Below are 288358 nucleotides of genomic sequence, written 5' to 3'. Positions count from 1 at the left end.
CCTCCAAAAGAACAAAAAAATCCCCCAAAAACAAAACAAAACAAAACAAAACCAAAATAACAAATCAAGCTTTATAGACGATGTTTCAGATCTAAAAACGTAAAAATACACTCGTCTAAAATCATGTATTTGTACAATGTTTGTGAAAAAATATATATGAAAAAGAGCTAAAGTAACTCCATTGGTCTGAAACTTTGTCTTTGTCAAACATGGCTCTAAAATAATTCTGCGCTGTCTCCAATAGCTCATACGATGGGGCTCTCCAAATGAATAATTATAATTTACCAGAAAGGCCGATGTGTCTTTCGTATTTCTGAATCTTTAACCAGTCTTTAACTGAAATATCAGTAACATTTGTACAGACAGAAGTAACGGCTTCTCGGTGGTAGATGATGAATGTGGGGATATACGACCAAACATTTTCAACCTGCTGACCTCCAAAAAGAGTGTACTGTTTCCAACTTGCCTGGTTATTGAATTGGTGGGTTTTCCGTGGCACCGATACACGGCACGATTTCACTGCTTTCGCATTGTTGTCCACTGATGATAACAAAGTACGTCTGACTTGGTGCTATTTTTGTTAGACCTGTGTCGTTATGTTCATGAAGATAGAGATGTTGAAATAGGAACGCAATCCATTTTAACGCTTGCATTGCACAAACATATAACAGTAAAACTAATGTAGATGTTGCCTTTTGAAAAGCATATCACACTGAAGCTGTATGTGGATGGTATGTGGTATCTGGTATGTGGTATGTTTGGGTCACAGAAATCGTATAATGAAAGAAAGATAAAAGATATTGCAGGAATAACGTGTCCTGTTTAATACACACGGATTCATTAAAGCAATTGTGAATATGCAAAACTTACAAAAGTTCATATATTGCGTTTGTGTTGTGACTAACATGACATGTTTCACTGGACCACTTGCTTTAATAGCTACATATTACAACTCTTTACCGTTTTTTTCCTATTACCACCGTGCTCGCGCATCATGGTAACCGTGAGGCATATCGTGACAAATTGATAATAAAGGTCTACCTATCCCTGAACTACGGAGAATCCCGAACCAGAGTTGTTAGCCTCGCATACTACAGCTACCAATCTGTCCCCAGTAACAACAGCGATTCAGAATCTAAGGATGTCACCACAAGAGTTGAACGCCCTCGACCGACCCTCTGGCGTGGCAAAAGCGGCAATGATTTTGCTGTTGGTGTCTAGGAAGCATGTTAGCCGTAGCAATAAGAAAAGACGAAAAGCGTTGCTGCGTTCACAACAACAGAAACACAGAATGTGTGGTGTCTTTCTTGTACCTTCTTTGTATCACCAGTACAACGCACATGCCGCTATGGACGATGAGGTAGCCTAGAGGTTAAAGTGTTCGCTCGTCACGCTGAATATCCCGAGTCCATTCTCCACATGGGTACAATGTATGACGGTCATTTGTGGTGTCCTCCGCCATGGCATTGCTGGAATATTGTTGAAGGCAGCGTAAAACTAAAACTAAACTCACTCATCACGTGTCACTTCATATGAAATGGAAAATTCATAGAGGAAGCCTTTACGTGCGTTTGATCACACTGATACGCATTAACAGTGATAAGTTTGATTTGAGGAGAGGTGGTGAGGTGAAGTGAAATGGGGTTTAAACATCGTACTTAAGAATATTTCCCTCATACGAGTTTGTGCATGCGTATGGTTGCTTGTTCTAACTGGATTTATATGATGGCTCATTGACATACCATGCCACAGTTAAGCATGAATACTCCACTCAGACACATCATACTGACTCCATGCCGAGCGATCCTTGTTGTACCCATGAAAGCCAAGGGACAAACAGGGGCAGGGACCAAAAAATACTAGCGTATTGTGTATGAACGGGATCAAAATCGCGACGCTCTAACCACTACACACCCCTCTGAGGTGGCTGTTAGGCGTGGTACACATACATGCACAATGTCATAAACATATTTGTCAACCATTGTCTCTGATAAAATTAATTATTTGGTTCAGCAAGGCTGATAAGTGTGTGTAACTGATATATAGACAAAGCAGTCTAAGGAAACTTAGTCCCAGTGTTATTCGTTACACTCGCACACTCAGTTCAAGAAACCCAAGTAGGAGGTCGCGTCCGGTAACCTTTGGGCAACTTATGAACGTCCAATCAAACGCGAGATGGCCGAACAGATTTAAAACCTTTTCGAGGTAAAACTTCAAAATGTATATGCGACCCGTGAATGTCCGGGGTATAATAGGCCTTCAGCAATCCATACTTGCCATGGTTGTCGTAAGAGGCGACTAACGGGATCGAGTGGTCAGGCTCGCTGACTTGGTTGACACATGTCATCGGTTCCCAATTGCGCAGGATCGATGCTCATGCTGCTGATCACCAGACTGTCTGGTCCAGACTCGGTTATTTACAGACCGCCGCCATATAGGGGGGATATTGCTGAGTGCGGCGTAAAAATAAACTCACTCCCTCTCTCAAAAGATATATTCGAAAGTCCACATTCGCGATTTGGTAAGCTGTGGCCTGATTGGTCAATCTGGCAGGTTTTCTGACTGACTGATAAATAAAGGTTAATTCCCATCGGCAAATATATCTTTCCTTTTCAGCATGACCATTACTGCAATTCAACAAAATGGATGATAAGATGAAGAGTTTTTGTCATGGATCCGAAGAAATGTATTCTTTATTGAATCCTGGACATTTCGTATTGCCAATCGGCAGCTGTTCATTTACAAAAGTATGGATAGCATTACATACACATCGAACTGCAAGCCAAAACATGTATACATTAACTTGATATGACTTCATATATCCAAATCCCAGACTTGTAATGATAAGGAACCTTGTATTTTCAGCACCACTATCGGAGCTGGTAATGTATAGAGAAAGTGTATCTGAAAAATTGCTGTACTCTAGGTAGAAGTCGTGGTATGCCGTGCCCATTTCGAGGAACCTTCCACGAACCAGATATTTCAGTAAGCTGTGGTAATCTGCTACAGCTGGGGTGTCACTGCTTCACACAGTTTATTGATGACTTACGTGTCCACTGATGGCAACGTTGGGACATATGTATTCTCTGTCAGGGAAAGAGATACATCAGAGGAAAGAACATTTTACTTGCTCCATGTTTGATTAAGCTAATTGACACACTTCTCGAGCGGGTGGTGATATCACCTGGTTTAACACCAAGATGAACATATCTAGCTGCAGATGCATCAAACAATAGGAGGTCCTGGATCTATCACGCTATACTGGAGTCCAGTTGTACCCTGAAATCAACACGGAGACGTCACGGTGTTATATGTGTGCTTCATATAGACCTACTGATAATTGGATCACTTCAGAGCTATCTATAGCGGCCATAAAGTAGAGCGGTACTATAACTTAGTTGAGTAGTACTCTTCCTGCTGTGCCACACATCGACAGGTCCCTGACCCTACTTAACCTAATTCCTTAAACACAAATGTCGTCAACAGGTCGTAAACAGGATGCAATACAGATGCCAAACTTCACATTACAGACAAGAGTGGATGAGGAAATGTTTGAGCATTGGATATATATGATGCGGACCGATGAATCGCAATATAACTCGAGAACTAATAAACATAAAATACTCAGTGAGACGCCGATCATTGCAGAATTTTTGTTCCAAATACTAAAAATCTGTTTAACAACCTATCATTAAAATGACACAGTTCACTGTTTGTTACAAGGAAGGAGTGCAGAGAAAGGGAGAGCCAGGTGCTCGAGAAACACGTGCACAATCCCGACAAAGATATTTGGTCATAAATCTGAACTGTGCCCCAGTTCTCGCACCCCAGACTGCACGTTTCTCTTACTTGGCGTTCTAGGTGAATCATCTGATCAGAAAGGTTCTAGATCAGTCATCTGATGAGAAAGATTCTAGGTGAATCATTCGATGAGAAAGGTACCAGGTTTAGCATGCCCCGAGAATATAATGTCCTTTTCACGTAGACTCAGCTGACTGGTAACACAGTCACAGAAACACATCAAGGCAGTGGAAACATTTAATGTCTCTTCTGAAAAAGACTGCAAAACTTTATCAGGTGGCAATGTGATGTCATTTGATTCCAAACTTTTTAAAGACATCTAACTGTTGGACTACCACCTGGAAGGTTCAACCATTTATATGCAATGTTAAGCCCCTCTGCTAATGCAACATGCTGAAATATTAAGGCTACACGTCGTGGGGAATAGATTAATGGTGAATTGTTCCACCGGAACAATGCACCTGTGGAGGAGTGTCATATCGCCGTCCGAGCGGTACATTAATTAAGATTATGATCTCATTGAAAATTCTCCATATTTAAGAAATTTAGCCCCGTCAGATTTTAACTTATTTCCAAACACGAAGTTTTATGCAAATGATGGAAACGCCATGTGTGTCGCGCAGGACTGGACACCATATGATCAAGCCTTTTACTTAACAGGGGACTGTGTGCTACTATATCATCGTTACAAGGTGTGAAAAGATGTTTGTGTTTGTTTGAGTATGTATGTGTGTGTGCGTGCGTGTGTACGTGTGTGCACACGACGTTGGAAAAAATTGATATGTTTAATTATTTATCATTTAATCATGTGTGTACTTGGAAACATTGTGATATATTATAAGAATTGTTATATTCTGGAAAAGAAGACATTCAGGACACTCCGCTTGACTCGGTGTACTGATGAACCAATACTGTTTCGATGATTCCAGGTTACCACAGATGAGCTGTATACAATAAGTCACTTTCATGGTGACTGTGTACTGCGGGTATATTCCCCAGGCACTCGATGATAATAACACCACATATCTATCACCTTGGTAATATTTTGACCGTTTATATTTTGACATATTAAAATAGACAGAAAGGTGACACAAAGCTACCTTTCACACAGTGAAACAATTCTCATACCGCGTGATACAAAGCCACCTTTCACACAGCGACACAGTTCTCATACGGTAACACAAAGCCACCTTTCACACGGTGACACAGTTTTCACAAGGTAACACAAAGCCACCTTTCACACAGCGACACAGTTCTCATACGGTAACACAAAGCCACCTTTCACACGGTGACACAGTTTTCACAAGGTAACACAAAGCCACCTTTCACACAGCGACACAGTTCTCATACGGTAACACAAAGCCACCTTTCACACAGTGGCACAGTTTTCATAAGTTAAAACAAAACACCACCTTTCACACAGTGACACAGTTCTCATTCGGTGTGGAAAAACGCCTTGGACGTGTATGGTATAGCATATGATAGCGTCAATTTAGTCCCTGCTTCATGACAATCCTGTGACCTAATTCTACTCATTAATGACCAGGGATACATTCCAAATAGCCAAAGATAATTTCAGCAGTGGCATGTATCAGTACCGATATCATCATGTTAACCGCTGCGATTATTCTAAATCAGAAGATCACAGTAATCGAGTATTACGTTTTTTCAACAGAGGCCTACACACGTCTGATGTGAGTGAGACGTCCGGAACATGTCATTTACCACGCAGTTGTAGTAGCCATTGGCAGGTAATTCGTCTTTACTTTTTTAAATCCATGTTATCCTGTAGCGGCTGCTTTGAAAACACATGGGGCTCTTGGTGCAAGTCGAGCAGAATTATGTATGATTGGACGTGAATCATCGTTTGTGTGTTCTTTACCTGAACACAGAAACAATGGTTCGGCAATAGACAGGAGATTACATACATATATATAACGATCTTCTCCTACAATCTTGCTCCAATAACGCAGTATTGATCGGATCTCGTGCTGGTGAAATTGACTTCATTATGTTGTAAAAGATCACTCTTGTCATGGAGTAATGAATGTCTCATTTCAACAATGCATGCCAAGTTGTTGGTGATTTAGCCTATTTTTATATTGCTATGCACTTGTTAGTATATACTTTTAAGTCGCGTGCTAGTTTTAAACCCCTAACTGTGACACTCTAGTTCTTTGACTGTCCTTCGCATACAGGTAAGTATACAAACTTGTTTTTATTTCATTTCATACATTTTTTTACATTTTTACAACTTCCACACTCACGATATGGCTGAAATACTGCCGATGTAAATTTTACCTCACTCACTCATTCAACAATGCTTGCCCCTTGGTGCATGGCAATTACTTTCTTGGGTGTAACTATTTCAAATAATACACACAGTGGTCAGATGAATCGTGTGGGTTGCCGATGTTAGATCACGTTTAACCTCACGTTTAAGTAATGATTTACAGCTTTGCCCTGAAATATAATAACGTTACTACGTTCTCAGATAATGTCTTTTTGGGGGGCAAAACCATACTGTATTATACTATGCATGGTTTAGAGCGACAAGTATTTCTTGTCAAAGATGCCAGTTTCGATACTTAGCTGATTCAGAAAGCTACGGTGTCGATGACCTAAATGAAAATTCCCCGTACTGGGCTATTTGACGTGCACTGCTATTGATGTGTCTCCCCCCTACCTTAAGATGCACGTCACAAGGAAAACAAATGATAGGCAGTGTAAGGACGACTTACGTTCTGGTTAAATATCATATGCCTATTGTTTTAATTGAATCTATCGTGGTTATCGTAACCATATGGGGGAAAATGAATGTCATGTCAATATAATCGCTGCAAATATCTGTATTAATTTGACAACACCAACACAACAAAGCCTTTTATTCTGAGTGTTTTTTTTGACAATTTGGTCATGGAAAAAGATAACCAAGAAAAAAAGTTGCATGAGTGAGTTGTATTGTAAAGGAGAGGATGAGGTGAGGACACATAATGAGTGTCGTGACGCCGGTTAAGTTACCAAGGGTATGTTTGATTACGAGAGGGCAGACTAGAACAGCATAGTGACATCACTAGAATGTAACTTTATGCAAAACGTGTATTTTTATCGGGTGATATAGTATTGCAGGCACTTGTGATCTTTTAGCGAAGCATCTTCGAATGTGGTATTAGCTGTGGAGCGTGAAGCACTTTCACTGCTTTGCGATGTAGAGATAATCTCACCAAATGGTCGATTCCTATTAAGTCCGAAAATACTGAATCGGAGATTCATATAGTTTATATAACTCTTGTCTGCAATACATATAATTCCTTGAACTCTATTAGCTTGAAAACAATTTTGAGTGTAATCAGTGCAGCTACGAGATCAGTGGCAAAGAAGTTAATGACGGCATTCGACTTTGACGTCATTTAAACCGATTATATCTCATGATAACGATACCCGAGGTGAGATCTCTTGTGAGCGAGGCTATAATCAAATAAACAAACTTGTTTATTACATGTTTATCTCTCGTGCTATCCAATTAATAGTTGTCCCTAGACGTATTCGTTTATGCTATATGTCTCATATGACACATGAGATGTTTGAGGTCAATCCCGAGTGGTATAAAACACGAAAATCACATATCTCCTTTGAAATTTAATCTGTCTATTATTTGTGTGTATATAAAAATACGGATGTACCAAAGATAACTTGATGGTCCTTAAAATCAACTGCATACAGAAATACGTATGAAGTATGCACGTGGAGTGTGTGTGAAATCAACATACAGATGTGTACGTCTTGACCTAAACCATGCATTACATGGAAACCATAATGACATACAGATGTGGCTAATCAAACGAAGCCTCGCGATACAAGATTCATACCCAGGCCAAAAATAACATGTTGATAAAAATGAAGTAGATACTGGATTTCTACATCAGATATATAAAAATTGCAGCGAACGTTAATGTTGGTTCTTAAACATGTCATCCCGAAATAGCTGCTTGCACAGCATCGATTGATGATGAGTGTGCGAGAAACATCATGTTCTTGTATAGCATCGTTACTGAGCATCACCTAGAACGGAGGCATCGCCAATAGTTTCATGGCCCTTTATGTTATCACGAAAGACTTGCAGTATGATATTATGCATACTAATAAATGATTTCACACATGTGGGGAAAATCCTGGTTTTCTACGTTACGAGTCGAATCTTTAACCAGCCTGCTTCCCCACCTCTCCTGATATCAAATGATAACGCGAGCATGTACTGTAGTATCGTTTCCTACAAGCCAGATGTTGATGACATTAGGGCATTAATTGATGACTATACATAGTTCTTGTTCTCATTCCCATTGCAAACAGCAGGTGTTGGGATACACGTCTGCATTACACGAGGTGTTATGTAGTGATATCCACATAAAGGGGAGAACAACTGTTGCCTTTGTGATGTGCTGTCCGTCAGGTGCAATAGAGTGTAGACTGAAGCTGTATCTCTAATGTTAGCGTACGTAAATAAACACCATGTGCTGTGTTTACAGGCACTTGTGCCAAGAAAAGCGTCGTTATATAACCCTTGCCTTTGTGCTGCCTATCAGTCTGTCGACCGCAAGGTAACTTAAGGTTTTTGTCTCTCCTTCAAAGTCAACAATTAAAAACAATTCGTTCCCTGTACAGCAGCACAGTGATTAACTGTTTCCTTGCTACTGTTGTAATGTAACAATATACAAGTATTTGGTTTGTGTTACTTGATTTTAACTTTTAACACATATAGAGATATCAAACTAAATCATTGTCTCTTGTGTCCTTTCTTACCATAACACAATAAGTTAACAATGGAGATTAAAGAATAATAAATATTTTGTGATTATGACGTTTCGATACAGATACTTGTACCGTTGTCAAACAGGCTTGCTGCCCAGACAATAATGTGTATTATGTTGTTTTCGTATATACATGTATGCATCCCCTTCTCTCAATGTTCCATTTCTGCTTGACAGAGGTTCAAGAATCTCTATCCAAACGTCGCTCTCACGACATAAAAAAACATATCCATAAAGTTTGTTAAATGTTCATATGGGAGGGGTTTGATCATCATTGTGGTGAATGCTGCATTGTAAGATCACAGATTTATTCATATGTCAGACCATGTTCGAGTGTTTTGGACAAACCAGAGCTTAATCATGAACAACAGCTAAATCACGAACCAGAGCTAAAGCAAAGACTGCGACGTCTTATTGTAACGCAAAACGTACACATGTCATTTACCTCGCAACCTTGCAACCTTGCAATACGCTCAACAGTACAGTGAATCGTTGCACCATTTAAGTGGCTATGGGATGGATACGTCGGACAACAGGGCAAGACATATGTCATAATGCCAGGTGTAGACTCAACATAACTGTTAATCACTAGTATGTAAGAAGTAACACCCGAACCTTGTGAGTCTGATGTAGACCTTGAGATGTAGCATACGTTAGCATTGAATTGTGTTGGAGTGTAAGGAATGTAATAAGGACACCCTGAAGTTGAAAATTATAGCACGTCTGAGAAAGTAACATCCAGGCTGGTTTACAAGATGAGAGAATGACTTATCTCATGTTATAATGCACTATTTCTGTCCATGAACCAATTTATGGCCCAGACATGAGATTTTCAGTTAAGACTCTATCAACTTGTAGTTATTGGCAATAAATCAGCACGGATAGCTCGGGACAACTGTACGTCAACTGTTGTTCAATCAAAACTGGTAGATACATTGCTGTACGATATATACTCTCTGATTATCATTCAATGGTTTTATGCCAACAAAGGATGTGATGTGATGAGACAAACCTACCACAGACAAAGGGACATCTTCAAGCATATTCTTCATTAATGTCGTTGAACAGTAATCAAAGACACTCAACCAATGTCCCATTTTCAACCGTATTACTCTGCTTCATTCTTTATGCTTCAGGGGCAGTGCAAAGTCAGCAAATCAGGATTTAAGTCCCCTTAAAAACCTCTGTTTTTAAATCCAAGAAACAGTTAGCGGACCGTGGTTGTGTTCTGTAAGTCACCTGTGTGTATTCCACATTTAACTGACATACCCTGGTACATATAGACAAGTGTTCACAGTGGTGCTATACTTGTCTGAACATAAATCACATATTTTGATCAATCATTTCATCTCACTCACTTGCTCCCAACAAAATAGATTTCAACATCTGCCATTTTCCCGTTGTTTGATGCGTGTTTTCTGCAGATTCTGTTACATTAAATAGTATTACTATTCAATATTCGGGATTCAGACTTGCCATTATGCCAAACAGTGAAAATGCAGTGGCGCAGTACTATTACATCAGCAACGAATAATCAGGATGGTTCAGAAATACTTTTCGAAGAAAGGCTAAGGAGACACATGCAACTGTCAGCCAAGCATCTGGAAAGAGGTCGCTCGCTGACAGATTTCAGCACTCAGATGATTGATGGATTGGAAGCAGGATCGGTAGGACCTGTTCCGAAACTGACCATGGAGATGCTTACATTGTCTAAACGATCTGTGTCTCTGTGCACCAGCACTCCTATTATGAATAATGTGTCAAGCGACTCCTCCATCAGAAGATCGTCAGTCTCTGTTTCAGGATTCCATTTACTTAACGGTCCGACTCAGATGGGTTTTGTTTTGCATTTGCATGTCATTTATCATGGTTAGCCAAGTCTGTGAAGGGAAAGGACCATCAAACGCATGTAAATATACCCAGTTTTCACCAATGCGAATTTGATGAATTGCTAAATACATCAGCTGAGGATAATGGATTATCATCGTCCTGGATGATCTCTGGATGTCCGATATTTGACGATATGATGCTGGAGGATATTACCAGTGAATGTGTAGGGCGTTATTCTCATTCAAGACACCCAGGAACAACGGAATATGTTGTTAGACACGTGATGGGAAGGCACAGGGATTCGAACCTAACACTGATACACTCATCTTCAAGGGCCCCACTACACCACGGTCATTATACTAACCAGTGAAATGCATCGTGACGTTTGGTGACTTCAGCAAAGCGAAAATGTAAACTCCTTGGCACAGTTAGTCATTTATGTGTTCCGAAACAAACTCAGCAAGGCTAAATGGCAATTATAGCAGTGGACACTAAGACGTCGTCATGACACAAGGTTTTCAAATCATATTCATAAAAGCCCTTGGGCACACAAGAGATCATTACGGTCATTCTGACATCCTGGCCTGGGATTTCTTGTCTGAGTTTCGATAGATTCCCCCTGGGCATTTTCATTCTATACTTAGACTATTACATCCGGTGCCTAACTGTTAAAATTACATGCATGTCGCTACTACTGCACCTCCTACATTATCAAGTAGAAACATTTAGCATCTTATTTTTTCAACAACAAACACAATCCTTACACATAATTTCAACAACAACAATACATCTGTTGTACTGATTGCAAATGTAATTGGCAATGTGCATCTTGTTTCGATGAAATTGAAATACATGTTGGTTTAACTTTGTTTAAGTGCAGACAGACTCTCTTATTTCGTGAGTATACTTCAAATGTGACACGTGGGAGAGAACTGCTGTTGGTGCAAATCAGTTGCAGTTAGTGTGACAGATGATACTACTCCCTCACAGTAGGGAGTGCAATAAAAGCGGAAATCCTATTGGATTGTATGTGATGTATTTTCTTGTGTTGGACTCCATCAAGACATTGCGTAAGCACGTAATCACAGACCACTGTAGCGTATTCACAAGCCTTGTTTTTGTGTCTGACGTTCCAGGGAAGCAGAAGCATGAGACATCTGTACTGACTTGATATATTGTAGCAATAATTATTAAATTATATACACTTTGTTGACCCTTGGTGTCAACAGATGTCGTTCTAGAGGAACCATAAGCAACAAAATAAATACTGTTCATATTTAGGGTGTCTTTGAACATATTTAAGAGCTGTTAATATGGCGTTCGCTTCTGCTGTAAAAAATAGAACTATTGTCTGGTAATCTAGAAGATATTGTTGTGGATCGAATGACATTGGCACAAGCCACTGCGCCACTGTCCTTGGACCTATCTGTAAATAAGGATTTATAATTGTTATAATGATGTTTCAACTGACAATATTCTCGTATATATAGTAATTCATTTGTTTCTGATTTTTTAAAACCAATTGCCAAGGAGGAGAAGAAAGAAGTCGGGAAGGAGCTATATTATCCAGCTCAATGCCGGCATCAGAAATAAGTGGTTTTATCATTAACCCAAGAGGCGCAACAAGAGAAGATTTCTTATTGTATAAATCCTCATATAGAGGATTGAAAACACAGCTATAGGCAGGGTTTGACTAATTGGAATATAGTTTTGTTACATACTGTAAAGCTAATGTTATACGTCGCTGCTCAAGAGATGGTTTATCAGCCTCCACATACAGGCTGTCAACAGGTGAAGTTCTGAAAGGAGCCCAGACAAAGTCTTAGACCTTGATGATGGACAGAATCTAATAGTTTTAAGTTGCTTTTGCAGGCTCCATCATAGACGATGGAGTTATAAGCAAGTTTAATTTAGAACGCACGAGTGATCGATATAGACTGAGAAGGGTAGCTTGATCCCCTCCCCATTTAGAATTTGAAACCACTTTCAACAAGTCAAATGCCTTCAGGCATTCAGTTTTAAGTGATTTAATATGTCGTAAAAACGTTACGTGTGAATCAAAGATTAGACCCAAGAACTTGGCTTCCTTCACAACTTTAATTCATCTAGAGATAGTTTAGAGTCTTTATGTGGTGTATATTTACTACAAAAATGTATGCAGTTAGTTTTCGATTTAGAAAATTTAAAGCCGTTTTAAAGACGCCATTTATTTATCTTGTTTAAACACAACTGCAGTTGTTGTCGTTCAATGGCATGCATATTTTTACCACGACAAGAAATATTAAAATCATCCACAAAATCATCCGCTCTTACCGTTACCCAGCGCCCACCACGAGGAAGTGGCTCGCCACGGGTGCCTTTAGTGTTACTTAATTACAATATAACACTAAATCAGTACATTTGAGATAGGAAACAGTGTCGTTTAATAAATCATTCTTGGTAGTCTACAGTTATTTTGAGAAATTCAAATCGCCACTAAAAGCAGAGCACAGAAAACAATCTAACCCATTCACTTCACCGGCTGATCCTGCGGTGGGATCGTCATTCGTAATGCCAAGGTGTATATTGTGTTCTGCATTGTCAAGACTGTTGCTCTGTTGGCTACATAGAATCGCGAACATGGCCAACGGTCAGTAGTCCAGTTAAACAACCACGTGCAGTACAACTAGCGACTTTGGTTTTATACAAAAATAATTGCTCTCAGAATGGATTTAACGATGATATACATAAGGATAAAGTCTACATGCTCTGCCGATTTTCTGTGACCACATTGTCTTTCATTCTCACAGTTACAACTGAGATTTATGTCCTGGGAAATTGAAAATGAGCAGTATCTTTTAGCTTCTACCTTCCCTGTTGTGAGTTATGCAGACATGTAATTATCTAGAGCCTTGGCTGGGTTGTTAACCTCGTATATTATTAAGTTCCTGTGGGTCCACGGCTCCACGGGACTCCATTGCTAGGGTTGAACGCTCTGAGCAGTCTGGCATTGCAAGAACAGTGAGGTTATTGCTGTTGATGTCGTGTACGCGTGAAACGGTACGAGTCTGTTGAGGCGGAACATGCTGGCTAAGAATAGTACTAATAACTGTATAAGAATAGAAGTGTATCCATGTCGTACCAAATTGTACTGTTCTTTTGTTTGGTTCATCCTTCATGTATGTTATATACACCCCATGTCGTTATTACTTGGGGAATACCAACTTTTTCTTCACGTCTGCGATTGTGCAGCACAGCAATTGAATTTGCAAAATGCCGTGGATATGCTACAGGAGCGGGGGATACAACACGACTCCGAATCCACTTGGAGGAGTGCAGATGTCCCAGCTGTCAAGATTCCATATTTCCCAGTAGTGGAAACCGAGGATCCCATCATCTGTGTTATATACAGTGTCTGTACACATAATGTAGTAATGTTATTCAGGCACACAGTATGACGATTGCACTTGAGCGCAGGTGGCCCAGTGGCCAGTGTATACTGTTTCGCTGTAGCGGAATCCTAGAATCCCAGTCGGCCGGGACTGCGTTTGTCAGCATCATGTACCCATTCTGGTGTTACCCGCGTGACACTTCAGGTTTTCCTTTCACACATGTTATGCCCGCAACAGATAAATCTAGCAATCTGTGCAATAAGAAGTGTATCGGATGATTGAGGAACAACTGTGGCATCATAAGGGTGGTCAAGGTAACGTCTGCCTTCATGGAAATGTTACCAGTGATTAGCATCAATGCTTGTATACTGGCAGCTTAACAATTGTGAAACTGGTTTGTCAAGTGTGATCACGTCATTAAAGTACAAGTTCAACACCAGATCCAATAAGGAGGGTAATAGCCAACTTCGATGCTGATATTACGCAGGTGTTTACGAAAAGACTCAGCCATCTTATTACCTGGTTTAGGTTTCATGTCTTTTAACACTTCGATATATCGGTTGTTTGTCGTTTAGGCTGTGAACATCGGACTCGGTATCTCAATGCCATAATGTTAGACGGAATCTTTAACTTTTAACTGTCAGTACACTATGTTTACGTCATAGAAGCCGCTTCTACTTTCATCAAAACTGAAAAAAAAAACATTAACTGGTTTGTGAAAATGGATAACCACATGGAAATTTAGTCATACACAAATGATATTATTACGCGCACAATGTCGCGTCTAGGGTGCGAGTGAGAGAGTTGCATTATGTAGCGAAATGATCACGTGGCATTCTTTGAAGTTGAATATAATTGGGAAATGACTTGACTTATGTACTCTTTAAGCTACATACACATTAAAATGACATACACGCAAACTTGCCATAACTTGGTCTAATAAAAAAATAATCTCGGCTTGAGACATTCGAGGATGTAAATATATGTAGATCTTAAGGCTCACCACATCAGAGCATTACGACGTACAGGTGTGAATGATCAAATGATATTTCTCCAGGTTGGATACTCTGCTAGATGACTTGCTGATGTGAACTGAAACTAGGTGACGCCAAGTAAATACATGACAAAATCCATTTATTATCCAAGGGCAATCTCAACGATAGGTGCGTGTTTCTGAAGAAGTCGTTAGAGATAAGACCATATGTATCCTACTCCAGTTGCCTTGCACGAATAACAACTATTGTGATCACATCACGTCCTTTGGGGCCAATTGTGTGATGACAACTGGACATAATCCGTAGTTCGTTTCTTCAAGGTGAGTATTATCAAATCAACTGAGAAGGTAAGCTGAAGATTATCACAACATCAATAATAATTGTGGGCCTAGATGGAAGTACTTTACTAAAGTATCAACCAGTTATTGGTTGATCCCCGAAACTGGGTTAAAGAAAGACAAGGAGCAAATAATCTTTTACCTCGACAACCCAGTCAGCCTTCCTCCGGTAATGACACAAACCATATAGGAGATGGGACTTGCCCTTGGGGAAGGCAAAGATCCCAACCCAACTTAATTTCTCTGTGCAACCAATTAAAACCATGTTACGTGAGAGTGGGAAAGCGACATGCCAGTTCTTTCCTATTCCAGCCAGTCCTTTCCTGTTCAAGCAAGTCTTTTAGTATTCCTCTCTACTCCTTTGGTCTTGTCCCTTTTCTGTTCCTATGGAGTAGTTGGTTAGACAAAAAAAAAGACATTCAAAGTCTTGACGGCCTGAAGGATCATGTCTGACAACAGAGCCCACCACCCTCGGTCCACTCATAATCGTTCATACAGGCCAATCGACTAGAGAGGGCGGGGTTTGATAAATATGGATGTTCTTCATGATAGACTGTTATTGTGTAATTTTGCACATATTTATTCATCGGATGATCCTGTGCTGATGCATGTGAAGACTCGTGTTGAAAGCAAAAAAAAAAAAATAAAAAAAAAAATAAAAATAAGAAAATAAAAAATCAACAGCTGTTTTAAGCATGCCAACGTTGTGGCACAGATTCTGAATTTTGAGTTTGTTTTTGTTGAAGGCAATGTACGGCAGGATTTTCAGCGATTGGAGTAAACCGGCTGAAGTCCTACAACATGTCTGCCCAGTGTCGGCCATTTGTAGAGAAGCTTTCTGAGGAAACATTGGATCGTGTGTACAAGCAGTGTGTGTACATGCAATGTGAAACTGGGGGCTTACTTTTTGTGGTTCTTATCTCTTCAGAATAAAATTAGCATGTAATATGAATAAAGCAATCCCATTTATTTAGAGACGATATCTCTCTCTAGGAATGAATTCATTGACAGATAAGAAATACAAGACAAAATAAGTCATGTCTTTAGCCCATAATTACAAACACAGAAACGCAACACAAATCCTAATTTAAAGGGAAAAGAGAGATCTTATCAGAATTCAGTCTATATAAAACTATCACTGACTTATTTTATGAGAATGTTTATGCAAACAAATCATTGTAATTCATAAAGACAGAGTCAGGGGGTGAAAATTAACAATTACACAAATCAGAGTTCATTCACAAAGTGCTTAAAAAGTCATACAATGAGAAAGGAGACGGTGGACACGTCATGGATAAGGAGTGGAAATCTATCGGTTCGCTTGAGGTTGTACACGCAGTCACAGCTGACCTAATAGGTGATCCCAAGGATGTTCAATGAGGTTCGTGTCTGGAGAACGTACTGGCAATGGCAATTCATTAACGTTGTGCAGGGTGGTACGGCATGAGTGATGTATATGCAAGGGTCATAACGGAAGGGTGTATTGTCTGATCATCGTAAGGATAAAACGAAAACTGTTGGGGTTCTTGGAGCCAGTTGACGTCATGTCATCTGCTTTCGTATTTTTCTTGTGGTTTTTGTGTAAAACTCCGCGTAGCCATATTCCAATGTTTGTCAGTGGAAGAGAGGAGGTCTGTACCAGACATCGCAGTCACAAAGTGCATGGCCACCAACCTACGTGATGCTGCAAGGAAGGCAATACTGGGAGGGCTCGAATGAGGTGAATAGTGCGTGCGTGCGTGCGTGAGTTCAGTTATATCGTGGTGAATATATCATTGAAGGCACATACACGCAATTCCCGGAAACAGGAAGACATCAGGTGCGTATCGTACATAATTACTCTTTTAAGGATAGAATTCAACTATAGAAACAACAACACCGCAAAGTAATTTCGAGACACATATTAGTAATTATCAGATTTTCACAAATGTGGCGCATACACAAAGTTGGTAAAACACTTAGAATTTTGTTGGTGGAAGTAGTGAAGGAATCTGCACAAATACCCTGTAATCACGAAAGAACAGTTTTTATGTTGCCAAGGTCAAGTGCTGGTAGCACCAACTCTACGCTTAACCACTGACAGTATCTTTACTTCTACATATCCTTCATTGCCAAAAGGAAAATCTTTTTTCAAGAAAGGAAAAAAAACCCCACATATATCGCTGTATCAGCAGTTTCTAGATTTCAGACTTCTGACTAAACTAGAAATCCTTTTCATAACCGATAATTACCTTGTTTGGTCTTTTCTTACCCGTAATCCTAAAGCAAGAAAAATGTGGATGCCAGCTAGAGTATTCAGAGATGTGGAACGGATGGTGACATCATCTAAAGGACATGCTGTTTTATGTTAAAGTGGTGGAAAACAAGAGCATGTTTGTATAATATGTTACAGTAGAAAGAGTAGTTTGCTCACTCTAATGGGGTGAAAATAGTTCCTTTGAGTCCACTTTACCTGCACACAAACTTGTTTGCAAATCGATCGTGCTTGTCTTTACATGTAATGGAATGGATATTTGTGGAGGTCACGGTATCTAGGGGTGTTTAGTCTTCCAGTCCTGTAAAGGTATTAAAAGTCAGCGTGAGTGCACAATGATTTTTGGAGTTTTGCTTATCTCCACTTTTCGTTAGTGATAGCTTTTAGCGACTTTACGATATTATCGTTTCATGTTGCAGGTGTATGTTTTTGATTAAATAATTTTGTTTAGGGGCTTGATGATAACGTTTAAAGTTGACTAGAAGATGTAGGGATCGATGCCGAATCGGTTTTGACCAGTACACATGTGGTTCTTTCCATCTAGAGTTGGACTGGCACGTTCTGAAAAGATGTTGACTTTTGAATGTACTTGCTTTATACTAGGTTATTTCTGATACAAGTATATTTGCACTTTCGAATTAAAAAAAATGTATGTCAGTATATGTACCGCGAAATTTCAACAAACATTTTGCTCATTTTTGTAATTCTGAAATAACTTCTAGAGGTTTACTTACCTCTTGTGTAACACCACCCTTAGCAATATTCTAGTTACATACCAGTGAATAGTCGAGTGATCAACATCATGAGCATCAGTCCTTACATCTGGGATAGGATGATATATGCCAGCAAGCCTGACCACCCAATCTCGTTAATTTTTCACCATCTAAGAAACTGGTTTTTCAAGAACGTTTAGTTGGGTTCTTTTTCATCTAGACTAATAGAACAGACCAAACATTGCCATATCTGGTCCAGTATGTTTAAGACATAAAAACTACAAACCTTTAATACCTCATGGAAATCATTGCTTTTAAAACCATTGCAAACCCTTCAAAGCTGATGGCGAGCTGCATTTCTGTTCCGTCAAAAGGATGCTGATTCCCCATGCCAACGACACAGGCCGACTCTCAATAGTCGTTATGCCTAATGACTTGCTTCAAGATCAAAGCAACAACCCTCTACTTATCCGTATCTGGGCATTAAGTAGTGGAGTCACCTCGCCGAATGCGTGCTGCTAAACAGTCGCCGATGTATCAATCCCGGTGTATTTCACAATTACTTGAAGTAGGGCGCAATGTGGAGACTTAAGGTGGTGTTAAGGCAGGTATTGTTAACGGCAGTTTCTACAGGCACTCATATTTGGTGACTATAGCACCTTAGCACAGATGTTACAGTTATCCATGTTTCACGCAATCACAGATGTTACCTCTTTTCCAAAACACCACCTTACTAAACTAAATTAATGTCGGAAAGATTCCAGATGATTTCAGGCTGTTAGTCTGTACATCTGCAAATAGCATATATCGAAATAATTGGTCTAACTTGGTATTCCGTGGGCTGTGTAATAGGGTCTCCAGAAAAGCACGTTTATTCGTAAAATCGGCAAAATTTAGAAAAAATACGAATGGCTGTTTGAAACAATAGTTCAGACCGTAGATAACAATAAGGTCGCTCAGCCAGGTATGACGACGGGCAGTCAACCCCTTAAAGCATGGAATGCACGTGCTGACTACAGGCACAAGGTGTCATCTCAAAGATATGATATGCATTTTCATGTGTGTTAATTATGTCTCATATATTGACTAACTTTCTTTCATAACGTTTATGTTGAGATATATAAAAATGTTTGACCCCCATAGATAGGTTTAAATGAGCCATCGCATTAATTGTCTCAAAATATGTAAGGGGCATAGCCACCAGAAGATCGACAGGAATGGATATCATTTGTAAGTCGTTACTTGCCCAGTTTGATTCCCCTAAAGGATTTTCTTATTTTTATACCAACCCACACACAACACAACACCTGAATAAAACAAACAAGGAGCTTATATTAATACACAGCAGTCGCAGGATCTTTTGTTACACAGTCATGGGTTCATAGTGTGGGTAGTATGGGTACAATTATAGTTATCAATCAGCTTTCAAAGAATATAAACATCATACACAGATTCGTTTTACACACTATCTTAATGACACACATTCAAACGTAATATACAACGTCATGTCATCGTTAAATACGCTTTACATCAAGCCAGAGGGCGTTTTCACAATCCACATAGTACACAGTTACAAACAACATGGTATGCACAACGTAATACAAAAGATAACATTTACTAGACAGCCATCACATGATTTGTGACTACCATCCGTACTATATACCCATTCCAGCTATCGCAGATAATCGCGTTTGCAGATAAAACTTACGATAATGCTGTTACTGTGAACTTCAGATCATGTCATATGGGTGGACCAAGGCATCGATGGCCAGTCGTGAGTATGTCATGAAGGGATACGTGGCACGCACATGATTTGACCACTGGTAACTACAAACAGCCGTAGAGACAGATACATGCATTGCACCTTGGTTCAGTTAGCTTTGGAGACACCGGTCACGGATTAAGTCCGAAAGTCGTTATCACTTTGACCCTTGACAGGTTTAACATTGAGGAACGTGGTCAGTTGGTTTGTAAATTTTCAGTTTTCAATAGCAAATACCATTATAAAATATTGGTAAGACTTTGTCCAATTGTCCCGTGTTATTAGTACTGACTGTCCCTATAGGTGCTGATCAGGGCCAAAGTGTGTGTGGAGTTACGTGTGTGGGATATATAGGGAATGAAGGGGTACCCAAGGAGACACTCAAAGAATTCTTTGATCTTGAAGCACCAGGCATAATTCTTAACCAATATAATTGTGTTTTAACGCAGCTTTGTGGGGAACGAGACAACATGCAATAACGTCAGTTCTAATGAACTAGAGAGATATTATTCTTGGGATATTTGCTGCAAATGTGCCGCAGTACTGATGAGAGATCACGATATTTTTAATACAAAACATTGGGTGTACGAATGCAGATATGTTAGCATGAAATTATGTAAATTTACAGAAAGGCGGGGAAACAAAATGAAGCCCAATAGATTGTTTGCTTTTTAAGCAAAGAAGAACAAAACATAAACTGTTACACACTCATGCTGATCCGAGTCTGAAGCGGTCTGTAGTATGCACCGAGTACCGGTGCAGAGAGAAGAGATATAAATGGGATAACAGTATTATGTAAAACAGACCCATGAACTCACCGATAACCCCTCAACACGTGTGCGTGATATTTGTTTCATCCCAGGAGATATAATGTTTCATTTCAAGATATATAATCCTTGCTACATCTGCCTAATAACGAAGAGCTGCATAAAAAAACTCCAGTTAATACCCATAAATGTTTCCAAGTGCGAACACGAACCTGGTATAATTTGTCGAAACACCTGTTTAGTCTGACTGCACGGAAGAAATCGCTCCAGCTCAGACGGAAGATTTCACTTGAGATCTCTGCTCGGTACATCCACAAGGATGGGCAGACTGACTTTCCTATCGTCTCTTTATACATATATATAAGATATCTGATCCGAAGTAAATTACATTTAGCGAGGAAGGTTTACGAAATGGGGTGTATGTACATCCCTGTGGGTAAAGTACATCTTTCATTGCCACAGATCATAGCACCAACATTATTGGAGTTTATGAAGTGTTAAAGTGATGTTGACTCCCGAAAGAGTGGAAACTACCTCTGCTGGCGAACGATATATGTATCTGTCTTCTCAATGCCCCCTTAGAGTTGTGTCATATTCCAACACTTCCATAGTTTGGTTTTTACATTCTACAATTTGTCAGGCACAATCGAGCCTTTTATCAAGATATCAAAAACAGGTATTTATTTCTTGAACAGAAGTCTCCAATGGCTGTAACACCATCTGAGGCCTCCGTCTGCATCTGTTTACAACGGCAGTAAGGCAGGATACGTTCACCTTTTTTGCGAACACCTGGTATCATCATAACTCATTAATGATTCATAAACACATGTCCCATGATATAAACAGTTAAATATATAACAAACCACGTTTCGAACCAACACGCCCCCAACAAACCTTTGCATTATGTCCTGTCCTGTCACTATGTACACACACACACACACACACACACACACACACACACACACACACACACACACACACACACACACACACACACACACACACACATATATATATATATATATATATATGTGGGGTGTATGTGTGTGTGCTTACCGAATTCAAAGAGACCATTTATTTTATTTAGTTTCCATACCTTACTTTATTTAAAAAAATGCGACTTGGGCTATTATAATGAAATTAAGGCATTCACATATCTAAAACTGAATTAACATTCTTTAACATATTTGTTCAATTAAATTTGTTCGGAAATCAAGTTTATTGTGAACGAGAACCTTTGTAAAATGTCAATATTAGCTTCACAGCTGCAGAGAATCGAACTCGTCCATTTGCTTTATTTAATCCAAGGCTTAACGAATTACAAAAGTAGAATGTGCCGTTAATAAACATGGTTATAGATTACCCACCCACACATATGGTATTATTTTTGGATTGAATATAATATTACAGACATGAAAACAACTCTTGTAAGATTATAATCCATTACAAATGTTAGTGTCTGTGATTATGCTGGCACGAGTGGTCAATCGCGGCTTATCCATCACATTGGCAGCCAGTGTTTCACGAAGAAAACTTCTCATCGGCTACAGAATACGTTTTTGTACGGTCTTTGGTGATAAAGAACGACACTATCACCAATGACGCCATAGTTATTAGAATACAAAGGAAAATTCCTCTTTTAACATGATCAGCCAATCTCTTGAAGGGAGAAGACGATCAAACGCATGTAAATATGCCTTGTTTTGTTTCTTTGGTGGATTAAAAAATGGCTCAATAAATCATTTTATGGTAATTGATTATCGTTGTCAATGTGGTGATTGATTTAACACAACATCTCAATTATTTCATGACGTGACAGCATGAAGCCGGATGAAATTCCGACTGTTTACTTTGGGATGATATTCACTGTCATGACATCAACGAGCAACGGGACATTTTGTTAGATCGCTTATGAGAATCCCAAGGATTAGAACGTAAAACAGTAGCCAGACCCCACGCCCCACTACACCACGGACCCATCGGTGCCAGAAAGCAGCCAAACCAGTCTAACATTCGGTGTCTGCAGTGGAGATAAAATATCAACGCCAGAGGATAGCTAGTCTCGATTGTGTGCCAAAACAAAGTCCAGCAGGCTAAAGGTTAACTATACCAGTGGACATTAGGAATACGTTATGACACCAGGCTTTCAAATCTTAAACTTAAAGCCCCTTAGGCAAACAAGCGATCGTTAGGATCATTTTGACATCCTGACTAAGAATGTCTTACCCGAGTCTCGACACATTAACATTGGCACACGATTTCTAAAAAAAGTACATTGCTTCCCTTTTATAACTTTAATGACCGAAATAGTATTTCCATACTATGACACCTCCTAAAGTATCAGACAAAAACATTTAGTAACCTGATATTTCAAACAAAACTCAGTCTTTACAAAAATATCAAGAGCAAGCAATAAACAGAAATGTGATATATATGATTAGACGTGTAGTGATACTCTTGCCTCGATGAAGGTGAAATAAATGTAAATCAGGATAAGGAGACACTACGTAATCTCAGATTTATATAGCGTACTCACGGCCAGTGTTTCTTGACGTTAGGGGAAATAAAAACATGAAATATGGTTCCGTTGGGTTATTTCTTGTTTAACGCCACACTCAGCAATATTCCAGCTATATGGCTGCGACTTGTAAATACTCATGTCTAGACCAGATAATCCAGTGAGACACTGACTATGCAATTGGGACACGATGACATGTGTCTACCAAGTCATCGAGCCTTCACCAGTTGCCCCTGTTGTCTGTTCTTCCTTCCTTATGTAAGAGTGTATATTGTGCTTGCCGCAAAAGGTGTGAACAGCTAGTGTATTACAAAAATGTCATGGCAATGCGTGTGTATACTTTAGATAATCGCGTCACTAGCTGACGCCCAAATTCCACAAACCATTTCACCCTTCAGGTGCAAATAAACAATGACTTCAACAATGCTGTCATGCAAATATAATTGCTCACAGCGTGGATTTAACAATGACATACGGGAAGATGTAGCTCTACCGATTCTCCCTGACCACCCTGTCTTTAATCCCCCCGTTTGTGGGAAATGGAACCGGAGTGGTATATTTGAGCTTCTCCCTACCCTCTTGTGAGTTATGCAGCCATGTGAGTATCCAGATCCTTGGCTTGTTAACCTCCTATATTATTCCAAGTCCAAGAGAGACTCCATGGGTCTGAGCTAGCAGTCTGTCATTGCCAGAACAGTGCGGTTATTGGTGTTGGTGTCGTGGATGCATGAAGCGTAAAGAATGGGTTGAGGCGGAACATGCTTGTTAAGAATAGCGCTCATGACTATAAAAATAGAAGCGTAGGTATTTTCGCACCCACTCTTAAGCTTCGTCTATCCTTCCTCAGTGTTATATATACTCCATGTCGTTATTATATGGAGAATAATAACTTTTTGTTCTTCTCTTCATTAGTGTAGTTAGTGTCGCAGATGTGCTACAGCAAAAGGCTGTGGAGATGCTACAGGAGATCAAATAGAGATACAATATGACTCCGACTGCACTTGAAGGATGGGGAGCTGGCCCGGTTAAAGGTTTCTTATTACCCTGAAGTGGGAATCTTAGATCCCAGTCCTCCTAGATTGTGCTTGTCAGGACTACATTTACGTTCAGAGGTTACAAGCATGACTTTGTACGCATTTGTTTACACTTGGGTCACACCACATGGGCGCGCATACAGGACAATAAAGACTCAACACAGACGATGCAATAAGAAACTAATGGCAAGACCGTAGGAATGGACAACTGTGAAGTGTTGAGACACTGTGACACAAAACCATTAATGCAAGTACTTACAACTGCATATTAATGTATTGAGTTGTCACGTTTGAACATATCGATCAGCCATCGAAGAATTTATTCACCATATTTGTTTAATAGGGAATATTGATGTGCAACAATGTTGATCGTCATAATCTGCAATATCTGATGCAGTTGTGCCATGCCACTAAAAATATTTGTACAGGTATTTCTGTTTCAAGACTTGTCCCGAAAGTAATCGTAATCGCCTTGTTCATTCCGATTCGAGGTCCTGTAATGTGTCTGTGAGAAATTTAAAATGAGTTTTTGACACAAGCTAAGTCGATTATCTTGTGGAGAGTTATGTGATTAAACATGCATATAATGTTGTTTCTGAGTGTGATTATTGTTTTCTGTGAAACATAAAACGTGATTATATGAATTTATTATCAACATGTTATACAAAACAGCAGTTAAAGTGTGAATACTGTGAGACGTACGTCCGTCTATTATTGACTACCTCTTCTCCTGAGATCACTTTGTTACCTTCATTCACTGACGACGTTTATGTCACAGAAGCCGCTTCTAATTTTGTCGTAACAGAGAAAACATTAACGGGTTTGTGAAATTTGATGACCAAATGGAAATCTAGTCATGCAGGATTAATATCATATCGTGCACAAAAACTGAACTTGTGACTTATTTAATTGCTAGTGTCGCGATGACTCTGTGTGGGAGTGAGAATACTTTTAAGTTCACTGTATCTCAGCAATGACTTGACTCATGTACTCCTTTAGTTACAAACACATATTATATAAGACAAACATGCAAACCTGTAAGTGGTAACCTGGCCTTATCAGAAACATTATCGGCTTGAGACATCCTTGGATATAAATATACTTTTATCTATATCTTAAGACCCATCATGTCAGAACATATATATAATTACGACGTACAGGTGTGGATGATTAACTGATATCTCTCCATGTTGGAGACTCTGCTAGATGACTTACTGGTATCAACTGAGACTAGATGACACCATGGATATGCGGCACAATCCAGTTATTAACCACGAGAAATATCAGTGATAGGAGGACAGGAATTGTGACTTTCACAAACACGTGTTTCTGAACAACATCATGTAAATGGTAGTATTAGTTTCTTACGTTTTCCCGACAGGTCTGTTTAGAGATGTTGCACTCTCCTCCACAACATGCGAGCGCTACATCTGGCTTAGTCAAGGGAATAATGCTGGTGTAAGACATGGCTAAATTAACCGATGTGAGTTGTAATGCCAGTCGCATCACTGTACTTGGTTGACTGTACACTTTTTACGTTGATGTCAGCGTAAATTACATGCACAAGCAAACGTTGTGTGTGGTTCTTACATCCTTGTCAAGAGATGTTATGTTCGCTGAAAGACTGTTGTGTTTGTAAACAGTGTGTGCATTTTGCGTTATTATCCGTCAATTAATGGTACAAGGTGACTTTAATATAATTATGACTATTCCGTTTCATCGACTGTAATAGCACACTGATGCTATTTACATGATTCCGGGTCATGATTGACAAAGTGTCAATAGTTTCCTAGTTTCCACGCAAGACAATGGTCAGACTAATTAAACGAAGAATTTAGTGAATATTGTTCACATTAATGAACAATGGGCCTTGCCTGTCTTGCCATGCCAAATGGTATTAGAGACTCAGTGGGTTCTCTGTATGGGTTCCAGGACCGATGTGTTCTAAAACAAGGCAATACTAACCGTCTTTTGCACTACAAAGGAACATGAACAGTAGTTCAAAAGCACGTACCTTTGGCATAGTCGTTTACTGACCCAGCCGTGTTGTATATTGTGACCTAACACTGTTTCATATTATGACCTAACATTGTTGTACATACTGATCTAACATTGGTTTTGCTCGTACCCGTGCTTGGGTGTGAGATGCTTTAAACAGTGGCCATAGATTTACAAGTAAGCATGTCGGTATCGACATGATCCAAAATTTACTCTTTATCAAAGAAAACCCAAACAGGCATCACTGTTACAGGTTCCTGAATATCTGAAAAGACTGTTCACATTTCGCTCTCAAAACTCCGTAAAGGTATATAAAATGTCTGTTTCAATTTGCAAGATTTTTTTTTGAGGAATACATATCATGACAGCCTGTACAACGTCAATGAAGGTGCATATTACACATATTTGTGCCGTTTGTTCCATTAACATACACACGTAATGATGATTAATGACTCGTATTCCCTTGATATGGAGACGATATCCGCCCCAACAGAACCTCTAGTCAGACTATTTCAACAATGAGGTATAAATTTATCTGCAGAAAAGAAATGAAAGATTAGATAAGTCACGTCTTTGGTCAGTATATATAGAGGTTCGAGACAGAAATGCAACACAAATCCTAATTGAAAAGGAAAAGAGAGCTCTTGTCTGAATTTAGCCTGTAAAGAGTGGAGAATTAGATTAGACTTTATAAATAGCCGATCGAGTCATCTTATTTATAGGATGATACACTAAAAACGTTATATTGAATATTGGTGTTATCATAGATATGGTGCGTGAACATTCAGATGAGTGAGACATGTGAAAATACCTGACATGAAAGTCCCCACCTTCATGTAAAATGCTGGACAAAAGAAAATTATCAACGCCTTGACCTGACCAAAAAGTATTAATGAGAATATTCTGACGAACAAATCATTTCCCAATATGTGATTGCAAATGTATTGTAGTTCTGGTCCTGCGCTTCCACCAGATCATAAAGAAAGAGCGAAAAGTGCGTAATGACTCGCATAATAAGAAAGGTGTCTGGGGACACCTCTCATGGATAAAGAGTGTAAACCTGTCGGGTCGCTTGAGGTTATACACGCAGTCACAGCTGACGATCTAAGTGGTGGCAGAGATGTTCAGTGGGGTTCCTGTCTGGAGAAAGTACTGGAAAAAGGTAACGGCAAGACAACCATTTATATACATGTTACCAGTGTGACATGTGTGATATATGTACAGGATTATAAAGGAAGAGTTAATTTTCAGATCATTGTAAAGACAACACGAAAAAATAGCAGTTGACATTCTTGGAGCCAGTTAACGTTTTCTCATATGCTCTCGTTGTTTTCGCGTGCTTGTGGTTCAAAACTGCGCACAGCCATATTCCAAATGTATGACAGCGGCTTGTAGATGCATAAAAAGGAGTGAGTAAATAACTGAGAGAGTTAAAACGCAAACTTGATAAAATATGATGAACATTGTTGGCAGAAGTAGCTTAACTATCAGGACAATTGCCTTCTAACCAGGCAAGAGGAGGTGTTTTATACACTCAAAAACAAAATGTGCATGGCGCGTTATTATTTTACTCTAAAATAACCAACTCTTCGCTTCCCCACTGACGGAATCTTTACTTCTACAGACCCTCAGTTGCAGAAACGAGAAATTTTCTTTTATGATAAACTAAAAATACGTTTATCGCTGTATCAGCAGTGTCTAAATTTTAGAATGCTAACAAATCTGGAAATCCTTTTTCATGACCGAAAATAACTTGTTTGATCTTTTCTTATCCGTAGTCCTGAAGCAGGGAGGATGCTGGTTGAAGAATTTCAGAGATGTGGAGAGAATGGTGACATCATGTAAAGGATATCTGTTTTATGTTGAAGTGGTAGAAAACAAGCGCATGTTTTTATAATCTGTCACAGCAGAAACATATTTTCCCACTTAAATGGAGAGAAAATAGTTCCTTTGAGTCGTCTTAACATGCACTCAAGCCTGTGTGCTAATCGATCGTGCTTGTCTTCTCATGTATGGAATGAAGGATTGTGGAGATCACGGTGTCTCTGCAGTGTTTTGTCTCCCAGCCCTTTGGAAGGTATTAAAAGTGAAGCCAGTTCCATTATAGAATGATCTCTAAAGTCTAGATTACCTCAGTTCGTCATTAACGTTAGCTCCTGGCGGCTTCATGAGTACATCTTTTTCTGTTGGAGATAATTTTAGTTTTTCGCATAGATTTCGTGGGAATAGGCTGAACGATTTAGGGATTAAGATCGGGTTGTTTCAGTCATACATGTAGTTCTTTCGAGGTATTGCTTGTCTGACAGCACATTGAAGAAATTCGTTCATTGTTTCCTTTGACTTACTTTTACTTATTACAGAAATATGTGGGGCACAAGATTGGTTTTCATCAAATTATCCATTGCAAGCCACCTTCCTACACTCTGTGCCAATGCACCGTCACCTGGATGTTGACAACGCAAGCCAGCTCCAACAGCCGTTATTCCTAATGACTTTCCTCGAGTTCAAAGCAAAGGCCTCTACTAATCCGTTTCTGTGTTAGGTAGTGGAGTTAACTCAGTGAATGCGTGCTGCTAAACAGTCGCCGACATAATCTCGGTGTATTTCACGACTGCCGGAAGCAGGTAGCAACATGGAGGCTTTCAATGGAGTTCCAATTGGTGCTAAAGCAGCATTATAACAGATATGTGCTGATTTTGCAGTAGATATTTTGTGGCGTACGTGTGGCATTCATGAAACAATTTCGTGAACATGTGGACTGAATTTTATCAACATACTCCTCAAATGTGATGCATGATCCTCATTATGGAGTTATATAATATACCTACTATTTTTAAACGTATTTTCTTGTGCAGTATCAAGATTGTTATTATGGTGAGGAAAAGATTCCAGTGGTAATTTCGAAACATTATCATTTGTTAATTCACTCGAAATTTACCTTTTATGTTCACGTCTATTTGACTACATTATCCTACACGTTTGTTTGTAAAACGTTACCTAATACGCGCGTTTGTTTGTTTGCATTTACATGTGGTTGTTTGACACTTGCTGTGTCCAGCGCAGTCACACCCACAAACACTTGTACACCACTTATAGATGAATTGAAATTCCATGAAATAACTGAAGTATATTCATTGTTGTTACACATAATGGATGACCCTTTTAGGCTTTTCACGAAATATCCGAAATTCTTAGTCGTGTCACGAAATGTCCGATTTCACAAAATGACTGTAACAGATACACAAGAGAAGATAGCTTGATGAATTAGAACATGTTTGTATAATTCTAAATATGATGCGTGACAACGTTTGTGTGAGAGAACGCCGTGTAACACATCATAGTCAGATTCTTATAATTTAAGGATATATTCTATAGTTATATGGATACTAGTTTACAATTCAGGCCAGCTCATGCTTTTAAGTTGAGTTCACGTTTAGTTTTACAAGTGATAATAGTACCAGGCCATTTCAAAATAGAGACGCAATCTGACTACAAGCCGTAACTCCTGTACGTGAAATGTTATGAAGGTGTTCTGTGACCTTTTGTGTGAAATCTAAATCTATATTCTACTGATATATTGATAGATAAGGATACACGTGACAATAGGCAGCTAGGAGTGTTTGTGTACAGATTTCCGACTGTTATCGTCTCGCCAAAGTCCGATAATAACGTCAGCGAATCGGGAAGGAAAAAAGGTGAAAACATGGTACGCGATTGTGGGAATGATACTATTTGACTGAGCATAGGCATTGAACATGAGGGATTGAGTGCAGAAATATATATTCCTGTGAAAGTTTCAACTCGCATGTGAATGTCGTACAATCGAAATGTGTTATTTTTCTAAAACAGCATTCTTTTTAACAATTGGATAAAGGATTGAAAAGCTCTGAACTAATGAAGAACACGATGGAATACGAAACATTATATCAATTGTTGACACCAGGTAGATTTTATTACCTGCTTGTTAGCTGCACGGTAATCAGTTGATTTTACATTTGGAATCAACGGTATGTCGACGACAAGGCGCATGTTGTCCATTTCTGCATGTATGGTGGAATACCTGATTGCTCTTGGTCAGTAAATGTAATCGTTTCCTCCCACAAGGTAAGCATAGAAACATTATGGTAAAGATCTACATAACACGAAGCGTGATACGCATCTCTATACGGGACCTAAAAACCATCACTGTGTATTATTACATTGATGTACTGGGGTATTCAGTACCCTCTGTCAAGATCCGTGCATCCATCCTCTCTTGTCACTTGCTTGACTACCTGGCTAACCACATCCCTGAAACTCCATATTCCCTGCATGCAGTATCGATTCAGTGATGAAGGAAAGCCCTAAGTGGCATGCGGAGGCCATTGCACCTTATCACTGATGCTACAGTGATCTAATTTTAACGCAACCGCTACTGTTATCTCTATCTCAGCATCACCACGTCGCCTGACTGAAATATTCCACGCATCCTGACGGTACATGCCGCGAACACAAATTATCTTTATCACTGTTTTTCCAAAATAAATGGACGTATTTCTTATTAAGCGAAAATAGCCGTTTCAGAACGTCATCAGTGGTGATCGCATGTGCACGACTATACTACTGAAGAGAGTGAGTCTGTCGAGACGTGTTGAGGGTCAAACAAAGAAAATATTATTAAAGTGGATACAACTTTGATAATAGTGTTATAACGTCTCATTCAGGACAGGCATGGTCCAAATATTTCTAAAATCAAAAACTGTCAACCACATTGCTACCATTTGTCACTTCCAGTAATAACTGTGTATGCTCACATCTGTACTAAAAACGGGTCCGGTATTCCGACTGTCTGTGTAAGGGACAATGCTGCTTGTTCGAAACGCCCTGGGGTTGAGCTGGAACCCCACTCGCCTCACTCATGTATACTTGTTTATGTTGTGTCCAGGGCAACCAACTAAAGACGTTTGAAGTCAACTATTTCTTCGTCAACGTACCCTTCGTCTAAATTTAAGAGGTAATTCCGTAGTCGACCACAGGTACGCGTCGACAGCAGGTGGCGATTATTCACTAGTTCCCCTGTCGACCACAACCATGCGTTGACAACAGATTCAAGACTGATGCAATCAAAACTGTTACCTCAATCTAAGAACACCCATTTAGTGGCTGATGGTGCCGCTCATTTTTCGTTCGGTATATATGTTTTCCATTAAAATGAAGGACATTTTTTTCTGACCAAGGAGACATGGACGTTTTAAATATGTTTATAAATACAGTGAGTTGTACTCGGTTGTATACAGCTGTGCCTCTAGAACGACCTTAAGGAAATTCAGTCAGGCCATAAGGCTGAAGTATTTGTGTAAAATGTAGCCTCGGTGGAGACATGTTTCAGGCACAAAAATACCGTTAAAGTAGGTAAAAGTGTGATACTAGATGTGGCTTTGTACAACAAAGGCTATCGTGTACATAGCAGAGGATATTATCACGGTCTACACTTGTATTATTCGCCTCTTTATTACAACGATTATACAAGAATTGGCTCAGCAGCTACATCTATATACTCTCTGCAGACAACGACTGGCCACCATCCATATGGTGCTGGTGTGGGCCAATGTGTGTTTAGTTACATGAGTGGGATATATTGGGAATGAACCTGGAGAGGTAGGTAAGGAGACACTCTGCGAATTCTTTGATCCTGAAGAACCAGACATAATTCTTAACCAATATAATTGTGGTTCAACATCGAGAAGTGGAGATCGAGACAGCGTACTAACGCCAGTTAAGATGAAGGGGAGAGCGGTTATTCTGGGGCTATATAAAAGTACATTTATTTCAGTCCTGATGAGACATCACATTGTTTTTCAAAAGGAGACACGCCATTTTTAATACACATAGTAATGCCATCACGAAATTATGTAAGCTTAGAGAAATGACGTCTAACAACTTGAAGCACAATAGAATGTTTGTTCTTTATGCAAAGAAGAACAATACCTCAATTGCTCTACCATACTCACGTTGATCCGAGTCTGAAGCGATATATAGTATGCACCGAGAACCAGTGCAGAAAGAAGAGATATAAATGAGATAACAATATTCTGTATAACAGACCCATGAACTCACAGATAAACCATTAACACGATAGCATGATATTTGTTTCATCATAGTAGATATCAAGTTTCCTTTTCAGATATATACTCCTCACTGCCTAATATCGAAGGGTTGCATAAAAACCATGAAAAAACTCAAGTCAATACCTATAAATGTTTCCAAGTGCGAAGACGAACATGGCATAATTTGTCGAAACACCTGTTTAGTCTGATTGCACCGAATACATCACTCCAGCTCAGAGGGAAGATTTCACGTGAGATCTCTGCTCGGTACATCCACAAGGATGGGCAAACTGACGTTCTTATCGTCTCTTTATAAATGAGATGAATGATACGGAGGAAACTGCATTTACCGTGGCAAAAGAGAATATTGCACAACATTGTTTGAGAGTGTGGGACTTTAGTGTGGTGCTGGTCTCTGAAAGAGTCAATTTTTATGGAACTACGTCCGTTTGAGAATGATACACTTACTCATATTAAATATCTTTGTGTATTACGTCTTGTTATTAGAGGGATGACCTTAAGTTTCTAATAGTCAATTGTGTCTAAACTGTGGAGAATGGAACTCGTGCAAATGCTTTAACAGAACCCACGGCCCCCGAGTTTCAGAACTAGGACGTACGACTAATACAAATTTAAATGGAAAAAAGAACGTGAACCCGCCTGTAGTTATTGCAGTAGAATTTGATTGCATATGATATTATCGACATGTACCCAACTGTGCGACGTGCAAATGCCTCATGCCGTGATTATGCTGTCACGAGAGGCCGATGACCTGTTAATGACAGAGTGTTAGGCAGGACATATCGTCGCTCTGTTGGAAGTAGCACAGCATTGTGGTAGATGATAGTTACGCTCTCTTAATGTATTTGATTTTGACGGAGAGCAAAACTACCGGTGACACTGAATTTCAATAAATCGTGGAAGTAATTATGACATTTGAAAAGGAGCCATTAATGGTTTCCAGACAGCAACTTTTAGAAATACATTATGTGAAGTGTCGCGTGTTACAGCTTCTGGATTCTTCGGTCTTATGACCGGGATCCAATTATTGTGGTCATGAAAAGGGCACATTAACAATAAACACATTTTCCTTCCAATATATCCAGCTAATACACTGTAACTAAACAGAAAGAGCAGTATGGCAATACCATGGCCTTTGGGTTTGTGACTGATAGGAAGGCATAGTGTAATGCAGGTCACATGTTAGATGTTTCCTGAAACAATAATTATATATAACAACTTACCTGCAGTTCAGGTACTACATAGAGAATAAGGGTAGTATCGCCCACCGTCAGATTGTACATATTTACTCTTTAGCGAAAGTGTGTGAATGGGGGCTGCTGGTCATAGGGTTATACATACTCTTGTGACGATTATCTGGTGTTGTTGCTGATAAGTGGTTAAAGTGTTTGTCCGACACGCCAAAGATCTGGGTTCGATTCTCCATATGTGTACAACGTGTGAAGTCAGTATTAGGTGTCCCGCGCCGTGATTTTGATGGAAAATTGCTAAAGGTGGTTTAACACCAATCACATTCACTCGCGTATTGATGCTGAGTGGACCACTCTGATGATATCAGCTACTGATCTTTACACGACATTCAGTCTGTTTCTGGGGATAGTCCAGAATGGGTATGCGTTTTATATATAAGTTGAATTATATAAGTTGAATATCAGAGACAACATTGGGATGAAAGATATACTGACGACTACGACAACGTGACTTAAACAGATATCGATTAAAACTTTAGCATATTCACGTTTGCGGACTTTTTGAATCAGTTGTAAAAGAAAAGAAAAAGTGAAGCTGTATGTCACCAGTGGTGGTTTGATGATGAATGAGGCAATTAAAAAACAGAGTAGTGAGATTACTTAACGTGTTTAGAAGACTGATAGAGGGTGGTTCTCTGCTGTGATATATTACCCAACGTAATAACTGTAATGGATTACTAAAAAAGAAGAGGTATAACATACATGTGAAAAATGTACAGGCTGCTAACGGTACATTCATATACCGAACATACTGAAAGTAATGCAGAAACTGGTGCCTTTGGGTGAATGGTTCTCCAGTTTTAAGAATGTTTTCCAAGAATATGGTATCGAAATGAATGAAGAATGTGCAGATTTCATATTGATCAAAGAATCAAACTTACTTCGAATTCTTTATGAAAGATTATACGGAACTTCTGTTATGTGAACTGTGTGAATCTGCACATTTGTTCTCTACAGTTTACGATACATGTGTTCTCTAGAGAGCGCGGTGGAATAAACTAGCGAATACAAAAACATCGTTTCAATGCAGTCTAGTTAAAAACCCCACCTACCTCACACTGAAACATTTCATCTCCATATTATATAGCTACTTACTGAGAAAAAACTATAACTTACTTTCAGGTCCTACGCATGCAACATCTTTGACAGTCAGCAAGGAACGATAAATGTTCCCATATAACAGAACTATTCTCATGCAAACATCCTGTCAGGAATTGTTGAGCAACAATATTACATGTCAAATTAAGGCGTTACTTCAACAGTCGTTAAAAGGCGTTATTTAGCACATTATAACTTTTACTGCCCACCAAGGGTTTAGACTTGCTTACAACACTCCTAATATGCTATGTATATATATATGGTTACATCGAGGATTAATTTCTTCACTAACTTTTGCGAACCAACCACAAGCTTTATTCAGAAACATCGAATGAAGAATCATGCATCAAACTGCTGTACGTTTTACTGATATGCTGGCTAAGACTCTTTTTATTCTCCAATTTTCATTATTTATTGAACTCATAACACTAATCTTTTCAACGATACAAATGTGTTTGGAAAATAGTGTTTACACATGAACTGATGTTTAAACAGTACTTTTGATGTGCAGTATACATACATACATACATACATATATCTACATACACACACACTCACACACGCACACTCACCACACACACACACACATATATATATAGTCCCATTCAAGTTAATGTGTGACGTGAGAGTAATTATTCATCCTAAATAATGGACACATGGACCCCCTTGACCTCTCTACCTATCTAGTTTATGAGCTTTCGGAAATAGCTACGCATATATCCCACATGATATCTCACCAGGTTCTGACACAGAGAAGTACTTTAGACACGCCATACATGGAGGCAATCTTTTTAATAATAACACAAACCCAGATCCTTCGAAAATCCAACTTTCTTCTTACTGGACACTCAGTTAATTTGGACTATTCAGAAAATTACCAAAGAGGAAAGTGGGCCGGACAAAGGGACATGTTTCACGACCCGATGCTTGCATAATGGTTGGTATCACCTGATGAAGGTACAGGCCTTTATGTATGGTAACGTTTACCTTTGGTGAAAGGCTCTGCTGTCTTAAGTCAGATTACAGAATGGATCATGAATGGGCAAGAACAATGTTGGTACTAACATTCCAGATACTGGCATGGTTCATCCCATTCTTCATACTGATTTACAAAGACAGAAATGTGGTTTTGGTGCAGTGAGATTCAATTAGGATTTTCCAGTTATTTCTCACTTTCCCAGAATTGCTGTTGCACTTACCAAATAGTGCTATCAGTGCCAATTAATTATATAATCTCCTATGGGATGTGTTCAGCTTTCACAGGCAGTTTTGTGTATTCTGGGCTATAAAGAAAGTAAATTGGGTCGGGTTCATTTAGCTGAGTAGGGTGCTCATCCATCAATGCCACCTGCTGTAGTGTCTATCCCATCAGACTGGTGAGGACTTGCCTCCCTGTATACAAGACAATGTAGATAAGATGAGAGACGTGACTTATCACATCCAAGCCTTAACCTTATAATTTTATCAGCAATACACTTACGATCACCACCGTAAGTTTTCAAACCTAAAAATTCTTTAAAACATTTTGGATGGTTACAAACAATTCCGATGTTTCTCATGTTTTTAGCAGTTTGAGAAAGTTAAATACTACTCTTATCATCCTTTTGAATAACCTGCGAAAGAAGATAAACGGAGCCAGACATGCTAACAGACGTGTCTGCTCGAAACATGTTTTTCTCAAGCGACTGTGCACAATGACTTCACACATACCTCTTGCTTCAACATGCTCCATACCAAAAATCTGTCTCTGTTAATGCTGATGAAATTAGGTGATGTTATGTTTAACAAAAACATGAATAATTCGTTAATCACGATCAAAGAAATAGTGTGTTTATTCTTGAGAGTAGAAGAAATAGTAGGATATTCCAGTCAGCCGTTTGTATTAACATCTTTATGGAAATAATTCCTTCAGAATAACCCTAACTGGAATAAAAGGGAACATGGTTGGAACATCACTATTTAATAAGTCTTCAGCGCCTTGGAATCTTGTCACAATGGCTTCCAGCTTACAATGATCCGACAAATCCCAATGTACGGGTGCATGGGTTGTCTTGACTTGTCTTTGCAAGTGTTTGTGTCAGACGCCACTAGTAGTGCAGGATTAACTTGACGGTTCTATCCACTTATATTTCCTTTCTGTTGGCGCATGTATTGCGACATCTATTTCTACGTAATAACGTAATGGTAAGTAATAAATATAACTGACCACCTCGACAACAATATATTTTTTTGCAGTCATTTGATCCCGGGATGAAACCATACACAGATGACATTCTAGATACAGGGAATGTGAGAGCATCTCCATTGTGAGCACATCAACTGCAATCGCGGTTTTAAGAGTGATATTGGCTGACGGGTATGAACAAGTGCGAAATATTTATGTATTATCGGTTTCAGAACATTACTAGTTGAGGAGGACACGAATGTTTAATGCTTAAACAGCATGGTTTTTGTTGGCATATAACAAGACTAAGAGGATGTACTTAAGAGTGTAGTAATAAAACAATAACATCATTGTTAGCTCATCACTGATGTACAATCACGTCAGATAAGGATGTTTCACCATCTATCGTGACCATTCTATCAATGCATTACCTCACCAAACCCAAAATGCGAACTTTCATTTATTACATAACTTTCTCTAAATTGCAAGAAAAAACACATAAATATAATGTTATGTTTAAGTGTGCGTTACAGTTCCTCCTTCGTTGTGAATGGGAGTGGTGTTATATGTCTGTCTCGGTATTATTGTTGGCAGGCAGTCAAACCTGCAGCAGCAACGCTCGATAAGACATTTCTTTCCCGTGATGAAGACGTCACATCTAGGGAGAGGGAGTGTAGGATTGTATTATGTAATTTGTCATTAAACAGTAGCTCTTTATCTGTACAGTGTGGCTCAAAGCAGAATTGTTGGATTTGTTGGACAAAGCGTATGAGTTACCATGACCCAAGCTGCACTGCTGTCCGCCGTAACTGAATGCTGACTGTGGTATTTAACGACAAAAATATACTCTGAAAGCAATTTGTGTCAGGCTAACCTTTCCTGAACAAGTACTATCATAATGTTGAACATAGAGTGACTTTGCAACATTTCTACTGAACATTTCACACAACATCTTAATCTATAAACAGGGCCTTACTTTTGCATTCAATAAGAAAATTTATAGTATCAAATATTATCGTCCTAGCATGATGCAAATATGGAATTTGAATTCCATAAGAAAAACAGCTGAATTAATCACAGTACAGTCAAGTTACGTTAAAGAAAGTGGCTTGTAGGGGAAATACAATAGCCTTACCATCGATCGTCACCAAATGATGACTCTACAAAGTAAAAGGTAGGCATGAATATGAACAACGGCTGCCAATCAATTTATGCACACACATACGCACATGCACACACTCAAACACAGATAACGCTGAACACTGACTCCCACAAAGTGACGCTGTCACTATGGTTCAAAATATAAATACTGTATATAATATTTACAATAAAATCCCTTGGAACGTTGTTCTAAAGAACTTCTCCAATTTTATAAATTTTGGTCCTTGAGTATCTTGTCTTCCGGGGTGAAACTCTCGTTAAACAGTCTTCCTCTTCTAAATTCCATCAATATAAAAAACAACAAGAAAAGAACACTATTAATTTCAACTCAGATAATGTGGAAGATTACAAACATTTTCTATTCATGAACTCCATACTGCTCTTGATCAAGCTCATGACACCGCAACTCTTGAAACACTTACCAAAACCCTGTTTAGAGACGCTCTTATGTATTGTTGATGATATTTGGACCTCAGGTAAATTTCCTTCTTCATGGCGTGACGCTATAGTAGTGCCAATACCGAAAGGTGGACGTGATCATACGGATCCATCCACTTATCGTCCGATTTCATTAACTAGCTGTGTTTGCAAGACCATGGAACGCATGATAAATAATCGACTTGTTTGGTACTTGGAAACAAATAATCTTATAACAGATATACAATGTGGTTTCCTTAAAAACAGAAGCACTGTCGATTACTTAGTGCGTTTGGAATCATTTGTGACAAACGCGCTAATTAATAAACAACATGCGGTGTCTATCTTTTTTAATCTTGAAAAATCATATAACACAACCTGGAAATATGGCATTTTAAGAGATTTACATGACTTCGGCTTTCGAGGTCGTTTGTCTGTATTTATAGAAAACTTGTTAAATAACAGACAATTCCAAGTCCGCTTAGGTTCTACCCTGTCTCGGGTTACAATCAGGATCAGGGTGTTCCACAAGGCAGTATTTTGTCTGTATGAACAGTTTATCAAACGTTTTAAACGATTCAATTGATGGATCGTTATTTGTGGATGATTTTAATATTTCTTGTCGTGGTATAAATATGCATACCATTGAACGGCAACAGCAATTGTGTTTAAACAAGCTAAATAAATGGTGTCTTGAAAACGACTTTAAAATAAAGGGTGTCTAAATCAAAAACAAACTGCATACATTTTAGTCGTAAATATATATCACATAAAGACCCTGAACTATCTCTAGATGGCACGCCCATCAAAGTTGTAAAGGAGGCCATGTTCCTGGGATTAGGTTTTGACTCTCTGCCATTTCTGCCACATAATAGATCCCTTAAAGCTAAATGCCTGAAGGCACTTGATTTACTGAAGGTTGTTTCTAATTCAAAATGGTGAGACTACCCTCCTTCACTTACATAGATCACTGGTGCGTTTATATAATTTTTATATAAAGTGCCTCTCTACCAAATTCACCATAGAGAGCAAAGTTTGGAGTTGAGGCTCTAAATGAGGACATTAGTTTTAAGAATTTTAGGTGTAATATTTCAATGGTCAGTGAATTTCAAATCCCCAAATTTCGGATCCATACATCGTAATAGGTACCATCGTAGTGTCAAAAGGTGATAAAATACAATCTCGTGGTAAATGTATATTCCGAGCATTTTTCAAAAAAGCATATATGGCATTTTTGCACTCTCAGTTAGTGATTTGCATGTAATTATGTATCTATATATGGTAAACGAATACATGTTTTTGATTTAGTAGCGGGTCCGCTGCCAAAAATAGTGGCGATAAATTTTCTCCCTGTCTAACACCGGAGTAACATTGAGATGTATCTAATATATTATTATCCAGCTAGCATGAAGGCGGACTTGATATCATAGCATATGCTCTTTATTAGATCTAGAAATGTTCCACTTATCCCGTTTCTGACCAGTACGCCAAACAGTATCGAACCCTTTTGTAAAATCAATGAAGACACAGTACAACTTCTCTTTGTTTAATTTTAACAGATCTGTAAGTATATTGTATCGCAAAGAAAATTTCTGATACCGATAAACCTTTTCTGAATCCTGCCTGGCAAGACAGGACAGGACAGGACAGGACAGGACAAAATATTGTTGAAATTAAGAAAATTAGCTAATCTATTATTCAGACCGGATGTGAACAACTATACGAAACATGCCAATACTGGGCGGTACGAATTCGGGCCCACAGTGTTTCCTTCACCTTTGTACAACGGTTTTATCATGTCTTTAAGCCAGCTATCTGGTACAGAGACAGGTACGATGGAAGAATATATTGTGAGGTATCTGTGTTAGGCGTCTACACGTGAATTTCGAGCGCAGTAAAGAAACTCTGTTTGTCCAGATTCCACAAATGCAACGGTTAGCTTTACGATTTTATGATTTATCGACGGCCACAGTTTCTTTTCTGCTGTGTTGATACAACCAAAGGTTATATCGTTGTAATTGAAAAAAACTTGTGACACTGGTAAACAGATCCACATGTTTCAGACAGTGTGCACTATTTACAGCTTGGATATATCCTAAGGGCCAAGAAACTCGGTAGACATGTAAAAATTCAAAATGGATTTGTAAACATATCGCCTTTTGACACTGGTGCCAGAAGTATGTTTCGAAATATAACGTTAACATTGCAATACTTCAGGTTCTAATTAAAGATAACGTAAACAAACTGAAAAGTGTAAACCCATATCTTTACATGCGACACCATGCCAATAGTTGCTAGAAGACATCTGCAGCCACATCACACACAGGCTATGAATATAATGATCTCCAACCTCACATTTCGTCACAGAAAAACGCCTTTGAATAGCCTGGTACACAATAGGAAGTGAGCATCCTGTGCTGTAACTTTGCTTATAACTGCAGCTGCCTTGTACTTACAGATATAACACATTGCACAATGGTGATATAATAGTGTGGATGTTGTGTGGAGGGTGAGGTCATATTGGTGATAGTGTGGATGTTGTGTAGAGGGTGAGGTCATATCGGTGATAGTGTGGATGTTGTGTGGAGGGCTTTGTCATGTAGGTAATGGTGTGGATGTTGTGTAGAGGGTGAGGTCATGTAGGTAATGGTGTGGATGTTGTTTGGAGGGTGAGGTCATGTAGGTAATAATGTGGATGCTGTGTGGAGGGTGAGGCCATATCGGTTATAGTGTGGATGTTGCGTGGAGGGCTATGTCATGTAGGTAATGGTGTGGATGTTGTGTGGAGGGTGAGGTCATATCGGTGGTAGTGTGGATGTTGCGTGGAAGGTGAGGTCATGTAGATAATGGTGTGGATGTTGTGCGGAGGGTGAGGTCATATCGGTGGTAGTGTGGATTTTGTGTGGAGGGTGAGGTCATGTAGATAATGGTGTGGATGTTGTGTGAAGGGTGAGATCATATCGGTGGTAGTGTGGATGTTGCATGGAGGGTGAGGTCATGTAGGTAATGGTGTGGATGTTGTGTGGAGGGTGAGGTCATGTAGGTAATAATGTGGATGCTGTGTGGAGGGTGAGGTTATATCGGTTATAGTGTGGATGTTGCGTGGAGGGCTATGTCATGTAGGTGGTAGTGTGGATGTTGTGTGGAGGGCTGTGTCATGTAGGTAATGGTGCGGATATTGTGAGGAGGGTGAGATCATGTAGGTAATAATGTGGATGCTGTGTGGAGGGTGAGGTTATATCGGTTATAGTGTGGATGTTGCGTGGAGGGCTCTGTCATGTAGGTGGTAGTGTGGATGTTGTGTGGAGGGCTGTGTCATGTAGGTAATGGTGTGGATGTTGTGTGGAGGGTGAGGTCATATCGGTTATAGTGTGGATGTGGAAATCTCCCATCTAAAGAGCGTTGAAGTTATCTTTGGAAGACTTTAGATTTTTACCAGATCATAATCCTGCGTGATTTAAAAGTGTATTACAAATTAACAAGTCCGGAACATTCCGAGCATTTTTTTCAAAAAAGCATATATGGCATTTTTGCACTCTCAGTTAGTGATTTGCATGTAATTATGTATCTATATATGGTAAACGAATACATGTTTTTGATTTAGTAGCGGGTCCGCTGCCAAAAATAGTGGCGATAAACTTTCTCCCTGTCTAACACCGGAGTAACATTGAGATGTATCTAATATATTATTATCCAGCTAGCATGAAGGCGGACTTGATATCATAGCATATGCTCTTTATTAGATCTAGAAATGTTCCACTTATCCCGTTTCTGACCAGTACGCCAAACAGTATCGAACCCTTTTGTAAAATCAATGAAGACACAGTACAACTTCTCTTTGTTTAATTTTAACAGATCTGTAAGTATATTGTATCGCAAAGAAAATTTCTGATACCGATAAACCTTTTCTGAATCCTGCCTGGCAAGACAGGACAGGACAGGACAGGACAGGACAAAATATTGTTGAAATTAAGAAAATTAGCTAATCTATTATTCAGACCGGATGTGAACAACTATACGAAACATGCCAATACTGGGCGGTACGAATTCGGGCCCACAGTGTTTCCTTCACCTTTGTACAACGGTTTTATCATGTCTTTAAGCCAGCTATCTGGTACAGAGACAGGTACGATGGAAGAATATATTGTGAGGTATCTGTGTTAGGCGTCTACACGTGAATTTCGAGCGCAGTAAAGAAACTCTGTGGTAGTGTGGATGTTGTGTGGAGGGCTGTGTCATGTAGGTAATGGTGTGGATATTGTGTGGAGGGTGAGGTCATGTAGGTAATAATAGTAATAATCCTGCGTGATTTAAAAGTGTATTACAAATTAACAAGTCCGGAGCATTTCTGTTCTCAGTTATCTTCTTTATGTGTCGTATAGTGTTTCAGGATTTCATGATGTATCTAAGGGACTGTAGATGTTGAAAAGCCTTTCGTATTCGACCATCTCAGATTTGCCGTACAACGGCACTAGTCTCATTTACACTGTTTCAACTGGGAATTCGCTGCGATACCCTTGGGTGTATCACAGTGCATCCTCACTTCGAGTGTTTCTGGAATATTGTGTTCTTGTGGTCTTGCAATCATAAATCTGTTATCATCATCACCTTGGATATCACTGTCACAGATCAGCCTAGCTGACACATGTACAAGGTTTTTTAAAGGAATGAATAAATAGTCCAGGGGGAGAATCTCGAAAAGGGCCTAGAAATAGGATTTCGTAGCCTCCCCAGTACCGATTTGGTTTGACACTATTTTCAGTTAGTATGATGTCTCGGGCTCATGAAAAGGCCTGTAATACTCTCAGATTATGGTATCAGGGTTTTTTCACAGGTCATTTTAGGTGGTGGGGGTCTGTGAGCATTTTCATGCCATTTGGTTTGCTGCCCGACAACATCTCAAAGTTAATCATGGATAGTTTTACTACTATCAATCTGATCACTTTCATGTTGACTTTTGTGTATTGCTAAAGGATGTAGAATTTGTTTGACATATTTTCCTTCTGAAAATAATCAAAATGGCCGCCATTTTGTTTGCCATCTTGAATTGTCGTGTGTTGCCTTCTCGGCAGTTAAATTTACATAAAAATTAACACCGAATGTGTCCATTTACATCCAATGTTGATACTTTTGATGTTTTTGACACTTGTCTCTTTTAGAGTGGTGGCTTGGGCACAAAACAAGAAATTTTGCATGGTCATGTCATGGTAATATAATGTTTTACGGCTTATTCTTTGAGACAGGGGGTTTTAGCGATATTCCGACTTTTCATGGAAATGTGTGGTGGTGATTTATTTATTGAAAGTTTACATTATTCTTGTAACTAGAATCAGTTGTTTTTGTTTCCTGTTTACTTCTATAGTGACAGTATGTTATATGGAAATATTTCATATTATCCAGAATTCAAGCTGGCCGCCATTGTAGTTTTACTACTTATACATAGCAGAGGACTGTTTTTGTACTGATATGTAAACAAACTAATTTTTTTTAAACGATCTTTTAAAGAAAAGATAAAATGCCTCCTTGTTTACAATGACGTCTGCTGCAAAGTCACAACTTGAGTTTCATGTTTGAGCTGTTTTCTCGTCGAGGCATATATTTTGCATTAATACACACAGTACCAATGATGTAAAATATGTTTACCTTTGTTATCAGGAGCGTGGATGCCATCGTCCTGGGGGCGGAAATGGACCCTGAAGTCCCCCAGAGGCAGTACGACTGCCAAGAAGACATTCCATGGACAGAAGATTCTTCTGAAACGGGATGTGGATGTTTTACTGTTCGTACGTTTTGTGACAATGAACTATGCATGTCTACTAGTGTAAACCCACCAGTAGAATAGGTAGCGTTGCATACGTTGAGGAAAGACTGTTCCATTGGGAAACAGCAAATGAAAATCAATAAAATAAAATTTGCGCAAGACATTAGTTTTGAGGAAACCACAAACCTAGACGAAACATCTAAACTAACGGAAACTTATGGTTCCGTATCTAAGCTCCCTCTGATATAGCCACCATAAACAAAACGTCTGCATGCTGTCAAACCAATCTGACATGGATTAAAAGTGATTCCCCTCAGATTCTGTCACCTGAAATATCCGCGTAAACTGCAAAAGTCCTTCCAGTGAACCAGTGTTCAGGATGCATCTTTATCTAAGTCAACTCAATCTCAGTCTAAATCTGATTCCCAAACAAATGTGGAAGGAATCGCACAAACAAAAGTGGAATAAAGAAGTGAATCTTCACAAAACTGTCAAAGTTTACAGCCTTAAAAGGATCTGCAAAGAAAATCCAGCTTTTTAATAGATTTGAATCGTCGGAGGACATGGATGTGCCCGAAACCATCCCGAACAGGGCACATAGCGTGTCGCCCTCTAGGAAGCAAAGGGGTAGATCCCCAAAACAAATGTCCAGGCACTTGAAGTGCGACTTACCTTGAACGTTACACTTACTCTGAGTTCATAGTATATCCCGCCAACATCAACGCTGATTTTCAAACACTCAACACTCTATGATGAGCTTCCGAAACAATGTGTGCTCACGGGTGATCTGAATGGCCACAACCCACCTTGCGGGAGTGCGACCACAAACACTAAAGGTACAATTCTAGAGGACTTCATTTCAAAGAATAAAGTATGTCTATACAATGATTGTACAGATATATTTTTACATCCTGGTCAGTCCACGATGACCTTTGTCCTACTATACTGAAACGTGTAACCCCATCAGACGCTCCTCCATCATGAAGACGGAAGTTTAAAAGGACCAAATGGCCTTCACATGAAAGCAGTGTGCTGACAAACTTAAACCTGAACGATTTATTGATATTCCTAATGCCATCATTTGTTTTTTCGGATGAACGGAATGTCATAACTCAGTGCATTACAAAGTTCTCTGCAATTCCACACATTCGAAAACCATGCTTCCATGATGAGTGCAAACAAGCTCGGAAGGCACGGAAAAAAGCAGAAAATTTTAAATGCTAAAGCGCGGTGTTCCTTAAAACAGAATAAACGCCAATCTTGGCCAAAATTATGCATCACAAATACATTCTCGAACTCTCATGTCCAAAGTATGGAACATGGTCCAGAAAATCAAAAGGAAAGGTTCTAATTCTAGCATCCATCATCATCTCAAACATGGAAATCAATTACTTACCGATATGTCGGACATTGCAAATAAACTTGGTGAAACTCAACACTCCTCTTCTAATTATGTGCCTAAATTCCAGCAATATCAATAACAACAAGAAAAGGAAAACATTAATTTCAAGTCAGATAATGGGAAAGAATATAATGAACTATGAACATGAGCTCCATACTGCTCTTGAACAAGGTCACGATACTGCTACAGGAGCTGACAACATACAACATACACTATCAACTTCTGAAGCACACTGTCTAAAAACTTTTTAACATATTTTTTATGCTATGTGGAGGACATCAGGGAAATTTCCTCATTCATGGCCAGACGCTATAGTAGTACCAATCCCTAAACATGGTTGTTATGATACTGATACTGACGCTATAGTAGTACCAATCCCTAAACATGGTTGTTATGATACTGATACTGACGCTATAGTAGTACCAATCCCTAAACATGGTTGTTATGATACTGATACTGACGCTATAGTAGTACCAATCCCTAAACATGGTTGTTATGATACTGATACTGACGCTATAGTAGTACCAATACCTAAACATGGTTGTTATGATACTGATACTGACGCTATAGTAGTACCAATCCCTAAACATGGTTGTTATGATACTGATACTGACGCTATAGTAGTACCAATCCCTAAACATGGTTGTTATGGTACTGATCCTTCGAATTATCGACCTTTACTAACTAGCTGTGTTTCCAAACCGTGTTTGGTACTTGGAAACAAATAACCTTATAACAGACTTAACAATATTAGTTCTCGTTTAATTATTGCATTCTAAGGAGGATTAGATCTGCTTACTGATTAGTAACTCGACTTGTCAGTGGCTGTACCATCAAAGAGGGTTAAAGTACCGTAAAATTATTGTCCTCCAGAGAGGGTATGCAAGTCCCTAAACATTTGATGTAAATTTAAGTTTTTCAGGTTTTTAATCGTAGTATTTTGGTTATTTTAATGTATGGCTAATCCTCCGCATAAAAGCCAATGGCTGAGGTAATGTAATGTAATGTGAGGCGAAAGTCCGCATGGTCTCAAGTATGGTTATCTACCATCAGTTGTTGGCAATCTAAAGCCCATTTATTTTGTACCTTGTATTGGCCTCTATAGTTAAACTGTTTTAGATTCAATGACTAGTTTTAAATGGATATATGTGATATACTAGTGGTTTTACTGTTCTCCGCCAATAGGGTTTCAGTTTCTAATTTTCTTGATATACAATGAAATTACTACTTATTGCTTTCGTCATGATATGGCTGCAATATTGTCTATGTGACGATACATGTTAGCTCACTCACTCATTCGCTCACTCAGTGTTATTCACGGAATATGTCATTAAATTCAACATTTACCACGTGTTTTGCCTCTAACGGAACTTATGTTTCATGAATATATATCTTCAAGTGGAGCACTTGCAGTGAATAAGCCACACGTAGAATACATGCGTGAATTTCCGCACGAGGAACTTGAAATTACCAGGATGCCATTCATTAGAAAAGTTTCACTTCCCATTCATGTACCACCGGTCAACCTGTAACATGTACCCACTTCTCAACGTCATCTCACTTGTCCAGTATACCTGTCAATCTATGTTTCTACTTGATTCGATGACTAGTTTGCTTTCTATGTAGATTCTTGAGCTTTTGCATCATTGACAGCGTCAGATATTTATTTCCTGCTGTCATCTGCTTTCAAATGTGCCTTGACGAGCTGAGTTCTAATATTACTGTCATGCAAATACAAATTAGTCATGACACATATAATGAGCCATTGTTGTAGAATTATCCTAAGTGGCTGCCTGTGTGACCTTAACTTCACAATACAGCACAAATTCGCGGAGTAACTGATTTGTACACAAAACCCTGAACTTATCAGTCATGGGTAAACTTCCAATGATCCTTGTATAACATGCCCTCAATTTGCCCATCAACACTCATAATATATTAATGTACGCTTCGGGGAATTGAGTTTCAATGGTATATCTAAAAATCTGAATTGCTTCATCGAGCATGGGTGATCTTACCAACGCTATTTCAAGTCTCTGTTCCATATAGTTTTCGTTCTTTTCAGCTTCAGGATATATGTCAAGGTTCCTTCACTTCACTTCATTGGAACTTCACTTCAATATTTTTTAGATTTTCAGCCTTACTCCCAGAAACACTTAATTCAGGTCGTTTTGGAAGTCCCGCCGTTTTTGCAACCTACTGACCTTGAACATATCCATACAAACCCTTCTCTAAATTTTCATCTCTCGAAATCGTCTTGATCCGACGTCTGACACCAAGTTTCTCCCTAGTTCTCAGGTTCATGTCCAGTGGTGACAAACAATGGTTATCGGGATATATAGCGTTGTTTATTATGTTATCCTTCGTACATAAATGGTACGCTATTCTAACCCGTAGCCCTTCCGCTTCATGCATTCGGAATGTAGCATTCCTACCAGCAACATCCACTGATTGTCAGGATTCTTTCGTGGTAATCATGTTCTGTGAACACATTGTGTCTGCGTCCTGGTGTGTAGCATCAACTACAGCGCCAGTCGATATTAACACTGCAACGGATTCTATTTAAATTTGAATTAGTTTAGAAGCAGTCAGCAATTCAATTCATTAAAACTGAAATTGGACTTCCTTTTTTGGACATAGTTTTGTGAATGTCAATCACTGAGCAATGTCAATGTCACCCTCGTGGTGGGTGCGAGTAACGCCAAGAGTTCGCCAACAGTCCCGTTGTGGACCCGTGGGCATATTTGGTCCACCAACCTGTTTGCCGTCGGTTGCGGCCCTGTGTCGGTGGAGGACGGGAGTCTGGGGGTTGATGTTCTGATGTTCCTGCATCATCAAGGCGGAAATTTAAAAAGGCTAACTGGGCTTTATATGAAACACTGTGCTGCAAAACTTCAGGATCACCTGAACGTTTTATTGACGTTCCTTATGCTATTAAATACTTTTCTAATGAATTCAATTCCATAGCTGATGTGTGTATGCCAAATTCCTCTGCAGTTCCTCATAACTGAAAACCATGGTTCAACTATGACTGCAAACAAGCTAGGAAGGCAAGGAAAAAAGCAGAACATTACTTCCGTCGCCATCATATGGCGCTAAAGCACGGCGTACTTTTAAACAGAACAAACGCCAACAAAATTATGTATTCAAAATACATTCTCGGACACCCATGTCCAAGGTTTGGAACATGGTCTAGAAAAATTAAGGTAAAGGTACTAAATCTAGTGTCCATCATCTTACACATGGGTATCAATTGCTTACAGATAAATCAGATATTGCAAATAAACAGGGTGACGGCCTCGCTAAACACTCTTCCTCTTCTAATTATATACCTAAATTCCAGCAGTATCAAAGACAACAAGAAAAAAATATTAATTTCAACTCAGATAATGGGGAAGATTATAATAAAACATTTTCTATTCATGAACTCCATACTCCATACAAAAGTATAAGATTCTGTCTATCATCAAGGTCTAAGATTTTGTCTTGGGTCTTTCAGAACTTCACCTATTGACAGTCTCTATGTTGAGGCTGATGAACCATCTCTTGAGCAGCGCCATATAAAGTTAGGTTTACAGTACATTACTAAATTATACTCTAATGAATCTAACCCTGCCTGTAACTGTGTTTTCAAATCCCTTTATGAGGATTTATACAACAAAACATCTTCTCTTGTCCCGCCTCTAGGACATAGAATTAAACCATTTCTCTCTTCGGCCGGCATTGAGCTGGAAAACATAGCTCCCTCCCGTCTTCTTTCTTCTCCCCCTTGGCAGTTGATCAGGCCCCAAGTGGCCCCAACATTGACCACATTTAAAAAAATAGAGCCTAATGAAGTACAATATAAACAAGGATATAATCAATTAAAACATAAATATAGCAATTATAAATCCTTATTTACAGATGGGTCCAAGGACGGTGGCGCAGTGGCCTGTGCCACTGTCATTGGATCCAGGACAATATCTTCTAGATTACCAGACAACAGTTCTATTTTTCCAGCCGAAGCTAACGCCATACTAATGGCTCTTAAATATATTCAAAGACACCCTAAACATAAACAGTATATGATCTATTCCGACTCTCTGTCTTGCCTTCAGGCTATTAAAATATTTCTTGTAAACATCCATTTTTAACTGGAATTATTGAATTGTATCATAATCTTGCTACTGGCCGATACGACATCGTCTTCTGTTGGTTACCTAGCCACGTAGGCATTTCTGGTAACGCAATGGCTGATCTTGCTGCCAAGTCAGCACTCACCAAATCTGTGACACCACTTCTTATTCCATACTCTGATGATAAAGCTAACATTAGATCTTGTATCCGTGACACCCAGGCAGGCATCAATAAATTACATGAAATAAAACCCTATATTGGTTATTCTTACTTGGGTTGTCAGTCCAGATTTGAAGAGGTCATTATGAGACGATGCCGTATTGGTCACACCAGATGTACGCATAAATACCTATTGAAAGGTGGGGATCCTCCATTTTGTATCCCTTGTAATGAAAGAATCACAGTCAAGCATGTTTTGCTTGATTGCGTTGAATATTCCATCACAAGGGATACCTATTAAACGTAGTATGAAGGACATTTTTACTAATATCAGTTCTCACTTAATTATTGCATTTTTAAAAGAATTGGATTTGTTGAATGAATTGTAAATAGGTATTTTTCATTATTGGTAGTTTAGATTAGTAGCTGAGATTGTTAGTGACTGTACCCTCAAAGGGGGTTGAAGTATTGACAAATTATTGCCCTCCTGAGAGGGTACGTAAGTTCCAAAACATTCGATGTAAATGTAAGTCTACCAGGTTTTTAATCGTAGTATTCTTGTCATTTTAAATTTGGCTAGCATTTCGTACACTCACCAGCAGCTGTAGGGATGGTGTAAATTTAGCTAGGGTCCATGCAGTTAGCAAAGGTACATGGTCCCTAGTATGGTGATCAACCTACGGTTGTTGGCGATCTATAGCCCGTGTTTTATAATGCGTTGTCTTCTTTAATTACATTTTAAAAATTTTTCATGCTGGTTTTATACCCATATCTGTGAAGTTCTAGTGTTTTTACTGTTCATCGTCGACAGGTTTTTATAGTATACATATATTCCATTTTAGTGTTAAATGTTCTCGTCACGATATGGCTTAAATATTGCCGATGTGACGTTAAATATGAACTCACTCACTCACTTACTATAAAATGTAACTCCTTTTTGTGTTTTTGCACTTTAAAGGTTATATTGGCCATGCGGTTTGAGAGGAGATTGGGTAGCCTAGTGGGTAACGGGTTCGCTCGTCATGTTGAATACCCCGGTTTCATTCCCCACATGGGTACAATGAGTAAAGTCCATTTCTTGTGTCCCTTGCTGGAATGTTGCTGAATGAGGCATCGAACGTAACACCCTGTTTACATACCTTTGTTGTTGAAGTTCATCCATGCTCAATATAGTGCTGACTGCTGCGAAAATCTGGTTACCGACCTCGGAATGGTCAAGGTCAAGGCTATTGTTTCGACCATTGTTCTTAAATTAGAAACGGCAGCCTTCTCGTTGTATAATGAATTGTACGCTTACACGGCAATCATGCAAATCTTACGGCCATAGGTGTTATTACTGTGGATGTGTTTAACGTCAATTGAATTGTGTGGGAATGGTGATACAATAACAGTAATTGTCAGCTATTCTAAGAAGACTGGCGGGTTTTCTAACCGCTTCAAAGGGGCAGGAAATTGAAGAATTTCTAATATGTCTTGCGTCCACGCAAATCGTTCCAGCTTTCCTGCAGATGAACCAGTAATTACAACGTCCAATAATCGGGTTGTCTCTGGAGATTAGAGATTCTCACTTTTCGAAAAGTGACGTTTAACAAGAATGTAAGTAAATGTCAAGATATTCCTTTTATCATCATTGCCTTCCCTTGATATGGAACACATGGGATGGATTTGCTATTTATGGGCTTTCGCATGACGGCACCGCGTTTTCGTTTGAAAACAAATTAAGACAACCAGCGCTATTCCCTTAGTGTGGCATAGATATGGAGCATTTCTGTGAAGTTGTCAATCTGGACCTGGCTTACAAATTCAAGGGTTTCAAGTCTACGAAATGGCCTGTGAAGATTCAATCGCTTTTACTCTATTTCGCTGAGTGAGTGAGTGAGTGAGTGAGTGAGTTTATATTTAATCGCTACAATCAATAACCTGCAACGAGATTCTGCCAGGGAGTCGTTAACATCTGATTCGCAAATTATGCAGCTCATAAGACAGGCTTGGCGCACTCGGGACGTTGAGATTTGCAAGATCATCATCAGAAGCTATTATGCGGTTTGCACCCAACAGAGCAGTAGTTGTTTAGTTGGGTTCAGGACCGTTAATGTTCGAGTGGCATAAACATGTAAATGATACACCATCATTCTAGCATTACTTGGCATAACAAATGAAATTCTTGTACGTTTTAGCATTATGATTAGCCTGTCTAGACAAGGCATGACTTCTCTCATATCTTTGTTCGCTGTTTCTGCAGAGTATGACCTTGTGAGTCATGTCAATATGACTACCGCCTGTACAGCAGCTGTCAGTCATGCAATGGAAATAGTCCAGAGAGAGAGAGAGAGAGAGAGAGAGAGAGAGAGAGAGAGAGAGAGAGAGAGAGAGAGAGAGAGAGAGAGAGAGAGAGAGAGAGAGAGAGAGAGAGAGAGAGAGAGAGAGAGAGAGTGCGAGTTAATATTTAGTGTTACATCGGCAATATCTCAGCCATATCGTGACGAACGAAAACAATTTAAAGATGAATACATTTTCCAGATGAAAATCTGTCGATGATAAACAATAAAACTACAAAAGTATCATAGATAAAACCACAGTGTTTCCTCAAAGCAAACCTCTAAAGTGAACAATGCAAAGTAGAAACGGGCTCACGATCACAAAGTGAAGAAGACCACCACGCAAGCGACCATGTGGACTGATAGTAGTTTTGCTACTTGCATGGAGCCCAACTGGTTGAGAGAGGACTGCTTAAAGTGATGCACAACTCATACATGGTGAACCAGTGAGAATCGATATGGTCGTGATAATAATGATCACCCGAACCCTCTCTGCTGCATATCTATCTTAATCTGTAACACATAATAATAATAATAATAATCAGCATAAATCTGGAAGTGTAAACAACAAACTGTAGCAATTACCATGAATTATGCGGAAGAGCAAATTGCTTATTCGCTTCTGTCAGCTAGCCCTACTATAATAGGATTATAATCTGATTCACCGAAATAACATTATAAGTTGTTCACTGGTCACGAGGGGAGCATGCAGTGAGGTACCATCGATGTTTCTTTATGTTCCTTGAGTCCCACTGCCCAGTGAACAACGTATTTATCTTACCAAACACCTACATGTCAATTTGGAACTGTTTGAAGCATGGGTATCGGATGTACACTTCAGTCAGTCTATGTGAATCAAACGATTCGAATCTTGCATCTGCTGTCTTATCCCGTAGGTATTGTCTTGGTAAACTCGCTGCGATGTAATCCTCCTTCTTAATATTCACAGGGACTGCATTTGAACGTTTTGTCAAAATTTATTTTGTGGAAAGAGAGTCAAATATTTTCGTAGTGATCGCTAGATTTTGCGGACGACACAAGAAAAAGAAATTTAGAGTTATCTCCCTTCCATCGATTTCCATTAGCAAAACATCGGTAATTTCCATGCAAGATGTGTCATTCAATGTTATCCGAGATAAAACAGTAACTTCAGTGAAGTACCGAATGAGCTGCTATTGGCAGCGGGGTATATTGCAATATACCTCCCGTGCCAATACTGAAGATAATGACCGATTGTCTCGCTGTATGCTCTGTATTTCTGATTTCTATTTTCATTTTACAATTTATACACATTTGTTGGGGAAACGAATAGAAGTAATCAGGCCTTATCTGACAGCACAGTTGTAATGCTATTGCCGATACTATTATCTTTCTCTAGATCTGCTGCCCTGTTGTTATGGATGTGGCTGATATGGGTAATTTTGCAACAGAGATGGTGTGGTGACGACAGCAACGTAAAACATCAAAGCTTCAACAGCTGAAATTACCTCCTATCACATCTTTGGATTCTACCTTTTGTGTATGGTCCAAAAAATAATAATATGGTCATTGTGGGACATGCTCAAAGCGCTAAGAGTATGATTATTATTATTATTATTATCTCTTACAACCCAATCTGCCAGTGAGGCGCTAAAAGGTTACTAGTAACTTATCCCACCGGGTACCCATTTTCTGACGGTTTAACAGAGACAATGTTGAACAAACTCACATGCCTAGGGTGAGACGACAGGTAATGCATCAGATGTGTATGGTTGTGGAGCAAGAGTCCAATAAAATCTCAGGTAAACTCAATAACCCATCCAAGGACGCTCCGCTGCTTAATGTCACCTGATTTGTGACCTGAGCACTATGCATAGAACCACACACCACTACCACCATGTAGACCTACCCTCTGTACGTAGTATGTTACCTTGGAAACAATGCTAAAATTACATAGAAAGTAACGTCTCGAGTCAGATTTCAATCTCTACTGCAGAGTTCGTCAATTCGTGTGTCTTTCTTCCTGAGCCCGACTGAGGATATTTAAAACGCAATATTCCAACAATCTCAAAAACGTCATAATAGATGATTTCCCAACATTTCAATGAACTGGGTGGATATCAGTCTCAAATGACAGCTGTTATCTGAGTTACATTTTCCCAGCATCTTATGAACCGAAATGAAGCTATATTTATAACTGTTTACACAACCGTCCTTTATAAGAATGTTTCGAAGAATTACAAAATTGATGGACTGAAGCTGTCACAAAAAGATAATTTGGATATAACTAAAATAAACATGCACGAGATAGGTTGCCGAAGAAATAAACACGTGTCTGGTAATCTATACGTTATCACAAGCATCGTTAGCCACAAGATGCACATCCGCACAGAGAGTCTCCTTACTCTGTAATGTCAGTTTTTATGATGCATCCTTATCTTTCTTTTATTGGAAAACAGCAAGGTATGCAAACAATTACTCCGTGTGTTTAAAAAATGCTGCGTCCACCACGTTGATGAAAGATGAATTATTTGCCCCTTTTATCAATTTCTTCCATGTGAGTTTTACCACTTTAGTCACTGTTCTATCACGTGTAGACCCCTGAGGGTCCGGGGTAGAATAGGCCTTCAGCAACCCATACTTGCTAAAAAGGCGACTGTGCTTGTCGTAAGAGGCGACTAACGGTAACGCGTGGTCAGACTCGCGGACTTGGTTGACACATGTCATCAGTTCCCAGCTGAGCAGATCGGTGTTCATACTGTTGATCACTGGATTGTCTGGTCCAGACTCGATTACTTACCGACCGCCACCATATAGCTGGAATATTGCCGAGTGCGGTCTATTTTCCCGCCAAACAGATTTTTTCTGACAATTCTGTGTGTATAGATATTGGCTCTAATCCATCATTAACAATGAAAATAACTGTTACGTAAATCAAATGATGTTATGCACCCAAAACTAGGATTCTTCGGTAAGGCTGGGAATCTCGCAATAGACACCTTTTGGTCATACCTTGGGTGTGTGTAACTTAATCAAACGGTCTGATGCAAGGGATGGTGGTGTTGTTACATACAGCAGTAGTCTTTGAAACGTACGAAATATATATTTGTGTTCACCTCATTAGTGAATTATGGGTGAGTCGAATCTGCCTTTTTGGACAATGTAGTATGACGCGGGCCTACATCAGGTATACACAAACTTTGATTGAATCGATTCTACACATGCGCAGAAGCTGTAGCAAAACTTCATTTATAGTTGTGTCCTCACCGATATTCATTAATTATTCTTGAAAATTTCTTCACGTTCCTTACAGACGTCTCAGAGCTAATTCTTGCTTTTCTGAAACGTCGTGTAAAGAATGCAAGTAAGTACTTATCCATTAATCGTGCTCTTGTTATGGAGAAATGCTTAACATTCGCCATTCAAGGCCGGACATAATACTCCTTGTATTGTAAGTTTCAATGTGGAATGCTGAAGGAACTGGCATGTTGTCCTTGACGTTGAATCTACAGCGAGTTCCTTCTGTTAATATTTTCGAGCCAAATAGGGAGTGAACAGCTGATAGCGCTGTGGAAACCTCTTTGCCTTTGTGTATCGTTGAGGTCAGGACCATTCCCAACATTATCACAAAACCGAAATGCTTCTCTTAAATCCCTTTGATGCAGACTTTGGTGTTGTTAATATCTTTGATACACACATTCATATGTCGCTAATCCGTTTGATGCACGTCTTCATGTTTCTTAGTTAATTAATCCCAGACAGGTGTTTATGTGCTGCTTCGCTCATACCCGACACAACGGTATCGGAATGTATACTGAAACGTCGAATCATAATATTGTTGACGACTTGTCATCTATAAAGTAACAAACCTTCCTTATTACTTTGTGTCCGTTATCCAATACTGAAATGAATAAAGTGGACCTTGAGGCCAGTATGATAAAGATATAGTGCGAGCCGATCAGTTTTGATCACTGTACAGCAGGGAAATGCGGGCTTACCCTCTAGGAAATGGTCATCAACAAGCCAGCCCTAACATGCTTGGTTTCGATCTCAATGTGTGAGACTTCCCAGTGCCATCCCTCTGCAGCCAAGGATTATGCGCCCACCACAGTCAACATAATGCAATCACTGGTTTTACTATTCCTGGTCAGCCAGAAATATACTCCGAGGCAAAAGCTATTGCGATAGTGGCAATCTCGTGAATGATTTTGTAATGTTTAACTGGGGAAAGAATGTGCTAAAATGATCCCAGAATCGCAACAAAAATGTTGTTATTCGAACTGCATTAAATGTGTAAATCATGACTTATTTGAAACAAATGCCCAGCAATGTTCAGTGTTCACTTTATAGAGCCAGAGAGAACCAAACGCTCATCATTTCTACTCAACGCAGATTTCATCATGCCACGCGTCCGTGAAATGACAGATGGAGAGGTGTAGTATGCTTCAGTGTGGTACCTCGCAGGTGACGTAGCTCGTCGATTAAACGTCCATAGAAACACCGATTGGCACTTATGGCGAGGTTTTCAGTTAAGCAAACAAGTTATACACAGCCCCCGATATGGGGCGTCCACCACTGCCGACCTTCACGTCAACACCATTGATACAAACCACGCACATCTCATACATATTCCAGAAATCAGCCCTTACAGCCCGTACCATACCTGGCAAGAGAGGTGCACCTACGAGAACAGTTTCATCACAGCATAAACTCAATGAAAAAGAAAATGGTGGTTTCACTGTTTTTGCAACAGAACGACTCTCGAGTGGTGTTTGTAGTGAAGCATATATGCTCGGCTTCTATTTAATTTACTTTTCAAAAATGGATATGTTTGAAGAGGAAAATGGTCTTTGCTTCGTGATACTTTAACTTGTAAGGTGTATTTTGACAGCAACGGGAAGCCTAGGATTGGTGTCGACGTTGGTTCTTGGACAAGGGGGTATATTTTGGGCTGCCGGGCTGCTTCTGGAAACCATCGACCACTGGAGTCGTTCAATCTTAATTGTGAGTACATTTTGTCACAGTGAGGCTTCAGACACACATATAAACATATACACAGTTGAGAGCCTCAGCCAATATGCTCAGTTGGATAAATCAGCTTAAACAATTGGGTTATTTCATCACTATTGAACAAAAATAAATCATTGATAATTCATCCTTTTGTTTTGAGGTCCCAAATCCGAGCAAAACTTCTGAATCGTGTACAAAGAAACTGTAACGGGAACACAAATGGTGCCAATGTTTATGGACACTTCAAAACCTGTCACCAACGAGACAGTCACATTCTGCTCTTCCACTTACATTCAGACGTTTATTTGTTTCTTGTATAACTCTGCACTCAGTAACATCCCGACTGTTGGTATATGAAGATTGCGTGTAAATATTGGAGTCTAGATTCAGTGGAGAACGTCGGTCTACGTAATTAGATGTGTCAACCAAGTTGGCGAGCCTGACCACTCGATCCTCTAGATTGTCTCCTTCGACAGGCATCTTCAGGGGTGCTCAGGTGATGTACATATTATGCTTCTACAAAAATGTTATTGTTTCATTACGAAGAGCACGGACATGAGTCACAGAACCTTTTTCTTGATCGTATCAATCTTATCGTTCAATCATAAATTGGACATTAAGTTAGCTCTAAATACTTGAATTATTTCATATACCGAGAATATACCGAAAATGTTAAAATGAAAATGTTAGGCGCCAGCCTATTTCAAAACTAAGATGTGAAGCTGTGGAAATGATAGGTTGAACTAATTGGGAAGATTAATCCATATTGAGAGAAGGTCATAGGGGAAATATTCTTACAGATATCATGACACTGCTTTTTACAGCAAAATAACTATTCCTGGTGTGCATATACAACACCATGAAATTTAGGTTTCACTTGTTAAAAGTGACAATCATGTGACCATATAACAATCACTTCTGATTTCACTTTTCACAAGAAGGTAACCCTTTTGAGAAAAACAAAATCCATGTTTTCCAAAAGCGCATGCATCCTGTTGAAAATAATACGATTATGGTTGTATTTTTAGACCAAAAGTATTCATGATAGCTCGTTTGGTTTTTTTCTGAATGATTTCCTATGTGCCAACCTATATATTTGCAAAATATACTGGGTGACGCTTATTCACAGAGAATATAGATGTTTCTTCTTTGAAGATATACATATGCTTGCCATAAAAGGCGACTGTGCTTGTCGTAAGAGGCGACTAACGGGATCGGGTGGTCAGACTCGCTGACTTAGTTAACATATATCATCGGTTCCCAATAGCGCTGATCGATGCTCATGTTGTTGATCACAGGATTGTCTGGTCCAGACAAGATTATTTACAGACCACTGCCATATAGCTGGGACATTGCTGAGTGCGGCGTAAAACTAAACTCACTCACTCACTCACTGAAGATATACATCTCAAAAGATGCACGTTACGATGCAGAAGCCATTTGCACAAATCGATTTTAAATCTATGATAACGTAGTTACGATCAAATAGAGCTAAGATCGTTTCCGGAAGAACTGTTGAGCCCTAGTCAATCAAGGAATGTGGGAATAAACATATAACATTGACAAAAGTTCGATTCTATACATGGATGCAACGAGTGTTCCCTTATCATCGGGCTGTCCTTGCTTTCTATGGGATTACTAGTAATCACATGGTAAAGCAATTATTTGCACTACTAAACATTATCTCCTTGTATTTGAAAAGTCTGGCCAGTAAGGTCAATGAAGTTAGTTAGTGTAAGCCAGGACAACTGTCAGACGCAATGATGAATTGTCCCTCGGCGAGTCCAGGCAGAATAAGAACTGAATTAAATAAATAAGAGAGACAAAACCCTTTTCCATATCCTAAGGGAATCTCTGTTTGAAGCAGTGTCGAATGTACAATTCCGGCTATATTTATAAGCATGTGTTTGTTTGCATGTTTGTCTCAGCAATAGTGCAGCCGTATCGCGTCGATCTGTAAATATCAGAGACTGGACCACACAGTCCAATGACTGACGTCATGAGACAACAAATTTGATAATGTCAAAAAGTAAGCATATCCTGCTCAGTCGGTGTTACCCGTAATTAACATATGCAAATCAATTGTGACAAGATTGGGGAATACATGGTGTCAGAATTGGAAATTGTATCGGTTATCAGTTTTGTCACATTTACAGACAACTCGAATATAAGAATACAAGAATATAAGAATATAATTAATCCAATTAGCTTACTCAATATTCGCCTGAAGATATCAAGGCTGACTTGATAGTTACAGACAATAATGCGTTACCTTTTGCAGCTTCAGTGTTAATGTCATGCAGAATTTCTTTGTTTGGCATTCTAGAAGTTTAGGCGATGAAGAGTGAAGACATTTTGTATATATATTTCTAGGCTATGTTTAGACATGCGTCATACAGAAATATTTAGATGAACAGAACTGAAGTTCTACGCTGTTAGTGAATTGCGATTTATCACGCTGTCATAAAGCTCGAGTGTGTTGAGTATGCTTGAAACGTAACAACACTTCTTCCCAAGACACTGACTTTACATGAAGGCATCTGCAATGGAGTTAACTTTAAGACGAGAGGTGTCCTTATGCGTACCAAAACAGCCTAATAAAGCCATTTACATCACGCTGAGGTCACCTCAACATTTGGAGACATTACCTTACATTTATTCTCACAACAGAGTTTACGACCGGTTAAAACCTGTCTCTGTCTGTGCTATATATAGTTCCAATTTTGCCAAATCTGGCTTCCAAGCGTCAATTACCGTCGATGTTGTCGCGATAGGCCTTCTTCGTACGCTAGTTTCAACGGATGTCTCTGGGAAGGCGCTGTAATGAACATGGCCTGTGGAGAACGACATTGATGTATAACAACATTCTTCCAGCAACGGCACCGTACGTAATTATCCTCTGTAGACTTCCTACATGACAGGGAGTTGGAGACAAAAAGACACACAACCAACCAAGTGTGCCCGCATACTCATATGACCAACTTCTTATGCATGACAATGCATAAATTGACAAGGTCTGGAATAAACGTAATACAAATCGTGGAAGTAATGTTTACTATTTCATGTGTAAATTTACGTGATTTGAGTAATGCACGAGAAGAAAATCTTTTGCTCTCATCACCTCGCAAATAGCAATCACATATTGACACGTTGTTTCAAGTTCACCTTTGTTCATCAAAGTGACAATACTTTATACCGTTTCATAGTATTTACTCTACAAAGGCAAACGAAAGTGAAAGGTCTTACAAGTGCATTCCACAGATTCATATACACTTGTTTACTATTTTTGCAAAGAAATATTTCTATCATTTGTGCGTCTCAAAACAATGTACTGGAACAAGTATGACACACGATGCGGTTCATTAGTATTACAAATATTGCACAGAACTGTAAGCGTGTTACTACACGATATACGGCAGTTCGTGAATATACGGCAGTTCGTGCAAAGTCAATGGCGAACATACCATTCGCGAAATGTTTAATGCCAATTGAGACACTGATGTTTGATTGTTGTCTGGAGTAGATAAGTTGTTATCAATGTTGATAACAGCCGTGCCATGACATGAATGCTTGCGTACCACCATGCGTACCATGTTCTCCGAATAAGCCTTTGCAAGTTTGTTTTTAAGCATGGATGACAAAGTCTTACAGAAGTCGGTATTTATGAGTGCATTATATGACAATTCGTTACTTTTTTCTGATCTTTTTACATCTGTGGGATGCTATGTACTTTGTTTGAGTTGAATGAACGCATACATGAGAACTGTCCGGAGTTAACAATGGCGGATCATGTAAATGAATTGCCCTCTCTTTTTATCACCATCAACATGATCTAGTACAATCAGTCCAACATAACTGTATGCATAACAGGGATGAGGCCCTGGATATGGATAGTTAGTGCTGTGAAATCACAGAAAGGTTGTCTGAAACAACAGCCATCATTGTATTGTGGGATCAAGAAACCAGTTCAAAACACTCAAACGTCCACTGATAATGGGTCCTAATCCTCGGCAACAATAGCCTTTGATACTTGCAACGAGATTGCAGAACTATGTACACCGCCTACGCTGTCTGAGAACAACTGGGCGTGAAATGACATCTTGCAAGTTCATATACCCTGATGAAAGCGAATTGCTAACTGAAAATAACATTTTCGGCTGTGTAGGGGAAATCAATTCCGGCATCTTTCCGCGGGATGATATTAAACAGATACATGAACAAGTGAAATACAGTAATCACAAGGTGATTATATTTGTGTTCAAGAGTCAGCTCATATAGTTAATATCTATGATAAACCTACAGATCAGACGTATCTTGTTTGCTATGGAGTTACCATTAACATCTGCACACGACTATCTGATTTGGAAACAATATGTTTGGACATGACATGTGTGAACCAAGTCAAAACCAGTCTGAAAGCCCGACCTTGTCAATCGCCTCTTGCGGCAAGCACGGGTTGCTGAAGATCAGTTCAGTCCCTGGAAATCGAGATATACCTAGGACTCGAATCAAAGAGAAGGCATTTGAACATCCTTAATGTTATTCTGACATGTTTAACTCCCATACTGGTCTATCATGGTCATCCAACTTATACAATATCCTCCCACTAGGGCCTCGTCCACGGGCATTAACGACCCGTTCAGGAAACAACGATAGGAACGTGATTGTTCTACATTAGTGTCATCACCTATTGATCACCTCCCATTACCGCAACATACACGCCTTCGCTAACACGACCACAAAGTGGTGGCGGAGAAAGATAACATCAACGATAAGTAACGTCGCGACTCCGCGACCATACTGAGGATGAGCATATCTATTTAAAGACCAACAGGAAGCGGGCTGTCAATCTCCGTGAATAGTTGTGTAAAAATAGATTTGTACTGAGCATTTAGGTCCGATCTCCATTTTGCATGTCTGCTTTCAGAACTATTAAGAGCTTGTAACACACGTTTTATTCCATTCCAACTTATTAAATATTTCATTACTCTTGTATGTTATATGTATTATACTCACGAAAGCCATGGTAAATATTTGTACTGTACAGACATACTAGTGAATTTGGGTTTCAAATGTTATCATCACCTGACTGAATGAAGTTAGTTTTAAACCACACTGATTGATTGATTGATTGATTCCAACTCAGCAGTATATGGCGAATCTGTTAATAATCGAGTTCGGATCAGACAATCCAATGATCAGCAGCATCAACAGTCTAGGCAGGTGGGATACGATGACATGTGTCAGCCAAGTCAGAGAGCCTGATCACCCGATCCCGTTAGTCGCTTCTTACGACAAGCATGGTTACTGAAGAGCCATTCTAATCCGGATTTTCACAGGTCGTTATCATTCAGTACGGGAGTTTAGACCCACACAATCACTGTGGACTTGAACGTGTTTAATGTATCCTTGGCTATACGTACTTAAAAGTAAAGCTCCGGCTATTTTCCGAGACTTGAATACATTTACGACCTAATGAAAATGATGTATCTGGCGTTCTGGAAGAAGCTAACCTTCTGAAATGTTTGCATGATCAAAGCGAAACGTGACAAGATGTTAGCGTATGTGTCTAACGGGACTTTATACTTATGTTCCTTTGCAAGGCTGCAGGTGAAAGATAGTAGTAATCAAATAACAGCTAAAAGTTTCAACACTCAGCTCTTCACATTATAATCGTGTCAGGGACAACTAAAATCTAAAACGGTTACCACATGCGAAAGTGAAAATTATTTAGAGTTTACATTTGACGATAAACGTACTTTCATGTTTATAATATATGACTATATATCTATTTACGTTCAGTTAACTTCGATTACACGGGGTGTCATTGTAACTGAATGACGGTTTCATAAGGCAAAATGATAATGAAATTTCACAATTAAGAAGAAAATGTACACTTCATTCATGAAACCGGCCTCTTCACTGCACAGTTTATCTTAGACTTGATATGGTATATTATTCTACACAAACATGGCAGGACACTTCTGTACACTTTGCCCAGGTTATTGTCCATCTGATGCATCACGTCTATGTCAGACCTACTATTTTAGCCAAAGAATGTCCAAAATCCGTGTTAAGAAATCTTTCTCTTACTTTATCTCTACATTCATGTAAATCTTCATGCCGCGGGTTTGTTGACGAGGATATCTTTAGTGTCACCTAAATTCCAAGGAAGCTATGACATAATACTGCAATGGACACATTTTCTGTGAACCGTTTCACGGATAAAGACTCACAGATTTGTAACTGTTTTGGTGGGAGGAAACATTGACGTATACGTATGTTCACGCAAATAATTCCCTTTTCCCTCCGAAACAATCGGTGAACTTTAAAGTATACTAACCTGGCTGTCTGGGAAGATCTGAAATTGTCACTTTACGAACAACCATCTTAGACGAGAGCGCCAGTAAATGTCAAGATATCGCTTTCCTCTTTGATTTTCGTCTACCCCATCGTCTTAAAAACTTTAAGAGTCTAATTTATAGACATACTTGTTTATGCTTTTTCCTTGGTGATCACTGTGAATGTTTTATACCACTTGTAACACTTACACCATCTCACGTGCAAAGGTCTGCGCAAATAATGATAACAGTCCCGTTATTACGCATATCGATCCAAGCACAATGCAATAGAAAATGGAAGTTGAAATCTTGTGGTCTTCGCTCATTTCAGTTGGTGGTCGCGATGAACTGGAACGAGTTACCAGCTCATCTCATAACAGCCCAAAAGTCGTATGTTTTGAAACAAACCTAAGGACATGTCTTTCTCTATGTTTTAGAGTGACCCCTAAATTCTTTTTTGTCTTTGTGCATGCTATCAGTGTGGACTTAGCGCAATATAAATTGACTAATTAATCATTATGTTCGAAGCAAGCAAGCAATCTGATTATTATTACCCTGGATTATAACCCAAACTGCACGCTAAGCGCTAGAGGGTTACAGTCACACGCAATTTTGAACAAACTCACTTTCCTAATGTGAGACCACATGTAACACTTGTGCATAGTGACCCGTGAAGGTCCTGGGGTAGAATAGGCCTTCAGCAACCCATGCTTGCCACAAAAGGCGACTATGCTTGTCGTAAGAGGCGACTAACGGGATCGGGTGGTCAGGCTGACTTGGTTGACACATGTCATCGATTCCCAATTGCGCAGATCGATGCTCATGTTGTTGATCACTGGATTGTGTGGTCCAGACTCGATTACATACAGACCGTCGCCATATAGCTGGAATATTGCTGAGTGCGGCGTAAAACTGAACTCACTCACTCACTCAATCACTCACTTGTGCTTCGTTGTGAGGCAGGATTGATGTCTTCGCAGGCGTCAGGATAAGCTCCTAAACACAGACATCCATCCAACGACTCTTCGCACCCAGCATCGCTTAACTTCACCTTATTTGTGAACTGAGATATATTTTCACAGGATCACGTGCCGTCATCTGTCTTCTGTCGGATATTAATGGGTCATAACGTTTTACATCTGTGAAGATCTGTGAAGAGCTGATCTTCTGTAACGCATGCTTATCGTGACGGGATCGGGTGGTCAGGCTGACTAACCTGGTTGGCACATGTCGTGTCCCCAATTGCGTGGTGCTCATGCTGTTGATCACTGGACTGTCTGGACCAGACTCAATTATTTGTTGATCGATCAATAGCGAACCTAACCACCCGAAACACCCGAACACACACCATTCCATCATCTTTAATACCGACATATCAACGTGTGTAACAGCAAGTATCAGCTATTGATGTAATACTGTATCACTGCAATTACTGTACACTGAATCGAACCATCGACCAATCCACTACACGGAGGCGGTGGGAAGGGTTTTCCACGTCACAGAATGTGAGTTAACTCGTACGACGAGCTTGCTTTTAGCTATAACCATTAGTCATCGCACATATGTGGATGATTTCGTAGACCACAGTAGAGATTTACTCTGTCCTATTTTGAAACAAAGTTTCGCCAATCGTAATCACCATGAAAGCAATATGAAGCAATAGTTTTATAAAATACGTACTCCACATAGATAGAGTGATGTGATAATAGAAATGTTATTTGAAAACAGCACTAATCAGACATTATCAAACAATATACAGTTCACGACATTTCCGCCATAGACATTATTCATTGAATTTTCTTCCAGATAAATTGCACAATATAGCAATAATACCAGCTTTAATACCTATTCTTGTACTAACACCATCAACATCGTTTATTCTTATTGCGCTTTACGTACGATTCCCAAATTGATTTTGTCTCGGTGGCCGGAAATGCTATTTATGTATCTGAATGATGTTATAGTTCATGACAGTTCATTTTCACCCAGGTACGGCAACGTGTAGGTTTGCATTCCATACGGGATTATTCTCAGACACCGTGGGCGGTATACACCTTTTGTACCACGAATGTCTTTGCTGTCATGCTGCAGGCGTTGTTAGGTTACGTGAAGAAAATTTTGTTGGAAAGCCATTAGCCGACCTTGGTCTCCATTTAACTACGTTAATCATTAAACTAATCTGTCATACAGACCCTGAAACAAGAACGTGGATACAAGTCTAGATTACCACAGTTTACGAAAATGAAGAAAGTATCAGGCTTTTTACGGCCGTCAAAAAGTCATCTCCCGTTATATCACACTCTGGCAGGTGGATGAGGCAACTGAAACGCTCTCAGGCATAACACAGATGCGACACCTGGGAACCTGCATCTCACAGTGTTTAGTCCTCACAACAAATACACTGAGCGAGTTCAGTGGCTGAACAATATCTATAAGTCTCAGTCAATACGCCGACATCAACCTTCACTTTGTCATTCACTTTCATGGGCGATAAGAGTGTCGCCATGTTTGTTAACACCTTCTGCATTGCACTGCATTTTTTGTTTGTTTGTTATATTCAAATGTTTATATTAAATAAACATGAATGTTAATTATGTAATTACTTTTCCTGGTTTAGTGTACAATAGAGTTCGAGTGTAAAACTATGAATAAACTGAAAAGATTAATGAAGTGGTTCCGGCATTTTGTTTTCAACAAACGAAATTAAGTCGTTTATTTTCTGAAACAGCCAATCAACGTTCACCAAAAGGCGTAATTTCCTACCCTGTGTCCACCTTCCCATATGGGTAATAAACATGTACATCTTATTTGTACCAAAACCCTATCGCCAGGATATAAAAGTATCAACTGTTGTTCATCTTGAATGAAGTATTAAAATGGCAGATAAACGTACAATCCCATTGGCTAGTCACTACCTATGTTATCCATTACAAAGAACATTGACGGTGTCTTTTTGTCACAAGAGGAATGATCTAGAAACGACTAAATCACCTCGAATAAAGAAACAGCAATAATGACATCACGCTGTCAACAAAACGTTTGATATTGTTCAGGGTCAGTAAGGGAAGGGAGAGTTGGCCATTGTTTTTGACAATCAGAGCAGTGTTAAAACATGTGAAGCGCACATAAAAGTCTGGGGTCTTTGTTTTCCATATGGATTTGAACTACCGTCTTAAATGAAAACAAAGGAATATGATCCCAAAAGGCAAAAGAAATAATTTACCTTTGTGCAGACCACGAAGAACAAAAATTATTCAAAAGATGTGGAAATACAGTTAATACAAATTTAAGAACAGATGCGAGACACCTGAGATCCAAGAAATATATTCTCAGTTTTGTCACACAATTAGTTGACTAGCTCCCTCATTATTTCTTGTTGTTATTCCAGGTTCGGTGTGATTGAAATTTAAGGCCTCATTACTCTATGTAGCAAATATCGATGTACGATCTCGAATGTCCCCGAGATAGTGCATATGAACCGGACAGTTGAGGCGGTGAGTGGTCAATACAAATTTAAGAACAGGTGCGAGACACCTGAGATCCAAGAAATATATTCTCAGTTTTGTCACACAATTAGTTGACTAGCTCCCTCATTATTTCTTGTCGTTATTCCAGGTTCGGTGTGATTGAAATTTAAGGCCTCATTACTCTATGTAGCAAATATCGATGTACGATCTCGAATGTCCCCGAGATAGTGCATATGAACCGGACAGTTGAGGCAGTGAGTGGTCCTAGTTGCTGCTGCTTAGAGTGAGTGACTATAGTTTTACGACATTTTACAACTGTCTCCGGGTTATTTTACCACGATTATGACAATTCTGACTTCATTGTGTCAGTAAGCGTCGATGTTGTCATGATGTGTTCTTCTTAAGCCACCGTGTTACTCTAAATGGTGCTGAGGAGGGACCAAATGAGACTGTGTAGTGCAAATGGTTCGTGCACAAAGGCATTGATGTATGGCAACATCACTTCATCAAGAAGTACAGTTAGTCGTTACTCTTTCTGTAGGCTGTGAACATAGCTGGGATTTCGAAACAAGTAGACATGCAAAACATGATGAAAACATTACTTTCTATCGCTAACGTCTTAGCAATAATCTAATATGGATCTGCACTTACAATTTACCCAGTTTCAGTTAATACGCTTTTGTATACATTTCTGTACTGCTGTCTAGTAAGGGTGATGTACTATAGCACAGTACAGACCCAGGTCTTTGGTTTGACGGACTGTCTTTGTTTCTTTCGTCTGTAACGATGCACTCATGAACATTAATTTAATTTTAACATAAATGACGGTGGTTGTAAACGGTAAACTCACCCGAGACCAGACATTCCCGAGACTGACATTATGAGCATCCATTTACGGAGTTCAAATCCGGTAACAGGCGAGAGCAGTGGCTTAAATTATTTTATACATTTCAAATCTTCATTTTCTAGACTTAGCTTATTTATCACGTACGACTGTTCTTTGTTTCACTTTTCCACACATGATGCAACAATATATAGGACTCAGGAACCTGTTATTAACTTACTTTCATGCTTATGACTTACAACCAGAGACAGTCTGATAAGAACCTGTATCTTAACCGGCTGACGTGATTGAATGGTGTTGTACACCGACATTTACAATATTCCAGCGATATCACAGGGGAAACAACGTGAGTTACAAGTTGTGCCCATGGGGAATCGACCATACATGTAAAATGGTACTGCTGTTTTCACATCATGGGCATTGCTTGCCTCGAATGAATATTTAACCGTTCTGGTGTAGAATTGATCTTCAGTAACCCATGCTTGTAAGAGGTGACAAAAGGGATCGGGTGGTCAGGCTCGCTGACTTGGTTGACACATGCCATGGTGTTACAGTTGCCCAGATCGATACTTTTACTGTTCATCACTAGATTGTCTGATCCAGACGCGATTATTTACAAACTTCTGCCACCTAGCTGCAGTTATTGTTGGGTGAGGCGTAAAACGACAAGCCAACCAACTAAGCAAGGTGTATCGATGGATAGGCGTTGGGGTAGCATAATGGTTAGTGCTGGAATATTGCTAAAGGCCATGTGAAACTAAACATACTCTTCAATCACTCAATGAAAGGTTAACATTTCTCACGTAGCCCAGCTGGGAGAATGTCTGTCGTGAGGAACGTGCTCCGACACAAGGAACTATGAATAGAAATGAAATGTTGAAAAAGTAAATAATGACATACACAAATAATGACATAATGACTATTGACATCATTCTCTTATCTCAACACACCATCGCAACAAATAGAAAAGATCGATACATACTTTTAATTCAGTAAAACGCAACCTTTATGTAAACATTACAAACAAGTCTCAAGCGTCAGAACAAGCGATCCTATCACCGCATATTTACAAACACATTTCCATTGCTAAACAGTCCGTTGGCGCGTAGACCATGTTGACAGAGACGTCTGGACAATGCTCTGCAGTTGATTTTATGGCCAAGGCCGTTTGCGTTTACAGTGTTCCTCACCCTGAAATGACGATTTACCAGCGGACTTGTGACCCTTGGTTTTCCTGGTCCTTGGCCTGTCTGCGTTTCAGGAAGTTGGTCTGGCGTTGGTATATTGTGCATTTTGCCAAAGGCACAGTTCATGAAAGCTGGTCCTGTGTGTGTTTTGTACCATCTGCAACATCCCAATCGCTCGTTCTTTCTGCTATTCGGTCAGTTGGGGCATGTCTGCTGTCAAAAAAACAATTCTGCACGTATTTTATACTCGAGGGGCAGTTTTCTGGACATCTTGTAATGTTTAGTTACTATTAAGCGATCAAAATGGGACGCTATTGACGCTCATGAGGTATGTGTCTGTGGCGATGTGGCGGTGAATGAATGCATAGTTACATTTCATATTTCTTTTGCTCCTGAGTTTATCAAACGACACAGACTATAGCATGTACTTCACTGCCAATGTGACTAGAGACGTGGATTGTGCATGAACCCTTCCTTGAACCTTGGACGTACGGATATGTATACAGCTGTTTCGCGTACATTAGGTTGTACTGTAATCGGTGCTCATTTTATTGCCATCAGATTATCCTTGCGTGCCCCTGAAACGCCCTGCTCTGACACCTTCACACCAATAAATCTGCAATACTGAGATACTGTATTGCATCGAATGAAGATTGTTGCGTTCGTTGCTATAAGTAGACATTGATAATGCTTGTATGGTGCAAAAGACTGTGTAATCGGAGATAATTTTACTACTTTTTGTTGAATTACACGAAGTGAAACACAACACTATTTACGTTACCGCCATGCACATAGTCTTCTAAGGAGTCCGTGATTTGATCTGTTGATCTGTGCCAAGGTCCGGGCGAACCACACTATCTTTAACACTCTATCCAAACAACATAGGAAAGGATTGTACGACTCTTGCCTGACTGTAAGAGTAGGCAGAAGAACATAACACCCTGTTGGTCATATTTATAATTAGCCACAGGTCAGCACTACATTACGTTGCATCACATGAAATACTGACACTGTAATATACAACAGTATTGTGTACTGTGTGTAGTACGTTAAATCCATGTATATTCTGTGATATACAGTGACAATGTACAACGTACGTATATTTACCGATCAATATTCAAAACTATATTACGTTACGTCACCTTAAATATAGCATTACTGTATGCGGGACTTTCATTAAAGATTTCCCCTGGCCCACTTCTGGTTTTCACATGTGGCTGACTTCATTTGAGTAATGACACGCATGTCTGTGGGTCATGTGGTAACTGTCAGCTTGGAACTATGAAAGCAGTGTGTTTGACAAGCGTATATATTGGAGTAGGGTGTGACAATGGAGTTAGTTGAGTATCGAGCAGTGATCAAGTTTCTTTTTATACTTGAAAGGTCGCACACCAAAGAAACCTTTGATGGAATGAAATCAACGTTTAGGAGGATGCCCCGTCGTATGACGTAGTTAAACATCGGCATCGCCAGTTTAAATGTGTTCGGAAATCAGTGGAAAATGCTCCCATTCCTGGTGGACCTTATTCAGCCTGTGATGAGGACACTGTCAGTTGGAGACTACCAGTTTAGAAGATCGCTTTTTACCACATTAATCTGGTAAATTTCATATTGCAGGCCACTTCGAAAGTGATCACCATGTACTCTCTATGACAACTGGCAAGATCGCCTTGTGTGACAAATGGTGTGAGAAACTAATGGAAGAGAGACCATTAGACGACAATAACATTTGTCCTGACATGTTTCATTCTCATAGCGGTCGTTGAGATTAAGCAGATGAACAAGGTTCTCCCGCTGGATATCAAGTCTACATTGAAAGCCATTAACGAGAGTGAATAGCTACAGCACCAGAGGAATTTGCATGCCCTACATCAGTGTCATCGCCTACAGATCATCTCCGATTTCAGCAGCATACTCCACGCCTTCTCCAACACGTCCACATCAAAGTGACTGCGAAAAAAAGCACCAGCGATAAATAACCTCAACAATGCACGACCAGATTAAGGAGCTATTTATACCCCAACAGGGAGTGGACTCTCTGTCTATGTAAGTGGTGGTGTAAAAATAGATATCAGATTTGTAGCTTTCAGACAACCAGGCTTCCAGCTGCTAAGCGCCATTGGAGGATGGAATTGAGCATTTGACACACAATTGTCAGTTATGTACACAACATTCACTCTCTTTTATCCGTACCACGTGTAAACGTATTTGCTGTTATGCATACATTATGTATCTTTTGCGAGCGGCTGCAAAAATAAGCCATGGTATGAGAAATCTGATGTTCTGTCAACTAGAATTGGTCTTCAGCAACCCAACCTTGTCGCAAATGTTGACCAAGGATAGGTCAGGGTCGCTGACTTGGTTGACACAAGTCATCGTTCCCTAACTGCGTAGATCGATGCTCGCTCTGTTGATCACTGGCCAGTTACCCAGTCCAGCACTCGATTATTTACAGACCGCCGTTATATAGCGGAAATATTGCTGAGCACGGGGTCAAACAAGAAACAAACTGCCAGCAAAGCAGTTTAGTAGCAATTTCACTTTTGTAAGATAATAATCCACTCAATTTCAGTGTTTATGGTTTTTACATAACACAAGTAACCGTCGATATTACCAAGAACGACAACAGCTGGTATCTGAACCTTCCAAGGCATGAATAGTGGAGAGCATATCTGATACTTTTTTGGTGTTGAAAGGGCAGACATTCTGTGTAGTTTGTTACGAGTGTGTATTTTCTGTAAATTGTATTATTAATTAAGCAATAATTATCACTGGGTCACAACGTTTAGTGTTTTGAATAATAATTTGTGGGTCACATTCCGTATCATAAATGTTCGGTACTTTTCGTATTTAGGCAGCAGGCTTTAAGGAAGTGCTCTAGAGGTGCCCCCCTTGATTAATTGTTTATTTCCGGGAGACTACTTCTGCTCTAGAGCATTCTAGGTTGATGGTGATTGTCGTATGTGCTCGACCTTTCAGAAAAATGTTGACTTTATATATAAGGGCTAGTTGCCGTGTTGCCAGACACACACACACACACACACACACACACACACACACACACACACACACACACACACACACACACACCACACACACACACAATCATACACACACATAACCCTGACCTACTTAACCGCTGCCTGACTGCTCTCTGTTTTTAGGCTCTGCATAACTATTTCTCACTCTCACATCAAGACATTATATTTGTGACCCATTACTTTAGTTTTGACTCAGCTGTATTGTACATGAAACCTCTATTGTGAATCTCTTGTGACACTTTCGTATCTTGCCTTTGTTTTGATGAATACAAACTACTGAAAATATCGAAATTCCCAGTGATATATTTTGCTGGTTCTGATTTCTCACACCTTTTGTCACGGCAATTTTTAACCGAAAGAAGTTTTAATGATGTCGTCAATACGGTGCCTGCAAGTTATTCTTCTCATCAAGTCTACTGGTAATTAATGTCTTTAGTAAGTGACGAAAACTCTCTGCTTCCTGACTTGTATGGGACTTCCTGCTGTTTTTGGAGGGCGTCATCAACATTTACGAAGCTATGTGTTGTTTCGCTGATCGAAGGACCGGAAGGAAAAGGCAGAAACTGTGTATAAATGTCTGGCCGTTTCAGTTTCTAGAACAGTCGTGATCGTCTAGCGGTTGGGACTTGGTGTTGTGGCCGCAAAAACCAAGGTTCGAATACGGGTCACGGCATGTTACCGCATTTTTTGCAAGGTGAAATTCTCTGCATTTTCCTACACGGCTGTCTTTGCTGTTAACACAGTATTTGATGGTGGTCTATGAGAGACACGCCACTGTTCATCATAAATAAGTCTTCAAGCTCAATGATTCGATCTTCGTATTATCCCACGCAGGATAACGAAGGATAACAATATATGGATGAACAACTTCTGTTCATTGCTCTGATCGCACTGAACCAGCTTTTCGTTCATATATTTTTCTCCTTCCTTACTACCCCAACTTCAAAAGAAGTTACTCGAAGATTTGAACGTTACCTGACCCAAATCGTGCATGGATGTTCATTTATTAAAACGAATATTGTGCTGAGAGATGTTTACACCTTCCATTTTAATGGCTTGGAATCCTGTCGCCGATGTAACAGTTTGGAGTTGCAACTGGAGGCGTTATGACCATGACAGACTGCAGTCGTCTCACCCGACAGGGTAGCACAAAATGCGAGCAGATTTGAAGCATATTTTGTCCACGGCTGTATGGATGCGTATATGATTACGTGTGGAATATGCACTTGGAGATGTCTATGGCCTGGAGAAAAGTGCAAATAAATTGTTCTCGAACAAATACCTGCATTTAGAAATGCTTCGGTCTAATGCATCAATTGTGATGCTTTGATATTTTGAAATGGGCCATACATGAAGTGAGGCAGGTCCAACTGTAGTTGCAACTCTGCATTCCACGACATCAAAAACATTACATAAATTCCTCCCGGCATCCTGGCAAACGAGCTAGCTCAGAACTCGTTGTCGTGTCTGCTCACACAAGGGCGGAAAGATCTTCATGTTTTGTTGATTTCTTGTTTTGCTCTAACAGTAAATGTCTCACGCTTATTTTTTGGTGTATTTTATTTGTTTCCTATAGGATATACAGTGAATACAACGCGCTTTCATGTATTCCAACACTGGCTAAACACTGTTGACATTATATTCTTTTTCATACTGCAAATATACTGAGTGCTTGAATTTATATCTTTGTCTCTCATATATTCGTTTAAAACGATTTCTGCAGCAACTGGCATCTCTCAACGTTTCCTTATTATATATTTCCATATTATATTTTTGCTTGTTATAATTAGTCCTAGGTTGTTACGTGAAATTTATGGCCGCAAGTGTTTCACTATATCTTCCCAGTCGAAGACGGGGGCACTCATTTCGCTTAACAGACTTTTGAAACTATAATACACATGAACCTGCTGAATCTAAGGTCAGTTGCTTTTCAGTTAACGATCATGTTTTAGATCTCAAATATATGTCGATAAAGCAAAGTACATTGATTGTACACTTCAGCATGTGCACTACATTTTTCTGAACCGATTTTATAGACATCATTACTGAAAACAGACTTTTCTGCATATGACAAGGCTTCAGTTTTAACCGAACTTAACCGATCTAAAGTTATAGGGATTTATGACGCAGGTACACAACGTCGTTGCTAAGGTTATCATTAACTACACGGTAATCACTCAACTCGTGAGGAAGAACATAATCACCGGGGAAGTAAAGGATCGTCCAAAAAATGACGAATGACTGTGATGACAAAGTCATTATTCGTCTCGTAAGACGCAAACACATGTGGAAATAACTGAATCTGGACCAGCCAATCAAGTCATCTAGTGGTTGGTTGGTTGGTTTGTTGTTTAATGCACTCAGCAATATTACAGCTATATGGCGGTCTGTAAATAAGGTCTGGTCTGGACCAGATAATCCAGTGATCCACATAATGAAAATTGATCTATGCAGTTGGGAACCGACCGTCATCACGAAAATCACGCATTGCTTAAGATACACCATTTACAATAACCCAGTAAAGTTAACGGAAGTTTTTGGTATCAACTCGACCTCTGAAATACTATCACACGCGACGAAGACCCTGAACAACGCATTCACTTATGACATTAACACACTCATGAATGAGAAAGTAATTGAACAGAAAGGTGAACTCGATGTCTGGTTCATTAATGTGGTTCCACATGAAGGTGATCTTTGATTCCAATGATGTGGTAACTTCCATGGGTTTGTTTTCGGTTCTACGTCAGATTTTAGGACCGCTTGCTGCAGTTAATGATACATGTCCGTTTAATAAACCTATCACGCTACGTTCGTACGAGAAAAGATTCAGTTTCGGATTTTCAAAAAATATAATATAATAGCCCAAGCATTTAAAAGTGCTGAGATAATCAGAGATGGACACTGTACATGGTAAGCCAGGTGGGTGACTGACTAAGACTGGTGACAGTAATGCACAGAATTCAGAGCTGGTGAGAGATAAGGTGAATTAGAGGAAGTGATCAGAATAACGCTCTTTGTCTCTTACATTGCTCTTCACCCGACGAAGGAGCACAAATACTTATGTTCCTCACAATACAGAAGCTGACATCCATAATGTTCCTCCTTTATCTATTCCAAAACGGCAAATGGTGAAACATACATGTAACGCATGTTAACTATATGAACTCAAGCAAATGGGGAAACACAATTAACACATGTTTACGATCTTAACTCATGCAGATGGTGAAACATGTGTAACGCATGTTAACCATATAAATCCAAGCAAATCCATATAACTCATGCAGATGGTGAAACATGTGTAACGCATGTTAACCATATAAATCCAAGCAAATCCATATAACTCATGCAGATGGTGAAACATGTGTAACGCATGTTAACCATATAAATCCAAGCAAATCCATATAACTCATGCAGATGGTGAAACATGTGTAACGCATGTTAGCCATATAAATCCAAGCAAATCCATATAACTCATGCAAATGGTGAAACATGTGTAACGCATGTTAACCATATAAATCCAAGCAAATCCATATAACTCATGCAAATGGTGAAACACATAATTAACCATATTAACTCAAACACAGTACGATGTGGAAGGAACGTCGTTCAGTGACTGAGTATTGCTTCTGCTTTCAGAAGAAGCGATATCTAAATACACTGTCGAGCAAAGAAGTACCACTTACTTTCAAACCTGCTGTGTTTCGGCGACTATCTAATGTTTTTGTTTAGATTCTGTTTTCAAGTGCATTCCCACTGTGTCAGTCACTAAATATTATCAGCAAATATATAGTTAAATGCTGAACAGGATATCTGTTATAAAAAGCAAAATGGACATAATTTGAAGATAACGTTTATTTCAGCATACCTACCAAGGTCATCTAGAGTCGATTGTTACATATCTTGTCAACGAAAGCATATAAGAATAGGATTGGATCATTTTCTGTCCTGCTCGCACAAATATACAAAAGTATTGAAATGTTAGGGCATATTTTAGACCAATTAATTGTCATATTACATCGAAACTACTTGAAACAGGACGTCATTACATGTATGCAGACGTTTAACCACATTCAGAAATAACCTAGTTCATATTAACAGTGAAGTCGCACATGGGTATTCTACAAGTCTAAACAGCCGATATCTACAACACAGATGCCGATCGCGACACAAGAAGTTTCAAGGAGAGTGATGTTAACACCACACTACTGTAGGAGAACAAAGCTACAAAGTATGGCACAACGTCAACGTTCACGTTCACTAAAATGTAAAATGTAATGGTTACTTTTCAAAAGCCATCACAGCCTTCTAGTTTCAGAAATCGGAAGTTTGTATTGGTTGATATCTTCGTCAGTCAGCGCTGGACAAAGAAAAGGGACTTTTCTCCATTTATGAAAACGGTATGACCTTCCGCTGGTATTGTACGTCATGAAGTTGACGATAGAAATGCACACAAACTTCTCCTCCTTGTACATAACACCACTGCCCCACCTGTACTGACAGCTCTTACAATGAACAGCGCTAACTTTCTGCATATGATCAAAGGCATCTTTTGTTTCGGGATCAACTTCACCAACCACGTTCCAAACGTTTGGAGTCATAACAAGTCGATGGGAACCTGCAACCACTCTGATATCGCTTGACAAGAAAGCAAATACATCGCAGGAATAGCAATGAATCTTGTATACCTCGTCAGTACTTGGCTGCTTTGCTGCTTTGATTCTTTCTGTTTCCCTGGATATCTTGTCCTCTTTCTGGAAATTCTCAATCTGTTGAAGAAACGCTAAAGGGTCTCTCTCAATCTGTTCCTGTAAAGTAGTGACAGCTTCGTCCATGACCGTTTCCAGGCGCATATTGCTCTCTTCCTTCTTTCGAAGATCGTCTTTGCTAGTGAGTGTGACGTATGTTCCATCTGGAACTCGTGATGCTCTTCCTGTAGAGTAAGTTAACAGGGTGACTCAAAAAGTTATGTGAGTTCCAGAAAAAAATAATTATGCAACTGTAACGTAAAGGTTAAGTTTCCACATGCCTTGAATATTTGAATGTAACGTTACTTCGTTTTCGAATCTTTCACAAAGAACCCATTTAATTTGAATAAGTTGTTTGAACTTCATTTAGAGAATAGTGTAGGTTTAAACAGTTTCAATGTGCTTCAAAGTTTGCATGAACATTATCGAAGATAATTAATTCTATGCTAATTCTATGAAAGCCAGTACCAATAATGCATTCAAATATTTAGAACATGGACAAAGGGCAGGCTTCCATGGATATTTTATATTTATCATCATGTAACGACAAGACAGCTTTCCACGTTGTCCATCAGACCAACTTTTACATTATATTAAGCTCAAAGATCTTAATATAAAGTAACATGCATTTCGACTTTACACCAAGGCAGTCGTACGTGATTAGGTAATTTACTCTCTCTCTCTGTCTCCCTCTCTCTCCGCCTGACTGAGGGCAACATTGTATTTTTCTGACAGACCGACCCCTCTATTTTTTTTACATTCCAACACACCCCGAACATAAATCGTACCGCCTCGTCATATAAAATGTTTATCTATTTAACTGGTAATAAGAATTACAATAAATAAGAATCAAAATCATCATTTAAATAATTTTGTCTTTATATAGTGTTCAGAATTTGGTGGATACGTGAAACAGATAGAAAATGATGATGCCCTAATTGACAGCTAGGGTAAAATGAACTCACCTCGTGCCTGTATCATCCCTATCTCGTTAGAGACATACTCATATCTGATGACTCTGCTGCACTCCGTCACATCCATTCCCTCCTCCGCCACTGATGTGGCCACTGCAATACGACTCGTGCTCCACTTGAAACTCCTTACAGCTTCGATCTGCTGATTGCGTGTCATGCCTAGTAAGAAAAATCGCAATGTCTTTACCATACACTTATAAAACCAGTTAATGCGCGCTCTTCTTCAGATTATATTGTCCAGCATATTGATATATATACTTGGTATACCTCCTTGGTCCGTTGTAGTCCCACATCCAGTGACGACCACTGGAGACAACGTTCTCATTCCAGGATCTTCCTTCATCCATTCCACCAGTGCCCGTGCCAGATAACGTGTCTTCACAAGGACAAGGATCCTGGAGTCTTTTTTCTTCTTGAACTGGTCCACAATGAGGGACCTCAGCAATATCAGTTTTGGATTCACGTTTCTATCAGGAGCAGATTCGGCCTTCAGCTTCTCAAAGTTATCTGCAGACATAATATATAAATGTTACGAAAAGAAATTAACATGTGGCTAGGGTAAAACGTACATGTGTTTGGACAGTCGCAGGACCACGATCAGGTTTGATAATGTAAGCTCAAAATCTTTAAAATGTGGTCTTGCTGGTGCGATTGTGAAAAGTGGGACGCTGACCTTTTGAGATAAAAGCACTGGATTTAACACGTATCAGTCCGGAGTTGTGCAAATCTTATACGTTTACCACACTGGCGTAACACACGAGTGAGTTTAGTTTTACGCCGCCCTCGGGCGGTCTGTACATTCATATACTCGTATTTGGACCAGACAATCAACAGCATGAGCATCGATCTGCGCATTTGGGATACGACAAGCACGGGTTTCGGAAGACCAATTCTATCCTGGATCTTCACGGGGCGTAACCCAAGTGTACAGGCAGAGGGCCTTGGACTCCTAAGCAACAACAAGAAGAAACAGTTTACCCCAAAAGAATAAATGTGTATCTACAACAACGAGAGTGTAGTGGGTATGTTACTTTCTGGTTACATCTTACCGGTGTAGAGAGAATAGAGCCTCTCGTCAGTACGTGTTCTGAACTGTTCTGCAGGACGTATGGTACTCATCTGTGACAGGATATAGTTCATGGCATCGTGTGTTCGGCAATCCACGTTGAGGGCAAGGGCCTGATTGTAGACCTGCAAACACATAGTAGTAAAGGAGAGTCCCAACAGATGGTAAACGTCAGTGTGTGGTGTGACTTTACAAACAGGACACACAACACTGAATGGCAAAATATTAGAAATTCTTACCAAGTACAGTACTTACTCTAAGATGATTAACACACGTCAAAAAGAACCTCCTTAGTGTCGAATCCTTTATCCGGAGGAACTTGTCACTATGCAGTTTACCGAGCCATTGTGTGTACCAGCTTGTCCCTTTGGCCAGACACGGCAACACCTCCTTCTCTATGTTCTTTATGTGCTTCAGCTGACCCTCCGCTGATGTAATAGAACAGTTCTTTAATGAACCCTCGATTTAAGACTTGGACAATATTGAAAGAGTGTTCTTACTCAATTAATTGAAGTAACCTTTGTCACGAATTTTATTACCTTGTATATGTATTTGGGATGACATCTGAACCGTTGATTCAGACAGGAGTACAACAGCACTCACATTTATAATGAGTGAGGGAGTTGCCCCCGGTTACCTACTGCAACACGACAGGGGCGCCACAATAAATAGTGTAACGACAGTAAATAGTGTGCCATCATTCCAAGAAGGTAAACACATGCTTACATATGCGGTGCTTCTCTATGATTAATTCTTCAATGGGTTCCATGATACATCTCACAATGCAGTCTGCAAAAGGGTCGGATACTCTTTCATTTGCCATCTCGATGGCTGAAACAGAAAGTATAATCGATATGATATTGTAAACGCGGTACGTATATGAACATTAGGTGTTCAAATTGCCTCTGTTATCTTCAAAAACCAGTTGAGATCGGAGAATCGATCTTCGGCAATCTGTGCTTTTCATACTCGTAACAGGCGACTAACGGGTGGTCAGGCTCGCTGACTTGGTTGATGCACAGTGTCAGATAGATGTTTATGCTGTTCACCATTGGATTGTCTCCCCATGCCCGATTACGTACAGACCGCCTCCACACAGATAGAATATTGCTGAAGGCAACGTAAAACTGGACTCACTTTCATCTATTACATCATCTGAAACATACCACTTTCCACATAATTCGCATATTCAGCCAGACTGTCTTTGTGTTCTCGGACAGTGACTATTCCTCCCTTGGCATCCATGTTTGCGCACAGATGGATGATATGTTTCAGAGCACCTTTAGCCCCCTCAGTTTCTTTTATCTTCCCCACGCCGACTGACGCTGTGAGACCGACGACCTGCAGGACACCGTATCAGAGATACCTAAGGAACCGTACATTTCAAGTCATGGCAGATGTTGTCTAAGCAGCAAACATCACGACTTTAGGTAGAATGTTACTGCCCGCCTAGCGAAATGTAAGGCACGAATGAGAGTAATACGTACATTTCATTCTGAACTGACCCTATATATGTCCTCGTCCTCTCACGATACCTTCCGGATTACCACAATCCTGTGTGAATTCACCTCTGATATTATATGTATAATGTGGAATGTTGGTTCTTTTCTTCCATAGATTTGATGTAAGTGCACTGCTTTAAAACCGCCTTGAACATTTCAAGTCCTGTCATTGTGTTTCAACTGTGTGTGGAAATACAGCGTAAAGTGATGCGTATGTTACCATGAATGTAGTATGTGAACGAATTTACGACCGCAGGCGATTTGAAGCCATCAGCAACTTTACACAGAGAATTACAGCTCTCAGAAGACATGGTCAATCCTGGTAAGTTCAGAAAGTTCAAGATTTACTGCATTTGTAATAAAGTCCCGCGGGCCCACAAAGGGGGTGAACTTCACATATCATGATTACATTTCATTTGCTGTTTTACCCAACTTTTATGGGGATCACACTCTTGTTCTTTATGTTCAAAGCATTGGACGACGAGTTGACCCAACCGTTTTCATGCATTTTCAATACAGCACGAATAATTACCTGTGGTAGGTGTACATTTTCTGCTGAGGACTGTTTCATGTCCATATAGTGACTCATTATTTTGTTTGTAGGGTGTTTTTCACGGATATGATGACATTCGTCGAAGATGACGAGGCTGAAGACGGAAAGGGATTCCAGGGTCTTGTTTTCTATGGCATCAACGATGATCTGTGGCGTCATCACAAGCAGGTCATGTCTACAAAAGAAGATCATTATAAAATAACGTTGGACAAGGGCCCATCAGCATCAATAAAAGAATTGTTCAATGTGCAATCAACATTATTTACTACCCTCATTGACATATCTACTACCCTCATTGACATATCTACTACCCTCATTGACATATCTATTTCTCGCTGTTTCCAGTACAGGAACGCTGACAAACAAAAGGTGCTATCCAAGGGGAGTTGGAACCCATCAGATCAAAGGTCTGTTGTAGATACTCACTGTGCTATCAGTTCCTTGGTGCTCATTGTAGTCCTGTACTTGGTTTCTCCAACAATTCTTGCACTTTTGTACTTGGAGTCAAGATGTCCTTGGCATAATTCATGCTGTTGGTCCACCAAGGTCACCTCGTTAGCGAAAAATGCAATTTTGCTGGGCATGCCTCTGTGCTTCATTCTTGTGAGATGTTCCTGCATAAGGAGAACAGCATGTAACAACAGGTAACAGGTAATTCAGAAACGTTTGCAGCTTAAGGACAAATTGTCCAACGTTTCTTTCCTAACTGCAAACTACTTTAAAAGTATCTCATTAAAGTTAACATGGCAAATTTCAGTGTTTCGTTATCTGGAGAGGCATGTGTATCAGATACGAACGACAGTAGTTTCAAACGTTTGCCACAGCCATCTCATATTTCCACGCATCCGGAATAGGTTTGACCTTTCCTAATGAAAGAACTGACATGTGTCTATAATCCACAGACACTTCACAATAAATACCTCTGTAATGCTCTACTGACCTTTCATTTGAGTTTGAGGTGAATATATATATAATTTTGAAGTGCATATATAAATCTCGTTCTACGAGCCACTATAATAAAGACAGTGACAAAAGTTAACGATTACGTATGACGAGATGAATAAGTGAAACAAATATTGAATGTAACAATGTGCGGGTACATCAAATCAGATCAAGTGAGATGTCCTCAAGCATCTGAACCAAACCCTACCTGGATTATTCTCAATGCCACCACCGTCTTCCCGCAGCCAGTGGGTGCGACGATGACGACGTTTTCCCCACCGGCTGCTGCCCTCACCAATTCATCTTGGTAGGGTCTGCTCTCAAGTTTTTGAATCTTGTCACGTTCAGCCAACATTTCGGGAGTCACTGTTAATTCAGCGACGTCAAACTCCCACAGTGTATTGTCTTCACAGGTTGAACCAGTCCCTGTGCTCATGTCGTCACGGATTTCCTTCAGTTCAGTGTGAACTGTAATAGATAGTAGGTATAACATGCCTACGTATTAACCCAGTGTTCTAGCTGGTTGGAAATATATGTTAATACAAGGGTAAGGCTATTTTTCAGGGCATTATCATTTGCAGAAGCCCTAGGTCTTTTCAACTGCCCTCATTCGTCGGGCAGTTACTGAAAGACCTTCTGCAAATGATAATGCCCTGAAAAATAGCGTTACCGTTAATATAGCTAAAATGAATAGAATTTTAAATAAAATGAGAATAAAAACAGCGGCATCGGTTTAGAAGCATTTACTGCCAGCAACAAAACGACGGAGGTCACTGACACACATTTTACAAATATAGTCACATCATAGAACAACACAGATGACGTCACTATTGAGAGTGACGACATTCGACCTTGACCTTTGCTCATACTACCAGCCGCCATTGTTTTCAGTGATCAACAACGTTAGACTTAATGTCGATATTTTCATTGCTGTATGTTGTAATTTATGGCACAATTGTTATGGTTGGCACAGGTAGGAAAGTGTATAATGGCACAGGCACATGTGATGAATGTGAGCCAGATATGTGGTCAATAATGAACCCAAGTTCAATCGAACCGTAGGTGATTGAACTTCAACAGCTGAGCTACGTATGACATCACCTAACAACGGGCTTGATAATGGTCAGTCGTCAAGCATTTTGCGGGTATTATCAAGTTACAGTGGCCCGCTCATTTTTGATAACGCGCGGTCGTTTTAATAATTCTATCCATTTTAGCTATAAAATCATTTAATGAAGGCGTGTCAGAGGGACGTGTGTCGGGATGACCATGAGAGGAAGTGTTTGAGGGCGGCCACTGCAGCTCCTGACATACTTACGACTTGTCAAACCAAGAATTCTACTGTCAGGGATTACGCCCATGACCTTCCACGCCTGTCGGATGGATGGCAAAGGATTCCTCTCCTCTATACATATCCCATAAAGTGATTTTAGTGGCGTTGTTTACTTGACACAAAACAGCAGATAAATATGAACACTAAAGGCTTTCCCATACTGACCATATCGTTTGAAAATATTTATGTAGTCATTTGAAACTCTGTTTGAAAGGTTTTCACTGTTATCAGATTCTGCATTTAAAGATATGTATGCAAAAATGGACTTCATTCATTTTTGTGTCATGACATAATATTTGTAAGGTTTGTAAGGCTAACAAACTACAACTATGCAGTGGTGACAGGATTAGATGCTTTAAAATATGTAAATGAAGTAACACATGACTCAATATCGTGTACGATTTCAGCTAGACGACTTACTGACTGTTACTGCATTCATCGTGTATATATTTCTTTAGACTACAAGATATAGTATTCCATTAAAATTCGTGATCATATTTATGGCTTATGCCGGTGGCCAATCTAGAGTGATTTCAGCCTCGGGTAATTTCAAAGAGCGTTCTGTTTCTGGTGATATTGCTGAAAGGTGAAACATTACTCACTCATTCGCTCAATACATGCTTTTATTAAGAGTCGATGTACAATGACTAATAATGATGTGGGGATTAGTTATTAAGTTGAAATGGAACATTTTAATTAATTTTTACAACACTAATTCACGGTAATGGTTCAGTCTGTACAGCCAAATACCTTTGTGTAGTACGTGCTTTTGAATATGCCAGGACATTACATACCCATTGCTTCCGTCCGCCACTTATGAATGTTGTACGCACTTTTCGTCCTGTCATCTCCGATACAGTTAAACATCTCTTCTGATTGTGGCATGTTGATGTCATTAACTCCATGGTTCACGTACCCCTGGCCACATGCTGTCATGACGTTGAAAAGTAGGAGTTTGAATGTACTTGAACACATAACACCTTACTAATCAGACGTGTTGTACTGTGATCAGGCTGTTGATAGGTAACTAATTTAGAATTGATATATTTCTGACATGGGGAAGACTTGGCACTAGTTCAGTAGATGCTTCTAGACAGGAAATGAGCGACACACCTTGAGGACTTTGAGTCAAGGGATTTGGTGTTCCCACTCGCTTACTTGGTGGACACATGCCATCGTATTCCAACTGCATAGATCATTGCTCATACCGTTGATCACTTGTCTGCCTGCTTCAGACCCAGTTTATACGGTTCGCCGCCAAATAACTTGCAGTTTGCTTAGTGCAGTGGGTTGAAAACAACAAACACACCTTAATGAAAGTACCCGTGAAGGTCCCGAGGTAGAATAGGCCTTCAGCAACCCATGCTTGCTATAAAAGGCGACTGTGCTTGTCGTAATAGGATCGGGTGGTCAGGCTCACTGACTCGGTTGACACATGTCATCGGTTCCCAATGGCGCAGATCGATGCGCATGCTGTTGATCAGTGGATTGTCTGGCCCAGACTCAATTATTTACAGACCACCAGTATATGGGTGGAATATTGCTGAGTGCGGCGTAAAGCTAAACTCACTCACTCACTCACCTTAATGAAAGGGTCAACAGCATGACCATACACTGAAAACACCAGGCGTTTTATTCATAGCTATGTAGTCACAGCTGTGAGACCTGTAGTAACTTGCTACGATGGAACTACATTTAACCATTTACCTGTGACTATATTCATTCCCTCTTCACCATCCTCATCTACAGACATGTCGCTGTTCCTGTCCTCTCGTTGGCCTTCTAGAACACAACATACACATTTACTCGAGACATATACTTGCAGGATGAAATCACCTTCGATGGTGCCGAATCATTTTCTGTTTTATACTTTCAGAGCACATACGTCACATGGACTCGTGAAGATCCGGGTTAGAATTGATCTTCTGTAGCCTGTGCTTGTCTTAAGAGGCCACACATGGGATTAGGTGGTCAGACTCGCTGTCTTGGATCACCATGCCACCGTATCCCAGTTGTGTACCTAGATTCTCACACTCATCACTGGACTGTCTGGTGCATACTCGATTATTTACAGACTGCAGTTCGCGGGAATACTGCTCACTGCGGCGTTAGAAAAACAACCACCAAACCAAAAACAACATGCTTAATTAAAAGGAGCGGTATAAACGGTGTCTGTGTTTTCATTTGAACTAAAAATACCGTCAGGCTACCTTCCAGGAAGGGTTCGTGGATCCAGTCAGCTAGTTTCTGGTACCCGTGGTCCCGAAGCAGTTGGAGGAATAGCTCGAACCAGTTCTCCTTCCGGCGAGGTAGAACAACCAGTGCCAGCCATCTCGCAGTTGGGATCCTTCCATTGTTGTGTGCCAACCGATGAAGGTATTGAGCGTCTTCTTCGTCTACATAACAGAACAGATCCAGAGACTCTACCAACCATCAACTATTCTTGAAAAAGTTCGTTGACCTGATACTTTCGAAATCTACAAAATCTTATTTTCATTTGTGAATAACCACAACGATAATATTTGATTATATTGAACAGTTCATACACAGGCATTACGATCAAATCTGAAATTAAGGATGCCATAAAGCAAAATATTTGAACTATAGGTAATGTAGTCGAAATCAAAGAGAACACCATCGAAAACTTGATCTTGCAATGTAAGTCAATACCTACCCAACAATTCAAGCTGCACAAGTGCTGGAAATATCACTTTGAAATCAACTGTTTTACTGATGTCCTCAGAGAAGAACTTGATAATTCTAAGCTGCTCCTTGTGTTTTTCTTCGTCAAGGGTGCTCTCGCCTCTGAGCAATTTAGCTATGTTGCCATACCCTGAACAAATTCGCATAATGACTTATTTGAAATTCCCATTTCATATTGTTTCCACGCTCAGTGTTTTCAACATCATTGTAACTGCATTATATTGTATCGGTTAAGGCAATGTCATAAATTGTTAGGTTTGTGGGATGGGTTATTAGTTGACACATTGTCATTTAAGCCAAATTGCGTAGATCCAAGGTCATGCCATTTATCACTGGATTGTCTGGTCCAGACTTAATTATTCAGACAGTCGCCGATCAGCTGGAATACTGCTCAGTATGGCAAACACCAAACACACGAGTGAGTGAGTGAGTGAGTGAGTGAGTGAGTTTAGTTTTACGCCGCACTCAGCAATATTCCAGCTATATGGCGGCGGTCTGTAAATAATCGAGTCTGGACCAGACAATCCAGTGATCAACAACATGAGCATCGATCTGCGCAATTGGGAACCGATGACACGCGTCAACCAAGTCAGCGAGCCTGACCACCCGATCCCGTTAGTCGCCTCTTACGACAAGCTGAGTCGCCTTTTATGGCAAGCATGGGTTGCTGAAGGCCTATTCTACCCCGGGACCTTCACGGGTCCCAAACACACGAAACAACATGAATTATATGTAACAAATGTACAACAGGAATAATGTAGGCAAAAAGCTTAACTCACTCATTCACTCGAAGCCTGTACACTGAGGTTTTATTTTATATGTAACCATATCCTATCACGTCGTAACGATGTGGGAGCAACAACGAGTAATCCCAGTAATCAAAAATCTGAGATTCGACCCCCAGATCCGCTCCGCTTCCCAAGGGTCAGATTGCAAAGTTCCATGATAAAACAACAAGGAAACACAATACAACCTTACCATTCTGCTCGAGCACCTGCACGAGCAGAAGATAGTCTGTTGGTTCCTGGCTATCTTTAAGGGTGTCCAAGAAGACTCTTGTGGCTGCCATTTGTTTAAGGTCGTTCTCTTCGGATAAAATGTTGGTGATTTCCGCTGACTTGTCTGTGGTGTTTTAACAAATTACATAATGATCAGTCTTGATTTTAAGTCGAGGCAAAGCATGTGGGGGTAAAAGGCGGGGATTACACATCACAGTGCATGGACAGTGCAGGGCAGTTTTACACTAAGAAAATGGATGTGACGTAACAAAACTGTCAAGGTTGTAGAAATTCGCCGTACTATTAAAATATAAACAAACCTATTCAAACAAAGATAAAGGTATATTATTTTTGGGAATGTATAGGTCCCTTAAACTGGCTCAACATTTTTGTTACAGCGGAGAAAAATAACAGCTAAGGTCAGCTGGACCACTGGCATGGCTGAGCAAGAACACTGTGAGCAAGATTTCGACTGTAATCTGCTGATATGTGGAGACTTGAATGCACGTGTGATTGCGTGCAACAACCGGCCAGAGACCCCGCAGAAACCATGAAAAGACACAGTGGTCTTTCCCAAGAACCGCATGCATGTCCGCAATACATGTTGAACTGGAGAGCAACTGGAGATTTTACTTATACATACGCACTTCCAAAACTGAAGACACAAGTTGTCTTAAGGCTGATAACAGACAAGTTGTATTAATAAACAACACATTTCATCTTAAATAACATCATGTATGGAAAACATGTTTCAAGCAGTATTCCTCAAATTAAATGAACGATTTTACAGAACATTCAAGCGCCGCACCCTTAGAAATCAGAACAGCAAATCACAGACTCTTACGATGATCAGCATTTTGTGTAGACACCCCTATGGTGAATGACACTATTACACCGTGATCTCAAGCTTCGTATCAACTTCATCAAAAAGGCTTCTGAAATCTGCTGCCATTCATGGAGTCGTTGGAGCTCCAGGACTGTCCGCTGTTGTTGGTGTCACCTGTACAATCTCCTACCGAACTCGTCCCATGCCTGTTCTATTGGACTGAGGTCAGGAGAACATGCTGGCCCCTCAGTGTGGTCAACACCATGCTGTTGCAGATAAACAGTGACCATTCGTGCCCGGTGTGGTCTTGCATTATCATCCTAACAATGGGAACACGGCCGTAAACCCATGCTTAGCCTGGAGGTATGGTACTGCAATGACACTCAAAATCTCATCTCGATATCGCTGACCATTGAGATTACCATTGACGACGTAAACGCCAGTGCGTCCAGTTGCTGAAATCCGGTCCAAACTATTACCGAGTCTCCTCCACCAAATCGGTTGTGAGTAGCAACAGTTGCATGTGTGACACGCTCACCTCGATGACGGAAAACCCTGCGATGACCATCATCAAGGGACAGATTAAACTTACTTTCATCTGTAAACAACCACAGGCGTTGATTCAACCGAGAATGATGCCTAGACCATGACATACAGGCCTGACGGGTCAATGGTGGGCGAACAGCAGGTCGACGTGATCGAAGCACCGCACCGTGCCAGCGGCATCGAACAGTATTCCCACTCATCCTGACGTTGTTGACATTCAAGTGTCCACCTTGGAAATCCACTGTTTTCAAGAATCTGTTTGGTAGGGCGATATTTACCAAGTGTCTATCCTGACTAGCTGTAGTCACCCTTTGTCTGACAGGTCTCTAGGTCTAAAAAACGTCTTATGTTTAATGTCTCGCAACGTCGTAGGTCATCAGTAACTGACTCTGTGCACGTTTGACGGCGCTTTTCACTTGCAACACATGGACCGGTGCTGTGTTTGGGCTTATGATTTTATGGCGATTTTTATGAGCTGTGTTATTTTTTCGTTTTAATGTCAAACCGAAAACATTTACCCTAACCTTTATTGATTACACATTTCAAAACGTTTTGTCTGTGTGTTTATTGAACAATTGCTTGCATTAATTAAAAAGAAATGTATCGTTTTCTCCAGACATGACGAAATGTTAACAATGTCATGTATTCCTTTCCACTGCTCTATAGAAACCTGACCCTTTATTAATGGAAACTAGTTCATATCAGCAAGGTTGCCGTGTTGTACATTATTTTATTGGTTCTGTCAATATGCATCTTTTATACCACTCGGTGTTAGTCGAGTAGAACTGAAGTACAAGCCAGCATGTTTTCATTTCATGAAACCAGCTGGTATAAATGACAACGCAATTCCTTTAGACATTTAGATGAAACTCTTCCATGACTGAAACATTAGTAAACAAATTTTCTCAAAAGTGTCAGTTACTCACAGAATTACAAATGCTCGTACATTCTGATTTTAACCTCGTTGTAAGCTAAATTGCTAATATTGTTTTATCCTCTAATGAGTGTATGATGAAAGTGGTAAACCGTTTAATAGCAGTAATTATAATTTAGAGTTTAAGAACGTGTTAAGAAATTGTTATCAATTAACAAAATAGGTGTATTTATTAACGAACTTATCAGAGATCTCGCAGTGCTGCTATTTGCAGATGATGTCGTGATCCTTGCTGATTCTGTTGTCCATTTACAATGTAAGAAAGATACTTTGCATGAATATGACTAAAACGGGGTTCTGAGATGAATATGAGTAAAATTAAAGTAATGGTTTTTAAAAATGGAGGTAAAATTTCCAGTAGTGAAAAATGGTTCCTTAACCGCCAAATACTGGAGGTGGTATCATATTTTACATATTTAGGTATCATATTTTCTTGTAGAAATACATTTTCCAGAGTCTGTGAAACGTTATCTGTCTGCTGATATTTATCAAGTTACTTATATGTGTTAATCACATCATGAATAGCTTCGGCCTGTCATCTGTATCTGTACTATTCATATTATATTATATTATAAATGTAAATTATAAAATGAAAATGTACGGAGAACATTCCGTATTCTGAATCACGCAAAAACATACTTCAAGTATATCATGTCATATAACTAGGTATAATTTATTCTGATATTTATTAAGTTAACGGTATGTGTAAGACAAGAATATGAAACATGGAATGGTAAAGGATAAGTGGGCGACAGAAACCTGTCAACTACAATCAGTACATAGTAAAATATCGACACTGGTTTACCGAAAGAAACATTCACGCGCACCTACGCTCGCACCTACACAAAGTACAACAGATACAACAGATAAATGTTAACACTACCATACAGGACGGCAGCTAGTTTTTATAAGATTTCGGTGAAGCGAAACTGAAAGTAGGATTGTATTTTCCGAGGCGAATAACCGCGACCTGCTATTAACAGAATGCCCTTGTGTGAATATCGAATGCATTAATGAAGCTGAACAGACTGGATATCACTGATCAAACCATGAAAACAAACAAGAAGGAAACACCTACCTTCAGGAAAACACATGTGTGCAATGAAGGGTCCACATCGGACCTGCCGAATGATGAGATCGCGATAAACATTCTCCACAGTGTACTTGATGGTATCTGCACTGTTGCCAAGCAACGGATCTACGCTTCCATCTGCCATTACTGTTTATGATTGACAATAGAATCGTCTGGCTACTCGTCTGACAGCATATACGGTTGGGACCCTACATTTTCTGTACAAACTGGTCAAGTGAAGCAAGAACTCGGTATGGCCCGCCCGCTCGCCACAACACTCCACGTCAGCTGGGATCCCAAATGTCTAATTATAGAATATGGGAATTTCCGTTGATTAGACAAGTAATTCATTGAAACCACTCGACTCATACGTAGCATCGACAGATTGAATAATAATCTCCAGCGAAATCAAACATAGTGAAACGAATGCTGGTGGATTTTACTGAAACCAAGATAATATCGCCTAAACGCAACTGATATATCCAAGAATCTAAAAATAGACGTTTACGGCGAAGGTACATCGTCGGAAAAACGGCCTTTGTGAAAAAACAGTTTTCCATGATTTAATAACTGGCAGTTACTACATGGAGGGATAGTTTAAATTTCTTACCTTACCAGTGTTGTGCATTAATCTCTGGGTTTCCAGGTTGCAGATATTTATTTTTCAGAGGGTTACACTGATTTTGTAACTACGGCAACCATGGGGACAGTATGTGAGAGCAATGTACAACAGAGATACATGTCCTGACTTGGGTAGCAGGTGGGTAGCCGTTCTCTTACTGGACACATGTGCTGCAGAATGAAAAGTTTTCTGTGGTCCAAATAAATATCAAAGAAATCCGACGATGTTATGTAAAATTATTCTCTTATTGCAACATTTGTTTGCAAGGTGGGATAATTATCCAAACTGCTTGTATTTGCCAGTGATACAACGTATGACGCAAATCCCTTTCTCAGAATCGCTATCTTCTCCCTCGCCTCACCGACGTTCAAGATGGCTACGTTTATGCGACAAAGCTCATGTTTCAGAAACGTTTTCGTGAATCAAACGTGTAAAACATATCATACAACTACATATAACCGGCCATGGATTTGGCCATACTACTACCGTATACAGGCAAATTCTGAGGTGTTTGATGAACATTGCTTGCAGCAGTGTACAGGATTGATTCACTGTGCAGTGATAGTATCGGTGAATAGGGATTCAATCATTGTTAAGTGATCGCATCTGTGTGTAGGGATACAATCGTTGTACAGTGATTGCACATCTGTGCAGGTATGGAATTTTTGCACTGTGATTGCATCTGTGTACAGGTATTGAATCATTGTCCAGTGATTGCATCTGTGTATAGGTATTGAGTCATTGTGCAGTGTTTGGGGTGTGCGATATCTGTGATACGTGTAGTTATAACACAGGGTACATATACTACCGACAAGAAATAAGGGAACTAATGAAATAATAGCGAATTTGAAACTGCTTTAAATATCCACTAAATCAATTTTAGGCGTCAAGTTCAATATCTGGTGTGTGCACCATGTTGGGCAACACATTCACGGCACCTTGATGGCATGCTGTGAATCAATTTCCGGATGGTTGCCCGTGGTATTGCCCGCCATTCCTCTTGGAGAGCTGCACCAAGCTGGGCCAGGTTTGACGGGTCCTTGGTCCCTGGCGTACACCCTTCGACCAAGAACGTCCCAGAGATGTTCAATTGGGGACAGGTCTGGGGACTTAGAGGGCCAGTCCAATGTCTGGATACCGTCTTGTCGGAGATAAGCGGAGACAATTCGGTCCCGATGTGGTCTGGCATTATCATCTTGGAATACAAAATTTCGACCGATAACTCTAGCCAATGGAGCCACAACAGGACGCAATATTTGGTCAACGTATCGCAGACCAGTCATGGCTCCGTTAATGATGACCAAATCTGATCGTCTGTCATGTGTAATCCCACCCCAAACCATGACACTACCACCTCCATATCGATCATGGTCAAGAATGGCTGCTCTGGCATATCGCACCCCGCTCCGACGCCAACAACGTTTTCTGCCATCTGTGAATCGTAGGCAAAACCTTGACTCATCAGAGAACATGGTGTAACGCCAGTGGCGCATAGCCCGTCCCTGATGCTGCCTAGCCCATGCCAATCTTTGGCGCTTATGGTGAGCTGAAAGGGTGACACCCTTAAAGGGCCGTCTTGCTTTCAGACGAGCTTGATAGAGTCGGTTTTTAACGGTTGAGGTTGAAATGCGTCTTCCAGTGAGTGTGCGGAATTCTCTATTGGTGGCAGGGGCCGATTTAAACCTATCGCGTAGAGCAATTAACGTAATGAGACGATCCTGTCGTGGTGTCGTTGATTTTGGTCTACCACGCCCAGGTCTCGTTGCAACCCCACCCGTTTGACGGTACTTATCCCACAGGCGTGAAATTACACTTTTTGATTTACCCATCTGCCGGGCAACTTCACATAATGATGCCCCCCCCCCCCCCCCCTCTATCATCCCAACAATTCTCAATTTTGTTGCTTCACCAAGATACTGCCTCGGAGGCATTTCTGTCAGTAAGTGTCAATCTCTATTGCATTAGTGATTGCGACGTCTCCAGTACATTTACAGGAGTTAACTTCTGTATGCACGTGTAGCACGTGCTGGGCATGGATTATGCGAAATTCCATTGTCATTGGATGTTGCGTTTGGGAGATACGCCACGATAACGGACCCTGTCACAGTCAAAGTCATCTACATTCAATTTCTTGGTTCCCTTATTTTCTGTCGGTAGTATATGTATGCAGGGAATACTAATCAAATGATAAATTGGTTGTCATTGTAAATCCTTATAGACCCGTAAAGATAAGGGTTAGAATTGATCTTCAGTAACCCATGCTTGTCTCAAGAGGATATGACGAGTGGTCAGACTCGCTTACTTGCTTGACACACACCATCGAATCGCACGTGCGTAGATCGATGTTCATGCTGTTGATCACTGGATTGTCTGGTCCATACGCGATTATTTACAAACCGCAGCCATATAGCTGGAATATTGCTGAGTGTAAACTATATTCACTCACTCGCTGGTGTAGAGGAGACGTGAATGTAAGATTTAAGCAACATGATTAAATTCACCGGCTAGACAACTATCTGATAAAGCCACTGTGTTGACACAGGGAAAGATGCGGAAACCATGGATGGGTAGCTGAAAAGGCGGAAGACACTAATACAGTTGACTGTGCATTGTCAGTGCATCAGAAGCGGATGGAAGTTTGACTTTATGATTTTCAGAAATATCTCGAGTAGTGACTCCATATTTCGTGTTGCACACGTGCGGGGAATGGAATAGTAAGATGGAGTGGACTGGGGTAAGAACGATTATGATGTATTTTCTGAAGCTACAAAACATTTCTTCAGAAGGTTAATGTTCCGGATGTGTGAAGCCCATTACTGTTTTCTCTCCACCGTACTGGAATAATGCTAAAAACTCACTTACTAACTCCCCAGGTAGCATGACAGCATTGGCCCAATGCTGTATTACTGCCGCGAGTTACGCTTGTGCCGGCAACGGGGTTCACGGCATTGGCACAGCACTGGGCTACCGCCGGGGAGCCACTGTCTCTCAGCCACCAGCTGGTACCAGCAGATTCCCAGCGCTGGACCCGTGAAGGTTCCGGGGTAGAATAGGCCTTCAGCAACCCATGCTTGCTATTAAAGGCGACTCAGCTTGTCGTAAGAGGCGACTAACGGGATCGGGTGGTCAGGCTAGCTGACTTGGTTGACACATGTCATCGGTTCCCAAGTACGCAGATCGATGCTCATGTTGTTGATCACTGGATTGTCTGGTCCAGACTCGATTATTTACAGACCGCCGCCATATAGCTGGAATATTGCTGAGTGCGGCGTAAAACTAAATCTCACTCACTCATTCACTCCCAGCGCTGACCCATATGTTCTAAATTTAACCTCTTTATCAGTTCATCTGAGCGGAGCTACTTTTAGTTGTGAAACTTGAAGATTAACTTACAAATATATCTAAAAAGCCCTTGTCCAGTTTCACACAATCAGTGCACAAGTGTTTTTGCGAAAGATAAAAGTTTATAGTCTAATTATAATTTAATCGAAACTACAAACAATGGAAACATTTGAAACAGGAATTTGCTGCAGACTGTCAACTGAAGAATTTCTCCTTAGAGCGGTATCTTACACCAGTGTTCACTCTTGCAATTGTCCGAGGATTTACAGATTTCAAGTCCCTTTTCCACGTGATATACCAGGATCATTAAAGAAAGGTATAGTCTACCATATTTTCACAGTTTTAAAATATATGCAAACATGTTACTAGAGGATAAATGGGTTATTTGGAAATGGTTGTAATTTGATACGTAAGTGCCACTGAGTTAAACATGGCCATCCTCGCGATTTACAGCAGCATTTCATTTCACTACTATACGTGTCACTGTTTTCTGTAATCAGAAATACATATGCTTTTCGATCAATACCACATTTGGTAACAATTGCATACTTGACTGACTGGGATTGTTAAAATTTCAAATTATATTATGAAAGGAAAGTGTTTGAAACATACAAACTTGATATAGTTAAATAATAATCAAAATTGAAAGGAGCTTCAGAGGTAAGGCAATCTAGAATTGTCAAATTTGTGACTTTATATATGGCAATACACTAAATATACATTGAAATGTTTAATGAAATTAGAGAATTATTGATACAGCAGTTTTATGTACTTTTACGTCCAATTTCAATTTCCATTTCAGAAGCAGCACGGAAGAACCCAGCATGCACAATGGCGTCTGATTGCGAACTGGAAAGCCTCATAAAACTGCAACATACGTACAATAAACAACTCCATCATCAAAAACTGTGTTCCACAGGAGATATCGATTGTATGAAATCGTGTTTCAGCTCCTGGGAGATATCGTTTTGACAATAGCCTTTGTGCAGTGCCCTGTCAATGAACTTTATGACGTCACAATGCTGTGGCATCACTGCACTGCAAGTCTAATGGTAATACAGTTTTGAGAGTTGTACATTTTCACTGAAAACTAATGAAGCATGATACGTGCTCGCATTTTGTACAGTATCGCTCAAACGCAACAAGGTGAAGAAACTAGGTTTTCCCCAAGACTTAAAATACACTGTGCTTCGAATTCGCCGAAGCGATACTTCCGAGAGTATTGATGCATTCTTTTCTTAGTCCTAGCGACTCGACAACACGGCGGCCACCTTTAACTACGACAGACCTTATGTGTCATAGTGGTATTCTAAAATCAAAGGTATTTTGAAGTCATGATCATGTTGGTTTATATTTAAAACAAACCTCGCGCATGTATAAACGACTCTATGTACACACTTCGATCTTCATGTGCACACTGGCCATTTATCATGATTATGTCGAAAAGTCTGCAATATAACTGTGCACGCATATTTCGGTAAATGGTATAGGTAATGATGCAAGCAATCTTGATATTGATTTCAGACCTTGGAGAACTCTGACGAAACATGGCGATGGCCAGTGGAGGATATCGTGATGCCAGTCCTAGATCTATCCAGGACCGAGTAGAACATGACTACAGAAACCTGATTATAAAACACGTTCGATGTGGTTCTATCATTGGACGAATGGGCGTTCCTGATGGTAGGTCCTAATGGTATGGATGTCGTAATGGCTTGACGGGAGCGTTGGGGTCAAGGGAGTTAACTCTGGTAACCTTATTTGCCATTTCGCCGGCTCGGTTTCATCCGCATGTAATGTCACGTTTTTTCCACCTTTCCAAAAATACATTGTTACGGTTAAAAATTGCTCGTAACAACATTTTAATGAACCCACTTTACGACTTGTTCTGGAGACTGGTACGACATCACGTGTGTTATTTCATATTTCAGTACGCATGTTAATTGTTCGTTTACAAATCGTGTCCTATAACAGCAGTGTGCGAAACGGTTTCCAAATTTTGCATAATGACCCGGATGTGATCATTAAGCTACTGTTGTAATGGATATTTGTACCTGATCTAATCCTGCACGATCTAATAGTGTATAATAATTTATAAGTCAGAGAGATTGATACATGAACAAAATGAACCCATGGAAATTGACTAGCCAGTCAGGCCAGTGACTGTGCAGACTTAGTGACCTGATTGGACCAGTTGCTATTTCGTGTTTTTTCTGTGTGTTTGAATTCGTCTCAGGGTTCATCACGACAATGGACCGTGCGTATGGCAAGCCTTTGTCATATATATCCAGATATACATATGTCTTTCATTGATTCTATAATTGGTTAAAGGAACGTCTGACTGAATTGAAGATATCTCTAGATGAATTGAAGATACTGGTGTCTGTAATACATTGTAGATATATGTGTAGATTATTTCAAAATATCGTGAACCGAATTTAAGATATCTGAATTGACTGCAAATACAATTTTGTACACCATGATCGTCATTGTTTTATTGATATCTTCAACACATTTACATGTATCACCAAACATATTTTTGGTATCTCCTTAACATTTTGAAGTATCGTTGATACCGATATATTTAAAACATTATCTACTTATATAAATAGAATACTGATATTTTATAGAACCGTTGAAGATATCTTTAATTTCTTAATAAATGTGAAAACGACTTGTCATCCGTGGGTACACGAGCTATAGTCATTGTGAATGCATGTTGCGTTTTAGCGATTAGTTCGTCTGTTGAAAACTGTTACCAGCAAAACGCAAGATTTTCTACAACGGACAGTGGAACGAATTTGTCTGTGTTCACTACCTGATCGCACCCGAGTGTTTCACACCAATTCCTTTTCACATGTACAACACCTGATGCTTTACATAACTACATTTTGCAAGATATGCCGTTGGGCCTAGACTGCCTTAGTGTTTATAAAAGGAGGTGCCTTATTTGAAGACCATTTTCCCCGTCCCTCGGCATTACATCTGTTACATGCTAGTACACAAGTGAACATTTGAAGCATGTAGTGATTTGTATGTTCGTCAGCCCAACCCATCATTCACAAAAATTGGTAAGTCATGTCGGGCTTGCCTGCAACATGAACCACACAGGTGGGTGCTCCTTGACACAGCTGATGTACTGTCCAAGGTTCTTTCATACAATCAGCCACGACATCACGATCAGCTACCCTGAGCCACTGTCGTCAGACCAAGGTATACCTTCTGAGGTCGGTTGGTTATTCCTGAACGCCGTTCTCAGCATTAACCAGATTATTAACAAACCATCGCCACATTGCTGGAGCAATATTGTTAATAATCGAGTTTGAACTAGACACCCCAGTGATCAACAGCATCATCATCGATCTAAACGATTGGTATACAATGATATGTGTTAAGCAGGTCAGCCGACAACAAAAACCTGGTAATTGATGGTAATATTTGTTTTTCCAAATAACACTTAAACATCAGTAACTGAAACGTTGGTATTACCACATTAGGAGGTTAACCTGCGATTGCTACTGGAAAAGTTACGAAAAAGTTAGGATAACAATAACATCATCCACCCCTTGTTACAGGATGACTGATTACAGTTTTCATGGACAACAATGGATTAGCAAATATGCTAGTATACTGTCATGGGGTAGATATGTGGGATTATTTGAAGTACATCAGATGATGTTAATAGTGAAAGGTTACAATTGTTTAATGATGCATTGATTGCATATGTATATGTCTTACTTTACTGATGCCTAGTTTGCATCACCCAGTTTCAGTCAGAGAATGGTTACTAAATGAAATGGTATCTGGCCATCACCATGGGCAACCTCATAATGTGGTCAGCCGCTTGTTTTGCCTCGATTGTCTCCATGATATACTAAAACAGGAAAATTCGCTGACCGTGTCTAACGCCAGTCACTCATTATTTACCTTCAGAGCACCAGGAAACCGTCAATAACATCATGGCACTGGAAAACTTTCACCAACAGTCCCAGGCAACAAAGGCATTCCTTGACTATCTGAAAACAAACGGGGAAACTAGAGACTATAAGCTGTTTGTTCAGATCCTGGAGCACGATGGTACGTTCTTACAAGAGTGATGTCTGTTAACCTTGACTTTCTGGTAGGTCATCTGGTTCTGTCAAGCTGGTCAAGGCTGCCTGGTTAAAACTGATTACCTGATAATAGGAGAACTGTGTCTCGTTTGTGGATGACATTTCGCTTGAAGTTTAACTAATTCCATCAACTTTAGCATGGCTTGAGATAGTGGGAATAAAGTTGTGGAAATGGAACCACTCTCGTTATCTCGCAAGTATCTTATGCCAGATGAATGATGTTGAACGACTCTAAAAGGGATACTTATTGTTGTCATATACTATGGGTGGAAATACTGTGGAAAGTACTAGATATATGTTAAGTGAGTGAGCTAATACCACGTGTAACAAGGCGCACCAACTAATGGTTAAAATGAACACGAATGTGTTCTGGGGAAGAGATGTCAGTCTCGAGGACACTGTTGAAATCGATTGATCCCAAATTAGCCCAAAGAATGAACTACATGTTTCATATGTGTTGATATACACCCATCTACAAGTAAGTAATAGTAATAGTCTAGTATATACTCATGTCATGTACAAACTAATATGGACCATAACAGTGTCTCCATCTTCATGGCCGAAACGTTCGTCGTCAAGGTTACAGTTTTAAGGATATATTTTATCTTGTTTTCATATCAACACATAATATGTACAATAGGTTTATGAACTAACACACATAATCGTGTATGTCGCTTCACGAATACCACTTGGTCTTCAGGTTACGTCTATGTGTCTAAACTACTGCGGGGCGACGACACCTTGGACCCTGACCAACACAAGGAACACTGCAGGCTGATTCAGTTCTTCTGTAAAGACATCAGTGAGACGATTGACTTCGGGGCTCTGTATCCCAAGCTTGTCCAGGACGACTGGATGGGTGGGTGTTATCATAACGCACTATAAGTTTAGAGTTGACTGAAATATATATACTCGTGGAAACAAATACGGGAACACATGAAAGTATAAGTGTCCCTTTACTCCCTTTTTCAGATTTCTTCACAGATTTCTGTATATATTGCACTGTGGGTGAATTTTTAAATTCTGGATGTAAATACACTTGTACTTTTGTATGTTCCCTTTATTTGTTTCTTTGAGCATATTTTGCATCGATGCATATTACCAAATGGTAATGCATATCCCTTTGGCGTCAAACGATTGTTCTCGCAGGTTTGAATATTAAACAATCCGTGATTAGTGAAAGCTATACATATGCGTTCGGGGTTCACCGAAATGGTAACAGGCCTTAGATGTGCACCAAAACCACGATATTCATTATTGATATTTCGCTGTATTTGTTGTGTAAAGCTAGATAACAGCGGTTTGTAAATTTACGGGTGTAGATCCGGTGACGCCCAACCCTAGCATCGAGCAGCTGGGAGAACATGACATGTGTTAGCCAAGTCAGCAAGTCTGACCAGTTGAAACCAGCGTTCGAAATTAGCACCCTTCCTCAGACCCCAAAGTAGACTGAAAACCACTCGGACCCACAGATTTTGTTTTCTGTAGTTCCTTATGGCCTTTTTCATCTCCAATAAGTAAGAGTATTTTTCCATATTAAAATATCGGGCCTACACATTCTATCACGACCCACGGCACTTTATGGTTATGGGTCCATTAGGGCCTGCAGCTATTCAGGGTTAAGGGCAAACACTTGTTAGTGGTATCGCCGTTGTTAATGGTATCAGGTTCACGTTTGTATGTTTTGATGATGTATTTGCTATTGCCGAAGAGAGCTCTGGTGTAGCCAAGTAGTTAAAGCGTTCGCTCGCCACACAGAAGACCCGGGTTCGATTCCCATCATAGGTACAATATGTGAAGACCATTTCTGATGTCTACTGCGGTGATATTGCTGGAATGTTGCTAAAAGTGGCGTGAAGCCAAACTTACTCATTCACTATTGCCTCAGAAGTGACAGCTATATTTTCTGCACTAAAACATGACAGCATTTCTTTACTTTTGTTGAAGACGAGGAAGACGGACAACTACTTCGCAGACTAGCTGACAACAATGGCCGAATATCCGCTGCAAAATGGCTGATATCAGTTGTTCTCCCACGACGGAAGGAAAACTGGTTCAAACAGTTTCTTCAACTTTTATGGGATTGCGGTTATAACAGTCTGGTTGAGCTGATTGATGAAGATTTCCATATCCACTAATAATTGGTGATTGCATGTCTAATGCAAGACGGCTGCCTCTCTGCTAGCATAGCAATGCGAACGGTGCATTGCATTTGGTTGTGATAGTCTCTAAGCTCACGTCTCAAGTTTAGTTTAGTCATTCCTCCTATATATAGCTGCCTTGGCATTAATTTTAAAGAACTGATGTACTATCCAAAGACGTGATAGGGCGCAGATCAGCTTCGGAAATAACTCTCACACCTTATATGTACTTTCGAAAACCTGCGGAAAGCATGATCATCCGTTATTAGCAGTTCGCTGTCTGCCCACTAGTTAACAACTGTGAAAGCAGCAGCAGCAACAACAGGAACCGGTCAATCTGCTCGGTATTTTTTCCTTTGCTTCCTATTGTCATTGGTTTCTGTCTATTCCCACAGCTATGTAAGAATGTCCTGTTTTTTGGTATTCAGCTAACCTGCTTGATCCAACTGATCGAGTCCTTCACAATGCGCTACATGGGAATGTAAGATGTTGGTATGTTTGTTTTATGATTACGGCAGTTGTACCAACTCATTCAAAGAATTACTGAGCATGCTTATTTTCAGTATCTCTGTGATAATTGTACAACTTAACTCTGCTAACGCGTCAAAGCTATCCGAGTAATTACACTTTAAACAAACTGAATAGTGAATTTATGTAAATAATACTTGGATGATGTGAAACTGAGAATGCCAGATTTCTTGTCCCGTTGCATGTATACTCACAGCTGGAAACTATCAAGGACGAAAGTATCATATCAATCATGGGATATGCCCTTGGATAGTTGTAGGCATATGGTGAGGTTCGTGCGAGATACCTTGCCCGCTGATTCTGTTTAAACTAGCCATTGCAGGAAGGACCACACAAGTCATGCATTATATATGGGTCATCGTGAAAATGTAAAACTGTGAAGTCGTTTGTAACTATAGAACACACTGCAGAGCCAAAACAAAGGCACTCAGTTATAACTGATAAGTGTCGATTCCGAAGTTCAAACACACAAATGCCTCACAAAATGCATGTAAAGGTCTTTGCTGTGAAACCACCAAACTTTAAATGCATTAATTAGTTCTCTTAAACTTAACTAAGTGTACAATGGTAACAGATCGCCTCAAAAGAATCACAATACAAATTAATCTGCAGCAGGGTGGCCATTGCCATCTCTGTTTTAAAAACCATAGTCACTGTTGCTTTGTGGTTTGTTTGTTTCGCACGGAATCCTTTTACAGACCAATTTAGAGTGAACGTTTAGTTTCAACTCTGGAATCAGTAAGTGACCCTGGCCATGATGTAGCGATTGCTGGTATGTCAAGGCATTCTAGTTTTGATTATGCATGTTGACTTTTCATGAACGAATTTGGCCAGTGTTATTTCAGCTTCAATCGACTTCTGACACAGGTTTACATGTGCGGTTATTAAATGACAAAAGGAAACAATGACAGTTGTGAAACGTGTCTATTGCGGTAACCTTTTGTGCTGAAATTCATTTGTTCTCTTGGCGTATGTCTATACATTTCCTGAAAGATATTAACATCACTTGTATCGTTAACGATATACAATAATGAACGCTATTCGTTTCTAGCTACTTACAAAGTAGGCACTGAATGAACAGGTCATAAGGATACGTGTGAACTGTCAGACCTGTAGTTTGGATCATCGGTTGAACCGTTCACAAATGTATCATATGTATTTCTCTATAGTCTGTCTTGATTTTGTATGTAATAGATTTGTTTATATTCTGAGATTAATCAGATTATCCGTTTCACGTTGATCTCTTCTTAAAATGGCCGCGTCAAATCTGAAGACACTCCTAGTTGGTGTAACTAATACTTGGGTTTATTTCATGTAATTTATTCATACCTGCTGGAGTGTTCCTGGTGTAACTTATGACAGTTACTATTCACTCAAGAGCAACAGAAGTGGAGCCAATGATTTGCTGAGTGCTGCTATAGCTGCAGCATCAGTCATTGAGTTATACCAGTATGGCCTGGATACTAACAGTGAGTGAGATAAGATTATATACATACAAATGTATCATGTATACGGAGCAATCAACACAGCCCAGCGTGGACGTTTAGCGTGTGTAACATCTGTATGCGATAGTATAAAAAAACTTAATATTGGTACTTGACAACCAGTCGCTCATCATGATGTAAATAAATTTTAATTTGGATCACAGCATCTTTGAATACTGGTCACGTTTTACATTCTTTCCTTTGTGATTGTGATAGTTGAAACGTTAGAATCATCTTACATTTCAAATTTAGAAACGGTAATGAAAGTGCCCCAAGCTATGCAGGAAACGAATGTACGGTCGGGTGAAATGTATTACGAATTTTAAGATTAATATCCCTACCATCAATTATTTGTAACTATCATTAAATAGCTACAAATTCATTTTCACTTTAAAGATAATAGTTATTCAACTGATGGTATAACGGGTCACCTCTGTCTGGTGAAAACAAACAATATTAAGTCATCGTAAGATGCGGAATATTTATTTTCATGTCAATGACATTATCTGATTACCACCATCACACAAGGAGAACACTCAAGGTGCCTTACAAGCCATGACGCGTTTGGTGATTACACTGAGAGAATCAGGATGATCTACGTGGAATGCGTGCTTATCGTCGGGATCAGAGGCAAGTGCACTGATAGTGATATTTCTGCCACGGGTCTCGTCATGTTCCTTCGTATAGACGACGAAGATTTCAGATTTTGCCTGAAGGTAACCGATATTGGCAGCCACAACCAGTTTGTCATTACAAGTGCCTTCAGCGTCGGTAAAGAAAATTATCATATTGTCAGCGTCAGGGCGGTCACCATTTCGTCGTGTAAACACGTCCGTGTTAGCCAATTTAACGGCTTCGCCAATATGTGTACTTGCCCCACCTTCACTACGTTGCGAATCAACGGATGCGAGAACACCTATTTTGTTGTTAGGGTAGGCATTTAGTGGGAATACCACTCGTGCATTTACGGAAAATACCATAAAAGCAACATTAATGGTTTCAGCGCTTATATCAAACTTTTCAAGCATCTGCTGCTCGAATCGTTTTACACTGCTGTACTGAAGTGTCCCGATGGATTTAGATACATCTTCAACAATCAGGATATCCAGTTTTCGTTGGGGGCACCCTGGAAAATGAAACGATTATGTGATTCAGTTGCATTTCAATAGTATCACAACGTGTCAGCGTGATGATCATACCGAACTGAACCAGATTCTGATCACACTGGCAAACCCAGAGATGAAAGTGATTAAAGTGCTTTCAAATCCGTATATTTCGTATGCCTACATCGCTTGCAAGACAACAATGTACCCACAACATACATAAACACATCATGAAGTATGTGATGTACAATATATTGATGTACAACAATGTACCCACAACATACATAAACACATCATGAAGTATGTGATGTACAATATATTGATGTACAACAATGTACCCACAACATACATAAACACATCATGAAGTATGTGATGTACAATATATTGATGTACAACAATGTACCCACAACATACATAAACACATCATGAAGTATGTGATGTACAATATATTGATGTACAACAATGTACCCACAACATACATAAACACATCATGAAGTATGTGATGTACAATATATTGATGTACAACAATGTACCCACAACATACATAAACACATCATGAAGTATGTGATGTACAATATATTGATGTACAACAGTGTACCCACAACATACATGAACACATCATGAAGTATGTGATGTACAATATATTGATGTACAACAGTGTACCCACAACATACATAAACACATCATGAAGTATGTGATGTACAATATATTGATGTACAACAATGTACCCACAACATACATAAACACATCATGAAGTATGTGATGTACAATATATTGATGTACAACAATGTACCCACAACATACATAAACACATCATGAAGTATGTGATGTACAAAATATTGATGTACAACAATGTACCCACAACATACATGAACACATCATGAAGTATGTGATGTACAATATATTGATGTACAACAGTGCACCCACAACATACATGAACACATCATGAAGTATGTGATGTACAATATATTGATGTACAACAGTGTACCCACAACATACATAAACACATCATGAAGTATGTGATGTACAATATATTGATGTACAACAATGTACCCACAACATACATAAACACATCATGAAGTATGTGATGTACAATATATTGATGTACAACAGTGTACCCACAACATACATAAACACATCATGAAGTATGTGATGTACAATATATTGATGTACAACAGTGTACCCACAACATACATGAACACATCATGAAGTATATGATGTACAATATATTGATGTACAACAATGTACCCACAACATACATAAACACATCATGAAGTATGTGATGTACAATATATTGATGTACAACAGTGTACCCACAACATACATAAACACATCATGAAGTATGTGATGTACAATATATTGATGTACAACAGTGTACCCACAACATACATGAACACATCATGAAGTATGTGATGTACAATATATTGATGTACAACAATGTACCCACAACATACATAAACACATCATGAAGTATGTGATGTACAATATATTGATGTACAACAGTGTACCCACAACATACATAAACACATCATGAAGTATGTGATGTACAATATATTGATGTACAACAGTGTACCCACAACATACATGAACACATCATGAAGTATGTGATGTACAATATATTGATGTACAACAATGTACCCACAACATACATATACACATCATGAAGTATGTGATGTACAATATATTGATGTACAACAGTGTACCCACAACATACATAAACACATCATGAAGTATGTGATGTACAATATATTGATGTACAACAATGTACCCACAACATACATGAACACATCATGAAGTATGTGATGTACAATATATTGATGTACAACAATGTACCCACAACATACATAAACACATCATGAAGTATGTGATGTACAATATATTGATGTACAACAATGTACCCACAACATACATAAACACATCATGAAGTATGTGATGTACAATATATTGATGTACAACAATGTACCCACAACATACATAAACACATCATGAAGTATGTGATGTACAATATATTGATGTACAACAATGTACCCACAACATACATGAACACATCATGAAGTATGTGATGTACAATATATTGATGTACAACAATGTACCCACAACATACATAAACACATCATGAAGTATGTGATGTACAATATATTGATGTACAACAATGTACCCACAACATACATAAACACATCATGAAGTATGTGATGTACAATATATTGATGTACAACAATGTACCCACAACATACATGAACACATCATGAAGTATGTGATGTACAATATATTGATGTACAACAATGTACCCACAACATACATGAACACATCATGAAGTATGTGATGTACAATATATTGATGTACAACAATGTACCCACAACATACATAAACACATCATGAAGTATGTGATGTACAATATATTGATGTACAACAATGTACCCACAACATACATAAACACATCATGAAGTATGTGATGTACAATATATTGATGTACAACAGTGTACCCACAACATACATGAACACATCATGAAGTATGTGATGTACAATATATTGATGTACAACAGTGTACCCACAACATACATGAACACATCATGAAGTATGTGATGTACAATATATTGATGTACAACAGTGTACCCACAACATACATAAACACATCATGAAGTATGTGATGTACAATATATTGATGTACAACAGTGTACCCACAACATACATAAACACATCATGAAGTATGTGATGTACAATATATTGATGTACAACAGTGTACCCACAACATACATAAACACATCATGAAGTAATAAACGTTGTTGGAAGACTTATTAATACGTTTCATGTTCTTCTTAACGGAAACTTATTCTGTATGTAAAAAGAAGGTCAGCTAATGATTCTTAGCTCTGTTAATTACATATTCATAGACGCTATATTCGGCGACATTTTGTATCCTCTAATGGTTGATAATGGGCCATAAAACGTATAAATAAAACGATTGTGTGTGGTATGACATTATTTCTTAATTCACAAGTCCAACTAATTTCTTCATCACTATTGGAACTATTTGTATTTAAGTTGTCATTCCCCACATGTAGAGTACATAATATTAAAGGTATGAGCTTAACTTACATAATAGGGCGTTGAATTAACTCTATATGACAATTATACGACGCTTGTCATCACTACCACACAGAATAGATAAGAATACTCACCAACTCTCCTTTGACATGTCAGGCCGCTGAATCCACGTCGACATAGGCATGTCCATCTTAGGCTTTTACCAATTTGCATGCATGTGCCACCATTCCGGCACAGTCGTTTATTGCAGAGACCAAAGCCACCTTTCACAAAAGGAATAAAGCAAAACAACATCAACTATTCATAAATTGTTGATTTACCGTCCTCCATTAAATACATGCTGCATTCGAGTCAATTTATTGACGCTTGGGCACTGCAATATTTTTCTTAATTGTGTTGATGAAATTTAAATAACATTCTAAGGTTATCCATATCAGTAAAATTAACTTCTACCAAGGAGAATATCATATAAATTTTCAAATGCATCTCATCACGACAAAAACAACACCTCTAATTACCTTCCCCATTTCGACATTTCCTGCCACTGAATTCACGTTTACAGAACCATATCCATTTCCAGCATAGTAACACTTTTCTGTGGATTGATCACGAAATATATGTGTAGGTTAAGAAAAATGGCACCTGTACTTACCTACTGGTTTTTGACATTTTCTGCCTCTGAATCCACGCTTGCAGTAACATTTCCATTTCCAGCCTCTATATCTGCATGTACCTCCATTGCGACAAGGTATCTTAGTACATGGATTCCTGCGTCCTTCAGTCAAAGAAAAGAAACCATGAGCACATTGCAAGTTTGATCTGCTCAACTATTATACAAATGTATTGCCTTCGCAGATGCACAGTCCCAGGCATATTCATTTCATAGCAGTTCTCCTGTTTGAAAGTATATTGCCGTAAAAACCTTTGAAAAGATGTCTCTCGCTGGCTGGCTGTTTGTTTGTGTTAGTGTGTGCGTATCTGTGTTTGTGTAGCCATTGAAGAGATCCTAAATGTAATGAATCTCATTTTCTCTAGGTACGCACCAATAATTCTATTCAAACAAAAGGTGATGTCCATGGTGATTATGCATGCATTTTGTTTCATGAAGGAAATCTCTCACTATTTTCGGTCGTTCAGATTTTGGTATGTGTAATGATTAGGTAAGACCAAACCCGTGCATCAAAATGTGAAAAGGAACTGTACCCAAGTTCCTAAAGTGTTGATATCATTTCGTTATTTGAATTGTACATTTTGAGTGGATGCCAAAGCCTGAATGATATTGCCGTTGAGGTGAATCCTAAGAAGCATAAGTTAATTTGGGATTAATTAGTTATTTAAAGTGGTTCAGTAGAAAATGACACGGGCACTTACCTCCTTTCTTTTGACACCTTCTGCCTCGGAAGTTAGCTTTACAGAAGCATCTCCCTCTTGAACCTCTGATTCGGCAAACACCTCCATTGAGACATCGTATCTTCCTACATGGATTTCGGCCTTTTGTGCAACATAGAGCACAGGAGAGTAATATTGCGTGATTAGTAATCACTTAACCTACACGCAAAACGTACTGCACTTATGACCAAGGCAAAAACAAAGCCATGGATACATTCCCATCTAAAGACTGCATCTGTTTGGTAGTTTTACCGTCAGTAGAGGCACGGGTGCAATAGAGGCCGTCTGTCTAAAGGGTATTGAAATTAATTGCTTGCAGTACCTTCTCCGACTACTTAAAGATATATTGAATGACAAGATTGATGTGGTACGTGAAAGTCAGCATGTGTTCATCCTTTAACAAAGAAAAACAAACCGACATTACTAAACTAGTAGGGCGTCGTTTTTATGTACAATAATAGGGGCTCTAAACAGTTGAAAGAATGCAAGGTACATATGTGAGCATTCCCGTCATTCATAGTAACACTTTTCTGTGGATTGATGACGCATTATATGTGTAGGTTAAGAAAAATGGCACCTGTACTTACCTACTGGTTTTTGACATTTTCTGCCTCTGAATCCACGCTTGCAGTAACATTTCCATTTCCAGCCTCTATATCTGCATGTACCTCCATTGCGACAAGGTATCTTAGTACATGGATTCCTGCGTCCTTCAGTCAAAGAAAAGAAACCATGAGCACATTGCAAGTTTGATCTGCTCAACTATTATACAAATGTATTGCCTTCGCAGATGCACAGTCCCAGGCATATTCATTTCATAGCAGTTCTCCTGTTTGAAAGTATATTGCTGTAAATACCTTTGAAAAGATGTCTCTCGCTGGCTGGCTGTTTGTTTGTGTTAGTGTGTGCGTATCTGTGTTTGTGTAGCCATTGAAGAGATCCTAAATGTAATGAATCTCATTTTCTCTAGGTACGCACCAATAATTCTATTCAAACAAAAGGTGATGTCCATGGTGATTATGCATGCATTTTGTTTCATGAAGGAAATCTCTCACTATTTTCGGTCGTTCAGATTTTGGTATGTGTAATGATTAGGTAAGACCAATCCCGTGCATCAAAATGTGAAAAGGAACTGTACCCAAGTTCCTAAAGTGTTGATATCATTTCGTTATTTGAATTGTACATTTTGAGTGGATGCCAAAGCCTGAATGATATTGCCGTTGAGGTGAATCCTAAGAAGCATAAGTTAATTAGGGATTAATTAGTTATTTAAAGTTGTTCAGTAGAAAATGACACGGGCACTTACCTCCTTTCTTTTGACACCTTCTGCCTCGGAAGTTAGCTTTACAGAAGCATCTCCCTCTTGAACCTCTGATTCGGCAAACACCTCCATTGAGACATCGTATCTTCCTACATGGATTTCGGCCTGTTGTGCAACATAGAGCATAGCAGTGCAATATTGCGTGATTAGTAATCACTTAACCTACACGCAAAACGTACTGCACTTATGACCAAGGCAAAAACAAAGCCATGGATACATTCCCATTTAAAGACTGCATCTGTTTGGTAGTTTTACCGTCAGTAGAGGCACGGGTGCAATAGAGGCCATCTGTCTAAAGGGTATTGAAATTAATTGCTTGCAGTACCTTCTCCGACTTCTTAAAGATACATTGAATGTCATTGACAAGATTGATGTGGTACGTGAAAGTCAGCATGTGTTCATCCTTTAACAAAGAAAAACAAACCGACATTACTAAACTAGTAGGGCGTCGTTTTTATGTACAATAATAGGGGCTCTAAAGAGTTGAAAGAATGCAAGGTACATATGTGAGCATTCCCGTCATTCATAGTAACACTTTTCTGTGGATTGATGACGCATTATATGTGTAGGTTAAGAAAAATGGCACCTGTACTTACCTACTGGTTTTTGACATTTTCTGCCTCTGAATCCACGCTTGCAGTAACATTTCCATTTCCAGCCTCTATATCTGCATGTACCTCCATTGCGACAAGGTATCTTAGTACATGGATTCCTGCGTCCTTCAGTCAAAGAAAAGAAACCATGAGCACATTGCAAGTTTGATCTGCTCAACTATTATACAAATGTATTGCCTTCGCAGATGCACAGTCCCAGGCATATTCATTTCATAGCAGTTCTCCTGTTTGAAAGTATATTGCTGTAAATACCTTTGAAAAGATGTCTCTCGCTGGCTGGCTGTTTGTTTGTGTTAGTGTGTGCGTATCTGTGTTTGTGTAGCCATTGAAGAGATCCTAAATGTAATGAATCTCATTTTCTCTAGGTACGCACCAATAATTCTATTCAAACAAAAGGTGATGTCCATGGTGATTATGCATGCATTTTGTTTCATGAAGGAAATCTCTCACTATTTTCGGTCGTTCAGGTTTTGGTATGTGTAATGATTAGGTAAGACCAAACCCGTGCATCAAAATGTGAAAAGGAACTGTACCCAAGTTCCTAAAGTGTTGAGAGTATTTCGTTATTTGAATTGTACATTTTGAGTGGATGCCAAAGCCTGAATGATATTGCCGTTGAGGTGAATCCTAAGAAGCATAAGTTAATTTGGGATTAATTAGTTATTTAAAGTTGTTCAGTAGAAAATGACACGGGCACTTACCTCCTTTCTTTTGACACCTTCTGCCTCGGAAGTTAGCTTTACAGAAACATCTCCCTCTTGAACCTCTGATTCGGCAAACACCTCCATTGAGACATCGTATCTTACTACATGGATTTCGGCCTGTTGTGCAACATAGAGCATAGCAGTGTAATATTGCGTGATTAGTAATCACTTAACCTACACGCAAAACGTACTGCACTTATGACCAAGGCAAAAACAAAGCAATGGATACATTCCCATCTAAAGACTGCATCTGTTTGGTAGTTTTACCGTCAGTAGAGGCACGGGTGCAATAGAGGCCGTCTGTCTAAAGGGTATTGAAATTAATTGCTTGCAGTACCTTCTCCGACTACTTAAAGATATATTGAATGACAAGATTGATGTGGTACGTGAAAGTCAGCATGTGTTCATCCTTTAACAAAGAAAAACAAACCGACATTACTAAACTAGTAGGGCGTCGTTTTTATGTACAATAATAGGGGCTCTAAACAGTTGAAAGAATGCAAGGTACATATGTGAGCATTCCCGTCATTCATAGTAACACTTTTCTGTGGATTGATGACGCATTATATGTGTAGGTTAAGAAAAATGGCACCTGTACTTACCTACTGGTTTTTGACATTTTCTGCCTCTGAATCCACGCTTGCAGTAACATTTCCATTTCCAGCCTCTATATCTGCATGTACCTCCATTGCGACAAGGTATCTTAGTACATGGATTCCTGCGTCCTTCAGTCAAAGAAAAGAAACCATGAGCACATTGCAAGTTTGATCTGCTCAACTATTATACAAATGTATTGCCTTCGCAGATGCACAGTCCCAGGCATATTCATTTCATAGCAGTTCTCCTGTTTGAAAGTATATTGCTGTAAATACCTTTGAAAAGATGTCTCTCGCTGGCTGGCTGTTTGTTTGTGTTAGTGTGTGCGTATCTGTGTTTGTGTAGCCATTGAAGAGATCCTAAATGTAATGAATCTCATTTTCTCTAGGTACGCACCAATAATTCTATTCAAACAAAAGGTGATGTCCATGGTGATTATGCATGCATTTTGTTTCATGAAGGAAATCTCTCACTATTTTCGGTCGTTCAGATTTTGGTATGTGTAATGATTAGGTAAGACCAAACCCGTGCATCAAAATGTGAAAAGGAACTGTACCCAAGTTCCTAAAGTGTTGAGAGTATTTCGTTATTTGAATTGTACATTTTGAGTGGATGCCAAAGCCTGAATGATATTGCCGTTGAGGTGAATCCTAAGAAGCATAAGTTAATTTGGGATTAATTAGTTATTTAAAGTGGTTCAGTAGAAAATGACACGGGCACTTACCTCCTTTCTTTTGACACCTTCTGCCTCGGAAGTTAGCTTTACAGAAACATCTCCCTCTTGAACCTCTGATTCGGCAAACACCTCCATTGAGACATCGTATCTTACTACATGGATTTCGGCCTTTTGTGCAACATAGAGCATAGCAGTGTAATATTGCGTGATTAGTAATCACTTAACCTACACGCAAAACGTACTGCACTTATGACCAAGGCTAAAACAAAGCCATGGATACATTCCTATTTAAAGACTGCATCTGTTTGGTAGTTTTACCGTCAGAAGAGGCACGGGTGCAATAGAGGCCGTCTGTCTAAAGGGTATTGAAATTAGTTGCTTGCAGTACCTTCTCCGACTTCTTAAAGATATATTGAATGACAAGATTGATGTGGTACGTGAAAGTCAGCATGTGTTCATCCTTTAACAAAGAAAAACAAACCGACATTACTAAACTAGTAGGGCGTCGTTTTTTTGTACAATAATAGGGGCTCTAAACAGTTGAAAGAATGCAAGGTACATATGTGAGCATTCCCGTCATTCATAGTAACACTTTTCTGTGGATTGATGACGCATTATATGTGTAGGTTAAGAAAAATGGCACCTGTACTTACCTACTGGTTTTTGACATTTTCTGCCTCTGAATCCACGCTTGCAGTAACATTTCCATTTCCAGCCTCTATATCTGCATGTACCTCCATTGCGACAAGGTATCTTAGTACATGGATTCCTGCGTCCTTCAGTCAAAGAAAAGATACCATGAGCACATTGCAAGTTTGATCTGCTCAACTATTATACAAATGTATTGCCTTCGCAGATGCACAGTCCCAGGCATATTCATTTCATAGCAGTTCTCCTGTTTGAAAGTATATTGCTGTAAATACCTTTGAAAAGATGTCTCTCGCTGGCTGGCTGTTTGTTTGTGTTAGTGTGTGCGTATCTGTGTTTGTGTAGCCATTGAAGAGATCCTAAATGTAATGAATCTCATTTTCTCTAGGTACGCACCAATAATTCTATTCAAACAAAAGGTGATGTCCATGGTGATTATGCATGCATTTTGTTTCATGAAGGAAATCTCTCACTATTTTCGGTCGTTCAGATTTTGGTATGTGTAATGATTAGGTAAGACCAAACCCGTGCATCAAAATGTGAAAAGGAACTGTACCCAAGTTCCTAAAGTGTTGATATCATTTCGTTATTTGAATTGTACATTTTGAGTGGATGCCAAAGCCTGAATGATATTGCCGTTGAGGTGAATCCTAAGAAGCATAAGTTAATTTGGGATTAATTAGTTATTTAAAGTGGTTCAGTAGAAAATGACACGGGCACTTACCTCCTTTCTTTTGACACCTTCTGCCTCGGAAGTTAGCTTTACAGAAACATCTCCCTCTTGAACCTCTGATTCGGCAAACACCTCCATTGAGACATCGTATCTTACTACATGGATTTCGGCCTGTTGTGCAACATAGAGCATAGCAGTGTAATATTGCGTGATTAGTAATCACTTAACCTACACGCAAAACGTACTGCACTTATGACCAAGGCAAAAACAAAGCCATGGATACATTCCCATTTAAAGACTGCATCTGTTTGGTAGTTTTACCGTCAGAAGAGGCACGGGTGCAATAGAGGCCGTCTGTCTAAAGGGTATTTAAATTAAATGCTTGCAGTACCTTCTCCGACTTCTTAAAGATATATTGAATGACAAGATTGATGTGGTACGTGAAAGTCAGCATGTGTTCATCCTTTAACAAAGAAAAACAAACCGACATTACTAAACTAGTAGGGCGTCGTTTTTATGTACAATAATAGGGGCTCTAAACAGTTGAAAGAATGCAAGGTACATATGTGAGCATTCCCGTCATTCATAGTAACACTTTTCTGTGGATTGATGACGCATTATATGTGTAGGTTAAGAAAAATGGCACCTGTACTTACCTACTGGTTTTTGACATTTTCTGCCTCTGAATCCACGCTTGCAGTAACATTTCCATTTCCAGCCTCTATATCTGCATGTACCTCCATTGCGACAAGGTATCTTAGTACATGGATTCCTGCGTCCTTCAGTCAAAGAAAAGAAACCATGAGCACATTGCAAGTTTGATCTGCTCAACTATTATACAAATGTATTGCCTTCGCAGATGCACAGTCCCAGGCATATTCATTTCATAGCAGTTCTCCTGTTTGAAAGTATATTGCTGTAAATACCTTTGAAAAGATGTCTCTCGCTGGCTGGCTGTTTGTTTGTGTTAGTGTGTGCGTATCTGTGTTTGTGTAGCCATTGAAGAGATCCTAAATGTAATGAATCTCATTTTCTCTAGGTACGCACCAATAATTCTATTCAAACAAAAGGTGATGTCCATGGTGATTATGCATGCATTTTGTTTCATGAAGGAAATCTCTCACTATTTTCGGTCGTTCAGATTTTGGTATGTGTAATGATTAGGTAAGACCAAACCCGTGCATCAAAATGTGAAAAGGAACTGTACCCAAGTTCCTAAAGTGTTGATATCATTTCGTTATTTGAATTGTACATTTTGAGTGGATGCCAAAGCCTGAATGATATTGCCGTTGAGGTGAATCCTAAGAAGCATAAGTTAATTTGGGATTAATTAGTTATTTAAAGTGGTTCAGTAGAAAATGACACGGGCACTTACCTCCTTTCTTTTGACACCTTCTGCCTCGGAAGTTAGCTTTACAGAAACATCTCCCTCTTGAACCTCTGATTCGGCAAACACCTCCATTGAGACATCGTATCTTACTACATGGATTTCGGCCTGTTGTGCAACATAGAGCATAGCAGTGTAATATTGCGTGATTAGTAATCACTTAACCTACACGCAAAACGTACTGCACTTATGACCAAGGCTAAAACAAAGCCATGGATACATTCCCATTTAAAGACTGCATCTGTTTGGTAGTTTTACCGTCAGAAGAGGCACGGGTGCAATAGAGGCCGTCTGTCTAAAGGGTATTTAAATTAATTGCTTGCAGTACCTTCTCCGACTTCTTAAAGATATATTGAATGACAAGATTGATGTGGTACGTGAAAGTCAGCATGTGTTCATCCTTTAACAAAGAAAAACAAACCGACATTACTAAACTAGTAGGGCGTCGTTTTTATGTACAATAATAGGGGCTCTAAACAGTTGAAAGAATGCAAGGTACATATGTGAGCATTCCCGTCATTCATAGTAACACTTTTCTGTGAATTGATTTCGCATTATATGTGTAGGTTAAGAAAAATGGCACCTGTACTTACCTACTGGTTTTTGACATTTTCTGCCTCTGAATCCACGCTTGCAGTAACATTTCCATTTCCAGCCTCTATATCTGCATGTACCTCCATTGCGACAAGGTATCTTAGTACATGGATTCCTGCGTCCTTCAGTCAAAGAAAAGAAACCATGAGCACATTGCAAGTTTGATCTGCTCAACTATTATACAAATGTATTGCCTTCGCAGATGCACAGTCCCAGGCATATTCATTTCATAGCAGTTCTCCTGTTTGAAAGTATATTGCTGTAAATACCTTTGAAAAAATGTCTCTCGCTGGCTGGCTGTTTGTTTGTGTTAGTGTGTGCGTATCTGTGTTTGTGTAGCCATTGAAGAGATCCTAAATGTAATGAATCTCATTTTCTCTAGGTACGCACCAATAATTCTATTCAAACAAAAGGTGATGTCCATGGTGATTATGCATGCATTTTGTTTCATGAAGGAAATCTCTCACTATTTTCGGTCGTTCAGATTTTGGTATGTGTAATGATTAGGTAAGACCAAACCCGTGCATCAAAATGTGAAAAGGAACTGTACCCAAGTTCCTAAAGTGTTGATATCATTTCGTTATTTGAATTGTACATTTTGAGTGGATGCCAAAGCCTGAATGATATTGCCGTTGAGGTGAATCCTAAGAAGCATAAGTTAATTTGGGATTAATTAGTTATTTAAAGTGGTTCAGTAGAAAATGACACGGGCACTTACCTCCTTTCTTTTGACACCTTCTGCCTCGGAAGTTAGCTTTACAGAAACATCTCCCTCTTGAACCTCTGATTCGGCAAACACCTCCATTGAGACATCGTATCTTACTACATGGATTTCGGCCTGTTGTGCAACATAGAGCATAGCAGTGTAATATTGCGTGATTAGTAATCACTTAACCTACACGCAAAACGTACTGCACTTATGACCAAGGCAAAAACAAAGCCATGGATACATTCCCATTTAAAGACTGCATCTGTTTGGTAGTTTTACCGTCAGAAGAGGCACGGGTGCAATAGAGGCCGTCTGTCTAAAGGGTATTTAAATTAATTGCTTGCAGTACCTTCTCCGACTTCTTAAAGATATATTGAATGACAAGATTGATGTGGTACGTGAAAGTCAGCATGTGTTCATCCTTTAACAAAGAAAAACAAACCGACATTACTAAACTAGTAGGGCGTCGTTTTTATGTACAAAAATAGGGGCTCTAAACAGTTGAAAGAATGCAAGGTACATATGTGAGCATTCCCGTCATTCATAGTAACACTTTTCTGTGAATTGATTTCGCATTATATGTGTAGGTTAAGAAAAATGGCACCTGTACTTACCTACTGGTTTTTGACATTTTCTGCCTCTGAATCCACGCTTGCAGTAACATTTCCATTTCCAGCCTCTATATCTGCATGTACCTCCATTGCGACAAGGTATCTTAGTACATGGATTCCTGCGTCCTTCAGTCAAAGAAAAGAAACCATGAGCACATTGCAAGTTTGATCTGCTCAACTATTATACAAATGTATTGCCTTCGCAGATGCACAGTCCCAGGCATATTCATTTCATAGCAGTTCTCCTGTTTGAAAGTATATTGCTGTAAATACCTTTGAAAAGATGTCTCTCGCTGGCTGGCTGTTTGTTTGTGTTAGTGTGTGCGTATCTGTGTTTGTGTAGCCATTGAAGAGATCCTAAATGTAATGAATCTCATTTTCTCTAGGTACGCACCAATAATTCTATTCAAACAAAAGGTGATGTCCATGGTGATTATGCATGCATTTTGTTTCATGAAGGAAATCTCTCACTATTTTCGGTCGTTCAGATTTTGGTATGTGTAATGATTAGGTAAGACCAAACCCGTGCATCAAAATGTGAAAAGGAACTGTACCCAAGTTCCTAAAGTGTTGATATCATTTCGTTATTTGAATTGTACATTTTGAGTGGATGCCAAAGCCTGAATGATATTGCCGTTGAGGTGAATCCTAAGAAGCATAAGTTAATTTGGGATTAATTAGTTATTTAAAGTGGTTCAGTAGAAAATGACACGGGCACTTACCTCCTTTCTTTTGACACCTTCTGCCTCGGAAGTTAGCTTTACAGAAACATCTCCCTCTTGAACCTCTGATTCGGCAAACACCTCCATTGAGACATCGTATCTTACTACATGGATTTCGGCCTGTTGTGCAACATAGAGCATAGCAGTGTAATATTGCGTGATTAGTAATCACTTAACCTACACGCAAAACGTACTGCACTTATGACCAAGGCAAAAACAAAGCCATGGATACATTCCCATTTAAAGACTGCATCTGTTTGGTAGTTTTACCGTCAGAAGAGGCACGGGTGCAATAGAGGCCGTCTGTCTAAAGGGTATTTAAATTAATTGCTTGCAGTACCTTCTCCGACTTCTTAAAGATATATTGAATGACAAGATTGATGTGGTACGTGAAAGTCAGCATGTGTTCATCCTTTAACAAAGAAAAACAAACCGACATTACTAAACTAGTAGGGCGTCGTTTTTATGTACAATAATAGGGGCTCTAAACAGTTGAAAGAATGCAAGGTACATATGTGAGCATTCCCGTCATTCATAGTAACACTTTTCTGTGGATTGATGACGCATTATATGTGTAGGTTAAGAAAAATGGCACCTGTACTTACCTACTGGTTTTTGACATTTTCTGCCTCTGAATCCACGCTTGCAGTAACATTTCCATTTCCAGCCTCTATATCTGCATGTACCTCCATTGCGACAAGGTATCTTAGTACATGGATTCCTGCGTCCTTCAGTCAAAGAAAAGAAACCATGAGCACATTGCAAGTTTGATCTGCTCAACTATTATACAAATGTATTGCCTTCGCAGATGCACAGTCCCAGGCATATTCATTTCATAGCAGTTCTCCTGTTTGAAAGTATATTGCTGTAAATACCTTTGAAAAGATGTCTCTCGCTGGCTGGCTGTTTGTTTGTGTTAGTGTGTGCGTATCTGTGTTTGTGTAGCCATTGAAGAGATCCTAAATGTAATGAATCTCATTTTCTCTAGGTACGCACCAATAATTCTATTCAAACAAAAGGTGATGTCCATGGTGATTATGCATGCATTTTGTTTCATGAAGGAAATCTCTCACTATTTTCGGTCGTTCAGGTTTTGGTATGTGTAATGATTAGGTAAGACCAAACCCGTGCATCAAAATGTGAAAAGGAACTGTACCCAAGTTCCTAAAGTGTTGATATCATTTCGTTATTTGAATTGTACATTTTGAGTGGATGCCAAAGCCTGAATGATATTGCCGTTGAGGTGAATCCTAAGAAGCATAAGTTAATTTGGGATTAATTAGTTATTTAAAGTGGTTCAGTAGAAAATGACACGGGCACTTACCTCCTTTCTTTTGACACCTTCTGCCTCGGAAGTTAGCTTTACAGAAGCATCTCCCTCTTGAACCTCTGATTCGGCAAACACCTCCATTGAGACATCGTATCTTACTACATGGATTTCGGCCTGTTGTGCAACATAGAGCATAGCAGTGTTATATTGCGTGATTAGTAATCACTTAACCTACACGCAAAACGTACTGCACTTACGACCAAGGCAAAAACAAAGCCATGGATACATTCCCATTTAAAGACTGCATCTGTTTGGTAGTTTTACCGTCAGTAGAGGCACGAGTGCAATAGAGGCCGTCTGTCTAAAGGGTATTTAAATTAATTGCTTGCAGTACCTTCTCCGACTTCTTAAAGATATATTGAATGACAAGATTGACGTGGTACGTGAAAGACATAATGTGTTCATTCTTTAACAATGAAAAACAAACCGACATTACTAAACAAGTAGGGCATCATTTTTGTGTACAATAATAGGGGCTTTTAACAGTTGAAAGAATGCAAGGTACATATGTGAGCATTCCCGTCATTCATAGTAACACTTTTCTGTGGATTGATGACGCATTATATGTGTAGGTTAAGAAAAATGGCACCTGTACTTACCTACTGGTTTTTGACATTTTCTGCCTCTGAATCCACGCTTGCAGTAACATTTCCATTTCCAGCCTCTATATCTGCATGTACCTCCATTGCGACAAGGTATCTTAGTACATGGATTCCTGCGTCCTTCAGTCAAAGAAAAGAAACCATGAGCACATTGCAAGTTTGATCTGCTCAACTATTATACAAATGTATTGCCTTCGCAGATGCACAGTCCCAGGCATATTCATTTCATAGCAGTTCTCCTGTTTGAAAGTATATTGCTGTAAATACCTTTGAAAAGATGTCTCTCGCTGGCTGGCTGTTTGTTTGTGTTAGTGTGTGCGTATCTGTGTTTGTGTAGCCATTGAAGAGATCCTAAATGTAATGAATCTCATTTTCTCTAGGTACGCACCAATAATTCTATTCAAACAAAAGGTGATGTCCATGGTGATTATGCATGCATTTTGTTTCATGAAGGAAATCTCTCACTATTTTCGGTCGTTCTGATTTTGGTATGTGTAATGATTAGGTAAGACCAAACCCGTGCATCAAAATGTGAAAAGGAACTGTACCCAAGTTCCTAAAGTGTTGATATCATTTCGTTATTTGAATTGTACATTTTGAGTGGATGCCAAAGCCTGAATGATATTGCCGTTGAGGTGAATCCTAAGAAGCATAAGTTAATTTGGGATTAATTAGTTATTTAAAGTGGTTCAGTAGAAAATGACACGGGCACTTACCTCCTTTCTTTTGACACCTTCTGCCTCGGAAGTTAGCTTTACAGAAACATCTCCCTCTTGAACCTCTGATTCGGCAAACACCTCCATTGAGACATCGTATCTTACTACATGGATTTCGGCCTGTTGTGCAACATAGAGCATAGCAGTGTAATATTGCGTGATTAGTAATCACTTAACCTACACGCAAAACGTACTGCACTTATGACCAAGGCAAAAACAAAGCCATGGATACATTCCCATTTAAAGACTGCATCTGTTTGGTAGTTTTACCGTCAGAAGAGGCACGGGTGCAATAGAGGCCGTCTGTCTAAAGGGTATTTAAATTAATTGCTTGCAGTACCTTCTCCGACTTCTTAAAGATATATTGAATGACAAGATTGATGTGGTACGTGAAAGTCAGCATGTGTTCATCCTTTAACAAAGAAAAACAAACCGACATTACTAAACTAGTAGGGCGTCGTTTTTATGTACAATAATAGGGGCTCTAAACAGTTGAAAGAATGCAAGGTACATATGTGAGCATTCCCGTCATTCATAGTAACACTTTTCTGTGGATTGATGACGCATTATATGTGTAGGTTAAGAAAAATGGCACCTGTACTTACCTACTGGTTTTTGACATTTTCTGCCTCTGAATCCACGCTTGCAGTAACATTTCCATTTCCAGCCTCTATATCTGCATGTACCTCCATTGCGACAAGGTATCTTAGTACATGGATTCCTGCGTCCTTCAGTCAAAGAAAAGAAACCATGAGCACATTGCAAGTTTGATCTGCTCAACTATTATACAAATGTATTGCCTTCGCAGATGCACAGTCCCAGGCATATTCATTTCATAGCAGTTCTCCTGTTTGAAAGTATATTGCTGTAAATACCTTTGAAAAGATGTCTCTCGCTGGCTGGCTGTTTGTTTGTGTTAGTGTGTGCGTATCTGTGTTTGTGTAGCCATTGAAGAGATCCTAAATGTAATGAATCTCATTTTCTCTAGGTACGCACCAATAATTCTATTCAAACAAAAGGTGATGTCCATGGTGATTATGCATGCATTTTGTTTCATGAAGGAAATCTCTCACTATTTTCGGTCGTTCAGGTTTTGGTATGTGTAATGATTAGGTAAGACCAAACCCGTGCATCAAAATGTGAAAAGGAACTGTACCCAAGTTCCTAAAGTGTTGATATCATTTCGTTATTTGAATTGTACATTTTGAGTGGATGCCAAAGCCTGAATGATATTGCCGTTGAGGTGAATCCTAAGAAGCATAAGTTAATTTGGGATTAATTAGTTATTTAAAGTGGTTCAGTAGAAAATGACACGGGCACTTACCTCCTTTCTTTTGACACCTTCTGCCTCGGAAGTTAGCTTTACAGAAGCATCTCCCTCTTGAACCTCTGATTCGGCAAACACCTCCATTGAGACATCGTATCTTACTACATGGATTTCGGCCTGTTGTGCAACATAGAGCATAGCAGTGTTATATTGCGTGATTAGTAATCACTTAACCTACACGCAAAACGTACTGCACTTACGACCAAGGCAAAAACAAAGCCATGGATACATTCCCATTTAAAGACTGCATCTGTTTGGTAGTTTTACCGTCAGTAGAGGCACGAGTGCAATAGAGGCCGTCTGTCTAAAGGGTATTTAAATTAATTGCTTGCAGTACCTTCTCCGACTTCTTAAAGATATATTGAATGACAAGATTGACGTGGTACGTGAAAGACATAATGTGTTCATTCTTTAACAAAGAAAAACAAACCGACATTACTAAACAAGTAGGGCATCATTTTTGTGTACAATAAAAGGGGCTTTTAACAGTTGAAAGAATGCAAGGTACATATGTGAGCATTCCCGTCATTCATAGTAACACTTTTCTGTGGATTGATGACGCATTATATGTGTAGGTTAAGAAAAATGGCACCTGTACTTACCTACTGGTTTTTGACATTTTCTGCCTCTGAATCCACGCTTGCAGTAACATTTCCATTTCCAGCCTCTATATCTGCATGTACCTCCATTGCGACAAGGTATCTTAGTACATGGATTCCTGCGTCCTTCAGTCAAAGAAAAGAAACCATGAGCACATTGCAAGTTTGATCTGCTCAACTATTATACAAATGTATTGCCTTCGCAGATGCACAGTCCCAGGCATATTCATTTCATAGCAGTTCTCCTGTTTGAAAGTATATTGCTGTAAATACCTTTGAAAAGATGTCTCTCGCTGGCTGGCTGTTTGTTTGTGTTAGTGTGTGCGTATCTGTGTTTGTGTAGCCATTGAAGAGATCCTAAATGTAATGAATCTCATTTTCTCTAGGTACGCACCAATAATTCTATTCAAACAAAAGGTGATGTCCATGGTGATTATGCATGCATTTTGTTTCATGAAGGAAATCTCTCACTATTTTCGGTCGTTCAGGTTTTGGTATGTGTAATGACTAGGTAAGACCAAACCCGTGCATCAAAATGTGAAAAGGAACTGTACCCAAGTTCCTAAAGTGTTGATATCATTTCGTTATTTGAATTGTACATTTTGAGTGGATGCCAAAGCCTGAATGATATTGCCGTTGAGGTGAATCCTAAGAAGCATAAGTTAATTTGGGATTAATTAGTTATTTAAAGTGGTTCAGTAGAAAATGACACGGGCACTTACCTCCTTTCTTTTGACACCTTCTGCCTCGGAAGTTAGCTTTACAGAAGCATCTCCCTCTTGAACCTCTGATTCGGCAAACACCTCCATTGAGACATCGTATCTTACTACATGGATTTCGGCCTGTTGTGCAACATAGAGCATAGCAGTGTTATATTGCGTGATTAGTAATCACTTAACCTACACGCAAAACGTACTGCACTTACGACCAAGGCAAAAACAAAGCCATGGATACATTCCCATTTAAAGACTGCATCTGTTTGGTAGTTTTACCGTCAGTAGAGGCACGAGTGCAATAGAGGCCGTCTGTCTAAAGGGTATTTAAATTAATTGCTTGCAGTACCTTCTCCGACTTCTTAAAGATATATTGAATGACAAGATTGACGTGGTACGTGAAAGACATAATGTGTTCATTCTTTAACAAAGAAAAACAAACCGACATTACTAAACAAGTAGGGCATCATTTTTGTGTACAATAAAAGGGGCTTTTAACAGTTGAAAGAATGCAAGGTACATATGTGAGCATTCCCGTCATTCATAGTAACACTTTTCTGTGGATTGATGACGCATTATATGTGTAGGTTAAGAAAAATGGCACCTGTACTTACCTACTGGTTTTTGACATTTTCTGCCTCTGAATCCACGCTTGCAGTAACATTTCCATTTCCAGCCTCTATATCTGCATGTACCTCCATTGCGACAAGGTATCTTAGTACATGGATTCCTGCGTCCTTCAGTCAAAGAAAAGAAACCATGAGCACATTGCAAGTTTTATCTGCTCAACTATTATACAAATGTATTGCCTTCGCAGATGCACAGTCCCAGGCATATTCATTTCATAGCAGTTCTCCTGTTTGAAAGTATATTGCTGTAAAAACCTTTGAAAAGATGTCTCTCGCTGGCTGGCTGTTTGCCCGCCTTAGTGTGCGTGTGTGTCTGTGTTTGTGAAGCCATTGAAGAGATCTTAAATGTAATGAATCTCACTTTCTCTTGGTACTCACCAATAATTCTATTCAAAGAAAAGGTGATGTCCATGGCGATCATTTTGTTTCATGAAGGAAATCTCTCACTATTTTCGGTCGTTCAGATTTTGGTATGTGTAATGATTAGGTAAGACCAAACCCGTGCATCAAAATGTGAAAAGGAACTGTACCCAAGTTCCTAAAGTGTTGATATCATTTCGTTATTTGAATTGTACATTTTGAGTGGATGCCAAAGCCTGAATGATATTGCCTTTGAGGTGAATCCTAAGAAGCATAAGTTAATTTGGGATTAATTAGTTATTTAAAGTGGTTCAGTAGAAAATGACACGGGCACTTACCTCCTTTCTTTTGACACCTTCTGCCTCGGAAGTTAGCTTTACAGAAGCATCTCCCTCTTGAACCTCTGATTCGGCAAACACCTCCATTGAGACATCGTATCTTACTACATGGATTTCGGCCTGTTGTGCAACATAGAGCATAGCAGTGTTATATTGCGTGATTAGTAATCACTTAACCTACACGCAAAACGTACTGCACTTATGACCAAGGAAAAAACAAAGCCATGGATACATTCCCATTTAAAGACTGCATCTGTTTGGTAGTTTTACCGTCAGAAGATGCACGGGTGCAATAGAGGCCGTCTGTCTAAAGGCTATTTAAATTAATTGCTTGCAGTACCTTCTCCGACTTCTTAAAGATATATTGAATGACAAGATTGATGTGGTACGTGAAAGTCAGCATGTGTTCATCCTTTAACAAAGAAAAACAAACCGACATTACTAAACTAGTAGGGCGTCGTTTTTATGTACAATAATAGGGGCTCTAAACAGTTGAAAGAATGCAAGGTACATATGTGAGCATTCCCGTCATTCATAGTAACACTTTTCTGTGGATTGATGACGCATTATATGTGTAGGTTAAGAAAAATGGCACCTGTACTTACCTACTGGTTTTTGACATTTTCTGCCTCTGAATCCACGCTTGCAGTAACATTTCCATTTCCAGCCTCTATATCTGCATGTACCTCCATTGCGACAAGGTATCTTAGTACATGGATTCCTGCGTCCTTCAGTCAAAGAAAAGAAACCATGAGCACATTGCAAGTTTGATCTGCTCAACTATTATACAAATGTATTGCCTTCGCAGATGCACAGTCCCAGGCATATTCATTTCATAGCAGTTCTCCTGTTTGAAAGTATATTGCTGTAAAAACCTTTGAAAAGATGTCTCTCGCTGGCTGGCTGTTTGCCCGCCTTAGTGTGCGTGTGTGTCTGTGTTTGTGAAGCCATTGAAGAGATCTTAAATGTAATGAATCTCACTTTCTCTTGGTACTCACCAATAATTCTATTCAAAGAAAAGGTGATGTCCATGGCGATCATTTTGTTTCATGAAGGAAATCTCTCACTATTTTCGGTCGTTCAGATTTTGGTATGTGTAATGATTAGGTAAGACAAAACCCGTGCATCAAAATGTTAAATGGAACTGTACTTAAGCTCCTAAAGTGTTGATGTCATTTCGTTATTTGAATTGTACATTTTGAGTGGATGCCAAAGCCTGAATGATATTGCCGTTGAGGTGAATCCTAAGAAGCATAAGTTAATTTGGGATTAATTAGTTATTTAAAGTGGTTCAGTAGAAAATGACGTGGGCACTTACCTCCTTTCTTTTGACACCTTTTGCCTCGGAAGATAGCTTTACAGAAGCATCTCCCTCTTGAACCTCTGATTCGGCAAACGCCTCCATTGAGACATCGTATCTTACTACATGGATTTCGGCCTGTTGTGCAACATAGAGCATAGCAGTGTTATATTGCGTGATTAGTAATCACTTAACCTACACGCAAAACGTACTGCACTTACGACCAAGGCAAAAACAAAGGTATGGATACATTTCTACTTAAAGACTGCATCTGTTTGGTAGTTTTTACCGTCAGTAGAGGCACAAGTGCAATAGAGGCCGTCTCTCTAAAGGGTATTTAAATTAATTGCTTGCAGTACCTTCTCCGACTTCTTAAAGATATATTGAATGACAAGATTGACGTGGTACGTGAAAGACAGGATGTGTTCATTCTTTAACAATGAAAAACAAACCGACATTACTAAACAGGTAGGGCATCATTTTTATGTACAATAAAGGGGGCTTTTAACAGTTGAAAGAATGCAAGGTACATATGTGAGCATTCCCGTCATTCATAGTAACACTTTACTGTGGATTGATGACGCATTATATGTGTAGGTTAAGAAAAATGGCACCTGTACTTACCTACTGGTTTTTGACATTTTCTGCCTCTGAATCCACGCTTGCAGTAACATTTCCATTTCCTGCCTCTATATCTGCATGTACCTCCATTGCGACAAGGTATCTTAGTACATGGATTCCTGCGTCCTTCAGTCAAAGAAAAGAAACCATGAGCACATTGCAAGTTTGATCTGCTCAACTATCATACAAATGTAGTGGCTTCGCAGATGCACAGTCCCAGGCATATTCATTTCATAGCAGTTCTCCTGTTTGAAAGTATATTGCTGTAAAAACCTTTGAAAAGATGTCTCTCGCTGGCTGGCTGTTTGCCCGCCTTAGTGTGCGTGTGTGTCTGTGTTTGTGAAGCCATTGAAGAGATCTTAAATGTAATGAATCTCACTTTCTCTTGTTACTCACCAATAATTCTATTCAAAGAAAAGGTGATGTCCATGGCGATCATTTTGTTTCATGAAGGAAATCTCTCACTATTTTCGGTCGTTCAGATTTTGGTATGTGTAATGATTAGGTAAGACAAAACCCGTGCATCAAAATGTTAAATGGAACTGTACCCAAGTTCCTAAAGTGTTGATATCATTTCGTTATTTGAATTGTACATTTTGAGTGGATGCCAAAGCCTGAATGATATTGCCGTTGAGGTGAATCCTAAGAAGCATAAGTTAATTTGGGATTAATTAGTTATTTAAAGTGGTTCAGTAGAAAATGACGTGGGCACTTACCTCCTTTCTTTTGACACCTTTTGCCTCGGAAGTTAGCTTTACAGAAGCATCTCCCTCTTGAACCTCTGATTCGGCAAACGCCTCCATTGAGACATCGTATCTTACTACATGGATTTCGGCCTGTTGTGCAACATAGAGCATAGCAGTGTTATATTGCGTGATTAGTAATCACTTAACCTACACGCAAAACGTACTGCACTTACGACCAAGGCAAAAACAAAGGTATGGATACATTTCTACTTAAAGACTGCATCTGTTTGGTAGTTTTTACCGTCAGTAGAGGCACAAGTGCAATAGAGGCCGTCTCTCTAAAGGGTATTTAAATTAATTGCTTGCAGTACCTTCTCCGACTTCTTAAAGATATATTGAATGACAAGATTGACGTGGTACGTGAAAGACAGGATGTGTTCATTCTTTAACAATGAAAAACAAACCGACATTACTAAACAGGTAGGGCATCATTTTTATGTACAATAAAAGGGGCTTTTAACAGTTGAAAGAATGCAAGGTACATATGTGAGCATTCCCGTCATTCATAGTAACACTTTACTGTGGATTGATGACGCATTATATGTGTAGGTTAAGAAAAATGGCACCTGTACTTACCTACTGGTTTTTGACATTTTCTGCCTCTGAATCCACGCTTGCAGTAACATTTCCATTTCCAGCCTCTATATCTGCATGTACCTCCATTGCGACAAGGTATCTTAGTACATGGATTCCTGCGTCCTTCAGTCAAAGAAAAGAAACCATGAGCACATTGCAAGTTTGATCTGCTCAACTATCATACAAATGTATTGCCTTCGCAGATGCACAGTCCCAGGCATATTCATTTCATAGCAGTTCTCCTGTTTGAAAGTATATTGCTGTAAAAACCTTTGAAAAGATGTCTCTCGCTGGCTGGCTGTTTGCCCGCCTTAGTGTGCGTGTGTGTCTGTGTTTGTGAAGCCATTGAAGAGATCTTAAATGTAATGAATCTCACTTTCTCTTGTTACTCACCAATAATTCTATTCAAAGAAAAGGTGATGTCCATGGCGATCATTTTGTTTCATGAAGGAAATCTCTCACTATTTTCGGTCGTTCAGATTTTGGTATGTGTAATGATTAGGTAAGACAAAACCCGTGCATCAAAATGTTAAATGGAACTGTACCCAAGTTCCTAAAGTGTTGATATCATTTCGTTATTTGAATTGTACATTTTGAGTGGATGCCAAAGCCTGAATGATATTGCCGTTGAGGTGAATCCTAAGAAGCATAAGTTAATTTGGGATTAATTAGTTATTTAAAGTGGTTCAGTAGAAAATGACGTGGGCACTTACCTCCTTTCTTTTGACACCTTTTGCCTCGGAAGTTAGCTTTACAGAAGCATCTCCCTCTTGAACCTCTGATTCGGCAAACGCCTCCATTGAGACATCGTATCTTACTACATGGATTTCGGCCTGTTGTGCAACATAGAGCATAGCAGTGTTATATTGCGTGATTAGTAATCACTTAACCTGCACGCAAAACGTACTGCACTTACGACCAAGGCAAAAACAAAGGTATGGATACATTTCTACTTAAAGACTGCATCTGTTTGGTAGTTTTTACCGTCAGTAGAGGCACAAGTGCAATAGAGGCCGTCTCTCTAAAGGGTATTTAAATTAATTGCTTGCAGTACCTTCTCCGACTTCTTAAAGATATATTGAATGACAAGATTGACGTGGTACGTGAAAGACAGGATGTGTTCATTCTTTAACAATGAAAAACAAACCGACATTACTAAACAGGTAGGGCATCATTTTTATGTACAATAAAAGGGGCTTTTAACAGTTGAAAGAATGCAAGGTACATATGTGAGCATTCCCGTCATTCATAGTAACACTTTACTGTGGATTGATGACGCATTATATGTGTAGGTTAAGAAAAATGGCACCTGTACTTACCTACTGGTTTTTGACATTTTCTGCCTCTGAATCCACGCTTGCAGTAACATTTCCATTTCCAGCCTCTATATCTGCATGTACCTCCATTGCGACAAGGTATCTTAGTACATGGATTCCTGCGTCCTTCAGTCAAAGAAAAGAAACCATGAGCACATTGCAAGTTTGATCTGCTCAACTATCATACAAATGTATTGCCTTCGCAGATGCACAGTCCCAGGCATATTCATTTCATAGCAGTTCTCCTGTTTGAAAGTATATTGCTGTAAAAACCTTTGAAAAGATGTCTCTCGCTGGCTGGCTGTTTGCCCGCCTTAGTGTGCGTGTGTGTCTGTGTTTGTGAAGCCATTGAAGAGATCTTAAATGTAATGAATCTCACTTTCTCTTGTTACTCACCAATAATTCTATTCAAAGAAAAGGTGATGTCCATGGCGATCATTTTGTTTCATGAAGGAAATCTCTCACTATTTTCGGTCGTTCAGATTTTGGTATGTGTAATGATTAGGTAAGACAAAACCCGTGCATCAAAATGTTAAATGGAACTGTACCCAAGTTCCTAAAGTGTTGATATCATTTCGTTATTTGAATTGTACATTTTGAGTGGATGCCAAAGCCTGAATGATATTGCCGTTGAGGTGAATCCTAAGAAGCATAAGTTAATTTGGGATTAATTAGTTATTTAAAGTGGTTCAGTAGAAAATGACGTGGGCACTTACCTCCTTTCTTTTGACACCTTTTGCCTCGGAAGTTAGCTTTACAGAAGCATCTCCCTCTTGAACCTCTGATTCGGCAAACGCCTCCATTGAGACATCGTATCTTACTACATGGATTTCGGCCTGTTGTGCAACATAGAGCATAGCAGTGTTATATTGCGTGATTAGTAATCACTTAACCTACACGCAAAACGTACTGCACTTACGACCAAGGCAAAAACAAAGGTATGGATACATTTCTACTTAAAGACTGCATCTGTTTGGTAGTTTTTACCGTCAGTAGAGGCACAAGTGCAATAGAGGCCGTCTCTCTAAAGGGTATTTAAATTAATTGCTTGCAGTACCTTCTCCGACTTCTTAAAGATATATTGAATGACAAGATTGACGTGGTACGTGAAAGACAGGATGTGTTCATTCTTTAACAATGAAAAACAAACCGACATTACTAAACAGGTAGGGCATCATTTTTATGTACAATAAAAGGGGCTTTTAACAGTTGAAAGAATGCAAGGTACATATGTGAGCATTCCCGTCATTCATAGTAACACTTTACTGTGGATTGATGACGCATTATATGTGTAGGTTAAGAAAAATGGCACCTGTACTTACCTACTGGTTTTTGACATTTTCTGCCTCTGAATCCACGCTTGCAGTAACATTTCCATTTCCAGCCTCTATATCTGCATGTACCTCCATTGCGACAAGGTATCTTAGTACATGGATTCCTGCGTCCTTCAGTCAAAGAAAAGAAACCATGAGCACATTGCAAGTTTGATCTGCTCAACTATCATACAAATGTATTGCCTTCGCAGATGCACAGTCCCAGGCATATTCATTTCATAGCAGTTCTCCTGTTTGAAAGTATATTGCTGTAAAAACCTTTGAAAAGATGTCTCTCGCTGGCTGGCTGTTTGCCCGCCTTAGTGTGCGTGTGTGTCTGTGTTTGTGAAGCCATTGAAGAGATCTTAAATGTAATGAATCTCACTTTCTCTTGTTACTCACCAATAATTCTATTCAAAGAAAAGGTGATGTCCATGGCGATCATTTTGTTTCATGAAGGAAATCTCTCACTATTTTCGGTCGTTCAGATTTTGGTATGTGTAATGATTAGGTAAGACAAAACCCGTGCATCAAAATGTTAAATGGAACTGTACCCAAGTTCCTAAAGTGTTGATATCATTTCGTTATTTGAATTGTACATTTTGAGTGGATGCCAAAGCCTGAATGATATTGCCGTTGAGGTGAATCCTAAGAAGCATAAGTTAATTTGGGATTAATTAGTTATTTAAAGTGGTTCAGTAGAAAATGACGTGGGCACTTACCTCCTTTCTTTTGACACCTTTTGCCTCGGAAGTTAGCTTTACAGAAGCATCTCCCTCTTGAACCTCTGATTCGGCAAACGCCTCCATTGAGACATCGTATCTTACTACATGGATTTCGGCCTGTTGTGCAACATAGAGCATAGCAGTGTTATATTGCGTGATTAGTAATCACTTAACCTGCACGCAAAACGTACTGCACTTACGACCAAGGCAAAAACAAAGGTATGGATACATTTCTACTTAAAGACTGCATCTGTTTGGTAGTTTTTACCGTCAGTAGAGGCACAAGTGCAATAGAGGCCGTCTCTCTAAAGGGTATTTAAATTAATTGCTTGCAGTACCTTCTCCGACTTCTTAAAGATATATTGAATGACAAGATTGACGTGGTACGTGAAAGACAGGATGTGTTCATTCTTTAACAATGAAAAACAAACCGACATTACTAAACAGGTAGGGCATCATTTTTATGTACAATAAAAGGGGCTTTTAACAGTTGAAAGAATGCAAGGTACATATGTGAGCATTCCCGTCATTCATAGTAACACTTTACTGTGGATTGATGACGCATTATATGTGTAGGTTAAGAAAAATGGCACCTGTACTTACCTACTGGTTTTTGACATTTTCTGCCTCTGAATCCACGCTTGCAGTAACATTTCCATTTCCAGCCTCTATATCTGCATGTACCTCCATTGCGACAAGGTATCTTAGTACATGGATTCCTGCGTCCTTCAGTCAAAGAAAAGAAACCATGAGCACATTGCAAGTTTGATCTGCTCAACTATCATACAAATGTATTGCCTTCGCAGATGCACAGTCCCAGGCATATTCATTTCATAGCAGTTCTCCTGTTTGAAAGTATATTGCTGTAAAAACCTTTGAAAAGATGTCTCTCGCTGGCTGGCTGTTTGCCCGCCTTAGTGTGCGTGTGTGTCTGTGTTTGTGAAGCCATTGAAGAGATCTTAAATGTAATGAATCTCACTTTCTCTTGTTACTCACCAATAATTCTATTCAAAGAAAAGGTGATGTCCATGGCGATCATTTTGTTTCATGAAGGAAATCTCTCACTATTTTCGGTCGTTCAGATTTTGGTATGTGTAATGATTAGGTAAGACAAAACCCGTGCATCAAAATGTTAAATGGAACTGTACCCAAGTTCCTAAAGTGTTGATATCATTTCGTTATTTGAATTGTACATTTTGAGTGGATGCCAAAGCCTGAATGATATTGCCGTTGAGGTGAATCCTAAGAAGCATAAGTTAATTTGGGATTAATTAGTTATTTAAAGTGGTTCAGTAGAAAATGACGTGGGCACTTACCTCCTTTCTTTTGACACCTTTTGCCTCGGAAGTTAGCTTTACAGAAGCATCTCCCTCTTGAACCTCTGATTCGGCAAACGCCTCCATTGAGACATCGTATCTTACTACATGGATTTCGGCCTGTTGTGCAACATAGAGCATAGCAGTGTTATATTGCGTGATTAGTAATCACTTAACCTGCACGCAAAACGTACTGCACTTACGACCAAGGCAAAAACAAAGGTATGGATACATTTCTACTTAAAGACTGCATCTGTTTGGTAGTTTTTACCGTCAGTAGAGGCACAAGTGCAATAGAGGCCGTCTCTCTAAAGGGTATTTAAATTAATTGCTTGCAGTACCTTCTCCGACTTCTTAAAGATATATTGAATGACAAGATTGACGTGGTACGTGAAAGACAGGATGTGTTCATTCTTTAACAATGAAAAACAAACCGACATTACTAAACAGGTAGGGCATCATTTTTATGTACAATAAAAGGGGCTTTTAACAGTTGAAAGAATGCAAGGTACATATGTGAGCATTCCCGTCATTCATAGTAACACTTTACTGTGGATTGATGACGCATTATATGTGTAGGTTAAGAAAAATGGCACCTGTACTTACCTACTGGTTTTTGACATTTTCTGCCTCTGAATCCACGCTTGCAGTAACATTTCCATTTCCAGCCTCTATATCTGCATGTACCTCCATTGCGACAAGGTATCTTAGTACATGGATTCCTGCGTCCTTCAGTCAAAGAAAAGAAACCATGAGCACATTGCAAGTTTGATCTGCTCAACTATCATACAAATGTATTGCCTTCGCAGATGCACAGTCCCAGGCATATTCATTTCATAGCAGTTCTCCTGTTTGAAAGTATATTGCTGTAAAAACCTTTGAAAAGATGTCTCTCGCTGGCTGGCTGTTTGCCCGCCTTAGTGTGCGTGTGTGTCTGTGTTTGTGAAGCCATTGAAGAGATCTTAAATGTAATGAATCTCACTTTCTCTTGTTACTCACCAATAATTCTATTCAAAGAAAAGGTGATGTCCATGGCGATCATTTTGTTTCATGAAGGAAATCTCTCACTATTTTCGGTCGTTCAGATTTTGGTATGTGTAATGATTAGGTAAGACAAAACCCGTGCATCAAAATGTTAAATGGAACTGTACCCAAGTTCCTAAAGTGTTGATATCATTTCGTTATTTGAATTGTACATTTTGAGTGGATGCCAAAGCCTGAATGATATTGCCGTTGAGGTGAATCCTAAGAAGCATAAGTTAATTTGGGATTAATTAGTTATTTAAAGTGGTTCAGTAGAAAATGACGTGGGCACTTACCTCCTTTCTTTTGACACCTTTTGCCTCGGAAGTTAGCTTTACAGAAGCATCTCCCTCTTGAACCTCTGATTCGGCAAACGCCTCCATTGAGACATCGTATCTTACTACATGGATTTCGGCCTGTTGTGCAACATAGAGCATAGCAGTGTTATATTGCGTGATTAGTAATCACTTAACCTGCACGCAAAACGTACTGCACTTACGACCAAGGCAAAAACAAAGGTATGGATACATTTCTACTTAAAGACTGCATCTGTTTGGTAGTTTTTACCGTCAGTAGAGGCACAAGTGCAATAGAGGCCGTCTCTCTAAAGGGTATTTAAATTAATTGCTTGCAGTACCTTCTCCGACTTCTTAAAGATATATTGAATGACAAGATTGACGTGGTACGTGAAAGACAGGATGTGTTCATTCTTTAACAATGAAAAACAAACCGACATTACTAAACAGGTAGGGCATCATTTTTATGTACAATAAAAGGGGCTTTTAACAGTTGAAAGAATGCAAGGTACATATGTGAGCATTCCCGTCATTCATAGTAACACTTTACTGTGGATTGATGACGCATTATATGTGTAGGTTAAGAAAAATGGCACCTGTACTTACCTACTGGTTTTTGACATTTTCTGCCTCTGAATCCACGCTTGCAGTAACATTTCCATTTCCAGCCTCTATATCTGCATGTACCTCCATTGCGACAAGGTATCTTAGTACATGGATTCCTGCGTCCTTCAGTCAAAGAAAAGAAACCATGAGCACATTGCAAGTTTGATCTGCTCAACTATCATACAAATGTATTGCCTTCGCAGATGCACAGTCCCAGGCATATTCATTTCATAGCAGTTCTCCTGTTTGAAAGTATATTGCTGTAAAAACCTTTGAAAAGATGTCTCTCGCTGGCTGGCTGTTTGCCCGCCTTAGTGTGCGTGTGTGTCTGTGTTTGTGAAGCCATTGAAGAGATCTTAAATGTAATGAATCTCACTTTCTCTTGTTACTCACCAATAATTCTATTCAAAGAAAAGGTGATGTCCATGGCGATCATTTTGTTTCATGAAGGAAATCTCTCACTATTTTCGGTCGTTCAGATTTTGGTATGTGTAATGATTAGGTAAGACAAAACCCGTGCATCAAAATGTTAAATGGAACTGTACCCAAGTTCCTAAAGTGTTGATATCATTTCGTTATTTGAATTGTACATTTTGAGTGGATGCCAAAGCCTGAATGATATTGCCGTTGAGGTGAATCCTAAGAAGCATAAGTTAATTTGGGATTAATTAGTTATTTAAAGTGGTTCAGTAGAAAATGACGTGGGCACTTACCTCCTTTCTTTTGACACCTTTTGCCTCGGAAGTTAGCTTTACAGAAGCATCTCCCTCTTGAACCTCTGATTCGGCAAACGCCTCCATTGAGACATCGTATCTTACTACATGGATTTCGGCCTGTTGTGCAACATAGAGCATAGCAGTGTTATATTGCGTGATTAGTAATCACTTAACCTGCACGCAAAACGTACTGCACTTACGACCAAGGCAAAAACAAAGGTATGGATACATTTCTACTTAAAGACTGCATCTGTTTGGTAGTTTTTACCGTCAGTAGAGGCACAAGTGCAATAGAGGCCGTCTCTCTAAAGGGTATTTAAATTAATTGCTTGCAGTACCTTCTCCGACTTCTTAAAGATATATTGAATGACAAGATTGACGTGGTACGTGAAAGACAGGATGTGTTCATTCTTTAACAATGAAAAACAAACCGACATTACTAAACAGGTAGGGCATCATTTTTATGTACAATAAAAGGGGCTTTTAACAGTTGAAAGAATGCAAGGTACATATGTGAGCATTCCCGTCATTCATAGTAACACTTTACTGTGGATTGATGACGCATTATATGTGTAGGTTAAGAAAAATGGCACCTGTACTTACCTACTGGTTTTTGACATTTTCTGCCTCTGAATCCACGCTTGCAGTAACATTTCCATTTCCAGCCTCTATATCTGCATGTACCTCCATTGCGACAAGGTATCTTAGTACATGGATTCCTGCGTCCTTCAGTCAAAGAAAAGAAACCATGAGCACATTGCAAGTTTGATCTGCTCAACTATCATACAAATGTATTGCCTTCGCAGATGCACAGTCCCAGGCATATTCATTTCATAGCAGTTCTCCTGTTTGAAAGTATATTGCTGTAAAAACCTTTGAAAAGATGTCTCTCGCTGGCTGGCTGTTTGCCCGCCTTAGTGTGCGTGTGTGTCTGTGTTTGTGAAGCCATTGAAGAGATCTTAAATGTAATGAATCTCACTTTCTCTTGTTACTCACCAATAATTCTATTCAAAGAAAAGGTGATGTCCATGGCGATCATTTTGTTTCATGAAGGAAATCTCTCACTATTTTCGGTCGTTCAGATTTTGGTATGTGTAATGATTAGGTAAGACAAAACCCGTGCATCAAAATGTTAAATGGAACTGTACCCAAGTTCCTAAAGTGTTGATATCATTTCGTTATTTGAATTGTACATTTTGAGTGGATGCCAAAGCCTGAATGATATTGCCGTTGAGGTGAATCCTAAGAAGCATAAGTTAATTTGGGATTAATTAGTTATTTAAAGTGGTTCAGTAGAAAATGACGTGGGCACTTACCTCCTTTCTTTTGACACCTTTTGCCTCGGAAGTTAGCTTTACAGAAGCATCTCCCTCTTGAACCTCTGATTCGGCAAACGCCTCCATTGAGACATCGTATCTTACTACATGGATTTCGGCCTGTTGTGCAACATAGAGCATAGCAGTGTTATATTGCGTGATTAGTAATCACTTAACCTACACGCAAAACGTACTGCACTTACGACCAAGGCAAAAACAAAGGTATGGATACATTTCTACTTAAAGACTGCATCTGTTTGGTAGTTTTTACCGTCAGTAGAGGCACAAGTGCAATAGAGGCCGTCTGTCTAAAGGCTATTTAAATTAATTGCTTGCAGTACCTTCTCCGACTTCTTAAAGATATATTGAATGACAATATTGACGTGGTACGTGAAAGACAGGATGTGTTCATTCTTTAACAATGAAAAACAAACCGACATTACTAAACAGGTAGGGCATCATTTTTATGTACAATAAAAGGGGCTTTTAACAGTTGAAAGAATGCAAGGTACATATGTGAGCATTCCCGTCATTCATAGTAACACTTTACTGTGGATTGATGACGCATTATATGTGTAGGTTAAGAAAAATGGCACCTGTACTTACCTACTGGTTTTTGACATTTTCTGCCTCTGAATCCACGCTTGCAGTAACATTTCCATTTCCAGCCTCTATATCTGCATGTACCTCCATTGCGACAAGGTATCTTAGTACATGGATTCCTGCGTCCTTCAGTCAAAGAAAAGAAACCATGAGCACATTGCAAGATTGATCTGCTCAACTATCATACAAATGTATTGCCTTCGCAGATGCACAGTCCCAGGCATATTCATTTCATAGCAGTTCTCCTGTTTGAAAGTATATTGCTGTAAAAACCTTTGAAAAGATGTCTCTCGCTGGCTGGCTGTTTGCCCGCCTTAGTGTGCGTGTGTGTCTGTGTTTGTGAAGCCATTGAAGAGATCTTAAATGTAATGAATCTCACTTTCTCTTGTTACTCACCAATAATTCTATTCAAAGAAAAGGTGATGTCCATGGCGATCATTTTGTTTCATGAAGGAAATCTCTCACTATTTTCGGTCGTTCAGATTTTGGTATGTGTAATGATTAGGTAAGACAAAACCCGTGCATCAAAATGTTAAATGGAACTGTACCCAAGTTCCTAAAGTGTTGATATCATTTCGTTATTTGAATTGTACATTTTGAGTGGATGCCAAAGCCTGAATGATATTGCCGTTGAGGTGAATCCTAAGAAGCATAAGTTAATTTGGGATTAATTAGTTATTTAAAGTGGTTCAGTAGAAAATGACGTGGGCACTTACCTCCTTTCTTTTGACACCTTTTGCCTCGGAAGTTAGCTTTACAGAAGCATCTCCCTCTTGAACCTCTGATTCGGCAAACGCCTCCATTGAGACATCGTATCTTACTACATGGATTTCGGCCTGTTGTGCAACATAGAGCATAGCAGTGTTATATTGCGTGATTAGTAATCACTTAACCTACACGCAAAACGTACTGCACTTACGACCAAGGCAGAAACAAAGGTATGGATACATTTCTACTTAAAGACTGCATCTGTTTGGTAGTTTTTACCGTCAGTAGAGGCACAAGTGCAATAGAGGCCGTCTCTCTAAAGGCTATTTAAATTAATTGCTTGCAGTACCTTCTCCGACTTCTTAAAGATATATTGAATGACAATATTGACGTGGTACGTGAAAGACAGGATGTGTTCATTCTTTAACAATGAAAAACAAACCGACATTACTAAACAGGTAGGGCATCATTTTTATGTACAATAAAAGGGGCTTTTAACAGTTGAAAGAATGCAAGGTACATATGTGAGCATTCCCGTCATTCATAGTAACACTTTACTGTGGATTGATGACGCATTATATGTGTAGGTTAAGAAAAATGGCACCTGTACTTACCTACTGGTTTTTGACATTTTCTGCCTCTGAATCCACGCTTGCAGTAACATTTCCATTTCCAGCCTCTATATCTGCATGTACCTCCATTGCGACAAGGTATCTTAGTACATGGATTCCTGCGTCCTTCAGTCAAAGAAAAGAAACCATGAGCACATTGCAAGATTGATCTGCTCAACTATCATACAAATGTATTGCCTTCGCAGATGCACAGTCATAGGCATATTCATTTCATAGCAGTTCTCCTGTTTGAAAGTATATTGCTGTAAAAACCTTTGAAAAGATGTCTCTCGCTGGCTGGCTGTTTGCCCGCCTTAGTGTGCGTGTGTGTCTGTGTTTGTGAAGCCATTGAAGAGATCTTAAATGTAATGAATCTCACTTTCTCTTGTTACTCACCAATAATTCTATTCAAAGAAAAGGTGATGTCCATGGCGATCATTTTGTTTCATGAAGGAAATCTCTCACTATTTTCGGTCGTTCAGATTTTGGTATGTGTAATGATTAGGTAAGACAAAACCCGTGCATCAAAATGTTAAATGGAACTGTACCCAAGTTCCTAAAGTGTTGATATCATTTCGTTATTTGAATTGTACATTTTGAGTGGATGCCAAAGCCTGAATGATATTGCCGTTGAGGTGAATCCTAAGAAGCATAAGTTAATTTGGGATTAATTAGTTATTTAAAGTGGTTCAGTAGAAAATGACGTGGGCACTTACCTCCTTTCTTTTGACACCTTTTGCCTCGGAAGTTAGCTTTACAGAAGCATCTCCCTCTTGAACCTCTGATTCGGCAAACGCCTCCATTGAGACATCGTATCTTACTACATGGATTTCGGCCTGTTGTGCAACATAGAGCATAGCAGTGTTATATTGCGTGATTAGTAATCACTTAACCTACACGCAAAACGTACTGCACTTACGACCAAGGCAAAAACAAAGGTATGGATACATTTCTACTTAAAGACTGCATCTGTTTGGTAGTTTTTACCGTCAGTAGAGGCACAAGTGCAATAGAGGCCGTCTCTCTAAAGGCTATTTAAATTAATTGCTTGCAGTACCTTCTCCGACTTCTTAAAGATATATTGAATGACAAGATTGACGTGGTACGTGAAAGACAGGATGTGTTCATTCTTTAACAATGAAAAACAAACCGACATTACTAAACAGGTAGGGCATCATTTTTATGTACAATAAAAGGGGCTTTTAACAGTTGAAAGAATGCAAGGTACATATGTGAGCATTCCCGTCATTCATAGTAACACTTTACTGTGGATTGATGACGCATTATATGTGTAGGTTAAGAAAAATGGCACCTGTACTTACCTACTGGTTTTTGACATTTTCTGCCTCTGAATCCACGCTTGCAGTAACATTTCCATTTCCAGCCTCTATATCTGCATGTACCTCCATTGCGACAAGGTATCTTAGTACATGGATTCCTGCGTCCTTCAGTCAAAGAAAAGAAACCATGAGCACATTGCAAGATTGATCTGCTCAACTATCATACAAATGTATTGCCTTCGCAGATGCACAGTCATAGGCATATTCATTTCATAGCAGTTCTCCTGTTTGAAAGTATATTGCTGTAAAAACCTTTGAAAAGATGTCTCTCGCTGGCTGGCTGTTTGCCCGCCTTAGTGTGCGTGTGTGTCTGTGTTTGTGAAGCCATTGAAGAGATCTTAAATGTAATGAATCTCACTTTCTCTTGTTACTCACCAATAATTCTATTCAAAGAAAAGGTGATGTCCATGGCGATCATTTTGTTTCATGAAGGAAATCTCTCACTATTTTCGGTCGTTCAGATTTTGGTATGTGTAATGATTAGGTAAGACAAAACCCGTGCATCAAAATGTTAAATGGAACTGTACCCAAGTTCCTAAAGTGTTGATATCATTTCGTTATTTGAATTGTACATTTTGAGTGGATGCCAAAGCCTGAATGATATTGCCGTTGAGGTGAATCCTAAGAAGCATAAGTTAATTTGGGATTAATTAGTTATTTAAAGTGGTTCAGTAGAAAATGACGTGGGCACTTACCTCCTTTCTTTTGACACCTTTTGCCTCGGAAGTTAGCTTTACAGAAGCATCTCCCTCTTGAACCTCTGATTCGGCAAACGCCTCCATTGAGACATCGTATCTTACTACATGGATTTCGGCCTGTTGTGCAACATAGAGCATAGCAGTGTTATATTGCGTGATTAGTAATCACTTAACCTACACGCAAAACGTACTGCACTTACGACCAAGGCAAAAACAAAGGTATGGATACATTTCTACTTAAAGACTGCATCTGTTTGGTAGTTTTTACCGTCAGTAGAGGCACAAGTGCAATAGAGGCCGTCTCTCTAAAGGCTATTTAAATTAATTGCTTGCAGTACCTTCTCCGACTTCTTAAAGATATATTGAATGACAAGATTGACGTGGTACGTGAAAGACAGGATGTGTTCATTCTTTAACAATGAAAAACAAACCGACATTACTAAACAGGTAGGGCATCATTTTTATGTACAATAAAAGGGGCTTTTAACAGTTGAAAGAATGCAAGGTACATATGTGAGCATTCCCGTCATTCATAGTAACACTTTACTGTGGATTGATGACGCATTATATGTGTAGGTTAAGAAAAATGGCACCTGTACTTACCTACTGGTTTTTGACATTTTCTGCCTCTGAATCCACGCTTGCAGTAACATTTCCATTTCCAGCCTCTATATCTGCATGTACCTCCATTGCGACAAGGTATCTTAGTACATGGATTCCTGCGTCCTTCAGTCAAAGAAAAGAAACCATGAGCACATTGCAAGATTGATCTGCTCAACTATCATACAAATGTATTGCCTTCGCAGATGCACAGTCCCAGGCATATTCATTTCATAGCAGTTCTCCTGTTTGAAAGTATATTGCTGTAAAAACCTTTGAAAAGATGTCTCTCGCTGGCTGGCTGTTTGCCCGCCTTAGTGTGCGTGTGTGTCTGTGTTTGTGAAGCCATTGAAGAGATCTTAAATGTAATGAATCTCACTTTCTCTTGTTACTCACCAATAATTCTATTCAAAGAAAAGGTGATGTCCATGGCGATCATTTTGTTTCATGAAGGAAATCTCTCACTATTTTCGGTCGTTCAGATTTTGGTATGTGTAATGATTAGGTAAGACAAAACCCGTGCATCAAAATGTTAAATGGAACTGTACCCAAGTTCCTAAAGTGTTGATATCATTTCGTTATTTGAATTGTACATTTTGAGTGGATGCCAAAGCCTGAATGATATTGCCGTTGAGGTGAATCCTAAGAAGCATAAGTTAATTTGGGATTAATTAGTTATTTAAAGTGGTTCAGTAGAAAATGACGTGGGCACTTACCTCCTTTCTTTTGACACCTTTTGCCTCGGAAGTTAGCTTTACAGAAGCATCTCCCTCTTGAACCTCTGATTCGGCAAACGCCTCCATTGAGACATCGTATCTTACTACATGGATTTCGGCCTGTTGTGCAACATAGAGCATAGCAGTGTTATATTGCGTGATTAGTAATCACTTAACCTACACGCAAAACGTACTGCACTTACGACGAAGGCAGAAACAATGGTATGGATACATTTCTACTTAAAGACTGCATCTGTTTGGTAGTTTTTACCGTCAGTAGAGGCACAAGTGCAATAGAGGCCGTCTCTCTAAAGGCTATTTAAATTAATTGCTTGCAGTACCTTCTCCGACTTCTTAAAGATATATTGAATGACAATATTGACGTGGTACGTGAAAGACAGGATGTGTTCATTCTTTAACAATGAAAAACAAACCGACATTACTAAACAGGTAGGGCATCATTTTTATGTACAATAAAAGGGGCTTTTAACAGTTGAAAGAATGCAAGGTACATATGTGAGCATTCCCGTCATTCATAGTAACACTTTACTGTGGATTGATGACGCATTATATGTGTAGGTTAAGAAAAATGGCACCTGTACTTACCTACTGGTTTTTGACATTTTCTGCCTCTGAATCCACGCTTGCAGTAACATTTCCATTTCCAGCCTCTATATCTGCATGTACCTCCATTGCGACAAGGTATCTTAGTACATGGATTCCTGCGTCCTTCAGTCAAAGAAAAGAAACCATGAGCACATTGCAAGATTGATCTGCTCAACTATCATACAAATGTATTGCCTTCGCAGATGCACAGTCATAGGCATATTCATTTCATAGCAGTTCTCCTGTTTGAAAGTATATTGCTGTAAAAACCTTTGAAAAGATGTCTCTCGCTGGCTGGCTGTTTGCCCGCCTTAGTGTGCGTGTGTGTCTGTGTTTGTGAAGCCATTGAAGAGATCTTAAATGTAATGAATCTCACTTTCTCTTGGTACTCACCAATAATTCTATTCAAAGAAAAGGTGATGTCCATGGCGATCATTTTGTTTCATGAAGGAAATCTCTCACTATTTTCGGTCGTTCAGATTTTGGTATGTGTAATGATTAGGTAAGACAAAACCCGTGCATCAAAATGTTAAATGGAACTGTACCCAAGTTCCTAAAGTGTTGATATCATTTCGTTATTTGAATTGTACATTTTGAGTGGATGCCAAAGCCTGAATGATATTGCCGTTGAGGTGAATCCTAAGAAGCATAAGTTAATTTGGGATTAATTAGTTATTTAAAGTGGTTCAGTAGAAAATGACGTGGGCACTTACCTCCTTTCTTTTGACACCTTTTGCCTCGGAAGTTAGCTTTACAGAAGCATCTCCCTCTTGAACCTCTGATTCGGCAAACGCCTCCATTGAGACATCGTATCTTACTACATGGATTTCGGCCTGTTGTGCAACATAGAGCATAGCAGTGTTATATTGCGTGATTAGTAATCACTTAACCTACACGCAAAACGTACTGCACTTACGACCAAGGCAAAAACAAAGGTATGGATACATTTCTACTTAAAGACTGCATCTGTTTGGTAGTTTTTACCGTCAGTAGAGGCACAAGTGCAATAGAGGCCGTCTCTCTAAAGGCTATTTAAATTAATTGCTTGCAGTACCTTCTCCGACTTCTTAAAGATATATTGAATGACAAGATTGACGTGGTACGTGAAAGACAGGATGTGTTCATTCTTTAACAATGAAAAACAAACCGACATTACTAAACAGGTAGGGCATCATTTTTATGTACAATAAAAGGGGCTTTTAACAGTTGAAAGAATGCAAGGTACATATGTGAGCATTCCCGTCATTCATAGTAACACTTTACTGTGGATTGATGACGCATTATATGTGTAGGTTAAGAAAAATGGCACCTGTACTTACCTACTGGTTTTTGACATTTTCTGCCTCTGAATCCACGCTTGCAGTAACATTTCCATTTCCAGCCTCTATATCTGCATGTACCTCCATTGCGACAAGGTATCTTAGTACATGGATTCCTGCGTCCTTCAGTCAAAGAAAAGAAACCATGAGCACATTGCAAGTTTGATCTGCTCAACTATCATACAAATGTATTGCCTTCGCAGATGCACAGTCCCAGGCATATTCATTTCATAGCAGTTCTCCTGTTTGAAAGTATATTGCTGTAAAAACCTTTGAAAAGATGTCTCTCGCTGGCTGGCTGTTTGCCCGCCTTAGTGTGCGTGTGTGTCTGTGTTTGTGAAGCCATTGAAGAGATCTTAAATGTAATGAATCTCACTTTCTCTTGTTACTCACCAATAATTCTATTCAAAGAAAAGGTGATGTCCATGGCGATCATTTTGTTTCATGAAGGAAATCTCTCACTATTTTCGGTCGTTCAGATTTTGGTATGTGTAATGATTAGGTAAGACAAAACCCGTGCATCAAAATGTTAAATGGAACTGTACCCAAGTTCCTAAAGTGTTGATATCATTTCGTTATTTGAATTGTACATTTTGAGTGGATGCCAAAGCCTGAATGATATTGCCGTTGAGGTGAATCCTAAGAAGCATAAGTTAATTTGGGATTAATTAGTTATTTAAAGTGGTTCAGTAGAAAATGACGTGGGCACTTACCTCCTTTCTTTTGACACCTTTTGCCTCGGAAGTTAGCTTTACAGAAGCATCTCCCTCTTGAACCTCTGATTCGGCAAACGCCTCCATTGAGACATCGTATCTTACTACATGGATTTCGGCCTGTTGTGCAACATAGAGCATAGCAGTGTTATATTGCGTGATTAGTAATCACTTAACCTACACGCAAAACGTACTGCACTTACGACCAAGGCAGAAACAATGGTATGGATACATTTCTACTTAAAGACTGCATCTGTTTGGTAGTTTTTACCGTCAGTAGAGGCACAAGTGCAATAGAGGCCGTCTCTCTAAAGGCTATTTAAATTAATTGCTTGCAGTACCTTCTCCGACTTCTTAAAGATATATTGAATGACAATATTGACGTGGTACGTGAAAGACAGGATGTGTTCATTCTTTAACAATGAAAAACAAACCGACATTACTAAACAGGTAGGGCATCATTTTTATGTACAATAAAAGGGGCTTTTAACAGTTGAAAGAATGCAAGGTACATATGTGAGCATTCCCGTCATTCATAGTAACACTTTACTGTGGATTGATGACGCATTATATGTGTAGGTTAAGAAAAATGGCACCTGTACTTACCTACTGGTTTTTGACATTTTCTGCCTCTGAATCCACGCTTGCAGTAACATTTCCATTTCCAGCCTCTATATCTGCATGTACCTCCATTGCGACAAGGTATCTTAGTACATGGATTCCTGCGTCCTTCAGTCAAAGAAAAGAAACCATGAGCACATTGCAAGATTGATCTGCTCAACTATCATACAAATGTATTGCCTTCGCAGATGCACAGTCATAGGCATATTCATTTCATAGCAGTTCTCCTGTTTGAAAGTATATTGCTGTAAAAACCTTTGAAAAGATGTCTCTCGCTGGCTGGCTGTTTGCCCGCCTTAGTGTGCGTGTGTGTCTGTGTTTGTGAAGCCATTGAAGAGATCTTAAATGTAATGAATCTCACTTTCTCTTGGTACTCACCAATAATTCTATTCAAAGAAAAGGTGATGTCCATGGCGATCATTTTGTTTCATGAAGGAAATCTCTCACTATTTTCGGTCGTTCAGATTTTGGTATGTGTAATGATTAGGTAAGACAAAACCCGTGCATCAAAATGTTAAATGGAACTGTACCCAAGTTCCTAAAGTGTTGATATCATTTCGTTATTTGAATTGTACATTTTGAGTGGATGCCAAAGCCTGAATGATATTGCCGTTGAGGTGAATCCTAAGAAGCATAAGTTAATTTGGGATTAATTAGTTATTTAAAGTGGTTCAGTAGAAAATGACGTGGGCACTTACCTCCTTTCTTTTGACACCTTTTGCCTCGGAAGTTAGCTTTACAGAAGCATCTCCCTCTTGAACCTCTGATTCGGCAAACGCCTCCATTGAGACATCGTATCTTACTACATGGATTTCGGCCTGTTGTGCAACATAGAGCATAGCAGTGTTATATTGCGTGATTAGTAATCACTTAACCTACACGCAAAACGTACTGCACTTACGACCAAGGCAAAAACAAAGGTATGGATACATTTCTACTTAAAGACTGCATCTGTTTGGTAGTTTTTACCGTCAGTAGAGGCACAAGTGCAATAGAGGCCGTCTCTCTAAAGGCTATTTAAATTAATTGCTTGCAGTACCTTCTCCGACTTCTTAAAGATATATTGAATGACAAGATTGACGTGGTACGTGAAAGACAGGATGTGTTCATTCTTTAACAATGAAAAACAAACCGACATTACTAAACAGGTAGGGCATCATTTTTATGTACAATAAAAGGGGCTTTTAACAGTTGAAAGAATGCAAGGTACATATGTGAGCATTCCCGTCATTCATAGTAACACTTTACTGTGGATTGATGACGCATTATATGTGTAGGTTAAGAAAAATGGCACCTGTACTTACCTACTGGTTTTTGACATTTTCTGCCTCTGAATCCACGCTTGCAGTAACATTTCCATTTCCAGCCTCTATATCTGCATGTACCTCCATTGCGACAAGGTATCTTAGTACATGGATTCCTGCGTCCTTCAGTCAAAGAAAAGAAACCATGAGCACATTGCAAGTTTGATCTGCTCAACTATCATACAAATGTATTGCCTTCGCAGATGCACAGTCCCAGGCATATTCATTTCATAGCAGTTCTCCTGTTTGAAAGTATATTGCTGTAAAAACCTTTGAAAAGATGTCTCTCGCTGGCTGGCTGTTTGCCCGCCTTAGTGTGCGTGTGTGTCTGTGTTTGTGAAGCCATTGAAGAGATCTTAAATGTAATGAATCTCACTTTCTCTTGTTACTCACCAATAATTCTATTCAAAGAAAAGGTGATGTCCATGGCGATCATTTTGTTTCATGAAGGAAATCTCTCACTATTTTCGGTCGTTCAGATTTTGGTATGTGTAATGATTAGGTAAGACAAAACCCGTGCATCAAAATGTTAAATGGAACTGTACCCAAGTTCCTAAAGTGTTGATATCATTTCGTTATTTGAATTGTACATTTTGAGTGGATGCCAAAGCCTGAATGATATTGCCGTTGAGGTGAATCCTAAGAAGCATAAGTTAATTTGGGATTAATTAGTTATTTAAAGTGGTTCAGTAGAAAATGACGTGGGCACTTACCTCCTTTCTTTTGACACCTTTTGCCTCGGAAGTTAGCTTTACAGAAGCATCTCCCTCTTGAACCTCTGATTCGGCAAACGCCTCCATTGAGACATCGTATCTTACTACATGGATTTCGGCCTGTTGTGCAACATAGAGCATAGCAGTGTTATATTGCGTGATTAGTAATCACTTAACCTACACGCAAAACGTACTGCACTTACGACCAAGGCAAAAACAAAGGTATGGATACATTTCTACTTAAAGACTGCATCTGTTTGGTAGTTTTTACCGTCAGTAGAGGCACAAGTCCAATGGAGGCCGTCTCTCTAAAGGGTATTTAAATTAATTGCTTGCAGTACCTTCTCCGACTTCTTAAAGATATATTGAATGACAAGATTGACGTGGTACGTGAAAGACAGGATGTGTTCATTCTTTAACAATGAAAAACAAACCGACATTACTAAACAGGTAGGGCATCATTTTTATGTACAATAAAAGGGGCTTTTAACAGTTGAAAGAATGCAAAGTACATATGTGAGCATTCCCGTCATTCATAGTAACACTTTACTGTGGATTGATGACGCATTATATGTGTAGGTTAAGAAAAATGGCACCTGTACTTACCTACTGGTTTTTGACATTTTCTGCCTCTGAATCCACGCTTGCAGTAACATTTCCATTTCCTGCCTCTATATCTGCATGTACCTCCATTGCGACAAGGTATCTTAGTACATGGATTCCTGCGTCCTTCAGTCAAAGAAAAGAAACCATGAGCACATTGCAAGTTTGATCTGCTCAACTATCATACAAATGTATTGCCTTCGCAGATGCACAGTCCCAGGCATATTCATTTCATAGCAGTTCTCCTGTTTGATAGTATATTGCTGTAAAAACCTTTGAAAAGATGTCTCTCGCTGGCTGGCTGTTTGCCCGCCTTAGTGTGCGTGTGTGTCTGTGTTTGTGTAGCCATTGAAGAGATCTTAAATGTAATGAATCTCACTTTCTCTTGTTACTCACCAATAATTCTATTCAAAGAAAAGGTGATGTCCATGGCGATCATTTTGTTTCATGAAGGAAATCTCTCACTATTTTCGGTCGTTCAGATTTTGGTATGTGTAATGATTAGGTAAGACAAAACCCGTGCATCAAAATGTTAAATGGAACTGTACCCAAGTTCCTAAAGTGTTGATGTCATTTCGTTATTTGAATTGTACATTTTGAGTGGATGCCAAAGCCTGAATGATATTGCCGTTGAGGTGAATCCTAAGAAGCATAAGTTAATTTGGGATTAATTAGTTATTTAAAGTGGTTCAGTAGAAAATGACGTGGGCACTTACCTCCTTTCTTTTGACACCTTTTGCCTCGGAAGTTAGCTTTACAGAAGCATCTCCCTCTTGAACCTCTGATTCGGCAAACGCCTCCATTGAGACATCGTATCTTACTACATGGATTTCGGCCTGTTGTGCAACATAGAGCATAGCAGTGTTATATTGCGTGATTAGTAATCACTTAACCTACACGCAAAACGTACTGCACTTACGACCAAGGCAAAAACAAAGGTATGGATACATTTCTACTTAAAGACTGCATCTGTTTGGTAGTTTTTACCGTCAGTAGAGGCACAAGTGCAATAGAGGCCGTCTGTCTAAAGGCTATTTAAATTAATTGCTTGCAGTACCTTCTCCGACTTCTTAAAGATATATTGAATGACAAGTTTGACGTGGTACGTGAAAGACAGGATGTGTTCATTCTTTAACAATGAAAAACAAACCGACATTACTAAACAAGTAGGGTATAATTTTTATGTACAATAAAAGGGGCTTTTAACAGTTGAAAGAATGCAAGGTACATATGTGAGCATTCCCGTCATTCATAGTAACACTTTACTGTGGATTGATGACGCATTATATGTGTAGGTTAAGAAAAATGGCACCTGTACTTACCTACTGGTTTTTGACATTTTCTGCCTCTGAATCCACGCTTGCAGTAACATTTCCATTTCCTGCCTCTATATCTGCATGTACCTCCATTGCGACAAGGTATCTTAGTACATGGATTCCTGCGTCCTTCAGTCAAAGAAAAGAAACCATGAGCACATTGCAAGTTTGATCTGCTCAACTATCATACAAATGTATTGCCTTCGCAGATGCACAGTCCCAGGCATATTCATTTCATAGCAGTTCTCCTGTTTGAAAGTATATTGCTGTAAAAACCTTTGAAAAGATGTCTCTCGCTGGCTGGCTGTTTGCCCGCCTTAGTGTGCGTGTGTGTCTGTGTTTGTGAAGCCATTGAAGAGATCTTAAATGTAATGAATCTCACTTTCTCTTGTTACTCACCAATAATTCTATTCAAAGAAAAGGTGATGTCCATGGCGATCATTTTGTTTCATGAAGGAAATCTCTCACTATTTTCGGTCGTTCAGATTTTGGTATGTGTAATGATTAGGTAAGACAAAACCCGTGCATCAAAATGTTAAATGGAACTGTACCCAAGTTCCTAAAGTGTTGATATCATTTCGTTATTTGAATTGTACATTTTGAGTGGATGCCAAAGCCTGAATGATATTGCCGTTGAGGTGAATCCTAAGAAGCATAAGTTAATTTGGGATTAATTAGTTATTTAAAGTGGTTCAGTAGAAAATGACGTGGGCACTTACCTCCTTTCTTTTGACACCTTTTGCCTCGGAAGTTAGCTTTACAGAAGCATCTCCCTCTTGAACCTCTGATTCGGCAAACGCCTCCATTGAGACATCGTATCTTACTACATGGATTTCGGCCTGTTGTGCAACATAGAGCATAGCAGTGTTATATTGCGTGATTAGTAATCACTTAACCTACACGCAAAACGTACTGCACTTACGACCAAGGCAAAAACAAAGGTATGGATACATTTCTACTTAAAGACTGCATCTGTTTGGTAGTTTTTACCGTCAGTAGAGGCACAAGTGCAATAGAGGCCGTCTCTCTAAAGGCTATTTAAATTAATTGCTTGCAGTACCTTCTCCGACTTCTTAAAGATATATTGAATGACAAGATTGACGTGGTACGTGAAAGACAGGATGTGTTCATTCTTTAACAATGAAAAACAAACCGACATTACTAAACAGGTAGGGCATCATTTTTATGTACAATAAAAGGGGCTTTTAACAGTTGAAAGAATGCAAGGTACATATGTGAGCATTCCCGTCATTCATAGTAACACTTTACTGTGGATTGATGACGCATTATATGTGTAGGTTAAGAAAAATGGCACCTGTACTTACCTACTGGTTTTTGACATTTTCTGCCTCTGAATCCACGCTTGCAGTAACATTTCCATTTCCAGCCTCTATATCTGCATGTACCTCCATTGCGACAAGGTATCTTAGTACATGGATTCCTGCGTCCTTCAGTCAAAGAAAAGAAACCATGAGCACATTGCAAGATTGATCTGCTCAACTATCATACAAATGTATTGCCTTCGCAGATGCACAGTCCCAGGCATATTCATTTCATAGCAGTTCTCCTGTTTGAAAGTATATTGCTGTAAAAACCTTTGAAAAGATGTCTCTCGCTGGCTGGCTGTTTGCCCGCCTTAGTGTGCGTGTGTGTCTGTGTTTGTGAAGCCATTGAAGAGATCTTAAATGTAATGAATCTCACTTTCTCTTGTTACTCACCAATAATTCTATTCAAAGAAAAGGTGATGTCCATGGCGATCATTTTGTTTCATGAAGGAAATCTCTCACTATTTTCGGTCGTTCAGATTTTGGTATGTGTAATGATTAGGTAAGACAAAACCCGTGCATCAAAATGTTAAATGGAACTGTACCCAAGTTCCTAAAGTGTTGATATCATTTCGTTATTTGAATTGTACATTTTGAGTGGATGCCAAAGCCTGAATGATATTGCCGTTGAGGTGAATCCTAAGAAGCATAAGTTAATTTGGGATTAATTAGTTATTTAAAGTGGTTCAGTAGAAAATGACGTGGGCACTTACCTCCTTTCTTTTGACACCTTTTGCCTCGGAAGTTAGCTTTACAGAAGCATCTCCCTCTTGAACCTCTGATTCGGCAAACGCCTCCATTGAGACATCGTATCTTACTACATGGATTTCGGCCTGTTGTGCAACATAGAGCATAGCAGTGTTATATTGCGTGATTAGTAATCACTTAACCTACACGCAAAACGTACTGCACTTACGACCAAGGCAAAAACAAAGGTATGGATACATTTCTACTTAAAGACTGCATCTGTTTGGTAGTTTTTACCGTCAGTAGAGGCACAAGTCCAATGGAGGCCGTCTCTCTAAAGGGTATTTAAATTAATTGCTTGCAGTACCTTCTCCGACTTCTTAAAGATATATTGAATGACAAGATTGACGTGGTACGTGAAAGACAGGATGTGTTCATTCTTTAACAATGAAAAACAAACCGACATTACTAAACAGGTAGGGCATCATTTTTATGTACAATAAAAGGGGCTTTTAACAGTTGAAAGAATGCAAAGTACATATGTGAGCATTCCCGTCATTCATAGTAACACTTTACTGTGGATTGATGACGCATTATATGTGTAGGTTAAGAAAAATGGCACCTGTACTTACCTACTGGTTTTTGACATTTTCTGCCTCTGAATCCACGCTTGCAGTAACATTTCCATTTCCTGCCTCTATATCTGCATGTACCTCCATTGCGACAAGGTATCTTAGTACATGGATTCCTGCGTCCTTCAGTCAAAGAAAAGAAACCATGAGCACATTGCAAGTTTGATCTGCTCAACTATCATACAAATGTATTGCCTTCGCAGATGCACAGTCCCAGGCATATTCATTTCATAGCAGTTCTCCTGTTTGATAGTATATTGCTGTAAAAACCTTTGAAAAGATGTCTCTCGCTGGCTGGCTGTTTGCCCGCCTTAGTGTGCGTGTGTGTCTGTGTTTGTGTAGCCATTGAAGAGATCTTAAATGTAATGAATCTCACTTTCTCTTGTTACTCACCAATAATTCTATTCAAAGAAAAGGTGATGTCCATGGCGATCATTTTGTTTCATGAAGGAAATCTCTCACTATTTTCGGTCGTTCAGATTTTGGTATGTGTAATGATTAGGTAAGACAAAACCCGTGCATCAAAATGTTAAATGGAACTGTACCCAAGTTCCTAAAGTGTTGATGTCATTTCGTTATTTGAATTGTACATTTTGAGTGGATGCCAAAGCCTGAATGATATTGCCGTTGAGGTGAATCCTAAGAAGCATAAGTTAATTTGGGATTAATTAGTTATTTAAAGTGGTTCAGTAGAAAATGACGTGGGCACTTACCTCCTTTCTTTTGACACCTTTTGCCTCGGAAGTTAGCTTTACAGAAGCATCTCCCTCTTGAACCTCTGATTCGGCAAACGCCTCCATTGAGACATCGTATCTTACTACATGGATTTCGGCCTGTTGTGCAACATAGAGCATAGCAGTGTTATATTGCGTGATTAGTAATCACTTAACCTACACGCAAAACGTACTGCACTTACGACCAAGGCAAAAACAAAGGTATGGATACATTTCTACTTAAAGACTGCATCTGTTTGGTAGTTTTTACCGTCAGTAGAGGCACAAGTGCAATAGAGGCCGTCTGTCTAAAGGCTATTTAAATTAATTGCTTGCAGTACCTTCTCCGACTTCTTAAAGATATATTGAATGACAAGTTTGACGTGGTACGTGAAAGACAGGATGTGTTCATTCTTTAACAATGAAAAACAAACCGACATTACTAAACAAGTAGGGTATAATTTTTATGTACAATAAAAGGGGCTTTTAACAGTTGAAAGAATGCAAGGTACATATGTGAGCATTCCCGTCATTCATAGTAACACTTTACTGTGGATTGATGACGCATTATATGTGTAGGTTAAGAAAAATGGCACCTGTACTTACCTACTGGTTTTTGACATTTTCTGCCTCTGAATCCACGCTTGCAGTAACATTTCCATTTCCAGCCTCTATATCTGCATGTACCTCCATTGCGACAAGGTATCTTAGTACATGGATTCCTGCGTCCTTCAGTCAAAGAAAAGAAACCATGAGCACATTGCAAGTTTGATCTGCTCAACTATCATACAAATGTATTGCCTTCGCAGATGCACAGTCCCAGGCATATTCATTTCATAGCAGTTCTCCTGTTTGAAAGTATATTGCTGTAAAAACCTTTGAAAAGATGTCTCTCGCTGGCTGGCTGTTTGCCCGCCTTAGTGTGCGTGTGTGTCTGTGTTTGTGAAGCCATTGAAGAGATCTTAAATGTAATGAATCTCACTTTCTCTTGTTACTCACCAATAATTCTATTCAAAGAAAAGGTGATGTCCATGGCGATCATTTTGTTTCATGAAGGAAATCTCTCACTATTTTCGGTCGTTCAGATTTTGGTATGTGTAATGATTAGGTAAGACAAAACCCGTGCATCAAAATGTTAAATGGAACTGTACCCAAGTTCCTAAAGTGTTGATATCATTTCGTTATTTGAATTGTACATTTTGAGTGGATGCCAAAGCCTGAATGATATTGCCGTTGAGGTGAATCCTAAGAAGCATAAGTTAATTTGGGATTAATTAGTTATTTAAAGTGGTTCAGTAGAAAATGACGTGGGCACTTACCTCCTTTCTTTTGACACCTTTTGCCTCGGAAGTTAGCTTTACAGAAGCATCTCCCTCTTGAACCTCTGATTCGGCAAACGCCTCCATTGAGACATCGTATCTTACTACATGGATTTCGGCCTGTTGTGCAACATAGAGCATAGCAGTGTTATATTGCGTGATTAGTAATCACTTAACCTACACGCAAAACGTACTGCACTTACGACCAAGGCAAAAACAAAGGTATGGATACATTTCTACTTAAAGACTGCATCTGTTTGGTAGTTTTTACCGTCAGTAGAGGCACAAGTCCAATGGAGGCCGTCTCTCTAAAGGGTATTTAAATTAATTGCTTGCAGTACCTTCTCCGACTTCTTAAAGATATATTGAATGACAAGATTGACGTGGTACGTGAAAGACAGGATGTGTTCATTCTTTAACAATGAAAAACAAACCGACATTACTAAACAGGTAGGGCATCATTTTTATGTACAATAAAAGGGGCTTTTAACAGTTGAAAGAATGCAAAGTACATATGTGAGCATTCCCGTCATTCATAGTAACACTTTACTGTGGATTGATGACGCATTATATGTGTAGGTTAAGAAAAATGGCACCTGTACTTACCTACTGGTTTTTGACATTTTCTGCCTCTGAATCCACGCTTGCAGTAACATTTCCATTTCCTGCCTCTATATCTGCATGTACCTCCATTGCGACAAGGTATCTTAGTACATGGATTCCTGCGTCCTTCAGTCAAAGAAAAGAAACCATGAGCACATTGCAAGTTTGATCTGCTCAACTATCATACAAATGTATTGCCTTCGCAGATGCACAGTCCCAGGCATATTCATTTCATAGCAGTTCTCCTGTTTGATAGTATATTGCTGTAAAAACCTTTGAAAAGATGTCTCTCGCTGGCTGGCTGTTTGCCCGCCTTAGTGTGCGTGTGTGTCTGTGTTTGTGTAGCCATTGAAGAGATCTTAAATGTAATGAATCTCACTTTCTCTTGTTACTCACCAATAATTCTATTCAAAGAAAAGGTGATGTCCATGGCGATCATTTTGTTTCATGAAGGAAATCTCTCACTATTTTCGGTCGTTCAGATTTTGGTATGTGTAATGATTAGGTAAGACAAAACCCGTGCATCAAAATGTTAAATGGAACTGTACCCAAGTTCCTAAAGTGTTGATGTCATTTCGTTATTTGAATTGTACATTTTGAGTGGATGCCAAAGCCTGAATGATATTGCCGTTGAGGTGAATCCTAAGAAGCATAAGTTAATTTGGGATTAATTAGTTATTTAAAGTGGTTCAGTAGAAAATGACGTGGGCACTTACCTCCTTTCTTTTGACACCTTTTGCCTCGGAAGTTAGCTTTACAGAAGCATCTCCCTCTTGAACCTCTGATTCGGCAAACGCCTCCATTGAGACATCGTATCTTACTACATGGATTTCGGCCTGTTGTGCAACATAGAGCATAGCAGTGTTATATTGCGTGATTAGTAATCACTTAACCTACACGCAAAACGTACTGCACTTACGACCAAGGCAAAAACAAAGGTATGGATACATTTCTACTTAAAGACTGCATCTGTTTGGTAGTTTTTACCGTCAGTAGAGGCACAAGTGCAATAGAGGCCGTCTGTCTAAAGGCTATTTAAATTAATTGCTTGCAGTACCTTCTCCGACTTCTTAAAGATATATTGAATGACAAGTTTGACGTGGTACGTGAAAGACAGGATGTGTTCATTCTTTAACAATGAAAAACAAACCGACATTACTAAACAAGTAGGGTATAATTTTTATGTACAATAAAAGGGGCTTTTAACAGTTGAAAGAATGCAAGGTACATATGTGAGCATTCCCGTCATTCATAGTAACACTTTACTGTGGATTGATGACGCATTATATGTGTAGGTTAAGAAAAATGGCACCTGTACTTACCTACTGGTTTTTGACATTTTCTGCCTCTGAATCCACGCTTGCAGTAACATTTCCATTTCCTGCCTCTATATCTGCATGTACCTCCATTGCGACAAGGTATCTTAGTACATGGATTCCTGCGTCCTTTAGTCAAAGAAAAGAAACCATGAGCACATTGCAAGTTTGATCTGCTCAACTATCATACAAATGTATTGCCTTCGCAGATGCACAGTCCCAGGCATATTCATTTCATAGCAGTTCTCCTGTTTGAAAGTATATTGCTGTAAAAACCTTTGAAAAGATGTCTCTCGCTGGCTGGCTGTTTGCCCGCCTTAGTGTGCGTGTGTGTCTGTGTTTGTGAAGCCATTGAAGAGATCTTAAATGTAATGAATCTCACTTTCTCTTGTTACTCACCAATAATTCTATTCAAAGAAAAGGTGATGTCCATGGCGATCATTTTGTTTCATGAAGGAAATCTCTCACTATTTTCGGTCGTTCAGATTTTGGTATGTGTAATGATTAGGTAAGACAAAACCCGTGCATCAAAATGTTAAATGGAACTGTACCCAAGTTCCTAAAGTGTTGATATCATTTCGTTATTTGAATTGTACATTTTGAGTGGATGCCAAAGCCTGAATGATATTGCCGTTGAGGTGAATCCTAAGAAGCATAAGTTAATTTGGGATTAATTAGTTATTTAAAGTGGTTCAGTAGAAAATGACGTGGGCACTTACCTCCTTTCTTTTGACACCTTTTGCCTCGGAAGTTAGCTTTACAGAAGCATCTCCCTCTTGAACCTCTGATTCGGCAAACGCCTCCATTGAGACATCGTATCTTACTACATGGATTTCGGCCTGTTGTGCAACATAGAGCATAGCAGTGTTATATTGCGTGATTAGTAATCACTTAACCTACACGCAAAACGTACTGCACTTACGACCAAGGCAAAAACAAAGGTATGGATACATTTCTACTTAAAGACTGCATCTGTTTGGTAGTTTTTACCGTCAGTAGAGGCACAAGTCCAATGGAGGCCGTCTCTCTAAAGGGTATTTAAATTAATTGCTTGCAGTACCTTCTCCGACTTCTTAAAGATATATTGAATGACAAGATTGACGTGGTACGTGAAAGACAGGATGTGTTCATTCTTTAACAATGAAAAACAAACCGACATTACTAAACAGGTAGGGCATCATTTTTATGTACAATAAAAGGGGCTTTTAACAGTTGAAAGAATGCAAAGTACATATGTGAGCATTCCCGTCATTCATAGTAACACTTTACTGTGGATTGATGACGCATTATATGTGTAGGTTAAGAAAAATGGCACCTGTACTTACCTACTGGTTTTTGACATTTTCTGCCTCTGAATCCACGCTTGCAGTAACATTTCCATTTCCTGCCTCTATATCTGCATGTACCTCCATTGCGACAAGGTATCTTAGTACATGGATTCCTGCGTCCTTCAGTCAAAGAAAAGAAACCATGAGCACATTGCAAGTTTGATCTGCTCAACTATCATACAAATGTATTGCCTTCGCAGATGCACAGTCCCAGGCATATTCATTTCATAGCAGTTCTCCTGTTTGATAGTATATTGCTGTAAAAACCTTTGAAAAGATGTCTCTCGCTGGCTGGCTGTTTGCCCGCCTTAGTGTGCGTGTGTGTCTGTGTTTGTGTAGCCATTGAAGAGATCTTAAATGTAATGAATCTCACTTTCTCTTGTTACTCACCAATAATTCTATTCAAAGAAAAGGTGATGTCCATGGCGATCATTTTGTTTCATGAAGGAAATCTCTCACTATTTTCGGTCGTTCAGATTTTGGTATGTGTAATGATTAGGTAAGACAAAACCCGTGCATCAAAATGTTAAATGGAACTGTACCCAAGTTCCTAAAGTGTTGATGTCATTTCGTTATTTGAATTGTACATTTTGAGTGGATGCCAAAGCCTGAATGATATTGCCGTTGAGGTGAATCCTAAGAAGCATAAGTTAATTTGGGATTAATTAGTTATTTAAAGTGGTTCAGTAGAAAATGACGTGGGCACTTACCTCCTTTCTTTTGACACCTTTTGCCTCGGAAGTTAGCTTTACAGAAGCATCTCCCTCTTGAACCTCTGATTCGGCAAACGCCTCCATTGAGACATCGTATCTTACTACATGGATTTCGGCCTGTTGTGCAACATAGAGCATAGCAGTGTTATATTGCGTGATTAGTAATCACTTAACCTACACGCAAAACGTACTGCACTTACGACCAAGGCAAAAACAAAGGTATGGATACATTTCTACTTAAAGACTGCATCTGTTTGGTAGTTTTTACCGTCAGTAGAGGCACAAGTGCAATAGAGGCCGTCTGTCTAAAGGCTATTTAAATTAATTGCTTGCAGTACCTTCTCCGACTTCTTAAAGATATATTGAATGACAAGTTTGACGTGGTACGTGAAAGACAGGATGTGTTCATTCTTTAACAATGAAAAACAAACCGACATTACTAAACAAGTAGGGTATAATTTTTATGTACAATAAAAGGGGCTTTTAACAGTTGAAAGAATGCAAGGTACATATGTGAGCATTCCCGTCATTCATAGTAACACTTTACTGTGGATTGATGACGCATTATATGTGTAGGTTAAGAAAAATGGCACCTGTACTTACCTACTGGTTTTTGACATTTTCTGCCTCTGAATCCACGCTTGCAGTAACATTTCCATTTCCTGCCTCTATATCTGCATGTACCTCCATTGCGACAAGGTATCTTAGTACATGGATTCCTGCGTCCTTCAGTCAAAGAAAAGAAACCATGAGCACATTGCAAGTTTTATCTGCTCAACTATCATACAAATGTATTGCCTTCGCAGATGCACAGTCCCAGGCATATTCATTTCATAGCAGTTCTCCTGTTTGAAAGTATATTGCTGTAAAAACCTTTGAAAAGATGTCTCTCGCTGGCTGGCTGTTTGCCCGCCTTAGTGTGCGTGTGTGTCTGTGTTTGTGTAGCCATTGAAGAGATCTTAAATGTAATGAATCTCACTTTCTCTTGTTACTCACCAATAATTCTATTCAAAGAAAAGGTGATGTCCATGGCGATCATTTTGTTTCATGAAGGAAATCTCTCACTATTTTCGGTCGTTCAGATTTTGGTATGTGTAATGATTAGGTAAGACAAAACCCGTGCATCAAAATGTTAAATGGAACTGTACCCAAGTTCCTAAAGTGTTGATGTCATTTCGTTATTTGAATTGTACATTTTGAGTGGATGCCAAAGCCTGAATGATATTGCCGTTGAGGTGAATCCTAAGAAGCATAAGTTAATTTGGGATTAATTAGTTATTTAAAGTGGTTCAGTAGAAAATGACGTGGGCACTTACCTCCTTTCTTTTGACACCTTTTGCCTCGGAAGTTAGCTTTACAGAAGCATCTCCCTCTTGAACCTCTGATTCGGCAAACGCCTCCATTGAGACATCGTATCTTACTACATGGATTTCGGCCTGTTGTGCAACATAGAGCATAGCAGTGTTATATTGCGTGATTAGTAATCACTTAACCTACACGCAAAACGTACTGCACTTACGACCAAGGCAAAAACAAAGATATGGATACATTTCTACTTAAAGACTGCATCTGTTTGGTAGTTTTTACCGTCAGTAGAGGCACAAGTGCAATAGAGGCCGTCTGTCTAAAGGGTATTTAAATTAATTGCTTGCAGTACCTTCTCCGACTTCTTAAAGATATATAGAATGACAAAATTGACGTGGTACGTGAAAGACAGGATGTGTTCATTCTTTAACAATGAAAAACAAACCGACATTACTAAACAGGTAGGGCATCATTTTTATGTACAATAAAAGGGGCTTTTAACAGTTGAAAGAATGCAAGGTACATATGTGAGCATTCCCGTCATTCATAGTAACACTTTACTGTGGATTGATGACGCATTATATGTGTAGGTTAAGAAAAATGGCACCTGTACTTACCTACTGGTTTTTGACATTTTCTGCCTCTGAATCCACGCTTGCAGTAACATTTCCATTTCCTGCCTCTATATCTGCATGTACCTCCATTGCGACAAGGTATCTTAGTACATGGATTCCTGCGTCCTTCAGTCAAAGAAAAGAAACCATGAGCACATTGCAAGTTTTATCTGCTCAACTATCATACAAATGTATTGCCTTCGCAGATGCACAGTCCCAGGTACATTCATTTCATAGCAGTTCTCCTGTTTGAAAGTATATTGCTGTAAAAACCTTTGAAAAGATGTCTCTCGCTGGCTGGCTGTTTGCCCGCCTTAGTGTGCGTGTGTGTCTGTGTTTGTGAAGCCATTGAAGAGATCTTAAATGTAATAAATCTCACTTTCTCTTGTTACTCACCAATAATTCTATTCAAAGAAAAGGTGATGTCCATGGCGATCATTTTGTTTCATGAAGGAAATCTCTCACTATTTTCGGTCGTTCAGATTTTGGTATGTGTAATGATTAGGTAAGACAAAACCCGTGCATCAAAATGTTAAATGGAACTGTACCCAAGTTCCTAAAGTGTTGATATCATTTCGTTATTTGAATTGTACATTTTGAGTGGATGCCAAAGCCTGAATGATATTGCCGTTGAGGTGAATCCTAAGAAGCATAAGTTAATTTGGGATTAATTAGTTATTTAAAGTGGTTCAGTAGAAAATGACGTGGGCACTTACCTCCTTTCTTTTGACACCTTTTGCCTCGGAAGTTAGCTTTACAGAAGCATCTCCCTCTTGAACCTCTGATTCGGCAAACGCCTCCATTGAGACATCGTATCTTACTACATGGATTTCGGCCTGTTGTGCAACATAGAGCATAGCAGTGTTATATTGAGTGATTAGTAATCACTTAACCTACACGCAAAACGTACTGCACTTACGACCAAGGCAAAAACAAAGATATGGATACATTTCTACTTAAAGACTGCATCTGTTTGGTAGTTTTTACCGTCAGTAGAGGCACAAGTGCAATAGAGGCCGTCTGTCTAAAGGGTATTTAAATTAATTGCTTGCAGTACCTTCTCCGACTTCTTAAAGATATATAGAATGACAAAATTGACGTGGTACGTGAAAGACAGGATGTGTTCATTCTTTAACAATGAAAAACAAACCGACATTACTAAACAGGTAGGGCATCATTTTTATGTACAATAAAAGGGGCTTTTAACAGTTGAAAGAATGCAAGGTACATATGTGAGCATTCCCGTCATTCATAGTAACACTTTACTGTGGATTGATGACGCATTATATGTGTAGGTTAAGAAAAATGGCACCTGTACTTACCTACTGGTTTTTGACATTTTCTGCCTCTGAATCCACGCTTGCAGTAACATTTCCATTTCCTGCCTCTATATCTGCATGTACCTCCATTGCGACAAGGTATCTTAGTACATGGATTCCTGCGTCCTTCAGTCAAAGAAAAGAAACCATGAGCACATTGCAAGTTTTATCTGCTCAACTATCATACAAATGTATTGCCTTCGCAGATGCACAGTCCCAGGTACATTCATTTCATAGCAGTTCTCCTGTTTGAAAGTATATTGCTGTAAAAACCTTTGAAAAGATGTCTCTCGCTGGCTGGCTGTTTGCCCGCCTTAGTGTGCGTGTGTGTCTGTGTTTGTGAAGCCATTGAAGAGATCTTAAATGTAATAAATCTCACTTTCTCTTGTTACTCACCAATAATTCTATTCAAAGAAAAGGTGATGTCCATGGCGATCATTTTGTTTCATGAAGGAAATCTCTCACTATTTTCGGTCGTTCAGATTTTGGTATGTGTAATGATTAGGTAAGACAAAACCCGTGCATCAAAATGTTAAGTAGAACTGTACCCAAGTTCCTAAAGTGTTGATGTCATTTCGTTATTTGAATTGTACATTTTGAGTGGATGCCAAAGCCTGAATGATATTGCCGTTGAGGTGAATCCTAAGAAGCATAAGTTAATTTGGGATTAATTAGTTATTTAAAGTGGTTCAGTAGAAAATGACGTGGGCACTTACCTCCTTTCTTTTGACACCTTTTGCCTCGGAAGTTAGCTTTACAGAAGCATCTCCCTCTTGAACCTCTGATTCGGCAAACGCCTCCATTGAGACATCGTATCTTACTACATGGATTTCGGCCTGTTGTGCAACATAGAGCATAGCAGTGTTATATTGCGTGATTAGTAATCACTTAACCTACACGCAAAACGTACTGCACTTACGACCAAGGCAAAAACAAAGGTATGGATACATTTCTACTTAAAGACTGCATCTGTTTGGTAGTTTTTACCGTCAGTAGAGGCACAAGTGCAATAGAGGCCGTCTGTCTAAAGGCTATTTAAATTAATTGCTTGCAGTACCTTCTCCGACTTCTTAAAGATATATTGAATGACAAGATTGACGTGGTACGTGAAAGACAGGATGTGTTCATTCTTTAACAATGAAAAACAAACCGACATTACTAAACAGGTAGGGCATCATTTTTATGTACAATAAAAGGGGCTTTTAACAGTTGAAAGAATGCAAGGTACATATGTGAGCATTCCCGTCATTCATAGTAACACTTTACTGTGGATTGATGACGCATTATATGTGTAGGTTAAGAAAAATGGCACCTGTACTTACCTACTGGTTTTTGACATTTTCTGCCTCTGAATCCACGCTTGCAGTAACATTTCCATTTCCTGCCTCTATATCTGCATGTACCTCCATTGCGACAAGGTATCTTAGTACATGGATTCCTGCGTCCTTCAGTCAAAGAAAAGAAACCATGAGCACATTGCAAGTTTTATCTGCTCAACTATCATACAAATGTATTGCCTTCGCAGATGCACAGTCCCAGGTACATTCATTTCATAGCAGTTCTCCTGTTTGAAAGTATATTGCTGTAAAAACCTTTGAAAAGATGTCTCTCGCTGGCTGGCTGTTTGCCCGCCTTAGTGTGCGTGTGTGTCTGTGTTTGTGAAGCCATTGAAGAGATCTTAAATGTAATAAATCTCACTTTCTCTTGTTACTCACCAATAATTCTATTCAAAGAAAAGGTGATGTCCATGGCGATCATTTTGTTTCATGAAGGAAATCTCTCACTATTTTCGGTCGTTCAGATTTTGGTATGTGTAATGATTAGGTAAGACAAAACCCGTGCATCAAAATGTTAAGTAGAACTGTACCCAAGTTCCTAAAGTGTTGATGTCATTTCGTTATTTGAATTGTACATTTTGAGTGGATGCCAAAGCCTGAATGATATTGCCGTTGAGGTGAATCCTAAGAAGCATAAGTTAATTTGGGATTAATTAGTTATTTAAAGTGGTTCAGTAGAAAATGACGTGGGCACTTACCTCCTTTCTTTTGACACCTTTTGCCTCGGAAGTTAGCTTTACAGAAGCATCTCCCTCTTGAACCTCTGATTCGGCAAACGCCTCCATTGAGACATCGTATCTTACTACATGGATTTCGGCCTGTTGTGCAACATAGAGCATAGCAGTGTTATATTGCGTGATTAGTAATCACTTAACCTACACGCAAAACGTACTGCACTTACGACCAAGGCAAAAACAAAGGTATGGATACATTTCTACTTAAAGACTGCATCTGTTTGGTAGTTTTTACCGTCAGTAGAGGCACAAGTGCAATAGAGGCCGTCTCTCTAAAGGCTATTTAAATTAATTGCTTGCAGTACCTTCTCCGACTTCTTAAAGATATATTGAATGACAAGATTGACGTGGTACGTGAAAGACAGGATGTGTTCATTCTTTAACAATGAAAAACAAACCGACATTACTAAACAGGTAGGGCATCATTTTTATGTACAATAAAAGGGGCTTTTAACAGTTGAAAGAATGCAAGGTACATATGTGAGCATTCCCGTCATTCATAGTAACACTTTACTGTGGATTGATGACGCATTATATGTGTAGGTTAAGAAAAATGGCACCTGTACTTACCTACTGGTTTTTGACATTTTCTGCCTCTGAATCCACGCTTGCAGTAACATTTCCATTTCCAGCCTCTATATCTGCATGTACCTCCATTGCGACAAGGTATCTTAGTACATGGATTCCTGCGTCCTTCAGTCAAAGAAAAGAAACCATGAGCACATTGCAAGTTTTATCTGCTCAACTATCATACAAATGTATTGCCTTCGCAGATGCACAGTCCCAGGCATATTCATTTCATAGCAGTTCTCCTGTTTGAAAGTATATTGCTGTAAAAACCTTTGAAAAGATGTCTCTCGCTGGCTGGCTGTTTGCCCGCCTTAGTGTGCGTGTGTGTCTGTGTTTGTGTAGCCATTGAAGAGATCTTAAATGTAATGAATCTCACTTTCTCTTGTTACTCACCAATAATTCTATTCAAAGAAAAGGTGATGTCCATGGCGATCATTTTGTTTCATGAAGGAAATCTCTCACTATTTTCGGTCGTTCAGATTTTGGTATGTGTAATGATTAGGTAAGACAAAACCCGTGCATCAAAATGTTAAGTAGAACTGTACCCAAGTTCCTAAAGTGTTGATGTCATTTCGTTATTTGAATTGTACATTTTGAGTGGATGCCAAAGCCTGAATGATATTGCCGTTGAGGTGAATCCTAAGAAGCATAAGTTAATTTGGGATTAATTAGTTATTTAAAGTGGTTCAGTAGAAAATGACGTGGGCACTTACCTCCTTTCTTTTGACACCTTTTGCCTCGGAAGTTAGCTTTACAGAAGCATCTCCCTCTTGAACCTCTGATTCGGCAAACGCCTCCATTGAGACATCGTATCTTACTACATGGATTTCGGCCTGTTGTGCAACATAGAGCATAGCAGTGTTATATTGCGTGATTAGTAATCACTTAACCTACACGCAAAACGTACTGCACTTACGACCAAGGCAAAAACAAAGATATGGATACATTTCTACTTAAAGACTGCATCTGTTTGGTAGTTTTTACCGTCAGAAGAGGCACGGGTGCAATAGAGGCCGTCTGTCTAAAGGGTATTTAAATTAATTGCTTGCAGTACCTTCTCCGACTTCTTAAAGATATATTGAATGACAAGATTGACGTGGTACGTGAAAGACAGGATGTGTTCATTCTTTAACAATGAAATTAAAACCGACATTACTAAACAAGTAGGGTATAATTTTTATGTACAATAAAAGGGGCTTTTAACAGTTGAAAGAATGCAAGGTACATATGTGAGCATTCCCGTCATTCATAGTAACACTTTACTGTGGATTGATGACGCATTATATGTGTAGGTTAAGAAAAATGGCACCTGTACTTACCTACTGGTTTTTGACATTTTCTGCCTCTGAATCCACGCTTGCAGTAACATTTCCATTTCCTGCCTCTATATCTGCATGTACCTCCATTGCGACAAGGTATCTTAGTACATGGATTCCTGCGTCCTTCAGTCAAAGAAAAGAAACCATGAGCACATTGCAAGTTTTATCTGCTCAACTATCATACAAATGTATTGCCTTCGCAGATGCACAGTCCCAGGCATATTCATTTCATAGCAGTTCTCCTGTTTGAAAGTATATTGCTGTAAAAACCTTTGAAAAGATGTCTCTCGCTGGCTGGCTGTTTGCCCGCCTTAGTGTGCGTGTGTGTCTGTGTTTGTGTAGCCATTGAAGAGATCTTAAATGTAATGAATCTCACTTTCTCTTGTTACTCACCAATAATTCTATTCAAAGAAAAGGTGATGTCCATGGCGATCATTTTGTTTCATGAAGGAAATCTCTCACTATTTTCGGTCGTTCAGATTTTGGTATGTGTAATGATTAGGTAAGACAAAACCCGTGCATCAAAATGTTAAATGGAACTGTACCCAAGTTCCTAAAGTGTTGATATCATTTCGTTATTTGAATTGTACATTTTGAGTGGATGCCAAAGCCTGAATGATATTGCCGTTGAGGTGAATCCTAAGAAGCATAAGTTAATTTGGGATTAATTAGTTATTTAAAGTGGTTCAGTAGAAAATGACGTGGGCACTTACCTCCTTTCTTTTGACACCTTTTGCCTCGGAAGTTAGCTTTACAGAAGCATCTCCCTCTTGAACCTCTGATTCGGCAAACGCCTCCATTGAGACATCGTATCTTACTACATGGATTTCGGCCTGTTGTGCAACATAGAGCATAGCAGTGTTATATTGCGTGATTAGTAATCACTTAACCTACACGCAAAACGTACTGCACTTACGACCTAGGCAAAAACAAAGATATGGATACATTTCTACTTAAAGACTGCATCTGTTTGGTAGTTTTTACCGTCAGAAGAGGCACGGGTGCAATAGAGGCCGTCTGTCTAAAGGGTATTTAAATTAATTGCTTGCAGTACCTTCTCCGACTTCTTAAAGATATATTGAATGACAATATTGACGTGGTACGTGAAAGACAGGATGTGTTCATTCTTTAACAATGAAATTAAAACCGACATTAGTAAACAAGTAGGGTATCATTTTTATGTACAATAAAAGGGGCTTTTAACAGTTGAAAGAATGCAAGGTACACATGTGAGCATTCCCGTCATTCATAGTAACACTTTACTGTGGATTGATGACGCATTATATGTGTAGGTTAAGAAAAATGGCACCTGTACTTACCTACTGGTTTTTGACATTTTCTGCCTCTGAATCCACGCTTGCAGTAACATTTCCATTTCCTGCCTCTATATCTGCATGTACCTCCATTGCGACAAGGTATCTTAGTACATGGATTCCTGCGTCCTTCAGTCAAAGAAAAGAAACCATGAGCACATTGCAAGTTTTATCTGCTCAACTATCATACAAATGTATTGCCTTCGCAGATGCACAGTCCCAGGTATATTCATTTCATAGCAGTTCTCCTGTTTGAAAGTATATTGCTGTAAAAACCTTTGAAAAGATGTCTCACGCTGGCTGGCTGTTTGCCCGCCTTAGTGTGCGTGTGTGTCTGTGTTTGTGAAGCCATTGAAGAGATCTTAAATGTAATGAATCTCACTTTCTCTTGTTACTCACCAATAATTCTATTCAAAGAAAAGGTGATGTCCATGGCGATCATTTTGTTTCATGAAGGAAATCTCTCACTATTTTCGGTCGTTCAGATTTTGGTATGTGTAATGATTAGGTAAGACAAAACCCGTGCGCCAAAATGTTAAGTAGAACTGTACCCAAGTTCCTAAAGTGTTGATGTCATTTCGTTATTTGAATTGTACATTTTGAGTGGATGCCAAAGCCTGAATGATATTGCCGTTGAGGTGAATCCTAAGAAGCATAAGTTAATTTGGGAGTAATTAGTTATTTAAAGTGGTTCAGTAGAAAATGACGTGGGCACTTACCTCCTTTCTTTTGACACCTTTTGCCTCGGAAGTTAGCTTTACAGAAGCATCTCCCTCTTGAACCTCTGATTCGGCAAACGCCTCCATTGAGACATCGTATCTTACTACATGGATTTCGGCCTGTTGTGCAACATAGAGCATAGCAGTGTTATATTGCGTGATTAGTAATCACTTAACCTACACGCAAAACGTACTGCACTTACGACCAAGGCAAAAACAAAGGTATGGATACATTTCTACTTAAAGACTGCATCTGTTTGGTAGTTTTTACCGTCAGAAGAGGCACGGGTGGAATAGAGGCCGTCTGTCTAAAGGGTATTTAAATTAATTTCTTGCAGTACCTTCTCCGACTTCTTAAAGATATATTGAATGACAAGATTGACGTGGTACGTGAAAGACAGGATGTGTTCATTCTTTAACAATGAAGTTAAAACCGACATTACTAAACAAGTAGGGTATCATTTTTATGTACAATAAAAGGGGCTTTTAACAGTTGAAAGAATGCAAGGTACATATGTGAGCATTCCCGTCATTCATAGTAACACTTTACTGTGGATTGATGACGCATTATATGTGTAGGTTAAGAAAAATGGCACCTGTACTTACCTACTGGTTTTTGACATTTTCTGCCTCTGAATCCACGCTTGCAGTAACATTTCCATTTCCTGCCTCTATATCTGCATGTACCTCCATTGCGACAAGGTATCTTAGTACATGGATTCCTGCGTCCTTCAGTCAAAGAAAAGAAACCATGAGCACATTGCAAGTTTTATCTGCTCAACTATCATACAAATGTATTGCCTTCGCAGACGCACAGTCCCAGGCATATTCATTTCATAGCAGTTCTCCTGTTTGAAAGTATATTGCTGTAAAAACCTTTGAAAAGATGTCTCTCGCTGGCTGGCTGTTTGCCCGCCTTAGTGTGCGTGTGTGTCTGTGTTTGTGAAGCCATTGAAGAGATCTTAAATGTAATGAATCTCACTTTCTCTTGTTACTCACCAATAATTCTATTCAAAGAAAAGGTGATGTCCATGGCGATCATTTTGTTTCATGAAGGAAATCTCTCACTATTTTCGGTCGTTCAGATTTTGGTATGTGTAATGATTAGGTAAGACCAAACCCGTGCATCAAAATGTTAAATGGAACTGTACCCAAGTTCCTAAAGTGTTGATGTCATTTCGTTATTTGAATTGTACATTTTGAGTGGATGCCAAAGCCTGAATGATATTGCCGTTGAGGTGAATCCTAAGAAGCATAAGTTAATTTGGGATTAATTAGTTATTTAAAGTGGTTCAGTAGAAAATGACGTGGGCACTTACCTCCTTTCTTTTGACACCTTTTGCCTCGGAAGTTAGCTTTACAGAAGCATCTCCCTCTTGAACCTCTGATTCGGCAAACGCCTCCATTGAGACATCGTATCTTACTACATGGATTTCGGCCTGTTGTGCAACATAGAGCATAGCAGTGTTATATTGCGTGATTAGTAATCACTTAACCTACACGCAAAACGTACTGCACTTATGACCAAGGCAAAAACAAAGGTATGGATACATTTCTACTTAAAGACTGCATCTGTTTGGTAGTTTTTACCGTCAGTAGAGGCACGGGTGCAATAGAGGCCGTCTCTCTAAAGGGTATTTAAATTAATTGCTTGCAGTACCTTCTCCGACTTCTTAAAGATATATTGAATGACAAGATTGACGTGGTACGTGAAAGACAGGATGTGTTCATTCTTTAACAATGAAAAACAAACCGACATTACTAAACAAGTAGGGCATCATTTTTATGTACAATAAAAGGGGCTTTTAACAGTTGAAAGAATGCAAGGTACATATGTGAGCATTCCCGTCATTCATAGTAACACTTTACTGTGGATTGATGACGCATTATATGTGTAGGTTAAGAAAAATGGCACCTGTACTTACCTACTGGTTTTTGACATTTTCTGCCTCTGAATCCACGCTTGCAGTAACATTTCCATTTCCTGCCTCTATATCTGCATGTACCTCCATTGCGACAAGGTATCTTAGTACATGGATTCCTGCGTCCTTCAGTCAAAGAAAAGAAACCATGAGCACATTGCAAGTTTTATCTGCTCAACTATCATACAAATGTATTGCCTTCGCAGACGCACAGTCCCAGGCATATTCATTTCATAGCAGTTCTCCTGTTTGAAAGTATATTGCTGTAAAAACCTTTGAAAAGATGTCTCTCGCTGGCTGGCTGTTTGCCCGCCTTAGTGTGCGTGTGTGTCTGTGTTTGTGAAGCCATTGAAGAGATCTTAAATGTAATGAATCTCACTTTCTCTTGGTACTCACCAATAATTCTATTCAAAGAAAAGGTGATGTCCATGGCGATCATTTTGTTTCATGAAGGAAATCTCTCACTATTTTCGGTCGTTCAGATTTTGGTATGTGTAATGATTAGGTAAGACCAAACCCGTGCATCAAAATGTTAAATGGAACTGTACCCAAGTTCCTAAAGTGTTGATGTCATTTCGTTATTTGAATTGTACATTTTGAGTGGATGCCAAAGCCTGAATGATATTGCCGTTGAGGTGAATCCTAAGAAGCATAAGTTAATTTGGGATTAATTAGTTATTTAAAGTGGTTCAGTAGAAAATGACGTGGGCACTTACCTCCTTTCTTTTGACACCTTTTGCCTCGGAAGTTAGCTTTACAGAAGCATCTCCCTCTTGAACCTCTGATTCGGCAAACGCCTCCATTGAGACATCGTATCTTACTACATGGATTTCGGCCTGTTGTGCAACATAGAGCATAGCAGTGTTATATTGCGTGATTAGTAATCACTTAACCTACACGCAAAACGTACTGCACTTATGACCAAGGCAAAAACAAAGGTATGGATACATTTCTACTTAAAGACTGCATCTGTTTGGTAGTTTTTACCGTCAGTAGAGGCACGGGTGCAATAGAGGCCGTCTCTCTAAAGGGTATTTAAATTAATTGCTTGCAGTACCTTCTCCGACTTCTTAAAGATATATTGAATGACAAGATTGACGTGGTACGTGAAAGACAGGATGTGTTCATTCTTTAACAATGAAAAACAAACCGACATTACTAAACAAGTAGGGCATCATTTTTATGTACAATAAAAGGGGCTTTTAACAGTTGAAAGAATGCAAGGTACATATGTGAGCATTCCCGTCATTCATAGTAACACTTTACTGTGGATTGATGACGCATTATATGTGTAGGTTAAGAAAAATGGCACCTGTACTTACCTACTGGTTTTTGACATTTTCTGCCTCTGAATCCACGCTTGCAGTAACATTTCCATTTCCTGCCTCTATACCTGCATGTACCTCCATTGCGACAAGGTATCTTAGTACATGGATTCCTGCGTCCTTCAGTCAAAGAAAAGAAACCATGAGCACATTGCAAGTTTTATCTGCTCAACTATTATACAAATGTATTGCCTTCGCAGATGCACAGTCCCAGGCATATTCATTTCATAGCAGTTCTCCTGTTTGAAAGTATATTGCTGTAAAAACCTTTGAAAAGATGTCTCTCCCTGGCTGGCTGTTTGTCCGCCTTAGTGTGCGTGTGTGTCTGTGTTTGTGAAGCCATTGAAGAGATCCTAAATGTAATGAATCTCACTTTCTCTTGTTACTCACCAATAATTCTATTCAAAGAAAAGGTGATGTCCATGGTGATCATTTTGTTTCATGAAGGAAATCTCTCACTATTTTCGGTCGTTCAGATTTTGGTATGTGTAATGATTAGGTAAGACCAAACCCGTGCATCAAAATGTTAAATGGAACTGTACCCAAGTTCCTAAAGTGTTGATATCATTTCGTTATTTGAATTGTACATTTTGAGTGGATGCCAAAGCCTGAATGATATTGCCGTTGAGGTGAATCCTAAGAAGCATAAGTTAAGTTAATTTGGGATTAATTAGTTATTTAAAGTGGTTCAGTAGAAAATGACGTGGGCACTTACCTCCTTTCTTTTGACACCTTTTGCCTCGGAAGTTAGCTTTACAGAAGCATCTCCCTCTTGAACCTCTGATTCGGCAAACACCTCCATTGAGACATCGTATCTTACTACATGGATTTCGGCCTGTTGTGCAACATAGAGCATAGCAGTGTTATATTGAGTGATTAGTAATCACTTAACCTACACGCAAAACGTACTGCACTTATGACCAAGGCAAAAACAAAGGTATGGATACATTTCTACTTAAAGACTGCATCTGTTTGGTAGTTTTTACCGTCAGTAGAGGCACGAGTGCAATAAAGGCCGTCTCTCTAAAGGCTATTTAAACTAATTGCTTGCAGTACCTTCTCCGACTTCTTAAAGATATATTGAATGACAAGATTGACGTGGTACGTGAAAGACAGGATGTGTTCATTCTTTAACAATGAAAAACAAACCGACATCACTAAACAAGTAGGGCATCATTTTTATGTACAATAAAAGAGGCTTTTAACAGTTGAAAGAATGCAAGGTACATATGTGAGCATTCCCGTCATTCATAGTAACACTTTACTGTGGATTGATGACGCATTATATGTGTAGGTTAAGAAAAATGGCACCTGTACTTACCTACTGGTTTTTGACATTTTCTGCCTCTGAATCCACGCTTGCAGTAACATTTCCATTTCCTGCCTCTATACCTGCATGTACCTCCATTGCGACAAGGTATCTTAGTACATGGATTCCTGCGTCCTTCAGTCAAAGAAAAGAAACCATGAGCACATTGCAAGTTTTATCTGCTCAACTATTATACAAATGTATTGCCTTCGCAGATGCACAGTCCCAGGCATATTCATTTCATAGCAGTTCTCCTGTTTGAAAGTATATTGCTGTAAAAACCTTTGAAAAGATGTCTCTCCCTGGCTGGCTGTTTGCCCGCCTTAGTGTGCGTGTGTGTCTGTGTTTGTGAAGCCATTGAAGAGATCCTAAATGTAATGAATCTCACTTTCTCTTGTTACTCACCAATAATTCTATTCAAAGAAAAGGTGATGTCCATGGCGATCATTTTGTTTCATGAAGGAAATCTCTCACTATTTTCGGTCGTTCAGATTTTGGTATGTGTAATGATTAGGTAAGACCAAACCCGTGCATCAAAATGTTAAATGGAACTGTACCCAAGTTCCTAAAGTGTTGATGTCATTTCGTTATTTGAATTGTACATTTTGAGTGGATGCCAAAGCCTGAATGATATTGCCGTTGAGGTGAATCCTAAGAAGCATAAGTTAATTTGGGATTAATTAGTTATTTAAAGTGGTTCAGTAGAAAATGACGTGGGCACTTACCTCCTTTCTTTTGACACCTTTTGCCTCGGAAGTTAGCTTTACAGAAGCATCTCCCTCTTGAACCTCTGATTCGGCAAACGCCTCCATTGAGACATCGTATCTTACTACATGGATTTCGGCCTGTTGTGCAACATAGAGCATAGCAGTGTTATATTGCGTGATTAGTAATCACTTAACCTACACGCAAAACGTACTGCACTTATGACCAAGGCAAAAACAAAGGTATGGATACATTTCTACTTAAAGACTGCATCTGTTTGGTAGTTTTTACCGTCAGTAGAGGCACGGGTGCAATAGAGGCCGTCTCTCTAAAGGGTATTTAAATTAATTGCTTGCAGTACCTTCTCCGACTTCTTAAAGATATATTGAATGACAAGATTGACGTGGTACGTGAAAGACAGGATGTGTTCATTCTTTAACAATGAAAAACAAACCGACATTACTAAACAAGTAGGGCATCATTTTTATGTACAATAAAAGGGGCTTTTAACAGTTGAAAGAATGCAAGGTACATATGTGAGCATTCCCGTCATTCATAGTAACACTTTACTGTGGATTGATGACGCATTATATGTGTAGGTTAAGAAAAATGGCACCTGTACTTACCTACTGGTTTTTGACATTTTCTGCCTCTGAATCCACGCTTGCAGTAACATTTCCATTTCCTGCCTCTATACCTGCATGTACCTCCATTGCGACAAGGTATCTTAGTACATGGATTCCTGCGTCCTTCAGTCAAAGAAAAGAAACCATGAGCACATTGCAAGTTTTATCTGCTCAACTATTATACAAATGTATTGCCTTCGCAGATGCACAGTCCCAGGCATATTCATTTCATAGCAGTTCTCCTGTTTGAAAGTATATTGCTGTAAAAACCTTTGAAAAGATGTCTCTCCCTGGCTGGCTGTTTGTCCGCCTTAGTGTGCGTGTGTGTCTGTGTTTGTGAAGCCATTGAAGAGATCCTAAATGTAATGAATCTCACTTTCTCTTGTTACTCACCAATAATTCTATTCAAAGAAAAGGTGATGTCCATGGTGATCATTTTGTTTCATGAAGGAAATCTCTCACTATTTTCGGTCGTTCAGATTTTGGTATGTGTAATGATTAGGTAAGACCAAACCCGTGCATCAAAATGTTAAATGGAACTGTACCCAAGTTCCTAAAGTGTTGATATCATTTCGTTATTTGAATTGTACATTTTGAGTGGATGCCAAAGCCTGAATGATATTGCCGTTGAGGTGAATCCTAAGAAGCATAAGTTAAGTTAATTTGGGATTAATTAGTTATTTAAAGTGGTTCAGTAGAAAATGACGTGGGCACTTACCTCCTTTCTTTTGACACCTTTTGCCTCGGAAGTTAGCTTTACAGAAGCATCTCCCTCTTGAACCTCTGATTCGGCAAACACCTCCATTGAGACATCGTATCTTACTACATGGATTTCGGCCTGTTGTGCAACATAGAGCATAGCAGTGTTATATTGAGTGATTAGTAATCACTTAACCTACACGCAAAACGTACTGCACTTATGACCAAGGCAAAAACAAAGGTATGGATACATTTCTACTTAAAGACTGCATCTGTTTGGTAGTTTTTACCGTCAGTAGAGGCACGAGTGCAATAAAGGCCGTCTCTCTAAAGGCTATTTAAACTAATTGCTTGCAGTACCTTCTCCGACTTCTTAAAGATATATTGAATGACAAGATTGACGTGGTACGTGAAAGACAGGATGTGTTCATTCTTTAACAATGAAAAACAAACCGACATCACTAAACAAGTAGGGCATCATTTTTATGTACAATAAAAGAGGCTTTTAACAGTTGAAAGAATGCAAGGTACATATGTGAGCATTCCCGTCATTCATAGTAACACTTTACTGTGGATTGATGACGCATTATATGTGTAGGTTAAGAAAAATGGCACCTGTACTTACCTACTGGTTTTTGACATTTTCTGCCTCTGAATCCACGCTTGCAGTAACATTTCCATTTCCTGCCTCTATACCTGCATGTACCTCCATTGCGACAAGGTATCTTAGTACATGGATTCCTGCGTCCTTCAGTCAAAGAAAAGAAACCATGAGCACATTGCAAGTTTTATCTGCTCAACTATTATACAAATGTATTGCCTTCGCAGATGCACAGTCCCAGGCATATTCATTTCATAGCAGTTCTCCTGTTTGAAAGTATATTGCTGTAAAAACCTTTGAAAAGATGTCTCTCCCTGGCTGGCTGTTTGCCCGCCTTAGTGTGCGTGTGTGTCTGTGTTTGTGAAGCCATTGAAGAGATCCTAAATGTAATGAATCTCACTTTCTCTTGTTACTCACCAATAATTCTATTCAAAGAAAAGGTGATGTCCATGGCGATCATTTTGTTTCATGAAGGAAATCTCTCACTATTTTCGGTCGTTCAGATTTTGGTATGTGTAATGATTAGGTAAGACCAAACCCGTGCATCAAAATGTTAAATGGAACTGTACCCAAGTTCCTAAAGTGTTGATATCATTTCGTTATTTGAATTGTACATTTTGAGTGGATGCCAAAGCCTGAATGATATTGCCGTTGAGGTGAATCCTAAGAAGCATAAGTTAATTTGGGATTAATTAGTTATTTAAAGTGGTTCAGTAGAAAATGACGTGGGCACTTACCTCCTTTCTTTTGACACCTTTTGCCTCGGAAGTTAGCTTTACAGAAGCATCTCCCTCTTGAACCTCTGATTCGGCAAACACCTCCATTGAGACATCGTATCTTACTACATGGATTTCGGCCTGTTGTGCAACATAGAGCATAGCAGTGTTATATTGCGTGATTAGTAATCACTTAACCTACACGCAAAACGTACTGCACTTATGACCAAGGCAAAAACAAAGGTATGGATACATTTCTACTTAAAGACTGCATCTGTTTGGTAGTTTTTACCGTCAGTAGAGGCACGAGTGCAATAGAGGCCGTCTCTCTAAAGGCTATTTAAATTAATTGCTTGCAGTACCTTCTCCGACTTCTTAAAGATATATTGAATGACAAGATTGACGTGGTACGTGAAAGACAGGATGTGTTCATTCTTTAACAATGAAAAACAAACCGACATTACTAAACAAGTAGGGCATCATTTTTATGTACAATAAAAGAGGCTTTTAACAGTTGAAAGAATGCAAGGTACATATGTGAGCATTCCCGTCATTCATAGTAACACTTTACTGTGGATTGATGACGCATTATATGTGTAGGTTAAGAAAAATGGCACCTGTACTTACCTACTGGTTTTTGACATTTTCTGCCTCTGAATCCACGCTTGCAGTAACATTTCCATTTCCTGCCTCTATACCTGCATGTACCTCCATTGCGACAAGGTATCTTAGTACATGGATTCCTGCGTCCTTCAGTCAAAGAAAAGAAACCATGAGCACATTGCAAGTTTTGTCTGCTCAACTATTATACAAATGTATTGCCTTCGCAGATGCACAGTCCCAGGCATATTCATTTCATAGCAGTTCTCCTGTTTGAAAGTATATTGCTGTAAAAACCTTTGAAAAGATGTCTCTCCCTGGCTGGCTGTTTGCCCGCCTTAGTGTGCGTGTGTGTCTGTGTTTGTGAAGCCATTGAAGAGATCCTAAATGTAATGAATCTCACTTTCTCTTGTTACTCACCAATAATTCTATTCAAAGAAAAGGTGATGTCCATGGTGATCATTTTGTTTCATGAAGGAAATCTCTCACTATTTTCGGTCGTTCAGATTTTGGTATGTGTAATGATTAGGTAAGACCAAACCCGTGCATCAAAATGTTAAATGGAACTGTACCCAAGTTCCTAAAGTGTTGATATCATTTCGTTATTTGAATTGTACATTTTGAGTGGATGCCAAAGCCTGAATGATATTGCCGTTGAGGTGAATCCTAAGAAGCATAAGTTAATTTGGGATTAATTAGTTATTTAAAGTGGTTCAGTAGGAAATGACGTGGGCACTTACCTCCTTTCTTTTGACACCTTTTGCCTCGGAAGTTAGCTTTACAGAAGCATCTCCCTCTTGAACCTCTGATTCGGCAAACACCTCCATTGAGACATCGTATCTTACTACATGGATTTCGGCCTGTTGTGCAACATAGAGCATAGCAGTGTTATATTGAGTGATTAGTAATCACTTAACCTACACGCAAAACGTACTGCACTTATGACCAAGGCAAAAACAAAGGTATGGATACATTTCTACTTAAAGACTGCATCTGTTTGGTAGTTTTTACCGTCAGTAGAGGCACGAGTGCAATAAAGGCCGTCTCTCTAAAGGGTATTTAAATTAATTGCTTGCAGTACCTTCTCCGACTTCTTAAAGATATATTGAATGACAAGATTGACGTGGTACGTGAAAGACAGGATGTGTTCATTCTTTAACAATGAAAAACAAACCGACATTACTAAACAAGTAGGGCATCATTTTTATGTACAATAAAAGGGGCTTTTAACAGTTGAAAGAATGCAAGGTACATATGTGAGCATTCCCGTCATTCATAGTAACACTTTACTGTGGATTGATGACGCATTATATGTGTAGGTTAAGAAAAATGGCACCTGTACTTACCTACTGGTTTTTGACATTTTCTGCCTCTGAATCCACGCTTGCAGTAACATTTCCATTTCCTGCCTCTATACCTGCATGTACCTCCATTGCGACAAGGTATCTTAGTACATGGATTCCTGCGTCCTTCAGTCAAAGAAAAGAAACCATGAGCACATTGCAAGTTTTATCTGCTCAACTATTATACAAATGTATTGCCTTCGCAGATGCACAGTCCCAGGCATATTCATTTCATAGCAGTTCTCCTGTTTGAAAGTATATTGCTGTAAAAACCTTTGAAAAGATGTCTCTCGCTGGCTGGCTGTTTGCCCGCCTTAGTGTGCGTGTGTGTCTGTGTTTGTGAAGCCATTGAAGAGATCCTAAATGTAATGAATCTCACTTTCTCTTGTTACTCACCAATAATTCTATTCAAAGAAAAGGTGATGTCCATGGTGATCATTTTGTTTCATGAAGGAAATCTCTCACTATTTTCGGTCGTTCAGATTTTGGTATGTGTAATGATTAGGTAAGACCAAACCCGTGCATCAAAATGTTAAATGGAACTGTACCCAAGTTCCTAAAGTGTTGATATCATTTCGTTATTTGAATTGTACATTTTGAGTGGATGCCAAAGCCTGAATGATATTGCCGTTGAGGTGAATCCTAAGAAGCATAAGTTAATTTGGGATTAATTAGTTATTTAAAGTGGTTCAGTAGAAAATGACGTGGGCACTTACCTCCTTTCTTTTGACACCTTTTGCCTCGGAAGTTAGCTTTACAGAAGCATCTCCCTCTTGAACCTCTGATTCGGCAAACACCTCCATTGAGACATCGTATCTTACTACATGGATTTCGGCCTGTTGTGCAACATAGAGCATAGCAGTGTTATATTGCGTGATTAGTAATCACTTAACCTACACGCAAAACGTACTGCACTTATGACCAAGGCAAAAACAAAGGTATGGATACATTTCTACTTAAAGACTGCATCTGTTTGGTAGTTTTTACCGTCAGTAGAGGCACGAGTGCAATAGAGGCCGTCTCTCTAAAGGCTATTTAAATTAATTGCTTGCAGTACCTTCTCCGACTTCTTAAAGATATATTGAATGACAAGATTGACGTGGTACGTGAAAGACAGGATGTGTTCATTCTTTAACAATGAAAAACAAACCGACATTACTAAACAAGTAGGGCATCAGTTTTATGTACAATAAAAGGGGCTTTTAACAGTTGAAAGAATGCAAGGTACATATGTGAGCATTCCCGTCATTCATAGTAACACTTTACTGTGGATTGATGACGCATTATATGTGTAGGTTAAGAAAAATGGCACCTGTACTTACCTACTGGTTTTTGACATTTTCTGCCTCTGAATCCACGCTTGCAGTAACATTTCCATTTCCTGCCTCTATACCTGCATGTACCTCCATTGCGACAAGGTATCTTAGTACATGGATTCCTGCGTCCTTCAGTCAAAGAAAAGAAACCATGAGCACATTGCAAGTTTTGTCTGCTCAACTATTATACAAATGTATTGCCTTCGCAGATGCACAGTCCCAGGCATATTCATTTCATAGCAGTTCTCCTGTTTGAAAGTATATTGCTGTAAAAACCTTTGAAAAGATGTCTCTCCCTGGCTGGCTGTTTGCCCGCCTTAGTGTGCGTGTGTGTCTGTGTTTGTGAAGCCATTGAAGAGATCTTAAATGTAATGAATCTCACTTTCTCTTGTTACTCACCAATAATTCTATTCAAAGAAAAGGTGATGTCCATGGTGATCATTTTGTTTCATGAAGGAAATCTCTCACTATTTTCGGTCGTTCAGATTTTGGTATGTGTAATGATTAGGTAAGACCAAACCCGTGCATCAAAATGTTAAATGGAACTGTACCCAAGTTCCTAAAGTGTTGATATCATTTCGTTATTTGAATTGTACATTTTGAGTGGATGCCAAAGCCTGAATGATGTTACCGTTGAGGTGAATCCTAAGAAGCATAAGTTAATTTGGGATTAATTAGTTATTTAAAGTGGTTCAGTAGAAAATGACGTGGGCACTTACCTCCTTTCTTTTGACACCTTTTGCCTCGGAAGTTAGCTTTACAGAAGCATCTCCCTCTTGAACCTCTGATTCGGCAAACACCTCCATTGAGACATCGTATCTTACTACATGGATTTCGGCCTGTTGTGCAACATAGAGCATAGCAGTGTTATATTGCGTGATTAGTAATCACTTAACCTACACGCAAAACGTACTGCACTTATGACCAAGGCAAAAACAAAGGTATGGATACATTTCTACTTAAAGACTGCATCTGTTTGGTAGTTTTTACCGTCAGTAGAGGCACGAGTGCAATAGAGGCCGTCTCTCTAAAGGCTATTTAAATTAATTGCTTGCAGTACCTTCTCCGACTTCTTAAAGATATATTGAATGACAAGATTGACGTGGTACGTGAAAGACAGGATGTGTTCATTCTTTAACAATGAAAAACAAACCGACATTACTAAACAAGTAGGGCATCATTTTTATGTACAATAAAAGGGGCTTTTAACAGTTGAAAGAATGCAAGGTACATATGTGAGCATTCCCGTCATTCATAGTAACACTTTACTGTGGATTGATGACGCATTATATGTGTAGGTTAAGAAAAATGGCACCTGTACTTACCTACTGGTTTTTGACATTTTCTGCCTCTGAATCCACGCTTGCAGTAACATTTCCATTTCCTGCCTCTATACCTGCATGTACCTCCATTGCGACAAGGTATCTTAGTACATGGATTCCTGCGTCCTTCAGTCAAAGAAAAGAAACCATGAGCACATTGCAAGTTTTATCTGCTCAACTATTATACAAATGTATTGCCTTCGCAGATGCACAGTCCCAGGCATATTCATTTCATAGCAGTTCTCCTGTTTGAAAGTATATTGCTGTAAAAACCTTTGAAAAGATGTCTCTCGCTGGCTGGCTGTTTGCCCGCCTTAGTGTGCGTGTGTGTCTGTGTTTGTGAAGCCATTGAAGAGATCCTAAATGTAATGAATCTCACTTTCTCTTGTTACTCACCAATAATTCTATTCAAAGAAAAGGTGATGTCCATGGTGATCATTTTGTTTCATGAAGGAAATCTCTCACTATTTTCGGTCGTTCAGATTTTGGTATGTGTAATGATTAGGTAAGACCAAACCCGTGCATCAAAATGTTAAATGGAACTGTACCCAAGTTCCTAAAGTGTTGATATCATTTCGTTATTTGAATTGTACATTTTGAGTGGATGCCAAAGCCTGAATGATATTGCCGTTGAGGTGAATCCTAAGAAGCATAAGTTAATTTGGGATTAATTAGTTATTTAAAGTGGTTCAGTAGAAAATGACGTGGGCACTTACCTCCTTTCTTTTGACACCTTTTGCCTCGGAAGTTAGCTTTACAGAAGCATCTCCCTCTTGAACCTCTGATTCGGCAAACACCTCCATTGAGACATCGTATCTTACTACATGGATTTCGGCCTGTTGTGCAACATAGAGCATAGCAGTGTTATATTGCGTGATTAGTAATCACTTAACCTACACGCAAAACGTACTGCACTTATGACCAAGGCAAAAACAAAGGTATGGATACATTTCTACTTAAAGACTGCATCTGTTTGGTAGTTTTTACCGTCAGTAGAGGCACGAGTGCAATAGAGGCCGTCTCTCTAAAGGCTATTTAAATTAATTGCTTGCAGTACCTTCTCCGACTTCTTAAAGATATATTGAATGACAAGATTGACGTGGTACGTGAAAGACAGGATGTGTTCATTCTTTAACAATGAAAAACAAACCGACATTACTAAACAAGTAGGGCATCAGTTTTATGTACAATAAAAGGGGCTTTTAACAGTTGAAAGAATGCAAGGTACATATGTGAGCATTCCCGTCATTCATAGTAACACTTTACTGTGGATTGATGACGCATTATATGTGTAGGTTAAGAAAAATGGCACCTGTACTTACCTACTGGTTTTTGACATTTTCTGCCTCTGAATCCACGCTTGCAGTAACATTTCCATTTCCTGCCTCTATACCTGCATGTACCTCCATTGCGACAAGGTATCTTAGTACATGGATTCCTGCGTCCTTCAGTCAAAGAAAAGAAACCATGAGCACATTGCAAGTTTTGTCTGCTCAACTATTATACAAATGTATTGCCTTCGCAGATGCACAGTCCCAGGCATATTCATTTCATAGCAGTTCTCCTGTTTGAAAGTATATTGCTGTAAAAACCTTTGAAAAGATGTCTCTCCCTGGCTGGCTGTTTGCCCGCCTTAGTGTGCGTGTGTGTCTGTGTTTGTGAAGCCATTGAAGAGATCCTAAATGTAATGAATCTCACTTTCTCTTGTTACTCACCAATAATTCTATTCAAAGAAAAGGTGATGTCCATGGTGATCATTTTGTTTCATGAAGGAAATCTCTCACTATTTTCGGTCGTTCAGATTTTGGTATGTGTAATGATTAGGTAAGACCAAACCCGTGCATCAAAATGTTAAATGGAACTGTACCCAAGTTCCTAAAGTGTTGATATCATTTCGTTATTTGAATTGTACATTTTGAGTGGATGCCAAAGCCTGAATGATGTTACCGTTGAGGTGAATCCTAAGAAGCATAAGTTAATTTGGGATTAATTAGTTATTTAAAGTGGTTCAGTAGAAAATGACGTGGGCACTTACCTCCTTTCTTTTGACACCTTTTGCCTCGGAAGTTAGCTTTACAGAAGCATCTCCCTCTTGAACCTCTGATTCGGCAAACACCTCCATTGAGACATCGTATCTTACTACATGGATTTCGGCCTGTTGTGCAACATAGAGCATAGCAGTGTTATATTGCGTGATTAGTAATCACTTAACCTACACGCAAAACGTACTGCACTTATGACCAAGGCAAAAACAAAGGTATGGATACATTTCTACTTAAAGACTGCATCTGTTTGGTAGTTTTTACCGTCAGTAGAGGCACGAGTGCAATAGAGGCCGTCTCTCTAAAGGCTATTTAAATTAATTGCTTGCAGTACCTTCTCCGACTTCTTAAAGATATATTGAATGACAAGATTGACGTGGTACGTGAAAGACAGGATGTGTTCATTCTTTAACAATGAAAAACAAACCGACATTACTAAACAAGTAGGGCATCATTTTTATGTACAATAAAAGGGGCTTTTAACAGTTGAAAGAATGCAAGGTACATATGTGAGCATTCCCGTCATTCATAGTAACACTTTACTGTGGATTGATGACGCATTATATGTGTAGGTTAAGAAAAATGGCACCTGTACTTACCTACTGGTTTTTGACATTTTCTGCCTCTGAATCCACGCTTGCAGTAACATTTCCATTTCCTGCCTCTATATCTGCATGTACCTCCATTGCGACAAGGTATCTTAGTACATGGATTCCTGCGTCCTTCAGTCAAAGAAAAGAAACCATGAGCACATTGCAAGTTTTGTCTGCTCAACTATTATACAAATGTATTGCCTTCGCAGATGCACAGTCCCAGGCATATTCATTTCATAGCAGTTCTCCTGTTTGAAAGTATATTGCTGTAAAAACCTTTGAAAAGATGTCTCTCGCTGGCTGGCTGTTTGCCCGCCTTAGTGTGCGTGTGTGTCTGTGTTTGTGAAGCCATTGAAGAGATCCTAAATGTAATGAATCTCACTTTCTCTTGTTACTCACCAATAATTCTATTCAAAGAAAAGGTGATGTCCATGGTGATCATTTTGTTTCATGAAGGAAATCTCTCACTATTTTCGGTCGTTCAGATTTTGGTATGTGTAATGATTAGGTAAGACCAAACCCGTGCATCAAAATGTTAAATGGAACTGTACCCAAGTTCCTAAAGTGTTGATATCATTTCGTTATTTGAATTGTACATTTTGAGTGGATGCCAAAGCCTGAATGATGTTACCGTTGAGGTGAATCCTAAGAAGCATAAGTTAATTTGGGATTAATTAGTTATTTAAAGTGGTTCAGTAGAAAATGACGTGGGCACTTACCTCCTTTCTTTTGACACCTTTTGCCTCGGAAGTTAGCTTTACAGAAGCATCTCCCTCTTGAACCTCTGATTCGGCAAACACCTCCATTGAGACATCGTATCTTACTACATGGATTTCGGCCTGTTGTGCAACATAGAGCATAGCAGTGTTATATTGCGTGATTAGTAATCACTTAACCTACACGCAAAACGTACTGCACTTATGACCAAGGCAAAAACAAAGGTATGGATACATTTCTACTTAAAGACTGCATCTGTTTGGTAGTTTTTACCGTCAGTAGAGGCACGAGTGCAATAGAGGCCGTCTCTCTAAAGGCTATTTAAATTAATTGCTTGCAGTACCTTCTCCGACTTCTTAAAGATATATTGAATGACAAGATTGACGTGGTACGTGAAAGACAGGATGTGTTCATTCTTTAACAATGAAAAACAAACCGACATTACTAAACAAGTAGGGCATCATTTTTATGTACAATAAAAGGGGCTTTTAACAGTTGAAAGAATGCAAGGTACATATGTGAGCATTCCCGTCATTCATAGTAACACTTTACTGTGGATTGATGACGCATTATATGTGTAGGTTAAGAAAAATGGCACCTGTACTTACCTACTGGTTTTTGACATTTTCTGCCTCTGAATCCACGCTTGCAGTAACATTTCCATTTCCTGCCTCTATATCTGCATGTACCTCCATTGCGACAAGGTATCTTAGTACATGGATTCCTGCGTCCTTCAGTCAAAGAAAAGAAACCATGGGCACATTGCAAGTTTTATCTGCTCAACTATTATACAAATGTATTGCCTTCGCAGATGCACAGTCCCAGGCATATTCATTTCATAGCAGTTCTCCTGTTTGAAAGTATATTGCTGTAAAAACCTTTGAAAAGATGTCTCTCGCTGGCTGGCTGTTTGCCCGCCTTAGTGTGCGTGTGTGTCTGTGTTTGTGAAGCCATTGAAGAGATCTTAAATGTAATGAATCTCACTTTCTCTTGTTACTCACCAATAATTCTATTCAAAGAAAAGGTGATGTCCATGGCGATCATTTTGTTTCATGAAGGAAATCTCTCACTATTTTCGGTCGTTCAGATTTTGGTATGTGTAATGATTAGGTAAGACCAAACCCGTGCATCAAAATGTTAAATGGAACTGTACCCAAGTTCCTAAAGTGTTGATATCATTTCGTTATTTGAATTGTACATTTTGAGTGGATGCCAAAGCCTGAATGATATTGCCGTTGAGGTGAATCCTAAGAAGCATAAGTTAATTTGGGATTAATTAGTTATTTAAAATGGTTCAGTAGAAAATGACGTGGGCACTTACCTCCTTTCTTTTGACACCTTTTGCCTCGGAAGTTAGCTTTACAGAAGCATCTCCCTCTTGAACCTCTGATTCGGCAAACACCTCCATTGAGACATCGTATCTTACTACATGGATTTCGGCCTGTTGTGCAACATAGAGCATAGCAGTGTTATATTGCGTGATTAGTAATCACTTAACCTACACGCAAAACGTACTGCACTTATGACCAAGGCAAAAACAAAGGTATGGATACATTTCTACTTAAAGACTGCATCTGTTTGGTAGTTTTTACCGTCAGTAGAGGCACGAGTGCAAAAAAGGCCGTCTCTCTAAAGGGTATTTAAATTAATTGCTTGCAGTACCTTCTCCGACTTCTTAAAGATATATTGAATGACAAGATTGACGTGGTACGTGAAAGACAGGATGTGTTCATTCTTTAACAATGAAAAACAAACCGACATTACTAAACAAGTAGGGCATCATTTTTATGTACAATAAAAGGGGCTTTTAACAGTTGAAAGAATGCAAGGTACATATGTGAGCATTCCCGTCATTCATAGTAACACTTTACTGTGGATTGATGACGCATTATATGTGTAGGTTAAGAAAAATGGCACCTGTACTTACCTACTGGTTTTTGACATTTTCTGCCTCTGAATCCACGCTTGCAGTAACATTTCCATTTCCTGCCTCTATATCTGCATGTACCTCCATTGCGACAAGGTATCTTAGTACATGGATTCCTGCGTCCTTCAGTCAAAGAAAAGAAACCATGGGCACATTGCAAGTTTTATCTCCTCAACTATTATACAAATGTATTGCCTTCGCAGATGCACAGTCCCAGGCATATTCATTTCATAGCAGTTCTCCTGTTTGAAAGTATATTGCTGTAAAAACCTTTGAAAAGATGTCTCTCGCTGGCTGGCTGTTTGCCCGCCTTAGTGTGCGTGTGTGTCTGTGTTTGTGAGGCCATTGAAGAGATCTTAAATGTAATGAATCTCACTTTCTCTTGTTACTCACCAATAATTCTATTCAAAGAAAAGGTGATGTCCATGGCGATCATTTTGTTTCATGAAGGAAATCTCTCACTATTTTCGGTCGTTCAGATTTTGGTATGTGTAATGATTAGGTAAGACCAAACCCGTGCATCAAAATGTTAAATGGAACTGTACCCAAGTTCCTAAAGTGTTGATATCATTTCGTTATTTGAATTGTACATTTTGAGTGGATGCCAAAGCCTGAATGATATTGCCGTTGAGGTGAATCCTAAGAAGCATAAGTTAATTTGGGATTAATTAGTTATTTAAAGTGGTTCAGTAGAAAATGACGTGGGCACTTACCTCCTTTCTTTTGACACCTTTTGCCTCGGAAGTTAGCTTTACAGAAGCATCTCCCTCTTGAACCTCTGATTCGGCAAACACCTCCATTGAGACATCGTATCTTACTACATGGATTTCGGCCTGTTGTGCAACATAGGGCATAGCAGTGTAATATTGCGTGATTAGTAATCACTTAACCTACACGCAAAACGTACTGCACTTATGACCAAGGCAAAAACAAAGGTATGGATACATTTCTACTTAAAGACTGCATCTGTTTGGTAGTTTTTACCGTCAGTAGAGGCACGAGTGCAAAAAAGGCCGTCTTTCTAAAGGGTATTTAAATTAATTGCTTGCAGTACCTTCTCCGACTTCTTAAAGATATATTGAATGACAAGATTGACGTGGTACGTGAAAGACAGCATGTGTTCATTCTTTAACAATGAAAAACAAACCGACATTACTAAACAAGTAGGGCATCATTTTTATGTACAATAAAAGGGGCTTTTAACAGTTGAAAGAATGCAAGGTACATATGTGAGCATTCCCGTCATTCATAGTAACACTTTACTGTGGATTGATGACGCATTATATGTGTAGGTTAAGAAAAATGGCACCTGTACTTACCTACTGGTTTTTGACATTTTCTGCCTCTGAATCCACGCTTGCAGTAACATTTCCATTTCCTGCCTCTATATCTGCATGTACCTCCATTGCGACAAGGTATCTTAGTACATGGATTCCTGCGTCCTTCAGTCAAAGAAAAGAAACCATGGGCACATTGCAAGTTTTATCTGCTCAACTATTATACAAATGTATTGCCTTCGCAGATGCACAGTCCCAGGCATATTCATTTCATAGCAGTTCTCCTGTTTGAAAGTATATTGCTGTAAAAACCTTTGAAAAGATGTCTCTCGCTGGCTGGCTGTTTGCCCGCCTTAGTGTGCGTGTGTGTCTGTGTTTGTGAAGCCATTGAAGAGATCTTAAATGTAATGAATCTCACTTTCTCTTGTTACTCACCAATAATTCTATTCAAAGAAAAGGTGATGTCCATGGCGATCATTTTGTTTCATGAAGGAAATCTCTCACTATTTTCGGTCGTTCAGATTTTGGTATGTGTAATGATTAGGTAAGACCAAACCCGTGCATCAAAATGTTAAATGGAACTGTACCCAAGTTCCTAAAGTGTTGATATCATTTCGTTATTTGAATTGTACATTTTGAGTGGATGCCAAAGCCTGAATGATGTTACCGTTGAGGTGAATCCTAAGAAGCATAAGTTAATTTGGGATTAATTAGTTATTTAAAGTGGTTCAGTAGAAAATGACGTGGGCACTTACCTCCTTTCTTTTGACACCTTTTGCCTCGGAAGTTAGCTTTACAGAAGCATCTCCCTCTTGAACCTCTGATTCGGCAAACACCTCCATTGAGACATCGTATCTTACTACATGGATTTCGGCCTGTTGTGCAACATAGAGCATAGCAGTGTTATATTGCGTGATTAGTAATCACTTAACCTACACGCAAAACGTACTGCACTTATGACCAAGGCAAAAACAAAGGTATGGATACATTTCTACTTAAAGACTGCATCTGTTTGGTAGTTTTTACCGTCAGTAGAGGCACGAGTGCAATAGAGACCGTCTCTCTAAAGGCTATTTAAATTAATTGCTTGCAGTACCTTCTCCGACTTCTTAAAGATATATTGAATGACAAGATTGACGTGGTACGTGAAAGACAGGATGTGTTCATTCTTTAACAATGAAAAACAAACCGACATTACTAAACAAGTAGGGCATCATTTTTATGTACAATAAAAGGGGCTTTTAACAGTTGAAAGAATGCAAGGTACATATGTGAGCATTCCCGTCATTCATAGTAACACTTTACTGTGGATTGATGACGCATTATATGTGTAGGTTAAGAAAAATGGCACCTGTACTTACCTACTGGTTTTTGACATTTTCTGCCTCTGAATCCACGCTTGCAGTAACATTTCCATTTCCTGCCTCTATATCTGCATGTACCTCCATTGCGACAAGGTATCTTAGTACATGGATTCCTGCGTCCTTCAGTCAAAGAAAAGAAACCATGGGCACATTGCAAGTTTTATCTGCTCAACTATTATACAAATGTATTGCCTTCGCAGATGCACAGTCCCAGGCATATTCATTTCATAGCAGTTCTCCTGTTTGAAAGTATATTGCTGTAAAAACCTTTGAAAAGATGTCTCTCGCTGGCTGGCTGTTTGCCCGCCTTAGTGTGCGTGTGTGTCTGTGTTTGTGAAGCCATTGAAGAGATCTTAAATGTAATGAATCTCACTTTCTCTTGTTACTCACCAATAATTCTATTCAAAGAAAAGGTGATGTCCATGGCGATCATTTTGTTTCATGAAGGAAATCTCTCACTATTTTCGGTCGTTCAGATTTTGGTATGTGTAATGATTAGGTAAGACCAAACCCGTGCATCAAAATGTTAAATGGAACTGTACCCAAGTTCCTAAAGTGTTGATATCATTTCGTTATTTGAATTGTACATTTTGAGTGGATGCCAAAGCCTGAATGATATTGCCGTTGAGGTGAATCCTAAGAAGCATAAGTTAATTTGGGATTAATTAGTTATTTAAAATGGTTCAGTAGAAAATGACGTGGGCACTTACCTCCTTTCTTTTGACACCTTTTGCCTCGGAAGTTAGCTTTACAGAAGCATCTCCCTCTTGAACCTCTGATTCGGCAAACACCTCCATTGAGACATCGTATCTTACTACATGGATTTCGGCCTGTTGTGCAACATAGAGCATAGCAGTGTTATATTGCGTGATTAGTAATCACTTAACCTACACGCAAAACGTACTGCACTTATGACCAAGGCAAAAACAAAGGTATGGATACATTTCTACTTAAAGACTGCATCTGTTTGGTAGTTTTTACCGTCAGTAGAGGCACGAGTGCAAAAAAGGCCGTCTCTCTAAAGGGTATTTAAATTAATTGCTTGCAGTACCTTCTCCGACTTCTTAAAGATATATTGAATGACAAGATTGACGTGGTACGTGAAAGACAGGATGTGTTCATTCTTTAACAATGAAAAACAAACCGACATTACTAAACAAGTAGGGCATCATTTTTATGTACAATAAAAGGGGCTTTTAACAGTTGAAAGAATGCAAGGTACATATGTGAGCATTCCCGTCATTCATAGTAACACTTTACTGTGGATTGATGACGCATTATATGTGTAGGTTAAGAAAAATGGCACCTGTACTTACCTACTGGTTTTTGACATTTTCTGCCTCTGAATCCACGCTTGCAGTAACATTTCCATTTCCTGCCTCTATATCTGCATGTACCTCCATTGCGACAAGGTATCTTAGTACATGGATTCCTGCGTCCTTCAGTCAAAGAAAAGAAACCATGGGCACATTGCAAGTTTTATCTCCTCAACTATTATACAAATGTATTGCCTTCGCAGATGCACAGTCCCAGGCATATTCATTTCATAGCAGTTCTCCTGTTTGAAAGTATATTGCTGTAAAAACCTTTGAAAAGATGTCTCTCGCTGGCTGGCTGTTTGCCCGCCTTAGTGTGCGTGTGTGTCTGTGTTTGTGAGGCCATTGAAGAGATCTTAAATGTAATGAATCTCACTTTCTCTTGTTACTCACCAATAATTCTATTCAAAGAAAAGGTGATGTCCATGGCGATCATTTTGTTTCATGAAGGAAATCTCTCACTATTTTCGGTCGTTCAGATTTTGGTATGTGTAATGATTAGGTAAGACCAAACCCGTGCATCAAAATGTTAAATGGAACTGTACCCAAGTTCCTAAAGTGTTGATATCATTTCGTTATTTGAATTGTACATTTTGAGTGGATGCCAAAGCCTGAATGATATTGCCGTTGAGGTGAATCCTAAGAAGCATAAGTTAATTTGGGATTAATTAGTTATTTAAAATGGTTCAGTAGAAAATGACGTGGGCACTTACCTCCTTTCTTTTGACACCTTTTGCCTCGGAAGTTAGCTTTACAGAAGCATCTCCCTCTTGAACCTCTGATTCGGCAAACACCTCCATTGAGACATCGTATCTTACTACATGGATTTCGGCCTGTTGTGCAACATAGAGCATAGCAGTGTTATATTGCGTGATTAGTAATCACTTAACCTACACGCAAAACGTACTGCACTTATGACCAAGGCAAAAACAAAGGTATGGATACATTTCTACTTAAAGACTGCATCTGTTTGGTAGTTTTTACCGTCAGTAGAGGCACGAGTGCAAAAAAGGCCGTCTCTCTAAAGGGTATTTAAATTAATTGCTTGCAGTACCTTCTCTGACTTCTTAAAGATATATTGAATGACAAGATTGACGTGGTACGTGAAAGACAGGATGTGTTCATTCTTTAACAATGAAAAACAAACCGACATTACTAAACAAGTAGGGCATCATTTTTATGTACAATAAAAGGGGCTTTTAACAGTTGAAAGAATGCAAGGTACATATGTGAGCATTCCCGTCATTCATAGTAACACTTTACTGTGGATTGATGACGCATTATATGTGTAGGTTAAGAAAAATGGCACCTGTACTTACCTACTGGTTTTTGACATTTTCTGCCTCTGAATCCACGCTTGCAGTAACATTTCCATTTCCTGCCTCTATATCTGCATGTACCTCCATTGCGACAAGGTATCTTAGTACATGGATTCCTGCGTCCTTCAGTCAAAGAAAAGAAACCATGGGCACATTGCAAGTTTTATCTCCTCAACTATTATACAAATGTATTGCCTTCGCAGATGCACAGTCCCAGGCATATTCATTTCATAGCAGTTCTCCTGTTTGAAAGTATATTGCTGTAAAAACCTTTGAAAAGATGTCTCTCGCTGGCTGGCTGTTTGCCCGCCTTAGTGTGCGTGTGTGTCTGTGTTTGTGAGGCCATTGAAGAGATCTTAAATGTAATGAATCTCACTTTCTCTTGTTACTCACCAATAATTCTATTCAAAGAAAAGGTGATGTCCATGGCGATCATTTTGTTTCATGAAGGAAATCTCTCACTATTTTCGGTCGTTCAGATTTTGGTATGTGTAATGATTAGGTAAGACCAAACCCGTGCATCAAAATGTTAAATGGAACTGTACCCAAGTTCCTAAAGTGTTGATATCATTTCGTTATTTGAATTGTACATTTTGAGTGGATGCCAAAGCCTGAATGATATTGCCGTTGAGGTGAATCCTAAGAAGCATAAGTTAATTTGGGATTAATTAGTTATTTAAAGTGGTTCAGTAGAAAATGACGTGGGCACTTACCTCCTTTCTTTTGACACCTTTTGCCTCGGAAGTTAGCTTTACAGAAGCATCTCCCTCTTGAACCTCTGATTCGGCAAACACCTCCATTGAGACATCGTATCTTACTACATGGATTTCGGCCTGTTGTGCAACATAGGGCATAGCAGTGTAATATTGCGTGATTAGTAATCACTTAACCTACACGCAAAACGTACTGCACTTATGACCAAGGCAAAAACAAAGGTATGGATACATTTCTACTTAAAGACTGCATCTGTTTGGTAGTTTTTACCGTCAGTAGAGGCACGAGTGCAAAAAAGGCCGTCTTTCTAAAGGGTATTTAAATTAATTGCTTGCAGTACCTTCTCCGACTTCTTAAAGATATATTGAATGACAAGATTGACGTGGTACGTGAAAGACAGCATGTGTTCATTCTTTAACAATGAAAAACAAACCGACATTACTAAACAAGTAGGGCATCATTTTTATGTACAATAAAAGGGGCTTTTAACAGTTGAAAGAATGCAAGGTACATATGTGAGCATTCCCGTCATTCATAGTAACACTTTACTGTGGATTGATGACGCATTATATGTGTAGGTTAAGAAAAATGGCACCTGTACTTACCTACTGGTTTTTGACATTTTCTGCCTCTGAATCCACGCTTGCAGTAACATTTCCATTTCCTGCCTCTATATCTGCATGTACCTCCATTGCGACAAGGTATCTTAGTACATGGATTCCTGCGTCCTTCAGTCAAAGAAAAGAAACCATGGGCACATTGCAAGTTTTATCTGCTCAACTATTATACAAATGTATTGCCTTCGCAGATGCACAGTCCCAGGCATATTCATTTCATAGCAGTTCTCCTGTTTGAAAGTATATTGCTGTAAAAACCTTTGAAAAGATGTCTCTCGCTGGCTGGCTGTTTGCCCGCCTTAGTGTGCGTGTGTGTCTGTGTTTGTGAAGCCATTGAAGAGATCTTAAATGTAATGAATCTCACTTTCTCTTGTTACTCACCAATAATTCTATTCAAAGAAAAGGTGATGTCCATGGCGATCATTTTGTTTCATGAAGGAAATCTCTCACTATTTTCGGTCGTTCAGATTTTGGTATGTGTAATGATTAGGTAAGACCAAACCCGTGCATCAAAATGTTAAATGGAACTGTACCCAAGTTCCTAAAGTGTTGATATCATTTCGTTATTTGAATTGTACATTTTGAGTGGATGCCAAAGCCTGAATGATTTTGCCGTTGAGGTGAATCCTAAGAAGCATAAGTTAATTTGGGATTAATTAGTTATTTAAAGTGGTTCAGTAGAAAATGACGTGGGCACTTACCTCCTTTCTTTTGACACCTTTTGCCTCGGAAGTTAGCTTTACAGAAGCATCTCCCTCTTGAACCTCTGATTCGGCAAACACCTCCATTGAGACATCGTATCTTACTACATGGATTTCGGCCTGTTGTGCAACATAGGGCATAGCAGTGTAATATTGCGTGATTAGTAATCACTTAACCTACACGCAAAACGTACTGCACTTATGACCAAGGCAAAAACAAAGGTATGGATACATTTCTACTTAAAGACTGCATCTGTTTGGTAGTTTTTACCGTCAGTAGAGGCACGAGTGCAAAAAAGGCCGTCTTTCTAAAGGGTATTTAAATTAATTGCTTGCAGTACCTTCTCCGACTTCTTAAAGATATATTGAATGACAAGATTGACGTGGTACGTGAAAGACAGGATGTGTTCATTCTTTAACAATGAAAAACAAACCGACATTACTAAACAAGTAGGGCATCATTTTTATGTACAATAAAAGGGGCTTTTAACAGTTGAAAGAATGCAAGGTACATATGTGAGCATTCCCGTCATTCATAGTAACACTTTACTGTGGATTGATGACGCATTATATGTGTAGGTTAAGAAAAATGACACCTGTACTTACCTACTGGTTTTTGACATTTTCTGCCTCTGAATCCACGCTTGCAGTAACATTTCCATTTCCTGCCTCTATATCTGCATGTACCTCCATTGCGACAAGGTATCTTAGTACATGGATTCCTGCGTCCTTCAGTCAAAGAAAAGAAACCATGGGCACATTGCAAGTTTTATCTGCTCAACTATTATACAAATGTATTGCCTTCGCAGATGCACAGTCCCAGGCATATTCATTTCATAGCAGTTCTCCTGTTTGAAAGTATATTGCTGTAAAAACCTTTGAAAAGATGTCTCTCGCTGGCTGGCTGTTTGCCCGCCTTAGTGTGCGTGTGTGTCTGTGTTTGTGAAGCCATTGAAGAGATCTTAAATGTAATGAATCTCACTTTCTCTTGTTACTCACCAATAATTCTATTCAAAGAAAAGGTGATGTCCATGGCGATCATTTTGTTTCATGAAGGAAATCTCTCACTATTTTCGGTCGTTCAGATTTTGGTATGTGTAATGATTAGGTAAGACCAAACCCGTGCATCAAAATGTTAAATGGAACTGTACCCAAGTTCCTAAAGTGTTGATATCATTTCGTTATTTGAATTGTACATTTTGAGTGGATGCCAAAGCCTGAATGATATTGCCGTTGAGGTGAATCCTAAGAAGCATAAGTTAATTTGGGATTAATTAGTTATTTAAAGTGGTTCAGTAGAAAATGACGTGGGCGCTTACCTCCTTTCTTTTGACACCTTTTGCCTCGGAAGTTAGCTTTACAGAAGCATCTCCCTCTTGAACCTCTGATTCGGCAAACACCTCCATTGAGACATCGTATCTTACTACATGGATTTCGGCCTGTTGTGCAACATAGGGCATAGCAGTGTAATATTGCGTGATTAGTAATCACTTAACCTACACGCAAAACGTACTGCACTTATGACCAAGGCAAAAACAAAGGTATGGATACATTTCTACTTAAAGACTGCATCTGTTTGGTAGTTTTTACCGTCAGTAGAGGCACGAGTGCAAAAAAGGCCGTCTTTCTAAAGGGTATTTAAATTAATTGCTTGCAGTACCTTCTCCGACTTCTTAAAGATATATTGAATGACAAGATTGACGTGGTACGTGAAAGACAGCATGTGTTCATTCTTTAACAATGAAAAACAAACCGACATTACTAAACAAGTAGGGCATCATTTTTATGTACAATAAAAGGGGCTTTTAACAGTTGAAAGAATGCAAGGTACATATGTGAGCATTCCCGTCATTCATAGTAACACTTTACTGTGGATTGATGACGCATTATATGTGTAGGTGGAGAAAAATGGCACCTGTACTTACCTACTGGTTTTTGACATTTTCTGCCTCTGAATCCACGCTTGCAGTAACATTTCCATTTCCTGCCTCTATATCTGCATGTACCTCCATTGCGACAAGGTATCTTAGTACATGGATTCCTGCGTCCTTCAGTCAAAGAAAAGAAACCATGGGCACATTGCAAGTTTTATCTGCTCAACTATTATACAAATGTATTGCCTTCGCAGATGCACAGTCCCAGGCATATTCATTTCATAGCAGTTCTCCTGTTTGAAAGTATATTGCTGTAAAAACCTTTGAAAAGATGTCTCTCGCTGGCTGGCTGTTTGCCCGCCTTAGTGTGCGTGTGTGTCTGTGTTTGTGAAGCCATTGAAGAGATCTTAAATGTAATGAATCTCACTTTCTCTTGTTACTCACCAATAATTCTATTCAAAGAAAAGGTGATGTCCATGGCGATCATTTTGTTTCATGAAGGAAATCTCTCACTATTTTCGGTCGTTCAGATTTTGGTATGTGTAATGATTAGGTAAGACCAAACCCGTGCATCAAAATGTTAAATGGAACTGTACCCAAGTTCCTAAAGTGTTGATATCATTTCGTTATTTGAATTGTACATTTTGAGTGGATGCCAAAGCCTGAATGATATTGCCGTTGAGGTGAATCCTAAGAAGCATAAGTTAATTTGGGATTAATTAGTTATTTAAAGTGGTTCAGTAGAAAATGACGTGGGCACTTACCTCCTTTCTTTTGACACCTTTTGCCTCGGAAGTTAGCTTTACAGAAGCATCTCCCTCTTGAACCTCTGATTCGGCAAACACCTCCATTGAGACATCGTATCTTACTACATGGATTTCGGCCTGTTGTGCAACATAGAGCATAGCAGTGTTATATTGCGTGATTAGTAATCACTTAACCTACACGCAAAACGTACTGCACTTATGACCAAGGCAAAAACAAAGGTATGGATGCATTTCTACTTAAAGACTGCATCTGTTTGGTAGTTTTTACCGTCAGTAGAGGCACGAGTGCAAAAAAGACCGTCTCTCTAAAGGGTATTTAAATTAATTGCTTGCAGTACCTTCTCCGACTTCTTAAAGATATATTGAATGACAAGATTGACGTGGTACGTGAAAGACAGGATGTGTTCATTCTTTAACAATGAAAAACAAACCGACATTACTAAACAAGTAGGGCATCATTTTTATGTACAATAAAAGGGGCTTTTAACAGTTGAAAGAATGCAAGGTACATATGTGAGCATTCCCGTCATTCATAGTAACACTTTACTGTGGATTGATGACGCATTATATGTGTAGGTGGAGAAAAATGGCACCTGTACTTACCTACTGGTTTTTGACATTTTCTGCCTCTGAATCCACGCTTGCAGTAACATTTCCATTTCCTGCCTCTATATCTGCATGTACCTCCATTGCGACAAGGTATCTTAGTACATGGATTCCTGCGTCCTTCAGTCAAAGAAAAGAAACCATGAGCACATTGCAAGTTTTATCTGCTCAACTATTATACAAATGTATTGCCTTCGCAGATGCACAGTCCCAGGCATATTCATTTCATAGCAGTTCTCCTGTTTGAAAGTATATTGCTGTAAAAACCTTTGAAAAGATGTCTCTCGCTGGCTGGCTGTTTGCCCGCCTTAGTGTGCGTGTGTGTCTGTGTTTGTGAAGCCATTGAAGAGATCTTAAATGTAATGAATCTCACTTTCTCTTGTTACTCACCAATAATTCTATTCAAAGAAAAGGTGATGTCCATGGCGATCATTTTGTTTCATGAAGGAAATATCTCACTATTTTCGGTCGTTCAGATTTTGGTATGTGTAATGATTAGGTAAGACCAAACCCGTGCATCAAAATGTTAAATGGAACTGTACCCAAGTTCCTAAAGTGTTGATATCATTTCGTTATTTGAATTGTACATTTTGAGTGGATGCCAAAGCCTGAATGATATTGCCGTTGAGGTGAATCCTAAGAAGCATAAGTTAATTTGGGATTAATTAGTTATTTAAAGTGGTTCAGTAGAAAATGACGTGGGCACTTACCTCCTTTCTTTTGACACCTTTTGCCTCGGAAGTTAGCTTTACAGAAGCATCTCCCTCTTGAACCTCTGATTCGGCAAACACCTCCATTGAGACATCGTATCTTACTACATGGATTTCGGCCTGTTGTGCAACATAGGGCATAGCAGTGTAATATTGCGTGATTAGTAATCACTTAACCTACACGCAAAACGTACTGCACTTATGACCAAGGCAAAAACAAAGGTATGGATACATTTCTACTTAAAGACTGCATCTGTTTGGTAGTTTTTACCGTCAGTAGAGGCACGAGTGCAAAAAAGGCCGTCTTTCTAAAGGGTATTTAAATTAATTGCTTGCAGTACCTTCTCCGACTTCTTAAAGATATATTGAATGACAAGATTGACGTGGTACGTGAAAGACAGCATGTGTTCATTCTTTAACAATGAAAAACAAACCGACATTACTAAACAAGTAGGGCATCAGTTTTATGTACAATAAAAGGGGCTTTTAACAGTTGAAAGAATGCAAGGTACATATGTGAGCATTCCCGTCATTCATAGTAACACTTTACTGTGGATTGATGACGCATTATATGTGTAGGTGGAGAAAAATGGCACCTGTACTTACCTACTGGTTTTTGACATTTTCTGCCTCTGAATCCACGCTTGCAGTAACATTTCCATTTCCTGCCTCTATATCTGCATGTACCTCCATTGCGACAAGGTATCTTAGTACATGGATTCCTGCGTCCTTCAGTCAAAGAAAAGAAACCATGGGCACATTGCAAGTTTTATCTGCTCAACTATTATACAAATGTATTGCCTTCGCAGATGCACAGTCCCAGGCATATTCATTTCATAGCAGTTCTCCTGTTTGAAAGTATATTGCTGTAAAAACCTTTGAAAAGATGTCTCTCGCTGGCTGGCTGTTTGCCCGCCTTAGTGTGCGTGTGTGTCTGTGTTTGTGAAGCCATTGAAGAGATCTTAAATGTAATGAATCTCACTTTCTCTTGTTACTCACCAATAATTCTATTCAAAGAAAAGGTGATGTCCATGGCGATCATTTTGTTTCATGAAGGAAATCTCTCACTATTTTCGGTCGTTCAGATTTTGGTATGTGTAATGATTAGGTAAGACCAAACCCGTGCATCAAAATGTTAAATGGAACTGTACCCAAGTTCCTAAAGTGTTGATATCATTTCGTTATTTGAATTGTACATTTTGAGTGGATGCCAAAGCCTGAATGATATTGCCGTTGAGGTGAATCCTAAGAAGCATAAGTTAATTTGGGATTAATTAGTTATTTAAAGTGGTTCAGTAGAAAATGACGTGGGCACTTACCTCCTTTCTTTTGACACCTTTTGCCTCGGAAGTTAGCTTTACAGAAGCATCTCCCTCTTGAACCTCTGATTCGGCAAACACCTCCATTGAGACATCGTATCTTACTACATGGATTTCGGCCTGTTGTGCAACATAGGGCATAGCAGTGTAATATTGCGTGATTAGTAATCACTTAACCTACACGCAAAACGTACTGCACTTATGACCAAGGCAAAAACAAAGGTATGGATACATTTCTACTTAAAGACTGCATCTGTTTGGTAGTTTTTACCGTCAGTAGAGGCACGAGTGCAAAAAAGGCCGTCTTTCTAAAGGGTATTTAAATTAATTGCTTGCAGTACCTTCTCCGACTTCTTAAAGATATATTGAATGACAAGATTGACGTGGTACGTGAAAGACAGCATGTGTTCATTCTTTAACAATGAAAAACAAACCGACATTACTAAACAAGTAGGGCATCATTTTTATGTACAATAAAAGGGGCTTTTAACAGTTGAAAGAATGCAAGGTACATATGTGAGCATTCCCGTCATTCATAGTAACACTTTACTGTGGATTGATGACGCATTATATGTGTAGCTTAAGAAAAATGGCACCTGTACTTACCTACTGGTTTTTGACATTTTCTGCCTCTGAATCCACGCTTGCAGTAACATTTCCATTTCCTGCCTCTATATCTGCATGTACCTCCATTGCGACAAGGTATCTTAGTACATGGATTCCTGCGTCCTTCAGTCAAAGAAAAGAAACCATGGGCACATTGCAAGTTTTATCTGCTCAACTATTATACAAATGTATTGCCTTCGCAGATGCACAGTCCCAGGCATATTCATTTCATAGCAGTTCTCCTGTTTGAAAGTATATTGCTGTAAAAACCTTTGAAAAGATGTCTCTCGCTGGCTGGCTGTTTGCCCGCCTTAGTGTGCGTGTGTGTCTGTGTTTGTGAAGCCATTGAAGAGATCTTAAATGTAATGAATCTCACTTTCTCTTGGTACTCACCAATAATTCTATTCAAAGAAAAGGTGATGTCCATGGCGATCATTTTGTTTCATGAAGGAAATCTCTCACTATTTTCGGTCGTTCAGATTTTGGTATGTGTAATGATTAGGTAAGACCAAACCCGTGCATCAAAATGTTAAATGGAACTGTACCCAAGTTCCTAAAGTGTTGATATCATTTCGTTATTTGAATTGTACATTTTGAGTGGATGCCAAAGCCTGAATGATATTGTCGTTGAGGTGAATCCTAAGAAGCATAAGTTAATTTGGGATTAATTAGTTATTTAAAGTGGTTCAGTAGAAAATGACGTGGGCACTTACCTCCTTTCTTTTGACACCTTTTGCCTCGGAAGTTAGCTTTACAGAAGCATCTCCCTCTTGAACCTCTGATTCGGCAAACACCTCCATTGAGACATCGTATCTTACTACATGGATTTCGGCCTGTTGTGCAACATAGGGCATAGCAGTGTAATATTGCGTGATTAGTAATCACTTAACCTACACGCAAAACGTACTGCACTTATGACCAAGGCAAAAACAAAGGTATGGATACATTTCTACTTAAAGACTGCATCTGTTTGGTAGTTTTTACCGTCAGTAGAGGCACGAGTGCAAAAAAGGCCGTCTTTCTAAAGGGTATTTAAATTAATTGCTTGCAGTACCTTCTCCGACTTCTTAAAGATATATTGAATGACAAGATTGACGTGGTACGTGAAAGACAGCATGTGTTCATTCTTTAACAATGAAAAACAAACCGACATTACTAAACAAGTAGGGCATCATTTTTATGTACAATAAAAGGGGCTTTTAACAGTTGAAAGAATGCAAGGTACATATGTGAGCATTCCCGTCATTCATAGTAACACTTTACTGTGGATTGATGACGCATTATATGTGTAGGTTAAGAAAAATGGCACCTGTACTTACCTACTGGTTTTTGACATTTTCTGCCTCTGAATCCACGCTTGCAGTAACATTTCCATTTCCTGCCTCTATATCTGCATGTACCTCCATTGCGACAAGGTATCTTAGTACATGGATTCCTGCGTCCTTCAGTCAAAGAAAAGAAACCATGGGCACATTGCAAGTTTTATCTGCTCAACTATTATACAAATGTATTGCCTTCGCAGATGCACAGTCCCAGGCATATTCATTTCATAGCAGTTCTCCTGTTTGAAAGTATATTGCTGTAAAAACCTTTGAAAAGATGTCTCTCGCTGGCTGGCTGTTTGCCCGCCTTAGTGTGCGTGTGTGTCTGTGTTTGTGAAGCCATTGAAGAGATCTTAAATGTAATGAATCTCACTTTCTCTTGGTACTCACCAATAATTCTATTCAAAGAAAAGGTGATGTCCATGGCGATTATGCATGCATTTTGTTTCATGAAGGAAATCTCTCACTATTTTCGGTCGTTCAGATTTTGGTATGTGTAATGATTAGGTAAGACCAAACCCGTGCATCAAAATGTTAAATGGAACTGTACCCAAGTTCCTATAGTGTTGAGAGTATTTCGTTATTTGAATTGTACATTTTGAGAGGATGCCAAAGCCTGAATGATATTGTCGTTGAGGTGAATCCTAAGAAGCATAAGTTAATTTGGGATTAATTAGTTATTTAAAGTGGTTCAGTAGAAAATGACGTGGGCACTTACCTCCTTTCTTTTGACACCTTTTGCCTCGGAAGTTAGCTTTACAGAAGCATCTCCCTCTTGAACCTCTGATTCGGCAAACACCTCCATTGAGACATCGTATCTTACTACATGGATTTCGGCCTGTTGTGCAACATAGAGCATAGCAGTGTTATATTGCGTGATTAGTAATCACTTAACCTACACGCAAAACGTACTGCACTTATGACCAAGGCAAAAACAAAGGTATGGATACATTTCTACTTAAAGACTGCATCTGTTTGGTAGTTTTTACCGTCAGTAGAGGCACGAGTGCAATAGAGGCCGTCTTTCTAAAGGCTATTTAAATTAATTGCTTGAAGTACCTTCTCCGACTTCTTAAAGATATATTGAATGACAAGATTGACGTAGTACGTGAAAGACAGGATGTGTTCATTCTTTAACAATGAAAAACAAACCGACATTACTAAACAAGTAGGGCATCATTTTTATGTACAATAAAAGGGGCTTTTAACAGTTGAAAGAATGCAAGGTACATATGTGAGCATTCCCGTCATTCATAGTAACACTTTACTGTGGATTGATGACGCATTATATGTGTAGGTTAAGAAAAATGGCACCTGTACTTACCTACTGGTTTTTGACATTTTCTGCCTCTGAATCCACGCTTGCAGTAACATTTCCATTTCCTGCCTCTATATCTGCATGTACCTCCATTGCGACAAGGTATCTTAGTACATGGATTCCTGCGTCCTTCAGTCAAAGAAAAGAAACCATGAGCACATTGCAAGTTTTGTCTGCTCAACTATTATACAAATGTATTGCCTTCGCAGATGCACAGTCCCAGGCATATTCATTTCATAGCAGTTCTCCTGTTTGAAAGTATATTGCTGTAAAAACCTTTGAAAAGATGTCTCTCGCTGGCTGGCTGTTTGCCCGCCTTAGTGTGCGTGTGTGTCTGTGTTTGTGAAGCCATTGAAGAGATCTTAAATGTAATGAATCTCACTTTCTCTTGTTACTCACCAATAATTCTATTCAAAGAAAAGGTGATGTCCATGGTGATCATTTTGTTTCATGAAGGAAATCTCTCACTATTTTCGGTCATTCAGATTTTGCTATGTGTAATGATTAGGTAAGACCAAACCCGTGCATCAAAATGTTAAATGGAACTGTACCCAAGATCCTAAAGTGTTGAGAGCATTTCGTTATTTGAATTGTACATTTTGAGTGGATGCCAAAGCCTGAATGATATTGTCGTTGAGGTGAATCGTAAGAAGCATAAGTTAATTTGGGATTAATTAGTTATTTAAAGTGGTTCAGTAGAAAATGACGTGGGCACTTACCGCCTTTCTTTTGACACCTTTTGCCTCGGAAGTTAGCTTTACAGAAGCATCTCCCTCTTGAACCTCTGATTCGGCAAACACCTCCATTGAGACATCGTATCTTACTACATGGATTTCGGCCTGTTGTGGACCATGAAGGAAGGATGAGTTACATGACAGTATTTCTGACCACTTAGGTTACACACGGACAATACTATGGGTATGCTTAAGGCAAAACACAGCACAGGGTGTATTCTACTTAAAATGTTGCTTGCATCTGGTTTGTAGTATTCAGCGTCAGTAGAGGCACGTGGACAATAGATCCCGACTGCATAATATCAAATAATTGCTTGTATTTCTTCTTCGACTTCAAGAAAATAAAACGATTTTGTATCAGAACATTTGCTTGTTCTATGTAAAAGACAGATACTATTTCTAATCACTTACCATATACACAGACAATAGTGGAAAGTAGAAAATATATTACATCACATCACTTCGGATAACCCTGTAATTACTGTGTAACTTTTGTGTAATTCTGTCACAAACACTGTGTATGAGATATGTCATTTTTAATTCTTTTTCTTCTTTCAGGTAAAGAAGACGTTTGGTACTTGTTACATAGTGAAAATTCAACATCTACTTGCAGCAGACACACCTTGTTTTCGTTCATTTCATATTGAGTAAACTGAGACCTATACTAATGGACACTAACATGAACTGGACATAACAGCAAATATGCATCATTCTTATATGGTCTAAATTAAATACACAGGTGAGTGCTTCAGAGTTTCATTCCGTGACAACAAGGTAAAACACTTTTTGACACACGTACACACCTTGAGGTGGCAATGGCGCTGGTCCTGGGGCTGTGACAAATTGGCAGACTGAAGTGAACACTCTGTCCTTAAGACCTTTTAACTTTTTGAAGTTCCTTATAGTAAATCGATTCTCTGCAGCCGGCCTACTAGCTATCCCATCTAACTCCGCTGTTTTCGTCAATCCGATCCCAATGGCAAAGATATGGATGCCCGCCCGTCTGACAGCCTTTGCTTCTGGAATCGTCCGCTTGGACTTCACATTGGACAAACCATCTGTCACGACCAAAGCTACATTCTTGGCACCACGACGATCACCTCTCCTCCGTTTAAACATTTGACTTCGCAGCAATCTGAGACCAGCAAATGTGTTGGTACGTCCTCCTCTGTACTTTATTTTGTCTATTGCTCGGAATAAAGCTTTCTTTGTTTTATATTTATTCAGATGAAACTTGATTGTCGCCCTGGAATTAAAAATGGCCACACCTACTCGGACTTTACCATCATCTATGCTTGCCGTGGAAAGGAAGTTCTTCATGAAGGAGAGCATTCGTTTGAAGTTGTGCGTTTTCACACTGCCCGAGGAGTCAAGCAGAAAGACCAGATCCAGTTTGTTCCTTGAACAACCTGTTAAAGTACAAGATACTGTGGATAACATATCTCGCACTACATTCTAAATATTAAATCACTTCCTGCATTTCTGTCACGAACATTACCTATGTGATATGTCCTTTTCACATCTGTTCTTGTGGCTCACAAAGGTTGGCACCTGATCCAAAGTAAAGTTTTCTGACGTACATGGACCAGACACAGTTATATTTCGTGCAAATGGTTCATTTAATATATAGGAAGCTGGCGACTTTAGTAATGGACATTAAATAGGTGAAATAATACACGAACTGCACATCACAACAAAATCACACGATCCTGATATGGTCTAATTTAGATACACAGGTGAGTGCTTCAGTGTTAGCTTACGTTACAATGAGGTGAGATGCATATTCTCTCACATTTATTGGACATGACACCTCCTGTAATTACACTTACACAATATCCACACATGTACATACCTTTTGGTGGCAATGGCGCTGGTCCTGGGGCTGTGACAAATTGGCAGACTGAAGTGAACACTCTGTCCTTAAGACCTTTTAACTTTTTGAAGTTCCTTACAGTAAATCGATTCTCTGCAGCCGGCCTACTAGCTATGCCATCTAACTCCGCTGTTTTCGTCAATCCGATCCCAATGGCAAAGATATGGATGCCCGCCCGTCTGACAGCCTTTGCTTCTGGAATCGTCCGCTTGGACTTCACATTGGACAAACCATCTGTCACGACCAAAGCTACATTCTTGGCACCACGACGATCACCTCTCCTCCGTTTAAACATTTGACTTCGCAGCAATCTGAGACCAGCAAATGTGTTGGTACGTCCTCCTCTGTACTTTATTTTGTCTATTGCTCGGAATAAAGCTTTCTTTGTTTTATATTTTTTCAGATGAAACTTGATTGTCGCCCTGGAATTAAAAATGGCCACACCTACTCGGACTTTACCATCATCTATGCTTGCCGTGGAAAGGAAGTTCTTCATGAAGGAGAGCATTCGTTTGAAGTTGTGCGTTTTCACACTGCCCGAGGAGTCAAGCAGAAAGACCAGATCCAGTTTGTTCCTTGAACAACCTGTTAAAGTACAAGATACTGTGGATAACATATCTCGCACTACATTCTAAATATTAAATCACTTCCTGCATTTCTGTCACGAACATTACCTATGTGATATGTCCTTTTCACATCTGTTCTTGTGGCTCACAAAGGTTGGCACCTGATCCAAAGTAAAGTTTTCTGACGTACATGGACCAGACACAGTTATATTTCGTGCAAATGGTTCATTTAATATATAGGAAGCTGGCGACTTTAGTAATGGACATTAAATAGGTGAAATAATACACGAACTGCACATCACAACAAAATCACACGATCCTGATATGGCCTAATTTAGATACACAGGTGAGTGCTTCAGTGTTAGCTTACGTTACAATGAGGTGAGATGCATATTCTCTCACATTTATTGGACATGACACCTCCTGTAATTACACTTACACAATATCCACACATGTACATACCTTTTGGTGGCAATGGCGCTGGTCCTGGGGCTGTGACAAATTGGCAGACTGAAGTGAACACTCTGTCCTTAAGACCTTTTAACTTTTTGAAGTTCCTTACAGTAAATCGATTCTCTGCAGCCGGCCTACTAGCTATGCCATCTAACTCCGCTGTTTTCGTCAATCCGATCCCAATGGCAAAGATATGGATGCCCGCCCGTCTGACAGCCTTTGCTTCTGGAATCGTCCGCTTGGACTTCACATTGGACAAACCATCTGTCACGACCAAAGCTACATTCTTGGCACCACGACGATCACCTCTCCTCCGTTTAAACATTTGACTTCGCAGCAATCTGAGACCAGCAAATGTGTTGGTACGTCCTCCTCTGTACTTTATTTTGTCTATTGCTCGGAATAGAGCTTTCTTTGTTTTATATTTATTCAGATGAAACTTGATTGTCGCCCTGGAATTAAAAATGGCCACACCTACTCGGACTTTACCATCATCTATGCTTGCCGTGGAAAGGAAGTTCTTCATGAAGGAGAGCATTCGTTTGAAGTTGTGCGTTTTCACACTGCCCGAGGAGTCAAGCAGAAAGACCAGATCCAGTTTGTTCCTTGAACAACCTATTAAAGTACAAGATACTGTGGATAACATATCTCGCACTACATTCTAAATATTAAATCACTTCCTGCATTTCTGTCACGAACATTACCTATGTGATATGTCCTTTTCACATCTGTTCTTGTGGCTCACAAAGGTTGGCACCTGATCCAAAGTAAAGTTTTCTGACGTACATGGACCAGACACAGTTATATTTCGTGCAAATGGTTCATTTAATATATAGGAAGCTGGCGACTTTAGTAATGGACATTAAATAGGTGAAATAAAACACGAACTGCACATCACAACAAAATCACACGATCCTGATATGGTCTAATTTAGATACACAGGTGAGTGCTTCAGTGTTAGCTTACGTTACAATGAGGTGAGATGCATATTCTTTCACATTTATCGGACATGACACCTCCTGTAATTACACTTACACAATATCCACACATGTACATACCTTTTGGTGGCAATGGCGCTGGTCCTGGGGCTGTGACAAATTGGCAGACTGAAGTGAACACTCTGTCCTTAAGACCTTTTAACTTTTTGAAGTTCCTTACAGTAAATCGATTCTCTGCAGCCGGCCTACTAGCTATCCCATCTAACTCCGCTGTTTTCGTCAATCCGATCCCAATGGCAAAGATATGGATGCCCGCCCGTCTGACAGCCTTTGCTTCTGGAATCGTCCGCTTGGACTTCACATTGGACAAACCATCTGTCACGACCAAAGCTACATTCTTGGCACCACGACGATCACCTCTCCTCCGTTTAAACATTTGACTTCGCAGCAATCTGAGACCAGCAAATGTGTTGGTACGTCCTCCTCTGTACTTTATTTTGTCTATTGCTCGGAATAGAGCTTTCTTTGTTTTATATTTATTCAGATGAAACTTGATTGTCGCCCTGGAATTAAAAATGGCCACACCTACTCGGACTTTACCATCATCTATGCTTGCCGTGGAAAGGAAGTTCTTCATGAAGGAGAGCATTCGTTTGAAGTTGTGCGTTTTCACACTGCCCGAGGAGTCAAGCAGAAAGACCAGATCCAGTTTGTTCCTTGAACAACCTATTAAAGTACAAGATACTGTGGATAACATATCTCGCACTACATTCTAAATATTAAATCACTTCCTGCATTTCTGTCACGAACATTACCTATGTGATATGTCCTTTTCACATCTGTTCTTGTGGCTCACAAAGGTTGGCACCTGATCCAAAGTAAAGTTTTCTGACGTACATGGACCAGACACAGTTATATTTCGTGCAAATGGTTCATTTAATATATAGGAAGCTGGCGACTTTAGTAATGGACATTAAATAGGTGAAATAAAACACGAACTGCACATCACAACAAAATCACACGATCCTGATATGGTCTAATTTAGATACACAGGTGAGTGCTTCAGTGTTAGCTTACGTTACAATGAGGTGAGATGCATATTCTTTCACATTTATCGGACATGACACCTCCTGTAATTACACTTACACAATATCCACACATGTACATACCTTTTGGTGGCAATGGCGCTGGTCCTGGGGCTGTGACAAATTGGCAGACTGAAGTGAACACTCTGTCCTTAAGACCTTTTAACTTTTTGAAGTTCCTTACAGTAAATCGATTCTCTGCAGCCGGCCTACTAGCTATCCCATCTAACTCCGCTGTTTTCGTCAATCCGATCCCAATGGCAAAGATATGGATGCCCGCCCGTCTGACAGCCTTTGCTTCTGGAATCGTCCGCTTGGACTTCACATTGGACAAACCATCTGTCACGACCAAAGCTACATTCTTGGCACCACGACGATCACCTCTCCTCCGTTTAAACATTTGACTTCGCAGCAATCTGAGACCAGCAAATGTGTTGGTACGTCCTCCTCTGTACTTTATTTTGTCTATTGCTCGGAATAAAGCTTTCTTTGTTTTATATTTATTCAGATGAAACTTGATTGTCGCCCTGGAATTAAAAATGGCCACACCTACTCGGACTTTACCATCATCTATGCTTGCCGTGGAAAGGAAGTTCTTCATGAAGGAGAGCATTCGTTTGAAGTTGTGCGTTTTCACACTGCCCGAGGAGTCAAGCAGAAAGACCAGATCCAGTTTGTTCCTTGAACAACCTATTAAAGTACAAGATACTGTGGATAACATATCTCGCACTTCATTCTAAATATTAAATCACTTCCTGCATTTCTGTCACGAACATTACCTATGTGATATGTCCTTTTCACATCTGTTCTTGTGGCTCACAAAGGTTGGCACCTGATCCAAAGTAAAGTTTTCTGACGTACATGGACCAGACACAGTTATATTTCGTGCAAATGGTTCATTTAATATATAGGAAGCTGGCGACTTTAGTAATGGACATTAAATAGGTGAAATAAAACACGAACTGCACATCACAACAAAATCACACGATCCTGATATGGTCTAATTTAGATACACAGGTGAGTGCTTCAGTGTTAGCTTACGTTACAATGAGGTGAGATGCATATTCTTTCACATTTATCGGACATGACACCTCCTGTAATTACACTTACACAATATCCACACATGTACATACCTTTTGGTGGCAATGGCGCTGGTCCTGGGGCTGTGACAAATTGGCAGACTGAAGTGAACACTCTGTCCCTAAGACCTTTTAACTTTTTGAAGTTCCTTACAGTAAATCGATTCTCTGCAGCCGGCCTACTAGCTATGCCATCTAACTCCGCTGTTTTCGTCAATCCGATCCCAATGGCAAAGATATGGATGCCCGCCCGTCTGACAGCCTTTGCTTCTGGAATCGTCCGCTTGGACTTCACATTGGACAAACCATCTGTCACGACCAAAGCTACATTCTTGGCACCACGACGATCACCTCTCCTCCGTTTAAACATTTGACTTCGCAGCAATCTGAGACCAGCAAATGTGTTGGTACGTCCTCCTCTGTACTTTATTTTGTCTATTGCTCGGAATAAAGCTTTCTTTGTTTTATATTTATTCAGATGAAACTTGATTGTCGCCCTGGAATTAAAAATGGCCACGCCTACTCGGACTTTACCATCATCTATGCTTGCCGTGGAAAGGAAGTTCTTCATGAAGGAGAGCATTCGTTTGAAGTTGTGCGTTTTCACACTGCCCGAGGAGTCAAGCAGAAAGACCAGATCCAGTTTGTTCCTTGAACAACCTATTAAAGTACAAGATACTGTGGATAACATATCTCGCACTACATTCTAAATATTAAATCACTTCCTGCATTTCTGTCACGAACATTACCTATGTGATATGTCCTTTTCACATCTGTTCTTGTGGCTCACAAAGGTTGGCACCTGATCCAAAGTAAAGTTTTCTGACGTACATGGACCAGACACAGTTATATTTCGTGCAAATGGTTCATTTAATATATAGGAAGCTGGCGACTTTAGTAATGGACATTAAATAGGTGAAATAAAACACGAACTGCACATCACAACAAAATCACACGATCCTGATATGGTCTAATTTAGATACACAGGTGAGTGCTTCAGTGTTAGCTTACGTTACAATGAGGTGAGATGCATATTCTTTCACATTTATCGGACATGACACCTCCTGTAATTACACTTACACAATATCCACACATGTACATACCTTTTGGTGGCAATGGCGCTGGTCCTGGGGCTGTGACAAATTGGCAGACTGAAGTGAACACTCTGTCCTTAAGACCTTTTAACTTTTTGAAGTTCCTTACAGTAAATCGATTCTCTGCAGCCGGCCTACTAGCTATGCCATCTAACTCCGCTGTTTTCGTCAATCCGATCCCAATGGCAAAGATATGGATGCCCGCCCGTCTGACAGCCTTTGCTTCTGGAATCGTCCGCTTGGACTTCACATTGGACAAACCATCTGTCACGACCAAAGCTACATTCTTGGCACCACGACGATCACCTCTCCTCCGTTTAAACATTTGACTTCGCAGCAATCTGAGACCAGCAAATGTGTTGGTACGTCCTCCTCTGTACTTTACTTTGTCTATTGCTCGGAATAGAGCTTTCTTTGTTTTATATTTATTCAGATGAAACTTGATTGTCGCCCTGGAATTAAAAATGGCCACACCTACTCGGACTTTACCATCATCTATGCTTGCCGTGGAAAGGAAGTTCTTCATGAAGGAGAGCATTCGTTTGAAGTTGTGCGTTTTCACACTGCCCGAGGAGTCAAGCAGAAAGACCAGATCCAGTTTGTTCCTTGAACAACCTATTAAAGTACAAGATACTGTGGATAACATATCTCGCACTACATTCTAAATATTAAATCACTTCCTGCATTTCTGTCACAAACATTACCTATGTGATATGTCCTTTTCACATCTGTTCTTGTGGCTCACAAAGGTTGGCACCTGATCCAAAGTAAATTTTTCTGACGTACATGGACCAGACACAGTTATATTTCGTGCAAATGGTTCATTTAATATATAGGAAGCTGGCGACTTTAGTAATGGACATTAAATAGGTGAAATAAAACACGAACTGCACATCACAACAAAATCACACGATCCTGATATGGTCTAATTTAGATACACAGGTGAGTGCTTCAGTGTTAGCTTACGTTACAATGAGGTGAGATGCATATTCTTTCACATTTATCGGACATGACACCTCCTGTAATTACACTTACACAATATCCACACATGTACATACCTTTTGGTGGCAATGGCGCTGGTCCTGGGGCTGTGACAAATTGGCAGACTGAAGTGAACACTCTGTCCTTAAGACCTTTTAACTTTTTGAAGTTCCTTACAGTAAATCGATTCTCTGCAGCCGGCCTACTAGCTATGCCATCTAACTCCGCTGTTTTCGTCAATCCGATCCCAATGGCAAAGATATGGATGCCCGCCCGTCTGACAGCCTTTGCTTCTGGAATCGTCCGCTTGGACTTCACATTGGACAAACCATCTGTCACGACCAAAGCTACATTCTTGGCACCACGACGATCACCTCTCCTCCGTTTAAACATTTGACTTCGCAGCAATCTGAGACCAGCAAATGTGTTGGTACGTCCTCCTCTGTACTTTATTTTGTCTATTGCTCGGAATAGAGCTTTCTTTGTTTTATATTTATTCAGATGAAACTTGATTGTCGCCCTGGAATTAAAAATGGCCACACCTACTCGGACTTTACCATCATCTATGCTTGCCGTGGAAAGGAAGTTCTTCATGAAGGAGAGCATTCGTTTGAAGTTGTGCGTTTTCACACTGCCCGAGGAGTCAAGCAGAAAGACCAGATCCAGTTTGTTCCTTGAACAACCTGTTAAAGTACAAGATACTGTGGATAACATATCTCGCACTACATTCTAAATATTAAATCACTTCCTGCATTTCTGTCACGAACATTACCTATGTGATATGTCCTTTTCACATCTGTTCTTGTGGCTCACAAAGGTTGGCACCTGATCCAAAGTAAAGTTTTCTGACGTACATGGACCAGACACAGTTATATTTCGTGCAAATGGTTCATTTAATATATAGGAAGCTGGCGACTTTAGTAATGGACATTAAATAGGTGAAATAAAACACGAACTGCACATCACAACAAAATCACACGATCCTGATATGGTCTAATTTAGATACACAGGTGAGTGCTTCAGTGTTAGCTTACGTTACAATGAGGTGAGATGCATATTCTTTCACATTTATCGGACATGACACCTCCTGTAATTACACTTACACAATATCCACACATGTACATACCTTTTGGTGGCAATGGCGCTGGTCCTGGGGCTGTGACAAATTGGCAGACTGAAGTGAACACTCTGTCCTTAAGACCTTTTAACTTTTTGAAGTTCCTTACAGTAAATCGATTCTCTGCAGCCGGCCTACTAGCTATCCCATCTAACTCCGTTGTTTTCGTCAATCCGATCCCAATGGCAAAGATATGGATGCCCGCCCGTCTGACAGCCTTTGCTTCTGGAATCGTCCGCTTGGACTTCACATTGGACAAACCATCTGTCACGACCAAAGCTACATTCTTGGCACCACGACGATCACCTCTCCTCCGTTTAAACATTTGACTTCGCAGCAATCTGAGACCAGCAAATGTGTTGGTACGTCCTCCTCTGTACTTTATTTTGTCTATTGCTCGGAATAGAGCTTTCTTTGTTTTATATTTATTCAGATGAAACTTGATTGTCGCCCTGGAATTAAAAATGGCCACACCTACTCGGACTTTACCATCATCTATGCTTGCCGTGGAAAGGAAGTTCTTCATGAAGGAGAGCATTCGTTTGAAGTTGTGCGTTTTCACACTGCCCGAGGAGTCAAGCAGAAAGACCAGATCCAGTTTGTTCCTTGAACAACCTGTTAAAGTACAAGATACTGTGGATAACATATCTCGCACTACATTCTAAATATTAAATCACTTCCTGCATTTCTGTCACGAACATTACCTATGTGATATGTCCTTTTCACATCTGTTCTTGTGGCTCACAAAGGTTGGCACCTGATCCAAAGTAAAGTTTTCTGACGTACATGGACCAGACACAGTTATATTTCGTGCAAATGGTTCATTTAATATATAGGAAGCTGGCGACTTTAGTAATGGACATTAAATAGGTGAAATAAAACACGAACTGCACATCACAACAAAATCACACGATCCTGATATGGTCTAATTTAGATACACAGGTGAGTGCTTCAGTGTTAGCTTACGTTACAATGAGGTGAGATGCATATTCTTTCACATTTATCGGACATGACACCTCCTGTAATTACACTTACACAATATCCACACATGTACATACCTTTTGGTGGCAATGGCGCTGGTCCTGGGGCTGTGACAAATTGGCAGACTGAAGTGAACACTCTGTCCTTAAGACCTTTTAACTTTTTGAAGTTCCTTACAGTAAATCGATTCTCTGCAGCCGGCCTACTAGCTATCCCATCTAACTCCGTTGTTTTCGTCAATCCGATCCCAATGGCAAAGATATGGATGCCCGCCCGTCTGACAGCCTTTGCTTCTGGAATCGTCCGCTTGGACTTCACATTGGACAAACCATCTGTCACGACCAAAGCTACATTCTTGGCACCACGACGATCACCTCTCCTCCGTTTAAACATTTGACTTCGCAGCAATCTGAGACCAGCAAATGTGTTGGTACGTCCTCCTCTGTACTTTATTTTGTCTATTGCTCGGAATAGAGCTTTCTTTGTTTTATATTTATTCAGATGAAACTTGATTGTCGCCCTGGAATTAAAAATGGCCACACCTACTCGGACTTTACCATCATCTATGCTTGCCGTGGAAAGGAAGTTCTTCATGAAGGAGAGCATTCGTTTGAAGTTGTGCGTTTTCACACTGCCCGAGGAGTCAAGCAGAAAGACCAGATCCAGTTTGTTCCTTGAACAACCTGTTAAAGTACAAGATACTGTGGATAACATATCTCGCACTACATTCTAAATATTAAATCACTTCCTGCATTTCTGTCACGAACATTACCTATGTGATATGTCCTTTTCACATCTGTTCTTGTGGCTCACAAAGGTTGGCACCTGATCCAAAGTAAAGTTTTCTGACGTACATGGACCAGACACAGTTATATTTCGTGCAAATGGTTCATTTAATATATAGGAAGCTGGCGACTTTAGTAATGGACATTAAATAGGTGAAATAAAACACGAACTGCACATCACAACAAAATCACACGATCCTGATATGGTCTAATTTAGATACACAGGTGAGTGCTTCAGTGTTAGCTTACGTTACAATGAGGTGAGATGCATATTCTTTCACATTTATCGGACATGACACCTCCTGTAATTACACTTACACAATATCCACACATGTACATACCTTTTGGTGGCAATGGCGCTGGTCCTGGGGCTGTGACAAATTGGCAGACTGAAGTGAACACTCTGTCCTTAAGACCTTTTAACTTTTTGAAGTTCCTTACAGTAAATCGATTCTCTGCAGCCGGCCTACTAGCTATCCCATCTAACTCCGCTGTTTTCGTCAATCCGATCCCAATGGCAAAGATATGGATGCCCGCCCGTCTGACAGCCTTTGCTTCTGGAATCGTCCGCTTGGACTTCACATTGGACAAACCATCTGTCACGACCAAAGCTACATTCTTGGCACCACGACGATCACCTCTCCTCCGTTTAAACATTTGACTTCGCAGCAATCTGAGACCAGCAAATGTGTTGGTACGTCCTCCTCTGTACTTTATTTTGTCTATTGCTCGGAATAGAGCTTTCTTTGTTTTATATTTATTCAGATGAAACTTGATTGTCGCCCTGGAATTAAAAATGGCCACACCTACTCGGACTTTACCATCATCTATGCTTGCCGTGGAAAGGAAGTTCTTCATGAAGGAGAGCATTCGTTTGAAGTTGTGCGTTTTCACACTGCCCGAGGAGTCAAGCAGAAAGACCAGATCCAGTTTGTTCCTTGAACAACCTGTTAAAGTACAAGATACTGTGGATAACATATCTCGCACTACATTCTAAATATTAAATCACTTCCTGCATTTCTGTCACGAACATTACCTATGTGATATGTCCTTTTCACATCTGTTCTTGTGGCTCACAAAGGTTGGCACCTGATCCAAAGTAAAGTTTTCTGACGTACATGGACCAGACACAGTTATATTTCGTGCAAATGGTTCATTTAATATATAGGAAGCTGGCGACTTTAGTAATGGACATTAAATAGGTGAAATAAAACACGAACTGCACATCACAACAAAATCACACGATCCTGATATGGTCTAATTTAGATACACAGGTGAGTGCTTCAGTGTTAGCTTACGTTACAATGAGGTGAGATGCATATTCTTTCACATTTATCGGACATGACACCTCCTGTAATTACACTTACACAATATCCACACATGTACATACCTTTTGGTGGCAATGGCGCTGGTCCTGGGGCTGTGACAAATTGGCAGACTGAAGTGAACACTCTGTCCTTAAGACCTTTTAACTTTTTGAAGTTCCTTACAGTAAATCGATTCTCTGCAGCCGGCCTACTAGCTATCCCATCTAACTCCGTTGTTTTCGTCAATCCGATCCCAATGGCAAAGATATGGATGCCCGCCCGTCTGACAGCCTTTGCTTCTGGAATCGTCCGCTTGGACTTCACATTGGACAAACCATCTGTCACGACCAAAGCTACATTCTTGGCACCACGACGATCACCTCTCCTCCGTTTAAACATTTGACTTCGCAGCAATCTGAGACCAGCAAATGTGTTGGTACGTCCTCCTCTGTACTTTATTTTGTCTATTGCTCGGAATAGAGCTTTCTTTGTTTTATATTTATTCAGATGAAACTTGATTGTCGCCCTGGAATTAAAAATGGCCACACCTACTCGGACTTTACCATCATCTATGCTTGCCGTGGAAAGGAAGTTCTTCATGAAGGAGAGCATTCGTTTGAAGTTGTGCGTTTTCACACTGCCCGAGGAGTCAAGCAGAAAGACCAGATCCAGTTTGTTCCTTGAACAACCTGTTAAAGTACAAGATACTGTGGATAACATATCTCGCACTACATTCTAAATATTAAATCACTTCCTGCATTTCTGTCACGAACATTACCTATGTGATATGTCCTTTTCACATCTGTTCTTGTGGCTCACAAAGGTTGGCACCTGATCCAAAGTAAAGTTTTCTGACGTACATGGACCAGACACAGTTATATTTCGTGCAAATGGTTCATTTAATATATAGGAAGCTGGCGACTTTAGTAATGGACATTAAATAGGTGAAATAAAACACGAACTGCACATCACAACAAAATCACACGATCCTGATATGGTCTAATTTAGATACACAGGTGAGTGCTTCAGTGTTAGCTTACGTTACAATGAGGTGAGATGCATATTCTTTCACATTTATCGGACATGACACCTCCTGTAATTACACTTACACAATATCCACACATGTACATACCTTTTGGTGGCAATGGCGCTGGTCCTGGGGCTGTGACAAATTGGCAGACTGAAGTGAACACTCTGTCCTTAAGACCTTTTAACTTTTTGAAGTTCCTTACAGTAAATCGATTCTCTGCAGCCGGCCTACTAGCTATCCCATCTAACTCCGCTGTTTTCGTCAATCCGATCCCAATGGCAAAGATATGGATGCCCGCCCGTCTGACAGCCTTTGCTTCTGGAATCGTCCGCTTGGACTTCACATTGGACAAACCATCTGTCACGACCAAAGCTACATTCTTGGCACCACGACGATCACCTCTCCTCCGTTTAAACATTTGACTTCGCAGCAATCTGAGACCAGCAAATGTGTTGGTACGTCCTCCTCTGTACTTTATTTTGTCTATTGCTCGGAATAGAGCTTTCTTTGTTTTATATTTATTCAGATGAAACTTGATTGTCGCCCTGGAATTAAAAATGGCCACACCTACTCGGACTTTACCATCATCTATGCTTGCCGTGGAAAGGAAGTTCTTCATGAAGGAGAGCATTCGTTTGAAGTTGTGCGTTTTCACACTGCCCGAGGAGTCAAGCAGAAAGACCAGATCCAGTTTGTTCCTTGAACAACCTGTTAAAGTACAAGATACTGTGGATAACATATCTCGCACTACATTCTAAATATTAAATCACTTCCTGCATTTCTGTCACGAACATTACCTATGTGATATGTCCTTTTCACATCTGTTCTTGTGGCTCACAAAGGTTGGCACCTGATCCAAAGTAAAGTTTTCTGACGTACATGGACCAGACACAGTTATATTTCGTGCAAATGGTTCATTTAATATATAGGAAGCTGGCGACTTTAGTAATGGACATTAAATAGGTGAAATAAAACACGAACTGCACATCACAACAAAATCACACGATCCTGATATGGTCTAATTTAGATACACAGGTGAGTGCTTCAGTGTTAGCTTACGTTACAATGAGGTGAGATGCATATTCTTTCACATTTATCGGACATGACACCTCCTGTAATTACACTTACACAATATCCACACATGTACATACCTTTTGGTGGCAATGGCGCTGGTCCTGGGGCTGTGACAAATTGGCAGACTGAAGTGAACACTCTGTCCTTAAGACCTTTTAACTTTTTGAAGTTCCTTACAGTAAATCGATTCTCTGCAGCCGGCCTACTAGCTATCCCATCTAACTCCGCTGTTTTCGTCAATCCGATCCCAATGGCAAAGATATGGATGCCCGCCCGTCTGACAGCCTTTGCTTCTGGAATCGTCCGCTTGGACTTCACATTGGACAAACCATCTGTCACGACCAAAGCTACATTCTTGGCACCACGACGATCACCTCTCCTCCGTTTAAACATTTGACTTCGCAGCAATCTGAGACCAGCAAATGTGTTGGTACGTCCTCCTCTGTACTTTACTTTGTCTATTGCTCGGAATAGAGCTTTCTTTGTTTTATATTTATTCAGATGAAACTTGATTGTCGCCCTGGAATTAAAAATGGCCACACCTACTCGGACTTTACCATCATCTATGCTTGCCGTGGAAAGGAAGTTCTTCATGAAGGAGAGCATTCGTTTGAAGTTGTGCGTTTTCACACTGCCCGAGGAGTCAAGCAGAAAGACCAGATCCAGTTTGTTCCTTGAACAACCTGTTAAAGTACAAGATACTGTGGATAACATATCTCGCACTACATTCTAAATATTAAATCACTTCCTGCATTTCTGTCACGAACATTACCTATGTGATATGTCCTTTTCACATCTGTTCTTGTGGCTCACAAAGGTTGGCACCTGATCCAAAGTAATTTTTCTGACGTACATGGACCAGACACAGTTATATTTCGTGCAAATGGTTCATTTAATATATAGGAAGCTGGCGACTTTAGTAATGGACATTAAATAGGTGAAATAAAACACGAACTGCACATCACAACAAAATCACACGATCCTGATATGGTCTAATTTAGATACACAGGTGAGTGCTTCAGTGTTAGCTTACGTTACAATGAGGTGAGATGCATATTCTTTCACATTTATCGGACATGACACCTCCTGTAATTACACTTACACAATATCCACACATGTACATACCTTTTGGTGGCAATGGCGCTGGTCCTGGGGCTGTGACAAATTGGCAGACTGAAGTGAACACTCTGTCCCTAAGACCTTTTAACTTTTTGAAGTTCCTTACAGTAAATCGATTCTCTGCAGCCGGCCTACTAGCTATCCCATCTAACTCCGCTGTTTTCGTCAATCCGATCCCAATGGCAAAGATATGGATGCCCGCCCGTCTGACAGCCTTTGCTTCTGGAATCGTCCGCTTGGACTTCACATTGGACAAACCATCTGTCACGACCAAAGCTACATTCTTGGCACCACGACGATCACCTCTCCTCCGTTTAAACATTTGACTTCGCAGCAATCTGAGACCAGCAAATGTGTTGGTACGTCCTCCTCTGTACTTTATTTTGTCTATTGCTCGGAATAGAGCTTTCTTTGTTTTATATTTATTCAGATGAAACTTGATTGTCGCCCTGGAATTAAAAATGGCCACACCTACTCGGACTTTACCATCATCTATGCTTGCCGTGGAAAGGAAGTTCTTCATGAAGGAGAGCATTCGTTTGAAGTTGTGCGTTTTCACACTGCCCGAGGAGTCAAGCAGAAAGACCAGATCCAGTTTGTTCCTTGAACAACCTATTAAAGTACAAGATACTGTGGATAACATATCTCGCACTACATTCTAAATATTAAATCACTTCCTGCATTTCTGTCACGAACATTACCTATGTGATATGTCCTTTTCACATCTGTTCTTGTGGCTCACAAAGGTTGGCACCTGATCCAAAGTAAAGTTTTCTGACGTACATGGACCAGACACAGTTATATTTCGTGCAAATGGTTCATTTAATATATAGGAAGCTGGCGACTTTAGTAATGGACATTAAATAGGTGAAATAAAACACGAACTGCACATCACAACAAAATCACACGATCCTGATATGGTCTAATTTAGATACACAGGTGAGTGCTTCAGTGTTAGCTTACGTTACAATGAGGTGAGATGCATATTCTTTCACATTTATCGGACATGACACCTCCTGTAATTACACTTACACAATATCCACACATGTACATACCTTTTGGTGGCAATGGCGCTGGTCCTGGGGCTGTGACAAATTGGCAGACTGAAGTGAACACTCTGTCCTTAAGACCTTTTAACTTTTTGAAGTTCCTTACAGTAAATCGATTCTCTGCAGCCGGCCTACTAGCTATGCCATCTAACTCCGCTGTTTTCTTCAATCCGATCCCAATGGCAAAGATATGGATGCCCGCCCGTCTGACAGCCTTTGCTTCTGGAATCGTCCGCTTGGACTTCACATTGGACAAACCATCTGTCACGACCAAAGCTACATTCTTGGCACCACGACGATCACCTCTCCTCCGTTTAAACATTTGACTTCGCAGCAATCTGAGACCAGCAAATGTGTTGGTACGTCCTCCTCTGTACTTTATTTTGTCTATTGCTCGGAATAGAGCTTTCTTTGTTTTATATTTATTCAGATGAAACTTGATTGTCGCCCTGGAATTAAAAATGGCCACACCTACTCGGACTTTACCATCATCTATGCTTGCCGTGGAAAGGAAGTTCTTCATGAAGGAGAGCATTCGTTTGAAGTTGTGCGTTTTCACACTGCCCGAGGAGTCAAGCAGAAAGACCAGATCCAGTTTGTTCCTTGAACAACCTATTAAAGTACAAGATACTGTGGATAACATATCTCGCACTACATTCTAAATATTAAATCACTTCCTGCATTTCTGTCACGAACATTACCTATGTGATATGTCCTTTTCACATCTGTTCTTGTGGCTCACAAAGGTTGGCACCTGATCCAAAGTAAAGTTTTCTGACGTACATGGACCAGACACAGTTATATTTCGTGCAAATGGTTCATTTAATATATAGGAAGCTGGCGACTTTAGTAATGGACATTAAATAGGTGAAATAAAACACGAACTGCACATCACAACAAAATCACACGATCCTGATATGGTCTAATTTAGATACACAGGTGAGTGCTTCAGTGTTAGCTTACGTTACAATGAGGTGAGATGCATATTCTCTCACATTTATTGGACATGACACCTCCTGTAATTACACTTACACAATATCCACACATGTACATACCTTTTGGTGGCAATGGCGCTGGTCCTGGGGCTGTGACAAATTGGCAGACTGAAGTGAACACTCTGTCCTTAAGACCTTTTAACTTTTTGAAGTTCCTTACAGTAAATCGATTCTCTGCAGCCGGCCTACTAGCTATCCCATCTAACTCCGCTGTTTTCGTCAATCCGATCCCAATGGCAAAGATATGGATGCCCGCCCGTCTGACAGCCTTTGCTTCTGGAATCGTCCGCTTGGACTTCACATTGGACAAACCATCTGTCACGACCAAAGCTACATTCTTGGCACCACGACGATCACCTCTCCTCCGTTTAAACATTTGACTTCGCAGCAATCTGAGACCAGCAAATGTGTTGGTACGTCCTCCTCTGTACTTTATTTTGTCTATTGCTCGGAATAGAGCTTTCTTTGTTTTATATTTATTCAGATGAAACTTGATTGTCGCCCTGGAATTAAAAATGGCCACACCTACTCGGACTTTACCATCATCTATGCTTGCCGTGGAAAGGAAGTTCTTCATGAAGGAGAGCATTCGTTTGAAGTTGTGCGTTTTCACACTGCCCGAGGAGTCAAGCAGAAAGACCAGATCCAGTTTGTTCCTTGAACAACCTGTTTGAATTACGAGATATGTTGCATGACATTTTTCGTTAATTTAACTATCTTTGCAATGCGTTTGGGATATACACGTCGAAGCATTAAGGTGACTTAATTTTCTTCATTATAAAGCAATTACTGTGAGTTCACCCGAGTCATTGCCTTTCTGATGTTATATTAGTCAACATCAATTATGTTAACATTAGCATATTTCTTTAACGTGCTGTTTTGTGTATGCGCATAATCCGTACTTCAAAATAAGCTAAACGCCGTTGGCGTTGTTATAGAACTGTACCTTGTAACAAAGGTCAGATCAAGTAGCGTACTAAGGTGGGTTTTGTGCTTGTAAGAGACTACTTGTTTTAGACCATATACGTGTGTGCAGGTCCATCTTTCTGTTTACTCAAGGAAATCAATGTTAAAATATGCTCTTATAATCTTATCATGAATGCCAGGAGTAATGTGAAAAGGGTGCACAACATTAACTGTCGAGTAATATTCCCACAGCCTCAACATTTTGTTTTCAATCATCAGAAGAATCAATGTCGATTTGACCATTCAGCAACTCTAGGAAGAGCATCATCAATTCTTACTTTCCTGGTCAAGGTTACATTCACGGCCTGAGTGAAGCTTTGACATGCAGAAGATTCCTCATTTTGCTTTGTACCATGACTTAGTCACGCTACCATGCCTTAGTCATGTGACTGGCTTGTGCACGTGGCTTTGACGACCGCCGTCGTTTTGGTGATTCAGCTTGACGTTACCGAAATGGTACTATCGACTCTACTCTTGGCGGGGATTTCTTGAGGATGTCGATAGAGTCACATCCCTGCTACAAAACATGCAAACTATTCAGCCATTTTGCCACACCAGCGCTTGTATTGCGCTGCGCTTTTGTTTTTGCTTTCAAAAAAAAGAAGAAAATCGACAAGTTGTGTGTGTGTGTATTTTTTAAAATAAAGCCCGTAAATACGCAATTGTGGGACTTTGGTCCAAAAGCACGCGCACGATACCGATGTTGGACAGAGCAAGCTTAGATACGTCACGAGTTACACAAGCGCAACAAGACACTGCGATTGGTACTGCCAACATGGGGCTTCACAACGTAAACTGGCAAGAACTGCAGTCTGGCAATGGCCACCAAATAAGGAAACTGATAAACCGCTATTAGCGAATAGGCTATGCCCAAAGTACGTCAATATCACGAAGATCAGGAGTCACGACGCCGGCCAAAGACCACTACATTCGGCAGATCTACCTCCGGAACAGATTCGCACTAGCACATGCCACTAGTTAGAACAGTCTTCCATGACTTGATAATGGCTGGTATATCGCCCATTTCGTAGAATGATCATGGCCCGGCTGCAGACTGCAATGTACATGAACTGTACGTCAGTGGCAGCGAGTGGGAGAAAGCTTACCAAAATATATCGGTTCAGCCTGTTCAGAAACGATGACTGAGTTCGAGTTCCAACGTAGATCATAGCGACTAGTGAAAGTGCATTCAAGAAGGCCATTTGAGAAGGTGCCTACCGATAAAGTGTTAAGACCTTTCCTGGTGTCGTATATTCGACAACAACCACGAGGAGTCATTATGCAGGACAAAGCATCACACCGGCGGAAATTTCGAGAATACCTGCACAGTGCTGACATCAAAGTATTGCTCTGGCCAGCACATGAACCAGTGGAAACAGCTTGTGCCAAACCCAGCGAACCGACAGGAGCTTGAACAGTCTCTTGGGTTTATGTAACAGCATTCCTGCTGCATTCTATTCATCCCACGGACTGACGACGTGTGTTGGTGTGCATGGGTGACAAGGGTCGTCACACTTGCTATTGATGGCATGTCCTCAATTACGATTTGTGTATTTATTAATTTTGACTTCTTAACTCTATCTTAATGAAATGCAAGACCAGAAGTACAATGTATTTTAGTCATATCATTGGAAAATGATTGGATGATAATCATCATAAATTTCATTAGTCTTTGTTTATAAATTTGGGTCAAGAGATTGAGTTTAGTTTTACGCCGCTCTCAGTAATATTCACGCAATATCAGTGCGGGGGACACCAGAAATAGGTTTCACAGATTTCACCCGTGTGGGAAATCGAACCCTGGTCTTCACACATGATGACTTCCTACTATCATGTATTACATGTATATGACAACTGAACTCCAACAGGTTGCATGACACGATAGTCACAAAACTAAATTATAGGGGATCTGACTGCATTGACTACAAGCAGGCCACTTTTACTGATGTTATATTTCAACGTCCAGAGGTGGCGAACCACCTCCTCGTGTTGGTTGCGGTAACGCTAAGAGCTCGCCAATCCCCCGTTGTGGACCCTGGTTGCCTGTCTCACTGACATGTGACCTACGGCTGTGAACGTCCTCACGAGAAACTTCCGAAGTCATGTCTCGTCATGGGTGATCTTGACGGACACAACCTACTTTGAGGAAGTGTCAACAGAAATACTAAAAGTAAAATCATCGAGGAGTTCATATCCGATAATAACCTATGTATTTTCAATGACGATTCAGTCACTCATTCACATTCAGCTACGGGAACATACTCTTCCCTGGATATGTCTCTTGCTGATTCTAATTTACATAATGAATTTGAATGGGAGGTCCATGATGACCTATGTGGGTGTGATCACTTCCCCACTTTGAGGAAGTGTCAACAGAAATACTAAAAGTAAAATTATCGAGGAGTTCATATCCGATAATAACCTATGTATTTTCAAAGACGATTCAGTCACTCATTCACATTCAGCTACGGGAACATACTCTTCCCTGGATATGTCTCTTGCTGATTCTAATTTACATTATGAATTTGAATGGGAGGTCCATGATGACCTATGTGGGTGTGATCACTTCCCCACTTTGAGGAAGTGTCAACAGAAATACTAAAAGTAAAATTATCGAGGAGTTCATATCCGATAATAACCTATGTATTTTCAAAGACGATTCAGTCACTCATTCACATTCAGCTACGGGAACATACTCTTCCCTGGATATATCTCTTGCTGTTTCTAATTTACATTATGAATTTGAATTCAAGTGTGATCACTTCCCCTTCATATCTAAAGGCATCATTCCAGGGGATGATCCAACTTTATCCAGATGAAACTTCTTCAGGGCTGACTAGTCATTATATAAAACACTTTGCTCGGAAAATTGAAACCTGACGTTTTTGTGAACAGCGAAGATCCTATGCAACTGTTTTCTGGTATACTCAGTAACATTGCTGACCAAACTATACCAAAGTCCTCTGAAGTTCCACACATTCGTAAGCCATGGTTCAATAATGAATGTAAATAGGCCAGAAAGTGTAGGAAGAAAGCGAAAAGTATTTTCACCGACATCCTACTGTACATAATTTAGATAACGTTAAAATTTTAAATGCCAAAGTCAGACTCGCTTTCAAACGAAATATGTATCAGTCATGGCGAAATTACGTTTCTAAAATAAATTCACACAAAGGTGTCAAAAGTGTGGAACATGATTCATCTGAAGGATGGTCATAATGTATTAACCAATAAATCTGACTTTGCCAAGAAACGTGGTGAAACTTTCTCCATGCATTCATCTTTATCAAAGTGTGTCCCTGAGTTTCAAAAGCTTCGGAAACATCAGGAGAGGAAAAGATTAAATTTTGCTGCCAAGGCAGCACTGTACAAATACGTGACACCACCACTTATCCCATAATCAGATTATAAATCAAGCATTAGGACTTACACCCGTGATTTGATGCAGAAGTGGGACACCCAGGAAGACATCAATAAATTACATGAAATAAAACCCTATATCAGTTACACCTACTTGGGTTGTCAGTCCAGATTTGAAGAGGTCATTATTCCACGGTGTCGCATTGGTCATACGAGATATATTCAACAATATTTATTGAAAGGTGTGGATCCTTTGTTCTGTACCCCTTGTGATGAAAGAATTACAGTTGAGCATGTCTTGCTTGACTGTGTTGAATATTCCATCCCAAAGGATAAATATTTTAAATCACGAACTATAAAGGATCTTTCCAGTAACGTAAGTTCTCATTTAATTATTGCTTTTTAAAAGAATGAGATTTGTTAAATGACTTGTAAATAAGTAAATATTTTATTATTGCTAGTTTATATTAGTAACAGAAATTGTTAGTGGTTGTACCCTCAAAGGGGGTTGAAGTATTGTAAAAATATTGTCCTCCTGAGAAGGTACGCAAGTCCCAAAACGTTGGAAGTATATGCGAACGTACCAGGGTTTTTAGAGGTAGTTTTCTTGTATTTTAATTTTGGCTAATGGTTCCTACAAGCACCAGCAGCTGAAGGGATGATGTAAATCCAACTGGGGTCCATGTAGGTAGCAAAGGTACTGTAAGCCACCTTGGTCCCTAGTGTGGTGATCTACCTTCTGTTGTTGGCGATCTATAGTCTGTTTTTATATTTCATTGTATAAATAGTGATATAATTTTAACTTTCCATGCTAGTTTTAATTGAAATTGTGATATTCTAGTTGTTTCACTGTCCTTCGTTGACAGATTTTACCATATGCATATATTTCCTTTCCAATGTTCTCGTCACGATATGGCTGAGTCTGCTGAACTACCTCCAGTTGTTGGCCATCTGTATCCTGTTTTCATGTTGTATTGTCTAAATAGTGATATTAGGTTTAACATTCCACACTAGCTTTAATGCAGATCGTGATATTCTAGTTGTTTTACTGTCTTTTGTCGACAGGTTTTCATAAGGTACGTATAGTCCTTCTCAGCGTAAACTGTTCTCGTCACGATATGGCTGCTATATTGCCGACGTGACGTTAAATATTGACCCACTCACTCACTCACTCTCACTCACTCACTCATTCACTCACTCAAATTCCACAACTTCTACAAGAGTCTGAGAATTACGTGCATTGCTGGATGTTGAAATAGTGTCATCAGCAAGAGGAATACATGGAAATGTCTGGATGAAACTGGAGGCGTCGACCTCTGTATTGGATCGTTTATGTGTAGGCTGTATAGCCAAGCGGTAATCGCTCGCCCCTTCCCAACACCTTGACTAATTCTACAGCCATCAGACAGGAAAATAGCATGCGAAACACGCGATTGCATGGACAAGTATGAAATCCGAAGCAGTGTCCAGATTTTACCTGAGATTATCCCTAGATTATACATCAAAACCAAACTCGGTCAAAAGCCCCCCAACTATCGATAAATACACAAAGCACTGGGGATGTCCTCTCTATAAAGTATGATATTGCGTTGGGTATCAAAACATCCCTAATCAGTGTCTATAAATATACATCCTTTAAGGATCAGTGTGACTTTCCACAGAACTTCATTAGTGAAACTTTACAAACCCTACACAGTGATACCACACGAGTGGACGTGATCGAATCCTGTCTGTGATTAGTGGACATGATCATAAACTGTGCCAGATGTCTTGAAGGGAAAGCGACTGCTAACATACGCGCACCTTCAGGTTCAGTAACAATCGCTGGCGTTGTACTACATGGACGTACTCATTGAGGATTACACCATATGTATTTGCCTTAGCGAAATATTACTACATAAGCCAGAACCACTGCGCAGCCATTCCATATGTCCATGCCAATTCATACCTGACAAGGGGGCAATTTGATGTGAGCATTCGATAGCATCTTAAGCCGATCCTGTGTGCAATGGACTGCACATTGCAGCAAGACATTCATCACCTTTAGAAACACTTATTCGTTTCATGATTGGATATGAGTTTAAAAAAAACTGAAATTTCATACAACTAAGCGTTCATAATTATGGAACATTCGTGGGAAACTGATGTAACAATAAGGGAACTGATGAAATGACAGTGAATGTGAAATTGCTCTGAATGTCCACTTAAATCAAACTTCAACATCTGGTGTGTCCACCATGTTGGTCAACACATTCACGACACCTTGATGGCATACTGTTGATTAATTTCCTTATGGCAGCCCGTGGTATTGTCATCCATTCCTCTTAAAGAGCTGGGCCAGTTAGACGGGTACGGGGTCCTTGGTGTACACCCTTTGACCGAAAATGTCCCTGAGACGTTCAATTGGGGATATGTCTGGTGACTCAGAAGGACAGTCCAATGTCTGAATGCCCTCTCGCTGTAACAATGTGACCCCAATGGGGTCTGGCATAATCAACTTGGGATTCAAAATTCCTACCGATGATTCTAGCCAGTGGAGCCACAGGAGGCAAAATGTCCTAAACGTATCCCTGTCCAGTCAAGGATCCATTATTGTTACTGGATGTTGCGTTCGGGTGTAACGCTACGATAACGCACCCTATCACCTCAAAATCAGCTGTTCCCTTGTTTTTTGTCGATCGTATAATAATGATGTTGATTTACTGCTAGACAGTACAGATGGGAGTAAACCAAGTGAAGTTGTTCACCAAGTCTGCTCAGAGTCGTTTGTGAAGAAGCTTTCTGTGAAGCCATTGCATCGTGTATACATACAGTGTTTGGAACAGAACAGCAATCGAAGCGACCCTTCGCCAGGATAAAGTTGAAAATTGTTTTAATGCAGCTAATGTTGGGTCGACCTGTGGCCTAACCAATTGCCAAGGAGGAGAAGAAGGAAGTCGTGAAGGAACTATATTTTCCTGCTCAATGACGGCAACAATAATAAATGGCTTAATTCGAGTCCAAGAGGCAGAACTAGAGACGACTTTTTGTTATACAAATCCTCATAAAGAGGGTTAAAGACGCAATTAAATGCAGGAATAGACTCATTAGTATATAATTTAGTAATAGGACACAAGACAAAGTCTCAGACCCTGATTGTGAACCGAAGGTTGCTTTTGCATGCTTCACCATATACAATGGCGCCATAATCAAGCTTCGAGCGAACAACTGATCTGTATAAGTGTAGGAGAGTAGTTTGATCCCCTCCCCACTTTGAATTACACACGACTTTCAACAAGTCAAGTGCTTTCATGCATTTAGTTTTAAGGGATTTAATATGCGGCCATGGGAGTCGAAAACTAGTCCCAAGATCTTAGCCTCCTTGACACTTTGATGGGAGTGCCATTTAAATATAGTGTCGGATCTTTATGAGGTTATTATTTACGACAGAAGTGCATACAATTAGTTTTGGATTTAGAAACTTTAAAGCCTTTGTCAAGACGCCATTTATCTATATTGTTTAAACACAACTGCAGTTGCCGTTCAATAGTATGCATGTTTCTTCCACGACAAGAAATATTAAAATCATTCTCAAATAATGATACATCGAGTGAATCGGTTAAAATCTTTGATGAACTGTTAATCTTGATGCTAAATAAGGTGACAGACAGAATGCTGCTCTGTGGGACACCCTGATCCTGATAGTTATGAACCCACTCCGACTTGAAACTGTCTGTCATTTAAAAAGTTGGATATAAAATTGAGGTAAACGACCTCGTAATCCAAAGTCACGTAAATCGTTTAAGATGCCATATTTCCAGGTGGTGTCATATGCTTTTTCTAGATCACAAAAGATAGACACTGCATGTTGTTTATTAATTAGAGCGTTTTTAAGAAATGATTCCAAACGCACTAAATGATCATCGGTATTTCTATTTTTAACCAGATTGAATATGTGTATTTAGGTTATTGGTTTCCAGGTACCAAACAAGTCGATTATTGATCATGTGCTCCATGGTTTTGCAAATGCAGCTAGTAAGCGAAATAGGTCAATACATTTGTTTCACTATCCGAACGTTTTTGATGAAAAACAGAATTGTTCGGATTAACGCGGTTTGACTGTAGTTCGAAGGAACGGTATGATCACATCCAGGTTTAGGGATAGGGACAACGATAGCATCACGCCATGAAGAAGGAAAGTTTCCAGAGGTTTCGTTTCTTGTTGGTGTTTATATTTTTGGAATTGAGGTACATAATTCGATGAGGAAGAGTGTTTCGCTGACGTTTCTCCAAGTTTATTTGCAATGTCAGATTTACTAGTTAATAATTCGTCTCCGGCTTTGAGATGTTTAATGCTAGTTTGAGAGCCCTTACCCTGTATTTTCTGGATCATATTCCATACCTTTGATATCAGGGTTCGGGAGTTTATTTTTGATACATAACTGCGCTTTTTTAAAGTTCCTTCTCGAAGCTGGGGTAGTGTCAGATGGGTTCACAGGTGTTAAGACCGTTGGAAAATGGTCACTGCCACAAAGGTCATCATGGACTGTACCACCCCAGAGTGGGTTGTGGCCATTTAAATCTGCCATAATAATACACGGTTTGGGGAGTTGATCATACAGGGTATGAAGGTCAGTCTTCTGAAGAGCTGTAGATGGTGAAGCATACAAAGGGTATAATGTGAGCCTAGCATGTAAAGTGAGTCGGACAGCAACTACTTGAAGATTAGAAGTGAGTGTAATTGGGCTATGGATAACATTCTGTTTGACTAGGATTGAAGATCCTCCAGTGGCTCTGTCATCCGGAGGTGAGAAATAGTGATAAGCATTGAAATGACATAGCACAAAAAATTATCTGTCTGCTTTAAATAGGTATCCTTCAGATAGAATGCTGACGGCGTACAACCATGGACTAATAACTGTAACTCATTATAAGTATGCCTTAGTCCTCTGCAATTTAACTGTATGACATTATGGGATTAAACTATCTTTTGGAGGGTGGGAGAGGGGCGGGGAGGGTCTATTGGGGATCTACCCCGTACTTTTATGGTGGGCGACAAGCTGCGTGCTCTAAAATGGACATATTTTGACACATCCATGTCCTAAAGTGATCCATATTTGTTGTAAAGTTTAATTTTATTTTCGAACCCTTTTGGGGCTCTGCCACTTTTGGGGAAGAATCAGGCTTAGGTATACCTTTGCCTTTAGGAATTTGCTGCACGTTACACAACAATTGAGACCTTGTGGTAGACTGAGATGACACATTATAAACACGATCTGGCTCTGGTTGACTTTCAGACGTGCCAGGAAGTGGCTCTGCAGTTTGGGTACATATTGCTGGTGCAAAAGTCTGTGGGGAATCGGTGTTCACCCACGTCAAATCTGTTTGACAGCCTGATATGATTGCTTTATTCGTCGCCTCAGATGATGTCTTAGTGTTTGAAGCATATGTTCCAGTTAATTCAGATCTCTGGACAAGCTGTTATGCTTCAGAAAAACTAACATTTTGGGTGAATTTCAGTTTGCGTATCTCCACCTGCTGCTTCCATATCGGACACTCTTTTGAAAAAGAGGAATGGTCTCCTGAACAGTTAGTACATTTCTTATAACTACTGTCACAATCTTCTGTTGTATGTGTCTTCTCACCACATTGAGCACACACAACAGACAATGTGCAAGTATTTACGACACACGCATACTTTTGGCACTTGAAATATCTCAGTGGATTCGGAATTATACGTTTCTACTTTGACATGACAGCCTTTATCGATTTAGGAGCAGTCGGAGTAGAGAAAGAAAACAAATATGTGTTTGTTTGTTGGATCCCATTGTGTTTCAGAGCACTGAAACGTTTTACATATAACACACCTTGTTCCTTCATCTCTGAGGCAATATCAATTTCCAGCATATCAGCGAAAGGTTGGTCTCGGTATGTCACAATGCCTTTGCTGGTGTTAAGCGTTCGATGGACAGAGACTGATACGGGAACGCCGACAAAAGATTTAGTTGACAGGAGGTTAGTTACCTGTTGAAGAGAACGTGCACGCAAACGTCTAACGTTTTAAACATCTCCTGCTATACCTTGTATGCCTTTTGAAACAGCAAAAGGGTTCAGCTTCAAAGGAGTCTTGTCAACAGTCTCAAGTTGGTCTCCAACTTGCAGCACCATGGATACTCGGATGATATACTCCACCAGAAGCGGTATAAAGAACCAATCCACCAGATTGGCCCATGAGCCACCGCCTTCTGGGCACTTGTACAGTGCCATACAAGTCCCTACACAGGGCTTTTGCGTGAGCAGCCGATTGATAGAAACGGGCCGATTCTACCACCCGTCTAGTAGTGTCAAAGTAAAGTGATGTGTTGAGCAACAGGAACGCGGTTCAGGCTCCTACTGCCCTCAACCGCCAGACTACTGTCCTCCACCGACACGGGTCGCAACAGGTTGCCCAATTCGGTCGCTCCTTGTGACCAGCAATGGGGTGCCATGGACCTAGTTGACCCGGGTCCACATGAGGGAGGGAGGGAGGGAGCATTACCCAGCACCAACCAGGAGGAGGTGGCTGTTCACGGGTGCCAGGACTTTGAGTGGAACTACTTGCTTCAGGCATTCTTTCAGACTCAACTAAAGAGACTGTCGTTTTTCGCGTTCAGAAATATCTCCGTTTAACGGACTGCGTATCTGAATTCGTTCTAATTCAATGTCAACAGTAACTTTCAGATAATCTGTATTATCTATATTTAGAATACCTGATTGGGTTGTCTTCTATTTAAAAACAGACTGTTCAGTATGCGAATTTGCAGACCCTGCTGTGGAGCATTGTAGTATATCATACATGACCACATTCAAAACAAGGATTACAATACGTGAAAAAGTAGTAACTTACTAGGTTTTTTGACTGCCCTCCCCAGGTGGAGAAGACCCAAGACGATGAGCAGCTGCCAAATCCTAAAGCAGAAAAGAAATATAATATTGAAATTTCTTTTGCACGATAATGCTGAAGACAAAAAAAAAAAAAAAGAAAAAGGAAAAAGACACGAAAAGAGAATATTTGTATCATTAGTTGTTTTTCTCCAGTAAACACCTTGGCTACTGAAACAAAACTATGTGGTGCTATATCTCTTTATTTCCTCAAAAGAAATGATTGTTGGCCAAAAGTGAACCGTGCGTTTACTTGATCGTACAGAAGATTAACAGCTACAAAGTGATGACAACAACAGGCTACACTTTCTTTTCCTCATATGGAATTCGACGCAAGATAGATGGTTCCGAATAATTACCAGGAATTACACAGGAAATATATGGACTCCCCAACGACATGATACCTGCACGTAATCAGAATGTTTAAACGTACGTTTATATTACAGCAGCTAGGAAAGCATTATAAACACTAACTTGTATTTTTTAACCTTGTAAAAATGCAACATTTGCCGCGTATTCATTTCCAAAACATGTCTTCTTTTATGCCACACAACGATACAATAGTCATTAGCACTGTCGAACCGCCGACTGATCCGGACAGTACTTAAGGATTCAGCGCCATGGCAAACGCAAAAGTTCCAGATTTGTGTCAGCGTAGGAGTTTGGCCAATAGTGTCATTACGCTTGACAAAAATTTGAACGAAATCTATTGTTAGTTCAGAAAGACATGACGGAAACAGAACCCGTGTTTATCAGTTGTCCATCATACTTATTTTCCCTGCTAATAAAATGTCATACCAATATCAAATTGTGACTAAATATCAAATATATCATGTGATGATCTTTGGGTCTGATTACTAAGTTCAGATAGACCTCTACGTCTTAGTGTGTAGTCATCGTTAGAAGAAACAACGCCATTGTGTTTCACAATAAACGTTACACCACGTCATGTTTTTGGGGGAATAAAAGGGTAAAATATGGTTGGTAAGAAACGTTTACCACTTTGCTAATTACACAACCATTATAATCTGGATAATCTAGGAATTTGGTAACAGCTGATCTCGGCATTTCTACGGAAACTAACAGCGACAAATAAGATATACCTATTAGTCTCATGTGACCATCATAAGTGACATTCTCGGCCTATGGTAATGGTTTCTGAGAATATAAAATGAAATATGCCCAAAGTACAAAACGTAAGTGAAGTGAGGTGGACCCAGTGGTACAGTTACAGGGGCATTATATATCACTCTGTCTTACCTCATGGTTGACAGCCGACCCGACGTTGCTCACTGGGATATGTGGTGCCGTTAATATATACGTGTATTTAATAGATCGATATAGCTGAAATCTATGTAGGTAAAGGCTTTAGAAAATATCAAGGCCTACATGATCATATTTTTGCACAAGTTCAGAACGTCATCGATCAGGTTTTATTAGGAATTTTGAAATTTTCTAAAGTTTAAAAGAGTCAGCAGTAGTTTGAAAAAAAAATCAAACTCATTTAGTGGTTGCAACACCAGTCAGTGAGTACAATTGCCGACTTGCATTATTTGTTTTGTTGAAATTGTCATTTTGATAAACATCATTAAATGTGTATGAAGACCAAGGTTCATTGATTTGCAATCAATAATGCATTGGAGGCTTGACGTCGATGCAGTGAGCCATGAAATGACTTCATTCTCCAATCTATTCAGTGATTAATAGCTGACTTTTCAGACAATATGTTACATTGCCGGTACTGTCCAACTATAAGCGAATATACTGATATCGATATCCCTAATTATACCCAAGGTAACAGTATCATTTAGACTCATGTAATGATCTGGGCAGTACAAATGTTCGTTTTAACATATTTTTTTTCACGGAATGACCACATTACCTTCAAAGTGGTATGTAATTCATATATCCAACAGCTGTCAAGAGTTGTTGTGGAGAGGAACATAATAGGTTACTTAATATAAAATGGGATTTAATATCCGGAATTCAAGCTACTAACTCACAGGAATCCTCGTGTCTGTCTTGCAACCTGAGAAACCACATTTATTGTGGTTTCATATCTTGTAACACATAAACTGAAAAGTGAATTCATAGCGTTTCCTTCCCGCGTATAAGCCAAAACAGGTTCGGATCCCTAGGGGAGAGATGGAAAGAAGGGAGAGAGAGAGCGCTATGAGAGACAAAGAGACAGAGGGAGAGAAATAGAGATACAGAGGATGGGGAGAGGGAGAGAGCATGAGGCAGAGGGAGAGAGATATATTAAAAATGTGTTTCCGACATCACTGATTTTCAATGAACCATTCACGTAAATATCAGCAATATTACATTGGTACTTGTACTATTGCGCTCCATTGGAATCAGGTGATCGAGACTCGTGTTTTGAACAGTGTGAAGGCCATGATGTTTCGGTGAATTCTTAACCCTGACCGTATGTTAAGACGGACTCTACCAAAGATTATATCACACGTATTTCAATGTATAGCTAGTACATGTATCACTTAAATAGTGGCGCTCGTCATTACTGTGTACAGCACGGACTGCACGACTTGGAGTCTGTATAATGTGTCTGAGTCTCGTATTCATCCTGAACTGCGGCATGGTATCTCAGTGAGCTAGCACTGTTAAACCAGCTAGCACAAGTATGGACTAGTTCAAGCAGCCACACATACACATCGGATAAACCGGACTGAAATGCAGTTCTTCAAATAACCAGGTATCGGCTGTGTCATGTGTCTTTGGTATGTTCGTATATGCAAAATTGTCTCTAAGTGATCTGACTTGCTGGTCAATCGGGTTGACGTCATCTTGTCTGTTTTCTATTTTAGGAATTATTTTGAATCACCCATACGCCCTTATCAACTGAGCAGTTGCTGACATAATGATTATTTGTTTCCCTGTACCGATGCACACCGTGGCTCTTTGTTAGAACAATGAGGAGACAAACTAACCGTCTTTTATTTGTAGGTATGTTCAGGATAGATTCCCCTATGCCACGAGATTCTCAATTTCTTCCGTATTTCATGCATATATACTTTTGATCTTCACAACTTGTTATACAAATCACTTTGATTCTATTTCGGAAGCAAAACGTGCTAACCTACACAAGAAAATGTCCAACATATGGCAACTGTAGATGTGTTGTACTTTTATTACCACATAACTGAACAGGTTGCAAGGATTGAAGTGTTCTGATTCTGTGCACATTCAAATAACAGCCCGGTAACTCATACTCCGTTCAGACAAGGTCATGGTTTACTACTGTTGAACTTCAGTGAACAATGAAGTTCATGGCAGAGGGAATTTCGACAAAAAATATGGAGATAGTAATTGCATGAATTATAATAGCCGAATGAATAAGTGATGATAAATAACAATGTTTTGTACTTGGAAAGAGTATGAGGCTAGTATATGAGATGAGTTCAATCTCACTAAATTTACTACCACATACAGATAAAAGTGAGTGAATGAATGAGTAACGTCACCTCGGCAATATTGCAGTCATATCGTGACGGGAACAGTTAACAATGAAATGGAATATGTGTATGTTAAAAAATTGTCAACGAAGGACAGTACAATAACTAGAATATCACAATTAGAATAAAAACTAATGTGGAATGTAAACTAATATCACTATTTACATAATACAGTTTTATAAAAACAGGCTATAGATAGCCAACAACAGGAGGTAGATCATCAGGTTTAGGACCATGGGGAATTACAGTACCTTTGCTACCCACATGGACCAAAGTTGGATTTACGCCATCCCTTCAGCTGGTGGTGATTGTAGGAAATGTTAGCCACAATTAAAATGCAATAATACTACGTCTAAAAATCCTGGTAAGTGTAAATATACTTTAACAGTTTTGGGACTTGCGTACCTTCTCAGGAGGACAATAATGTTTTTTTACAATACTTCGACCCCCTTTGAGAGTACGGTGAGTGAGTGAGTGAGTGAGTGATATCTCAGCCATATCATCTGAGAACTAACTCTGGTAAAAAGATCCTTAATTGTTTTAACTGTAAACTACTTATCCCTCGTGATGGAGAATTCAACACAGTCAAGCAGGATATGCTTGACAGTGACCCTCATCACAAGGGATACAAAACGGAGGATCCTCACCTTTATATCGTGTATCGTGTATGGCCAATACGACATCGTCGAAAAATAACCTCTTCAAATCTGGACTGACAACCTAAGTAGGTGTAACCAATATACGGTTTTATTTCATGTAATTTATTTATACCTACTTGGGTGTCCCACTTCTTCTGCATTAGATTACGGATGAAAGTTCTAATGCTAGCTTTATAATCAGAGTATGGAATAAAAAGTGGTGTCACAGATTTCTTGAGTACTGCCTTGGCAGCAAGATCGGCCATTGTGTTACCAGAAATCCCTCGTGGCTGGGTAATCAACAAAAGACGATGTCGCATTGGCCAGTAGCAAAATTATTATACAATTCAATGATTTCAATTAAAAGTGGATGTTTACATGATAAATTTGTAACCGCCTGAAGACAAGAGAGTCTGAATAGATCACATATTGTTTACGTTTAGGGTATCTTTGAATATATGTAAGAGCTGTTAATATGGCGTTAGCTTCATGATCAGTTAGAAGATATTGTTCTGGATCCAATGATAGTGGCACAAGCCACTGCGCCACCATCCTTGGACCCTTCTGTAAATAAGGGTTTGTAATTGCTATATTTACGTTTTAATTGATGATATTCCTGTTTATATTGCAATGCATTAGGTTCTGATTTTTTAAATGTAGTTAATGTTAGGTCCACTTGTGACCTAACTAATTGCCAAGGAGGAGAAGAAAGAAGTCGGAAAGGAGCTATGTTTTCCAGCTCAATGCCAGCAGCAGCAATAAATGGCTTTATTCTGAGCCCAAGAGGCGGAACTGGGAACGACATTTTGTCATACAAATCCTCATAGAGAGGATTGAAAACACAGTTATATAGCAGGGTTAGATTCGTTAGTGTATAATTGTGTGATATATTGTACAGCTAATTTTATTCGGCGTTGTGTAGGAGATGGTTCTTCTGCCTCAACATAGAGACTGTCAACAGGAGAGGTTCTAAAGGACCCAAGACAATGTCTTAGACCTTGGTGGTGAACAGAATCTAACAGCTTTAGCTTGCTGTTTCAGGCTCCACCATAGACGATAGCCATAATCAAGTTTGGAACGGACCAGTGGTCTATATAGATGGCGGAGGGTAGCTTGATCTCCTCCCCATTTAGAATTTGAGACAACCTTTAACAAATTGCGTGTCTTCATACATTTAGATTTAAGGGATTTAAAATGCGTCAAAAAGGTGAAATGTGAGTCGAAAATATGTCCCAAGAACTTGGCCTCCTTGACAACTTTGATTTGGGTGCCACTTAGAAACAGTTCTGGGTCTTTATGGGGTTTGTATTTACGGCAGAAGTGTATACAATTGGTTTTTGATTTATCTACTTTGCTGAAACACAACTGTAGTTGCCGTTCAAAGGTATGCATATTTTTACCACGACAAGAAATATTAAAATCATCCACAAATAACGATCCCTCCATTAAATCGTTTAAAACTTAAATATAATAAATAAACTATTGATCTTTATGCTGAAAAGGGTGACAGACAAAATACTGCCTTGTGGAACACCCTGATCCTGAGTGTAATGATCAGACAGGGTAGAACCCACGCGGACCTGGAATTGCCTGTCATTTAAAAAGTTGGTTATAAATTCAGGCAAACGACCTCGCAAGCCGAAGTCATGTAAATCTCTCAAAATGCCATATTTCCAGGTTGTGTCATATGCTTTTTCTAGATCATAAAAGATAGACACAGCGTTTTATTTGTTAATTAGCGCGTGTTTAACAAATGATTCCAGTCGCACTAGGTGGTCGACTGTACTTCAGTTTTTACGGAAACCACACTGTATATCTGTTATAAGGTTGTTTCTTTCCAAGTACCAAACAAGTCGATTATTTATCATACGCTCCATTGTTTTGCAAACGCAACTAATGAGTGAAATAATTGGACGGATCCGTATGATCACGTCCAGGTTTAGGTATTGGTACTACTATGGCTTCACGCCATGAAGGAGGTAAGTTACCCGATGTCCAATTATCATCAAAAATATTTAGAATAGTTTCAAGGCAAGATTCCGGTAAATGCTTCAGGAGTTGATAATGTGTGTTATCAGCTCCTGTAGCAGTGTCATGACCTTGATCAAGGGCAGTATGGAGTTCATGAATAGAAAATAGTTCATTATAATCTTCCCCATTATCTGAATTAAAATTAATAGTTTTCTTTTCTTGTTGTTTCTGATATTGTTGGAATTTAGGCACGTAATTGGAAGAGAAAGAGTGGATAGCCAGAGTTGCACCCAGTTTATTTGCAATATCTGATTCCTCAGTAAGTAATTGCTCTCCATTTTTAAGATGATGGATGCTAGACTTAATACCTTTACCTTTAATTTTTTGGACCATGTTCGATACCTTGGACACAGACGTTCGAGAATGTATTTTGGACACATAATTTTGCCAAGATTGGCGTTTACTCTGTTTAAATGTACGCCGAGCTTTAGCTTTTAAAATTCATCTAAATTGTGCACCATAGTAATTCATTGTAAAGAGCTTGTAGATCAGTTAACTGGACATTGGATGAAGGTGGAATATACAATCAACGAAGTGTAAATGCAACTTGTAATGTAAGTCGCACAGCTACGGCTTAGAGATTTGTTTTAAGCGCTATTGAGATATATACTATGTTTTGCCGCGCCAAGATTGATGATCCTCCACTTGCCCTATCACCTGGAGGTGAAAAATACATGTGATACACGTTAAAATGACGGCTGTCAAGAGTATCTGTCTGTTTTAAAAATGTTTCCTGTAGACAGATTGCTGCCGGCGTAAAATCCTGGATTAAAATCTGCAATTCATTAAAATTAGTCCTTAGTCCTCTGCAGTTCTCCTGGATAATATTATTCTGGTAACCTATCTTTTGGGGGGATTTATCGGGGATCTACCCCGCACCTTTTTTGGTGGGCGACAAGCTGTGTGCTCTACAACGGACGTTTTCGGATACGTCCATATCCTTTGAGATCCATATCCTTTGAATAACTGAATTTTGTTTCCTGACTCTTTTTGGACCACTGAGCTTTTTTGAAGAATCCACCTTTTTACTTTTGGTTACCTTAACGAGATCATGATGTGACTTTGCTGATGACTGAGAAGAGAGGTCGTGATCAGGGGATTTAACTGATTGTTTTCCAGATGTACCAGGACGTGATTCACCTGTTTTGGTAGATGTAGCGGCCGAAAGAAGTGTAGGAGAATCTGTTTTGATCCACGTTAAGTTTGTCTGACAACTTGCAGAAACTTTAGTTATGCTAGATGTTTTGGCAATGGAAGCATAGCTCCCACACTGATATTACAGTACCCAGCCTTAAGTCATGTTGGTGAAGTAGGTGACGCGAAAGAAAACAGATAGGTATTAGTTTGAATAGTTGTGTTGTTTTACGGGTTGTGAAACGTTTGACATACAGTACACTCTGATCTTTCATCTCGGAAACGATATCAAGTTCAGACATGTCTGCCAGCAATCGATCTTGATCACGTACGATTTCCTTACTCGTGTTCAGTGTTTTGTGGGCCGTGACGGAAACTAGAGTGGCAGCGAAAGTGTCAGTGTTCAAAAGGTTGGTTGGACTGTTGCCTTTTGGTGCACTCAATCAACACTACACCAGAGCGTAATTTTCTGACGTTCTTTACACCACCGGCAATGCTTTGTATACCCTAGGCACAGCAAAAGGGTTTAACTTCAGAGGTGCATTATCTTTAGTCTCGATGACAATAAAACGTGATCAGTAGTCAGTGTGTTTAGACGGTCTGAGGTCATCAACTTGATCATTTTCAAGAGGACGTTTGCTAGTTCTGTGCATGGATTTCATACGATTGCACAACATTTTTACTTGGACTTTTTGAAAATATGGTCTTGGCACCCTTGTTCATAGAAAAAGATTTAACTTGATACGTTTTTCATAAACTTTACCTAGAGTCGTATTACCAGAAGGCAGTGGCTCATGGGCCAATCTGGTGAAATCATTAATCTTTTAATTTTTCTACTGGGGTATATCATCCGGGTATCCTTTGGTGCTGCAAGCTGAAGATCCGCTTGTTCTTAGTAGTGTCCTTGTGTCCAGTGTCCCGTGGTGGGTGGGGAGCTCGGATGATGAAACAATACAAATTGAATATGACGTATAAAACTCCCTAAAAAACTAAACGTCCACTCGACAATGACAGCGACCTTCACTGTCTGTCGACTATTGGCCACGCTTTATAGTGATTGAGACTGCTGATAAAATGTCTCTGAAATTAAATCCGTCTGGAGTTTCTAAAGGTATTCGGGGCACTGCAGGAGACGTGAAAACATTAGACGCGTGTATACCGGTGCTTTGTTAATCGAATGTAGCAAACGACAGCAAGCATCCAACCTCCTTTCCCTTGAATAGTTTGTTGGTATACCCGTTTCAGTTTCTGCGCACCAGCAAAGGTATTGTAAGAGATTGTATTGTACGAGATCGGGATCGATTGTTCGCTGACATGACAGAACTGGATATAGTCACAGAAATGAAAGATCGAGGAGTTACCTTTGTAAAACAGTTTATCACCCGTAAAAACTCAGAAATCCATCAGACAAACACATATCTGTTTTCATTTTCCTCCCCAACTGCACCTCAGTCAGTATACTACAATATCAGGGTTGATACATACATTCCTAACCCTCTCAGATGTTTCAAATGTCAGACGTTTGGCCACGGTATGAACACCTGCATATTGTCTGTAACATGCGCTCACTGCAGTGAGAACACGCATGTGACAGAAGATTGTGACAGCAAATTTAAAAAAGATGCGCAAACTGCTTTGGAACACATTCATCTTCATCTAAGGACTGCCAGATGTTTAAACAACAGATGGAGATTAATAAGATTAAATTCAGTAAAAACATCAGTTTTGCAGAAGCTAAAAGACCTCCCCAAACCCCAGGACAGACCGAAACGTATGCATCAGCCTCCAGAACACTATCTGATACAATCCCAAAACAGGTCAAAGTCCCAACTACGTCAAAAACCTGTCAAACAGATTTGTCATGGGTGAAAACTGATACTCCCGAGAGGTTTTCCCCTGAACAATTCACTCAAGCAACAGCTGTTATTTCATCCCAAATCCAATCTGAGACTCAGGGTGAACATATGTACCACTGGACAAATCACCATCTCAATCAACAATCAGAAAAACAAGTTCAACTGTATAATAAATATGGTTCACTTGAGGGCATGGACGTGTCCGAACACTTCTATTCCAGGGAACATAGCTTATCGGCCTCTAAAAAGGGGCGGTGTAGATCCCCACTTTTCCCGCCTAAAAGATAGTCCATTCCAAAATATATTACAGTGGAAATGTAGAGAATTACGGACCAATTTTAATGAGTTGCAGGTATTAGTCCAAGAGTTTGCTTCACCAACTTTCTGTCTGAAGGAAACCTATCTGAAGCAGACAGATACTTTTAATTTACGTCAGTTCGTTGCTTGTAATAATATTTCACCTTCACTTGACAGGGCCACAGAAGGGTCTTCAATCCTTGTAAAACAGAACGTTATCCATAGTCCTCTAACACTCACAACTATTCTCCAAGCTGTTGCTGTGAGGCTAACTCTTCACGTTACCTTTACACTGTGCTCTTTCTATATTCCACCTTCTTCGACACTCCAGCTGTCTGATCTTCAAGCTCTCTATGACCAACTTCCTACACCTTGTATCATAATGGGTGATCGCAATGGCCATAACCCAGTCTGGGGCGGTGCAAACACTAACTGTAAAGGTAAAATACTGGAAGATTTTATATCCAGTAATGACTTGTGTATATATAATGACGATTCAAGCACTCCTCTGCATCCTACAACCGGCACCTATTCTTCTCTAGATTTGTTCTTGCAGACTCTAATCTACTTAATGAATTTGACTGGTCAGTCCACAATGACCTCTGTGGAAGTGACCACTTTCCAACTATCTTATCAGACATTGATCCATCTGACTCTCCATCATAAACAAGGTGGAACTTGTCTAAGGCAGACGGTTCCTTATTTCAAATTTTATACACTAAGACCAAGGCCCGAATGTTTCAGCGACATAACTGATGTTTTAAATGAAATTGCTGATGAGCGTATATCAAAGTCCTCTACAACTCCACATGTACGGAAACCATGGTTTAATACAGATTGCATAGACGCCACTAGGAAAGCGAGGAAAAGGGCCGAAAAGTATTTCCGCCATCACCCAACTGTACACAGCTTACTGGTAAACACATATAAGATGATCCACGACCTGACAAATGACCCCAATTTGCATACTTGGGAACGCCCCACAGAACGATCCACTTGAAACAAGAGGGAGACAGGTTGTCTGATAAATATCGAGAAGTTCATTTTCCCCGTGGGCTTCACGCATGAATTGTTATAGCACACTCGATTTGGGAACAGGTACCCAACGGAATCCCAACGAATTGAATCAACACAATATACTGAGCAAATATGTTTAGGAGCATCGATCCATTTCACGAAGCAAATGACATTTTCCTGGGTTCTTTTAAACAAAATTGTTGAATATCTAAAATGCTTGTCAATGCCCCAACCATCTATTTGTCTTCGTCTTAAGTAAGGGATAGCGTGGAATATCAGTATCTTCTGCCTGAAATTGCAGTCTTATCATTCGAAGGAATATCCGGTGTTGTTATAATGGGTAAAGTTGACTTTTCGTCTGCTAAATATTAAATAGATAATAACTACATATGGTTAATTGTGTTTCATTTAACTTTTTAATATGTTAAAAGTTATCTGTTACTGAATGGTGGCGGCTAAATCAGAGTAGGGGGAAATATTTTTATCCCATAATTTTGTTCCTATTTCTCTGTGCGGGCTGATTTTCGTCCATAATTCCGCTGGTGATCGACCGGGAATACATGTCTTGGAAATTTATATAACCGGTCCCAGAGAAATTGTTAGTATTCAAACAATATTTCCAAATTTCTGTCATATTTTTATTATGGTCACCAAAATTGTGTACAGCAAACTGAAAATACCTTTTGACATTGATAAGTCAGTGAGAAATATCTTTGTACACAAATTTGTCGGTTTGGTGACTAAAAAAATATAAAATACAGACAACTCACCAAAGATTACTCTTTTTTATGACAAAGTATGGGAACAGTAAAAACTTGATATAGTATGTGTCAATTATTATACAAGACACAACAATGCTGGAAAATTAGGCGGACTTACTGATTTATTTACTCACTGAATCAGTCTCGGTGTCTGAATCACTTGCAAGTCCTAAATCAATCACTAGTCTGTCAAGTTCCCTTTCTACTGCGATTTCGCGTTGCCAGTAACCATCTTCAGTTGTTTTAACATGTTTACAACATTCCGACCATTCTTTTGCACCGATTGCAGACATCCTTTCATTTATGGCAACTCGTAAGGACCTTTTTGTGAACTGCAAGTTTTGTGAAGCGACATAATTTTTCACATTTGCCCAAATTAACTCAATTGGGTTTAGTTTTGCGTGGTATGGAGAGAGACCTAGTACATCATGACCACGTTGCTTCAACATCGTGTCTACTCTGTAGACAGGGCCCGATTTGTTGGATTTTGCAAGAAACAATAGTTCGGCTTTAAGCATTTTCTCATCAAATGACATATTGTGCCTTTGCAGCCACGCTTTTATGTCATCTTTTCTGTTGGGGGTTGTCGGACATTTGTCCACTTGCTTGCTATGATATGGTGCATTATCCATAACGATGACAGAGTGCAGTGGAAGGTTTGGGATCAGCCATTTGGAAAAATTATCAAAGTTCATCTCGTCATGATAGTCTGCTGATTTGAGTTTGGAATGAAAAACAAGCAAAGCATTTGGAACAAAACCGTTTTCACCCCTGCATGAACCACAATAAGCCGAGATCCGGTGCCAGACGGAGGTTGAACCCCATTTATTACGACTTCACCCTCAAGTTGCCAACACTTTGGGACAATGTGGTGTACATGCAACCATGCTTCATCGATAAAGATGAGTGTTCGATTTTCTTCTCTGTATTTCTTTATTGCACGCAAGTATTGCAAACGCTTGGAAACAATGTCTTTACGTTCCATTAAAAGTCTTTGAGATTTTTTCGAAAACTTTCCATAGAACCCTTGTAGTTCAACTTGCACTTTGCCATATCATACATCGTATCCAGAGTGGGTAGTTGTTTTTTTTTTACGCCATATAAACTTTGTACAAATTGACGGACTGCACACCGGCCGAAATCATCAAGTTTGTAACTGCAAGTTTTGGGTTTGCGCAACTTGGTGGGACTGATAAATGTAGGTCCACTCGCACTCCTACCACCTTCTGCCTTAATGCGCTTTAAAGTTGCCGTTGAGAGTGCAATAGCAAGGCTACTTTGTAAAAGAGTATCTGCTTTGGTTGCACAAGTTTTGTCCATGTACATGATAAAGTTGTATGCTATCTCCCTTGCCTGAGAATGAACTATTTGCCCATGTTTTCCTAACTTGGACATTTTTTACTACAACTGAAATCTGTTTAACAGTATTGAGACAGGTGTAAAACAGCAGCGAGACTGGTGTTACACAGTAGCGAGACAGGTGTTAATCAGTAGAGGTGGTGATTTCATGTCACGGTTGGCATGTATTGCACGTGCATAATCGTCAAGCTACCTGTAGCAGCCAAGTGTACTTGCCCAATTCGTTGTACCACCTCTCTTGTCACAAATGCGTTTAGTGCGCAGGATTATCTAATATGTGTCTAGCAGTAAATGAATTTAAACTAATGATTGCAAAGGCACGTCGTACCTTTAAACAAAACAAACGACAATCTTTGTGGAACTATGTCTTCAGAATTACTTCACATACGTCAATGTAAAAGGCCTAGAACATGGTTCAAAGAACTAAAGGCAAAGATTCAAAATCTGCTGTGCATCATCTTAAAGATGGTGACAATTTAATAACTGATAAATCTGAAATTGCAAATAAAATTGGCGAAACTCTTGCCAAAATTCATCATTGACAAATTATGTTCCTGAGTTTCCTAAATATCACTATCAACAGGAAAAGACAATACTTAATTTCAACTCAAATAATGGTGAAGATTACAATGAAATGTTTTCATTACATGAGCTACAAACTGCCCTTTATCAAGCTCATGACACTGCAACTGGTGATACCCATTACCAGCTACTGAAACACTTACCTGAACCATGACTCATGACACTTTTAGATATATTTGACCAAATATGGGCGTCTGGGGAATTTCTTCCTTCATGGCGTAATGCCAATGTAGTCCCGATACCAAAAACTGGCAGGGATCATACTGATCCGTCGAATTAGACCGATATCTCCAACTAGCTGTGTCGTTAAAGGCATGGAGCGTATGGCGAATAATAGATTAATTTCGTATCTTGAAACCAATAGCCTTATAACAAACATTCGATGTGGTTTCAGGAAACATCGTAGTACCATTGATCATGTGGTACGTCTAGAATCCTTTGTCAAAAATGCCATAGTTAATAAACAACATGTTGTATCAATTTTCAATCTTGAGAAACCGTATGATACGACCTGGAAGCATGGTATTTTAAAGGATTTACATGATTTTGGTTTGAGAGGCCGTTTACCGCTTTTTATATCAAGTTTTTAAAAGACAGAAAATTCCAAGTCCGAGTGGGTTCAACCCTGTCTGATCATTACAGTCGGGATCAGGGTGTCCCCAAGACAGTATTTTGTCTGTCACACTGTTTAGAATCAAGATCAATAGTTTTATAATGAATTGTCTTCTTTAATTACAATGTTTTAGTTTGCGGCAATATCTGTGGTTTTCTAGTATTTCTACTGTCCATTGTCGACAATTTTTTTAAAGTGTACATATATTCCATTTCAGTGTTAAATGTTCTCGTCACGTCATGGCTGAAATATTGCCGATGTGACGTTAATATGAACTCACTCACTCACTTACTCTGTTTTTTGCGAAAACCACACTGAATATCTGTTATGATGTTATTGATTTCCAAGAACCAAACTAGTCTATTGTTTATCATGCGTTCCATGGTTTTGAAAACGCAGCTTGTGCGAGAAATTGGTCGATAATTTGAAGGATCGGTATGATCACGTCCAGGTTTAGGTATTGTGACTACTATAGCATCTCGCCATGATGACGGAAATTAACCGACGTCCAAATGTCATCAAAAGGGTTTCTTGTAAGTGCTTTTTGTGGGTATTTTCTCTTTATCATCCCTCTAAGTACACTTAACAAACTTAAAAAAACAAACATAACAAAACATAAACAAAAAAACAAACAAAAAAAACTCTTAAGGTGGTCGCGTCAAGTAACCTTTGAGCGACTTGTAACCGTCCAAACAAACACAAGTCGACCGAACGGATTTAACCATTCAGACAAGAGTAACTGTTTAGGATTTGGCAGGGCTTGTAAAATTCCACAGTCACTGACACTGATCCATCCAAAAATGAAAATCCGCATAAATCACATATATTTGACCTACAGCTTATACGCTTAGGGCTTTCTGATGGAACGGTTACCAAATAGTTCCGCAAGCTGACATCCTTGAATATTAACAAAACGTCATTTTCAGCGACTGTTTACTTACGGGTTAGGGGCGAATGTCCACTTTCGCGATTTTGTGCTATGATTCATCAATCTCAAAGGTAACCTGAGGCGACCACATACTCGGTGTTGTTGTCAAGTAGAGGAGTGTAATGAATAAGACTGAGACTAACTTTACTTAGATTGTCGTTATCACTTACAAAATTTGCCTATGTGATTTTGCAAACATTAACTTCCGTAATTTTATAAAACGCATTACACACTCTGAAAAGACATGTGCAAGACCAATATTTTGTGACAAATCAAGCCCCTAACATGATGTCGTCGGACTCCAATCAAGGGCACGAGAAATACATGTTCATGGTTTTTTTTAAGCTAAACGTCTTCGAATATTATGTACCCATGGTAAAAACAACTCCAAGCTTGTCAAGGCAGTCTTTGAAGTTTATACTTAGGCAAGAGGCAAAATACGTAAAACCATCCGTGAATGGTAAGGAAATCACTTGATCCTTTAGGCCCACGTTATGTAACTTGGGCATCATACGTGAGTGAGTTTAATTTTATGCCTTTGTTTGCATTATTCCATATCACGAAGGGGGGCACCAGAAATGGGCCTCACACATTGTATCCATTTGTGGAATCGAACCCGAGTGGTCGGCGTGACGAGCGAACTCATTAATCATTTGGCCACAACACGAAGGGGGGCACCAGAAATGGGCCTCACACATTGTATCCGTGTGTGGAATCGAACCCGAGTGGTCGGCGTGACGAGCGAACTCATTAATCACTTGACCACATCACCCAAGGGCATCATACGTACAAACAATAATATTCGATGAGAGTTCGGGGTGGTGTAAATCACACAAAACTCTGATGATAATATTCCGTATCTTCATAACATTCTGCCTGGATCTGGAAGTTGCATTACAATTATTTGTGAACCAAGGAAACTGTCTTAAGTCATGAATATACATGACTTCTTCTCCCAAATAGCCATTATTACATGCATTAACGATGGGTGAATGTAAACAACATTGTTTATTGAAAATGGAAAAAATGACAGTGAATGCATATATTGGAAGCGATTTGGTGTTACTGGCTGTAGTTTGTGCATACAGGGAATGCTTAGTAACTGAAGCAACGCACATCTCAATGGCATGTACATTATGTCTTAAGATAAAACCGTTCTCCTCAAATGACCAAAACCTGAGTGGACTCAGTGGGTTGACATTTCGTCGTAGGTGGGAGCATTTTAACGTCATCAGTGTGAACATCTAACACTGGCAACATGCATAGAAACTGGATGCGTACATATAGTTCCGGTACACTGAAGAATATATCAATACATAGCATTTGCTTACAGCAACGTAACCGGCAACATGTATGGTAACTAGGGGCTTACAGCAACGTAACCGGCAACATGTATGGAAACTAGGGGCTTACAGCAACGTAACCGGCAACATGTATGGTAACTAGGGGCTTACAGCAACGTAACCGGCAACATGTATGGTAACTAGGGGCTTACAGCAACGTAACCGGCAACATGTATGGTAACTAGGGGCTTACAGCAACGTAACCGGCAACATGTATGGTAACTAGGGGCTTACAGCAACGTAACCGGCAACATGTATGGTAACTAGGGGCTTACAGCAACGTAACCGGCAACATGTATGGTAACTAGGGGCTTACAGCAACGTAACCGGCAACATGTATGGAAACTAGGAGCGTACACATTTCATAGTTTCAGTTTAAGAACACATGAGATTGAACAATGCTTTGAAAGGAATGCATATCGTTACAGGCAACATGTATGGTAACTAGGGGCTTACAGCAACGTAACCGGCAACATGTATGGTAACTAGGGGCTTACAGCAACGTAACCGGCAACATGTATGGTAACTAGGAGCGTACACATTTCACAGTTTCAGTTTAAGGACACACGCGATTTAACAACGCTATGAAATGAATAAACACAAGCAACATGTATGGTAACTTGAGGCGTACACATTTCATAGTTCCACTATAAGAACACATGACACTGAACAATACTATGAAATGAGTAAACAGCATTTGTTGACAGTAACGTACTGACTGTAGAAAGTTGCACCTTTGTTTGTTGAAATGTGGGTCAGATTGTTTACAGCGCATTCAACTATATTCCAGCTGTATGGCGGCCGTCTGTAAATAGTCAAGTCTGTAACAGGCATTCGAGTGATCAATAACATGAGCATCCATCTACCAACTGGCATACGATGACATACGTCAGCCAAGTCAGTGATCCTACTGAAAATGAAATGCGTTGGAATGAACAAATATTGCGCCATGAGTTATCCCAGGGGTATGGTATGGTGTGATTTTGACGGACAAGAAATTACAATGTGAATGATCCCCCTACTAAAACGTATGTACAATGAAAGAGATCTCCTTGCATGCCGCGTGCAAAATCAATAACCCATGTTTTCATAAACATAACACTTAAACGTTACTATTGATAAACTTGCTGCCCCACCACCACACACGCACACGCGCACACGCACGCACACACACACGCACACACACACACACTGCCTATATGAACACTAAATTCATGACCCCCTTCCTTCGCCCCCCCTCCGCCAAACACACACACACACACACACACGCACACGCACACACGCGCACACACACATACACACACACACACACACACACACACACACACACACACACACACTAAAATAAGCCTGCAGTAAATTATGAACGATATGTGTAACAGTCAACCGATCATGGGTTGATTAATCCAAAATGTCAACGAAAGGAATATGAAATATGAATGTAGTGTAGTACGACACTCGTAGAGGACACAGTAACGCTAGTTCAGTAAATAACATACTTTGCAGAACTATAATTCTACTTTTTACTTAAGGCTTGAAGTTCACTTAAATACCCTCAGTTTCACTAAAATCCATGCTTCACAACATTGCGCCTCGCTATAACACCAGGTCACTCTGACCGGCGGCAGCAGCCATTATGTACATCCTCCAATCAGAGGCCAAGAAATGCAGTGGCTTTTCCAGTTTGCTAAAATTAGACAGTCCTTGTCGACAGTTATTGTAGAGCTAAAGGTATATATTTTGGGTGACAGAGCTCACCAAACTCTGTGTCGTTATGGCAGAGGCGCCCATGGCCAGTTCTGTGGATACAGAATGTGCGACCAACACTGCCTTTCTTGTGGAGAATGTTGAAATATATCGGGAAATGATCATCAGGAAGGTGCGATGCGGTTCTTTCATCGGGCGTATGTGTTTCCCTAAAAGTAAGTGTCTTCATTAGTGAGAAGATATTTCAAGGGGTGCAAAATATTACACGACGCTATTTCTTTAATGACCTCAAACCTAAGTCGCGCCCCACCACTCTCAAATGAATGGTTTTACCACATTGTCGTAATAATAATGGTTGTGCTCCAACACCAGATCAGGCTACCTCCAAAATACTCGACTTTTATAGCCTGATCCCCTAAAAGCTGATACATAGGTTCATGATGCACGCCAGCATGCGTGATGACAAGTCGTTGACTTGATAAAAGCTGACATATAATGTTTACATCTTTTAGTGTGGTGGCCTGTTAGAGATTAATCAGGATGACTATATATAGGTTTGTCATGGCTTAGCGACCAGTGGAGTTTGGATCGTACAATACAAAACCAAATCAGCAATGGCCTGACAGGTGGGACAGCCCCGAACCTACTTTCGGTTTCGTTTCATTGACCTACAGCTCGTGTCCCCAATTCAGATAGCAGCGAATCAATTTTTGTGTTCACTGTGCATGTCGTACCCCTCGGTTTGAACATACACTGGTAATGTTAGTGTGCAGTCCCGTTTTTCATCAGAACAAGGCCAAAGTGAGCCTAGTTAGGGGCATTTCTGGCCTTTGATCATTTTCCCTACCGCCAGTACCCAAGTCAATACACATACAGAAGGATAACCCGATATGTTCACCTAAGACAAATACATATTTAGATAGCTCAAATACGTAAAGTACCGCTTGTTCGTGGTGCTCCTCCTTTTGAAAGGTATAATGATAGGTGCTTGTCCGTTTGATGGGTTTCTTTTCACATCAGTAATTATCAGCTGATACCAGTTTCACTAGCATCCATATGATCATAAATCCGTTCCAATTTTTTTTTAAAAAAGAAAGAGTTTTCATAACTGTGTGACAGGCGAAGCATCGGAGATCATCTCTTCAAAACCTAAGCATTGAATATGTCTCATCAAAGCTATAAGAATGAGTGAGTGAGTGAGTGCGTTAAAATTTTACATAACATCGGCAATATTACGGCCATATCGCGATGAAAACAAAGTAATCAATCTAAAATAACCGTCGACAATGGACAATAAAAATAACTAGACTTATCACAGATATATTTATTTTAAAACTAGACCTGAATCTGAAATACTTTAACTCGAGAGGACGATGCAACATAAAAACAGGCTATAGGTCGCCAACAACTGAAGGTAGATCAGCATACAAGAGACTATAAAGATGATGAATGTTTCTTGGCTCCAAACCACAGACAGGAAAAGGGTAAGGTCAGGTCACCGTTGTTTAGCTTTAGTTCATTGTGCAGCTATATAATAACTGAGTACCTAAACAGGTTTTGAGACGAGAATCGGCGACATACTGAAGAATGAAAACGTGGATCAACAGATGAAAGCTACGACCATATTCTTGGACTACCTCAAGGAACGGAAGGATCCACGGGATTACCAGCTGTTCATGCAACTACTGGAAGAGAATGGTATGAACCCGTCCACATGTGTGTAACATTAGTTGTACGGTAATCTGTGCACCCTTTTAACTGACTGATGAATGTAACGAAGTGTGTTCTTACACTGGCCAATTGTTTCATGTTTTAGTTCATATGGCCAACTACTGTTATAACGGGATTAAATGGGGGTTCCGTTGAAGACAGTTAAAATCAGTTTATGAACAAATGAGAATAGCCCAAACTTACATATGCCTTAAATGATCACTCCTTTCCAAGCACCACTGGTACACCGGTCAAGCACAAGAACTTTGTCTCAACAGACTAACACTGTGAACTCCGCTTTAAAACGAACACGCACGCACGCACGCACGCACGCACGCACGCACGCACACACACACGCACGCACACACACACAGGAGCGGTCATTCAGGTTTACACTTTCTGTGATAATAAATATTTTACGATTGGGAGGTGATACAAGCATACAGCTGTAGATATCACAATAATATTATAAATTACCCGAAAACATCATTGCCCGTTACTTATCTCCTTACTTTAGATCTGAGCCAGTAAGGATAAACGAAGTTTAACCTTAGTTCATCCAGCCGAATTTTGAATAGACAAAGATACAAAGAAGGCATATTTTAATTCGTATGATTTCAGATTATGAAAACCTAGCAGGATTCCTGAAGGGTGAAACCGATCTCGACGAAGATGCAGACCACACGAGACTCATGAAGTTCTTTGTTGAGGACATCAGTAACAGAATAGATGTTGAAGCTCTCTATCCGTGCCTTGTTCAGGACAACTGGTTAGGTAAGTTGCCATTGCCTCAGACCGAGTGCGTTAGTTGCTGATTTACTGCACTGGATACGTCGAATCTGCTCTATTGAGGAAGACGTTGACAATTAATAATAATACTTTGTTGCCCGACAGAGGAGTTTTTAACAATGGTGAGGCATACGGCATGGTTAAGCAAAAAAGCAAAGAAAACACAATCACCTTTAACACACATACAAAAAACAGGATTTCAGTGTGTACTGAAAGAGACGAGTAGACAAATACATTTAAAACTCTGACTAGGTCTAACGTTCGTTAAAAAATATGAATGTTTTTCACAGACATTAAAACACGATTCTCATACGTATAACGAAAGGGGTGAAAATTCATGACAGCATTTTTGAGCAGGTGGTTACAACCCTCTGCATTTTGTTTTTGGTTTGGAAAGGAAGTTGGTCACCGAAGCAACATTGAACTGAAAATCAGTTATAGAAAACAATGAAAACGATATTGCCAATGTTAAAAGATATAACCCCACTCATGAAATACATCCATTGTTGGCATTTCATGTATGCAGACTCGGCAGTTTGAGAACAAATGATTTTACTGTCTGTGCTAGTCCCGAATCTCTCCAACCGTGTATCGTTACTCCATGAATTTTCAGAGGGAAATACATGTAGTTTGAATTTTGTCTAAAATCATCTTTTTGGTTTTGTCCAGTGCTGAGCTGGAGGGAATTTTTGCTACATCTTGTTAAACTTGCTAATTACGAAGACACGCTTATATTTTATGCTCTGACGACTTAAACTAAAACTTTCCATACAGCTATCGAATAATCAAATGATATGTTCTTATGTCAAAAGCATGTACGTATTATAGATATGAGAACAGCATATGGAAGTCTTGTCAATTTACCACAACAACACAGTCGTGTAAGACAAAATGAATCGTATTCCCACCCTGCCTTTTCCAGATGACGAAGACGCTGGGCGCCTGAGAAACATAGCTGCAACAACAGGCAGGATCCCTGCAGCTAGGTGGCTTGTTCTGATGATCCTTCCTCGCCGCAAGCGTCACTGGTTCAAACTGTTTCTTCAGCTTCTAAGGGATCATGGCTTCGACGAACTTGTGGAATGGATCGAAGGAGATGTCAGTGAGTGACTAGTATCGTGTCTTTAAGTCGAAAGGGCTAATGGTACACTCATTCGCCTCATTTTGGAGGCAAAAAGACAAATAATGTGTACTGTGATAGAATCCTGAAAATTATAAATACAATGTTACCATGAGAAGATTTGCTCTTAATGAATTGTGATACCTTTGTGACTTTATGTTCAGGTACTCCTGGATGTGATGACAGATACCCTGATGACGAAACAATTAGCGATGACTCATGTTCAGTGGATAACTTGTCAGGTTTGTACCAATGTGAAGAAGAGTCCGATGAAATGGTATACGCTGTCATCCAATGTATTCAGACTTCCCTTTAATTGCAAAGACCTTCTGAGCCAGGAAGCGAAGACTCTAATGGGGATCTTATTTGCACATGTTGGTGAGACGTCTCATATTTGGTTTACCAGGCCTTCAGTTTTCATTTGAAACAAACTGCTTGTTGAACCTGAAAACAATGCAACATTCATTCTCCCTATAGAAATACCCACAAACATTAACTTATTTTATTACCATATTACTATTATTATAACTGTTCTAAACTCGCCAGTACAAACTTGATTGAAACATTTCCTTACTGATGTGTTGAATATAAGCTTCAGGTGATGCATACAGCTTGGAAAAAGATTTGGATCCCAACATACGCGAAGACCAAAGTCTTCGACAGTTTACATATCTTGAGAAAAAGGGACCAAAACGTGGCGACGTTGCAGGACTCCCCAGTAAGGATATACGCATGGTTGACAAATGGGCCGAGAAGACTTTAGACATACCAAGAGGTAAGAGCTGTTGTGCTGTCTTATGGCTAATTTCGACCTTATGGATCCTAAGTATCCAGGTGATTGTCATGAGATACGGCCTGCTCTTTTGAAAAGATGCCTTTGCATTTTACTTATCTATACTGACGGGCAAAAGAAACTTTCTGTTGTCAAATGTATCATAATTTCAACAAATATAATCATTATCAAATGTAAATTCCCATCATTATTGCCTCAAACATGAGTTTGATTACCACAAATAACAGCGCCCAGACGCAAGACTCTTTACCACTGTGGACGAAACACAACAAAATGCGCGTGTTGGGCATGTAAGGGTACAAGGCACGTGTATGTACGGTATAAAAACACCCCACTGTGCCGAACAGATTGCACTTCAACAGAAAAATACTGAACAATGCAAAGGTTAATTCCAGAAGAGTGAGATAGGGCCATCGGAATGCTGCAGATGGGCGCCACTATGGGTGACGTTGCAAGAACGTCCCATTGCACTGTCGTTAACGCCAGGAACCTTCGTCGGCGTTATCAACAGACTGACCAGACCTCATGCAGACCCAAGACAGGCAGACTAAGGGTGACAACTGCGCAGGAAGATCGCCACTTGAGGCTATTGCACCTGAGCAACCTCTTCCAGACGGTGACGTCATCAGCGACAACGGCTCACGGTCACCCAGTCAGTCGACGGACTTTAACAAGAAGAGTACGCCCCCATGGTATCAGGGCCTATCGACTGTGCCGAGGAACGATGGTGACTGACAGACACCGTCATCTGAGGGTGCAAGGGGGTTACAAGAGTTAGACATTAGCAACTCCGTAACTGGCGCTGGATCCTGTTTTCTAACGAAAGCAGATTCTGTATACCTAGAGGCGATGGAAGGGCTCGAGTAAAAATGAGAAGTGACGAAAGGACAGCTCGCTGCTGCGTCCAGAAAGCAGAGCCATATGGTGAAGTAAGCGTTATAGTGTGGGGTGGCATTTGCGGGGATCCAAAGACAGAAATGGTGGTCATCAACGGTAATCTGAGCGGCCAGCGATACATTTACCAGGTTCTTCGACCGGCAGTTCTGCCATTCCTTCTACAATAACGACAGGGGATATTGTTACAACAGGACAATGCTCGACCGCTCGTTGCTAGAGTTGTCTAGAACTCCTTTCCCGTCAACAACTTTAACGTCCCTCCACGGCATGCACGCTCTCCTGACATGTCGCCCATCGAGCGCTTGTGGGGTCGCCTCGATCGACAGATTCGACGGAGACCGAACCCACCAGGTGTATACCAATTGACGTCATGAGACGCTTTACCACTACAATGAGAAGACGCGACTTTGCGTGTTTTCAAGAGAAAGGTGGACATACTCACTTTTAATGACTTCAAATCCCAGATTGCTGCGTTTCAAGTTTGACAGTGAAATATCCATTTTGACCCCATATTGACCAAAATGTGTTTAATGAGTCAAAGTCTCTGATAAAGCTGATTTGTTGTACTGAACATGTTTATATGTCACTGCTTAACAAATTGCAACATTCAGATTTCACTTTGTTCTTGTTTTTCAAAGTTATCAAATTGTACAAGGGGCAAGCTTCTTTTGCACGTCAGTTTATAAGTTTTGTTACGTTCTTTATTGAGCCGTAAAGACCAGGGTTAGAATTGGTCTTCAACAACCCACGCTTGGCTGACTTGGTTGATACAGGTCATCGTATCCCAAATGCATTGAATAAACATCACGTTGGATCGTCTGGTCCAAACTCGATTATTTACAGACCATCTCTACATAACTGGAATATATATTAATGTTGCTGAGCGCGACGTAAAACTAAACACACTTTCTTTATTTGATCCTCTATTTTGCATCAGTTCTATCATGCTAACACAAAGTGAAACGCATCGAACTGCCTCATATCTTCATGTTCTATGCATGTTCTTTCAGACATTGACGATGGGAGTGTGGTATCAAGCATTGAGGACAACGCACTCCAAGACCTTAACGAGTATGACTTTGTTTCACATGACCTAATAGAGACACGAGCTAACGTAATCAAGCCTCTTGAAAACCGACCTTACCAAGACGAGTTGGTCAATGCAGCAGGAGGCGGAGACAACGTCATCATTGTAGCTCCTACTGGATGCGGAAAGACAGTGGTGGCTCTCAGAATCATGCAGGTATTTTCTTAACAAGACAATAAATGCCACCACTTTCTAATTTTGAAATCATGTATCCACGAATGTTTATCACAAACACTCTTGGACGAAAATTTAAATCCCACTGGAATTATAAATGGTTGCTGCGATGTTGACATACACACGATTTCATTCCCGATATGACTAACAATTTATAAACTTCTGGGGATGTCTTGCTCAATGCAGTTACCATCCAAGTACATGCCCCACTGATATTGTTCGTGTTGCCTTCATTATCATACCATGAACCTTTTACAATAATTCAACGGATACATCATATTGGTGGTCATTTTGACAGCAGGGATTCCATCACCTTCAAGCGTAAAGTGACAATGATAATCGTTCTCTCTCTGTACAGGAGCACCTTGCGAAGATGCAAGGTCGCGGGAAAGTTGTCTTTTTCGCAAATGAAGTTACACTTGTGGACCAACAGTATGAGATGTGCAAAGGACATATCGAAGAGTCGGTCAAGACAGAAATGATTATTGGAGAAACGAAGGGAAAGAGCAAAATACCCATTGGGGATTTAATCAGACAGTGAGTACAAATAACGTTTAACGCGATGAACACTTGAACAACCCGAATTGGAATGACACATTAGCTCTGAAGGTCATAATCAAACACTGGCATTTGCTATGCACCGATGATTATGCAACCAAGATTATGTGTGGAGAAATACAGCATATATGTGAGGCACCGCTGCTTTATATCGATGGTGTTCAAACAGATTCTGTAGATCCATACATCATGAGTATTATTTGTACCAATACGTTAGTGGTTCATTAGCGCATTTTGTATAGGACCCTCCTTGTATTTTACACCTTGGGAAACAAGTGTTTTTCGAATCCCCTATTCGAATCTTTGTTTTTGATTACAACCAACACATGCTCGAGGGATTTACAAAAATGTTAACCATCTGAGGCTGTGACACGCCGTGATATAATTGGAATACTGGTTAAAACGGCATTAAACCATATTCGCTTTTTGTCTCCAGAAACTCGTACATGATTACCCATTCAAGCTCTTCGTAGTCAGTGTTTTCTTATACAAAATACATCTTCTGCGCCTCCGTGTAGGTGTGAAGAAACTTCAGATGCCTTCGGTCACACTGTTTTCCATTTATTCAGAACTGACCTCTTGTTCGTGACGCCACAGATCATTGTAGATGCCATAGCGGACAAAGCCATCGACTCCTTGTCGATTTTCACCCTTCTTGTGTTTGACGAGTGTCACCATGTGTTGTCCAATCACCCTACCAGCAGGGTCATGACAAACTACCTCGACCTGAAACTGAAAGGAATGGCACCTTTGCCACAGGTTTGTAGCACCTGAAACTGTAAGACATTGAATATATGTATCGCCTAGGATTTACCTTTTCGGGTTTGTGTGGGATCATGGAACGTGTGTGTGAGAGAGGACTTGAATTATTGTTTCGGAGCTGGGGTGTTCGTTGTTGCGGTGGTATTTTGTTATGGTGGTTTGCCCACGCAATCTGTTTGCGTTTTAATAGATGTGCGTTAGTACGTTTATTGATTTGGGACAGAGGGTGGACTGGGGCGGTCCTGAGCGTGTGTGTATCCCTTTAGAATCACGTTGAAAGCGCACATTATGATCCGAACTTTGAGTAAAAGTAAGATCCTTAATGTTACAACGATTACTAGATCTAGCTGTATGACCACATATTATTTCACGATTTTCGATATAAAGGTATAAAGCTATTTTGGACATTTATCATAAGGGTCACCTAAACCAATTCACAATTTCTGAATACATTTCTATCTCAATATTTTAAGAGCAGCGCGTTTCTCATTGATTAATTGCCTGTAAGCGTACTGGGAGGAGCAATGCTTGTAAACTCAAACCCTGTTCCGATGCCGGAATATACAGGTTGCACTTGGAGTTGGAGAGACACTGTCTCATTATTAGTCTTACAAAACGCGATGTTACTGAAATATGAACATTGATCTGTGTTGTGTTGAACTATGATAGCTCGTTATACGTGGTTGGTTGACATTTCTGAAATTTGAATATGGTTGTATGTGGTGTCGATGTATGTCGACTCGGTCTCCGTGGTTGGTGACGCTGTAGAGATATGAATATTGCTCTGAAAGTTCTAACCAGAAATGGATCGCTGTACGTGGCTGGTCGACATTTGCTGAAATACGAATAATGCTCTGTGTGGTGTTGAGGTATACAGACTGGTTGTAGTTAGTTTGGCGACATTTTGGTAATGTGGATGTTTTTGCTGTCATTGTAGGTGGTTGGCCTCACAGCATCTGTTGGAGTAGGGAAGAAGAAGGAGGCAACGTTAAAGAAAGGAGCTATTGGTCACATCAGAGCCCTGTGTGCCACACTGGATGCTAGAGGGGGCTTGGTGACAGTGAGGAAGAACAAGGAGAATCTAGACGAATACACCCATTTCGTGGAGACCGGTAATGTGTTACAAAACACCTTGCATTTGCATCTTTAATCAAAGTTGTATACCGTTCTGTTAAAATACTCGAGGTGGCCTTCTACAAATTTACAACTTTCACGTTGTTAATATTAGGCTGTGTATTGGAAACCAAATTGTATTGCGATATGTTGTGATTCTGGTACCCGGTATTTCGATCCCTACTACGATGTTTTGTTAGCTTTGGTAGTGGCATTGGCGCAACATGCAGAGCCTGCTTTCTGTATACAAAAGCTTTAAAACAAAATTTAAAGTTGTGACAACAGAAATCTAGAAATTAACTTTGATTTTATGTCATTGTATTTTCTTTCTTATGAATTTATCGCAAGTAAAGTAAGCTTTCTTCCTTAATTAGCAATAATGAAAAACTTCAGTATGAGAAAAAATATTGCAACATTGCAATACGTATCGTTTGAAAGGCGTATTGAGATATGCCAGTATAACCGCGCTGTACCAGTTAATAAACTTCTATGTATATCAAGTGTATTCCACCTTTCCATATAAATAATAATTTCATCACGTTATGTCGATCCCTACTGGAAATGAATTGAAAATCGGTCAGACTCGCTGACTTTGTTGATAGATGATTGATGCTCATCATGACCTTATTGTTTACTGACCACCGACTGCAGTTAAACAGCAATTCAGCAATGTCCTTATCGTAATGCTCTCCTATGTCCAAGCTATCAAGATGACAAAGGAACGATCATCCGATCCCTTTAGGCAGAGCGTAGAGGCAATAATGGCGGAGATTGAAAGACACATGACAAGTCAGGAACGTAAGTAAAGTTTATACAAACTACCACATTTATGCCACATACTATTCAAATATACAAATCACAAGACGGTGTTTTTTCGTATGTTGTTGATTCTTTTGCATTACACTGGTCCATATAATTTCATATAGTTTTCACTGCTAGTTTGCCCTTTACACCAAACAATATCTGTCTCCCATGGTAGACCAGGCTTGTCACCCTTGTTCTTCAGCGTGTAATGTTCATTGCTTTCTTCTCGACAACTATGTTCAAGTACTAGTATTCCACGTGCAATGAAAGAAGCAGTTTCCTATGTCATGTGAGACGTATTTCAGAGTTCGTAGGTAGTTGTCTTCACGTGTCACGACCATTCAACACATCATTGAATTTATGGTAAAGCATATGATGACTACGTTCATCATAGTTTGTTTTACAGAAATCACTTTCAGACCAAACAGAACTATCAAACCTCATTTACGAACACATTTTGGTTGTAAACGAATATCTAGAAAAACTGGATATCGGAAGAATCTCATCTGAGGGGAGAGTTTCTCATCATTCTGGTTGACACTTGCGTGTATTTGTTTTGTCACTCTTTGATGTTCTGTTCGTAGCCCATCTTGGACTTGACAGGGAGGATGAACCACTTGGAGGCTGGTTTAAGGCATCTGCAACCAGAGGCACGATGATATACCACCAGTGGCTCGGTAAACTGTACTACACCCTTATTCCTGCAATCAGAAATGCCAGCTTTCGTCGCTCGTTCATCGTGTGTGTGCAGCATCTCATCGTGAGTATATACATATCACACACGCATATCAACACAGCAAATAGTAATGAAGTTAAGCCATTGCACACAAATATAGAAGACGAGGCCCTTCATACTCCTGAAATGCCTCAATCGCTTTGTGGATGTTGCTTCATAACAAACACACACACACACACACACACACACACACGTCTGTGTGTCTCTCCGTATTTGTCTGTATCTCTCCTTGCATGGGTGTGTTTGTGCGTGCTTGCTTGTTCTCCATGATTATGTTAGCCAAATACTTGTATCGTCTCAGTCCCTGTAACTTGAACGATTTCGCTGACATAAATACAGATAGGACGACTGACATTTGTGTGTTTATCTTGTCACATTTCTGTACCTGTCTCGATTTGTGATGTCACTGTTACTGGCAAAAGTAATGTTGCCATTCTTAGATATACAACCAGTCGTTGTTCATCAACCAACATTGTCGAGCTCGCGACGGGATGCTTGTCATTGAGAAGGCCTTCGGTGACAGTGTGGGGAACGTCGGATGTGACACAGAGAAGACGCTCAACATACTTTACACAGGTTCGATATCAATATCAACTGTCTTTACGAGATCACTATCAACTGTCTTTACGAGATCAATATCAACAATATCATGCAAAGGTACAATTACGCAATGCCAGTACAAAGTGGGATAACACTTCCTTTGTAAAGTACAAATCCCTATCCGGGATTCGATCCCGCACGCTCAGAGTCAGCCGCCTGTTCCGCTCAGCCACCGCTGAAAAAAGTCCTAGGATTTGTACTTAACTAAGAAAGTGTAATCCCAAATATAACATATGTTATTTATACAGATACACAGGTACGTGCTCAAACTCTACAGAGGTACTTCATCAATATCAACAAACTACGCATAGCTAAGGGATCAATAGTAGGCCATAAGGAAATGTTTAATACCATTTTATTAAGTGAATATTTCCAGCACCAGACGAGCAAATGCGATACCATAACTATTCTATGGTTTCCTAAGCTTGGTAGTACAGGTGAGCGAGTGTATGCATGTATCCACAAATGGTATATTTTGGGCGACATTTTAGGTTTGTAACTAAAATGGTTGCAGAAAATCGATGCAGACTTGAAGCAGAATCAGCACGTGCATTCCCGAACCCACGTCCTATCTTGCTGAAGCTGGAAGTGTTGAATCAAATAAAAAAGAATCAGGCGTCAAGGATTTTGATTCTGGTGAAACTGCGTTCTCTCGCTAGCGCCCTCTGTCGAGTGCTGACTGAGACCACGGAGACTAAACCTCTAAACCCGGTGATCGTCACAGGATGTGGAGCACCTACTGATGCCGGAGGTAGGTGTTGAGGTGCCAGAGTAGATTCATTGAGTATTGTTTACTCAGTAAGTGTCACAAACTGCATCCACTTAGCATGGTGTTATGCATTTTCAATACGCCAAAACGTGAGGCCCGGGATTGGGCGATTGCGCCAAGTGCGAAACAAATAATTTATCACCACTGATAGTTCTTTAGCACAAAAATATATCAAAGTGCATTTTCAAAAAGTAATCTGTTGCCAAAACTGCCTCGACAAATCAATAGGAATTCTGCTTCAGATGAGAGAGACATGAGAGGATTGAGAGTAATTGTACCTAGGTTGTTAAACATACGTATAGCAGTTTGGCTCAAAAGGGGACCGATGCATTACAATGTAACTCGAAAACTAATAAGCATAACATACTCAATGAAACGCCGATCATAATCAAAACATCATACCATCTTTGTGAGGTTTTTTATCCTAATAATAAAAAAGTTGTTTAACAAACTATCGTTAAAATATTGACACCGTTCACTGTTTATTACGGGGAGGAGTGCAGAGAAAGGCACAGCCAGGTGTTCCAGAAGCACGTGCACAAGTGCCGAGAAAGTTGTGCTGTGCTGTCTCCATGTCTTCTCGCACACCTGGCTTTCCCGTTCTCTGCACTCCTCCCTAGAAACAAATATAGTGAACTGTGTCAGTATTTTAATGATAGTTTGTTAAAGACCTTTTTTATTTTAAGGACAAATATTCTGTGAAAACCTCCCAGAGTTGGTATGATCTTCTGATTATGATCAGCGTTTCATTGAGTATGTTATGTTTATTGGTTTTCAAGCTATCCTGCAATTCATCGGTCCGCTTTTGAGCCAAACGGACTATACGTTGAATGTTAGACTGGCAATTTTTCCAGGCATGACTCGTCCTCAGCAGATTGAGGCTGTAAAGCGTTTCAAGTGGGGTACAAGTCGCGTGGCAGTTGCCACTTCTGTGGCTGAGGAGGGAATGGACATCACGACGTGCAGTCTAGTCATCAGATATGAGTATGTCTCTGACGAGATAGGGATGATCCAAGCAAGAGGTAAAAGGTTCTTCATGAGTAGCAGTTCGAGTTTACTTTACAAGACACATGTTTCTTTGCATACACGACGTACACGTGTTTATCTGCAGGTTTTAAGAAATGTTAATAATCTCGTTTCAGTCTACTTAGGCGACTTAATTCTTGAGTAGATTTGCGTCACTACAGGAGTATCAGAAACATAACGAGAATCGGTGCAAATCCTAGCTCTTCCCTCATTATATGTCGAGGCTTATTTTGTTTGGTTCTGTGTTCAGCTGCAGCCTGTATAGGCATCATGTATGTTATGTACATTGTCTGCGTTTTCTTAAAGGTCGAGCATCCCGTGTTGAGGATGGCACTTACTGTCTCATAACCGGGAACCCCCAGCTGGCGAGACAAGAAGAAACCAACGCCGCGTTGGAGACCATTATGAATGACGCAGTGAATGCCTTACAAAAGGAGTTCGACGAAGATCCTTTGGCCTTCCGTCAGTCGATAGACGAGATCCAGAGGAAGCAAAAACTTGAGAGAGAGCGACAAACAGTACTTTCCCAGAAGGGTCCGAAACGTCTTGCGGCATATAGACTCACGTGCTACAAATGCGATGTGTATATATGTGACTCGTCTGATATCAGAATTGTAAACTCGAGTCATCATATGGTGGTGACGTCCAATATTGGCCAGTTAATCTCAGTGAAAAGTAAGAAATCTGTTGTAATTGATGACTTGAAAAAGGTCAGTAAAATCCACTGCAAGAAGTGCAATCATGAGTGGGGCTCTGGGATGATATACAGGGATGTCAAATGGGCTGTGTTGGCCATTAAAAACCTGATGGCTTACGACAATCGTGGCAAGCAATATCATCGCAAATCATGGAAGGACGCGCCCTTTGACTCTTTGGAAATGACGGAACGCGACTTGCAGACTTACAGAGAATCATTTTGAAGGATGAAATATTTGTTAGATGCTCATGCTCAACCAGAATTCATCAGTGTGTTTACACACTTTATGTCGGTTCATACTGTAAATAGTTTGTCTTGTCAAATTGTGAATTGTTTCAAATTTTAAGTTTTCATTTATTTTACATCGAAGTGTGTAACGATTTGTTGCACCTGAAAGTACATATTAGTACCCTTAGATGAACATTATACCGGATTCTCATTTCGTCAGTTTGTTTGCTAGTCAACGCCTCACTTGGCGATGTTCCGGCCACACATTAACGAATAATCTAATATGGTCCAGGCAATCCAGTGACTGACATCATGCACATCGATCTACAAAATTCTGATATTATGACATGTGCCTTACGACCACCATTGGTTCCTCAAGGGTGATGTACATGCATTGGCATGTACGTGTGCGTGTGCGTGTGCGTGTGCGTGTGCGTAGGGACTGTGTATGGAGTTTGGATGTATTCAATATGACTTGTAATGTCAAAGAAAACGTGTATCGTGTATGATTATATCAGGATAACGTATCACGTGTGGACATATATATGCTGTGATATATATTATATTATATAGTTCTTGTTCCAGATAGAATATAGTTGAAATACTAATATGAAGGAGCAATAATATAGTGTTCACTCTGGGGTATTTCCGATTCAGTCTTTTTAACTTACTACAATGGAATGGATGATTTTTCCTCCCATATCTTAAGGAGGATCCACAAAAGATTTTAAGCATTCAAGCATAAAATTCAAGATCGAATGGCCGTAATGTATAAATTTGGACAATTCTTTGAAGAGGAAGTGAGTCCAGTTTTATGCAGCTTTTAGCAGTATTCTAGCAACATCTCGGAGGGGGGCGTCCATGTGAAGAATCGAATCTGTGTCTTAGACGTGCAAACGCTTTAAAACCACCCATTAAACACCACCCACCACCCACCACCCACCACCCACCACCTAACGCCCCAACTTCCAGTTTTTCGAAGAATATCATTGCAACCGTGATTAAAGGCTCACATGATAATATAAATCAACAAATATGCCTGAGGAATACGTTCGTGTAACATCTGTAAGATTAGGTCATATTTTGTCGGTTTTTAGGGGTTTGTTTAAGGCTGCTCCGTGCGTTTGTTTGGAAACTACAAACGAATGAAGTGTCCCATATATGTTATTACTTTGGGCATGAATTTGTTCACGATTCGTTAGGAATCCCGGTCAGGAATACAACACGTGACATGATGGACAAGCGCATGCAGGCTACCCCCAACACACACAGAAAGGTAGACATGATCACAAGTATTTGCTAGAAATACTATACGGTAGGATATCAATACTGCAAGAAATACTATATGATAGGATATCAATACTGTAAGTGAAAACCATACTGTGATATTGTTTGACTCAAGGACTGAAGATGGCTTATAGCAATTTTACCTACTACACTTAATTCTATAAAATGGCTGAGAAATATGTTTAATCCTTTCAGTTACATTCTTTTAGTCGTGACATTGACGTGGCTGTGACTTTACTTGTTTTTCAGATGAAATAAGGCTGTATACACATCTCCATATTGCTATTTTTTCTTTGTTTGTACATGTACATGTGTTATATTCTCTTTTTGAATTGTTATTTATTTTTCTCCAACAAAATTTGTTTAACGCTGTAGTTGTAAGAGGAGCCAATACATAATTCAAACTAAACATCTGCAATACAAATGTGCTAGCGTTATTTGTCTGCAAAGAGAATAATATCAATGCAGTTTGGGTCTAATTTGAAACATGCTTGATTCCGAAGTTTAACACTGGTAGCCTCAAACGGAAGGAGCTGATTTGAGCTCACTGAACACTGTGATGTGTACCTTTATGATTACAGGTAAACATTATCAACTTATAATTGTTCTTCATGGTTGGCAAAAAGAATGACTTAGGAGCATCATGTTTCGAAAATTGAACAAGAATCGATATATGACGTTCATATTTTCCATATAACACGTCACAGTTTAATTATGGGCTCAACAGTCCAGAAACTCTCCGCTGGTTTTTCAGTTTTTTATCCTTATCATATATTCATAACAACTGCATGTTTAGTTTTGCCAAATCCTTAGAGGTTGCCCACAGTATGGAGAGTTTCTTGAATTTTGTAAGTGTATGATAAAATTGTGACGTTTTATGTTGGGTTCAGTACAAGATCATGAATAATCCTTCAGTTCTTTTTATCGCAATGGTGCCTGTATGTGTTATGTAGTGTGGTCACTGATCAGGGGTTCTACTGATGTAGTAAAGCCTTCATTGTAAATTAAGATAATACCTTAGGGATACAGTATCGATATAAACGATATAATGAAACCCTTGCTTTAGTACGATCATGATCTTGTGTGGAGATATAGACTCAGAAACAGAGTTCTGGATCATGTTTTGATTCAGTCAAGTTGTTATTAAATGGTAGCCATGAAGTAATTAAATGAAGTAATTAAGTTGAAGCAGGGGGTGGGGGGGTTACGTCATTTGTGTATAGCGTGATGTAAAAAGTGTACTTTGCCGCCCGTGGGCGGTGGCGTAGCCTAGTGGTTAAAGCGCTGGCTCGTAAAGCCGAAGGCACGGGTCGATTTTCCAAGTGTGTGAATCACATATCTGGTGTTCCCTGCTGGAATATTTCTGGCATATTGTGAAAAGCGGAGTAAAGATAAACTCACCCACTTCAGTATTAACGAGAAACGCTTTAAGGACATGACAAATTTTTATGACATAATGTTTGTCAAGCATCCTTCCTTTTCCTTGTGTAAACCTGAAAAAAGAAATGTGCGAATGTCCACTTTCGCGATTAGGTAAGGAACATTTTGTTTTTCAAACATAAAAACCACATCATTGAGAAATGAAATATTACGTTTCATATTTTTTATCCCTTCCTCTACTCCCTGGTTAAAGCTGGGGAACATCTGGCACACACTAGCAGATACAGCAAACCGTCAAAAGGGCAAAGATTGCACAGAACGAAGTTTTGAAACAGTTCAAATTACAATAGGATGAAATGTGTTACTTCCTTTTGATAGTCCGCCCTCTGGTTGTCATTTGAAAAAATATATTAAGATTCTAAAAACGGTTCAAAGGTCGGCATATCTGCATGGAAGAAAGGTAGATAGAAATGCTTAGAGGAACGTCATGTCAAAATGCACAGCAGAAATGTAGATAGCAAGGAAGGAAGGTAGATATACATGCACAGGAGAAAGGAAGACGGAAATTCATTGACGAATGGTAGACAGAAATGCATAGTAGAAAGGTAGAAGGAATGAAGAAGATCTAGAAATCATTCCATTTGACTCGTCTAGCAAAATGAGACATGTATGGTGAAATATTACCGTTTCGTTTCTCATTTGGTAGGCCACTATTTCGCGAAGAAAAAGCCACCCCAACATTTACGAAGTTGCATGACAGTTACAGAGAGAACAATTTGCGAATAGGATGAAGACTGAACAAACTCAAGGACATGGAAAAGATATGCTATACATGGACTGTGGCCATTTGATTGCAAATCGTTTCGGTGACCTATAGGACACAGACGTGGGTACTGAACTGAACTCTTGTGAAATGAACTGCAGTCGGAATGTATCTGAATGCTAATGCATTATGCATAGTATGCATCTATGTTCAATTAGTTTTACTCTGTGTAATGATGCATAAACGAGTAAACGATTCAATTATAAATTTTAAAATGTTTTTTTCTTTCACTTTTTTCTTATCACAAGATCAGTAGATCCTCCTTTCACCCTCGTGGGACTTTCTACCTGTTACTGCATAATATAGACAGATATTGTTGGGTACTAATAATACTGTTTGTCTGTGATCCATACGTAAACCGTAGGTGTTGTGGTTCAGTCTGCACACCCCGATCCGACCATCTCCCAGTAAATACCGAAGATGAAGAAGAAGAATAGTTTACCATAGTGTCACATGCTGAATTACAATAAAGACAGTTCATTGTGTCGGGGTTCTCGCGTCATGTGGCCCGTGAGAAAGAAATGTCGCAGTTATATAAAATCACTGATAATAGCATCAAACTAACTTATACTCACACGCATGCCCAAACACATGATTGAGAACGGTAGATAGAAAATGTACCATACGTATATAATAACTTTTACCTTACAGTAACATTTTTAGAGTTTATATGTGACCTATGGTAATTATAATACCTAGAATAGTTGTCAGGGAATTAGCTTGGGACCGCAACACCTTTGAAATAACCAAGAGAAGCATCAATTAGTGGCCTGTCTTTATTCGGTGCATTTCATGAGTGATCACATAGTAAAACATTAGCACTATTTCAAGTTTGTACAAATAATACGTATGAAAACCATGCGAATTAACAATTACATCAACCTTACTGACAAGAGACCTTACAATAAACAAATGCAAGGATTACACAGAAGTGAGGACAGTGCAGCTGAGAAATATGCATAAAGACTGATGAGGTAACTGCAGTAAGACACGTACGTGTTATCAATAACTAAAACATTCTTCTGTTTGTCGTAAATGACAGGCGATACTTACCAGCAGAACGCAACTTAAAGGGTGCAATAAGAATATACAAATAATTTCACGTCAGTGTGCTAGTTGAATCATATGACCACATTTTTACATCTAGACTATCGTGAGATACTAAAGATCACATGTCGAACAGCATGTTATTGAAAAAGTTCATATGCATAGTTAGAGCTTAACAATACTGAAAACGTAGCAATATTAAACAGCAGAATGAAACACAAGGTTTATGCGCGCTCCCTAGTTTTGCGTGTACAGTATAGTTACCTCATGTAATACATTTGAATTAAACGCACACAATAATCATTTAGAAATACATTCAGTGGTATACATTTGGTTGCAAACATGCAACAGAATATACAAGACGTGCACAAAGATTTCTCTGCTTCCACGAGCCCGATTATATGTAAATATGATTTACTAAAGTTATGTTATGCCTTACGCGAGTAGATTATGCTGCAAACTATTTTGATGTAGACTAAATATTTATACTGGTGCTACAAGGTCTGACCTAACTAAAATATTCCCAGGTGTACTTAGCCTATACTGCATAGTTTAAATGACAGTATACCGTATAAACTAACACCATGGAACGCAACAGAAAACAGAAACTGTGAACATAATTTAGGAACATAAATTGTATGAAATGAACATGGCTTACCTTCAAACTAACCAAGAGAAACATCGATTATTGGCCAATCTTTATTCGGTGCTTTTCATGAGTGAAGTACCCCGAATAAAGGCCGTTATATATACCACCAGTGCTCTGACAGTTCGTGATATCGACGCACGTTCAACTGACTAATCCTTTAACAATACATACAAAGGCGGCTATCTATACTGCTGCCTATCTGAATTTTGAGAGTACCAGCGTTGCTTCAAAGACATGAGAACGCAGACATGACTAAAAGTATCTAACAGTTTTCACGACGAGTGTGGTATCATTGAGTAATCATTACCTTTCTTTCTGGACATGTAGTCTTAACGATTAGTGCATAACGCTTATCAAGTAAACTTAGTAATTAAGACGAGCCCATATCTCACTGACAGATTATATACTTGGAATGAACCATGCATGTAATCTTAAAGCTAAACACTTAGTGCTAATTATCTTATAACTTGGAAATGAAGCTCACAAATAACAGATACAGCGTTCATTATTCTTGCTTTTTTCAGTAATTGGGTCTTTTAGTTCTATTCTATAAACTCAGAAATATTTATGTAAGATCGTAAGACATATGACGTATTTTAGAACTATGATACGTATTTCAAGTGAGATTGGAGACAAAATACCACTACTTGTTTAAATATGAATTACTCCCAGCACTGTACATCTAGAGACCATGGCCATGGGTGATAAAATGAGTTTATTTCAAAGTATAAAAGTCTTGGATTTCATTGAATTTGTGAACCTTTTGCCGCTCTATATTATGGAATTTTAAATAATCTTTACGTCGCGATTCTAGTCCGTCTATGTATTGACCTCCGTAAACGCTCATTATGCTGTGCATGCGGCCTTGAGAGAAAATAAAGTTCAGTTAAATTCAGACAAACCACCTCACTACGGGCATTTCAAAAGGAACCCATAGCAGCAAAACGGTGGTTGTATCTACGGGACACTCAGTACGTAGTCGTAGTTATCTTTATATTTAATTGCTGAAAAACTTCGAACATGGGCAAAGCCTTACACACTAACCCTACCCAGATGAGCACGTTTCAGACCTTTAAACGACGTCATTCCTATCTATTGTCAATTGTTTCAGTGAAAATTCTACTTTCAAATGTCTGTTTCAGATATGCGTATATGGTTAATATGGCTAATTAACCTAAAGCTAATATGGTTAAATTTTCAGGAACCCGCTGTTTAGAATTTAGCAGCCCCTTCATTGTTGTCTACAGACGCCGTTTTGGGGGATCTCCTAAGAAATCTGACTTCAACCAAAGCATACAGCGTCATTCCTAAACCTAGCATGGTCATTGCGATTATAAGTTTGACAGACACACACAGCATACTACTGTATACAAAGGTACATGTAAATGCTATAGATTTGAAACCCTCATATACTGCAAATGCAGATTGCTTGTTGTCTTGAAATATTTCTCCTAACACAGAGTTCGTCTGGGTTTTCCATATTCCTTCTGAAATCCCCCACACAGAAGAAATAACATATACTAAGTAAATGTCATGCTGAGACGGAACCCAGTGATACAACCACAACATCAGCGCCATCTGAAGAAGAGCAGCAAGGCCAAGTAACACATATCGCCGTGTGTATTTAGCTATTTTGCTGAACAGGAAACTGCTTGAAGCGGAACAAACTCCGTATGATGTCATCACGTAGCCTACGTTTTGTATCCCAAAAGGGCAGCTGACGTATGACTTGGTTAGCTCCGTGAAGACCACAACCTGCTCTATGGCTGTATATAACATAAATGGAAGCAGGAACTTGATATCAGTCTTGATGATGAGTCTGAACCAAGACCACAGTGACTTTTTGATGCTGTTCTCGTTGGCCGATGACGGATTTTGTATCGGTTGAAGGAAAACACTGACAATCCCTAGACCCATGGCAACACATCCCAGGAATACCCCCAGAAGTATGTAAACCACGGTTGACTCCGGATCGGCGATAATATCAACTGTTTCTTCCTGTGGACAATCATTTGCTCCACAGAAGGAAGACGAGTTAATGTTAGTACTGTTATACTCACCTTGATATAGAACAAGGGACGATAGTAGGTTGCCCACGATATTACAGAGTTCAAACATACCGAAGAAGATACCGTTTGTTCTGCTGAGGGAGGTGGGGAGTTCCACACCCGTCCGCATACTAGATAAAAAAGCGCAGGAGGTGAGATATATCCCTGAAGATGTCCATAACGGTCCCGTGACTGCTCCAAGAATGATTGATGAAGGAATAAGAGTTGCGAATGAAGGGTAAAAGTTGGATGCAACATAAATCAGATGTCCTGCGAAAGCAATCATGATGGATCGCTTGACTCCAACAACAGTGATACACGTGGGAGCATAGATGGCCGACAAAATGGCGGCTCCGTAAAGACAACTGAGGGAGAGAACTCCCAAGCCACCTTCATCGTTCAGGCTCCCTTGTAGATTCTGTAACGACAAGTACGACGAGAACACAAACAGGAATCCTAGTCCAAGGACGATCGTGTTCTTTGTTTCCTTCCCAGACAGTGGCGATGAAGGCTCGTCAGTCTCCACTTTCGACGTACCAGTTTCTAGCTCCATTGTGTTTGTACCAAGCGTGAACTGTTTCAACTTTCCGGTTGCACGAAGGAGTAGTACACTTTACGCTTTCCTTGAGTTGAGAAACACAGTAAGGTCACTCTTTTTTGTTTCAGTATGACCGACACTGAGCAAAGCCTCTTGTCCTACTTTTGCGATCCGGGACCTTATCCTGACATACAGGTAAGCTGTATGCAGGTGTGTGCTGTGTTCGGTACACCATGGCCACAGGCAGCTGAGTGTGTCTGTATTCAAAATCTCAGGACAACATTGCACGTAGTTACTGCGTAACAAAACCGGCGAGAGGCACAAAGACTGGCTCACGCAATCGCCCCTTATCGTTAAGACAGGTCGATTCCTTTTAGTCAAAATACATGACTGTAACAATCTGAGAACAAGGTGGGAATTCATCTAATATCTTTCCTAGAGATATCTATCGACAGCTACAGACATGGAGTGAAATATAAATTCCCAAGTACGATTTCAATGGCTGCTTTTGGAAGGTACCCTGGTATATTGAGACTCTTTCTGTAGCAGACCTGAGAGTCATTTTGGCCATACAAAAGATATGTCTGGCAGCGAATATAGCTGACGACTGATCATAGCGTTAAACACCTGTCCTGTTCAATGTTGTGAATGTAATGAATCGTGTTGACAATATCTTTAACGTTCATGATAAAGAAGCTTTTCTAGGGTGTCTTCGGGCGAAGTCACCTGGTTGAAATGGAGTTGGTAAGACATGTTTGAACGCTCTCAAGAATAAGTTTAAATGGTGGGAATGAAAGATCTTTTCTCGTGAAATATGCCCCTTCGTCGCATGCATGAGTTATAGCCAGCTTGTTCGCTAACTGCTTAACATACGACAGCTTTCAGAGGTTCGGATCTCAGTGTTGGAAGTAATGCAGTAGCTGACCGGGAATCAGTCCATTAAGACACATTGCGTGATGCCAACATCACCTAATACCAATGTCCAAACCACCTGATCACTGAATGTCAGTCTCAAAGGGCACAACGTATTATTAATCTCGACTCCCTTGGGACCATACATCCCTACTCTACTGGGCGGACCGAGTTAATGTAGCCATCCTTAAGAGGCACCCACTCCACAGCTGGGTGGCCTGGGACACATAGTCACAGCACTTTGTCCAAGTTCACTGGACGTTGCTGTACCTGCACCTAGGTGTTTGCACGTATACATGTGGCCATCATCCGGTCATATATCAACAGACTCGTGGGTTCTTTTAAGTGCACAGGTGTACTGTACATTAGGGGTTGTGACAATACTGAGAGAGTCTGCACACAAAGATTACTCCAAGGTTTTCTCACCCGGTCACAGGTGTGCTCGACCCCGGCACCCGAAGCTCGCTGGATCAGTAGCCTGGCGCCGTAACCACAATGATACTAACATTTCCTTAAAAAAATATTTCGCTCTTCTTACGTCGTGCGTGTGTGTGTATGCACCAGCCCAGATTGTTCTACATTGTGCCAACAAGTACTATTGTTCTACATTGTGCCAACAAGTACTATTTTTCAAGGTCTTGTGGCATGACACGACCGGTATGGACGTTCTCTCCAGTGCACCACGCATACGATATCGATAAAGAGCTGAGCTTTATGCCACAAATGTACGAAAGCCTAATGCTGCCACTTTTGTAGCATAAAACAATTATCGTTACTTCGATTATTTACTCGTTGCTTCGAGTATGTTCCCATTATTGCAAATGTTTTTTCGTTGCTTCGAATAATTTCTCGTTACCTCGACAATTTTCTCGTTACTTTAAGTCTCTTTCAAAAACTTGAAATTTCGAGTATTTTCTCGTCATTTCAAATATCATTTCGTTCCTTTGATTAATTTCTCGTTACTTCGAGTGTGTTCTCATCGCTTCAAGTTTCAGTCAGAACCGTGAAATTTCGCTAGCATGTATAGTGTAAGGAAATCTGCACCGACCAAGATGACATCCTCATACCCACAGCCTAAGGCACATTTGGGTGGAAACCGCAAAAAATTCATATCTGAGTGTAAACTCCAAGGGGCAAAGCTATCTATCATGCTTGATATGTGTACCAAGTCTGATGAAGTTATCACGTAGATGCTTCGGACAGCATCGACCTCCCAAAAGACAACCCGCTTAAAACAACACATTTTATGGTTGTAGTCCAGGAGGAGGCAGCTGAAAAATCTGATGTCGAGCGTCCCAAGTACTGATTTGGTTTGACTCTATTTTCAGTTAGTAAGATGTTTTGTGCTCATGAAAAGGCCTGTGATACTCTCAGATTGTGGTATCACGTCTATTTTTCACAGGTCATTTTTTGTGGTGGGGGTCTGTGAGCATTTTCATGACATTTGGTTTGCTGCCCGACAACATCTCAAAGTTAATCATGGATAGTTTTACTACTATCAATCTTATCACTTTCATTTTGACCTTTGTGTATTGCTAAAGGATGTATAAATCTTTGACATATTTTTGCTTTTGAAAATAATCAAAATGACCGCCATTTTGGACGCCGTCTTGAATTGTTGTGTATTGCCTTCTCGGCAGTTAAATTTATGCAAAAAATAACACTGTATGTGTCCATTTACATCCAATGTTGATACTTTTGATGTTTTTTGACACCTATCTCTTCTAGAGTGGTGGCTTGGGCACAAAACAAGTAATTTTGTATGGGCATGTCTTGGTAATATGTTTTACAGCTTATTCTTATACAGGGGATTTTAGCGATTCTCCAGCTTTTCATGGAAATGTGTGGTGGTGATTTATTTATTGAAAGTTTACATTATTCTTGTAACTAGATTCAGGTTTTCTGTTTACTTCTAGAGTGACAGCATGTTATATGAAATTATTTTATATCATCCAAGATGGCCGCCACTGTAGTTTTACTACTTATACATAGCTGAGGACTAAATTTGTACTGATATATAAAACAAACAATTCATTTGGTGTCACAATATGGCTGGGATATTGCCGATGTGACGTTCAATATTAATTCACCCACTCACATTCATTTGGTGTCACATGTTTAACACAGACTGAGTATAGAAAAAAAACTAAATTTCAGTGTTATGGTTAATAACAGATTCACATCCCTAAAGTATCTGATGAAATAACATTATCCAAAGTATTAGAAAACTATGCTTCACGGTCGATAACTGCATCTAAGCTCTTGTTGTAGCTATTCAAATGGTCTGTCAGATAATCCTTAATCACTTTTGATACATTCAGAAACTTACAATTAACTCTCTTCCCTTTCTTTCATATCATATGTTACATCAAGCCAGAATTGGAGTCATCTACAAGCCAAAGTTGTTCGGACAACAATCACCTGACGTGCAAAAAGACACGTCTCTGTGCTCAATAAATCACTTCATCTGCATTGACATAGATCTCACTGCTGGCATACTGACTTTATTGCATCTACTCTGTGTCAGTTTAACCAATCCACCGTGAGCAGAATCTATCGACATCAGAAAAGGGATAAGCTGATCATCACAAATTCTCCAACCATGGTCAACTGGTGAAGGAATATGATTGGCTGCAGATACTGTTTTCAAACATGCACTTGGTATTTTACTTGCTCAATGTGATAGTCTAGACTGTTGGATTTTGGTGGGAGCTTTTCATTGAATGTCTTGTCTCATCCACAGACATCACCGGATTGTATGGTACATACATTGAACTAAACGTCTGTGCGATGTGATCTGGTAATGTTTGTATTGTAAATTCTGGTTTGTTAATACGCCCGTGTACTGATGTATTTTTGTTTTAATGTTGGAGTTGTTTCTTGGTGTGTTTCTGTGTTGGCAGTGTTTAGTAGTGTATGTCAGTGTATGGCAAAAACAAGCACTCCTACACGGCGATAAAGTCGGGCACATCCGATTTCCATGGACAAAAACAGTTCTTCGAGTTCAGAACAACAAAACAAACAAGTACAACTAGATCAGCTCTGCAGATTGCATTGTTTAATATCATCATTCCCAACATGGAACAGTACGAAATCCTCGAACATAAACACCAACATTGTCGCCGAAGAATGGGTGTCTACACCGACCATTTTCAAATTTGAGATTTGAACAAGGTCAAAGGTAACTGAAGCCCGACACGTAAAACCAGAGATAAAAACACTTTTTTGAGAAAAAAACCCTCTGGAACCGTGTTCCCTCAACGTATGCAACGCTACCTGTTCTGCTGGAGGGTTTACAGTAGTAGACAAGCATAGTTCATTGTCACAAAATGTACGAACAGTAAAACATCCACATCCCGTTTCAGAAGAATCTTCTGTCCATGGAATGTTTTCTTGGCAGTCGTCCTGCCTCTGGGGGACTTCAGGGTCCTATTCTGCCCCTAGGACGATGGTATCCACGCTCCTGATAACAAAGATAACAAATACGTTAATGTTTCATATCACTGATATTTACAACATTGATAATGAATATCAAAAGTATATGCACTTTTCGTGAGAAAAACGCTGTTACCTGAAACACAAGTTGTAACTTGCTCATGACGTCATTGTCAACAAGAACATAAGTTTGCAGTGGAGGTCATTGTAAACAAGAACATAAGTTTGCAGTGGAGGTCATTGTAAACAAGAACATAAGTTTGCAGTGGAGGTCATTGTAAACAAGGATTCATTTTATGTTTTCTTTGAAAGATCGTTTGAAAAAATACAGTTGCTTCCGTGGGCAACGGTCCTACTAATATAGGTAAATACTATTCTACATCATTTATACCTCCAACACACATTAAGAATGCATGGTTGTTGTTTTCCCCCGCTTTCAGCAATATTCCAGCTATATTACGGAGAGAAACAACAAATATAGGCTCCACACATTATTCCCATATGATAAATCGAATTAGAGTTATTTGGAGCGTCATGAGCGAACGCTTTAACCATTCCGTTATTCGATGGTCCCCATAGATATAAATTCAAAACAATTATGTCGGGTCGTGAAAAACAAAACTGAATCTAATTAATATAAAACTGAAATATTGAAATGCATTACCAGAAAGTGGCCGCACAGTCGGCTAGTACACTGACCCTCAAAGTGACCATCCGGGACTTACTTTGTCTCGAACTACCTACGAAAGGACGGAATGGTGGGTTAACACTAAGTTATGCCATCTATAGATAGCATCGTACAGGGCATGCACGAAGGGGGCCCTATCTACACTACCACCTAAATCTACCAGTCAAGTGCAGTCAGCACTGGGTCTACTGGGGATGCTGAAAAGACTGGGGCCACAGAGTGTGCCAACCCTAAACTAGCTGGGTTGCTGTAACAACCTTCCTGACTGTACAATCAGGCCCTAGCACCGAACCTACTCCATGTACAGTCGGCAAGGGGCTACGCGAAGAGCGGATGTACAATGGAGCCACCATGAGACAAAAGCTCATCCCATCGGTCCCTCGGAAAGCCAGTGTACTAAAGTCCAGGTGGAAGGGTTTAGAGGGACACAACACCAAATCCAGAATGTGCCAGGGTTCCTGCGTCTGAAAGAAATGAGCATCAGGAATCACATTTCACGCATATGTAGATTGCTTTAACAACAGAGAGTAAGTGTGATATTATGCCGCTTTTGACAATATTCCAACGACTGGCCTCAGAAGTGGGCGTGAGGCATAGTATTTAAGTGGGGACTCGAACACTGGCACTGAACTTGGCGTGCCAACACTTGAACAACGAGGCTACACTACCACTCCGTTTACATACAGAAATCAGAATCAAACTTTCCATCTATACCTAAATGGATGTGACTATGCTTGTCGTAAAAAGCGACTATCGGGATCGACTGGTCAGGCTCGCTGACTAAGTTGACACATGTCATCGGTTTCCAATTGCGCAGATCGATGCTCAATTTGTTGATCACTGGATTGTCTGGTGCAGACTCGATTATTTACAGACCGTCACTATATAGCTGGAATATTGTTGAGTGCGGCATAAAACTAAACTCACTCACTCCTCAATGGCTGAATACTATGAGAGAATGAGTGTGGACTATATGTTAAACAAATATTCATGAAGACGCATATTAATTTTTCTTCCAAATACAGTTGGAAACACCTACCTGTATGATCCTCTGTCGCCCTTCCGGAGATTCCCTGATCCACGTCTGTCCATGGAATGTCTTCTCGGCAGTCGTCCTGCCTCTGGGGGACTTCAGGGTCCACTTCCGCCCCCAGGTCGATGGTATCCCTCCTCCTAATAGTAAAGTGAATATATTTTACATCAACGGTACTTACCATGTATATAAATGCAAGTTATATGCCAACACATGCAAAACGCTCAAACCTGAAACTCAAGTTGTAACATTGGAGTAGATGTCATGGCAAACAAGGATGCATTGCATAAAACATTGTTTCAACTCCCTACTCCCCCACCCCACCTCCGTTTACATGCGGAAACCAGTACCAACCTTTCCCATCTGTACCTAAATGGCTGTATACTATGAGAGAATGAGTGTGCACTGTATATTAAACAGACATTCATGAAGACGCATATTTTGTTCTAAATACAGTTGGAAACACCTACCTGTATTATCCTCTGTCGCCCTTCCGGAGATTCCCTGATCCACGTCTGTCCATGGAATGTCTTCTCGGCAGTCGTCCTGTCTCTGGGGTACTTCAGGGTTCATTTCCGCCCCCAGGACGATGGGTTCCTTCTCCTAATGATATAGTGAATATATTTTACATCATTGATACTTACTGTGTGTATGAAACCAAGTTATATGCCAACACGTTAAAAAATCCCAAACATGAAACTTAGCTTGGAACTTTGCAGTAGACGTCATAGCATAGAACGATGCATTTTATGTTTTCTTCAAAAAGATTGTTTGAAAGAAACAATTGCTTGCGTAAGTGACGGTTCTACAAAAAAAAGACAAAGAACACTTTACATAGTTTAGGCTTCCCACAAAGATTGTGACTGCATGGGTGTACTTTTAACACCGCTTTTAGCAATATTCCAGCTATATCACAGCGGGAAACAACAGATATAGGCTCCACACATCATTCCCATATGGTAAATCAAATCAGGATTGTTTGGAGCGTCATGAGCGAACGCTTTAACCATTCCGTTATTCGATGATCCCTATAAATTTAAATTCAAAACAAATATGTCAGGTCGTGAAAAACAAAACTGAATCTAAATTTTAAACTGAAATATTGAAATACTTCACCAGCATGTGGCCAGTACACTGACCCTCAAAGTGACCATCCGGGACTTACTTTGTCTCGAACTACCTACGAAAGGACGGAATGGTGGGTTAACACTAAGTTATGCCATCTATAGATAGCATCGTACAGGGCATGCACGAAGGGGGCCCTATCTACACTACCACCTAAATCTACCAGTCAAGTGCAGTCAGCACTGGGTCTACTGGGGATGCTGAAAAGACTGGGGCCACAAAGTGTGCCATCCCTACACTAGCTGGGTTGCTGTAACAACCTTCCTGACTGTACAATCAGGCCCTAGCACCGAACCTACTCCATGTACAGTCGGCAGGGGGCTACGCGGAGAGCGGATGTACAATGGAGCCACCATGAGACAAAAGCTCATCCCATCGGTCCCTCGGAAAGCCAGTGTACTAAAGTCCAGGTGGAAGGGTTTAGAGGGACACAGCACCAAATCCAGAATGTGCCAGGGTACCTGCGTCTGAAAGAAATGAGCATCAGGAATCACATTTCACGCATATGTAGACTGCTTTAACAACAGAGAGTAAGTGTGATATTATGCCGCTTTTGACAATATTCCAACGACTGGCCTCAGAAGTGGGCGTGAGGCATAGTATTTAAGTGGGGACTCGAACACTGGCACTGAACTTGGCGTGCCAACACTTGAACAACGAGGCTACACTACCACTCCGTTTACATACAGAAATCAGAATCAAACTTTCCATCTATACCTAAATGGATGTGACTATGCTTGTCGTAAAAAGCGACTATCGGGATCGACTGGTCAGGCTCGCTGACTAAGTTGACACATGTCATCGGTTTCCAATTGCGCAGATCGATGCTCAATTTGTTGATCACTGGATTGTCTGGTGCAGACTCGATTATTTACAGACCGTCACTATATAGCTGGAATATTGTTGAGTGCGGCATAAAACTAAACTCACTCACTCCTCAATGGCTGAATACTATGAGAGAATGAGTGTGGACTATATGTTAAACAAATATTCATGAAGACGCATATTAATTTTTCTTCCAAATACAGTTGGAAACACCTACCTGTATGATCCTCTGTCGCCCTTCCGGAGATTCCCTGATCCACGTCTGTCCATGGAATGTCTTCTCGGCAGTCGTCCTGCCTCTGGGGGACTTCAGGGTCCACTTCCGCCCCCAGGTCGATGGTATCCCTCCTCCTAATAGTAAAGTGAATATATTTTACATCAACGGTACTTACCATGTATATAAATGCAAGTTATATGCCAACACATGCAAAACGCTCAAACCTGAAACTCAAGTTGTAACATTGGAGTAGATGTCATGGCAAACAAGGATGCATTGGATAAAACATTGTTTCAACTCCCTACTCCCCCACCCCACCTCCGTTTACATGCAGAAACCAGTACCAACCTTTCCCATCTGTACCTAAATGGCTGTATACTATGAGAGAATGAGTGTGCACTGTATATACAAAACACACATTCATGAAGACGCATGTTTTCTTCCAAATACAGTTGGAAACACCTACCTGTATGATCCTCTGTCGCCCTTCCGGAGATTCCCTGATCCACGTCTGTCCATGGAATGTCTTCTCGGCAGTCGTCCTGTCTCTGGGGTACTTCAGGGTTCATTTCCGCCCCCAGGACGATGGGTTCCTTCTCCTAATGATATAGTGAATATATTTTACATCATTGATACTTACTGTGTGTATAAATCCAAGTTATATGCCAACACGTTAAAAAATCTCAAACATGAAACTTAGCTTGGAACTTTGCAGTAGACGTCATAGCATAGAATGATGCATTTTATGTTTTCTTCAAAAAGATTGTTTGAAAGAAACAATTGCTTGCGTAAGTGACGGTTCTACAAAAAAAAAAGACAAAGAGCACTTTACATAGTTTAGGCTTCCCACAAAGATTGTGACTGCATGGGTGTACTTTTAACACCGCTTTTAGCAATATTCCAGCTATATCACAGCGGGAAACAACACATATAGGCTCCACACATCATTCCCATATGGTAAATCAAATCAGGATTGTTTGGAGCGTCATGAGCGAACGCTTTAACCATTCCGTTATTCGATGATCCCTATAAATTTAAATTCAAAACAAATATGTCAGGTCGTGAAAAACAAAACTGAATCTAAATTTTAAACTGAAATATTGAAATACTTCACCAGCATGTGGCCAGTACACTGACCCTCAAAGTGACCATCCGGGACTTACTTTGTCTCGAACTACCTACGAAAGGACGGAATGGTGGGTTAACACTAAGTTATGCCATCTATAGATAGCATCGTACAGGGCATGCACGAAGGGGCCCCTATCTACACTACCACCTAAATCTACCAGTCAAGTGCAGTCAGCACTGGGTCTACTGGGGATGCTGAAAAGACTGGGGCCACAGAGTGTGCCAACCCTAAACTAGCTGGGTTGCTGTAACAACCATCCTGACTGTACAATCAGGCCCTAGCACCGAACCTACTCCATGTACAGTCGGCAGGGGGCTACGCGGAGAGCGGATGTACAATGGAGCCACCATGAGACAAAAGCTCATCCCATCGGTCCCTCGGAAAGCCAGTGTACTAAAGTCCAGGTGGAAGGGTTTAGAGGGACACAACACCAAATCCAGAATGTGCCAGGGTTCCTGCGTCTGAAAGAAATGAGCATCAAGAATCACATTTCTCGCGTATGTAGATTGCTTTAACAACAGAGAGTAAGTGTGATATTATGCCGCTTTTGACAATATTCCAACGACTGGCCTCAGAAGTGGGCGTGAGGCATAGTATTTAAGTGGGGACTCGAACACTGACACTGAACATGGCGTGCCAACACTTGAACAACTAGGCTACACTACCACTGCGTTTACTTGCAGAAACAAGTATCAACTTTTGCCATCTATACCTAAATGGATGTATACTATGAGATAATGTGTATGCTCTGTATATTAAACAAATATTCATGAAGACGCATATTTTCTTCCAAATTGATTTTGAAACACCTACATGTCTGGTCCTCTGTCGCCTTTCCGAAGAAGTCGTCCTACCCCAGACTAATATTTCACATCATTGAGAGTCGGTGCGCAGACCCCAAGCGGGCTTCAGTCGCTTGCGCCTTTTGTGTGCATCTGGAAAAGACAAAGGGCAAACCGACCAACTTACGCAACCTAATCCCAGTCGCCGAACCCGAAACAAAGGATTAAAGCTATTGAAAACACCCCAATCACAAGTGTTTGCACAGAGACATGTTTTCTGATTTAGCGTGAGCCAAGTAAGACCTGGTAATATTCATTATTGAAACAAAACGAAACAAAAAATTCTTTGATTAATTACAGATTTATTTATGGAACACAATATAATTAAAACATAATCAACGGCTAATACAATACAGGTATGACGCATTGTAAATTTGAAATTACAAGTTAAACCGAAAGTGACATAGGTGTATGGCTCATTAAAAAAATGAACTGTCGTCCGTGGGTGGGAATGTTGTAAAGTGTGATGTACTTATCACTGCTCATCGCATTCGTGACTCACTCGTGTTATTCTGCGATTACAGTCTGTTTGCAGTGAAAACGTACCGAAGAATGTCTCTTTAACCAAAACACTTGTTGTCATAATTTCATATCACTTTCTTTGTTTGTAGTACAAGGGGTATGCACATTAAATAAAACGCCGAGAAGAAGTTGGGTTGGTCTAAAACTAAACCCACTCACTCACTGTTCTAGCTGCTGCACTTACCACCTTGAAATACAAACCAGTAAAAACGATTTGAATCTATGATCTTTTGTTAAACAACATTTATCCTAAGTTGAATAAAATTCTAAGACTTAAATTTTCTTTCAATTTGCAAGATAAATTGCGTTGATTGGAAACATTAATTTCACTATGTCTGGTTTACTTCTTGTTTAAAGTGAGAAATCATCTCAGCATCGGACACCACCATACATGTACATGAGACACCACCATCACATTCACCAGTACATGGCGCACCACCACTGGCGTACATGGGACACCAAAACATCCACCAATGCATGGGGCACCACCACCACATGCACGACTACATATGGACACCACAGCCACCTATACAACATGGGACGCAACACAGCCACCACTAGTTACGCCACAATCACATCTACCACTATACCACTGGAACACCCAAACCACATCTATCACTGTATGCATGTCATCATCAAGATATGGTGCTATGGTGGACACTGAAGTGTTTTAGCCCATCATGTTCAGTGGTGGGTTTGTTCATCCTTTCCTCGTGCAAACTAGTTCTAAAGATGTATTGTGATGCGACATGCATCCTAGAAAGACAAAGTAGGATCATGCCTTTTGAATGAATGAAATCTCTCGATATGGATGAATTTGCATTTGAATATACATTTGAAACCACAATATTGACACCTAGGTGATTTACAAAGGACACATGATACACTCCAAGTTTTGCGATATTCTAAAAAAACAACAACAGTATAACTGTAAATACATGACACGTTTTATTGATAACAGTACTTCTTTTTTATTCTTTATACCACCTTTCAGAACCCTTCTTTTTTATTCTCCATACGACGTTTCTGAGCTAATTCTTGATCCTAGTCAGCTGTTTTTTTTCAGATGATAAGATATTATATTTACTAGCCAGTGTTTAGAATATCTCTTTGCTGCATTTTCAGCTACATGTTCCTTTGCTGAATCAACTGTCACGTAGACACAAGTCATGGTGTGTATGCATCTTCCAGTCATCGTACATTGTAGGTTAAACATTTGTGGATTTAGGTCTGGTTTTACATAATCGTTGATTATACATCTGTTCATTCAGATTTGCATGTAAATGATCGTAGTTTGTACATTTTTATCACGTCTGGTTTTGAATAATCTAGTTGCAGACAATAGAAACTATAAATTAATACATGTTTTATATAATTGTATCAAATTCTGATGTATTCCATTAAAATTCAAAGATATTCCTGTGAAATTCCGATGTTTTAATGACCGTTCTTGTATCTTGTTTCAGAGAAGGGCATATTCGGTAGACTGGATCAACGGTACACAATGAGGACATACTAATATAGGAAGTGAGAATCCTTGAGAATGGCTTTAAAACTAACATTTTGGGGGGTGGAAACAGCACTAATTGTCAAAACGCTTCACTCACTCAGTCATCTATTCTGAACGTTGGGATTTAATGGCCGCGATGTATGCGTATACAGTCTGGAACATTCTCTGACATTCTCTGATATTACACACAAGTTTTGGACCTGTTTCCAAAGTGTGTTAATAAGACGTTATCAGGCGTAATGAAGATCTGATTTGGGACGGTTTTATATGGAAACTGTCCACAAGATATAATGACCGACAAAATCCTGATTGTCACCTCATTGTGTGAATATAGTTGGTGAGTTTCAGATGACTTCAGTAAGACAGTTCCCATTGTCCAATGTTCTACATATTCTAAGATGTGACGGAGTGATACCACGCCCTAAACAAGATTGCCATATGACGAACGGAATCGCCGTGCTTCAAACTTAATAGGGATGTGTGCAGACCTGATATAGTTGGACATCAGTTACAATGCGTTTGTACACAGTTTCCACCAGGTCAACTCCGTTCGCAGTCAGACAAAACTCGACCGCGTAATATTAGTTACTTTGGTATTCCGTGCAAATATTCTCAAACCCAAACGAATTTATCTTAAGAAGTTTGTAGTAAATTTCTACTCGAATCTGAAAGAGCGCAAATGGATTCACACCAAGGTCTAACCATGTCAACACTGTGTGCATTAGGATATGACACGGTAGGGTATACAGACATGCGTTTTAACATGTTCTCTATTTGGGATAAAAATTCTGCCTGTGAAACATGAACAAATTTGCAGAATGATTATTTGAATGCAATTCTTAGTGGACGCAGAACAAGAGTACAATAGGTTGGTAGAGCAAGAAAGGAGGAAACGAACAAGAACTTGTTGGGTGAGAAACTGGCTTTGACCTGAGAGGCCAACAGCTATGGATGATCATGAGTCCTACAATATCTTGAGAATCACCCCACCCATATTTGATGAAATTCTTGAGTGCATCACCCTTTCATGAATAAGATGTCTTTCTTGGACCACCCTCATTTTTCTGAGGAGGTATGGTGATGTCGATGTTTCCATCTTGAAACTGATAACGGAAATAAGAATGGACCGGGTACTTGCAGAAATCAAACCAGGACATTCTGCTATTACCACTGCACACGCTAGAATCAGAGTGAGAATGTAGTGCGAACGGGAAGAGGTATCTGAATACCAGCTGGTTGAGTTAAGAAAGAGTTAGAGCTGGGTAGTGCATGTTAAGAGCGTGGAAGGTCTAATTCAGAACGGATATAAACAAACGCGAGACATGTTTGAACTGCTTGAAAACGTTGTTCACATGGGTAAAGGCGCCTTTCTTTCCAGTCTATACGTAATGCCAACTGTCTTGGTATTGGGCACAGATGAGGTAGACATACTGACAACTGTTTATGATCAAACGAGAATCGTAATTTATATAATCATTACACGTTTTATCCCGTTCAATCTCTTTCACAGTTTTTGTTAAGACAGGTCCGGACGTCCTTAGAACTACACATTTACCTCGGTGTGCCTCGGGCCTACCAACAGGTAGCATGGCCGGACCAACAGAACTCCATCGTTCGTATGCACATTAAATAAAACGCCGAGAAGAAGTTGTGTTGGTCTAAGGTGACGTTCATCACATACCGCACGTGCTCTTGTTTCTCTGTTCTAGCTGGACCCGTGAAGGTCCCTGGGTAGAATGGGTCTTCAGCAACCCATTCTTGCCATGAAAGGCGACTATGCTTGTCGTAAGAGGCGACTAACGGGATCGAGTGGTCAGGCTCACTGACTTGGTTGACACATGTCATCTGTTCCCAATTGCGCAGATCGATGCTCATGTTGTTGACCACCACTGGATTGTGTGGTTCAGACCCGTTTATTTACAGACCGCCGCCATATAGCTGAAATATTGCTGAGTGCGGCGTAAAACTAAACTCACTCACTCCTTTTACAAACCGCATTTGATGTTTCATCTGAATGAGCCATTGTAAAAGGAACACCAGAAACGTCAATGAGCTAATCAGGATTGAAGGGGAAATCCATTAAGTCTTCAAAGTTAATAACCTGTCATGTCTGTATCATTGCAAGTGGAGTTGTTGTCTCAAAGGATATTATTCACAGCTTCTTGCATGTTGAAGAGAGCAAACGGATTAATACAAAGTTTTAGACAACCTTTAGTCACCTTTACATCGATTAATCCTTAAACTGAAAATCTCCTCTACATTGGTTCCCCAAAAGTCTGTAAAGCCCAAGAATGAGAAGCTCCACACAACAAATGGGTCACAATTTTGACGTTCACGAAACAGTCTTTACATCTTGTGGACAGGTGTCTAATACTATGTATGTACCAAATAATCTACAACCAATCATGAAGAGTCCTTCACCAGTTGGCCCTGGTTGGAGCATTTGTGATGCTCAGCTTATCCCTATTGTGATGTCGAGAGATCGCCAGCACACGAAGTCAGCCGCCTTCTCGCTCAGCCACCTTCTCGCTCAGCCACCGCAACTTCCACTACACCGCATTTACTGCAACGGATGTTTAAATCTCACTTTAGGTAAACAGAGCATCAAAACAAACTGAAATCCAATCATGTGTTTTACGAACATGGTACAGACTACAGTCGATTCGAATCAGTGCCTCACGGTTCACTGCATGCTTTTCCCACTGGGCGGGGTTTATTCTCCCTCGCAAGGCTACGTGAATCAGTCAGAAATGGACATTCTTAAATGAAGTACGATAAATGTGCCCTGTACGTACGCATTAACCTTGAGACCCGTGAAGGTCCCGGGGTAGAATAGGCCTTCAGCAACCCATGCTTGCCATAAAAGGCGACTATGCTTGTCGTAAGAGGCGACTAACGGGATCGGGTGGTCAGGCTCGCTGACTAGGTTGACACATGTCATCGGTTCCCAATTGCGCAGATCGATGCTCATGTTGTTGGTCACTGGATTGTCTGGTCCAGACTCGATTATTTACAGACAGCCGCCATATAGCTGGAATATAACTAAACTCACTCACTCATTAAGCTTGAGTTTGCAGGTACATTTCATCAGCTGTGTACAAAAATTGGTCGAGAAAATGTTTTCAAATCCTTTAGTCCAGAGACCATATACTAATGTCTGAAAACAGTTGAAGTAGATACACCAGGTTTATACTTTTGTATATTTGTGTTTGTACGTTGTGTGCACAATCGCCAACGTATGAAGGGATCATGTAAGTCCATACATTAAGAATTAAGAATAAACTGAAAATTTGCATTGTGTTTTCATTAAACGTTGAGAGAATTTTCTCAAGTGTCGGTATAGTTATACAGATACTGACATATTCTGTTATGCAAACCCAAACAACTAAATTTTGAAATTAAGTTAGCCTACTTGTGTGTCAAACTGTTTCTTCATTGTGGGCTGACATTTATAATTGAGTAAAAGTAAATATTCTCACAAACAGGCCAAAAGTCAAAACGAGTTGAATTTTGTGTCATGATACTTATGAATACACATTCAGTCACAACCTCCAAAACATGGAAAAAGGTGTATTTGGAGTAGACAGAAACATTCTCGCCCATGGGCCCAATGTTTTTCGCCCCAAACTTTATTTACTCATCCTTGGCTCATTTTCACAACAGCTGAAAGTCCCTCGTGAGAAAGCGGCCACAGTCCGGAGAGTTTCTGGGCTTTTGTGAGTTAATTTTGTAAGTGTATAATTAAATTGTGACGTTTTACACTCAGTACAATACAAGGTCATTAATAGTCCTCCTTTTTTATAGCAATCGTGTCTGTATGTGTTATGTAGTAATGTCACTGATCAGGGATACTACTGATGTAGTAAAGCCACCATTGTAAATTAAGATCATACCTTAGGGACGCAGTATCGATATAAACGATATAATGAAACCCTTGCTTTAGTACGATCATGATCTTGTGTGAGAGATATAGACTCAGAAACAGAGTTCTGGATCATGTTTTGGTGCAGTGAAGTTGTTATTAAATGATAGCAATGAAGTAATTAAATGAAATAGTTAAGTTGAGGATGCTTACATTTGTGTATGGCGTGATGTAGAAATTGTACTTTGCCGATTGTGGGCATGCACAGAAGGAAAGTAGATAGATATGCACAGAAGGAAGGTAGATAGATATGCACAGAAGGAAAGTAGATAGATATGCACAGAAGGAAGGTAGATAGATATGCACAGAAGGAAGGTAGATAGACATGCACAGAAGGAAGGTAGATAGATATGCACAGAAGGAAGGTAGATAGACATGCACAGAAGGAAGGTAGATAGATATGCACAGAAGGAAGGTAGATAGACATGCACAGAAGGAAAGTAGACAGACATGCACAGAAGGAAGGTAGATAGACATGCACAGAAGGAAAGTAGATAGACATGCACAGAAGAAAAGTAGATCGACATGCACAGAAGGAAAGTAGATAGACATGCACAGAAGGAAGGTAGATAGACATGCACAGGAGATAGGTAGACGTCCAGCAAAATGAGTCATGAATGGTGAAATATTTTTTCTCATTTGGTAGGCCACTATATCTGCAGGATTTGTCAGTGATACATCAATACGATCAATTTATGAAGAATAAAACAAAGACCATGTAGCCGAGGTTACAATGACAAATCTCCAAGGAATTTGCAATAAAGAAGTTGTCTATCCATGAAATGTGCTCCTCTTCAACATACCATATGAGTTTTCAATTGATTTCGGAAGGGAATCTCCATCTTTTAGTCGTTCACTTCACTTTTCTAGTTGGCGCCTACCTACAAAGAATATATTAAAAGGATTGACCAGTAACACATAGACTGATCGTTCATTGTCTTCTGTACCTAAATTCCAGAGACTCAAAGTGAAGCATTTTAAGCAAGCACGTTGCTCAGAGTGACGTTTTCTTTCTGCATTCTGGCATAGTCCCCATATCACAGCTTCAGGAGTTTGGTCCGTCTTGGCCAGGGGCTTTAAACATAACTTTAACTCCTAACATCTGTAGCTATATATATATATATAGTACCCATGAAAAGTGACCAGAAAGAAGAAGAAGATGAAGAAGAAGAATAGTTTACCATAGTGTCACATGCAGAATTACAATAAAAGACATTTCACTGGTCCGGGGTTTTAAAGATAGTATCCGGTCATATGTCCCGTGAGAAAGAAATATCGCAGTTATATGAAAACACTGATAGTAGCATCAAACTAACATATACACACACGCATGCCCAAACACAAACATACTAGCAAACATTCACGTTCACGTTCTTACGCTAAAAGCATAAAACCTATCAAATAGCAAACGTGGTGGAAAATAAATGCAAAAATAAAATATTCCACAGGAATATTTCGGCGCCTAAACATAAAAAAGGAAACGCATAGGCATTTTGTATTGAAATGAATCTATTGATTACCTCATGTATTTAAACAATCGTCAAAATATGTGACACAATTGTTGGTAACGTGATTTTACGTAAGTGCACAAATAAAAATTGACCTGAAACTGTTGATTTTGATGAGCTGATTTTGATTTCTTACGAGGATTAAAAAGGCATCGAAAAAGCGCACTATTGTTTCACTGATAAATTGTTTCACGAATAAGTGTGTAATCAGTAGGCACTTAAACCATTAAATTTAATAACAGTATAAATTACATGATTGCAGTATGAAGGTCATATTTCATACCATATGATTTGAGAGTGCAGTGACATCGACAAAAGCATAGTTTTCTAACACCAAGTGCATACCACTTCGTGATGTGTTAACGTGAAGCTATCTGGGTCCATAGTTCCTAGGTTGTCATGTGATAAGACTTCATAGAACAACACTCACATACTACCTTCCGTTGGAAACTGTGTGTCTGGCATACCGTTTCAATGATACACTGATTCACGAAACGAAGTCGCAGCAACATCTCCATCGATACAGGAGCTAATTTTCATATGTGTGAAAAAACTCCGTGCAATTGGTAATGCGACTCATATATTCTAGTGAGAACAGCATCAATCATACGTGCAGATAATCTTTGAAAATATACACGTGTCGGAAAAGCCAACATTAAGAGGTTGTTGAACATAAAATCTTACTTTTCATCTGCAATTCCTTTAATATCAACAGTGTTTGGAGAGCTTTAAACTTTATTGAAATGTGACGTGTTATTTCCAATGTCATCTGTAAATAACAACTGCCAAGAGAAACAAAATCCTGTGCAGTTTCAGAACCATTTGGCTAATCAGGGAGTCCCAGTTGATTAGGGACAAAAGTCAAAACAAAACAAAACACACCTTTCAGCTTTCGATGTAATGATAGAACCAATTTTCTTATATGGATGTGAAGTTTGAGGGTTCGAAAACATCAACTTAATTGAAAGAATACATAAAATTTGTGAAGCTTGCTGCAGGTCTTCGAAATTCAACTTCAGATTATATGATATACGCAGAATTTGGTCGATACCCGTTGTATATCAAGGTAAACAAAAGTTTTAGGTTTTGGGCACAAAATGGTAACAAACACCCGCCAGGCTAAACTATCATACAACATATATTCTCTTATGCTACAAGTTCGTTCTGAAATCAGTTTATTTCCCTGGATTGAGTCCGTAAGAAAGATACTTAATGACTTTGGTTTATCTGAAATATTAGATAATCCATTTCTCTATACAACTAATTTTCTCTCCTTTAAGATTGAACAGATCCTCAAAGACCAATTTTTACAGAAATGGCATACCTCCACGATAAAGAGTTCAAAATCGTCTTTTTATCGTATTCTAAAAATAACATAGAATTTGAGAGATATCTAATTCTGCCAAGACATATCTATTTCCCGATTTTAAGATTCAGAACGAGTAATCATCATCTCCCTATAGAAATTGGTCGTTGGGTAAATGTTCATAGAGAACATCGTCTCTGCTCTTTATGTAATTCTAAAAAACGCGCAATCTTAAATATCTTGCTGTGTACATTAATGTAATATATATATATAGAGAGAGATCCACATATATATATATAAATTGAATTGAATTGAATTGTCACTGACCAAAAAAATCACACGTCCCATGTCAAGAGTAAAGTGGCACTTTGATCTAGAGGAAGCATGCAAGGGTTCCTTTTACAAATCTATTAAATTCGACACCGTACATGTTAATAAATTCAACATTACATGATAGACAGAAAAATGCATTAACATTGTTATGATTATCATGTCATCGATTATCGATGCTTTTGTTACTGACAGACAATGTACCATACGTATTTCAAATGATATTGGAGACAAATACTTGCTTATCTATGAAATACTCCCAACACTATACATCAAGAGACCATCTGTGATAAATGGGTTTACTTAAAGTATACATGTCTTGAATTTGATTAAATCTGTCAATCTTTTGTCGCTCTATATTACGCATTTTAAAATAATGTTTATGTCGAAATTTATTCATCTATGTATTGAATTCTGTAAACGCTCAGTATGCTATGTATGTGACCTGGAGAGGAAATAAAGTTCAGTTTAATACAGACAAACCATCTCACCACGGGCATATGAAAAGAAACCAATGATAGCAGCAAAACGGTGGTTGTATCTACGGGAC

General features: G+C 39.6%; 7 protein-coding genes across 8 annotated transcripts; 2 read left to right on the top strand and 5 right to left on the bottom strand.

Moving 5' to 3' along the window:
- Positions 1–75851: 75851 nt before the first annotated feature.
- LOC137296044 (antiviral innate immune response receptor RIG-I-like) lies at positions 75852–90498 on the bottom strand. The gene is made up of 16 exons (XM_067827692.1): positions 90215–90498; positions 86811–86954; positions 85804–85962; positions 85340–85525; positions 84837–84911; positions 83924–84058; positions 82005–82264; positions 81281–81468; positions 80834–81029; positions 79966–80140; positions 79526–79630; positions 79055–79227; positions 78783–78924; positions 78001–78240; positions 77725–77892; positions 75852–76944 (listed from the first exon to the last, which is right to left on the bottom strand). The coding sequence occupies exons 1-16, from the start codon at positions 90351–90353 to the stop codon at positions 76310–76312; spliced, it is 3120 nt and encodes a 1039-aa protein (XP_067683793.1). The 5' UTR covers positions 90354–90498; the 3' UTR covers positions 75852–76309.
- Positions 90499–95350: 4852 nt separating this feature from the next.
- On the top strand, positions 95351–102603 carry LOC137296035 (uncharacterized). The gene is made up of 5 exons (XM_067827679.1): positions 95351–95493; positions 95697–95855; positions 98106–98249; positions 98985–99143; positions 100232–102603. The coding sequence occupies exons 2-5, from the start codon at positions 95720–95722 to the stop codon at positions 100420–100422; spliced, it is 630 nt and encodes a 209-aa protein (XP_067683780.1). The 5' UTR covers positions 95351–95493; positions 95697–95719; the 3' UTR covers positions 100423–102603.
- Positions 102604–102904: 301 nt separating this feature from the next.
- LOC137274545 (uncharacterized) lies at positions 102905–199131 on the bottom strand. The gene is made up of 36 exons (XM_067807792.1): positions 199045–199131; positions 197718–197837; positions 196399–196518; positions 195080–195199; positions 192442–192561; positions 191123–191242; positions 189804–189923; positions 143629–143748; positions 140991–141110; positions 137034–137153; positions 134396–134515; positions 133077–133196; positions 131758–131877; positions 130439–130558; positions 127801–127920; positions 125163–125282; positions 123845–123964; positions 119879–119998; positions 119164–119282; positions 118555–118619; positions 115907–116026; positions 115188–115310; positions 114583–114702; positions 113864–113986; positions 113259–113378; positions 112540–112662; positions 111935–112054; positions 111216–111338; positions 110611–110730; positions 109892–110014; positions 109281–109400; positions 108562–108684; positions 107957–108076; positions 107238–107360; positions 106720–106848; positions 102905–103563 (listed from the first exon to the last, which is right to left on the bottom strand). Exons 1-36 carry the CDS (start codon positions 199129–199131, stop codon positions 102974–102976), a joined length of 4731 nt encoding a protein of 1576 aa, XP_067663893.1. The 3' UTR covers positions 102905–102973.
- Positions 199132–201134: 2003 nt separating this feature from the next.
- On the bottom strand, positions 201135–230431 carry LOC137274536 (collagen alpha-3(VI) chain-like). Its single transcript, XM_067807780.1, has 19 exons — positions 230391–230431; positions 229096–229157; positions 217965–218570; positions 216916–217521; positions 215867–216472; positions 214819–215424; positions 213770–214375; positions 212721–213326; positions 211672–212277; positions 210623–211228; positions 209574–210179; positions 208525–209130; positions 207476–208081; positions 206427–207032; positions 205378–205983; positions 204329–204934; positions 203280–203885; positions 202231–202836; positions 201135–201787 (listed from the first exon to the last, which is right to left on the bottom strand). Exons 1-19 carry the CDS (start codon positions 230393–230395, stop codon positions 201135–201137), a joined length of 10416 nt encoding a protein of 3471 aa, XP_067663881.1. The 5' UTR covers positions 230396–230431.
- A 16430-nt stretch (positions 230432–246861) lies between these two features.
- On the top strand, positions 246862–262443 carry LOC137281985 (ATP-dependent RNA helicase DHX58-like). Of its 2 annotated transcripts, XR_010956776.1 has the most exons (17): positions 246862–247084; positions 248424–248567; positions 249201–249353; positions 250291–250470; positions 250653–250730; positions 251081–251263; positions 253189–253421; positions 253798–253976; positions 254567–254756; positions 255697–255871; positions 256575–256670; positions 257261–257436; positions 257853–257988; positions 258527–258763; positions 259636–259803; positions 260114–260990; positions 261571–262443. XR_010956776.1 is itself a non-coding variant. In XM_067813747.1 (16 exons), the coding sequence occupies exons 1-16, from the start codon at positions 246937–246939 to the stop codon at positions 260725–260727; spliced, it is 3090 nt and encodes a 1029-aa protein (XP_067669848.1). In that variant the 5' UTR covers positions 246862–246936; the 3' UTR covers positions 260728–261370. The 2 variants fall into 2 exon arrangements, 1 of the variants encoding a protein (XP_067669848.1); XM_067813747.1 differs by lacking the exon at positions 261571–262443 and having other exon boundaries at positions 260114–261370.
- A 4687-nt stretch (positions 262444–267130) lies between these two features.
- On the bottom strand, positions 267131–268296 carry LOC137274526 (protein unc-93 homolog A-like). The gene is made up of 2 exons (XM_067807769.1): positions 268254–268296; positions 267131–268098 (listed from the first exon to the last, which is right to left on the bottom strand). The coding sequence occupies exons 1-2, from the start codon at positions 268294–268296 to the stop codon at positions 267131–267133; spliced, it is 1011 nt and encodes a 336-aa protein (XP_067663870.1).
- Positions 268297–274879: 6583 nt separating this feature from the next.
- Positions 274880–277909, bottom strand: LOC137274521 (uncharacterized). Its single transcript, XM_067807755.1, has 6 exons — positions 277854–277909; positions 277206–277338; positions 276740–276873; positions 275738–275752; positions 275043–275175; positions 274880–274956 (listed from the first exon to the last, which is right to left on the bottom strand). Exons 1-6 carry the CDS (start codon positions 277857–277859, stop codon positions 274880–274882), a joined length of 498 nt encoding a protein of 165 aa, XP_067663856.1. The 5' UTR covers positions 277860–277909.
- Positions 277910–288358: the final 10449 nt, after the last annotated feature.

Source organism: Haliotis asinina, chromosome 1 (assembly GCF_037392515.1).
Source record: "Haliotis asinina isolate JCU_RB_2024 chromosome 1, JCU_Hal_asi_v2, whole genome shotgun sequence".
In the NCBI taxonomy this organism is placed as follows: domain Eukaryota; kingdom Metazoa; phylum Mollusca; class Gastropoda; order Lepetellida; family Haliotidae; genus Haliotis; species Haliotis asinina.
The sequence above is the reverse complement of the archived record's forward strand: the minus strand, read 5'-3'. Positions and strand labels throughout refer to the sequence as shown.

Excerpts from the sequence above, each read along its gene's own strand:
- LOC137296044 (XM_067827692.1), bottom strand. The coding sequence starts at position 90,353 with ATGGCAGATGGAAGCGTAGATCCGTTGCTTGGCAACAGTGCAGATACC. Across the intron at positions 80,141-80,833 it reads AAAATGTACACCTACCACAG|GTCGTCGGTCTCACAGCGTC; the intron begins GTAATTATTCGT and ends GGTGTCCTGCAG. Across the intron at positions 79,228-79,525 it reads CATAGAGAAGCACCGCATAT|CGGAGGGTCAGCTGAAGCAC; the intron begins GTAAGCATGTGT and ends CTATTACATCAG.
- LOC137296035 (XM_067827679.1), top strand. The coding sequence starts at position 95,720 with ATGGCGATGGCCAGTGGAGGATATCGTGATGCCAGTCCTAGATCTATC. Across the intron at positions 95,856-98,105 it reads ACGAATGGGCGTTCCTGATG|AGCACCAGGAAACCGTCAAT; the intron begins GTAGGTCCTAAT and ends ATTTACCTTCAG. Across the intron at positions 99,144-100,231 it reads TGTCCAGGACGACTGGATGG|ACGAGGAAGACGGACAACTA; the intron begins GTGGGTGTTATC and ends CTTTTGTTGAAG.
- LOC137274545 (XM_067807792.1), bottom strand. The coding sequence starts at position 199,131 with ATGGAGGTGTTTGCCGAATCAGAGGTTCAAGAGGGAGATGCTTCTGTA. Across the intron at positions 113,987-114,582 it reads AAGGTGTCAAAAGAAAGGAG|GACGCAGGAATCCATGTACT; the intron begins GTAAGTGCCCGT and ends CTTTGACTGAAG. Across the intron at positions 113,379-113,863 it reads AAAATGTCAAAAACCAGTAG|GCCGAAATCCATGTAGTAAG; the intron begins GTAAGTACAGGT and ends GTTGCACAACAG.
- LOC137274536 (XM_067807780.1), bottom strand. Across the intron at positions 214,376-214,818 it reads AGCGCCATTGCCACCAAAAG|GTTGTTCAAGGAACAAACTG; the intron begins GTATGTACATGT and ends GTACTTTAACAG. Across the intron at positions 207,033-207,475 it reads AGCGCCATTGCCACCAAAAG|GTTGTTCAAGGAACAAACTG; the intron begins GTATGTACATGT and ends GTACTTTAATAG.
- LOC137281985 (XM_067813747.1), top strand. The coding sequence starts at position 246,937 with ATGGCAGAGGCGCCCATGGCCAGTTCTGTGGATACAGAATGTGCGACC. Across the intron at positions 257,437-257,852 it reads TGTGTGTGCAGCATCTCATC|ATATACAACCAGTCGTTGTT; the intron begins GTGAGTATATAC and ends TGCCATTCTTAG. Across the intron at positions 258,764-259,635 it reads AGCACCTACTGATGCCGGAG|GCATGACTCGTCCTCAGCAG; the intron begins GTAGGTGTTGAG and ends CAATTTTTCCAG.
- LOC137274526 (XM_067807769.1), bottom strand. The coding sequence starts at position 268,296 with ATGCTCCCACGTGTATCACTGTTGTTGGAGTCAAGCGATCCAT. Across the intron at positions 268,099-268,253 it reads GTTGGAGTCAAGCGATCCAT|GTATGCGGACGGGTGTGGAA; the intron begins CATGATTGCTTT and ends CTTTTTTATCTA.
- LOC137274521 (XM_067807755.1), bottom strand. Across the intron at positions 276,874-277,205 it reads GGCGACAGAGGATCATACAG|GAGGAGGGATACCATCGACC; the intron begins GTAGGTGTTTCC and ends CTTTACTATTAG. Across the intron at positions 274,957-275,042 it reads GGCGACAGAGGATAATACAG|TATACAGCCATTTAGGTACA; the intron begins GTAGGTGTTTCC and ends ATTCTCTCATAG.